The sequence below is a fragment of the Streptopelia decaocto genome (assembly GCF_964273445.1).
Source record: "Streptopelia decaocto genome assembly, chromosome: 4".
NCBI lineage: Eukaryota > Metazoa > Chordata > Aves > Columbiformes > Columbidae > Streptopelia > Streptopelia decaocto.
In genome coordinates this window covers 9433899-9722256 of record NC_138658.1, presented here as the reverse complement: position 1 = coordinate 9722256, position 288358 = coordinate 9433899, and the positions used below count along the sequence as shown (strand labels likewise).

The following is a 288358-nucleotide window of genomic DNA, read 5'->3' as shown; positions in this document are numbered from 1 at the left end:
AATCCTTATTTACAGTGTTACAGAAAAAAATAATAATAATATATATATATATATATTATTCTGTATTGAACTTCTGACTTGGTTAGGTGATGTCAAGATTGAAAAAGCTCTTACAACCTGGCCTTTATCGTTTTACTTTTTATAGCTGATGTTGGTATATCCACGTTAAGCAGAGAGGTGTTTTACCACAAATAAACACTGAATCACTTGTAGATGAAGGAAACTAACCGTGAAATTAAGCCTGCAGAATGGGCAAAATGCCAAAGAAGTGTAGGTCACAATTCAATAAGCATTTAAGCATATGCTTAAGTTTATCCCTTTCCACCGAAGGACTTACGTGGGCTTAACTTTAAGTATGTGCTTAAATCCCATTGAAATCACATGATTAAGTGCTCTGGTGCATTTAAATTACTCAAAACTACAGTGGGACAATTAATGGAGATAGTATTTTGCAAGACCAGAATGTGGATATTAATGGTAGATTACAGGCTTGTGCTTACTGTCCTCATCTAATTCCTCTTTGGTATATATACCTTTATACCGTAACTGGTTTTTAATGACAAAATCTTGCATCCTTCATGCACCCATTGATTTCAGATCTTTCCTCATCTGCTTTGCTGTTTCAAAGTGGGATGTTTTGTTTGTTTCTTTTAAAGAAAACTCTTCCTGAAATAATCTAATTACTATTTAAAAAAATCATTTTGAGAACGCACCAATTGTCATTTGAGAATTTAGTTGTGGACTTCAGATACTGAATTCCAGAACTTTTGAGTCAAAAGAATTGGACTTAGATTTTTCAGAGGAACAACTGACATTAACCTCTCTCTGTGTCAGTATAGCCGTAGAGCTATGAATATCAACTGTTAAGTGATAAAGCCTCACTTCTTAATAGAAAACTATGATTTTTTTCTTCAGTGCTTCTTCGATTTTTAGTCTTGGAGTTCTATATTTTTTTCTTTTGCTATATTCCTGGCAATATTTCTGTGTTCTACTGTAAATCAAACAATTTGGCAACTAAATGAGTGTTTGAAGCTGATTTAATTACATTAGCATGAGATGCCAATTAGATATTTGTAGAAAGATTTTACTGAATGTTATTTCTTGACTAACTTAACAAGACACACTGGCCCACAGTTATTCAATTCCAGCCAGACTGACAATAATGTAAACTGAATCTCTTTTTGCCTGTAGTCTCTCTACACAAAGAATAAACAGTGGATGCACTTCAATTCAAATGGTCTTTTGTTTTAATCATTAAAAAAGATAAACTCCCAAGAAATGTCCTCATTTAGTTGTATTTTGCCTTGGTTCGTTTTTGTATGAAGCCTTGGCAGATTGACCAATTTTTAAGACGAAAATTGGATAACTGAGAGCAAAGGACTGTAAGCCAACTTCCATAAATTCTCTTCCAGCTAGGCTATTCATTCAGAAGTAATATATCAAAAACTATGTTTATCCAAGTTAGACAGAGATAATGAGCAAACACAGCTCTCATAAAGGCAAAAAAAAAATATAGATTTCCTGGTTTATTTATAGTTTTTATGCAGAGAGTTTCAAGAATGGGATTGCAAGTTAGATCTAACATCCACTCAGGCTGTCAAACGATAATGCTATGATTCCGATAATGGCTTTTCTCCTAGTAATTCCCAATAAATCCCATTCTACAACCCTAAGGGCTGCAGAGTGTTCAGCAGTTTTAAAATATTCAACTTTTATTTAGGAGGCTGGTTATGAATTTCAAGCCTATCTGCGGGCTTTATGAAATCTTTTACCCCAAGCAATCACAATGATACTGTTATTGAAGTAAGTCACAGCAAGCTCTCTATAGTTTCAATATATTGATATAGTTCAAGTTTAAATATTGATACGGCTCTAAAAGTGCTTGAAGTCTTATTAAAATTAATGAATTAGAAAGCGTTTTGGTAACTAGGATGAAACCTGTGGAAGTAGGAGACTTTTATGGACTGTATTAGGCACTGTTGCTACTGCTGTTCTTTGGTCATGGAAAGTTTGTCTTTGGAATTTTGCACTGAAAGAATAAAGAGATTTGCACAAAGGTACAAAACAGAGCAAAATATAGTTATATAAATAGCAATGGCTTTTGTGGGTCCTTTGCTCTCTTGCAGTTATAGCAGTTGAAGTTAGAGCTTCTCATCTATGATCTTTTGGCAATATCCTGCAAAGAGAAATACTATTGTATTTCACAGTCTGTTACTATGGATACGAAAATATTTTTAGTAGTGCCTTTCAGCTGAAAATCTCAGTATTTCTAACAAACACTGATGGAGCCTCACAGCACCTGTGGGGCAGGTCAGTGCTTCACAAGAGAGAGTGATAAGACAGAGCGAGCTAAATGACTTCTCTGAATTCACAGGAAACACTTCCCTTAGAGTGGAGTCCATATCTCTTGGCTTCATCCCTTGCTGTAATTGCCCTTGCAGAGCAACTTTTCCCCATGAATGTGAGCCAGTGTGCAATGAAGATTTCATGAGCTAAAAAGATAAGCTGGATTTAAGTAATCATGCCTTTTATTGCTAATTACCATTATTATTATTATAGTAATAACTAAGTTAAATGTTTGGAAGATTTTGTCTGCAATGACTATTCACTTCTGTTTACAGAAATGTGAAAACAGAGGATGTCTTCCAATGAGAGAAAAGAAATCATTTAAGGTATGTTATTAGTGGATTGGTCTACTATCCTTTTATCCTTTTCTTAATCAGAATTTCATCTTTGTTGGTAGTCTCTTTTTGCTTGCCAATTCTAGATCTAATCCATTCTATGTAATTCATGCTTGCACAAAACCCTGTTTCTTATGGTTCTGTGTTCCCTGTATGCAATCCCTGGTGGTTTTGGTGCAGCTAGAATGCAACACAAAACACGTGTCAGTAAATCACTGTTAACATGCAATTTCATCATCGGTTGCTGCTATCGTCCTGTTTGAGAACAGCCTATCCAAAGAAAGGCTTATGTGAGATATGGCTGAGAAACCTGTCTTGATGCTATGGGGGTTTTATTGTTGGGAAGTACACTTAAATTATAAACCAAATTCCTGCAATATTACCTTAATTATTTTTTTTTCTCAAGAAGAGCTGCCTGAATTTTCTCAAAATGAGAAATAACTGCACTATAGAAGTCATTTTATACTCTTGCAGAAATTACTCCTGAAAACACACCCAAACCTCCAACTATTTTGGCAGCACAAGGAGTGAAATGAAACCAAAACATAGCAAAAAGCAGTTATAAAACAACATCTTGGCTAGAATCCAAAAAATCTGTTAGCTATTCTGCAGTGACATGGTTATCCTCCCTGCGCTGACTTTAAAAAGAAAATTGAGGAGATATACTAAGGACTGGGAAACTGATAATTTTATCTGGAATGTCATGGCCAAATTCTGAGGACAGCATGTAAGTGTTTGTAGAGGGAGAAAAGAGACCTCACTTCAAAATGACCTCATCCAGAAGAAATCCAACTGCCATATGTTCATTTGGCCTGCATTTAATACCACAAAGATTCTAAGATACGTGCAAGGAGGAGAGGGAGGTGCTTTCTTTCTTTTAGGAGAAAAAACACGTAATGAAGTAGCTGTAAATCTGCATCTTGATTTGTTTACAGTAATTTTTAATCTGTTGCAGAGGTTTGGTGAGATGTAAAACAATCATTTTAACCAGGAAAATAGACATATCCTATAGTAACAGCATAATGTTCTCCCTCTGCCAACCAGAGACCATCTAATATGTAGCAATCAAACATCAAGGCACATTTGCCCTCTTATAAACCTGGAAAGCATAGGCAAAACAAATTAAAGTTCTCACAATATTGGGAGATTGAGTAATAGTTTTTCCACTGATTGTGTGATCACCCTTAATGTTTTATAGCAATATAATTTGTGATGTATTTTTTTTCCTTTGTGTTTAAATCCAACTACTATGAAAACAATGATAAGTGGAACGCAAATTCAGTTCAAAAATATTTCTCTAATATGGGAGAGGCCTCTGTTCCCACACCCTTTTTAAAATGAAATGACTTCTTCAGAAGCAGCGCTACTGAGAGGCTTCCACCCAAAACACATCAACACTTAATTAAACTGTGGTGCTATCTGAGAACAGAGGTGCAGCAATTTCAGTGGCTGACAGCTGAATTTATACACATTGATTTCTAATAGCTATGGCCCTGGTTTCATGATGCCCAGAGTCTGGCGGCAGTTTGACTTCATGGCATTGTGCCCTCACACTGTAGCTCACTACACCTGACTAGTGCCAACATAATCTAGTGAGTCTGAAGGCTCTTTTCATGAAATAGATGGGCTCATGTGACTTAAAATGTATGTTTTTCCCAAAAACTTCTCTAAGACAATTCATGGTGCAACCTTTCAAACTGTCACAGGAAAGGTGCCTTGGAACATGGAGTCAAGAACAAGTGCCAGGAGGAAAGCTGGGAATTGTTGCCAAATCCTTTGTAACATGAAAATGCAGCCTGGGGCTGCATATGCTGGTTTGCTCTGTATATGGGATTGTGCTCGAAGCTGCTTGCCAGTTTGTCAAGGGAGTTTTTATACCATATTGCATGATTGAACTTAGCTGTCATTGTTCCTTTTTTTAAAAAAAAAAAAAAAGAAAAGAAAAGGCAAAAAAAAAAAACCTTGTACTGTTCCCTTTATCTTAGGATGTGTCAAGGCTTGTGTCTTAAAGCAGTAACTGGGTGGTTTCCTTTGAATTTACTGCTTCGTTCCCATTGTGCCTTGTTTGTAGATACCAGAGTGGTGATAAAACATTGTTTTTTCCCGAAGGCTGGGGGTGAGGTATAAGTGGAGATGAAATAATTCAAGGTTTCCAACTTCCTGTGATCAAAGATAACTCATGAGTAAAATCCACATACGTGTCCAGGTTAGACTTCTTGGGCGGCTGCTGTGGTTTAACCTGGCAGGCAGCTAAACATCACATAGCCATTTGCTCATTCCCACAGTGGGATGGGGAAGAGAATTGGAAAAAAAGACTTGTGGGTTGAGATCAAGACAGTTTAATAGGACTGAAAAGGAAGGGGGGAAAATAATGATAAAAGAATATATGAAACAAGTGATGCATAATGCAATTGCTCGCCACCTGCTGACCAATGCCCAGACAGTCCCTGAGCAGTCAGTGGTCCACTGGCCAGTTCCCCCCAGTTTTTAATTCAGCAGGATGTCATATGGTACGGAATATCCCTTTGGTCAGTTGGGGTCAGCTGTCCTGGCTGTGTCCCCTCCCAGCTTCTCATGTACCCCCAGCCCACTCACTAGTAGAGTAATATAAGAAGCTGAAAAGTCCTTGACCTAGTGTAAGGAATGGTCAGCAATAACTAAAACATCAGTATGTTGTCAATGTTATTCTTGTCCTAAATCCAAAACACAGCACCATACAAGCTACTAGGGAGAAAATTAACACTCTCCTAGCCAAGACCAGGACAGCAGGTGATGTTGGACAGTATCAACTAATACCTTAACTCCAGCAATGAAGCTAGTTTGAACCCCAGCAAAATTTAGGTAAAATGTATACCTTCTCTTCCTCCCAAATTTTCAGCTGTTCGTGTATTTATCTTCTCTTTCTTTTTAAATTAAGAGAAAAGGTACAGGCCCAAGCTTCCTCGTTGTTTATGGGGAAATTAATGTGCTGACATTAAGTGACTGCTTTAAAGGGAAAAATGATCAAACACACAGCTCTTGTGGTTTTCAGCTCGAATTTAATCACCAGAAAAACAGAAGACCCTTTTTCACTCAGCCTTGCTTTCAGGGAAACATATAAATGACAATAGATATCTCAGTGAGGAAGGAGCTCTTGGGAGCAAGAGGAGATTTGTGATTTGTCTCCAACAGAGGCGTATGGGTTGCTAATGTTACATAGAAGCAGAGATGATTTTGACAGCTTGATGATGGAGTTGTTACGTATGAGGGCCTGTACACAGTGAAGTAAGTAAGAAGGAAATCTGAAGTCTATGGGAAGAAATTATGTCAGGAGGGCGAAGCCCACAAACTACATGGGAGTTATTGCAGTTGAAAGGAGAATTTGCTATTTCTGGATGGTGCCCAATGAACCTTCCAGTTTCTGCTTGTTTCTGGATATCTCATCACTCCTGTTCTCGTTGAGACTCCCTTTCCAGCAATTATCTTCGTCTCCTTCCTTACGTGTGCTTTGAAACTTTAATTGGAGCCCAGTTGTAGTTTTAAATGTACAGAATGCAACTTGCAGAACCACTTAGTCTTCTTCTTCCCTCCCACCCCACCCCCCCAAAAATCTGGTTATTAGTAGCTTTGTTAAAAGGAATGGCCAACTGCATCCTAAGTGCCCAAGACCTCTTTTCCCAAATAGAAGAGGGGGTTTGGAAAACACTACTTGGGATGTACCTTACAGATTCAGAAAGGTGGCATGACCCCATGGTTTTTCCAGAGTACAATAGCAACTCTAATTAAAAAAAGAAACCATCCTTCTTTGGAAAAATCTCCTTTAGGTCAGTGAACTCCATGTTGTAGCCCACCCATGACAAATTGCAAGTTCGTAAGGCTCATTGTAACCCACTGTGTCTCAGGCAGTGTATTAAATAAACATAAAAAGTGCGATGCAGTGGAGGTAATGCTTGACATCTATGAATTCAGTCTATTCCACTTTCTTTTGCTTACCCTTGAAAGCAGAAGCGATTACTTGTCTTTCTAGCAGAATCCCCAAAAAGCTTTTAACAAATGGCAGTACCAGCCAGTACCACTAATTTTTCTCTAGAGGCTCAGAAAACTCTGCAATTCTATATTCATTTACTAATTAATTTGGCAAACTAGAAAGATCCTGTTGTATCCAGAAATTAAACTGTATCAACTCAAAACTTCCTTTCCTTTATAATAGATCTGCTTTTTCTCCTTACATAGTCAGTAAGCCTGTTTGGTTTTGTTTTGGTTTGGTTTTTCTTTTTGCTGTAATACCTTCTTAGCATCTGAACATTCTCTTGGCTCTTTTCTCTCATTAGACACAGTTTTTTTCCATAAATTTGTCTGATTCCCAAGCTGTTCTTTTAGTCCATGAATATAACTCCTTACTAGAGAAACAGTACCATTTATTTTCTTGGTTTTGGTTTGCACAGCTGTTCGCCTTGTATCAAGTTTGAGCATCAGAATATGTGCCAAATTTGTTACTTGATGCTACTAATTCCTTCCAATCCATATTTCATTCTTCAACTATTTTAATACTAGCAAATACCTAAGATTTCTTCCTTGTTTGGCATCGTTTTAACAGTATCTGTGTGAACAAAATTATTCATATGGTGACACTTACTAGCTTGTACTCTTGTAATATCTATTGTCTCACCATCATACAAGAAGTCTGTACCAGACCTCAGAAACCAATCTCTCAACCCCAGCCCAGTTCTTCAGCCACATCATTTCTTTCAGTAGCATGGGCTGGAGAAACTATAAAAGGAGAAAAGAAAGGGAGAGAAACATGAGTGCTTTATAAAGTGAACCGCTCCCTTTGCATGTTTTTACATTACTGTATCACCTTTGCCAAATATGGTCTCCAAGCCCACAATCGTGTTTGGAAAAGCAGAAAGAGATCATGTTGAAATTATTTGGGTCTTCCAGGAAAGAGAATTAAGAATAAGGCCAATTATTATCCAGTGTTTACTTCTGCCTGTTTTATACAACTTTACATCCATAAAGAAGCAGAGGAAAACATGACTTGATCTGTTTTAATTAGGCAGTACTGGTTGGATTTTTTATCCTGTTACTTGCTTTCCTCTTCATTAAACTTTTTAAGAGAGATCTTTATTCCTTAGTGGGGTCATGGTGGCTGTTATTCATTTTTTGTGATAAAAATATAGATTCTGCAGTTTGTTTTTACCTTGTATTCTTCTGTATTGTAAAACGTCAAAGGACCTGAACCCATTTCTATCCCATCAGCAGTTAGGTGGTAACACTAAAAAGAGGCATGGTTTCCACTTCTGCCAACCCTTGCATGCTTGTTTTACTTGCTTCATACAAGTAGTGGGACTGTTCATGGTAGAAACCTTGAGCATGTATTTAAGCATTTGCAGGATCAAGGTCACAGTCAGAGTATGGTAAAGGAGATCGTGCAGAACCAGACTCCATTTCATTACACTCCCAAGGACAGTTAGGAGCCAGCGGGGAGAAGGTGTTTCCAAATGCCTTCAGGCGACTCTTGTACATTGTGAAAATCCTTATTATGCTGACAGACTTACCCTTGGGTCACATATGTACTGAATTACATCACCGTGCTACATTTCTGCAAATCAGAAATGTGTTTTCTATTGCATCAGTGTTTCTGCATTTCTGTTTCCTTCTTTGTAGATGGTGCGCTGAAGAGGTTGCGTTTGTGTGTTATATTCCATATAAGCTGTAATGGATTTCGTCCATGCCTGTAAGAACTTCTTACAGAATTGTATTGTATAACATTTACAGCTTGTGTTAATGATGACTATAAAGTTGTTTTTCTTTATGGAATAAGACATATCCATCATACATTTGCCAGTTCAAATGTACTGAGACTGTAAAGCAAATTCTGCTCACATTTCTCACAGCAGTAATTCCCAAATAATTAGTTTGTCATAATAGGTGATAGATCTGTGATGTGTCTCAGTCATAAACCACATAGACATGGTATAGGCATGAAACATTGCTGCTGTTTGAGAAATGCAAAATGAGAAATAAAATTGCCCAAGTTCAATAAGAAGCCACCTGCAAACTTCTCTGTTTTCATATCTCCTTGTGGAGCACTTTTTTTCTGTTTCTCATATAAGGAAATCCTAGTTCTTAAAGTTTTCACTGGGCATGCTAGAAGAAGTCCTGGTAGTGCATCCATACCATTTGACATTGCACAGTTCAGTCAAAAAATGTATTAGCAAAATCATGCCTCTTTGGCCTATAATTGTACTTATCATACAGTTTTTGTCACTCTCTCTAGAGCATCAAGAACTACATGACTGTTGTTAGTTGTGTTGTTATGCCAGCAGATTTCTCTTAAGTGGATTTCCTAGTTTTTTCACTTCTAGTCGCTTATTTGTTACTAGTAAGCAGTTATTTTTATATATCCATGTTTCATTTCCCTCTCTTTTCAGTGAGGAATATGAATGCTTGCAAGCAGGAATGTGGGTGGGGTTCTTCCCCCCAATTTTACCTTCTGGCTGACTTTCTTCTATCCTGGCATAAAAAACTTCCCAGGGTGTAGTTCAGCCTGTAAATTGTTGTACATAGTGCTCACAGTGTTTAGTGAATGTTACATACGTAGGAAATTTACTGTCAGAAGATAAATCATCCTGAATAGGTTCCAAAAGCATTCAGCAAGTGTGTGTGTGTGTGTGTGTTTGTGCTTGGTTTTTGCCTATGTGGATTTAGGTTTTGTATCTGTAAAATAGTGCTCGATCACCATAGAAACAACAATATTCATACATACACTAAAATCACTTCAGTACAGGATATTACAGCACTTTGCATCAGTGTTCAGTTAAATTTTCTTCCAGAAGAATTTCTAAAACAAATAAATATGTCCTTAAGCAAATCTCTACAATCAGTGCAATAACAAAAAGGAGACAGATTGCTCGAAGCACAAAGTGTCATACAGTAATTTCCAAAGGAATAACAGAGAAAACGCTGGTGCCAGCTTTACTTTAACTAGTTAAATTTTACTGAGTGCTACTGTCTCTACCTGCTGCCATTAACTTCATATGATTTTAAAACCATCTACAGTTTGAAACTGGTTTTATAGTTTACCCTTCTTATAGGCAAACAGCTGGCAAAAAATGCTCAACTAAAAACACCTAAAATGCAAAATGTGGCAAAAAATATCATAAATATAAAACATATTTGGTTCGCTTAAATTTGTGGTAATGACCTCACTGGATTCTCCAAAATGCAAAATAATGTGGATGTGTAAGTCTACACTGAGTGTTAGGAAAGTCAGTGGAATAACATGTCCCCATGAAATCCCAATGGGAAGGTTATTTCTCTAGTTGATACTGTTCTAGACCCAATGTTAAATTGGTCTAGGGGATGGGAGTTGCCAAAAATAGGCATTCTCACTGCTTTTTCTGTGCATTGGGGCAGAACTATTCGTAAGGTAACAGTATGATAAACAATGTGTGAGAAAACATTTTGGAATCTCCATTTTATGCTACTGTCAAAGCAAACACTCCATGTCCTTAATGCGCAGCTTTCTGTAGCATAGCTTTTTTGGATTCGCTTTTCTTAATTGTGTTAGGCAAATTAGAAGGTTCCAGGAGCCTAACTGGTGACTAGCAGCTCTTTACAAGGTATAGAAATTACTCAAAGAATTTGTAGCAGAAAATGTTTGGGGTCCTGTCACTTCCAATTAAAAAGAAACAAACAAAACAAAACAAAAAAACACCTGCCTATAATTGTTTTCTTGCTAAACTAGTTCAACTCGCCAAGTTGACGTAATCTATTTGAATGATGTAAACTGACAGGACAGGAGAAAAAGCAGAGACAGGCTCTGCAGTGCAAACAATTAGGAGGGAGTTACACCAGGGTATCTCAGAGCAATCTAAATCAAATCAAGGTATTTTAACTTTGACTACAAGTGACCTCACAGGGAGTTTAACGAATCCATTTTAACATTCCTAGCTGCAGCTAACTCGGATTGGATTTTCTGGTGTATCCCTAGGCAGACAGCTCTCTCTGTGCGTGATATATTGAAATTCTGTGGTTCAACAGAATGTGGAAACCATTGAAAACAAACAGGTGAATAGGAAGTCTTGTAGTCTGGAAATCATAGGAGTTACACATGCAAACCTTCAGCAACTATAAGTTAAATTATATAAAAATCTCCACTGACAACAGTGTATTATTTGTTAGTATGACTTAGATCCAGCCTTGCACACTTCAGTCTTTTTACCCCAAAAATATTACCCAAGGGACTCTTCTTCTGAGTATTATGCTGTACACTGGAAACAGTAGACTTGGCTCAAAGCTCCAGATCAAAGTCTGATCAGCACAATACCTTGCACTTGAGATTTAAGATGTCTACAGTATTAGTCATAAAATATGAAAAATAACAATGTTTCCTGTTCCAAGCCACCAAGCACATCCAGGTTACTGTGTCTGTGGAATTAGGGCCTGCAATTATGGGATAATTGTTTGGTATATTTGAAATGAGCCATCTAAGAATAGAACTAAGGATTTGGTATGTATTGTTAATAATTGTGAGAGGTCTGCTTAAACCAAGAGATCAGTCTGGTTTATTGTAAACTAAGAAATTGAAATTAATGCCTTCATCAGTATAGTTAAAACTAGAGAAAAGAGCAATAGGACAATGGAGCTGGTTGCAAACAAGGCCATTCTGGAAGGGAGCTCCTAGGTTTCTGGCTCCAGGTTTCTGCTGTAGCAGACATTTATGTTTTCAAGTCACATTTATACAGCTGCCAAGTCAATCTTTAATCAGTGGCAGTCTGTGTATTAAGCATACACAAGCCTTTTTGTTTTTCAGTAAGCAACTTGTGTGGTTTGCCTATATACAGACCGTGATTTTTACAGATGAGTTTGAGCATCCAAATAATAATTTTAAGAACTATTTTTAATCTATGTATTCTGCTAGCAAAATCAAAATGTATTTTGGGGCATGTGTGCATTCAGTTAATCAATGTTTATGGTTTACATTGTTTAACTCAGTTACAGATCTTCTAGTGAATCATACAACTTTTCTTCTATTTCTTCCTTGATTGTTCTAAACCTAATACTTTGCTTCTATGTAAAATAGGTGTATATTTTTGTCATGAATACTGACTATCGTCTTTGGGTTTCACTTCTGATAACTATTTCTATTAACAAAAGTCCAAAGAGAAATGCAAACAGAAGGTGAAATACAGCTAAATGCTATACCAGTGGCTTTTACAGTTTTTCACTGAAAATTTACTTATGGACTCAAACCTGAGTGTGAGTGAACAAAGAAATGTAGATTTCCTTTTTCTAGCTTTCTTTCTTGCATAAAAAGTTAAAATACAATGCATTAACAACTCAAAATTCAGAAGATGTAAGATCCAAAATGTATTAAACAAAAGTATTTTTTCAAATCCCTTGAAAATTAGATGCCTCACCCATGATCTGAAGGCATAGAGCTTTGGCAGTATTACAAATGTCCATGAATACATGTATTATTCTTTACCTTAGAGATAATATTTGAAGTAATTTCCTGTAGTGACAGACAGCTTGTATCTTAATATCCCTTTTCCCAAAACCAGAAGAGGGATACAGCTTTAATGCACTTATAAGTAAACATGTCTGCAAGTCAGAACAAAAGACTTAAACATTCCTCCTTGATTATTTTATTTCACACTACAATTCTAGTGCACAAAATACAGTTTATGTTTTTAATTTATGACAATTACAATAGTGGAAGTTTAGACCACAAGTGCCATTACTATGTCCAAATTTCTGAGGTTTTATGGTAGCAGGAATTATTGGTCTTGTAGTGTGATTGAAATAAACTTTGGAATACAGAACATCAAAAATCAACAGAAACTACTGTTCTATATCCATATATTTTTTAATTTGTATTAAAACTTTTGTGTGTGTGCATACATGCATATACATACACGTAAACATCAACCTACCAGCTGAAACTGCTGACACTCGGTTAAGGAAATGACAGTTTCTCAGGATTTTTTCCTCCTCTTTTTCCTTTGCATATGGCAATCATTTCTATTTCACCACATTTATAAGGCGTATCACTGGGGAACTGAGAACACAAAAGAAGTGCAATTCCCTGTGAGCTGTGGCGATTGTTTCAACAGCTGCAGAATCGTGATGCTGTGGTGGCTTGTGTCATTCCAAGGGCTTCATGCACAGCTCACCAGAGAGGACCATTTCCACACACTTAAATGGATTTCACTTCAGGCTTTTTCCGGACTAATCAACCATTCCTTAGTCAAAACGCATTCCTCATATCTGTAGGCTCTGTGGAGCAGCATGTCTTTAGTTGCACACTGCAAAATGATATATTTTTTCCAAGACTGCGTTTGGGAAGTGACCTGAAGTTGTCGATCTGTTCACACAAGGATATCTGCACAAAATTTCAACTCATCTGCAGTCTGTGGCAGAAATTCAGCTGTTTATTCGGGACTCTAAAGAAATGGTGAAGAAATAGGAGATGTCTGTTCTGTCTTTTGAGTACTTCTGAAAGAAAAGGAAATGGTTGCTCTGTAGAAACACATACAGACATCTAACAATGTTTGCTTTGAACGCTCTGCCCATTACTTTTTCTGCACAGGATAGGTATTTGCTTCCCTATGTAACATGCAACACCGCAAAACTCACTAGGTAACATAAAAGTATTACTGTTCAGTGTATGAAAAGATTCGTCCCTGGTGGAGCTAAGCTTAATGATACTGTCAGGAGTACAGAGCGGCCAATGAAGTATCTGCATGGGTAATTCATCCCAAATGGGAAAGCAAGGAGACAGGAGGTTTTCATTTCAATTACTCCCTATCTGTGGTGGAGGAAATGCTAACCCACCTGGGAGAGCAGCTTGATTTTATTGCAGGACTGTGTCTGTCTGGAGTCCTCTCACAGGAGCTGGCTGGTGTATAAATGAGTCTTGTACAATACTGCTTGCTTGGAAACAGGACGAAGGAAGGAGCAGTTAATGAAAATAGATAAGAACTGATCTGTGCTGAGGTGAGAGGGCAAGATAACAGACCATGCTGATGAATCTCAAATTTGTTTGTGTAGTAAAGTTTTCTTTCAGTGATCTTCCTGAAATGAGATTTAAGTTTCCTCTTTCCTTGCAGTCTTTGGTTACTTGTGGAGGTGTTTCAAAAGGCTTGCGTGTAATTGAAAAGACAGCCTGATGCGAGTCATTAAACATGCTTGACAGGAATTTGGAGGCGGGGATGGCGCTGTTAGGAAGAGAGAATCCGTGGGGCTTCATCCATGAGCATGGGACAACGCTCGGGTTGTAGTTAATTAATCCAAGCAGTGCTATGTGCGATATTAGCAAAGCAGAACACTATAAAAGGTTCTGAGAAAATTCTTATTTTATTACATTTCCAGTTTGGGAAAGCAGGGGATGGTATGTTTTCATAAATTTTGGCAATCATCCAGGCCAAGCTGAAATCCTGTTTAATGTATGGAGCTATCGCTAACTTTCTGAATGCTCATGAATTCCCAAAGGAAGTGATAGAAACCTCCTACCTGCAAAATTTAAGCTGATTGTTATTACTTACACTGTGATAGTGCCTTGAGGCTCTAATTTGCATGACATGCTCTTATACAGCAATTTGGCTGGAACTTATTGTCCTCTGTAGAATCCAAGAGGTCACATTTTATGCTTTTTAATCACTAATTGAACTTAATCAGCAATTTTTTTATTATCCTAGTGTTCAGAATACACTGCTGCCTACAGATTCTACATTTCCGTGTGATACAAAGTTACACTGAATTTCATTCTAGTTGGCTTTTGTACTATAACTTCATGAATGCATTCATTTATTACCTTTTGATTCCTAAGCAACACCTATTTTCTGCCAAATTAGTTATTCCTTCACCTGATGCTCTAGGACGTGAAATATACAGTAGTTCTGCTGAAGTGATTTGTAGCGTTGCTCAGGGGGATTTTTTAAGAAGGGTTCCAGACTTGGATCTGAATCCAACAAATGGTTAAATGTCACTTACATGTATAACTGCTGTATTAAGTTTAGAGAACTGGTGATTTCATCCTAGATTCCAGAAAAAAAGATGTCTGTATCAAAAAAGGCACGTGCCACCATTATTCATAACAGACTTAGCAACACGAGGCAACATAAAAGGATTTGGAAATTGCTTTTCTGTCCACTGTGACACTTGTGCCAAAGGTGGCTATAAAATCAAAAATATGAACAGGTTCAATATAAAACTGTTTAATTTCCATTTCAATTATTGATTGTGACACAACTTCTAACTCAGGAAATCCCGGAACGGCTGGTTGCTGGAAGGAGCCCATTTTTCAGACAAGAGGCATTTGTTCCCAGCTCTAGGTAGATAAGGAATAGGCCAGATCAAGCTTCACTGCTTTCACCAGTGCCTCCAGAAGGAATGCAGTTAGTGTTTTTTCTGATTTGACTGGTTAGTTCTGCTTTCGAGTTTAGTCCTTTTGTTCAGTGTGTGAATAGCTCCAATTACTGAATTACACAGATTACATTTATAATATATTTCTTAATACTCTTCTACAGTAATGACATCCTAGCAGTTAATAATTCTGAACTAGAAACCAGCTCAACTAAGTGGTCTGGTTAAAGTTGAAGGAGCGAGGTGCTGGTGTTTTACAGGGGGAGAGGAGAGGAAATTGGTTGGTTTGGGGTTTTAGTTGTTGTTGGGTGTTTCGTTGTTTTTTTTTGTGTTCTGTTGGGTTTGGCTTTGTTTGCATTTTTTTACTGAGAGAGGAAATAAGGGAAGAAATTATATTAGCAACTCAAGAGCATTTTCCTGTAAAACCTATTATCTCTTTGTGATTTCTTTATTGACTCTCCTCCCAATATTTATAGTCAGTGATGTCAACAGTTTGATGTTGAAATAAGCAAACAAGTCTCAGAAAAATGACAACTTGTCCTGCTCAATACATCTATCTTAATTTCATTCAGTCATTTAATGTGGTCGCTCCCAGCCCCATTCAGCCCCAGCTCCCTTTGGCAAGAGTGTAGTGAGGGGATTGTTCCACCTACCCTTGAAGAAAGGGGATGAGATAAGAAGTGGCAAGAAATTTAAGCATTTCACACAATTCCACTGCTCAGTTGTCTCCTAGCTTAGAAAAAATCAGAAAAATCTCAATGAGAAATTCAGTATTGTTTTTAACTCTCTATCTTTGTACACTCAGTTGATCATCAGAATGCAGAACAGATGTTTTTGTTCAACAAATTGTTGTGGCCCATGATCAGTCTTGTGTATTCAAAAGATAATACTCTGAATGACTGCAAGATTTTAGTGAGTTTGAATACTACTGTCCTGCTAATTCATATGGATCCTGACCTGCCAATAGCAAAAAAGTTGCAGAGTTTGTTTTGGTTGGTTGGTTGGTTTGTTTTTCCCTCCACTTGCAACAACTCTAGTAAAATAGTTGATAAGTGGATGAAAGAAATCACTTGGTCAAGTATGGTTCTTTTGAGTAATACAGCCTGGGAGCGAGAGCACAGTAACTGTTCTGTCATTTTTAGCATACTCCAAGATTTTTTTACTTAATCTTCCATGTAGATAAAATAAAAATTAATCTATCCCATTGTTCAGAAGACACTTGCCCATATGTGCTCACTCTATCATCAGTATGGAAGCAGATGCACTAATTTAAAAGATAAATTATTTCTTACGTCAAATTAACTCAGAATGTTTAGCCATTTGCATAGGAAGCAAAGAAGCAGTCTGATGTTCCACAGAATGAGTTGCCAGACTCAAAAAAAGATATGCAAGGGAAACCATATTGTCAGTATTATGAAATAGGAAGGCAGGTGATTCTAGACTGCTGTGAAGAACCATGGTTGTGAGAGTGCAAGTCTGAAGAAAATAAGAGTCATTATTACTTTAAGCTTTTGAAAATCGCATACTTTAAATTCAATGCAGGTATCATTGGTTGGCATTATGTTCTCCTAGCACATAGTGGATGTAAACATAGGCAACTATGCTTCCGTCTGCTCTTTATTTTTTTTTTTGTGAGTCAGTGTATTTACCAGTATTAGCTTAATATCAAGGAACTCAATGCAAATTAACCCAACTGCTGTGTTTTAAGCAATCTATATAGTACAAAATGAAGCCTAGCACAACTCTGATGGTTCCAACTGGATCTTTAGAATGGCATTTTCCACATTGTTTTTTCACAACCAGAGAAACCAATAGGGGAAAAAAAAAAAAAAAGATAAAATACAGAATTTCAAGTAGTCCTATATTTAATAATCATATCTCAAGTTCCTTTTGCTGTTATGCAGACCTTCAGGATCTCTTAAAACATCTGTGTGCTTGTTGTCATACCTTGTATTCTAGAGCTCAGCCTTCTCCGTTAATGACTACTGTCTTTTTGACATATCGTGACAACTTAGTGCATGTTATGTTAAGGCATTTTTCGTGGTATAAACTGCATTCTGCAACCACTGTCAAGTACATAGGGTTATTTTCTTGTTTGTTTGACTACATTATTACCTTTTAAGCATCCATGGTACCTCAATAACACTGAAATAATCTAACAGCGTATGCTTCAGGTCAGCCACAATTATTTTAATTTTGCACTGAATGAAATGTCAACACTGGACAATTTGTTCTGCACTGGGGCTTTTGTGTGATACAGCACTATTATATTCAATCAAATCCTTATTAGAAATGCTCTTTTGGGGCAGTAGGGCATAAGAAGGATAATTATGTAGGGATAGTGGAGTAGCAAAGGCATAAGAGGAAGAGAACTTAAACCTGTTTATCTTCTGCTCTAAGTCCACTTGTTCAATAGGCAATCTGTAACATATATCCAATCATTGTCTATTTATAAATTTCTTTATAAGCTTTACTTGACTATTGGAATTCACCTGACCAGTCCTGGTGTTCTGCATCATATATGAAAATTTAAAAGCAATACCTATGAAATACTGTTTTACTGTTTTTGCCCTGCTCTAGTTGTGCTAAAAACTTGTAGCCTCTGACTTGTCACATTCTGGCTGTCATTCGTCTTTCCAGGCTGCAGTAACAACAAACCAAATCGCATTGCTTTTCTTTAGCAAACATTCTAGGAGCCATTATCATTCCATTTGTGCTTGCCTCGCCTGTCACATTTTTGACTGGTCAGTCATTTTGAATTAAACGGGGAAGAGAGAAAGAATGTCATCAGTTTTGTTGTTGAATATTGGCAGCCAGGTACAGGCAGGACAGAAAGCGGGCAGAGCAGTTCCTGCAGCCGCAGCGGGTGGGACAAGCGGCACTCGCAGGCTGGTGTGTCAGTCAGCGTGCATGTAATTCCAGGCTTAGCACCAGAAATGCTATCTCCTGTCCAGCGGGTATATCAAAGACTGTACAGATGAGGCTGGAGAAGGAAACAAAAGTACTCAAAGAAACAACGGGCACATAGTTATCTTAGCACCGTTCAACACGTAGCAGTCTGCCTAGTAAAAACCAGCAATAGAAGAAAACACAATGCAGCATTGTGCAACTTGAGAAATTGCAGCAAATATAGGCTCATCGCAGTTTGTGGCCATTCCTCACAGAAAAGGGACATTTGTAGAGGCTCTGAAGCCAATATCTTCTTTAACAGGAGTTTCAGCAGCTGCATAGCATGAAAATATTGTAGATTCCTAAGAGGTTAGCAACCACTAAAACATTTTGGGGCAGGACAAAACTATAAATATCAAACTAGATGTGGGTTGTGCCAGAATATTTGTTGCTGTTTTAAAACATACCTGAAAGGATCAAACCATTATTGGCTATATTTCCAAAAGAACAAAGGAGAGTCACTTACAAAACTGTAACATTAGACTATGGAAACGAAGAATGAAGACATATCTGTGATAAATCTTTCCCATTGCCCTCTAGGCGAGTACAGGACAGTAACTATAGGAAGCGCTTATAAGTGTATGCAAACATATTTGTATGTGCTTGTTATAATTATGTTGTAAACTCCCTTTTGGTCAGGCACAGCTGGTAGAATTAGAAGACATTCTGAAAATGTATTTACATTTGTTTTAATTGCCAATCATTATAAAGTATAATTAAAACTCATTACCAAAGTAATCTCTGACATTATAATGTGTGAAGTTCTCTATGCATGACCTGAAGCTTGTATTTTGTATAGTAGTGAGTCATCCAAATGCCATTTCTAATATTTAACAAGTATTTAAAACATTCTTACAAGCACTTCATTAGCATTCCTCCTTCTGAAGACCATGCACCATTCCAAGTTAAAAGCATCTCCCCCTTCAAGCTCACATTAGAAAGGAGCAGCTTTGTTGCAGCTGTGCACCATAACCTTGAAATCAAATACTTCATGAGGACAAAAGCAATACTTAGAATTATATTTTGCTGTGGTTGTATCCTTTTGACCATCTTGTATTTTCAGCTTTACTGTTGTCTGGAAAAACTGTGCAGTTTTGTGAATGGCAGGCAGTTGGTAAAACACTTGCAGAAGGTTGTGGTATTATGCCTCATAAACTATAAATGTTGGATTTTTTTTTTTTACAAAGGGAAAGCTTTCTCTCCACGGTAATACTTCAGTTATTCTGAAAAGATCCATCCTGTTTAAATTTTCTAGATTTCTGTTGCATTATAAGGTCATGCCCTGCCGCAGTTCTCTTGCTCTGGCCTTTGTAATTGCACTTATATTAAGACAAGTTTTAAACAAGACAAGGACCTCATGTATAAGAACCTGTGATCTAGGAACAAATGAGACTATTTGTTCTATAGTATTTGTGGCAAGGAAACTGTATTGGAGTTTATAGCTGTTCTCCGAGAAAGAGATGTTAACAATAGCGTACCAGACCTTCAAAGCATTAACATCCTGATGGCTGTGGCAGCCTCCAGAAGTGCACTGTAATCTATTAAAACTATTTGGCTCTTCAGAAACTCAGTAAAACCAGGAAAATGTCCACGCCCGTCACTCACTAACATCCAGACTGTAGCATTAAAAAAAAAATCAAAGGAGATTTTGTGTCTACATTTGTACGAGGTTAAGGGCAAACCTTAACTGAGAACTAGCGTTGTTGCAGCAGAAGCCCACCAACAGTACTTGCATTGGTGGCAAGCCAAAGAGTCTGCCCGTCCAAGGACACTTCCCACGGACTTAACACATGTTGTTGGCAGTATCAGAGATGGGGGCTATGGCCAGGCACAGGCATGGGTGTGACAAACCACCAAACTGGGTGTGTAAAGCTCGTTCCTTTTTCAGTCCTGAGAGGTTCCCAGGATGGCACTCAGAAAAATGGGTAAGGGAGCTGTCTCACTGCCTAGGCCAAATAAATTATTTTGTGCACTTCCTCGGTGCAGCAAAATTCCTTTTTTGCCATTACAAGTGAGAAGCCCTAGCTGTGAATGGGTGGTGTAAATGCATAAATGCAGCTCCTTTGCAGATTGGGCTTCATAACTGGTAAGTGAATCTACCACATAGTGAGACAGCCACTTCAAGTTGAGAGGGGTTACAGCATCTCCAGTAACACTGAGAACTGTGTGATCCTTTTTTCAGTAAGGGCTTTCCCTTGCATTTGCTACTAAAATGCCCCCCTTTTCCTAAGGAAGCACATGAGGCAACATATCATCCCATTGCTGTTTCCAGAAGCAGTAGGTCTATACAGATTGGAACACTTGGTTCTGTTTCTTTAGGGATAATGAACATTATGTAACTGGGAATAGGAGGATCCTCTAGCAAGGCAACTATCAGCCCCGAAGGTTTTGTTGTTTCAGTCATTACAGGGACTGCCATGAGACCTGTATCTAAGGTCAAGTTCTACATTTCCAGAGTGACCTTATTGGCATCAGTTGAGTAGCTGCACATTTACATCACCACAGGCAACTGAGATCAGAATCTGGACCTTTGCCTATGAAATACAGCAGGGTATTGAGGAAAATCTGTGTTAAATATAGAATAAGCTAACAGCAAAATTCTGGTTATGTCATCATAAACCAGGGAATAAGCCATGGGTGGAATCTGATAATTCACAAGTAGCACATCTGTAAATTAATTACCAGGGTCCCCCGACGAAGGCAAAGGGAATGATGTAAGTCCCATGACTCACCAGGTTTTTATTCATGTTCATAATACGCTGTTTCCAGTGATGAGTGCCTGGCAAAAGCACAGCATCCACCTGGGAAAGAGCACGCAGTGAAGTCCTGATTTTTTTCCTTTCCCAACAGGAAGGTACGCTGAGGTCAGTGGCAGGCAAAAAATTAACTGGGGTAAAAGGAAACGCCTGGTTACATTTCCTCCTCTTGGAAATAGGAAGAATATTGTCTGTGTGTGTAGGTCAAAGCCCGCTTTGCTCTTACTACAGTTGTAGCTATTAAGCTAAAAATAACAGTTCAAAAAGCTGCTCTTTAGGCAGACAAAGTTTTCTGGCCTCAGGCATAACCAGGAAGAGCACCGGGATGCACATCCTGAATCAAAACCTTTCTTTTGTAGTACCTGACAGCTCTGACTGGAAGGTAAGAAGAAACATGTAGTCCCAACCTAGTAAGAATTACCCTTTTAAGACAGAACTAAGTGTTAGAAGAACAGTTATAGTGTTATCACAGGACTGTTAGTACTGGAATCTATTTTTTTCTACAAACTGTCCTCCCAAGACCTCATTTACTGTTATTATTTCAGCTCCTCTTGAACTCGTGGGGAGATTCTCTCAGGACATGTACCGGCACATGGAATGAGAGATTGCATCTTCCAGCCTTGCATGCTGCTCACGCTGGAGCTGTGTGCCAGCCGCCTCCTGCACCAGAGGAGCATCTCACTTCTGCACCAGCTGGCTAGGTAGGGCACAGAAAGAAAATACAACATGTGTTTTTTTCCTTTTTGGAAAAATATTTTTATCTGTGTTCCCCCAGGGTGTGTCTCCTTTTAAAACAGTTGTGGGTGTTGGTTGGTTGGTTGCTTGCTTGCTTGTTTCAAAACAACCCTTTAGATTCCCCATTCCCTGAACCTGACCCAGTCCAGCTGCAGGCGGCTTGGCAACATGGAGGGAACAGGACTGGGAGACATCCCTCTGAGTCTCACCTCCCAGGGGCAATTCCTCAGAGCTGAGGCTTCGGACAGAAACTCATTCAACCAGACTAATTCTTTGCTGTCCATGCTGGTACTGACTCTTTGGTCTCTGTCATGATTGGCTTTGAAGGAACAGCCTCATTTAATTTTTCAGCTGTACTTAACTTTATGAAGCTGCTATCTTCTTGGGCTTATTTTTGTGTGTCAGATATGTATGTCTCAGAAACAGAAAGGTTAGATCTCAGCCTGAACTGAAACGACTAGAAAAGGGAATGTTTAACAGCCCTGCCTTGACTGACAATAACTATAGATGAGCCTTCAACTAGAGTCGTCCTCTCTGCACATGTTTAATTGAGTTAATTTTATGGTGTCAACACACAGAGACTACATAACAAGTACTAAAAATATATCATTTCCTAATGGTATAATAAATTCAGTTTTAACGACTGTATATTTGAATTAATGTATTCACTGCACTCAAGTTTAAATACCAATGAAGGTTCTGTGTTTTTTCCCTAAGGGAAAAACGCTTCTTCCGGCTTTCACAGCTGTTCTGTTCCTTTCACTGAGCATCCTGAATGGGCTGTATGAACCATGCTTGCAGCTCCTGAGTGTCTACAAATATTTTCTTAGGTGGAATATTAATAGCACGTTATCTTCCAAGGCCTCTTTACTTATAGGTTAGCAGAATATTTTGCTGACATAAGCCTACTTTTGTTTTCACAAAATTGGAAAAAAAAAAAGGAAGATTTGTCAGGCCCGTAAAGAAAGAAAGCCAAGTTCATAGATGTCTGACGGACACGTTTTCATTTGCAGTTGGGTGCTGACTAACAGGGTTTGGTAATGCTAACGGGACAGCCCTGGAAAATTGCAGGCTATGTTCTCCTGCTTTCCGCTAATAGCTGTGCTCTTTAGGGAGAAAAACTCTCTTGCATCTGCATTATTATTTTTTTCTACTATTCAAAAAAATCTTAATTTCAAGCTCTCGTTTAGATGATTCTGTAGTTCTGCTTACTTGACGTTGGTCACCTACTCAGGAATGATCCCCTTTAGCCAGCCTCCTACCAATCTGAGTATTTTGGATGTGTTGGAAATATTTTGATCTTATAAGCAAAATCGTTTATAGCTAGTCACAGGTATGTGGATATCATAAGGCATGAATTATATCATAGGTGTAATAGCTGGTATATGATATTTTTTAAAACAAACAAAAAAAGAATTAATGAAAAATATATTTAACTACCAGAAAGTATGCATACATTTGATCAGATGTTTAGTGCGATGCTCTAATGTTTGTCTGGGTCCACGGTTCTATTACAGCTTATATTATAAGTACATTATATTTTGTTTGCCATTTTGCAGTAGGTGGGTTAAAGGCAATATAGCATTACTAATCCAATTTGTGTTTTACCATTTATAGTTTTAGGTTGCTATATATATTATTTTGGTCTTGTAAAAGTGAGAGAAAAGCAGGACTAAAAAATGTGAATACAGAATTCTTTTAAAGTGAATGTAATTTCAGTATAGGAAAATTTAAGGGTTTCTTCAGTTTAAGGTTCTGAAGCTTAGTTTTTCATTTTTGTTTGTTTGGGTGTTTTTGGTTTTTTAAAGAGCTTGAGTTAACATGCTGTAAATTTCCTCTGATTTCAGAACATGTTCTACCTCAGAAGTTTAGATTTGTAGGTTTTACAATGCAGATGTAACTTTGTCAGTATCACTTTCCAGCCTACACAAGTCCTTAGGTAGCACATTAAAGTCACTTTTACTCCTGTGTTCTTCCTGCTGCAGCATTGTGAACTGCAGCACAATGCTTAGCTCTTTCTAAATAGCTCTTTTTCAGCGGTAATTTTAGAGTGGGGGCATCTTTTTTCACATTAGGTTGCACAAAATCAGTTACAGTTGACTCGAATTTCCCTCAAGACAGCATTATTTTTTCTTCCCAGAACAAGGACACCAAGTGCTGTTATGAACTGAATTACAGCAGGCATCCGGGCAGGCAAAATCCAGACACTTGCATTACAAAATGTTATTGAAGGGAACTGAAGTACATAAGCCAACATTCAACACCAATACACACACTATGGATCTCAGTTAAGAAGCTGCTTCTCATGTCTGCTCTATCCATTTAACGCATGGAAGGTTCTTTGAAGCATCCACTGGAAGGTGTACTGGAGAGAAAAATGTTAACTCGGGGTCATTAAATTGACCATCATGCTGCCCCTTATGTTCTGGTATGATAAGGTTGATGTTGGGAACTTTTCGTTAGAAGTGCACAAGTGAAAGCCATGATGTGCACAAGGGAAGTTGTGCTCCATGAGAGAAGACCTACCCCATCTAAAAATAGTGTGTTTGACAGAAAACTGTTTGAGGCAGCGTTATGCAGAGCCATGGGGAGCAGAGCAGATGTTTGAGAGCCTACTGAACTTTCAGTACTAGAATCCATCACCTTTTAAGAATCGAAAGACAGAAAGGTTCACGCAGGGGGATACCAGCCAGCCCAGCTGTTCACAGGGAGCAGCTGGAGCTTCCAAGGGCTGAGGTGCACTAGCTGTAGGATTTTGTCCAAGTGGCTGGTTAAGAGTTAATGCTTTATAAAATCTAGTTTGAGTAAAAGTTGTTCCTGTCATGATGACTCATGTTAGACAGGTCAAACCTGCACATTTACTTCAGTTTAGCGTAATCATGCATGAATGTAAGTTTCTGCTTGTTTTGGTGTCTTTCAGGACTAGGGTGAAGTTGTATTTTGCAGCTGCAGCACATTCATACTTTAACCCAAATTTTTAAAAATGATAGTACTTTGAAAGGTCGCATTCCTTACATTTGCCACAGCCTTACCAGAATTCGAGGGTTTGGGATTTGTGACTGGTTTGTGGCTGAAAAGAAATCCAGTACATTCATACCTTCCAGATGTTTGTGGCGATTTCAGAAACACTTAAAACAACCAATATTTCGGGTGGTGGAGGAGTGAAGGGCAAAACGACCACCTAGCTTTGGGAAGGAGCCATGGGACTCGCCGGCAGAAAGGGCTGCCCTTTGCAGCGCGGGAGATGACAGCGGGCGGTGCCCCGCCGAGCTGCCCCGGGGGGACTTCGCCTCCCAAATGCGCGGAGCAGCGGGGGAAACAGCAGCATCCGAGCGGGGGCCGCTGGCTGAGAAGGGGCGGGGGGCGCCCCGGGGCCGGGCGAGGAAGGGGGGGAGGTGCGGAGAGAGGGGAGAAAGGAGGAGAGGCCGGGAGGGGAGGGAAGAAAGAAGTTGCGGGGGGAGCTGGCCGGAGGGGAGGCGCGGGCAGCAGATGGGTTTGCAGAGGGGGCGGGCAGCGGGGAGCAGCTCCGGCTGCCTCTTGGGGCCGGGGTGCCCCTGCCCCTGGAGGGGCCGCCAGCCCGTGCACCGGGAGCCGCGGGGAGGGGCGAGGAACGGAGCAGCCCGGCAGCGCCGGAGGGGGCGGGCGGAGGGCGCTGCGCGGGCCGGGGGGGCGCGGGTGGGCGGGGGAGGCGGCCCGACCCGTCCCGTCCCGCGGGCCGCGCTGCGCCGGGGCGCCCTGACTCGCTCCGCCATGGGCACCGGCCCCGGGACGGGCAGGCAGCGGCGCCCCGGCGCGGCGCCGGAGGCGGGCCGAGGATGCTGTGACCCCCGGCAGGGCCCTGCCCACCCGGCCGGCACCGGCTCCAGCACCGGGCAGAGCGGCCTCCGGCGCCTCTCCCGCAGCAGCGGTTGAAGTTGTTGAAGTTGGTGGTGGCTGCGATGAGAGGGGTTCCCCTCCGCTCCCCCGCCCGGCGAGACCCCTGACGGTCCCCAGCCGCGCGTCAGAGACTCCTTCGGTTTGTTGTGGTTTTTGGTTTTTCTTTTTATTATTAGTTTTCTGTCTCGCTTTTGCTCCAGCCCAGGTGAATGGCCCGCGGTGGGTGCAACTGGCCTCGCCGCCTCTGCAAGGGGAAAATGCTGGCCGTGGGGGTGCTGGCCGGCCTCTCGGTGCTCAGCCTTCTCACTTACGGCTACTTGTCCTGGGACAGCCTCGGACTCGGCCCCGGAGTGACAGAGGCGACAAGGACCGGGCTGGGAGAGGAGCTGGGGACAGGCGTCCCCAGCTCGCAGCCTCACATCATCTTCATCCTGGCTGACGATCAGGGATTCAGAGACGTAGGGTACCACGGATCGGAGATCAGGACGCCCACTCTGGACAAGCTAGCTGCTGAAGGGGTTAAACTGGAGAACTATTACGTTCAGCCTATGTGCACACCATCCAGAAGCCAGTTTATCACTGGAAAGTAAGTTTACCACTTCATCGTTCACTTCACCAGTTTAAGCGCTGTCCCTGTTGAAAAGAGCATGGGTTGAACCTGGCTAAGTTCACCTCTGTTTTATCGTGTAGGCAGAGAGGTGCCTTTCTGATTCACTTAAAAACCTGGGACAAAACGGACTTTCTAATATGTTTAAAACAGTGAAATAAAAACTCACGCTTTGTGAGCCAATAAGGATTCAGCACTGTGAGCTACTCCTGCTGTGAAGTGCTGTAGGACATTTACATTTACTGCATTACTAACATACGTGCTGGTTGTCAAGTAATGTTGCTATTACTGGGAAGCAATCAGCTTAGGTTTTCTGTGTGATTTCAGAGTGACTTACAGGAGGAATCCGCGTTAGGGAACTGAAAACTTTACGGTTTCTCCAGTATATTCATTACAGCCAGCACATTGGATCACAAATCTCACTGAACCTTTACTTAATATGAGTTCTTGCTGAGGGTTATAGTGAATTTGAGAGGATTCTCCAGTGTGTCACGTGTAGATCAGTGCAAGGAATCCAAACTCTCTCTCAGGATTCTCTGAGCTGCAGCACTGCGCTTGTCATGATGCAATTGCTGCTTTATAAACTATTAGAAACTTTTAAGCCACTAAAATAGGTGCCTCACCAAAATGGTAAAAGCAGTGGGTTTGTATTGCGCACTTTGCTGTCTCTGGTAAATTGTGCTTTATTGTGGTTTGTTAAGCAAATAACCAATTAACCCAACCTAAGGGTCTTCTTACATCTGAAGGTTAATAAGGATTGGGGTTGGGGGTGATGCATTTGAATTGTAGGAATGGTTCCCAGAGAACTCCAAGTGTGGACACATTTACTCTGGAACAAAACCGCCTTGTTTCTGTTTAGCTTAACTCACTTTGACAGGAACAGGGAACTCTTAAAAGAGCAAAACAAAATGAGAGGGAAAAAGTTACTTAGTTTATTTTCTCCTTTCCTTAAGTATAAACAGGAACAAGGCAATGTTAATATTGCTGGTAAAAGAAACACATGTTTAAATAAAACAAGCAACTGGCCTGGTCTCTTGCATCTCCATATGGTAGAGCTGGAGATAATTCCTGGTCTCAGTCTAGTTCCCAGACTTGCTGGAGCAGGGAAATTTTCACAGGGAGCTGACATATTTTCTAGAGTAAGACTTCCCAACATGTGTTATTTTTTGATTGTTTGCGGTTTTTTGTTGTTGGGAGGTTTTTGTTTCTTTTTGTTAGGTTTGGGGATTTTTTGGTTTTGTGTGTGTTTTTTCTTTTTTTTTTTTTTTTAATGTGGACCGTGTCTTAGAATAGAAGTTATTTTGAGGTACCTACTCGCTCATTCACAAGAACATAGTTGCCCTGCAGCAACTTAAGTAACAGCTTACAAGGGAAATGTGTATCAGGATAGTGTTTAATGCATCTTGGTTGTCTCTAAGGCCATGCAGCAGTTGGAAGCGAGGACCCGCGCCAGCAGCGTGTAACCAGCCAGCTTTCTGAGGACAGTGGTTTGGTAACCAGCACTTTACAAAGGGAATGTCATGCTGCACAACAATGACTCATGCGGCAGCTGGAGGAATGGGATGACTGGGTTCCAGGGGAACCAGGGTGCTGTGTCGGCTCTTGGAGACTGTAGAGGTTGTCTAAACACACAAAAAGAGTAACGTAAGGGATAACGGTAACTCACTTTTTTAGTCCTTTGCTAAATATGGACCAGTTTGTGTGTAACTATATACTAAGAGTAAAAGGTAGGCATGTTCTGAGGAACCCTGGTCTTTTCATCAGCTCATCAGGCGGAAATGGTTCTGCAAGTCTGCCTATTTTGGTTTTGGAACCTTTTAGAGGAAAAAAGAAATTTGCTTATACTTCATTTATATTTTCTTAGTCTGCAGTTTTTTTCACGTTGTACTATTTTGGGAAAAAAGGAGCAGCAGATAGAAAGGACTGCCTTGCATGACTGGGAAATAAGGATGGTAATTGTGGGGAGTTAGTAGGTTTGGGTAGAGTATTAACAAGGCAGATCTAGAGGATACTATTATCCCTTCTGTCTGGAGATAAATGCTTGTGATAACTACTTTCAATGCTTTCTTAGTTGAGATATCTTAATTAAAATGCCGGGACTCAGAAACTTCTAATTCAGGAGAAGTGCTGTTATATCTTGAATTCCAGAATATGTTAGTTCAAGGCTAAAAGCCTGCTCGACCACTGAAGGACCACCTGGATGCTCCATGCCTCTTAATACACATACCACACTTAGCGTGTGCCAAACATCACCTGATTGATCTATGAGAAACAGAGGGGCTTGTGTAAACTAGACTCATTAGGGAGCACTGACTCATGTTGCCAGCTGGAACTTAGACTCCAGGCAAAGAGACTTCAAATGCTCCAAATTCTTCAGAGGTCTCCAGGCAGTCCCTCTAAGGCTTGTGGTAGTAAAGGGACCCTTCTTTTGGTAGCTGTCCTATGCTGGGGAAAGAGGTTGGAGGTGACATGTTAGAAGGGAGGGGTAGAATTGGCTCTTTTTTCCCCTTCATGCTATACCACAGCGTAACAGCTGGTAAGCCGGTCTTTCTGACCACTTTTCCTTCCCTCTCTTTGCTTTCTCATGTCCTGTGCTTGAGGCTTTGGCCCACTTTCATTTCTTGCTTTCCGCCAGCATTACCTCTTTCTCCGTGCACTCCATCAAAAGCCGTTGCTTTTAGGCTAATAGCAAGGCTGGCTTCCACAGCTTTTTTTCTATTTTGTGCTTTATTTATGGGTGTGGGGAGGGGGTTGCAGCTGAGCTGAATCTTGGGAGCAGAGAAGAAGCGTGAGCCAGTGGGCTCCGAGCCACACGTGATGTGCTGTCCCGGCGGGGAGGTCAGAGGGGCGGCTCTGGGGAAGCAGCTCAGCCCTTGTTCTGCAGCTGCACAACTGCAGTCGCGGGACCGACCCGGGTGAGAGAGTTGGCTCTGGATTGTGCTGCTCCTGGGACTGCTGCGGTTCCTGCCGCAGCCCCTACAGCTGCTTTGAAGATTTGATAATCAGTGCGTTTTGGAGACTCATCTCTATTGTTGCTTTGTGCTGATTTGAGCGGGGCAGTGGCCTGCATATACTGGAGAGGTTATTGACCTGCTGATACATTGCAGAAAGACTGTAGGCGTGTTTGGCTTTTTTTTTTTTTCTTCTTCCAAAGAATGTGAATGAACACAAATTGTCCTCCAGACTAATTGTATTGTGTGATGTAGTTTTTTGCTCTTGTTCTTTTCTCCTTGAAAGTAGTAGGCATGCCTCAATAAGCTAAATAATTTAAGCAGAATGGCTCGGGTTATCCAGCTTTAAACCAGTGCTGAGGTGACAACTATCTTACACAGGCACTGAGGTAGGTGAGAAGAAATTTGCACATGCACATACATCAACCATGCTGAAGTATTCTTCAGATACAGAGAGTCATGAATATGATACAGAACACAGCTAAACTAAAAGACTACTTTTAAACTCATGCTTGCGTTTTGAAAGAAATGAAAAAGACACACTTTTATGAGAAGTTTATTTTTATGAACATAAAAATAATGGCTCAGACTTCAGGTCTTCAAGTTCTTTCCCTAGGAAAAGAGGTTAAGAATGCACAAGCATACTCAGCTTGCACCCAGCAGCTTGCTGGCCAAGTGCTTATTGGGTTTGGTGTATCTGTGCGCTTAATGGCCGTGATGACTTTTAATTGTATGAATAATCTTGTAGACTCGTGGTAGTACAGTTTAAAAAGAACTGGATTTATTGAACAATACAGGTCATGTCATGTGCTAAGAAAGCCTAAGATTATATGCGTGTGAAGTTTTGTGCATGTGTGTGGATGAGAGTTGATTGGGATGAGGGAGAGGGTAGAAGATTGATTTGTTATGGTCAGCTGTGGTATTTCTTGTTTAGATAATTTATTAAGTTACATCACAATGAAGAGTTATCTCCTTTTTAAAGGAAAGATTATTGAGCATAATCAGTGTATTGACAGTTTTCCAGAGGGTGTTTTTTAAATTTTGAAAGATTATGACTGAAAGGAGGAGTATTCCTTTGAGACAAAAAGGCTATAAGCTTAGATGAACATCTGCTGGGGCAGCTGACCCAATTCTATAGATGATGTTATGCAATGTAGTTGTATTTGCTGGAGCAATACTTAATTTAGCAAAGGAATTTGAGAAATAAGACTGACTGATAAGAAGGAATCTAGACATAATGACCCCCTAAATTTATGGCATATTATGTAGGCAGCAGACAATGACTTCCTCTTCTAGGCTCTCACTTTTCTGCTGACCATCAGACTTGTAGCCTTAGGACCATTATATACCCTGGAATGCCTTTGGGCCACAGGAAGGTTCCTGACTTGTGCAAGAGTAGGGATCTCTGTTTGTTGAAGCCGATACACAGCCAGGGTTACAGGTCGCTAAGAAATCTGAACGCCATTTTACAGTGAACACTTATGAATCATGGAAGCACTACATTAATCTCAAAAATGAGCTTTGCATGATGGACGGAATGTGGACATAGAAGATGTTGAGAAATGTTGAACATCTGGGGAAATATATCATTTTTTCCCCGTGATAAAATGAAATACTGAGGATTTGCTCATCCAAAGCAGACAGAAATGGATTGTATAATCAGTAAGCACAGAGTGGTTTTTAATAAAAATAATTACATCTATGTTGTCTAATTATAGAAATATTACACATTTATAAATATATGTGGCTATTTATATACTTAGTATGCATTCTCTCGTAGGCATCCCTGTGTAACAATACATAGTTCACCATAAAAAATGACAACGTTTCAGCAAACTAATTTATTTTGACAAACAGAAATAGAATAGAGGACAGTTTACAGTACTTTGAATTCAAAACAGTGCAGCTGACTTCCAAGCAAGCAGAAAGATTGTATTCAGGGGGTTCAAACTTCTTGGTAAGCTTTCTCTTTTCCTGCCTCCTGGATGCATAATGGTCCAAACTGCAGTTTTGACAGTTTGGTTGCTCTGAGAAGAATCCAGTATGATGGTGTTGACTGGGAAGTTAATTTCTGCGCTCTGAGTTGAAATGCAGTGTCTCAGAGACTTGGTGGGATCTCGAGCCTTCCTGTGCCTGGAACAAACCAGCAGTGCCCAACTGGTTTGGGGACTATCAAGCAGAGGAAGAACTCTGGGCCATGCACTCTCAGCCTTCCTTGCAGAGGGGCAAGTCCAAAGGAGAGGGGTGCCAGGCAACCCTGTGGCCACGGTGTTTGTCCCCACATGGACATTTAAGATGAGGAATCTAGTTGTGCAGAGAGAAATCTAACATTACAATGTGTGTTCTGAAGACATTTATTATACTAGAGAATAAATACTGGGAAATGTATGTAACACTCCATTACATGTATCCTTATTTTGTAGTTAACAAAATATGAAGGACTGCACAACATCAGCCCTAAGTATCAAGAAATGGTCTGATACTTTATCTGCTCTGAAATAGGGACTTGGCAGTCATTGGTCCTGAGTTTGATTCTGATCAGCGTTTTCATTAAGAACCTGGATGATGAAATAAAATGTTCTGGTTAAATATGCCACTAAGATAGGAGGGGCTGCCAGCTTTAGGCTGTATTGATATTGGAAATCATATTGACAAATTAGAAAAATAATCTGAAAAAAAGGAGAATTAAAGTCAGCAGTGACAAATAGACAATATTATGCTGGAGCAGGAGTAACTTTCCAAGCAGAGGATGGTGAACAACTGCTTAGACAGCAGTTCTTTAGAAAAGTAGCTGGAATTATAGTGAATTGTGTACTGAATAAGAAGTCAGCAATGTCATGCTGTTACAAAAAGTCAAACATCATACTAGTTTGTATAAACAGGGGACTGTAGCAGATATTTGAAGCTGCCCTTTTGCTCTATAGCTGGAGCACTTGTTCCCAAACTTGGGCATCTGCTCTCCAAGAGCAGTGTGCATAATTGGATGGTGTCCAGATAAGAGTGATCAGATATCTCAGAAAGATAACTATGGATAAAAGATCAGAAGAAATGGAATTGTTTAGTCTAAAGAAGAGAAAAATGAGAAGGGACATGGTAAGTCTTCACTATTTTAAGAGCTATGCAAAGGGAATGGGCATAATGTATTTTCAGTGTCATGAGGGATGGTACAAGACATGAGTGGCTTTCTTGAGTAGAGGCAAAATATGCCAGTTAGATAATAGGGAAAACTTTCCACTGCTAAAGATTGTGAAACACTGGAATAGCTGGCTTTGGGAAATTGCTGAGTTTCTTCATTGGAAGTCATTAAGAACAGACAAGAGAAATATGTCAGGAATGACATAATGTAGTTGAATCTGTCTTGGGGAAAAGCATTGAACTGGATGGCTTCTCTTCCAACTTGTATTCATCTGTGGCTCATTTGAAGTACATATTAACTACAGAAGGCGTCCTGAAGGAGGGTGTTCATAAAATATTTTTAAACACTAGGAATGATTTCAGCGTTCATTCTGAGAGAAGATAGTCAATGTGAAACTTTCATTTCAGTTTAGCCCTAGGAAGTCCTGCTTTCCATATCCTCACTGTCTCTGAAAAATTTCAAGATTTTTTTCCCCCGAGGCCTTTGTAACTCTTGCAGTGTGTAATTATTTACTTCTGCTGACTTCTTTCGGGATAATTTGTGGGACTTCTGCCAAAGATGTTGAGGTATCTTTTTTCCATGTTCTTGTTCTGTCTTTTGCTTAGGATGACATTGTCCATATATATATGTGTGTGTATGTATATATATATATATATATATGTATATATACAGCATACACAGAGAATTAATAAATCATTAAATGCAAGGACTTCCATTTCTTGTTTTGTTCTGTCCTCTTCTCTGCTCATTGTACAGAAAATTAGATCCAGTTACTGAACTGCTCTATGGTCTTAAGTTGTAAGAAATCTGTTCATATCACCATAATTACGAACACACTATGCAAAGGAATGCTTGGAGGAAAGAGTTGGAAACTACATACCAACAATAGACATTAAAAAAAGAAAAACATGGAGGAAGTAGCAAAGGGTAGTAGTACAGGTCGTGATATTTTTTTTCTTGCACCACTTTCTGGTAACATTTAAGAATATTGTTTGATAGTTTAGGTCCACTGCTTATAAGACAAACAGCATTATCTGACGTGTAACTAACTAGATAAGGGAAACTGATTGACTTTTTTTTTTCATTGTCCGATTTATGCAAAGGAAAGCTAAAGAAACTCAGTTGGAAATAAATTTACAAAATCTTTGATAGGAAATTGTCAGTACTCGGAGGAGTTTAAGTTGTAGACTTTTAGCCTATTGGTTTGTTGGGGGTTTTTTGTTTGTGTGTGTGTTTTGTTTGTGGTTGGTGTGTGCTTGTTTGTTTTTGGTTTTAACTGGAAAAGATAAATTATATTCCATGGAAAAGTTAGATTTAAAATAATTAAGGAATTTTGCTCATTCACTATTGTCCCTGATTGGTTTGCTTTGTAACTGATGATGCATATTGCTGCCAGTGACAATAACTTGAATAAACGGTAGTGGTGGACTCCTGTTACAACAGCTCCCAGTTTTGAATGCTACTTTTCCTTCATGAGACCCTTCAAGTGAATCAAGACTGGAAACTGCAATAGGTATCTTGAAATAAAACTGTGTAGTAAAAAGATGGAGTTTACTTTCATGTCAAAGGATTTAGACTTTATCATAATACCCAAATAATGTCTCCAAGACAATCAAGTTAGATGGGACTTAAAATTTGGACAAATTAAATTAACGTTTTCATTAAAATACTTTACATTTCATAGAAAGATTTGTTGGATTTATGAACTAATTGTCAGAAAAAGGGAAAGATCTGTCTACTCTCTTTTTGTGAGTTTTTCTGCACTTTTGGTTTTTAATCAATTTTGTATTTGATTTGTTGAATCAGAGACTTTGCATATGTTAACACAGTATTGTTTTAAGGTAATGGAGATGTTTAGACTTATAAAATGTTTGATCATTCTTGAATCCATTTCAAATGTGCCTCTAATTTTTGTGTGTGTTTAGCAAAGCCGTGCTCATAGAATTGAGGACATTCTTATAATAATATTTTATATCCTCAGAGTACTTTTTCATTAATATGTGGACAGGTACATAAGATTATAGTAAAATATGAGAAATGAAAAGTGTAAGAATTTATTTTGTATTACCACATGTGAAGAAAGATGAGGGGTTGAAAACTAAACCATTAGATTTATGCAGCTTGTGGTTACTTTTTTTTTTTTTTTAATTTATTTATATTTTCCACAAACTAACGTAATAATCTATTTCAAATTTCTGGGAGCTGGATTTTTTTTCTTGTGTTATAGTAGTCAGCGTTCATTCCTTTTTATATGAGAAGTTCATAATTTGTTGTAGAATCTGGTAACTGCCATTAAAAATCTAAAATACCGATGTTTACTAGTGGATACTGTTAGACACGCATTGAGGAATTGCCTCTTCAGTGCATGATACCTCACACTGATGTTTTCTTATTCTACTGCAGACTAGTGCAGTTTCTTGTGTTATGAGGAGCTTGTGCTTTCTCATTCATTCCTCACTGTAATTCTTTGAGGTTTCCTTGTACTGTCCCTGCATTTTTTGCATTGTTTTGTTATTGATTCATAGTCAGGTTTTCTACCCTGAGGTGAGTTTACTTAGTTTTAGAATGTATGCTTAAGAATGAATAAGGTAATTTCACCAGCATTAGTTTACTAGATTAATATAAATAGCGCAACATAAATGAAGATTGTGCCTGTGTATAAATGAGCTTATTAGTTTTCTTATTTAAAAGTGAGTAGATCTGGCTGGTGACCTCATTTTGTCTCTGTAAATGTAAATTGGGTAAGCTGAAATGCAACAGGAGGAGTTCAGAAAGAAATCAAGGTAACGCTAATGGGTAACAAATTTAAAATATTAATATAAAACATGTTTTAACCATTGAAGTTTGACTAAAATAGCTTTTGAATTTTTGGGGTCTGTGATGAAACTGAAAAATTTTAAATAGGGAACTTGATTTTACCTGCTGGCTCATAATAAGAGGTTAAACATGTTTCATCATTCTAGTTCAACTGCAATTGTAATACGTTAGCTGTGTCAGCTATCACTTGCTTATTAATTTAGGCTGTTATCACCATACCGTCAAGCTCTGGGTTGGGGAAGGTGGAGGGAAGCACTGCTAGAGCTAGAAAACAACTTTGGGAATACTTTTTAATGTGCTTTACACATGAAGTTCTCTTACTTTATGCATACATAAAGCGATTGTATCAGATCATAAGCATTAGACATTATTAATATCGTAAGTATGCTGTGACCCCAGAACCTTTATTTTCAAGCTATGGTCAGAAGACCAATATATAGGAACCAGACTTATACCTAACTTTACTTAAACGCTTGATTAATGAAGCCATTTGTGCCACGGCAGCTTTGTCCCTGTCCTGGCATGCAGCGTGTGTGGATGGGTGTTGTGATCTGCACATGAGCCGCATCTCACACCGGGGGAGGGCGAAGGCTGCTGAGGAGTGTGTGACCTGGGGGGTCCTCGCACGCAGAGGAGGGAGGAACGTGGAGAGGTTGTGGTTGTCATCTGAGGCACCAAAGGTGCATTCCCATCCTGCACGTTGGAGGAAAGAGCAGTCCAATGCCTCCTTTAAAAGGCTTGTAATTAATAGTAGAAATGTATTTGGCCATTAAAGCACAACGTTTATTCCAATATTTGAAAGCTCGAAATAGTATTTAAAAAGTACAGAAAGTGGTTCCACAAATCTTAATCCTGCTTAAAGTCACCATCCTCAGCAGCTCCGTAGAAGAGGGCGTGAGCTCCCTGCTGTCTCTGCTTATGACACTAAGACAGATTTTGCAACACATCTTACTCAGTTATCAGTTCCCAGCTTCTGTTTTACACATTGCATGGTCTGACTATCATTGTGTGCATAGCAAGCCACGTGATTAAGGTGTTTAAATATATGATTTATTAATGCTATCAGCTTCTCTTGCTCTTATGTGTTTGTTGTATCATGGCACGGAGTGATGGCATACAGGAAGTTTCTATGATGGACAGTGGAAAACTGAAATTTCCCATTGTTGGACACTCAGATATTTGGAAGAATCAAACATATTTCTTCTAGTAATTAAAAATACCTGATACTTACTACTAAAAACAAGACAGTGTCCTTATTTCTTAGTGACATTTTAATCCGATTATAGAGAAATGTGAGATTCTAACTAAACTTCTCTGACTTTTCTTTTATGTTTTGGAAAAAAAAAAAAGAAATATCAATGTAGCTTTCCACAGTACATTTTTAATATCAATGCATCCATTTGTTGGAATGTTATCTGTTTTCTAGATAAATCTCTTGTGTCCATTTTCAGATTCAGTCCACCTTTCTTTTCATTTCTACATGTTCCCTGATAGAGAATATTGTACCATTATGAGATAACTTTATATAATTTTTCTTAACACTTACAGAACATAAGTAAGTACCAAAGTACTATTGTAGAGGCAATCTCTGTGATAATAAGCTCTTATAAGAAATGAGTTCCCTTCTGTTTCGAAGAAAGAGAAAATTACAGATTTGAAGAAATATTAGAATTTGAGGAAAATATGAAGCTGGATGGAGTGGAGAAAACTGGTCTCAGGGTGGAATGTAGTATCTTTAGACTAAATATACTTTAATAGATATACTGTTACCACACAAATTGTGCCTCTGAATTTAATACATTTTGTCAAAACAATACTATCTCTATTTAAACACTTAGTTTTAGTTGTTATGTATCATAGAATCATAGAAAACTGGGTTTGAGGGACCTCTGGAGGTTGTCTAATTAGGCCTCATGCCAACTTACATTGCATAGCAGGGACACACTGACTTCATAAACTCTTTTTTATTGTTTATTTCATCCTGGAAATAAGAAAATATTGCTAAATAATCAAGAAACTGGAATATAGACTGTTGTTAGGGAATCATTATCTAGCTTTAACAGGTTATCAGTTTTAGTAAATTTAGGAAAACTGTTTCATGAACTTTTCCATATTTGCATTAATCTCTTAAAAATATATTGTTTCTTTTTAAAGACCAACTGATTAAATTAGTTTGGTGAATTTATTAATGATCACAGCATAATGGCAGCTCCTTCCTTAACTGCTGGATTTTTCAAGAGACTTCAGAGAGGGCTATTCTAGTATGTTTGCTGATTTCATTTCAAAGTCCTCCTGATTTGCAGTCCCCTAGAATTTACTGTCCTGCAGGATGCTTTTCTTCAGTTATCTCACTGCCTGATGCACAAGGCAAGGCTGTGAGAGCCGCGTTTGTTACTGTGCAGAAGGCGATGCTGAGGGGAATCTCGTCCCCGTCTTCAGCCGCCTCCTGGGAGGAACAACGGAGGCAGAACCAGCTCTTTCAAAGGTGCCCAGGGAAGGGATGAAAGGCATTGGGCACTGGTCACGTCAAGGCCAGATCAGGCTGCTCAGAAAGGTTGTGCCATCTCCATTCTTGGAGAAATTTAAAGCAAACTGGAGAGTGTCCTAGCAGCCTGGTTTAGCTTGGAATTAGCCCTGCTTTTGTAGGGGTTTGGACCAAATGACCTCCACAAGTTACATCCAGGTTAAATTACCTTGTGGTTCTAATTTGTCACAATAAATATTCCTGGTGGGACATGTGGTGACGGAGAAGCAGCAATTTACTTCTGTGTTGCATCTCCCCCTATAGAAGTACTCTAGGCAAAAAATAAAGTATTTGGGGTGTTCGCCTGTTGGGTTGATGGCCCTCTTAACCAGCCTGAGCACTCTCTCCTGAGTCATTGTTATCACAGCCCTGTTAAAATCTTGTTTCTTTAAGAACACAGTATACTGGTAAGAATATAACACCACTAGCTTTAGCATGGTATCTCAGTTCTGAACAGTTGCTTGTACTTTTACCAGATCTATGCAGGAAATATGTACATTACTAAGATAGAGACTTACATGCATCAGGTATGTACGTCACTGAAGCTGCTGTACAATTTGTCAGATTTATTTCTGTCGTCTTAACTTCGTTGTTGCTGCTGTTACAATATCAAATTCATTTTAATAGGATGAGAATTCGACTGTATATACAGTACAGAAGGAAGACAACATTTTCTTGGTTCTTAATTTTGTAACTATACAGTTTTGGCCCTTTTATTAATACATTGCCTGTAAGGCTTCTTTTAAGATTTTAAAAAATGAGCCCCTATGATAGACTGAGGAATATTTGGCTATCTTGGTGGTACTAGGTATATATGCTGTGAATGATGCAGTCTTACGTAATGATTAAGAGCTTAGGTAATATGGTTTGGCACCATTACAGCCTTGTTCAGGCTTTACTCTCTCATAGATCTCATTTTATAACCTTTGGCAGTAATGTGCTTCCCACAGTGAAGCTGCGTGTAGGAGTTTTAAGCTTATCTGTTGATTTCAATTTTTGTAATGTTTTTGCCATCTGAGACAATTACATGGTTTGTATATTGGGTGTCCATTGTTACCAGCTTCTGTTTTCACGTTCCTTGTATCAATTTGAAATTTTGTCACTGTTTTACCTGGTCGTAATACGGCTTTGCAGAATGAATCTTGCCAGAGTTGAGCTGGTTGCAGACTGGAGCCCAGCAGCAGGAGGTTTTTTAGCCTTCATTTGGAGGAGTCAAATATTTTCATAGTTTTCTGTAGAAATGCTTCTGCTTGCTTTGAGCTCAGAGCTTTCTATATAGTACATTATAGTTCTGCCATGCAAAACATTGGCTATTTTCCACTGCGGAAACATAGCTCAAGTAGTGTGTTAATGTCTTCTGTACTAACCTCCAGGCTCTTATCTGTGTTGTTACTACAAGTGCCTTTCTTCAGCGTCCTTTTGATACTCTGCCTGCGGCTACTCAATGTGACCTTGAAGTGCACCAGAGCTTAATAGTCTGAGTTGATGCTGTTATCTCCGACACTGCGTTTCTTAACTAGGCATGATCTTTACCAGTAAGCAAATTTAATGGTTTTGTTTGTGTAGATGTAGCTTTTCTGTGCTTATAGCGCTTTTGAATCTGAAAAACTGTCATGTCAAGATGACATTTTTATTATTCAATGTGCATGCTTTACGTAACTGAGTCATACCTGCTCACTTCAGTAACAAAAACATATATTTTGCTACCATTAACTATAGTGAATCAGCTTAACTAAGGCAAAATTAAGTTTGTGGGCTATTTTGCTTTGTTTTTCTTAAAGTCGCAGCCTGAGACATGTTCCCATGTTATAGTTGTTGATTTAAAGTATATGGAACACACAAATGGAAAAAAATCATCTTGAATGTTTTCAAATTCAGGTATTCATGCCAAACATATTTTGGTATTCATAATGCAAAGATTTGTGTAACAAAAACAGTGATAGTTGAAAAGAATATGGCTGGCACAATGAAAAGCAGCGTTTTTGTGCAAGTTCACCCCTTAAGAAATAATCAAGCCATCGCACATAATCTACTTCTGGCATCTAACTTACATGCAAATGAAAGCACCTAAGCTGGAACCCTGTATAGCCGTATATATAGATATAGTCATCGGAGATATATGGACACGTCTGAGGAGATGACTCAAAACAACTTAGTTAAATACTTATATGACTGCTCTCCCTGTGCATAAAATGTGCTGAATAAAATTCTTTGAGCCTTACCATGCACGCTTTCTGACAGCTAAAGAAATATCAAATCAAGAGCCATATTGCAGAGTTCTGCTGGATGAAATGCTTTCAAGAGGACAATGGCAGGTTTATTTACTGGGGCTGGGGAGAAGTGAAATAGCAGCTATAGCGCACTACAAGGATTACCACGTGTCCTGGCCTCAGTCTCTCTTGGATTGACTTTAAGGCTGCAGGCAGACAGCATAACTCATCCAAGTTTCAGTTTGCACATCTGCATCAGTGAACCTTCTTATGACAGTGCTGTTTCAGGTTTGGAGCAGGGGAGTTTTCTGAAATTTAATCAATATTTATTAGCTTGAGCCAGTTCCCAGTTTCTTCACAATCTCCCATCCTTGTAGGGGAAACACATAGGAAATTATTACGTCCATAGTAATACTGGTTCTCTGTGCAGCACTTCCCCTCCTATCCTTCAGGATGCCTTTTTGACCTTTTTCACGCTATTGTGAAAAACGTTCGAAAACTAAAAAACCAAAACCAAACAAATGAACAAACAAAAACAACAACAAAAACAACCAAAACAACAAAAAAACCTGAGCTTTTCAGGTTGTGACAGAGTCAGTTTTAAACTTTTGCAGCCTCCCAAACATCTTCCAGTCTTTCCTGGATACCGGCCCACCAGGTTGTCCTTTTGGAGTCTTCTGTCTGCTTCCAAGGCCAGTCAATTTGGCTGCCCAGACTTAAATCCATTTTCTTCATTTTCTCCCTATCCTGTCTCCGACACCAAGTGAAGTGGGAGCCAAAGCAACTCTTCTCCGCAAGAAAGAATTGTATCACCCTTTAATTCTCTTTCTCGTTCTTTAGGTAGTTTTTGGCTGAATAGCAAGCTTGATGTATCTTTCAGACGCAATCAGAATTTGTGTTCATGTTAATCAGTTACTAGCATGCATGCGTACAGCTTTTGTATCTGTAAGCTAAGAATATTTATACTTGCCTTATCTCAATATTTTAAGGCTGGATTAATTATAGTTGATCACAGTAATAAATACACTTTAAGGAGTATCATAGATAATACTCCTTGCACAGTTCTGAAAATATTTTTTAAAACAGTTTAAAAGCCTGCTGTCACAGGACATTTTCTAATAAATATTTGGGTTTCACCCTGTAGCTTTCTATCAGTGTAGTATTTGAAAACTGGAAGAGAAAAGGTAATACTAACAGGGAGGAAAAGGCACTTCACAAGGGCTGTGCTAATCCTAGGAATGTTTGAAAAAGAAAACAAACCTAAGGCACTTGGAAACAGTTCAGGGGGTTCTAATTAGATATGACAAGATAAGATATGTGATGTGATATGATATATAGGCAAGATTGTTTACCTTTTAAGTTCACCCTTCTTTATTCAAACCAAACCATGCTGCACTGATTTACTACAAGTCCTGGAATTTAGTTCTCTGCTACTGCCAGTTTGTTTTAGCAGCATAGGGAAAATTTGTTACACTTTGGTTTGCAATCTGATATGAGAACAAGGTGTTTTCAGTAAAGCAGATGTTCAGTTTAAATCTGCAGTGTCCTAGGTTCAGCCCCTCTTCACGATGGCTTTGCTGGACCCGGCTCTTTCAGGCTTTGCCAGCGTTCCAGTAGCGGGGAGGAACTTGCTGTCTTTGTGCTAAAGGAACAAATTAAACCCTGTGCTGCTCAGCCTGGCTTTTCTCAGCTCTTCTCTGTGGATCTATGATAGATGATAGTCACTTTTGCTGCACAGCAGAGCGGGCTATGATTGAGAGAATCTCAACTGGACTGACTGGCTTAGGCACAGCTCCTGCTCTTTTAATGCTTCTGTACGTCTCCTGAACTGAAGCCGCCTTGCTTCTGGCCGGTTAGGAATGGAGAGAACAAACTGGCATTTTCTGCTTTGCATCCATACAGATACCTCCAGAAAACAGAGATTTAAGAAATCGTAATAAATTACCTGGTCCATCCTCCCTTAGGAAATTGTAACAGTAATATTATTAAAATATGTGGAAATAACTTGTTCTTAAAAGTCTTCAACAAAGATTCCCATAATTTCCCCAGGCAGTCTTAGCTGTAATTTCAGTTGTATAGTTCTTAAATTGTCTAACTTCCATGTTTCTTGCTGCAGTTTAAGCCTATGATCTCTTGGCAGTTCCCAAGTGAAGAACTTACTTTGCTATGAAAAGGTGATAAATCTCCTGCGCGTCTGAAGTCTATTATCATGTCCCCGCTCTTCCCTTTTCTAGCCTGAGCAAAATCAGTTATTTCCATTTTTCCACATAGATCTTAGTTTGTATACCTCCAAGGACTCTTAATGTTCTCCTCTGGGCTTTTTATATTTGGGCCTATTTTTTGTGGAAAGTGACATCCAGAACCGGACACAATGTTCCAGCTGAAGTTTGACCAGTACTGCCGCAAGATTTTGTCCTAAATCTCAGTTTCTAAAATATTTTTGCTGTTGAGTAATTGGAAGGCAGTACATCAGCTCTTTTACTGGCATGAATTTACCTCAGCAGAAAATCTGGCCAAAGCATCTGTGTATCAAAGAGCGTATGACTCTTTTTTTCCGCTGCTGGTGGGTAGAAAATGTCACAAGAACAACAGATCTTGTACTATTTTTACTAGTTAGGCTGTGATCTTCAAATTAAAACAAGATGATTATCCTTATGGGCTTGTTCCTGTTAGAACACCCACACTCTGGTGCAGGTCGAAGTGCACTCATGCCACCCCAAAGCATGATAAGAAATGAACTAAGTTTGACCTTTGTTCCCTCTCTACTTCGCATGTTTGTATATGAAGAAAATACATTTCATTTTCCTCTAACAGACCTGAAAAAACATTGTCAGCTGTTGCATTACCTGACTTTAAACAGGATGTCATATGTTCTACTTAACCAATCACTATCATACATCCCCATAAGATGATGCTGTTTTTCACAGTGTCAGGTCATGGCTGACTCATCTTCAGATTGGGTTACCGGCAAGCCCCAGATCTCTATTTATTTTTCCTGTGAGGAAAAGAAGTTTGTGCAGTTAATTATTCCAACCTGGCAGTGCTACTTTGCACTTGTCAGTAGTCGCCTTCCGTTAAGTCCAGGCTGTTCCTCTAATTCACGTTCATTGTGCATTTCAGCTCTCCTCTCCAAAATGCAGTGCAGCAGCTCTACTAGCACAAATTCACAGTCTGCACAGATAATTAAGTTTACTAGGTATAAATTTCACCTTAAAAATATGTATTCATAAACAATATTAAAATAGTTACAAAAAAAGGTAATTAACCCAATTGCTTTTATGTCTTCCTAAAGGATGTATTTTAAGAATGAGAAAGGCTGTAGCTTAAATATATCTATTCAAAATGCTTCATCCTAGAAGTCTCGGGTATTTGTTTTGTTTGGTTTGGTTTTCAAGGTTTTTTTTACTCTCTCTTTGTGTTTCTGGTTTATCAAACAAAAGAATTATCTCGGGTTTTGGCGTTACAATATCAAGTCACAGTATCACAGTATCACAGTATGTTTGGGATTGGAAGGGACCTCAAAAGATCATCCAGTCCAATCCCCCTGCTGGAGCAGGAACGCCTAGGTGAGGTCACACAGGAACATGTCCAGGTGGGTTTTGAATGTCTCCAGCGAAGGAGACTCCACAGCCTCCCTGGGCAGCCTGTTCCAGTGTCTGTCACCCTCACTGAGAAGAAGTTTCTTCTCAGATTTAAGTGGAACCTCTTGTGTTCCAGCTTGATCCCGTTACCCCTTGTCCTATCATTGTTTGCCACCGAAAGAGCCTGGCTCCATCCTCGTGGCACTCACCCTTTATATATTTATAAGAATTAATAAGGTCACCCCTCAGTCTCCTCCAAACTAAAGAGACCCAGCTCCCTCAGCCTTTCTTCATAAGGGAGATGCTTCACTCCCTAATCATCTTGCCATTGTCCGCGTATCTTGCTATACTAGAATTTTACTAGATGTCATCTGTAGGTAGGAAATTAAGATAGAAATAGATTGATTGTCTGATTTATTTTTTTTCCTCCCCTATATTTTTCTGAAGAAATGAGGGGAACAGTTACCAAAATGAGTGGACAGAACCTTCTCTGTAGCCGAGTTGTTTTGAAGCTGGCAGAACAAGGCTGGTGCACGCCAGGATACCGGGCTGTCCTGGTTGGAATCTCAGCTGGGTACTTCCCACCGCGAGTGAGGAAGGATTTGTATTTTACAAGTCATAATTTCTCCATATGTGGCCCTGAGCCTTGTGGCTCGTACACCTTCATGATGAAGTTGCTTGAGTATATTTCTTCACAAAAAATTGTCTGTGTTGCAAATCAAGGTGGTCATAAATCTCATGCAGGGCCGGAAAGCTAAATGCAGGTACAGCTGCTGTATTCAACAATACGAGTATGCTTGTACTCTTTAGTATTCTTATTACTTTGTTTCTCTGCTGAGGAAAGACCAATATCATTAATTAATGGAAATTAATGGATGAAGGCATTTTCTTAAAAGACCTTTTGAAGCTTTCCGGTCTCTTGAAGCAGATATATGGTGTTTAACAGCAAGGACATTTTTCTACAAAATTACTGTTGGGGCCTCATTAGGTTTTAAAGATTTGAGATGGCCAGTCAGGCATGTTCCAGGTGTTTCCCCTACTATGGCTAATACCTAGTTTTATTAGCAATGTGACCTTTATTTTCTTTTGAATCATGTCCAGCAAAATGGAATTGTCACTTATTATCAGTGAATTGGATTTTGGTTTCAGAAGTAAACCATGCATGTTCTTAATGGTGCATGAGAGTTTTGTCTCTTCCTGTCAAAAGAACATGGGTTATGATTAAGGTAGGAAAAATAATCCCTTACTAGATTGAAACCATCAAGATTATATCACCAAAAAAAAAGAGAAATAATTGGTTTCTTCATTTAAACTAGCATTTCTAGAGATGGCAATGTCTGTTGTGGAGCCAGGGGTTCCTGTGCTTATTATATCAGTGTTTTTTGTTGTCTTTTTTTCTTTAACTGTGATAAAATGTCCTTGTGAATGGCAGATTCTGTTCACAGTACTGTAATTTAGTAAAATTCAGTTTTACTCATAATTTTCAGAAGAAAATGCTGAGGATTCTAAATTTCACTATTCAAAATAATAAGTGCTGTAAACGTACCTAGCCCTTTAAAAAGGGTTCCTAGAAGAAAAGCTTCCACGCTCAAAAATACATTACTACTAAAAAGAAATACTATCATTTTCATTCAGTGATGATAGAGCAGCCTGTAGAATAGATGTCTGTTGGCCTTCTTAATGTATTGCCTGACCTAATTTTTGTAAAGTGCAACTACTCTATGAGGAATCATCATCCAAATCAAAATTACAGCAGAAGAGTTCTAGTTATAAAATGATTCACACCAAATGATGGAAGTAGTTGTGTGCAGTTTAAAAGGGAAAATAATGGAATACTGAATGCCAAGTAAAGTTTTGGTATCTAGAAAAATATTAGCAAGGGAGACATAAAAGTTTTCATTTTCTCTACCACTGTTCTTCTATGGAAAATAAATTTGCTCTCTCACTTGAACTTTCAATCTTCTGGCAACAAATGTACATGGCCAGAGTAGTTGGCTTGGGAAAAAAAATCCTAACTCCTTGTCTAGCCTAATTCTCTTGGCTTGCATGTGGGAACTTTTGAATTTAGCAAATGGAACAAGCATGGTCTGAATCTACTCTGTTTGGTAGCAGATTATGTCAAAACAGTCTTCTGTACTTGGAATTAAATTCCGCATGGTTTTGAAGGAAACACTTGCAAATATTACCACACTGCAAAACTGTCTCAGACAGTTGGTGCTGGTACAACACTGGCCAGGCAGGGATGGAATTAAAATATTTCCCCTCTGCCGTCTGCTCTAGGCTTATCAGCTGGTAATGCTGTTCAGAAACTGTCTGTCTATAGTATACTGATCCAAACAAAATATTTTCCTGCATAAAGAGTTTTATTTTCAAAGGAATCTTTCAGCACCTTGGGCTTTAACAACCATGCTTTAACAGGTTGGGGTTTTTCCCATTTTTCTCACCTCCAATGCATCAAAACGCATTGCCCTTTACAATTAATCACTTAACATCAATTGCATTGACGTGAGTGGAAATACTCCGGGTTTACAGTGGTCCAGTGCAGACTAGTTAGTGACTTCATATTGGAAAGTATTCAATTTCCGAGTCTAAATGAACTAGACACTGAGCATAAATTCAACTTCACATCCTTTAAAAGTATACTAAAATATTTTATGCAAATGGCCCAAAGACTGAAGACTTCATATCATAAATTTCAATCATTTCTTTCAGGAAACCTTAGCAAAGGAAAGAGATCACATGGAAATGAACTCTAGAAGAGTTTACTGTAAATATAAATCAGTATAAGCAAGAACTTATTTTAGCGGTTCTTGCAGTTCAAAAATGTAATAGTTAAGATTTATTTTATTATTTTTTTATTTTATTTTTGCCAAAGACAGCCAGTGACTGTACTTCTCTCCCACCTCATGCTGGCTGTATGGGTCATGCTGAGTCAACATATGCAATTCCTGTGGGGAAGTGTGCTTCATGTTTTCCTCCGTGTTCCCATTCCATGGAGCAAGTGATGCTCAGGCAGTGGCAGAGATGAGGAATGGAACATGTTCAGCCTGTGCCACCTCCTGTTGTGGCAATATCCTCTCCATGCCTGCAGAAAGAAGGGGAAGAAGGTGATATAAAGCCATATAGGAGACATTTATGTTTTCTACACTCACCATGACTCTTCAGATTCTTAGGACAGCCTTAAAATCTGGTAGAGAGCCAAAGATACAGCTCAGCGCGCTGATAACATCAAGTACATGGAGTCCATCTCTTGCATCGCACACACAGGAAACAAAGAAAGCAAATGACCTTTGCCAGAGGTAAAACTTCATCCATTTCCAGAGATGAAGTTTTATTTAGATGATTTGCTGATTTTCTTAGTTAATGACTGCACTCTTCCTAGTATTTGGTGTACATTTCAGAAATATCATTTTTCCATTAGTGTGTTGTTACATCAGTATTTCTTTGTTTTGATAGCTAGATAAAGTAAACTTAAGAGCCAGTGAAGCTATTATTTATGAAATTGTATTTAGTACACATGATTTTGCATGGTTAATGAAAAATATATGACTTATTAAAATAGAAATAATTTGTTAAACATAAAATGTAATTCCATTAAAACCATCATTTGTTATAACATTTAGAAACATTAACGTGGGTTTTTTAAATTAGTTGTTTAGTTAAACATATCTAAATAATCCCAGACAGCCTATTTAGGTAACCAATAGGCACTTGAAGACAGATAATACACGAAAAACAGAGAAATGCACACAAACAAAACTGAATGCATCTTAAATGTGTGTCCCCTCCTGTTTTCTGTCCCCTGTTGGGACTGAGGATCCTGGTGAAAAAACGGAGTGTTCTGCATTTGCATGGTACAACTGGAGATTGGCAGGCCAGAAAACATGACAGGGAGAGAACAGATTGCTTCCCTTTACTGAAATAGATGATTTAACCTATTTACTATGTATGGCACACAGTCGTTAGTCTTTAAGAAAAAAGATGTTCAAAGGCAGTGTGTGTTTGCTGATACCACTTGCTTCTAAATTTGCACCTTGTCAATCCATTATTTAAGGAAGCGAGGGAGGAAAGAAACCGTGTCTTCAGTGGTGTAGGTGGCTGATAATGCAAGAGCCAGTGAAGCAGGAGGACAACCTGCTGCTGGTGGGCCAAGAGCAAAACTTCTGCTGTGGGCTGGGGTGCTGGGACCGGGGGGGACGGGCTGCCCTCCCCAACATGCTGGTGGGTGATGTGGGTAAACTGGAAAAGGGAAAAAATAGCAAAGATGGTCCTGACTTCCTCTTCTGTCTGTTGTTCTCCCTTGTAACATGCCCTGTCAACTTGGACTCACACTAGGAATTTTTGAAAGCTGTGTTCAGAGGGATAAAGGACAAGAAATCCAGTATCTGTAATTGTCATCACAGACATTTGAGAAAGTCACTGAAGCGTGGAAACCGCAGCTACTTTGGTCTGAAAGCAGACATTACAGTTTTGGTCCTCCATAGCTGCTTCTGTCAAAGGATTTCACACAGCTTCAGAGACATTAATAGGTTTGGCTTCACAGTACTCTGAGAGGAGGGTAGCTGAATTAATTATTCTGGTTTGATAAAACGAAGAACTGTGGTGGGCGAGTTCATTTTAGCTTAGCTGTGTGGCTTAAAGTACTTTTGCATTGCTCAAATGTGTCCCATTCCTGAAGTCCAGGTCACTGCCCAGGTGCTAGAGGGAGGAAAAGGGAATGTAATTTTGTCTTTGCTAAATTGGACCACAGTCTGGAACATCAGCTTCAACTATCATTTAAGATATGTTTCTGCTAGGACTAAAGCAAATTTTATTTGGGGTGGGCAACCTCTGGGGAAGCGTAGAGAGAGTAGTATCTCTAGAGCATGCCGCTGTTTGTTAGAGAGTCTGAATCTTATGTACTTTGTCCCAAGTCTTGAAGTTTGACACAAATCAATAGATTCCATGTTTCCCAAATCGGTATTTTGCTCCTTTAGCTGCCAGCATGGAAAAAGTGCAATGTGCAGACGTTTCATTTTTTTTGTTTCTTTTCTAGAAAATAAACTATCGGCAGGTAATAAAAGGTCATCAAACGCTTTTTAAACAATCAGCCGAAAACATGGCCATAATTGGGAAGAATTTTGAAGCAGGAGTTACTGAGTCAGGAGAAGTGGAATTTTGTAAGCACATTCCTGAGGGAGTGAGTGGGAGAAATCATTCTTTCTGGTGAGAGCGTGAAATAGCGTATACGCGTTTGGGGTTTTATTCAAAGGTATAGTATGCTTTGCATGATTCTGCTTGTTCAGCAACCTAATTTAAATCTTTCTTTTCCATCTATAGGCTAATCAAGAGCTCTGTAATAGCCATGCACTTGAAATTTTTAACATTGTGAGATTCTTATTGTGTTTCATTTTTCCTGTCTCAATAGAAAAACTTTTTTTCAGCTAGAAAAGCAGCAGCAAAACAGGTGGATGAGTGAAATCCGGTGCCACGTTGTACTGATGCATGAGAGCAAGAGAAAAACAAGAGTTTCAGGTGGTGTGGGGGGGGTGCATTTTAACATTGAAGAACCTGGTTTTGAGACTGTGATTGGAATCAGGAACCTGAACGCAGGAACTTGACCCTGTCTGCCCAATATCCCTGCTAAGTCCTGCAGCTGTTAGAATAATGAATCTCTCCATTTCCTCATTAAAAGTGCTGCACTGTTCTTTGACCTAGAGACTGAGTCTGCAGAGCAATAGAGTTCTCACCTGCAGTGTAGCTTGAGACCCTGTTAAGTGAATGTGTTAAAAAGAAAAACTGATAGAGATGTGGGCTGCCTCAGATCTCAGGCCACAGCGCTAATGATAAAGGCTGACGTGTTTCTTCTAAGACATTTTTGAGTTTAAGCTTTTGGTGGTATTGTTTCTATTAAAAGATTGGGTTTCACTGGGTTTTCTAAGGAAAAATTTTTGATGGAAATATTATTTCACCAGAAAGCTGACCAGATTTAATTACTCTGACTTTTGAAAAGTGCTTTTAGTGTGCTAGAGAAGACTCATATGCAACGGAAGATAGCAACATGAATATCCATCCTGATTATCTACTGATAGGCTATGTGAAATGTGGGAAACCTATGGAAGATGCACTGGTTTCCTGAAGCCTTCCTGAAGTTAAATAGCTGAACCCAGGCAGAACAGGGACATTCATGCAGAAGAACACCATATAAACCAGAGCAGAAGGCAAGATCAGAACTTCTCATAGCTGAAATCTGTGAAGCCTGTATTAGTTTGGGTCTGGGGACCCCAGTGACCCAGTGAGGATTTTATTCCAGCTCATAAAATCCCTTAATGTAGCTGATGCAAAGGATATTTATATGCTCAGAATGAATACTGATGAGAGATTTTTCCAGAGCAAATAAAATAAAAAGGAGATTTATTCATAAGCAAGTGCTCTAAATCATAGTGAAGCTGAAGGCTTAATTCTGATTTCAACCGTGAAACAGTTTGAACATCTATTTCAGGTCTTGTACAGGAAATGCAGGTAATCTCAGAAGAAAACTGCATATTTCCTTGTCAAAGCAAACATACGAGGTTAGATTCTAGAATTGCAATTGACTGTAATTTCAAGCATGGGGTTTTTTCCTTCATCCCACAGAGGATGAAGACAGATGGGAAAAACTGGAGGGGGAAAAAGAAAGACACTTTTTCTGAACTTGACAAGTTTGGAGGATTGTAGAAACTGTAGTTGATGCGGACCTATTTAGCTACGTTGGACTGAGTTACTTCGATAGGCTGTATAAAATGCCTTGCATTAGATATTTATTTTTCCATAACACTACAAAATCTTGTGCACTTTATGAAACAATGAATGTTAACCTGGAATAGCCTCAGAATGGCCTGAGTTTCACTGTCACCTGTAATTCCAGATGTGCAGTAAGATAAGTAGATGTATACAGCCATGTTTTTATTCTTCTGGTGGAAAATGGGATTTACTTTACTCCACTTTGAAAGACAGGATATTCTTCCTTTATTCCTCTTTTAATTGTATTTTTGGGAGTGTCTAGCTCAAAGTTTATAAAGAATGAATTAAAAGCTATTTGAACTTTACTGCTTTGAGGATGTCAGAATACAATTGTCTTAATGCAACCTTGATATTAGGAGCAAATTGATTGTCCTTCAAGTTGACCCCTAGCATTGGCAACAAACAGAATTACTGTTGTGTTTTTTTGTTGGAGCTTTTTTGGCAAACAAGGATGATGAATTTCTCATAGCATATGAGATACGATTTCAAAGAGACAAATGAAAATCTGTCAATGGGTCAGAGAAACACAGTTCAAAGACCCATAGTTTGTAAAATATTTATGTACTGTTATGAAAGCAAAGGGGAAAGGGAGGTTATGTAACATACTAAAGAACCTGAAGAGCCAACATAAAACTTCCATATCCTACCATCAAACCTAACGTACACATTTCAAGAGGAAGTGTGTCTAGCTATGGCTTTTGTGCAGCTGCCCCAGGGTGTATGTCGTCTCTAAATATAATAATTCAGTTATTTTCTATTCTGTTGTTCCTAAATGGATACTTTATTTCCAAGCCACACTTATTGTGACTAAGTACATAAAACTCGTTTGCCACAGGATTTTTTTCTGCATGATAATGCAATCTGCAAATGAAAAAGGGGCAGGAAGGAAGCAACATCAGAAAACTTATTGGACTGTTTAAAGTTGAATGACACTAAACCACAACTGACCAAAATAAAAACCACAACAACAACAACACCACCACCAAAATAACAACAACAAACAAACAAAACCTCACGCCCAAAGCAGAAAAGAAATCTTAACTTCCAGGCAGTAAAAGCCTAAGAAGTAATGATGTTGTCTGCTAGCTAGTTCATGGTAGCTCGTCATGTCTACATTAGATGCTTTTCAAATTATTTTTTATTTTAGATAAATAGCTATTTGTTTTTAAAATACTGCACTTACATAACAATACATACTACTGGCCTTATGGCTATAATATTAGCTACTGAAAGTTGTGAAAGAAAAGTGTGCAAAAAGTAATGAAAGGTCTAACTTAAAGTTTCAGGTAATCTTAATAACTGGATGAAATATCGATGTTCTACTCGGATTCTAATGTGTTTGCCATGGATTTTTCATCTTTCCCTTCTTTCTTTCATCTTCCTTCATGCTAATGTGGGGCAGCAGTTGCCATTCTTACCAGGAGAGATTGATGCTGTTTCCCCAGATGACTGTCAGTACTTCAATACTGCTCTGTTGGTTAAAGAGATTGCATTAGAAACATAGAAGGAACTTCATTTTCCCAAGTTGCAGCCAAAATGCATGTGTAGCCCACATTCTTAGCTCACCACAAGTGCTAGCTAAGGCTTTACAGATCTGCTGCTGCTATCCTGTTTGATCGCTGCTGATTCTTTAGTATTTTGATTTTGAATGCACATATGTGAGCCTGGTTTTGAAAAGGAGTTGTTTGATTTTAACGCAATAAAAGCTAAGAAGTTGGTCCTGCAATTTATAGAGCACCGCTCAAGAAAAACTGGGCATAAAATGAACTGTTGAGGAATGCTAAAGTCATGAAGCCAGATTGCCAGAATTCAAAATATATGATGTGCTGAATATTGAACAAGTCAACTGGGACAGTTAGTGAAGAACTGGTGCACTTAGGCAGCATGGTTAAGTTGCAGAACAAGTTGAAAATGTGTTTTAAAGTGTGCACCCACTCTTGTGAGAAACCTGTTTAATTGATCCTTGATATGTCCATTGCTCTCAAGCAGTATTTGCAAAGTAGGCAATGGCTTAATAAGCTCAACTTCTCTATAGCAAGGAAATGCAGTACAGGAAGTTTCAGGTTTGGTTAATGTAGATGGATAAAAATCTGTAGAGAAAATTGTCAAGACAAAAACTTGATCTAGCTTGTAACTGAAAATCAGGTAGCACAACGCATCCTACTGTGTTCTTGCTTTTCTAGCCTTTCCTTGTGTGAGGCTGCGTTTTAAAGAGCTTTCTTGTTTTCCATCTCTGGAGCCCTGAACTTAATCCTGGACTTTTCTTAGGCCATTGTGGAGCCTCAGGCTGAGACTGGGAAGATCAGGGCTCTTTCTCCAGTTATGCCTTTGGTGCTGGGTTACTTCTGTGAGATGCTTCATTTATCTGTATCTTGGAGTGCGTATATTTAAAACAGGGATGTTGATTTATCTGCTTTGTGAGACACTTTGAGACTGAAAAGGAAAAGCTGTGTAAATTAGTTATATATTGTTATTACTAATAGGAAAATATAGATAAGAATTTGTTACTGAGTTAGCTGACAGGCTCCCTGAAGGGTTTACAGCTTTTTCTGGATTGCTTCCCTCCTATGTGACCCATTAGAGCTACGCTGAGAAGACAGATTCATTTAGTGAATGGAAAAGTCTCATACAAACAAAATGGAACAGATGTGATGTTCTGATATTCGGCAGTTTTGTTAACATCTTCACGTTCCCTCAAATGAAGATAGCTCTGTGGTCTTGTCACAACTCATCAGCTCCGTGTGGTATTGCATAGTCATAATGCAGACAATACTATGTAATGTCATCAAATTACTGTGCATGAGTTCAGTTGTGCTGATTTTCTCCTCCTTTAACTCTCTTGGGTCTTGAAGAGGAAAGAAATATTTTGTCTTCTTATTCATTACAGATATGAAGGATGCTTGATTCTCCTTTCTTCTCCTTCCCTCTTTTCCCTTTACAATCCCCACAACTCCAGTATTGCTCTCCTCACACAGAGATGAATGTTGAAAATAAGAACAGACTCTAAATGATGATGCTTCATTTGTATGACATTACAGCATTTTATTAATTCTGAAGTTATTGCCATCATGATTAAACGCTGAAATCCATGATTTCACAACCTTGAAATCACATAAGTGATTTGAAAGCCACAAGTTATTTGCCACTGATTTAGTAACGTTTGGAGTATTTAATCATGCTTGAAAAGGGGTGATAGGTTATGGTCTTACTGTTGTCTTTTTCAACAAATGCTTGACTCCCCCAAGAAACTCTAAGGTTGAAGACCAAATGTGTAGGAGTTGCTTTTCTGTGATGATGATTATTTTGGTTTTGAACCTCTGAGAAAACAGAATATGTCCTTTAAATTTCCCTTTTGCAAAAGAAAAAAAAAGGAGGGGAGGACTACATCATTTATGTATTTACTTATGAGATATACAGTTCTATTGGGGCAAGAGGATTACAAGTCAAAATAGAGAACAATTTACTGATCGCCTTTGTCAAAATAAGCATTTTGGGCAGTGTACGTATTTGCTTCTAATCAAAAAGCTGCCATGCTGCTCTAAGGACTTAGATGTCATATTAGGCCTCCCCACGCACATATGGGTGTATATAAGTTTGTACTCATCTTAACAAATTCAGTTTCCCTGGCTGGAGTCCAAGGGTTACAGAAAAATCTTGAAGGACCGGATTGTTTTAAAGGAAGCTTAATAATGCAGATTGGGAATCAGTGGTCTTTTTTTAGTTGCTCTCACTTATATTGATTTTGTGGAGATTTACAGACATGTTTTGGAGAATCCCAGTAATCACCTATTTGTCTCTTCACTGTAAAAACGTTTATAGACTGGTTTCTAAAATTCCTGTGATCTTGCAAAGACTGGAAGTGCACTTAAGCATCAGTTCAAGAACAGGCAGTTGTTTAAATCCATCCAGTTCAAGAAAGCTCTTCCATCTCCAAGCAATTTAAGCAGGTGTGGAAGGTCAATCTGTACAAAGGGATCTTCCTGAGTCAGAGCTCTACAACTATTTAATGAAACAAACACTTTGATAAATGCTAAATGTGTTTCCTTTCTCCTTAACAATTAATGTTTCTCAATCACTACTTCTGCCTTTTATTTTTAAAAGGGTTTTCTTTCTCACAGTGCCAAAAGAAATCTTAGAAAAGTAAATGCCTCATATTCTAAAAGATCACAATTTAAATTACTTCAATTTTTCATGATTGTTTTACAATATTATGTTTACAATATTATGTTGATTTTGTCTTTCAGCTGTTAGTGAAAGAAATTCATGGGCTATAACAATCTATGCAATCAATTAGTAACACAACAGCATAATTTATGCTTATTCTTTCTTTGTAATATACATGGGTGGGATGTAGTCACCTCAAGAATAAGGACAGCATCCAGCTGAACGAGATAAATATGAAAGGTACAAGCATCTTTTGGTTTGACTGTAGAACAAAATGGATTAGTATCAAGTGTCTGTGTGGTAGTGACGCATTTGAGTGCCTTAAAGTATGGAAAGGGCAGCTGGGTCCGAAGTACCAAAATAACATCTGAATGAGGGCCCTGTGAAGTCAGTGAAAAATTCATCCTTAGTTTTGATGTCTGAACCAGGCTGATAATCCCATCCACCTCTGCCAAGTTACTGTTTGCCTTGAAGTTCTTTCATAGTATAGTATAGAATATTATACGTATAGGATAGTATACCTCCTACCTCAGTACGAAGGATCTACGTTTTGAAGAGGATATCAGTCCTTAAATCACTTTTCACAGGGTATGTAATGCTAATATCACTGTATCAAGCAAATGTTTTCAGGTGGGGCGGGAAAAGTCCCACAGAAGGCAGGCATATAATGTTGTCGGCATTGATACATAGGTTCCATGAATGCAGTAGGATTTAATTGTTTGATACAATGAATGCATACTGCCAAAACTTTGTGTGTCCGATTTACACCTCACTTATGCTTATCCAGCTCACTCCATTACCTGAGTCATTCTTGTGGTATTTTGTCTGGGATCAAAATCACCTAGTAACATCTTAAATAAGGCATGGTTTCATTAGTATATTAATATTTTTTAGCAAATAGTTCATGTATGCTTTGTCTGGTTTTAGACACTGTACTCAATGCTGGTGAGGCCCCACCTTGAATCCCGTGTTCAGTTTTGGGCCCCTCATCATAAGCAGGATATTGAAATACAAGAGCACAAAGGAAGCGCCGAAGCTGGTGAGGGGTCTGGAGCACAAGTGTGATGAGGAGCAGCTGAGGGAACTGAGGCTGTTCAGCCTGGAGAACAGGAGCTGAGGGGAGACCTGATCGCTGTCTGCAACTGCCTGAAAGGAGGTTGGAGCATGGAGGGGGTTGGTCTCTTATCCCAGTTAACAAGTGATAAGACAAGAGGAAATGGCTTCAAGTTGTGCCAGGGGAGGTTTAGGTTGGATATTAGGAAAAAATTCTTCACAGAAAGGGTTGTCAGGCATTGGAACAGGCTGCCCAGGGCAGTGGTGGAGTCGCCATCCCTGGAGGGGTTTAAAAGGTGTTTAGACAAGGTTCTCAGGGACATGTTTTAGTGCTAGAGTTAGGTTGGGTTACGGTTGGACTCCATGATCCTGAGGGTCTCTTCCAACTGAAATGATTCTATGATAATTGCTATACATGTAAGTGACATGGTTTCTAGATTTATGTTGGACTAACAATTATTAGGCACATATTTCCACTCAAACCCTGTCTCCTCCTCCGTTTTATTTCCAGGCCTTTTGCACTGTGGTCTCAGTTTCTGTTAGGCTTTTGGGCAGTCCTACAATGCAAGCAGTAAAGCAAGATGTTACTGAGAAGCAGTATAAATGAGAAATTACTGATCATTAGAAAGGATTAGCGAGTGCAGCACTGACCTCCAGGATAGTGCTACTTGTTTTGCTAAGCCGGATTTAGGAGGGAAATAAAGAAGCATTTGTCCAAATCACTTCATTATTCAGTCGCATGGAGGCCTAGAAGCAGATGTGCTGTTAACTTCAGTCCTTTATTAGCCATAGTTCTTTTCTGTGGTGTAGGAGACTGGGGAAAGGAAAAGTGTAGCAGGATGGTGGGAGGGGACTTCTTGGCACCACACACCCTGGCATCTTGCAACCATCAAATGTGTGGGCTGCCATTAATTACCACAAGGAGAGCTTTCTGATCTTACTCCACTCCTGGTCTACAGAGCAACCTTATATTTTCCCTAGTCTTTGCCTAATTTGAGCAGAGTGCAAAGATAGCAACTTGAATCCATTTGGTACAGGAGTAGAAAACAACCCAATGAAGTACTAAGCTCCTGGCTTTAGGCTGCCTTGCAATGAGCAGAGACAGCTGTACAAGCTCAATCTTAGGGCCTTTGTAGCATTTTCCCTGGTTACAGGGGCCAGGTTGCAGTGAGCTGGACATGGTACCTGCTGAAGTTGTTTTGCTCCGTTTCAGTTCCAACACATGGAGCTTTTAAGAGAGAAACTGACCAGATCATTTAAGAGTACGTTGGAAGAGAGTTCCATTTGTCTTCACACTTTTATTGCTTTCCAGAAATTTGAAAATCCCTAAAGTAAGAAAGACATTTTGCATTGAATACAGACATTTTACTTTCCTTTTTTATGCCATATTATGCAGTATCTCTGATGTGTTAGTTAAAAATTGTCACATAAATGACTGACAGCACTGAAACACTGCTCCCCACTCCTTTCTGCCTCTGCTACAAAAGCACACCTACGTCTACATACACTCAGATAATGGCAGCAAAAGCATTTGATTTCCATGTTGAGTCTCCCCTGTGAATAAACAAAGATATGTCATTTCCTCATGTTGTCAATCAGAAACCTTTCATCTGGGACCACAGTTAATATAATATTTCATTATCTTAATGCATCATTTCTTTGGGAACTGCACACAGTGTCTTCAACACCAGCCAGTGTCTCAATCAAAAATGGACTTGCACGTTGTGGCCAGTTCTGAAAAATGGGTTTTAGTACAACATTTCTCATGTGAATCAGGAAGTAGAAAAGAAAATCCAGTAGCACTAACAACAATCTGAATCTAATGAGGAAGTAGGATCTAGTTCAGAGGCAGCAATATGGGACAGAATTCATACATAACTACCCGTAATTGCTGTAAATAAGTAGCTGCTTCTAAGTGCTGTGTTTTAACAAATCCAGTTACAAACTGTTTTTAGCATCAGGGTGATGCTCCTTTGCATTCCACCAGTGTTTTTTATCTGAAGACTAAAAATCTCTTTTTGAGCATAAGCTGCGTTGTACAAGGGACATAGTACCATCCCTACTTGAAGGAATGAGGAACACAAAAGACTAGAAAAATAGTATGAAAGTGTCAGAAGGACAAAAGAATTAGAGGTCAGCTACAATGCTCAGGCTGCAAACTATGCAGAACCCAGAAGCAAGTGTGTCTCTTGGCTCCCAGCCCTCTGTTTCAAGTCAAAGTTATTCCTTTTACTAATGAGTCAGTGCCACTGCTGTTGCCAGTTAATGTCAGCCCAGGAAACGATCCATGTTATTGAAAAGTCACAGTGCGTTCCTTTCTTCAATCCAGATAAAACTGTTCTTCATATTATCAGGGCTGTAGCTTTTCTCAGGAAATTACTTCAGTTCTAAAACTAGTTCTGGAGTGGCACAAAATGATTTCTGGCCTATGTCTGCCCCAGGATACCTGCAGAGACAAGAGCAAATGGCATCTTTATCTTGCTGAGAAGAATCCTGGTGTTAAAGATCTTAAACAGGAGGCACCTGGGTGAGCATAGCAATCTGTAAAACTTGAAGTTCTAATGTGTAAGTGGGTTACGTGGATTGCACAATCTCACATTTTCAGTTTTGAGTAACAGTTTATCATTTAATGTGCAACTGATGTGTCTAGAAATTTGTAACTGAACGTTAAGCATAAATGCTCACCTATATCACATTGCTCTAGGTGGATATCTTGCTATGTGATATGTGACAGTTTAAGGAAGAGATAATTTCCTTCTGGTGCAAATGCACATGTTCTACAATAATGTTATAGAATAGAAGGCATTAGGCAGAACAAATAGAATAGCAAAGCTGAGATAAAACAGAAATAAGAATCCAAGAATATTTCTTAATCAGCATTCAGAATGAATGGCAAATATTTATCTGAAAGAGTATTCAATTGAAATGGATAGAATTGATCCTTCTATTTAAGTAGCTACATATTAAGTGGCCTAGAATCGGGTCTTTTGTCTAATAGGTGCTTTGAGACGGTTGAGGTTGAGACAAGTAACAGAGCAGGGAAATGGGAATATTGTAAATACTGAAGAGAAATTGTGGACGTTACCACTTGATTAGCATACTTTCAATAATAACTTATTTCTAATTTTAAATCAGAGTCTTAAAGACTAATCTAAGGTTTCAAAAGAAACTTAAGGGCCTATAGGATACTTAAGTTCAGTAAAGCAATGAAACTATGACAATCTCCCATGTCATGCTCAGGAATGGTATGTTTATGTAGTTGTTCAGTGGTTAATAGAAAATTTTAGCTTTCACAAATTTTGGATGTTGTGTGGAGGTATCTAAAACACTTGAGATGTCTATGAAGCTCTGAATAATCCTGTTTGTTTGTTTGTTTGTTTGTTTTTCAATGTCATAATGCTCTTTAATTAAAAAGCAATTATCTCTCTCAAATGATATCACATAAAAACATGGTATGGTAGTTGTTAACCTGTATTTTACACATTGTCATTTTGTTCTCAGTCATCCTTGCTGTCCATTCAAGGTCATTTTACAGCATTTAGATTTGATATAGACTCTAAGTACTGGAGACATGAATAATACATGAAGACAATATTAATTCAGAAATACGAATAAATAGTCAAAACGTGTACTTCAATTAAAGTGAATGGCAAGAAAATAACTGCCTTCTACCTTAAGGACTGCTATCAGGTATATCATTTTAATAAAGATGTCTTCTTATGAAAGGCAAGCCTATGATGAATACCTTTCGTGTCTCTTAGGTGCATCCACTCAATAAATTCTTCTTATATAACGATTACTTTTCCTAAACTATCACAGAATTATGAGTTTCAAACTTGAGATTTGCAGCTGAAAAATATTTTGCACCTGTATACAGCATTTTTTTTTTTTCTGGTCATATAAAATTGCCTGATTTATTACCAATTAATGTATTCTTGTGGGAAGAATGCTTCAATGAGACACTGAACCATTGACACTTACCCTGTCCGTAGCAATGGCTACACCAGGACATTAATACTTTCTGAGATGATGTCTCTCAAGTGCAGCAGTGAACACACAGGCTAAAATACAGTCTCCTTGAACACACTTTCAATGCTCAGGAGTTAGATGTTGCAGCACAGAGAACAACCTTTCCAAACTGGTGTCATGTCCCTGTTCTGACATGCCGTTCTTCTCCAGCTTCATGCAGTGCTTGCAACAGGGTCCGTAGACCAGTTTTTGAAGTACCCGAGAGGGGAAATCTTCTGCACACCAATTATTGGCTTTTAGACCCCATTTATGTCATTCTCTTCTGCTTTTCCTCCTGCAAAAACGACTGAAGCGGGACTAAAAAGTTCACCTCTTACTCATGAATTGCTTTTGCTTTGCTATTTGCTTGCCTTAACTTCAGAGGAATATGCAGGGATAGTCTATTCATGTGAACTTCTTGCAACTGTAGCTCCAGCATCCTCCTGAAGTCACAGCGGTGCATTTCTTTTCCCAGTAACATGGTGATTAAGTGTAATATCCGATGGGATCTATTTTTGCTGAGAGCCCAGAATTCGGTGGCAATGTCTGGATTTGTGGTTGGCATGCAAAGCATTTGGTCAAATGGTTTTCTTTTCATGTCACTTACATGTAGACATGAAACCGAGAGCGCTGATTATGCAATCGCAATTTTTTTTCCCTTTTTTCTAAATGAATAACATTCAGTGATAAAGTTGGAAACGTTGTGCTCTGTTTCCACAGCTGCAGCGAACTTGAGGCAAAGAAAACAATAGCTGCATATACACATGTGCATTCCAGCTGCTGCCAGCTCCCACGTTCTCCTTTTTCCTTTTTGTCCTCCCATTTGAGCAGATAAACTGTCTCAACGACAGGAAAGGTTAGTAGTGGATATGCTGCCAGTTTCATAACGTTTTGTACAAATTAGAAATTAGTGTATGCAAATACTAATTACAACTTAATTTGTGGGGTGATTTAAAGATGAAACTTCTGCTTGAGCTTCATTATATGAATTTGTGTTTTCCTGCACTAACCGCCCCTTGCAACCAGTAAGAGTAATGCTGAGGAAACACAGATGAAGGTTTCTGTTTCTTTTCTCTCCCAGCTTGGTTCTATAGTCAGCTATTTTTCCTTCAAAGCTAGCAGCATTAGAGACAAGTTTCTTTCCTGCTGTTCACCAAGCTCTGCCTCACTTTTCGGGTGATAGTTATGTCAGCAGGACATGGAGAAGATAAAAGAGTAGAATTGTTGCATATCCATGAGACACAAAATTGGTCAGAATATAAAAAATAAGCGTTTTCTGGCTTGGTTCTTCAGCTTTTGAGCAGTGGGGTCCATCACTGTACTGGGACTTCTGAACCACCACAAGGAGCCCACTGGAAGTCCCTCTGATTCTCGCTATTGATAAATGTTTATTTTTGTTAATGTTATTGTGAGTGGCATTTCTAGGTGCCAGGTGATAAAAATACACAAAAAGTTATAAAGTGGTGTAAGGACATTATTGAAATGGCCAAATGTCAGGGCTTGCATGAGATCAGAATTTTCAAGTGATTCCTGGTTTGTATTAATGCATCAAATTCCAAATGGAATTCGGTTAAATGAGGACACCTCAACTCCTGTAGGTCCTTGAAAAAATGTAATTGGAACAAAAACTGTAACATTATTAGTCTACAAATAAATCACTACTTTTTTTTTCCCCTGTATTTGATGGAAGAGCCTTAGCTTTTTTAAAAACATAAAAAACCCACCACAACCCCCCCAAAAACAATTTAAAGTAGGGCAAAATTGAGAATCTTTCAAGAGAATTGTTTGCAGTAGCACTACCAGAGTGATAAAACAGTAAATTGGAGTTAGACTTTTTAGGTAAACACTTGGCTTAGAAGTGGGTGTTTTTCTGCTCTGATTTATAAGGACATAGAAGTTCAAGGAATACAGCTGAAGGTGAAGTGAATGTGTGTGTATGTATGTCTGTGTGTGGAAACTCCAGTTTTGTTTTATGTGGGTCGACACAGTGAAAGTCTGCAAGGGTTTTGAGTTCACATTTAGTCTTTAGTGTTGTAGATGGATCAGAGAAGGAAATACATTCAATACCTGCCTCCCCCCAAAAAAATCTTAAAGTTACAAGCCAGAAGATAAAAAAGGTTAAATGATAGAGCAGATTCGTAGAGATTTTTGTAGCATACATTTAATGTTGATAGGCGACTTGAGCAGAGAAAATGCTCTGAGGAGCCTATTCAGATTCCCTCAGGCTTCCCTGCTTGTATGACTCTGGTTCTTTCCCAAGGAAAGTGGGAAACTGGAGGCAATGACATGCATGTGGTGAGCTTTCTGCATTCCGTCAGTTGAATAGTTGGGAACCAGGACTATGGGGACCGGAGGGATCATGTCTGCTCTGGAAAATGGACAGTCTTTGTGTCTCTCAAATTTAAAAATAAATTAGATGGTATTGGTCAGGCTGTGGCACAGCATTCCGTATGTTCTTTGCTGCAGCAGAGCTCATTTGAACCCTCCAGCCATAACTCGTATCCCAGTGATGAACTGTCTCCATATTCTGGGAATAAATCTTTGCTCCTCTTTTTTCTGCAAGGAGATTTCCTTCTGTAATTCACGCATCCGCCATCTCAGAGAAGTAACTCGCTAGCTGTAGTACCATTTGTACATATCAATAAATGTACTTCTTGTCTAATTCAAACCACTGAGACAATACTGTAGATATACAGAATATCTTGTCCATAATCTTAAGCAGGTAAAAAAAATAGACAGCATAAGCCACTACATCCTTTCTACACTTAATTTATATTGTTCAGCAAAAGAGTACATTTTGTGACAAATCATGTTCTAATCTATGAGGCATTTCCTTCACTCCCTAGTGTTGTTCAGAATTTTAACCAGGATAAAATGCTACACAGCTGACTGGAGAGTTATTTCCATACCTATAGCATCACTCACGCTCATGGCACAAACTTCAGTTGCTTACTTTGGTCCTGTTTCAGCCAGCTACCTGGCTGAAATCACATTCTTATTTAAAATGTATGTTGAACTGAAGCCTTAGCTGTAACTTTACTTTGGAACCAAGTGTCCGGAACTTAGGGCAGAAAAAAACAGTTTCTCCTGCACTGCTGCTTAGCTGCTATTTTTTGAAAGATGAACTGTAACTTATATGGTATAAGCTCAAGGCTCCTTAAGATGGTTTTCATGCAATATAGTCTTCTCAGAAACAAAAACTTTGGTGGTAGCATTTAGACATGTCACATGGAACAGTACACAGTTGACATGGACCATCAAAACTGAAGAAATGTGATTAACACATATGTTGTCTAGAACATATGTTCAAACTTGCTGCCGTAACAAATGCTGAGATGCCAGCTGCCTGCTTTGCCTCTCGCAGAAGCGCGGTAAGTGGAAATTAGCAGAGGCAAGCCTGGTCACTGGTCTCTAAGCTAGGAAAAGACTGGAAATAAGAAAGGCGTGAAAATTTAGAAATCACTTTGCTTATCAGCAAATATACTTAACAGAAAATGAGAAAGAAGCGCTGTGGCTACAGGCGATGGCTTTCATTGTCATCAGTCCGAAGGGAATACGAATTGATACTCACTGACTGCTTTGCAGTAGTTCATGTCAGGCTGCGATACGTTTATTTGCATCTCATTTAAATCAGCTTAGCTCTATCTCTCTGCCCCAGTGTCTCATGTAGCAATCTGCCCCTTTTCCAGCTTTACCCTTTGATTCTAGTTTTAAAAACCTCGGCAGATGCAGCATAAAAAGGTTTTATGGCAAGTATTTCTAATGCAAAATCATTTTTGTGTGTTTCTTTCATGTTGGTCCATGTCTGATCCAGGAACTTTGCATATCTCTGCCATGCTCTTCACCAGCCTGTTTGGAAGGCTGAAAGCAGAAGACCTTCTGCACAGCTCCTGCTTCCCTATGAGCATCTTACAGAGCTCAAAACAATTTGAGGTAGAGTAAAAATACCTGCCCAAAGTAATAGCTTTCTCCAATGATTAGGGTTTGTTGACCCCATCTCAAAGCCTCTAATCCACTGTAAAGAAGTCTTCATTATGTCTGTTTTCTCTAATTGGTCATGGAGTCACACTTCTAATCATTTTTTGGCAGCAAGTGAGGTGCTGGATTTTGTTTCTCCCCACTAACTTCAACTTCTGAGGAATCTCCAAGCAAGAAATGTCACTGCTTTCTATATTCTTTATTCACCTTGAGTAGCTATATTTCAAGCTGTTGTGTTATACAGACAGCTTCAGGTAAGATGCCATAGACTTTCTTTAGCAGTTCCTACACCTGCTTTATAGACTAGTATCTACTTGCTATATTTCATTATTATTTTTAACAAGGAGATGTATAATCATCAATAATGATTCTTTAATTAATGTAGTATGCATAATTCAGTGCTATCACTCCATTTGCAACTCCTTCTGGCAAATTATTTTTTTATTTAAAATATTTTCTAAGTCCTAGGCTAGAGTTAATTATTTTTAAAAAATGAGAAAATTTCTTCCACATATCCTGAGCTATGCAAGCATAATAAAAGTATATTTTCCACATGTACCTAAGTAAAACTGTGCTAGAAAAAGTTCCTGAAATTAGAAACTTCAAACTGTGCTTCTTTGTTAATCTTCAGTGAGCCTGAAAAGAATCTCAGTTTGAAGAAAATTAATGCAGTATTTTAAAAGTATGAAAGCTTAAAATCAATAGTTTTGTACATGCACATTACAAAATTAGAAACATCCCAGTTTCTTTCTCAGTGGAGAACCCACCCCGAAGTTAAGGGGGAAAATATTCAATAGAAAATTCCTTAGGGAAACATTTTTAAAGGAAAACTCTGCTTCAGGGGAATAGCAGTGAAAATGTGCAAAGATTACTGTCATTGACCGACTTCTCTACTTTGATTTGCTCTCCAGATGCCAACTGGGAAACTAGGGACATCAGAAGTGGGAAATTAAGCCTCCAAATGTTAATGTATTCCTCAAGCTCAGGTCAAATTGACTTTAGTGTCCCTGTGGTGATTTACATCCACAAAGACACTGGCACCTGAATGTGCAGTTGACCCTTAACAACTTAATGGTCTCTCTACCTTGAGACTGAAGGCAGGAGCCGTGTAAAAGCCACTGGTTTAGCTTTGTGTCTTTCCAGATTGAAACAGGAAGGGAAATCATGTTGGAAAGCAGTATTGTGAGCTCAGACTCAGGATAGAGGATTTATTTGCTTATTTATTTAAGAAACCTCTGAAATATTTCTCTCAGCATCCAAGAAGCAAAGGACCCATGAAGTCATCAAGATACTCCCTCTGGGAGTCTGTTGCTTTAAAGTTTCCACTACAAACAAGTAAACAAAGTGCTGTAACAGTCACCTGGCATTAAACAGCTGCCTTTGCTGGAACGGTTATCACAGTGTAAACACTTGGACAACTTCCACACCCGTAAAATAGAAATGAGTAGAAAATGTGCAAACAAGAGCCATCCTCGTGCAGTGAGGATAAATTAATTTTCAATATGCATATGATTAGCTGAACATTTCACATAATTTTTACTTTGGTCCTTGTTCTCCAAATCGTAAATTTCAGGTGTTAAATAGAGACAAACATGATCTAGAAACTTGAAGAGGCAGAGAGAAAGAGATCATAGCACATACGTATAAAGTATTCAAAAGTCTTGGATCCCTATACTTTATACAGCATAGTATCAGTCTATTACCTTTATGTAAATACTATCCATACAGGTCAAAGTCTAAAAAACCTATAAAATTATATTCTGTGGCCTGTCAGCATTTGCTTATATTTAACTCTTTAGTATTGTAATTATAATAATGGATTCCAGACTTTCATGATCATAACTTGCTTTCTGCATTTGGGATTAAATTCAATCAATTTATTCTCAGGAATTAGCTACTCTTGTGGTAGAAAGTGTTGAAATCTACAGAATGTATTTCACAGACATTCATGGCAATTAGTGAACTCATGAGTTTTATCTTCTAAAGAACCCCCCCATAATCATAATCTGCCTCTTATTTGCCTTGTTTTGCCTTGTTTTTTCTTCCCTTGCACAGTCTAAATACAGTTTCAAAACAGGAATGTCGAGACGCTTTTCCTACTGCTATTAATGCCAGTCAGTTCCATACAATCACTGCTTTGCTCAGATTACTTTGTTTTCCCATGAATGGTCTGCAAGTCCTTTGAAAACAAAATACTTTCACTGGAAAAAGTAATATTGGCACATGATGGATCAATTAGGAAGGCACATGGCACAGAAAAGTGAACAAATCTTGACCATTTTTTGTAATAGTGAAGATTATTCTGAGAACTATAGGTTGACATTTCTTTGAAACATTTCTTTGGTTGAAATATTTTACGTGTAATTGATTATTTTGCAGATCCTTTTTTACGTATCTGCTCGTACGTATGCGTATATGTATATTCAGAAGCATAACTATGCCAGAAATAGCATACACACACACACACATATGGGCAACACACCCGTCTCATTAAAAAAGGCAGCCGCGCAGGATCTGAGCAGGACTGCTGTGTGTGCATTGTGGCCAGCACATCGAGTCAGTTCCTGCGGGCGCTGCTCAAACAAGACGCGGTGCTCTATGCCAAATATTTTTCCCAAGAAGAATATGTGTAACTGAGGCTAATTCTTGATATTGTTTCGTTCGGTATTTGTCAGATTAACAGTGTAGGAATTTCATGCTTGGATATATAATTGATAAAGCCCTAGCTAGGGAATCTACATCGTTTATGAATTCTTTATGAGAATTAACTTTGTATGAATATCGTACTTTCTCTGTAGGCTTTGCCAACAGGCAAACTGGTTTTCAGTGTGTTGCAAATTCTTTTGCCTGTTTCCCCCCAGGCTCAGCTTCTGTGTTGAGAAGAAGGGTGGAAGGATCCCTATTACAGCATCACTTTAGAGAAAATTCTGACTTCAAGCAAAATTAACTTATCAGGGAAGAAACTGTCCAGCTGGGATTGGGTGTTGATCTCAAGATAGAGGAGGCTGTCAAGGTTTAAGACAGCAGAAGCTATTGACTAAAACAGCACGATGGGGCAGGGACATCTTCAGTCAGATCAAATAAGGGGAGTTTACTGAAAGGTTTTAACAAGACAGAGGAACGAGAATGGGAAGGAAATTAAATGTCTTGTGAACATAGTTGCCCGAGGACTCTCAAAGATGAAGTGAACTGCAGTGTGGGGCACTGCCATTAGTCAGCGTGGTGTCCTCATTGTAGTTTACCAGTTTTAAAAGGAGAATAAAGCTATACTTGAATCATGGGAGAGATGTGGGTGTTTGTGTGTGCATGACATTTCTTTTACAAGAGCAAAGTGCAGATCACAGAAACCCGTAAATTTGAGAGTATGCTTTAACAACTGCAGTATCTCCTGTGTCGGCACCAGCTTCTGAGTTTGGGGACAATTGGATGGCAGGGCTCCAGATCCACAAACTGGTAACAGATAGAAACAATGCTCTGAAAAAGTGCCAGAGAGACAAAGAAAAGCAGCAGCGCTGCAGTGTACTGAGTACAGGCTGGCTGAAAGCAGAGGAGAGCAACACCCAAAGCTTCTGCAATAAATTAGTTAGACTAGAGCTTCTGGTTCTGTGAAAATAAGTTTAAGAATAAAATGGGAGTTGCACAATTATTACAGATTGGCAGCCATTAAAGGCATCTATGGTGCCTTCTAAGATCTTGGCCAGGAAGACATCATATAAAAGCAGACTTGAAGTTATTTATGGACAGGCAGAGCCTAATGTTTTTAATTTTCTAGATAGCTCAGGTTGCCAATCAGGTTGGCAATACTAGCAGAATGTGTCAGGAAACCCAAACTTCTATTACCACAAATTAATTAAAAAGTATTTTTGAGGAAGATTCACAGTAATGGTGGACCCAGCTGTTCTCTTCAGCTAATCTATTCCTATATTCAGGGAGAAGTCGTCTTTGGTTGACAGTGTGCTGTTACATTTTATTTTTTAGTATCAAACTGATACTGATGGATTTGTCCTTGATCTTTGATACTTACTACTGCCCATGCTGGATTCATTTTCTAATCATATGGAAGCCATATGTATTCTTTACACATAGACTGTACTGCACTGCAGAATTTATTATCCTATCTTTTAAATATACTGCTGTTGCATGTTCAAAGTCCAGCATATTTATATGCTGTAGATGTGTTTACCACTAGCAAATTATGAGGCATTGTAAAAGATGTATTTATCCACATAGTTTTCTGTAGTCATTGTGAAATGGGGACACGTGAAAGCTTTCTGTGGAGGAAAAAAAAGTACCTCCAAATATCTGCGCTCCTGCATGTATAGGTGTTTTGACTAACTCAGTTCAGGGAGGGAAACATTTTGTCAAACAGGTAGGCAAGGACAAAAACTGATGTCTGAACAAGAGATCCACTGATGAAATTATCGCTTCCTTTTGAGCGATCGCTCATAAACCTCTTTCACTGTAACTGTAGATGGGTCTTTGAGCTTTGGCTGGGCTACTTGCTGTACACGTATACATACAGCTCTTACTCAGGAGATAAATGCCAGAGCGTGGGACTGTAGGTGTTCCAGGAGAGAGCAGAGCCATGTCCCATCATGTGCACGCTGACTGACTCAGTTGTTATAGTGTTAGTAATATCTCTGCTAAATCATAGACCGTATGCATATCGTGTGATGGACGACCAGAAATCAACCCGTGGGGCTTTGTGCACACTGTGAGAGCTGGTCCTGAGTCAGGGATGAGTACTTGTTCATGCTCAGGAAAAATAACACAATCATTCTGCTTTCCAGGGTTTGTATTATACAGAAGTGATAGTGGAAAGGTCCAGGAGTTTGACTGCTAGCTTTAAAATAGTAGTGCCCAAATAGTGGTTCACAGGCAGCACATTGTCTCAGAGATCCTTTGACACTGCTCACAACTACAAGGAAACTAAAACATTAAGCATGAGGCCAGCAAGGAGAGGAGGGTGTGATCCTTCTGTGCCTCGTTTCTTGTTCAGTGTTGTTGCCCACTGGCCAAAGGAGGTGAGGCAACTGCTCCTGAACGCTTGTGAAGGCAAACAGATGCCAGATAGTATGACCTTGTTAGTTTTTGACCTAGGCACTTCAGAATCTTTCCAGAGAAAATGGCTTCATGAATAGGAGTTTTTTCTGTTACAGTTACATGGGTGTCCACATGTAAGGGCCTGAGCATTTTTTCCTCCCGCTGCCTGATGTGTATGTCTGTCTCCTCCCTGCTTCCAGGTACCAGATACACACTGGCCTCCAGCACTCCATTATACGGCCCACCCAGCCCAACTGCTTACCTCTGGATAACGTCACGCTACCTCAGAAGCTGAAGGAGGTTGGCTATTCAACACACATGGTTGGCAAATGGCACTTGGGGTTTTACCGCAGAGAATGCATGCCCACGCAGAGAGGATTTGACACTTTCTTCGGCTCGCTTTTAGGCAGCGGCGACTATTACACTCACTTCAAATGTGACAGCCCTGGGATATGTGGCTACGACCTGTATGAAAATGACAACGCGGCCTGGGATCATGACAACGGCATCTATTCGACACAGATGTACACACAGAAAGTACAACAAATCTTAGCTTCACATAACCCCAGAAAACCCATATTCTTATATATTGCTTACCAAGCTGTTCATTCGCCTCTTCAGGCACCAGGCAAGTATTTTGAACATTATCGATCTATAAATAACATCAACAGGAGAAGATATGCTGCCATGCTAGCTTGTTTGGATGAAGCCATAAACAACGTAACCCTTGCTTTAAAGAAGTATGGTTACTATGACAACAGCATTATCATATATTCTTCAGATAATGGTGGGCAGCCAATGGCTGGAGGAAGTAACTGGCCTCTCCGAGGAAGCAAAGGGACCTACTGGGAAGGAGGTATCCGTGCTGTTGGGTTTGTCCATAGTCCCCTTCTGAAAAACAAAGGGTCTGTGTGTAAGGAGCTTGTGCACATCACAGACTGGTTCCCCACTCTGATCACACTGGCGGAAGGGCAGATTGATGAAGATATCCAGCTGGATGGCTATGATATATGGGAAACCATTAGTGAAGGCAGGCGTTCTCCACGGGTGGACATCCTACACAACATTGACCCGATTTACACCAAAGCCAAAAACGGGTCCTGGGCAGCTGGCTATGGGATCTGGAACACCGCGATTCAATCTGCCATCAGAGTGAATCATTGGAAACTACTGACGGGAAATCCAGGATATAGCGACTGGGTCCCTCCACAGGCCTTCAGTAACGCGGGCCCCAACCGCTGGCACAATGAACGCGTTTCTTGGACAGCTGGCAAAACAGTGTGGCTTTTCAACATAACCGCCGACCCATATGAGCGAGTGGACCTCTCTGCAAAGTATCCAGATGTAGTGAAGCAGTTGTTGCGGAGGCTTTCACAGTTCAATAAGACTGCAGTTCCTGTTCGATACCCACCTAAGGACCCTCGGAGTAACCCAAAGCTGAATGGAGGAGTCTGGGGTCCATGGTTTAAGGAGGATGAAAAGAAAAAGAAATCGGATAAAAGTAAAGGTGCGAATAAGCAAAAGAAGAACAAGAATAAGAAAAAGGCAAATCGGAAAAAAGGGCCATCATTACACTGCCGTTCACGTCTTGCTGGTGGATAGACTCGAGCATACTCTTTTGCCAAGTCTAAGTCAGCTTGGTCCAACTTCCTTAAACATCTGAGAGAATTTACTAGAAATGCTATCTCTGCACTATGGATGGAAGTTGTCACCTTCTAATTTCTTCCCTGATTTCACCAACACAAGATATCTCAACACTCTGCCTTGAGTGTATGTAAATGTCCACATGACAAACTTTCTCCTCTGCAGGAGGAATGGTGCTCACCCATCACAGCTACATTCCCGATGACAATGGAAATAACTCCCAACTTCAGTAATACTGTTTTTGATGGAGAGATGGGGCTTCCTTGCCAAAATCAGTTGGGATATTTGGAGAGTATGGATATGTTAAGGGTAAATGTTCTCAAATTGACAGATGATTCATAGAGAGAAAGGAAAAACAAAACCTGAGAACCTCTGTGGGTCAGAGCGTGTTAGTCACCAACCTATGATACTTTGATACAAACACAGCAAAAACATGAAGCCATCACAGTAACATTTGGGGTGCTGGGGAGGGGGACATGATAGGAGGAAAGCTGCTTTGAATTAGACTCTGTCTGCCTTACATAAATCAGAAATATTTTAAAGATTTCCTAGCTGTGCTAAGCTCCCCCCACTTGTCGTAAATCCTGAAGGCTGTTATTTAACACACATGAAGAGCTAGCACACACCATATAGAATTTATCATAGGTACAGACAAAAACACATCACCTAAGTGAATGTAATATTTAAACATGTTAAGATAACTGTTCTGCAATACATAAAGTATGTAATTTATTTCCCAGAACAATACTTATTTCTCTTCCATTGAAACTTCAATTAAGAGGTGATGCAAAGTACCTGTTTGGGTGCTAGGGTTGTTTGGATTCTTTTTCCTTTGATTTTTAATTTTATTTCCACTCTGTCATTCAGATTTTTATTTATCAAATCCATATCCTCAGAGTACTGTAAAACAATAAAATACTGTATACACTGCTAGGATGAGAACGATTCAGGTGCATCGTGTCACTATGTATTTGCCTCCAATTATTTTGAATGTAACAAAGTGATTATTTAATTTAGTAGTCACGTGAATATTGTTCAGTTTCTGTACAGAAGCTAGGCCATCTTTATGTTTGGGGGAAAAGTTATACTTTAAACGTTTTATTTATGTATCTATTAAAATAGTTTATTTTTATGGCATTCATAAAAGTAGTCTGCCTTTTTTTTTTTTTTGCTTCCTAGACAGCAATTCTGTCCTTGTTTATTTTCAAAGAACTCAGTGAGCTTTTTAATCACTATTATTTTCGGTGCAGGGCTGACTTTATTGACATTTTGCTTCTGAATCAGAATTTATTCTTCCATTATGTATATAATGTGAGAGTGGTTCACACTACCGGTTTCCAGTGTGTCTGCATGGATGACTAATGGATGTACCGATTGCATATTCTTGGCGATCTGTAAGAAGTGATACAATATATATGCACATATAAGTTTCAAGATGAATTCTGTTAAGTAAAATTGATGATTTGTTTGTTAAACAGCTATAACATACTTTGGTAAAATTTAAAATAAGCATGCTTTTCAATTACATCTCACTTGATGCAGAAATTACATTTATATAAATGGATTACAGGTGAAAAATTAAACATTCATAAAATCTGAACCATGTCCAGCACTCCAACACCCCTTGACCTTTTTTGAAAAGAAATTAACTGCAGACACATACCACCAAAAACTACTAAATTGCATATTTGCAGCTATAAATCAGAATAAAGCTGTCATGAATGAACACTTAGAAACAAGTTAGTCATCTTATAGAGTTACTTTTGTAATGATCACATTGAGGAGAAAACAGAAATGGACTTATTGAATCATTACCTATAAATAATATTTATAAAAGGATGATGTGTATCTGCATAAGTATTGAATGCTGTCACTGTTCTTTCTCACGCTGTGCAGTCCTCAAGAGGACTAATGGATTTCCTTAGGAATCTGTCTGGCTTTACTGAAGATACAGAACTGCTCCAGGAGTAACCAGGATTTCAACTGCTCTCTGACTTTTTCCAAACGTACCATGATGTCCTTAAAAGAAATTATAATAACATCTTGAGATATTGTACTCCCAAGTGTGGCATGTAAAATTAATGTCTGACAAAATACCTATCTTTTTTGTCTTTGAGAAAAGGTAAGACTTTTCAAGTTAGTTTGGATCAGCTATTAATGCAAAAGTATATTTACAAATTGGGCAAATGTAGAAACGATGACTTTTTATGATGTTCCTTTTCTAGTATGGGGGAGAATCCTACATTTCAGTAATGAATGTTAAGAGAGAAGTCACGGAAGCAGGATCTGGGTTTGAAACATTATACTGTCTAGTTTACAACTTAACACATAAATCATTGTTTATGTTTGAAATACTTGAGTTGCACACTGAGTTCAACATTAGAAATAAATAGTACCTTTTCTGAATTTCAGAGGTCATTTAGAAAAGGTCAAAATTAGATGTGTAAGCTAAACTGTACATAAAAAAAAAGGACTGAGATTTTCTTTAGTTTATTTTGGCATAATAGAAATAAAGGCACTGTAATAGTGTTATCCTCATAGCATCGGTGACCACTCTTTTCCACAAAAGTTTTACCGTGGCTTTGGCTTTTATTCGACTGAAGCAAGCAGGCAGCTTTATTCTCTGACAACATTTTATTCTATAATTATTTATATCTGTTCTTTCTCAGGCAAAATGGGAGTCCTTGAAAGTAACTGGTGGAAAGCAGAACAGTGGATCAGTTCTTGCGTGCCTGGTATATTAAATAAGTGTGCCACCAGAGTAAGTGTTTGTAGAGTACACAATGGGAGTACGTTTTCTAGGGCTGCACTGGCTTTTAGTTAGGCTGATGCCCTTAAAATCAGTACTCTGATCTGGCATAGGGCAAAGAGTGGATTCACAGTGGGTTTGAAATTACCCACAATTTGGAAGCCTTCCTGAATATTTTGTGGAAAGATCCTGATGTGAAAGTGCTGTGTTGCAATTTTCCTGTCTACTTTCACACATTACTTCTCTTTTCACTCCAGCAATACAGTGGGCTCTAGCTTTTGATGACACCATAAAGCTCTCAAACCCAACTTTCTGTTTACAGAGTTCTAAGCAGTTCATACATTCCCACAACAGGATTTCACAGGTTATTTATGTCGTAGAGTGTGTAACATGTCTAATCTTTGGGAAGGTGTGAAAGGTAAACACTGCAAACGGTTCAAAAAAGGCTACTAGGCTTACTGAAACCACAGTCCTGTATTCTGAAAGAAAACCAGCAGTCCTCATCATTTCTGGGCAGACATGGAGGGAGTTACTGCTTCACTCAGGCTGATACATTTGTGCAACGGCAGTCTTGAAAACTAATTGATATACGGTCTAAATCAGTAGCTGGTCTCTCTACCCGTATTTTTAAGGGATCCAAAAAAAGACTGGGTGGGGAGAGGATGTATTTATTATCTCATGAATTCTGTTCCCTGTATGCTATTATGGGTACAAGACAAAAGCAAATCTGATAGTAACTCTCTGATCTGCTCTTAGTGACATCTACACCTTTGGGAGGACCAGCCTGAGCAGGGAGACAATATTTCTTCCTTTTCCATGTGTTATTGATAGCTGTGATCCTGGATCATCTTTTCTACACCAAGGCAACCCGAAGAGTGAGAAGGATTGCTCCGGGGGAGAGAGGAAGAAAGAAAAACTTGAGAAAGAAAAGACTAAAAATGAAACCAGAAGCAAGAAAGCTTTGCCTTGTGGTCTGTGCTCCCTGAATGTAGTACATCATGCTGAATGGCTTTTAAAATCTTGTAAGTGCGAAAAATACCTGTGTTGTTCTTCTCAGGCTTTCTCAATTTTATTCTAAAGACCTTTGAATTACTTTTCTAATGGTTAGATAATTTTATCTTGTTAGTTTCTTGTTGTTGTTATTACATAGTTTGACATAAAGTTGGAGACAAAACACTCTCCTGGCTACAGATACAGACTAGTGGAAGGAAGTGCCAAGAACGGTAAGTAAATCTGAAATAGCAGTCTTTATCTGTGGATCATGTTGTAATGTATGAAGGAAAGTCCACGTGGTTGTGAAGCTCTGGCATGGGCTATGATATGTCATATCATAGCTAAAGGAGCCATTTGTGTCTGAAGATATCCAAAAGGTTCTTCTATTGCTGGGATATGAGGCTTTTTTGAAAGTGAATTAGGCCATTAGACCCAGCAACTTTCTCTGTCTTCTGGAAGTAATTGGGTCCTGATTTCAAGCTGCTGAAAGCACTCATGTTTCCATCTGTTCAGGATTGTATGTAACGGGTTGTCTGAGGTATCTAGACAGCATTGAAACTCAGGTTTCTGTGATCTCACTGCACAAAACAAGCTTCTTTTTCTTTCTCTCTGTTTCATGTGCTGCACATTCAGCAACCAGCGCTCCCACTTTTACATATCCATCCATATTTTGAAAGTTACCTTTTATATAAAGCATGAGCTTTTTGCAACAGAAAGCAAGACAGCAGCAAAAGTTATGTCATATAAGGTCAGATATTAGACTGCAGCATTTAGGGAATAAACTAGGGATGGACTTGCTGTTAAAATGTCTTTCAGTTGAAGTATCTTCGGATTTGGTTGATGGTAAAGAATAAGAGTAGTTTCCAAAATGCCATTAGACAGAAGAAAAATGAGCATGGCTGAATTCTTCTTAAACTACAAGGAAATACTGAACTCCTCCTAGGGGCAATCATGAGTGCAAACGGGGGTGCTGTGTCTACCAGCTTCTACTCTAATGACAGTTCAGAAAATACCTGAAGAAAGAAAAATAAAGGAAGAAAATAACATACGGTATGTTTCATAGGATTTTTTTCAGAAGTGGAGATCTATGAACAAAGGATTGTACCTTTTTTGACAATTGTGCATTATACATAAATCCTAGAAAAGCTCTGTGGTAATTTTCAGTATGTAACATATAGAGACTACAGGTTCCTTTTGTCATCTTGCTTTAAAACCAGTGGATATTCACCAGCGATGTTGATGCAAAGCAAGTTAAATATAGTTTACTTCGTAGTGCATATACTGTATGTTATACCAGGTCTGCTTTTCCAAAAGATAACATTAGCTCAGAGAAAGAAAGTGCAATATACAATATTCTTGTTGACTACTGACTTAATAAGCTGTACTTTCAGGACAGCAGTAACTTCTCTTTTTATGCTCTCACTCTTTTATGTTCTCATTTCCAAGAACAGGCAGAGAATGCATTTTCCCACAGACAGAAAAGAGCATAAGATTTAATTTAGCAGTTAGATAACAGAAGCTTCACTTCAGCATTCTGTTGTGTTCAGCAGAGTGCTCAATAATGTACTCCATTTCTGTGGAACATGTCAAGGTCTTGATGAAGTGGAGAGGTTGTGTAAAAGGCAGGCCACTGTGAAAACAGAAAACGTTCTCTTTCCTTGAATTATGCTTGTTTTCACCTCTGCCAAGTGAGTTAATAGTAGTAGATACAAATACAGTTAAGAGCATGATAGAAGATTTAATTAAGTGCCTGGATTTGAATTAAAGTTGCAACAAAGGTATAACCCATAATATAGTTCAAAGTTATTTCATGAATTCCATTAATTTCAATTATAATCAGAGCAACGCTGCTGAAGTTTAGCTTGTGACTGAAGTAACAGAACTGATTAATGACTGTTATTGTGGATTTCCATAACGAGCGGAGAGCAGGGCCCTGAAATGTCATACCGACATAGCCTGAAAAATATATTTTTAAAATTTCTTATACACAAGAGTCTCAGAAAAAGTCAAGTATTTAATCACCTAAAATTAGTGCAGGCTGCGAAGTTTTTTACTATTCCCTAGGCTTGCTTACAAAGATCACTCTTGAGAATTACTAGGTAAGACCATGTTTATTCCTCCTTTAAAGGCAGCTTTGCTTCTGCTGGTTGAGATTAGCCAGTACACAGCTGCATGCAGGAGAAAGTCAAAGGGGCTCTAAAAGTAAGAATGGTTCTTCATTATAAGTATATAGTATGCAGTTTGGAAAAGAACATCACTAGTATCAGAATCCAGTATATTTGGAGAGATTTGCCAAAATCTAATGTGATGGACTGATTCATTCCTTTTGGATAACCAAGATATATTTTTATTCTTTGAGATGGCTAGAGAAGGAGGGGAAACATGGCCCTGTGAGAAAATGAAGAGCGCCAAGCTGTGACTAGTATGGTACATGGAATGAAGAAAGTTGCAAGTTGCTTAAAAGGAAGATTTTAGGAGGGTGAACTGAATGCCATTAAATAAATACTTCATGTATCATAATCTGTTTTTCCTTTAAAAAAATCCCAAACTTCAAAGCTCTAAATATGGGCTAAACTTAAAGGCCAAGGGTGTAACTAGTAATGTCTTCTCTTTGAGCAACCCTCTGAAGTCTTTCTCTGGCAACATACCTTTTTTATAGTGATTCGTTCCAGTTTTATTTGGGTTTTTGGTAGCAGGTTTCTTATCACTCTGGATGGACTGAACATAGTTAGTGTTGAGAAAGAGCATGTTGGATCTTTTTGGTCAGTATTGTTTACCAAATTGTTGAGCCTCTCAAGTAATCGCTAAACAGTCTCTTAGACCTATTCCTGATATATTTAAATAATTGATCGCTTATTATTATGTGGGTAGCTATTGAGGATTTGAAAATTACATGTACATCATCTCCATTCTGTTTGGGCAGCAGAGCAAAGTATCTGCAGTTAATAAATGTTAATCTCCACAAGGAAGAGTTTGCAGAGATACAGAGGGAGCGCACAGCCCTGGCCTTCAGCCCGGATGACTTCAGCAACTCACAACCTTTTGTCTTTAAACATGATTTCTTTGACATTTTTACTGCCAGTAGATTTTTTTTTCCTTCTCTTTGAAAGGAAAAAGGCTAAATGACTAATTTTGCTTTCAACATCGGATGTGAAAGTCTGCTTAGAACCCCCCCTGCGTTGTACAGCAGCACAAGCAGAACAAGAAGTGCCTGGTTTGCGTCAGGAGGAACATGCTGTGATGCTTCCCCTCCCACTGTTCTCCTCAGCCTCCCACAGGCCCAGCTACCAAGGCATTAACAGGGAAGTCACTGAACTTTTTAGCATGTGAGTATGCCAAGATCAAATAGTTATCCCCAGATAATGAGCAAGTCTAGATGACATGACACCCATTCTGGTTCCTGTATTTTCTTTCCAATCACTTTCTCACTTCCACACACTGACTAAACTTGAGGGATGGTTATATTAAAATGAGAGGAAGATTTTCTCTATTACAGATTCATCAGGGTGAGATCTCACTGACATCTGTTTCCTTCTCATCCGTGCCAGCAAAGACCAGCATGAGGACTTGTGCTAGAAGACAGTCCTTGAAGTTCAGCTCAAGTCATGTCTTTCTCCTATTAGTTGTTTCTCAGAGGTACACAGGAAAGCATTTCATATAATGTAATCCTAAATTCAGCTAAATTCATAAACAAATTGTAACTGTTCTCATTGTCCTGTCTGCTTATAGAGTAGACTTGTTAAATATGTGTCTTGCTAAAGACAAGCTCGCCAGGTGGCTGTTTCCTATACTTTTCTTTAATTCCCATCTCATTACTCAAACCTAATAATTTCTATTTAACTAGAAGATAGCTGTTACTTAATTAATCTTCATGAAAAGCATCCAGCTCTGATTTAAAGCAGAAAAATATGAAGAATCTATTACTTCCCTTTGTAAAGGTCTTGCAACAGTTAATATCTGAGTTAAAAATATATATGTGCCTTCTTTCTAATTTGATTTGATTTTTTTTATCTGGCTACAGATTCCAGCCTTATGTTATCTTTATCCTCAAGACTAAAGAGTCCATTGGCACCTGGTGTTTTCCTCTTACAATTATACATCTGTATTCCAATCTTTATATTTTTTTTAGAAGCTGAACAGATGGGGTCCTTAGGGTCTAATTATTGTATGTCATTTTCTCCAGTTCCTGAATAGGAGCTAAGGCTTTTTTGTACACCTTCTCCAGTCTTTCAGTAGACTGTGAAAAACGTGGACAGATACAGTATTCCAGTACTAGCTTCACTCAAGCCATATAAAGAAAGAAATACCACCTCCTTAGAAGTAACAAGTGCTCCTCTGTCTCTGAACTGGATGCCTGTTGTGACTCTTTGATTGTTTTAAGGGTTCTCACCACTCCAACCATTCTCCTGGTACAACTTCATTCCTTATTACACGTATTCTCTATTAGTCCATAGCCAGTTTCAGTGAAACACATTTTGTTGAAGACGCTGAATTTCTCCGAGTCCATGAATTTTTCAGGTAATCTGCATCACTTTGTGGTTGCCCTCTCCTCCTTGTTGCACACCTCTCCAGCAGTCTTTGTGTCACCTGCAAATCTTGTCTGCAGTCATTTTGCAGGGCTGGACCCAGCACTGCTTCCCAGAAAAGCACCTCCTTTCAATGATGATTTCTCATTGCCAGCTACATTGGAGGCCTACCCGGTAGCCACTCCTAATGCAATTTGCTGCACGCTCTGCTTGTACTGAGTTACTTTAACCTGTTGCTTGCTTGGTTCATGTAGCAAAACAGTTTGGAATCCAGGAGTCTTGAAAGGCTAAATGTGGTGGGATGGAAGGGAGCGGTAGTGCTCAGACTCTGCCCTGGGCGTAGAGCATCCCCTGCTGCCTCAGTCTCAGGATCACACTCTCCTGGGACTTGTTTATTTTGGTTGTTTCGTGTAAGGAAATCTCTTACCCCTTAGGTGTTGTTTAGTCTTATATGGGGAAAAAGAAACAAAACTAAATCAAGTTTGAAACTGCCCTGTAAAAAGTATTTGATTCTGTTCTCTGTCTCAACTTCTATAGCCTTTTTCTAAAAGTCCCCTGTGCAAAAGAGAGGCTGAACACTTATAAAATAAAGAGGATACAGAATAAGCTCTCTAATTATATTTTAAATCCCAAATTATACCAACAGCAGACATGCCTATAATGTCTAATTTAGGAAAAATATGGAAGTCTTTCTCTAAGGAGTGGATTTTCACTTTTGCACATTTCGTGATTCCCAAGGGTAGTCACTGTTTAAAGCACACTTATTTAAATCAGAAATATTGTATTTATTCAGATATAACCTTCATGGTAGCATGCAGAACTGAAGTGTTTTAGTGGTTGCATTTTCCCCACAGAACATGTTGAAGATCATCTAGGTGAGTAATCAATGCCATACAACAGCTACTCCGTTTCCATCGCCACAGACAAATCCTCATGCCGATTTTCCTGGTTCTGATTACAACCTGCTGCTTTACCACTGCTGAACGGTGAAACTCACTCCATCTGATTGATACACTACCGTGATATAAATCCCTAGTTATTTCTTTCAATATTTTACTTAACACTCTTGATTTTGAGCTGTTTCTGTACATATAGTAAATCTACCCTCACAGTTTTCAGTGCAGGGCATTATTTCTGTCCCTGTTTTATGTATAGAAAATAAGTCACAGGCTGTTCCAAGATAACAGAGGGAGTCATTGGCAAGGGCTAGCAAAAGCCCTGATATCCTGAATTGGAGTTTAATGTTTAAACCATAAGGTCCTCATTCCTCAAACAGTTCGTCAGGTGTGCTCTACTGGAGTTTTGTGGCAGCAGCAGTTAAATCAGTGGGCAGTAGTACCATGGTAGCCTCTTGAAGGCTTAGTTTAGCTGTTGCATACTGGGTTTGGAGATGAAGAGCAGATTTGGATGTTCTCACTACCATCCCAATGGGCTGGGGAGGCGAAGGTCACATTCCAAGATCAGCTCCTACCTGTGCTCACAGTTCAGTTGGGAGGAGACTCAGGTGGACTTGATGATTTGCATATTAAAATATTTTGCTGCATCTGACAAGATGAGTAATTTTTTTCCCTAGGACAGTATCAAAGATATTTGTAGAACTGTCATCTAATTCCAGAATTTATTCAGACTGTAATTGCCTAGTGATGTGATTTCCCAAAAGAGATTTTTTTTTTCTTCCACCAAGTACTTTCTGAAAATCTAAACAAAAGTAGAGTTGCACTGCAATGGCATCAGTACTGCTGGAAAACATGAACAGCTTTAATAATGAAAACAGGCAGGACAGAGAGTTTGTAGTTACTGCTGTTTAGAGTTCCAGGTGAGATATTGTTAATACTTAGTGGCTTAAGTGGGCATTTTGTGAATTACTAAGGTAATTGCAATTTGTGTATTACAGAGAGAGTAGATGGAAGAAAAAACACCGTAGGTGCAATGTTACTAACACTGGCTTTTATTCCCAGAGGAAAAGACATGTCAATGACTCTCTTCTGCATTTTCTTCTGAGACAGAAGACTTCCCAAGGTACAAAAGCATGTTCCTAGTGCTGTTGTTGAGATTTATCAATGCAATACTATAACTGTGTCATATTAAGGTTCCTTAGTTTACCTTAAACAAATAAAAACTTTTTATTGTCTGTCAAATGTACTGCATTTACCCAACACTACTTCTACTGCAACATCTCAGTGATATTTTAAGTCTCTACCATTCACTATAATCACATTAGGTTTCCCTGGATTCACTCAGCCCTCAATCTCTCATTCTTTACTTAGAATTTAATGTCTTGTTTGTCTTTCTCGTCACTTGCAATTTTAATTTATTTTCATTAAAAGCAGTAACGCTCTTCATAATTCTGGATCTGCACTGGTCCTGTAAGCATGTTAGTTTTTAAGCAATGCAGATATTTCCTGATCCGTAATACGCCATAAACAGGTTATCCTGTGCAACTAGATGGAAGATTAAATCGGTGCTTTTGTTAGCTAGTTGAAGCACAGGCTTTTGCTAAATTATCCAGAATGCCTTTGCCTGACCATCTGTTTCAAACGGAAATGAATCTTGGGCTTTAATTATAAATCTCTTATGAATATTATTTTTATTTTCTTCTTTTCTAACCCAATCTGGCCTTTTGGAGATTGCTCGAAATCTCCCTGTATTATTTCAAATGGGGATGGGATTACCAGAGTGGCTGATAGTCTCATTTAATTTTTTTTATTAGCCTTCCTATTAATGATTTTCAATCTATCTATGCATTTGCTTCAAGTTTAAGCAAAAATCTGTTACCAAACTGTGTTTATAAATTTGTTACAAGATACCATGTTATGAAGCAGTCTAAGTACAAACATGTTAAACCATATGGAAAATCCGCCCAAATCCTGCTAAATTGTTCCAATGTTTAATTACCCAGATCATTAAAAGCGTGCACCGTCTTTCTAATCTGTTTTTATAATTTCATGGTCTAGCCTTCAGATCATATTGTAATTCTTTATGTGTTGCCCATGAAGGTGTGCATAAATTGAGACCAAACACAAAAACTCCTACTTCAGGTGCCTTCTCCAAAAAAGAATTACTCATCTCAGTAAGGATTTGTCATTAAAGGGCTTTGTAGATTTTTTTTTTTCCAAAGAAAGAATGAAGTCATTCTTTTAAATTAAATGGGGCGAATGGAGAAGGAAACAGAGCTCTGGGCTGGGGTGTCAGGGGAAGTCCTTACTAGTGGTAAGTTACTCTGTGGAGCTTTGATCTCCTTTCCCTTCCTCTGGTAGAGTGGCTTCCTTTCCATTCATGTTGTCAGCAATCCATTCTCCATTTGGTTTCTTCTAGCTGCCTTGGCCAACATGCCTTTTGCGTCCAGCACGTACTTTTCTCCTCTGCCTACCCAGTCCAAATCATAGTACTGTCCTAACTTGCATCTTCTGTGACGCAGGGCAGCAACTCCTTTTTATGACCAAGAAAGAAGAGAAAAACAGAGTTACGCTTCTTGGCATGTTTTCAGTCTTCGCTAAAGAACTTGGCCCTTTCTAGTCAGTAAGAAGAGCTTGAGCAAGCAGAGGAATCTTTTTCCTGCCAAGCTGTCTTTCTGAGCAGAGGCCAACTTGCAGCAACACAGTGTGGAGATGAGTCAGTGAAAAATGGACTTAGGTAAACACTGTTAACTGATGTTACAAAAGTTTCTGCTGTGTTTCCAGAGACAGCTGCATTTATTTCTTCATCCAAGATCCACTGAGGTGGGGAGGTATTTGGACACTCCTAATTGAAATCCTATGGTATGTGCTGGTCTTCTCCTCATAACTTTACCCCTGCAATTTTTGGTTCCCATCTCTCCTCGTCATCAGCTGTTGTTGCATGTTATCACAACACAGGCCCGCACATAGCACCGCTTATGAAAAAGAAAGCGTTTAGCTCATTCTCCTCAAAGGTTTTGCAACTTTAGAAGGGTGCTAGGTTACCTTTTTATCTTCTTGAAGGTATTTTCTCTCCAGAATGACCAGAGTAACTTTTACCCAAATGCACTTTATTCAAATGGTCTCATAAAATTCTTAAATTAAAAACAATATTGTTTTAAAATAAGCATAAAAAGAAATGAAAATGGGAGGTTTTTCTTGTTTTATATAGCTCACTGCCATTCTGCAGATGTTCATCCAGCCAAGGCATACATAACTTGCTTGCATTAAATAAAAGGAGAGGAATTTCTCCACTCTTCCCTCGTGGTCAGTTAGACTGTACTTGTTAGACCCATTCTAAATGTATATTTTGTACCAGTGTAATTAGCTGATGTGATTTTGCACCAGTGTAATTAAACCAATACATCATATCCATGATCTCTTCTACAGTGATGGAAAGGTGTTTTATAGTAACATTGCAATAGGTTTTTCCTCCCTTCCGCACAGAATATAGATGGATATACCTACATGGGCTTCTTTATGGGCCTTCTCATAGGGCAAATTGCCTTAATTTGAATTATGCTGGCTAGAAGGCAGAGAATCCTTCCTGCACCCTTTGAAAGCGCTTGACCATCACAACACTTCTCTCTTGCCTTTGAATTGTGTTGATCTGCTTGCCCTGTAATTTCACATGGTGATTGTGCAAAACTCTGTGCATATCTCCCAGACCTTGGATGCCATCTCCCAAAGCCTCTCATCTTTGTACTCACTGCCACTGTTACATCAGCCTGAGGGGAGTTTTTTTCCTGTATGATTTCCCTCTACAAAGTGTTTGTACAGAAAGTGTATCTACACTGAATGTTTCATACAGCTTTTAAAAGAGTCCTGAGAAGGTTTAGCTGTTACTTTATAGAGTGACAGAGGCAAATAGCTGCACACTCCTCCCTTTTCCCCCTCTATTTCTGTACTATATTCAGTGAGTGAAAATGATTCACTATGAATCATTCTTATTCCTTCCCAAGCTGTGTTCTACCCTGAAAAGTACAATATTTCTTTTCATATTCTCCATGAATACTGTGGCTGTGACGTCTTTCTCCTGTGTTTCTCCTAGAGAAGTGTAACAGCAGCCCCTGGAAAGAATGGACATCTGAGGAGCATGAGAGAAAAGCTGGTATTATATCTGGAACCAACACTGTGCACCTCTCAGAGAGCAATATATCTGCCCTTGGCAAAGGGAAACGTGCTCTTGAGAATTGTTCAACTGGACCTTAAAGTTACTGGGCTATGAAACGCAGAATAATAGGATTAGAGAAGCAGGAGATCGAAGTTACCGACAGAGTTCTCTTCATTTCCCTGCGAATGAAGGCTATGGCTTTACACACTCGGCCTCTGGAAAAAAAAATGTCAGTGACAGGACAGATATAATGAGTTTGTGTAAAGCAGGAAAGATGTTGATACTTCGTCCAGTTCTTTATCTGTGTTTGAAGGAAGGCCTCCAAACAACAAAAGCATTCATCTGGATTTTTACGCCAGTAGATGACTGTTTACAACTTGTATTCTCAAACACTGTGTATGTGTGTATTTAGTACTAGGCAATAAAAGATAAGCCAAGAGACATGCAAACATTATCATGTGATGTTAGCAAAGTTACTCTCACAGCAAGACAAATAGTTGTATTAAGCAACCTGATCCTGGAATTTGGGCACCCTTACTTTTCCATTCATAAATCTAAACCTGTGGCTTCTGAGTGTTTATCACTAGCATTAGGTCGCTCTATACACATGGTCCTTAGGAAATGAAGCTTTGAATATTTGTTTCAGGTTCCAGCTGCTCTGCTGTGGTGTGCGAATAGTGTGCTCAGACTCATTAAATCTGCAGGGCTTGGAAGCTGTTCTTGTGGTTACACCACAGATAATATCACATGCGAGACCCAAGTGCTGCGAGACTTTGGCATGAAGCACAGTGCATGCAAGAGTTCGGCAGCAGTTCCAGAGCCGACTGTAACACATCTCCTGTTTTTCAGCTGCTGACGAAAACGTGCTTTTTTAAAAAGTCAGAAGTTAAACAGATGTCCTTGGAGAAGCTGAAGATGGAAATATTTCTCATGTGAGCAATTGCACACACACAGAAAGGAGGCTGCTCTGGTAGGCTTCTCAAGAAACCAGCAACCTTACCTGCAGGTCATGGGGAGCAGAGTTGCTTTGCTTCTTTTCTGCCCTGAGTTTTGCAGGTGAAACATGATATGGCGCTTAACGTTAAATTCTCAAGCACATAGAAGATAAAGTCCTATGGGTCCAAATTTCCCTTGGCTAAGAGGGGCCAGTACTTTTTAAAAACGTGGATAAGCCAGCTCTGCTACTGTGGCACTTCAGTTGCTTCTAACTACAAGCAGAGATCCAGAGTCTGTTTGAAACCCACAAACTGTATGTTTAGGTCAAGTTGCAGTTGCCAGTACATAGGCGATAAAGTAGAAGTTTTTGTGCCACTGTTGACAGATGGCAGGGAAATCTGACGGAAATACTAAATAGGAAATTATTAGCTGATGAAGGGAGGGGAAAAGAAGGAATCTTTTCATTTCCTTTAGGCTTGCTCATTTCTTGAATTTAACACAGATAACCTGAAATACTCTGTTTTTTAAAACGCTGCTTCTCATTTGCTTTCGCATTGCTTTCATCTAGAGTGTGAAATTCCAAGACACTCTGAAAAAGCTGCCCTAGGGATATTCTTGGCAATACTGCAAGCAGAAAGTACAGGAAACCTCACAAGCAAGTTTGTTCCAGCAGCACTGCCATCCACGTTTCACAGCTGCAAGGACATTCAAAGCAAAGCTGAACACTGTCTTTTCCCTTTTACAGAACCTTGCTGAGGTAAAAGTACCTGGGACCAGAAAAGCTGAAGTTAATGCCACAATCACAACCCACTGGAATAAAAGAAAAAATGTCATCCATGAGAAAAGTTTCACAAACCAAAAATGGGGCAAGATGTTACAACCCAGTTACTGCATGACACGCTGGCCACCAGGCAGAGCAGGAAACCAAAGGGGAAATATTAAGAGCAAACATTTCTCTGCTGATTATTGCAGGCACATTTGGCAAACATCTGTAAGTGAATAAAAGCTGTGCAGTAATGACTGCTGGAAAGAGGAAGGGAGCGTTGTCTCTCCCATGTGCCTCCAGTGCTACGTCGTACAACTGCTTCTGTTCTAGTGGGCCAGTGAAGTTTTTCTTGGACGTATTTTTGGAAACTGATCATAGGCTAGCTCTCTGAAAGCATATATAAGTAAAGAAAGAGGGTGTATATGTTTATGGGGGGTTAACCTTTCCAGTACTCTTACAGGTGCCCTAATTTAGCTGCTAAGCTTTGCTGCACAAGTATATTGGCTTCATCAGTGAATGAGATGAAATTTATTATCAGTACAAGACCTTAAATATCATCTTAATCTCTGTGCCTCATCTAAAAAGTCTGTGAGATAGAAGAGGTCCTGACCACCGCATTTTGACCAGGAGATTATTCCTCTAGAAAAGCTACTGTGGAGGAGACATAAAGTTGTATTGTGTTGAATGCTGAAAACTGCAGAAGAATTTGAAGGGAATAAATGTGATTCATAACTTTATTAGATGATTTCACCCTGTGTTTAAGTGTTCTCTTCCTTGAATGACACAGAAACTCAGCTTTGACTTGTATATACTGTTCTACAGTTTTTAAAGCTCCTCAGGGTGCCCCTAAAGAAAAGGTAATATCGCCAAAGTTATATTGAGAAGTATACTGGCATAATTGCTCTTCTGTTTGGTTTTAATCTCAGTTTTGCTTCAAGTTTACAATATAAGTAACACGTTTATAGTTCATTACTTTTAGAATTATTTTCCTTTCAGGCAGTAGATGGGTTATTTATTTATTGGTATTATTGAATTTTCTTAGTTCTCTATTGGAATTGACAGATCTCTTTTTCTAATCCTGGCAACTGTAATAACCCTGAACTTGCTAGTTAACTCACCTGTGTTTATTTAAGAAAGATCATCAGAGAAGTCTCCTACAGTTGAAAAAAATACCTGTATAGCAGTGTGAATGTGTATATATGTAAACAGTGAGGCATATCAGGAAATAATGTATCAGTAATTTTATCAGTAATTTTTATGTGGAAGTCCAACGTATTATTTTCTAACATATAATATTGGAATAATACAGATTTCACTAGGTAAATTACATGCTGAGTAAAATTCAGTGACAATGCAAATATTTGGCTCAATGAGTTAGAATGCTTTACTGCTAGTCAGAAAAGTGCAGTAAATGGTCAAATTCTAGGCTGGTGAATTTATTGTAAGTGTAATCTCTAAGTAAGAATGACTGCTGATGGACTAAAGTCTAACTGGCACAGGGTTCAGAAATTAAAAGCTGTCCTCAGCATTAACAGTAAGATTTACATATATTAATATAATTCCAACTATATGTTCCAGCTTTTGAGGATACAGCACTGAATCCAAAAAGGCATCCTGGAGCACATCTTTATTTTGTGATGCCTCAGCTTCAGTTCGATTCAGAGAGAAGTTAACTAATAGCATTTAACTATAGCTACGTCAAAATCTTGTGTCAAACTGTGTACGTAAGTGAAAATGGAATAACAGTCAAGTCATATGCTTTTGAGACATTTCCAAATATATTAAACTTAAAAAAATATCTAAATGTATTTCTTAAGGAATTACAGGAATAAGAGAGATAATTTTCTTGCAACAAATGACTTTCAAACAGAAAATGCTGATCATAAAGAAGGGGAAAGTATTAACAAACACTTGATTGCACTAAATAATCCTCCTTAAAAATGTTTCTGATTGTCGTGACCTTTTCTCTCATTTACCTGATCTGCATGTTATGAGTTACTAGTTGAATTGAGTGTAAAAACAAAAACAAAACCCCCAAGTCTTTGAGAATGACTTAAGTAAAACCAGATGACAGAAGATAGCTATGCTAGAACAACAGTATTCATTATTAAAGAAACGTTATATAGTAAGCTATATAGAGCACTGGGGAAAACATTGGGAAGGGGGAGTATACATTTTTTCCGGTTGTTATATTATCTTCCAAAAAAATACAGTCACACAAAGATACTATGTTTGCAATAAAATTGACACATGGAAAAAAAAAGGTCCTCTAAAAATTGCAGTGTTTAAAAAAGTTATTTATTGTATACTGCACATGCATACACAAAGGACCAACAGTCAACTTTTGTTGTTAATAGTAGCTTTCCTTTCTTTTTAAAAAAAATGAATAAATATGGAATCTTTGAATTATGCCTTATTGGTCAAACCACTACAAAAATAACGGAATATTCTGTGTAGTTGTATAACTGGACTGCTATGGCAAGGAAAATCAGTAAATCTATGTATCAGGGTAAAAAAAAAAAGAAAATAAGCAGGATCTTTATGCCCTTCTCTTATTCATTTAACTTCAAAACCAAATTCTATACTGTCTCTGATAGTACCTGTGCCATATGTGTCAGGTCAAGATTCAAGAACCTACCTATAGTTTTCCATGCTGGTTCTTGCTGTGATTTGCAACAGTTACATATTGGCCTAGATATCTGTACGTGGCATTTAATATCATAAAAACTCAATAATCTTGATGTCTTTATAAATATCTGGTGTCTCCTTGTGAGTTTTGCTAAGATGTTGCATTTGGTGACTTCTGGTGGTGTTGAGTTCCACCGTTTGGTTACTATGGAGAGGTATTTTTGTGTCAGTCCTGGTTTTCACACCTTTAGTTTAATTGAATATCATCTTGTTCCTGGGCGGTGAGGTGCAGAGACAGAAGCTTCTGAATCACCTTCTTTATTTGATGTACTTTGCCGTATCCATCTTGTGAGTTTCTCTTTGGAAAACAGAACCTCCATCTTTTCTGTCATTAGTCATATCAAACGTTTTACAGCCCCTTAATCACTTTAGTTCTCTTAATCCTTCTGCTTCTGCAGCGCACTTCATGACATGAGGCAGCAGGTTCCGTACGGACTGGCTGCACAGGGCTGTGCTTGTTGTTGCTTCATATTAAGGAACTACAACTTTTGCTTTATTTATTGACTTATTCCTAATGCATCCTAGCATCTTGCTAATGCTCTTTTCACAGCTGCACATTCTTCAGAGACTTCAGTAAAGTTTATTGTGAAGTATCAGTGAAGTATGAAAAACAGTTAACTGATGAGAAAGGGGTGTAATTTACTAAATATATTCAATATATAAGAGACTTAATAATCTTTTTTGCTTCCGGAGTAGTTATAATATCACACAAAGGAAACGTACACTTTAATCTTTTGCTAAGATTATTTTTTCCTTTGTTTTCCTTGTATGTAAAGTAAATCATCCATGCAGAAAATGAATAGTAATGGTGTAAGTACTGAAAACTATTAATCATACGATAGGCAGTAGAAGGAGAGGGCTACCTGGAGGTAGAGGATACCCTCAGACCTCATTACATGTATCTGGATTATTTACCTTTGTTTTAAGAAACTGCTTGAGTGTCATTTTAGGTCCCTTTCCATTGATGTAACTGTCATGCTTGATTTGTATACATATTCTTGTATTAGCAATTATACAAAATCATAGAGAGGTGAAAAAGATGCTGGACAATTTCCTTATAACTATAGAAAACGTTTGTTTTATACCATTTATGTTGCTGTGACTTTGAAACCAATGGGAAGATACTGGTGAGACAAATATCAGGTCTAGGCAAGTTGTATCTCCTGTTCATCACGTTGATTGCTAACTGTGACTGCCCACTTCAGCTCTAGCCCAAAGGCTTGGCAAATACAGGAGCAAAAAGAATCCAGGTGCAAAGTGAAAGCATCATAATGCAGCAAAAGCTTCAGGCAGCAAGGTATGATTTGGTATTATTAAGTGCAATGTCCAAGAGAATGAGTTGTGATAAGCAAAATTTACCAAGTATTTGTTTCCACGGCATTTGGCAAATCTACTCTAATATTGTTTTCATTTGTTGTGTCTACTCAAGCGTTTTTTCCTGGAAGGTACGAGAGTTCTAAGTTGGGAGTGGTGACAGGTTTTGACAGTCACTAATTCTTAGAATGAGAAGTGTTTGAAAAAATTGGCCTATCCAGTTAAAATGCTGAGAAATTTCTAGACAGGTGAGATGTAGAGGCACCAATGAGATTACACACTCTGATTCTGCATTACCAAAAAGTTACGAGGATTTCGTTTAATAGGTACACCATGGTCACAATGAAGCTTTACATCTTTAAAAGATTACATTACGCTTTCCTACAGCAGTACCTTAGCACTACATGAGAGCGGGCTCTTCCTGCCAGCTTAGAAAGCCATTTTACCTACTGCAAACATGAAAACTCTTTGAAATAAACAGAGCTACAAATGAGTTCTGCAGACATTGGATTAGGTACAATATACCGTAGTTTGAAATGGTTATGCATACACTTGCACAGAGACCACACAGGCTTTTCTTCGGTTTTGCTGGGAAACTCTTATCTACAAAACCTTCCAAAATCTCCATTATTGCTCAAAAAGTATCAGTATGGACCAGTAAATCCAGTGGTTTTTTTCATAACTTGGCTGGAATCACCATAATGACTCTCAGTATGCAATAAGATTTTCCCATTGGAGTTTGGAGAGTAACAGTTAAGAGAGCTCAAATCCTGTATTATTTTGGGCAGCTGTAAAGGAAAGTATTTTGCATTTGGTCGAGAGAAATTACTCAAGCATGTATTTTAAATTGAAAGTGTTCACAAAACCAAAGTAACCTAAATTGAAACTATCATGGTTGTTCACAAGCTTTAATATTTCCTTTAACTTGATCAAGGTGGGGGTGGGGATGCAGAATTATTACTAAAAGAAAAAAGTATAAAACCCCCACTTTTTAAGGAAAGTAATTTTTGTACGTTATTTCTAGCAAGTGAATGAAACCCTTGTTTAATCCATGTAGTGATCCAAATATTGTGACTGCAACATTTTCTATCAGATTTCAGTGGAACAGCTATTGAGTTTATGTAAACTGTCAAGGGTTATTAGGCTTTCTGGTTTTCATCGTATTGGTAGCTGAGCTGTTGAAGCCTAAAGCTAAAGAGAACTTCTGCATGGAGTGATAGAGGCAATGATCAAAAATATTTATAGTCAAGAATAATGCAAAGAGAGAATACATGAAAGAGATTATATAATATTAAGGATGTCAGAAGCCTCCTATATTTATGGAAAGGGAGAGAGAATCAATATGCAAGTGGTGACTTAAATGTTCATTTATTGCTTTGATTTCTACATTTAAATCAAGTATGTATCCAAATAGTGCTTCTCCTGACACATAAGTATATGGTTATCTTCACTCATGTTAGAGGCTGAGAATGTTGTCTAGAGCCACGGTATGAATGTGCTGCATTCAACATTTGCAACATGTGATGCTTCTGCTTCCAGCACCGAGTGATCCTGGAGATTTACTTACTCCATTTATACCACAGCTTAAATTTCCTTTTGATTCCAGCAACAGGAAACATGGCAGTGATATTTATCTCCCGAAGGAGACACAGCAAATGGTAAGAGCAAACTTCCATTCTATCAGGTGGTGGCTATGAAAATACTACCCTACCTGAAATACCAGTAACCTGTTTTCTGGCTCGGTGTAAATTTATCCTGTCCCAGTCAGTTGCATTCTTTCCACTAGAGGCTGACAAGACGATTTGCATTTCTTGTGCTTTTACTTTATCTCCTCTCTGAACAAGCAGCAAATTTCAGCAGCTGGTATGGCTGTTACAGTCCTTCCCTTATTTACATAACAGGAAAGGAGAGAAGGAAGAGGAGGATATCTGGGAAAAAAAAATAAAAGAAAAAATAATATTGAAGCCGTAGGGAAAATACTTATTCTTTCTGAGTACAGCAATTTGAGTGTATAATAAATGGGGTCAGATTAAAAAAAAAATAAAGAACCATACCAAATATCATGTGCACTTATGATTCTGTAATGATTTAAGCTATCTGGCTTTTTCTTTCTGGGAAGCATCCCATATGCCATGATTATTACTAGTGACAGCTGTCATTTGTTGGTAGTTCCTCCCAGATTGCTCAAGCCGATCAGATAAATAAACCTGCTTGCCTGCTATTACCAGTTAGTACTTGTTTGGCTGCACATTTTCCTTTATGTCAGAACTCTGACCAGAACACTTAAGTATTAAATCATGAAGTTCTGACACAATTTGTGGAATCTTTGTACACAATGAAGTACTGACTCATTGATACGTTTCTACTGTAAAATAGATGCACTCCTGAAGTGGAAACATATACTCCCTCAAATACCATCATTATTTTCACCCAGAAGCCTTTGTAACTTTTCTGTGGAAAGATCCCTCTGTCAGATAGGGAATGGCTACAGACCAGTTATCTTTATCTATCCAATCTGCCTACAGAGAGGGAAAATGATGTTTCACATTTTCTTTAATGACCCATCATCAATCTGTCACTTTGAAAAATAAGAAATAGTTAAATTAATTTTTCTCATATTGATTCCTCTTTGCCAGATTCATTAGACTATCCTATCCCTGCATAAAAAAAAACCCAAAGACCGGTCTGGGTATAACTTGGCAGAAAAATGCATTGCCTCCACCAAATGACTCATTTATATTTCATTATTTTAAGAGGTTTCCTTTGTAAATATTTAATAGATGATGTATATATCTAAATGAATATCGAAGCAGAAAACTTAAAAAACCTTGACTGCAAACTTTCATGGTTCCTGATGAGATGGACTTTTTTAGTCAGAAAGGAATTAGCGGCTCATTCCTAGCACAAGCTGATCAGATTTTTTCAAATTGTGAGTAATTACTTAAATACTAGGATCTGTCCAAATACTTGCCACTACCAAAAAGCATGAATTTGTAAATGCTTGCAAGCAAGATTGTAGCAGTTGTTCACCTGTGTTCTTGCAAATGAGTCTTATTATTCAAGTCAACAGTATTAGGCACAAGGTCTATTATTTGAATCAAAATTGAATTTGTATCTCATGATGTAGAACAGAGAAGGTGTCCGTGTATTTCTTCCACATTTCTAACACTTGCCACCAGAAACCTTAGCTGACTATTTCTTGGCAGATTCTTTACATTTCAGCTGGTTCAGAGAGACCAGTGTGCTTATCATTTACACAGAGGATGAAGCCAGTCACAAAGTACAGCCATAGTAGCTCACATGAAATCTAAAGATTTGACTTGTAAGCATCAGGGAAGTATGCAGGGGCATCAAAATTAACTGAACTTGAGTGTAAACTGTTGAAAAGCTAAATCTCTTCAGGGAAGGATTTGTGGAAGTGCAGTGTTCTTCAGGGAACCTTGCAAATCTGCATTGCAATAGCCTGTTTCCTGAGACTTCCTTAGGGATCACAGAGAATTTATAGGAAGGCTGTATTTTTTTGTAGCCACTCCAGCTTTACCAGCTGCACAAAATTCCTTCTTGAATGACTACGTTCCATCAAAGCAATTACAGAGAATTCTGGGATTCTTATTTTCATTTCCTTTGCTAGCTCTGTAGAGATAACTTTTCTTTAATAAGTAACCAGAGAGCGCACATGCAATGACAGAGAATGGTACGAACCAGCCTGCACATTTATCCTTTACACTGAGGATATCTGCAAAATGCTATTATGCTTTCATGCATACTGTATGCTGTTCAATTGCAACAATGTATGTAGTAAGAAATATTAAATAGAGCGCAGAAAGATGTACTTAATTTGTGTATACATGTTTGGTGGAATGCAGAAAAGGAAATGCTGGAAGACTTCTGTGAAAACAATAGCTCCGTCGTTGAGGAGGGACTGGGTACTGATGGCCATGCAGATTTGATCTTTTCTAGTGTTGCGGCTTGGGAATATAGTACTCTTATCAATATAGAAAAAGGTCTTTTCTTTCAAAGCAACAGCGCACTAAAAGAAAGGAAAAACTGACCTCATTTGTTGGTAGCAATGTTGAGAGGAACTGCAGCTCTGACCTATTTCTCCGGAGTTACAATTATCTGCTGTAATGGTACCACTTCACTTTTAAAATCCTGGGTGACAGTACTTTGAGATTAAGAGAAGTTACTCTCTAGTTACAGACCTTATTACTTGAGGGGCAAGCCAGCATGAGAATGGATGTATATGAATGAGCAACGACAAGGTATGTGATCAAGTCATCGTAATGAGTTGGTAATTTTTATTTGAATGTACATATATATATAATTATACAATTTTTATATATATAATTTGATTTATTTACACACACACACATGTACATAGAAAAAATATATATATCCGTATATGTACCCACACAATGAGCTCAACTGAGGTCATGTGCTGAGGGGTTTGGGTTTTGTTCATTTGTTTTGCAGACTTGACTTTGCTGAGATCTGATCAGCTTCTCTGTGCAACAAGGGAATGATAAATATAAAAGACTTTAAGAAATCAAGTTCTTGCATATTCAGAACCAAACCCCTTGGTGATTGAAGTTGACATAGCTGCCTTTAAGTCAATTTAATACCTGCTTAAATCAGTGGAAGGAAAGTGAATTACATTACGTGGAGATCTGGTATTTATAATCTGATTTTATTTTTTTTAACAGTGTATCCAACCTTACAAAACAAACTTTGTTTTCCCCTGAGTTTCATATTTATCTGTCACCAAAATGAATAGAAAACCCGATCTTATGTTTTCCTCAAGTCAATTTTCCTTAGTAAGTTTTCGATCTTTAGAACGTATAATTCATCTTTTTGTGTGTGTCATCACTCAGGATACTGTTCGCAGCATTCGCAGCAACATCGCGCTGGTAACAAACATTGAGTACTGCCAAACCCAGTCATGCAGAAATCGTGAATCAGATTCTCACAAAGCATATGATTAGCTCTAAAACTCAGTTTTCAGGGGGGAGTGGGGAAGAAAAAAACACCAAAAACAAACCCCACCACACAAAACAAAACACAACCTCGTGTCTTTTTATTTACCCTCTGCTTTTTAGCACTTTTTTAGCTTTTCTGCAACCTGTAAACACTGATAAAATACTTAGCACCATGTACTCTTATACAATTATATGCCAACTACTATAAGCATAACTCTCCAGTTTCAACAACAACAGTACATGGTCAGTTCAGGCAATTCATTTTGGACAGGTTAGACATATTTTACTCAATTATTTTTGTCTGCCTTCAGTTTAATGGAAAACCATCCCTTTTTTGGTAACAGATCAACTCTATAGAAGGTGATCAAATAAAATGGTTGTTCAGGGCTTGTTGTTGCCCTGCTGCCTTTCATCCCTGTCACTACAATGCTACAAGCGCTGTCCACAGAATTAATGAATTTTAAAGAGAGAAAGCCTTTCAGTAGTTGCAGCAGGCTGAGTTCAAGTGAGGACAGGAAAGTAAACTCTAACTTGAATTCCTCTTAGCGAGGGGCCTCGTTTGTTTTTTTGAATCCTGTGCAAAGTCATTAAGTTTTGCTGGGAGGGGAATGGTACTCGATGCAGTTTTGAGGAGACGTTTATGGCTCCATCCCCGGAGGGCTGACACGCAGGCTAAGCATCTGCTAGCATCAGCTAAATATGCAGGGGAGAATACAAGTATTTGGAGGAGCATTAGGATAACATTTGGCCGAGGCAGCTGAGAAGGATGAAAAATTGCTGCTGTTATTGAAATTACTTAAATTTTAAATGTTTTCCTGTCCTTTTCCATCAAGGTAGCAAAGAAGTGATTCAGATTCCACTGATGGAAAGGTTTGGAACAGAAGTGAACAGAAGATATTGCCATGGTTTGCTCAAAAATGAGACAGAACGTTTTCATTACTCTTGAGGGATGTTGTCTCAGAACATGTAAAAGGTGGGTGCATTTGAAGTGGCAACAGGGTTTTGCTATAAAAGTAGGAAAGTACACTAGCATTTCCAACACTTGTTATAAGAATAAAACAAACATTTCCCTTGTTCTCTGAACAAAACAGCTGAGAAAATACAGCAGAAAAGGGAGATGAATAATCTATTCAGCCTTGGTTCTCATCTCTCCAGAGAATTTCATGTACTCTTTGAATCTTGTGGCTTTTACCATAGCAATAACGTGTGTTTTTTAGATGGGACTTTTCTATCATTTTCTTCTTCTTTTTGTCTACATACAACTTTTTGTGATAGCAAAACACATACATTCAGATGTCTTCCCCTACATAATCGATTACATAATTGTTATGGCTGTTATCATAATCAATTACTTCGTTTCCCAATAAAATATTTAGTTACTTTCCAGCTCAAGACTACTTATAAATGTTCAATATTTAACAGTTACTCAATACATATTTAAGTAAAATTCTTAATAACATCAACAGAGGTCTTGATAAACACTTAAAATTGTGAAGTTTGTTCTAAAGTTTTCATGATGGATAACAGTTTCAATTAGAAGAAACACACATTTAACCCTGTCATCTAGTGGGACCAAGTCTTATCAAAGACATTCTGAGAATAAAACAGATTGTATTGTCTGTAGTTGCTGTTGGCTCCAGCTGAATACAGCATGTCACTCCTTGCATGTATTCAGAATAGAATTTATAGATATTAAAACAAAGGTCTTGGTGAAGGTTATAGCAACAGGAAACATCTTCTCAAGTTTCAGTCCTTCAGAACTATCACCCTTGTCCAAATCAAACAGGGCTTAGTCTGAGCTAAGTTTCAGCCACTGTTTTGTGTCTGTTACAAGCTGTACTTTTCCTCAGGATATCATGTATCACCAGCAATGTAATAATCTAATAGACACAGATGAAAATACGTGTATTCCTTTTTATGGATCTAATATAAGAACTAATTACCTCTTACATCATGCAATGTTTAAAAATTAGGTAATGTTTCTAGACTAAACATAAAATTCCAGGTTATGAAGTATATCCTGTGGACATTTTTTCAGCTATCCACCTCATCTTCTTAGAACCGAACACTTTGCTACAGGGAAATTGTAGTAATAGTAATTCCTTCTTAAGAAAAATACGAACATTTTTTACAATGTGGCTTAGTTTATTTTTTGTTATTAAAAACTTAGAGTAACTTACCGGTTTTATTTTGACATCACTACATCTTAAAGACAAAAGCACAAGAACTTTATAAAGTAGTAAACAGTTTGTCTGTTTTGAATCAGATTTCAAACTATGAAATTTTAACCAAAATATGGGAAAAAAAATGCAATTAACTATGGAACTAGTCAGGTTTTACATGTCAAATGCTGATTAAAAACAAATATGTTTAAAATCTGAAGCATGTGTCCAGCTCTCCCCTCTTCTCACTTTTTCTCTGCTAGCTCAGATGGTAGTTTTTAAAGAAGAGGAAATAAAATTTCTGTTCACCATCTGTTATCTGACATTTGAGAAAAGTCATTGTTTGACCAGTAATGAGACAGTTAGCAGCAATTGGGCTGTAAATCATTAGCCTCTAAGTTGCAAAGCTGGTGCATTTTTAAAGGCAAACCAGATAATGCCCTATATAGAAATGGCCCCATCACCCAAAACGCATAACCCCATCCAAGCATTAAAACACAAAACAGATGGAGGAAACCTTTCAAGGCAATATACATAAGGAAAAAAAATGCTGTGAAATATAAGGAAAGAAAACTCTGCCAAGCTCAACAGGACCATAGAAAGAGTTAATGACCCCAAGGATTATCTTTTCCAAAACTAAATGAAAGACACAACTATGAAGAAAGATGTTCTCCTAATACAAACATCTAATCAGGAAATAGCATATACCGACATGGGATTATCCCTGAAAGATGGAATTGGAAAGGATTTCCAATCCTAGTTATATCAACTTTTTAACGGTCAAGTTTAGAAAAAACATCCTGAAGCTGACTTGACAACTTCACAGAATGACTAAAAACGAAACTAAACTAAACTAAAATAAAATAAAGTAAAAAAAATTTAAAAATCAGATGTTCTGTGATATGGGAGACTTTGTATTAATGCATTATATAAGCAAAGGATTAAAAAAAGACCATCTGAAGGCCAAGAAATAGATGGCTGTTGTGCCAAGCATTGTGAAAACATGGGGTATTAGTTCCTGCCTCAAAGAGTTTGAGCTGTAAATAGAAATCGGTAGAATGCGAAGTGAAGGAGAACGGTGTTGTAGCAGTAAAACCAATGGGCATTTACGTTTATTTCCTTTGCTCCAGGAGGGTTTCCCTGGGAGGGAACATGCAGCACAGTAGAAGGGAAATGAGAAAGGAGAGGACTGGGCCCATTGTTCCTACTTTTTTTTTAGCAGAAATAAAAAGCTAGATCTCATTGACTGCAGTAGAATGTGATTTCAACGTATGTAAACAGCATTTAGATATGAATTCTGTGAATAATTTTTATTTCTGTTTTTGCATTCTGTTTCATATGCTCATGAGAGATTATGAATATGCCTCAACATTGTCAAAGAGTACAAACTCTGGGGTCACGCTTTGAAGTCTTTGAATATGGCCCCTAAATCCTTGCTTTACACACAACAAAAGGACACATATGAACGTGTCTTGGTGTTTTTACCTGCTCTACTATGGGTGTACAAACATACTATCTTGTATTATTAGATTAGCAGATTGGTAATTGTCAGCACTTAATAAACGGACATCCACAATGGGGAAACATTCGTATTGCACAGACCACAGGAATTTTTACATGTGTAAGAGTGAAACAGGCACCCTGCACATAAGAAGTGACTGTGTCTTTTTGTTACTGAAAATGAGATGCACTCTGTAAAATACATGAGTGAAAGTGGAGTATGTTTCCTCTTCAGACATTCAAAGTGAATAGAGTGGGAGGGAGGAATAAACAGATCTGAGGGCTGTGTTAAGAAGGCACCAGGACTTGGTGACTGACAGAGAAAATGGCCTTACAAATAGGGGTCCATTCTTCATGACAGTCGCCTCATTCTCTTTGTTTGATGAAACACTCTGTGAAGAATTAGTTTTAGCTGTATGTTTCTAGGCAGAGAAAATGCAGTGCATCAGCTGTGTAAAGCCATAAACTGTTCAGAGAGGAGCTGTGTTTTGCTTAATCACAATATCTCAACTGTCACTTGCTCTGAAAAAATAATTATCTACTTTCTTTTTTTTAAGCATTCTACCTTGGCTGTGTCTCTCCTCTTTCCTTCCTTACTACAGCTTTTATTTGCTTGCTCATGGGAGGAAAAGCAATAGGTAAGAAAAGCCTAATTGAGGCAAGATTAATGCAGTTCCACTGAGAATAAGGAAAAGATTTATTCTCTCCCTCCCTTCCACAGATTCCTTGTTAGGGACTCAGCCTCGCGTTACATATATACCTTTATTCATTTACTTCCTTCTCGTCCTCTGGGAGAAGCCTATCTCATGTAATTTATTGACTTGGCTGCTTTGTTTGTATTCACAGTAATGCTAAGATGTATTGAACACTCACATATTAGTCTTATTCTCAGATGCGCATGAAGGGGGGTTATCTATGTTGAAAAATATGTACATTTGGCTTGCCACAACTAGGAGTTACCGTAAAGAAAATGTTGAAATTGGAGCCTCTGAGCTGGCAAGAAATGTAAAGGTTTGAAAGAGTGGGATCCAGCAAAGCTGCTGAAATAAAGCATCAAGTTCAGAAGAAATGGGCAGCCTGGTGATCCTGCTCTATGATTTTCTTTCTGTTAGCTGACTGTCACCTTGGGCTGACAACTTTAGCTAATGACGACAAACATTAGCAAGTGATGGAGGAAGGAAATATTTATTTTAAGTAACTGTTTGATGAAAGGCTGTGAGAGGAGACGAGGAGAATGTAGGAGTCCAATTTAATTTATATATAATCGACTTAGGCCAGGGGAAGGAGCTTGGGCCAAACACTGCATATATTGCTTTCTTGATAACCTTGTACTTGGGACTCTGGTGTATCAGAGTTCTTTCTGGAAAGAACACGTTTGAAAGTCACCCCATGGCGTCATTGTAAAATTGTACTCTGTCTGAGGAACAGACACTTATATCAAGCCTAAAAAGGAGCGTTTTTACTCATTGTCAGGTTCAAAAACCTGTTATTGACGTTATGAAGCTCGAAACAGGCATTGGGCCTTTTTACCAGGCAGCTGTATTTACTGAAATTGCTGATATTTTTCTGTATTCAAAATGACACATTCATTTTTCCTTTCGAGAAGAGTAACACTGCTGTTCTTTGCTTTCTAATATGCAACGTACCATTGATATTTCACGACTTGTCATCTTGCCAAACATAAAGCTCCTGGAAACAAAGTTCTGTTGGGATGGTGTGAGTGATGTTCCTGTTACTTCCTCTCAAACTGGTCTGAAACTCCAATGGACAACATAGGGACCAAGAGTATATTTTTAAAGCTTTCAGTGTTTCAGCTTTGCTTGCCACATACATATTTTTGTGCCATTTGCTCCCCTTTCTTCAAAGTGCAAGTTTTTGTCTTATCTTCACTGTTATTGGCATCTCCTTCTCCTGTTATGTGGGTTAGCCCAAGCTTAGGAAGGAAGGGTGTATTGGTTAAAGGGGCAGCCTGACTTCCAAGGAAATGAAAGCACCAATATTTATCTTGCTTTATTGTGAGTTTCATTTCTTTCAAAGCCAGGCTACTTTTTAACCCACAGTTTTCTTTTTCAGCCAAAGCTTCTGGTTTTGGGCGATCTATTAGAAGTGTTTTTTTTTTAATTAAGTTCTCAATTATCTGTCTCCTTTTTTTCAGTTTAATTCTTCTTCTCACGACTCATTATGCATTAAATTGTTTCTGGCTTAAACACCAACTAAAATATACTATGATTCAATGTGGGAAATGGCTTTTTGAGTTAGGGAACTCTACTGTAATCTGTAGAAATTCTAAGGCTGTTTCAGTACTAGAGGCCCAAGGCTGCCATCAGACTATAGATAGGTACTTACTCCTACTCTCAATGCTCAAGGATGTTCTTGTAGCACAAGGTAATGATGAATTCCTCTTTGTGATTTAGACTGTAGAGCTTTGTTCAAGACAGTAAGTGTCCAGTTTGTCATTTCCTCAGGACATTATTAGATATATATATAGATACATATATAGATAGATATATATTTCTTTAATAGGGTACTGATCTTACTTCCCTTTTATCCCCTTGATTCTGGCTCCAGTCAGTGATTTAGCAGTTCATTTGTGAAAAACAAAATCAACCAAACAAAACCCCACCAGATGCAAGTGATACCTGCTAAAATAGGTGCATGCTAACTAATAGAAAATTCCAGTTGTTTTTATTTATCTCTGCAATAGGTTTAAAGTACATCTTCGCTTTTGCTAAGTGATTCATTGGTGTTTTTCTTGTCATCTTGACTGTTGCAAGGTGACTTCTCCTATATTTTTCCTGTTTCTACTTTTTCATTGTGTTGGCTTAAGGGTCTCCTTGCCAGTGTACACTTGGCTTGCCATAACATGTGAACTATCCAAGATGCCTTAAAACTTTTTATACAGCCAATAGTGCGTTTATGGATTTTTCTCTTCTCCTGTGGGACAGGGAGGATTTCTAACAAGATCCTTTAAATATTCTTTTCTTCCAAGTTCTTCTGAGCTATCTGAAATTTTTATTGGGTAGTTATGAGGCCATAAATACCAATGTGAACTGTTATCGATACAGATTTTCCTGTTACCTCCAGAAACATAACATTCCTATACCTCGGCCACATGTCCTTGTTCAAGGAAGACCATTCATACTCCTGCTGATTTATTTTTTACTGCAGAATCTAAAATTAATCTCAGGTTATTGTAAGACACACTAAACTCTCTCAAGTTGGGATGCTCAGCAATCCTTGCCTGCACATTATGAATCTCTGCACTCTAATCCACCAACTCAGCCTTCTGAGATACTTCTATGCAGCTAGAAACCAAGTCAAGAAAGCAAACTTGCCCTGGGCATCCCTTCATTCCCCTCAACACTCCTCTTTGTCAGTCTGTTTGCTACGGACTAATTTTCTATGATTTGTTTGATTTGCTACATGAGCACACTGATCACATTTAATACCTTTTAGGGAAAGCAAATGAGATAGTAATTTGGGAGTTATGTCTGAACAATGATGCTCATTCAAACTAAGAAAATTCTGCTTCTGCAAGGAATTAGCGATTATTTTCAGCTCATGAATAATCAGTAGTATTTGAAAATTATTTGCACTGATCCATCTCCAAATAAAAAGTGGCATTTCTCCTCTCAGTCTTAGATCACCGAAGATAATTTATCTTAATCTTGCCTAAATCATCCAACCTCCAAAACCAATAGAGAGTCGCAACCAGGCAGTTGGCAGGTCACAAATACCAGCCCTGGGGGGTTGTCGTGATGGTGAGTAAGCAATTTGACTGCTCAACAGATCACCAAGAGACGTTTTAACCTTCGCAATTATTTTTCTCAAGGTCAATGACGTCATGAAAGGAGCCAGAAACATATTTCTCTTAACAATTATAAGCAGAGATTGCTCTTGACCTTGATATTTATAGGGTCTCAACCATCAAGAGGCTTGTGGCAGGAGCTTATATGGGTCTCCAGAGCAATGCTGCCAAAAGTTTGGAAAAGTTCCAAAATAGCAATAATCCGTGATTTCATTATGCGTGGCTAATTGTTTTTCCCGAAAGAAAATCTCATATATTTGGCAGGTAGCTCTGTAGCAAAGAGATAGCAGGGGCTTTAAATCCCTGAACAGCTATTATTGCACAACCAAACTATGTAACTCATATATATCTCCCCTGGAAATACAGTAATACGCTGCTGAAGTCAGAAGAAAAATGGGATTTGGGGCCATAGTATTTTGTTACAAGCTACAGAGCAGAAACTTGAGACTATTTTTAGGAAATTAGTAGTTAGGAAATATATCAGTGTGATAGTATATCAGTATGTAATATAAATATGGTCAAGAGGTCTACTAGTTCACTAAATGGAAACAAAACAAAACAAAACAACAACAAAAACCAAAACACCACTAGGTAGATTCTACTTTTATAAACAAAATTTGATACAGAAACACAACCATTTACCACAGAAAATTTCTTTCTTTCACCAGTGAAAGGAGAACACAAATAAGAGGAAAAACTTTGATGAATCAAACATCTGGTCTGGTCTACTCTGCTTATGCCACAGTCCAAACACTCTTGTCTTTCATGGGGAAGGGGAAGTGTCCTCTTTTGGACTAAATCCCCATTGAATCTTGGCTGTCTGTAGTTGGATGTGTGGGCATCTTGTTTCCTTCGTCACTTGGAAAAGACTATTTGGAGATAGGCTCGGCTTTATCTCATTCAGGTGATAGTGATATGGGATTTGTGGTGCTAGAATTTATCAGAGTAGACATAAATATGGTTTTATATTTTAAGCAGAAATAGAGAAGGACTGATGAGATGTGTGTGTGCCCCAAATAATTATAAATGAGAATTAGAGGTGTAATTATAAGTAATACGTAGAATTTGGCTTTACCATATTCAAGAAAGTAAAATCTGAATGGCTACCAGGGGAAGATCTGAAGATGACAGGGAAAAAGGAGAACCTGTATTCTCATCAGAGATGAAAAAAACAAGCAAAGACCGATAAAGGTTGAAATTGCACTCTCGACACAGAAGAGCGTTAACAGCATTTGAGGACAACCTTAATGGAAATTAAAGGACAACATTGGAACAGAACAAATGGCTCCAAGCTCAAAATGGGTAAATACAGGCTGGATATTAAGCAAAGTTTTCTAACCCTTAATGTGGTAATGGTATTGAGCTGATTTTTAATCTGATTAGCAGAGGAAGAAGTGAAGCCTGGCCATATTGTAATGGGCTAAAATGGCCCAGAAGCACTCTTTGGGTCCTATACATTTAATTCCTGTATGTGGCATGCCTAGAATAAAGACAAGGCCTGAGGGCACACTTACCTGCAAAGGAATCACACAAGAAAAATTGGAAAGAAACCCAAGTAGCTCATAAGTTTCTTGCTGAGTTTTCCTGTTTCCCCAGAGGTTGTCATCCACATTGCAATTTCATAGACTCAGTCCATTCTGTCCATTGTTATGAATCTGATCAAAAAGAAACAAACTAGCAAATACTCAGTTAAGCAAGTGTATTTCTAAGTTAATTAAAGGTGGAGCAGTGAGCAAATGCAGACTGCTGTTGATGGCATGAAATAGAACCACTTTTTTTCTACATATACTTGCTCTCATCAGCCTCTTTCCTGTTTACCCTCTCAGAGGCCATTAATTTGGTAGCATCACAACTGATCTTGTGCATTTGTGCATTTCAGGTACTAAGCAATTTTTTTTTAGGTCACTATAGGTTATCATAATCAATTTCTTCATGCTTTTTCAGTGTAAAATTTGATCCTTTTTTTCCAAAAAATGTATTTTAAAAAATTCTATCAAGAATACTTGTATGATTCTTTGCTGAAAAAATGTATCTGAAACTTTGCAATGAATATAAAACTCATAAGCTGAAAATAGTTTTTAATACATATATGTCTAAACATGTTTTTCTGTGCAGCAGTACCCTCAGTTTTTCTTCAATTATTTTATATTTTTTATCAAAAAATAACTAAATAACCTTTTCCTGGCTCAATAGGAAATACAACCCAGGGTTTTTACCATTTTTTGTTTGTTTGTTTTGTTGATGTGTTTTTTTGTGGTGGTTTTTGGGGGGGGGGGGGCGGGGCGGAGGGGAGGAGTGTAATTATTTGTATACATATTTATTTTACTTTTTTTTTTTTTTACTTTTATTTCTTAATTAAAACTGTTGGCTGCACTATTAACATGTCAATCATCTCTTGGATCTCTTCCAGGGGTTATCTGTTTCCTACATGATTATCCATGCAGATTGTTGACCACTGAATTGCATAGCAACTGGATTACTCTCTCCGATTCAGGCATTCCTACAGGAGCGCACTCATTCCCTTTCTAAATGAGCTCTTTCAGTGTTAATGATAACCAGGTACTTTTCAAGCTATCAGCAGGTGAGCTCTCCAGAAGGCTTGGCTGGAAAGCCGGCAATTAATCCCAGGCAGGACTGAGCCAGGCTCCCCTAAGATGCCACGTTCTCTGTGACACGCTCATTACCTGCTGGCAACATGTCAATTCTCTGGTGGCAGCTATTAAAGCCAGAAGAGGTCATTAGATGACTGCGCCTGACTCCCTCATAAAACAGACCATTCTGCTTCATGCGGTTTCCTCTGCATTAAGCCTCACCACTCCTAAACCATCAAACTGCCTTTGAGAAGAGCAGCTGGTGTTGCCTTCAGAGCATCCAAAGATGAACATTCGGTTCTTGAGCAGCTTGCCTCTTGTCTAATCATTAGGAAAACTGGGAAGTACCCCAGACTCTACCTTGAATCTTCATGGTTAGCATTATTCCATTCACTAGCTTGTGGTAACCTAAATTTTCAACTTGATCAAGAATTTAAACTAGCTGGCAGTATCTATAATGCCCATAAGTTCAACTATCACATTTGCTTTTAAATTATTTGCATAAAAGCACATGCTTTCATTCTAGAGAGACACATCAGATAATTCTCTTATGAGTAGTTCATTTATTAAACATAACCAATGATAAGACAAGGGGCAATGGGTGCAAACTGGAACACAGGAGGTTCCACTTAAATATGAGAAGAAACTACTTCTCAGTGAGGGTGACAGACACTGGACCAGGCTGCCCAGAGAGGCTGTGGAGTCTCCTTCTCTGCAGACATTCAAACCAGCCTGGACACCTTCCTGTGTAACCTCATCTGGGTGTTCCTGCTCCGGCAGGGGGATTGGACTGGATGATACTTCAAGGTCCCTTCAAATCCCTGACATTCTGTGATTCATCCACACTAAAAAAAAAAGAAAAAAGTCTGAAAGGCAAAGAAAATTTGCTGTACTGGGAAAAATATTAGGGACTGATATTCAACCCCACCTGCTAAGAACATGAGAAACACTATGAGAAACAGTGTCTAAATCTCAGCTGAAGCCCTCTCCTTCTTATTATTACCATGTGTCTTTTTCATGCCTGAAAGTTGTAATGTTTCTATGAGCTTCAAAAAATGTGTGTAATTGGTAAAGCCAGCACCATTACTGATACTTTCTGTTATTAATCTTGTTTTTTTTCATTTGAGAAGAAAAGAATAAACTCTGCAGGGAGAGCAGAGAACTGCATAGAACTATTTTGCTTTAATCATGCAGAAAATATCTTTTCCTCAAGTCAGAGGTTTTTCTGTGATTCTGTTTCAAGGTCAAATAAGCGTCTTATTTTTCAGCATAAATTGGGAAGGGGATAAAAGATGTGGTACCACTAGAGTCCTGTCTCCACGTTCTGAAATAAAGAAGCAATCTTGTGTCATGGATGAACTTATTCTTTAACAGATTATGGGTAAGTTTATTCATCAGCTATTGTTGTTCATGCTTCCAGAGATGCTGAATTATAAATGCAGATGAGATGTAACACTCAGGAAGCAGCCTTTCTAAAACCTTTGGCAGGGCTGTTGAACTGAAGCTTTTCTCTCTCAGAGTCTCTTGGGGCATATTAATCCTTCACTTGGAGGTCTGTCAGATGAATGGTTTGGTATTTTTTTCATTGTGTCTGAAATACTATCAGTACTGTTTACAAAGCAGATGAAGCCAGCGTTGAGACACCAAAAATCTTACATGACGCCTCTTTCATTTGCAAGGTGCCCAGCTGACCTGCTGCTGCTCAGAAAAGTGATGGCTGGGCCTGAGTAACAGCCCATCGCTTCCAGTCTCCACAGAAAAGCCCACTGGTGATGCCAGACAGGCAAGACCACTGTGGAATAAGAAACTTGCTTCTCTAGGAGGGTAAGCACAGATGCATGATGGCTACTTTGGGCTACTACTGTGTTTTACCAAATTGGCAGCTGTAACACCGGCTAAAGCACAGGCTGAAGCACAGGAGGTTCCATCTGAATATGAGGGAAAAATTTCTTTGCCTTGGGGGTGACAGACACTGGAACAGGCTGCCCTGAGAGGTTGTAGAATCTCCTTCTCTGGAGACATTCAAAACCCACCTGGACACATGCCTGTGCAATCTACCCTGGGTTGGACTAGATGAACTCCAGAGGTCCCTTCCAACCCCAACCATCCTGTGATTCTGTGACATCAGGTGGTCAGCAAACTAATGAACCACTTGTGAGTGCTTTGAATGGTCTTCTAAGACATGATATAGCTCTCTGTGAACGGCAATATTTCATAGACTTCTCCCCTTGCTTTCTCCCCATCCCCTCTTGACTGTTTCTATATGCAATATATCACAGGTACTGTTCTAAAAGCCAGCTGTGCATTTTGGGGGGTGCTGGAGTGGAGCTGGCAGGCAGGCTCTGTACTCGATGCCCACATGGCGTTTCCTCCTGCCCCTGGGAGAGACAGCGCACGGGGCTGGACCGGCCGCTGCTTTGAGGCAGCAGGGCATTTCTTATGCTCTTATGCTAGTTTGATCCTACAAATCCTTACTTATAAAGCAATCTTCTCTCATATAAGTAGCTTTGAGCACTCAGGCAATATATGGTTCTTTATCTGAGCATCCGATCCACATTTTCGATAAAACAAAATGGGTCACAGTCATTATTCTGTCAGTCTTTCATCTGACAGATCTACACCAAAAGTAAATCTGGTTTGCTGTGTTTATTGAGAAGCCTGCTTTCCTATGCCAAGTACTTTGCCAGCCATTTTTGAAGCTTATCATACCAAGGTATTCCACGCAAAAATGGCACTCATTTTTTCAGCAAAATGAGAGAGTAGCAGCCAAATTTAATGCAATCACTCTTTTGAAACTCAGACAGGATTCAGAGTTGTTCAGACTGTTCTGGTTATGAATGGCTTACTGAGTTTTGAAAAACTATTATTCAAATCTTTCTTTGCTTTTAATTTAGTTTACTCCCCTTTTTTAAAAAAGTATTTTCAGAAAGAAAACTTGACCACTATTTTCTACTTAGTTCTGGAGTTGGTAAGACAGAAATATGAAGTGTGCAAGAAGTAACACACTGGAGCAGCATTTAGTTCTGTTCTGTAAGTAGAACATTTTTCCTCCATTCTGCCCAACAGAAACCTGAGAGAGCCATCATTTGCTTCAGGCAGAGTTAGGCATAAATGTGAAAACTGAAGGGACCACATATTCACCATCATTCTATGCAAGTTGCTTGGGACTCCTGTGTATTTTGCATGTATATTAATGTGTAAGAAAGGGACAAATACATTGTGAATCTCACTGAAATTGATTATTAATACGTGAACATACCAAATTAATAAATCTCGTGATGGCAAGAAAAATACAAGACAAATAGAGTATATTATTTGTGCAGAACACCAAAGATGATGTAGAGACAAAAAAGAGTTCACATTTCACATTTTCAGTTTTTAGTTTTACATTTTAAGTTTATTATTAACTTTAAATAGTTTACAGTAAGAGAGAGAGGAAAGCAATAGCATAGGTACAAGCAAGAAATGAAATTATAAACCAAGGAAAGAACATTGTCCGTGATTTACCTGTAAGGCTTAACATGTCCATGAAAGAACGTGCATGTTCTCTTTTTTGTTTTAACTAACTCATGCGACTATGGAAATCTCTCTCTTCCCCCTCTTGCCCCCCACAGCGAAGACATATACCTGTAGGTCAAGTACAGAGAGTCTGAAGAACTACACCAACCAGGAAGCAATGCAGAAACAGAATCCTGAATCAATATTCAGTCATAGTCATTAATTATTGTACTCAAGTAAAAAGATCCTTAATTCTGAAGCAACTTGTGCCTAAGGTAAAGGAGTGGAAGAGATTGTTATGTCCCTGTGGGCAGCAGCTGTTGGGGATCATGATATAGGGAAGAGATGGAGAGCATGGGAGACACTGAATCTCAGTCTGAAATTCAGGAGCAGTGATCATACCCAAGGAGAGGAGAAGATGGACTTAAGGGAAATAAATTATTTTAGAAGCATGTAACAAGCTGATTTTGCCCCATCTTCATATCAGCTGGGGCATCCGATATGAAAGGAAATGTCTGCAATGAAGAAAAAGTGGAAGGGTGTCAGGCCATGGAAAAATCTCATCATGGATTCATTACTTCCATGTTGGAATTCAGGAAGAGAGGAATGTAATATCAAACCAGCTCACATTCTACAACTCCTAAACTGGCTTTTTAAAAATAATAGAAATCGTATCTGTTCTCTCCTTTTAAAAATAGTCTCATATTATACAAAAATTTACATATAGTTCTGGATCAAATATTGTGGTCAGAACCTCAAGCAGCTTCATATGATCAAAACTCCAGTCAAGTTCTTTCAAAGGAGAGTTCAGATTCCTCTGTGTACGTGTCTGTGCTCGAGTGGTTGCAGCATGAAAAACATCCAACCAGAAATAGCTGACGTTATGAAATAGCTGAAATAGAGGACAGTGACAACCAGCTTTGGAGTAGAATTCTAGTTGAAACACAATAAAACATCACCATCGTTGGAGAATTAATTAAAGTATGTCAGTCAATGTAAACATGAAACATAATACCAGATTACAGATATTCTTCCAAAGAAAATTACTTCAGAGAGTTCCTGGCTTCAGACTTGCTCAGTCTGAGCTCTGTCTCTGGCAGCCTTCTGTCAGACGTGCGTAAGATACGTATGGACATATGAGGCTCACGTGCTTCAAGCCCTGATTAAAAGATACTGGGAAACAGGAATGTTTGCTGAATGGCTAATCAACACTCAAGGTTGTACTAAGTTTACAACCCCTCCACCCGCCCCACTCCCAGTCCTTCCAGTCTGCCCCACAAAACATCTGGGAGTACAATTGCTGAGATACTGATACTTGAAACAAGTAAATTGCAGCAAGAATCCAATGGGTCTAAACATCTCCTGTGAGTAGGGAAAGGTAAACAGCATTTGAACAGGCAGCAGCCTGCCAGCTAATAAACAGCCCATTACTTTGCATCTCATAAATCTCCATGAAGTTCATTTATTCCCTTCTGAGAATGAGTAACTAATGTGAAGCCTCTTTTTGCCAGTTATTGTAGCACTACACAATGCAATTTAGATGTGGAAGCTGCTATTAATAGCAGCGAACAAGCTACTAATTGGATGGTTATGTAATGGCATTGTTATAAAACCTTGTTTGGGTTTGACACCTTCTGTTTTGTAAAAACAACACTAAAAACCCCAAGCAGATCCATGGTTAGCAGTACATAACATGAAACAAAGACTAAATAATTACCAAATTCAAATTACCAATTGAAAACTCAAATAGGATTAAAAAGAAAAAAAAAAATCAATTAATTTATCTGAATTCTAGTAGAAATGAGCTGGAAGCGAATCATTCAACTGATCTGCTCTTCAAAGGGAGAGTTGAAAGTAACTTTCTTTAATACCTGCCCTGCAAATACTGACAAGGGATTCAAAGTGACCTGTTGCTGCGACTTGTGAAATCGCAGAAAGGTTTTTTTTAATTTAAAAATGGGCTTTGAATGAGATCTAGTATTTACGGAATATAGTTTAAGGAAAAAGAACGAGCAGAAAATATTTCTGTGACACACACTGATGGAAATCACTTACTAGTATTTGGTATGGATCTCTCCTTTTGTAAACAACAATACAGATTTACCTATGGAGTCTGACGTTTGTAAAGTAACTTTTTTTTTAAAAAAAAAGAGAGAGAGAAACAAATGGGGATGACATTTTGTTCCGTGCCATATAGAAGGAGAGAAAATTGCTCTCTATTAGGAGAAAGGCTTTTATCCAGGGTGGCCCTTTGCAGTGCCTCCATTCTCGGTTGTTCTGAAGGCCGGAGCATCACTAATGTACAGCACTGGGAACTTCTGCTGATGAAACCAGCTACTGTCCTGTACATGTGAGGTTGTTTTCCTTTTGATACATCAAACACAACAGCACACAGACCCTATAAGAAAAAGGAACCCTCCAAAAGTTTGTAGTTATATGTATGTAAGAATATTTAGAGATTAAAATTCTTGGTCAACACTGCACAGCTCTAATGACTCTTGGTTTAATCTCTGACCGCGTAATTGCCTCTCAGCATGCACGGTGCCAGCAATTGTTATTCGATCTGTGTTATCTGAAAGGAGGTTGTAGCATGGAGGGGGTTGGTCTCTTCTCCCAAGTAGCAAGTGATAGGACAAGAGGAAACGGCCTCAGGTTGCACCAGGGGAGGTTTATATTGGATATTGAGAAAAAATTCTTCATAGAAAGGTTTGTGTAGCACTAGAACAGGCTGCCCAGGGAAGTGGGGGAGGTGTTTAAAAGACATTTAGATGAGGTTCTTAGGGACATGGTTTAGTGGTAGAGTTAGGTTAGGTCATGATTGGACTCGATGATCCTGAGGGTCTCTTCCAACTGAAATGATTCTATGATCCTTTTATTGCTGAGGTAAATCAAGGCTGTCTCTCCAGATCTACTTCCTTAATGAAGCAGCCCAGGATTCTCACACAAGCAACCTAACAAACACTTCAGATGCCTGTCTGCAAACACACATCCTCATGTTTGTGCCGAGAAATCCATGAAGTTGCTTCCCATTGAGTCACCTCTTAAACTTCAGGAAGCTGTGGGAGCGCTGTGGGAGGAAAGCAGGGTGTGGTGGCAGCATCATGAAGCACGTAAAGGAATTCAGCCCCTGAAATGGACAGTGGGTACAGGAACATGCACCGTCCTGCAGCCAGACACGGCCTCCACATACACAGATGTACACACGCCATCACACGGATTGCCTCAGTCATCTGCAGCAGTTTTGCAACTGGTAGGATATTTTGGTTTATGCTCCTTTTTATTGCTTTTAATCTGGCAACAGATACCAAACTCAAACATGCTGACTCCATGCTATTTTTCATTCCTTGTCGTTTTACATTGTCTATGTGATGATTTATCCAGCACAATATGTTAGGAAGGGTTTATATCAATATAGGAAAACTCTGCCTCAATTCCTTCATTGTTAAAGCACCAGTCAAAGGGCCTAGAGACATTTGAAGCACAATGTCCCAGCACTACAGTAATTACAGCTAGCGTGTCTAAAAAGCAGTGATAACGTAGGATTCAGCAACTGTTGAAAGGAACAAGACATTATAGAAACCAAACAGGAATTCGGGTGGTCCAGATGTCTTCTATATGAATTCAGTTAATGATGAAGAATTAGCATCTCTTATCCATTATATGTCTCTCTCTCTGTGTAGATATATATATATTTCCAGACTATTAACTTCATTAGAATATTTTGGGACCACAATGTGGCAGATAATACCAGAAGCTTCTCCTAAAATAAAGTATCAGCATGCTTTCCCACTCCCACGCATCAGATGAAATAAGTTTTCACTTAAATGCACATTTTCACTGATAGTGTAGTCTGTGTTGTTACTGCTCTTTTGTAATTTCACTTGCATGAGAAGGAAGAGGTTTGCAGCAGCTCCGCCAAGTAGTAATGGTATTTCATATTTCTGTTGTGGTAATACTAAAGTGTTCCAAGAGGATACAAACTTACTTTGTCACCCGTTTCACCATAGGACAGGAGTTCATCACGCCTACAAACTTCATTCACAATCCTGTGATTTCTCAATTCTCGATTATCCTAAATTTATACTGGTATAAATTTATGCTTTAACAATACTTCAAAGAAATTAAAATACTTTCAATACCTTCTAAATCTTTAAATGCTCTTTATACTTTAAATACCTGGAAATATTCTGAAGTTACCTTTAAATGATGATTAATTAGGGGAAATTTTTTCCTGTGTCTGATATCACTATTTTTTTCCTCTGTAATAGTGTTTTTTCCACCCTTTGCATTGCCCACCTTTCTGCAAGTGGCCTGCAGTGACAGTACATCAAGCTACAACTGCTCTCCATATATACTGCTCATCACTTTTTCCCAAGGTATGACAACCCAAGCTTTCTTGTGGGTGAGTGCATAGAATTGTTGTCTGTCTATTGTTTATTAACATCTGTCACCATTTCCTGCTGGGTTTATATACTTCATTTAATGTGTTGGTTATATTTTAACTGATTTCTGGCATTTTATGCTGCCGGTCAAAATTCACAAGAAAAAAGAGAAGTGAGAACTAGAACCTCTGGACCCAGTAATTTCCAAAGATAATTTTGCAGTCAGACTGTTTATTTGCATGGAGAAGCAGATTGTTTGTTTGTGACACCCCTTTGATGCTATTTTGGGAACCCAGCTTACAGTGTGTTAAAAACCCAAAATGTTCCTAGGCCTTCTGGTCTTGTCGTTCAAAGGACAAAGCATTTAGCAAGGTGGTGATTAAGGCTACAACAGAAAAGCCTTCCAGGTTGATTAAGCTATTTGGGTGCTCTTTTCTCCTTTGTGGTACTTAGCTGTGGAAGGTGGAATCACAGAGGAAAAATATGAGCTGAAGGAAAGATGGTTTTCCAATGGAGAAACCGAGAAGCTACTTCCCAGCAGAATATTATCCAGGAAACACCTTTTTTTTGTTTTTCCTCTGGATTTTACCAGGTCTTTTTTATGAAAAAACCCCAAACAAACAAACAAACCAACCAACCAAAACAAACCACACACACCAAAAAACCCAAAAACTATTATTGCATTTCTGGAATCGTGCTATGCACATAACCAGTTCTATGAGGTGTGGTAAAATGCATCAAAAACAATTTGAAAAACAAACCAACCAACAGAACAAAATAAAGAAAACAACAACAGGCAGAAAAGAATGCATTAATTCTGGCAATTAAAGTGTTAAATTGGTATTTACAGACAAAATGACTAGTAAAGGTACACCTAAAGCATAAGTGAAAACATTGCATATATCTAATCATTATTTGGGGTGTGAATCACCCTATATTTCATAATAATTACTAGAAAAATATTTACTTAAGCCAAAGCTTAGATACCATTAAGGAGATTAATCTAATTCAGCAGGTTTCTATGCCCTGTATTGGCCATCAATTTTACTTGAAATAAAAGTAGCACATCCATCATATTTCACAGTTCCAAGAGAAAAACTAGTGCTGCAAGTGTGAAAAATTCCTTCTGGTTATTTATACAAGTTATTTGGTGCTAATACATGGAAAGGAAGATAGGGCTGTAAAGCTGATAAGGATCCAGGCCGAGTTCAGTTTCCTTCTTGTAACACAGTATTGAATTTGCTGATTTTTCCTCTCGTCTTGGAAAAGCTCTCATTTGGTCAAACGTCTCACTGTGAAATTTCTCCCTTCGTTTCAAGCAAGGGGATTGGGAAGGGCTTGGCTGGTGAAGACGCTTGCCCTTAACTGACCCAAACACTTTGCACTTTATATCTGAAGTGAATGCAGGCAGTAAAGTCTCGAAGAACTGATGGGATCATCTTTAATTTGCTCAATAAATAGAGAACAGTAAAGATCTTTACAGTAGCCTTTTGTGCCATAAAAGCAGGGAGAACAAAGATCATGTTACGTATAACTGATACGCAGCAATCACATCCACAGCTGTGCCCTTATCAAGATCTTTCCCGCTACAACAATAGATGTTCTGTGGAGCTCCAGATAACACAGCAAAGGAAGTGTTGGGAAATGCTGGCACTCTTGTAAATAGTTAAAACAAACATGCAAAGAAGGAAAAACAGGTCTCTTGTATTACCAGTTTCCATTTTGCGAAGTAACTCCATTTGGAAAGGAAACCGAAACTTCCCTTATTCAAATAGTTTTGTTCCAGTGAGCTGATTCAGACAACGTGCACTTAATTCAAGTAGTCATTTTTACTTGATATTTTTTGGCCAGTAAAGAAGAATATATTTGTTGTTCTGAGTATTCTAAAATATGCTGCATGCAATACATAAAGACTTAAGAAATGGCATTCTGATAAAGGTAAAATAGTCTACAGACAGTCGTACATACCTTTTTTCTTATTTCCTTTCGTTTTTCTCTCACCATTAGCACTCCCTGCTGTCTAGATCACTAAACCAGTTACTGTATTTCTCCTCTACTTATATTTAGAGCCTCCACAAGTCTTACATCTGTGTATTTCTCAAAAGTCAGCCTTCTTCATAGTCAACACTGTCTCAACATTAGCCCATGTACTAGTTCTTTCACTATCTTCCCTTTTCTGACCAAATCTTTTCTCCCCTTTTCAGTTCCATCTGTCCAAATGATTGCCATAAAAATATTTCCATTTTCTCACCATTCTGAGAATGTTCTCATACTTCTAAAATCTCAACAGTGACTTATTTCTCCCATAAAATTCAAACTTATCTATTTTCGAAGCTCTGATTAATTCCATTACTTTTTGGTTTTGAGGTCACCTCTTCTTTGAAAGCCTTTTAGTCTCCAGTGTTGCGAATGCTGCTGTAGGGGAAGCATGGGACATTATTAATATCCTTCTCTAAGTTTCTCGATCAACAGTATGCCCTGCATCTAAAATGCATTGTAGATTAAATTACTTTGAGTCACCTCCCCCATTTGTTTTAGGAAATGCCTGAATATATTTACAAAACAATCACAAAAAAAGCATTCAGAATGAAGATTCAGCATGACTTAAATGCCTTTTAATTTCTACCAAATGAAGGGATATCTTGAACTTTTATATCCTTGACTTCAGTTAGACCAGACTAGGGTTTGCTTCTTCTTGTGATAACTGGCAATAATTTCCAGCAAGCTTTTGGGTGACATAGGAATAACTGAAGGACATCGTATTACTACCTTTCCTTTTCACTGGCTCTTCCTGTTCCAGTTTTTATGAGAGCTGTGCTGCTGGATTCATAAGACCAGCACATAGTCACAGTAAGTTTGGAGCATTTTGGAGTTTTCTGCAATCCCTGATGCTTTTATGTAGCTTGCTCAATGCAAGGGGAGCAGAGCAGATAAGTGAATGCAGACTCCTGTGTTTTCTACTTCATTTGCAGACCTGTGAGCTTCTGTGGAGTATGTCAGCCCAGATCGTAGTTAATTCATAATCTTGATGATATTGAGGTTGTCATAGCCACCTTTTCCAGATGTGTATATTTCTCTTGAATTTATATGACAAGAGAACATTAAAATCAGCCCTCTTACCATGCCAGAGAAACATATGTATTTCCCTGAGTCTGTCACCACTGAACCAAAAGTAACAAACCCCCGGGAACGCGGGAAGGAGATATGCTCATCCTTTCTGAGTCATCCGGTCATACGGGGCACAAGGCTGGTGCTGAAACTTCCAGAAACATTTGGAAAGCATCCATATAAATCAATCAAAAAAACCCTCAAAGAGAGGTAAGAGGAACCTACAGGAGCCCATCAGAGCCAGCACTCACTCGTCAGCCGGCCCATGTGCCACTGTTCCTACACGTGAAATGAGCATTGTCAGCAACAAATCTATACCCTTACACACACAAGATTTCATGAGCAATTTTCCAAAGGTAACTTGATTTTCTGGAGTCTGATCAGTTTTGTTGTTTCTTTTCCTTTCCTTGGAAGGAGCTTTGTCAACCTGATGGTTGATTCTTCTGAGTGGGAGATCTCTTTTCCTACTCCTCCTCAAATAAAAGTAGAGAGGAATTTAATGAGGTCTGGTTCTACATAAGTTTGAGATAAATTTGTAACAGTTATGTCTCCTCATCTCATCTGTGTTTCAGACCAGAGCAGTTTTTTGTTAATGTGGGCAACTCTGACCAAAGAAAGTATTAAAGTCATTAAATGTAAACTATGTTAGGCAGTTGATAGGGAGGAAAATACAGATCATGTTAGTGGCATCTTGGAATCATTCGATTTTAATTCTTGAAATTAATATCAAAGATATTTTTCCTGTATGGAAAATTTTCATAATCTCTTTTTTTTGTGTGCTTATCTGTTCCTCACAAACTGCAACATAACTGTGCATGTGTGTGTGCACATCCCTATATGTAGTTACTGACAGCATTTGGGATATCAGCCCCTGGATACTGTATGAAGCAAATGCAACTGTATAAGCAGTTTACAGCCTAGTCAAGTCTTAAAGAATTCAGTCAGGGGGCTCTTGTGGCTCTAGTGCCCAGAAGAGAAGTGCACTCTGGAAAAATCTTCTCTGTTTTCCTCTGCAAAGTGGCTTTTGAGGTTCAGCAGTAATCTTGGCAGCCTGTAAGCTAGCCTGGTTGCTTAAGAATATTTACAACAGCTCAACTAGTCCGAGATGTTCTCTGCACCACGTCCACCAGGTGATCTTCTGAAAACAAAGGAAAGAATCCCATTAATTTTAGTAGCTGTTGGGGTAAGTCCTTATTCAACTTGGAAGGGAAGGGTGATTTGCCTACAGATAAATACAACTGATGATGAAACGAATAATAATCCAGCTATCCAAGGGCTCAACTGTGGGAAAGAGAAGTATCCCTTTCCCCTTTTAGAAATATATTGTAACTATGTAGTGATGCTCCAAATGTTACTGTTTATAATGCCTTTATTGAAACATTCTGGACACTTTCTATAAATCCCTGGTCATTTCCCAGTTAGGTCTGAGTATTCAGATGTTATTGCTTAAGAACAATGGCGTTGCTGACTTTGTCACTGGATCTGAATTAATGAATTTGGCGTCTCATTGACATGCTCTCAGTCATTAAGTGCATAAAATAACAAACTGCATGCTGTTCTGTTCTTCCTTCTCGCCTTCTAGTCCTTGCTCCATTGCCTAATTCATTCACAGCATGAAGTGTCTTTTTAAAAATAATATCTGTCATTCTAATCAATGTCATGCCAGTCAGTGGCAAAAAGTATAATTCTTGGAGTGCTGCTGACTTTGCCACTTGCTTGTAAGAAGAGCTGGGTAAATAATGTAATATTTTGTTTGCTAGGAATTCATAAAAAATTACTGAGTTCAAAATTGAATTGCATTAAAAAGAAATCACTCTCTTCAAAAGTATTATTGTAAAGGAACATTCTTAATTAAAAATACCTTCAAATAAAAAAGAAGAAAAACCTATTATTTAAAGTTCTGAGGTGAAACTTGTATCTTACTAAAGCATTTGTTTCCTTTCCAATGCAAACAAATTAAAACATCTCAGTTTTGCTAAGCCTGTATTTTTGTCCTTGCCACATACACATGCACCAAAAAAAAAAAAAAAAAACCAAAAAAGATTTAAAAATATATAAAAATCCACATTAATTCTTCACCTAGTTCTCTCTGTAGTGCTTCTGGAGGTAGGAGTTAAATGGCCAGCAACGTCTCCTAGTCTGTCAGGAGTAATGCTTTTTTAGGCCAGAGAGAAGTCTTGGTCTCCTGCATACCAAGAGCATGACAGAATCACTGAGCTATCAAATCAGTTATTCTGCCAACATCTTTCTGGTTCACTGAAAAGCAAATCAATCCTACGTAAGAGTGCACCAGCAGGAGAATAAGAGTGAACACACACACACACACACACTGCCATAGTTAGGTAGTGAGGTGCTTGCCAGGAGTGTAAATAATGGATAAATAATTAATTTTCTTTGGGGAACCTTCAAGGATCTACTTCTCTGAGTGCTTATGCACGCATGGTGGAACAACTGCAGCAAGAGACTGAGCAAGAAAGCTTCCCCATGGAAAGAAAACCAACCCTAGGGCAGGTTCCTCAGCAGCTCCACCTCAGCTCTTTAGGACTCACTGGAGACCCAGATGATCTGGGACTGGCACCCGGTATCTGGAGTCAGCACCCGGGGCTGTGGGCGAGAAGGTGTTTGGGAGGGAGTTGCTCCAACAGAAGACATTAGGACACATGTTAGACCACCATCATCACTTGAAAATCACAGGCTACGATGAGGGAGTCTCTGACATGCCAGCCAGGTGATGTTACCACTGCCTCTGCCTCCCAAAAACTTTATTTAGGAAAGTCCAACAGCTCCAATGAAAAAACAAAAGAGAGCTACAACATGTGGTGCAACAGATGATTCAGGACTGACCTGAAATCTGTTGCCTCCAGTTCAAGCTATTACAATGAACAGGAAACCCACATATTGCCTCCTTTGTGATTTCTCACTGTTGATCCTTTTTTTTTTTTTTCTTCTGTTCTTACACCTTCCCTTGTTTCCACATACTTGATCTTTTCTCTGATTAACTTCTCTCAATTTTTCCTGCTCTCTTCAGATATGCTTTCAATATGTTGTTAAGAAAGTGACTGCCAACTAATCCGTAAATTTTAGCAGTTTGGATCGCATTTTAAATCAACAAGTTAGGGATATTTTATTGATCAAATTACAGGTTTTCAGCTTTACTGCAAAAATGTACCTATAACTGCTCCAGTGTTTTCAATCAGTTGCCCCAAGGCCATAAGCGCTTTGCCACAAGAATACATGAAACCTTTGGAAAGACTAAGGATTTCTGTTCAAGACCATCTGGTTATAAAGTGAGGATTTATCTAAACCCCAAGATTACTCAGGCTTTCAGGCCATTTTCTGCCTAGTCCTCTGCTGTAAATGGCTGCTGCATTTGTTCATGAACTAAATATACAATATTCCTAGCAGTGCCCATAATGAGAAGTTTACCCGAATGACCTTTTGAAAGCCCTCTGACTCCTTCAAAACATAAGCAAATTGAAAATCTGTATTTGCAAGATCAGAAATGAAATGAAAACCTCACTTTGGCTGTCTAAAAATAAAGCCATATAAAGCAACGACCTTGCTCAATAGCAAACTCTTAAAATAATAAAATTTCCTTTGCCACAATAAATGTTTCAAATTCTGAAGCTGAATATATAATTCATTCCACTGAGCTGTAATATTTTGTTATTCAGTTTCTTACAACTTGAACTGCTTACTGCTCCCTGAAAAAAAAAAAAAAAATCTGAAGAAGAGAAACACGCTCTGGGATATTTTTAAGCCTTTTTTTGTTCATTATTGAGATCTGACTTTCCGTATCCACTAGAGCAACTACAGATTAAGTGCTTCTGTGGCCTTAATAGAAACTTGAAGCTCTAACCAGCTTTTAGAAGTTAACCTAGAGGGGCAGATCCTTGGCTGCCATTCTGGCTGCTTTGGTCTACTCCGAAAGAATTTGGGGAATTTATGGAGTACTTAAACGGCAGCTACAAATTACAGTTTTGTTTCAGCTCAAGAGCGAATTACATTAAAGAGAGGATTGTTGTAATAAGAAAAAAGCAAAATGAAACAAATAAAAGAACCACACCTGAAGTGTTTCCAAGCTATTAATCACTTCCCTAGTATCTCTCCTCATGGAAATTCTCCAAGTCCTATGATACTCATCTCGTAAACACCTATTTTCTTTCCTTAGCTCCTATTAAAAAAATCATACTTGATATTTCTGTGAGAACTCCTTGGCCTCTTCTTGGACTTTGTTTGTTTTCAGATTGTAAAATGGGAAACAAACAAGCACAAACAAAATTAATTAAAACAAACAAACAAGCAAACACTGTTTGGATCACGCATCCTTATGTCATTAAAAAAAAATCAGCAAACATGTGAATTGAGTTTAATAATGTCTTCTGAACATTTTTTTTTATTAATTAAATAATAAATGCATGGCATAGTACTGATATTTTGGCCAAATGCTTGTTGTCAGGATATACTCTGACATAGGACAGGGGAATATGTTTTTTAATGTCTATGTATGTACAGATAAGGAATCTGGCAGACATACCCCCATAAATACTCACAATCATCACACCACTCGGGGTTTCAGTACTGCTGAATGTGTTATTTATGCAGATATATACAAAATTATGCACAACTCGCATGTTATATTTTTGTTAGAGGGAACTAAAATATATACTTCCCTTCTGAATACTTTTTAATGCACTAATCTGAGAATAGATTCATTCTTGCTTCCATGTAAATTTGCTGCTCTAAATTGAAACATCCTCCAGTCTTTTCCTACTCGTGGTGCTGCACCAAACATTCCCCTGGAGAGGAACTTAGAGAGTAAACATTTTGTACTTGCTCGCAAGTTTCAAAGTCTTCCTTTGCTGCAGCCTTTATGCCATGAATTTCAGTGTATTTGTACCAGGGGCAGTGGCCTCACCCAGAGGAAAATTGCCCTAGTATATAGGTTTATGCATTCACATTGTACACACATACGTGTTCACATATTGAATAAACGTTTAAAACGCTGTGCAGATGTTAATTTAACTCTTTACTTATCTCACCACCACTTAGTTTATCAGAAAAGAATAAAAGCAAAATGACTTGCTCAAAGCAAAGCAAATAATCATTGGCAAACCTGAGGCCACAAACAGGAGTGAAGAACAACAACAACAACAATTTGGTGGTACATACACATTTGAAAAGCGTTTTAAAGTAAAAATGTCAAAGTTGGGAAATAGTGAGTTTTGCTTTTGAAAATTGTTGTAGTTCCAACAACTACCATTTCTTCATCTGGCATTAGTTCCGCTTTAAATATTTTAGAAAATGAAATCTTATGGGTAAACCAAATACCCACACCTTTTCCACTTCGACCACAAAATTCCAACACAGAAACGCTTTATTTCAACAGCATTTTCAGTATTGCTCTCAGAAACATTAAAACAATTGCATTCCAAACACTTCAAAAATTAAAAACCACATTTGCAGTATCTTGCAGAATTCTCTCTTGAATTTCAGTGCAGTTCGGAGGGCCTGGTAGCGCTTATTTTGCGCTCATTCGGTGATGTGGTGGCACGCTCTCTGCCCTTATCTGGGACAGGAATTAGCCCAAGGTCACACAACCGACACAGCTGGTTACTACTGCGCTTTATCTCCATCACCGCACAAGCGCTGCCTGCGCGGGGGCTCCAGTCGCCCCGTCGGGCTGCGCAGGGAATATTGGGCACAACAGTTCCTGTGACATGTGGCAGTGCCGGGCGGTGCGGGGGTCTCGGTGTGCGCGGCGCTCGGTGTGCGGGGGTCCCGGTGTGCGCGGCGCTCCCCGAGCTGCCCGCCGTTCTCCTCCCGGGGTCCCGCTGGGTCCCCTCACCGCGCGCGGTGCCGCCGCCCCCCGGACAGCGCCCCCCGCGGTCCCGGGGCTGCCCGGTGCGGGCACGCGCGGCCGCCGCGGCCCCGCGCGCGGCCCCGCGCACGCGCGGTCCCGCTGCCCTCCCGCGCGCGGGGCAGGGCCACTCGTGACGCCACGGGCCGGAGCGCGCGCCGGCGGGCGGGGCGCCCCCGCCGCTCCCGGGCTCGCGCTTCCCGGCGGGTGCGGGCGCTGCGCGCGCACGCGAGCTCCGCCACCGCTTTCCCCCTCCGACCCCCCCCAGCCCGGCCCCTGCCCGGCGGTTTGTGACGTCAGCGGTCGCCGAGAAACGGGGCGCAGGTGCATCCGCTTCCTCCGGGCGGGAGGCAGCGGGCGCGCGCGCCGCCCGCCGCTGTTCCCGCTGCGGAGCGGGGGGGTCGGGCCGGGTCGGTCTCGTCTCTGCCCCGCTCCCGGTGCAGCGCAGGTGCCCGGCCACAGCGTGACAGTCCCCTCCGCACAGCGTCCCCGACGGGCGGGGCGGGCCGGGGGCAGAGCCGGCGGCGAGGCGGCAGCTGAGAGCCGCGACGGCGCGGCCGCGGGTCGCTAGGGGGAGGCACGGCACCGGGAGACGGGGCAGCGCGGCGGCGGCCCCGCTGGCTGGCAGGAGGCGCCGGGCCCGCTCGCCGCCAGGGGAGTGCGGAGGGAGGAGAGCAGAGGACGGACGCGCCCCCGACCCGGTTTTATTTTCCCTTTCGGCGTCACCTCCCCCGGCGGGCGGCGCGGGCTGGAGAGAGACAGAGATCTTTATTTATTTATTTTCGTTAAGGGTGGGGAAGACCTGCGCGGGGAGGACGCGCCAGCTGGCGGAGAGGAGGGCACGGAGGCAGCGCCGTCACGGGAGGAGGCGGCGGCGGGGAGGAGAAGCCCGCGCGGAGGAGAAGCCGGCGCGGAGCTTCGCTTAACCTCGCCGCGCCTCGCCCGCCGCGCAGCCCCTCCGCCGCTACCGCCTCGCCGTCCGTGGCCGCCGGAGGCACCGGCGGCCGCCCGTCCTCATGATGGCCTCAACCGCCACCTGCACCCGGTTCACCGACGAGTACCAGCTCTTCGAGGAGCTCGGGAAGTAAGCATGGAGCCCGCCGGGCGCGCCCCGCCGTTGGGGACGCGGGAGCTGGGGCGGGAGGAAGGCAGCGGTGACACCGAGGGGTCGGTGCCGGGAAGGAGCCATGGCCGGGGGCCGCCTCACCGGTGCTGAAAGCCCGGCGGGGCGCCCCGCTGTCAGGGCCACCTGGGGCAGCGCCCTGCGCCCCAGCCCTGCGCCCCCAGCCGGGCGGTATTAGCGGGTGGGGGATCGGGCTCCGCGCCCGCCCGCCCGTCCCCGCGGGTGCGTCCGGCCCCGGGGCGGCGACAGACTCCGGGCGGGCGGCGCGGGGCTGCCCTCGGCCTCCCGACGCGGGAGGCGCCGGAGCTGCGTTATGGCCATCTTTTATTATTATTATCATTATTGTTCTCGCTGTAGCGGGTGGGGCTGGGGGGTCGGTCGGTGACCGGCGGCCGTTGGGGGCTCGCGCGCGCCGCTAACGGCCGGCGCGCGGGGTGGGGCGCGGCGCCCCCCGCCGGCGGGGCGGGAGGCGGTGCGGGGCCGCGGCCGGCGACTCTCAGGTCCCGATCGCCATGTTGGTGTCACCGGAGCGGGGGGGACGGGGCCACCGCCGCGCTGCCCCCGCCGTGTGTGTCGGGCTGGGGCGGGTGAAGACGTGCCGCCCGGCCGCCCGGCTGAGGAGCGCTTCGGCTCGCACTCGCGTTTCTGCCCGGAGTTTAGTGCTCGGGTGAATAAAATCAGTGTGGATCGGCATCGCACCTCGCGCTGACGCCCGTTAGGAGCCTCGCGCCGGCGGTGGCAGCGACTGTTGCAGCTGGGCTGACACTTTGTCTGCTTCTTGGTTTCCAGAGGGGCGTTCTCTGTCGTGAGGAGGTGTATGAAAATCACCACAGGACAAGAGTATGCTGCCAAAATTATCAACACCAAAAAGCTTTCGGCTAGGGGTGGGTATATTTTCACCCAGTACTTATGATACCTTCTCCCCGTTTTTCTTTTTGCATTCTTGTGGTAAGCGTCAAAAAACAAAACCGAATGAAAAAAAAGCCCCAAACCACCATCAACAAAAAACCCCAAATTATTTAATTTTCCTGATACATTCTTCCCCCCATTTCCTTTAAGAGCGCTTGTTCTTTTTCCATGTTAAATGTGTCATGTATTGACTGCATGGAGGTCTGAGGTTGTTGCAAAGCGTTTCAAGATGTACAAATTCTAAAACAACGTACCGTAATGCAACCTCTTTATTTTCGTATCTAAGTAACTTTGGATATCAGCTTGCAGGCATTTTACCAGCTGATTTTTGGAGGGAAGGCTGGGAAATAAGTTTCCATTATAGTTTTTATTTTAGTGTGATATAGCTTAACTGAATTCTGTGTTTCCACCGTTGCATTTAAACATTAACATCAAGGCCTGTCTGACTATGAATGCGTGAGAAAAAGTATACTGCTACCCTATACTAGACTTTGTTATGATATACAATAGGAAGGAAATTGTCATTTTATCAACTAACCATTTGTGAAGCAAGTCATTCTGATTAAGTGATGAACTGTTTACTGTTACAACCCAGCCATAATACCTGCTATACAGCTTGTTGATACTTTCTGTGTGATGTGTATGTTTCCTAGATATTGTCAGTTTCAGTGGATATGTTTGTGTGATACATTTGAGGAAAATACACACATACTATGGGCTGCTGTTGTCAAAAGCAAACCTTAATTGTGATGCGTCAACTCCTTCTTAAGTCCAGGTCAGAGTGCTTGTGCTAGGATGTCAGGGATTATGGATTACTATCTGTTAATGTTATCTGTGTTTTGATATGAATTTGTGTTGTGCTAAAGAACACAGAAGTGAACAAGCAACGTCAGAGTGTAAACCTGTTTATGGCCTGGTTTGCTTCTGATGCAAAGGAATAGCTGTATGGCAGCCTGTATTCACTAAATTTAAACATAAAATATTACATATGGTATAAGGGCATATTCTGGTAGTGTGCTGCTCCCTGATAAAGATCTTTCAATATTGTGTCAATACTCTTATTTTCAGCTGATGAAAGTTGTGTGAATTTTAGTCTTTGTACTTTTAACTGTGGGATTTGTGTTTCAAAACATACTTAAATTGAAAAAATTGAAAATACTTTTTTTTTGTAGAGTTATGGATTTAAAGGGAGAGAGCTTAAGAAAATGGTAATACTTGATAAAATATTTTCATAAGGTTGCTTAAAACAGATCTTCCTTTTATATCTTGTTAGCACAATAACATGATCTATTGAATTTTGATGCCTGAAGTAAACCACCACATTCTGTGTGATTTCATAGATCTAAGTACCTTTGAATGCGAGAAGCTGTTGCGATATGAACATGAGATTACTTGGTGAAATACGCATTATTGTCAGAACACATGTGATGCTATGTCCATGAATGCAACAAATGCACTTCTGTCTCTGTTTTCAGAGATCCCAGAAGTATTTGAGATCTTTTATTTGTTTGTTTGTTTTTTGCGGCTGTTGTTTAGATTCTTAGCTTTTTGAAATCTACGAGGCAGCTTTTGAAGAGCAAACTTCTTAGAAGAATCTTCAGATTCTTATTAGGCAATTCTTTCATTGCAGAAGGGTGCACTGTAATTGAACTCGTGGTGCAAAAACTAAACATTAAAAAACCTCAAACTGTAATACTTTCTCATGGGTGATCATAAGTATACAGCTTATAAGTAAGGTACTTTTTTCCAAATCTAAATTGCAAGTCTCATGTTGCTCACATTTGAACTGCTTTTTGATGAGGTAACACTTTTGTGTTTCATGCATCTCACTTGAAGCACCAGTTATAATGTAAATCTAAAGGACTGTTCATTAGGTCAGCTTCCTGTGTGAGCAGAGTTAGAGGCTCTTGCCTTGGAAATGCCTATCGCTTGTACAGTGCCTGGTGCTCTGGAAGTCTTATAAGCACAGTGTTGAACTTGGGCATTCCTGCATGCAAGATGGAAGCACAGTTTAAGTGTATAATACAGAATCATAGAATCGTTTAGGTTGGAAAAGGCCCTTAAGATCGAGTCCAAATGTTAACCTAACGCTGCCAAGTCCACCACTAAACCCTGTCCCCAAGTGCCCTATCTGCAAACCCCTCCAGGGATGGTGACTCAACCACTTCCCTGCGCAGCCTGTTCCAATGCCTGACAACCTTTTCTGGGAAGAAATTTTTCCTAATATCCAATCTGAACTTCCCCTGGTGCAACTTGAGGCCATTTCCTCTCGTCCTATCACTTGCTACTTGGGAGAAAAGACCAACGCCCTCCATGCTCCAACCTCCTTTCAGGTAGTGGTAGGGAGCGATGAGGTCTCCCCTGAGCCTTCCCTTCTTCTTTTTCTCTTTTAATTTGGAGGGCAAAGTAAGCTATCTCCCCTGTTCTACCAGAAGTAACCTTTGCTCTTTTAAGTTGATGATCAGTTATTTGTATCTGCTATGCTCTTATTTACAAATTGTAATCTGAAATATAATTAAAGCACTTAAAAATATGATTTTAAATACTTTATGTTGCAATTCCTTGTTTTTCTGATATTAGTAATACAAATAATAGCCATTTGCAATTTAAGTATATTTATTTCAGTATAGCAATATGGTTTTATTAGAATAGCATTCTCTTCTTAAAGTACTCTTAAGCTGCACTTAAGTATTCTGAGCTTTCACTCCACATCTGCTAAGTCACTTTAAGTATTAAACCTATATTAGAATTTCAACAGCTAGTTTTGTATCAATAGAGTATGTTCTACACAAGCTTGCGCTGTTTAAATATGCCGCTCATTTTTGAAAAGGGGGAAAAAGCCCTGTTTGCAGCATACCCCTCTAAAATTGATTGCAACAGTGAACAAGCACACAGAAAACAAAGAATAAGTGAAGAACGTATGTTTGCTGGGTCTTCGTTCTGTATCGTTTCATCTGATGAAGTCATTGGGATTTTCTTGTTACTCAGTTTCTAAAGTGTGCTGTTTGGGCTTCTCTGAGTTTTTATGGTGTTGAAAGCAATGTAGATAAAAGTGAACTTCCATGAAGTGACATTACTTTTCTTCTGTCTTTTCCAAATACCAAATAATTACACAAATAATCTTTTTATTTTTCTCATTTTCTGTACATCTTTTAACCTCTCTTTTCAGAGTCTTCTGGCTTTAATCCAAATTGATTTCATATAAACAGATGCAATTTTCTTAACAGGTTTGGGCCTCATTTTCTGAAAAGAAGACTTAGACGAGTGTTTGCTTCTCTAATCATACTTGAAAAGATCAGTTACTAATATATTTTCATTGGCAGCGTTTTTTGCTGATAACTCATACTGACCTTTTCTCTCTAGTGGCCAAACGCACTGTGCCTTTGATGGCAGTTTGACAGCATCTGTGAGAAGAAAGTCATATTCCAGTCCATTTTCTAGGGTGCTTTTGTAAATACTGCCAAGACACACCTCTCCCAGCCCTTAGATTGCTGCAGCAGAAATACAAACTGCTTTGTTTATGAATAGACGTACTATTCAGAGTAATGCAGGAATCAGCTGGAGGTTACCACTTCTTTGTCCACTGCTCTCATGAGCTTTCAGGGGCCAGCCATTCCATTAGCTTCAGTCTGCTTTTGAGCTTTAAGCCTTGGAGGCTTCACTGTGTTATTTATCTGCCTTCGTAAGAAGGAAAATTCCCAGATCTTTTTCAGCACCTTCCTGTTCTTCAGAGAAAAGAGTATTTCCTGTGAGCTTGTGACTGCAGATGCGAGGCATGGCCAGAGGTGACTGGACCCATTGCACTTGCCTGCAACGAACTCTGATGAATGAGGAGGCTGAAAATCCCACCCTTTTGGAACAGTATTTTAGCAGCAGTGTTGAGTAATTTTGCTGTGGGAAGAGTATTTCAGTGTCTAAAGCCATCCAAGCAGAGCACTTCAGGATCCCTAAAGTGATTTAAAATACATTAGGGTGATGAAAGAAATGGAAAGCATATAGGGTAGTATTTTTCAGCATAGCTTTTCGTGACACAGAATAAACATTTTTGTTGTGTCACTAGACCAACATTTCATTTAGTCAGGTAGCCTGTGTCAGTGCTGGATGTTTTACAGGAAGGCAAGCTTTGATAAGGCTTCCTATACTCTGTAGGAGGATAAAATAATTCTTCCTAATCTAGCAAAGGTTCCTAATCTAGCTAAAAATTGCTGAAACATACATTTACCTGTGCAAGTTTATTATCATGTGTGTACTTGTAATGCTAATTTCTGTTCTTATGTACACATGGTTATTCCCACACCTGGAGTGCTATCCTTAAGTGCATTTAGTCGTCATTGAAGCAGGTTTTGTCTTAGTGATGACAAGAGTTAATCTTGGGATTTTAGTTATTTTCTTCAGTGTCTTGCTCTGGTCTGTTTCTCTGATTAATTACCTCTCGAGGAGCAGTATTTTTGCATTCCTCCATGTGCTAGGAATGTGTTTAGAAATTTTTGTCCATAGTATGTAAGAAGGCTTACCTGCCCTTTTTTAATGTTCGTGCTCTTTCTGTCCTTTGGCTTAGTCATGACATTCTTTTCAGTTTGACATAGATGTTCTTTTTTAACAACGGTACATTTACATATTTATCTGCAAGTATTTGTTTCAGTTGGTAATTAACCATAATTTAGCAGGCTAAACAGTTTCTGTCAGTGTTAAATGAGTCAATTCAGAAAGCTTACGGAGTAGTAGAGAGATTAGGTGTTTTGTTTGGTTAGGTGTTCTGTTTTGAAGGTTTGGAGCTTTTATTGTGTTTTTGAAGGTTTGGAGCTTTTATTGTGTTTTGATTTTAGTGAAAATCTGAAGAGGTTTCAAATACCAGTGAGAATAAGGACTTTAAACTCATTGTGATGGATGTTGGTTAGTAGTAATTTATTCTAACGGTTCAAACTAGATTTGAAATGAATTTTCCTTGCAGTTCGTAGTTAAATTATCCATAGCAAATATTATATTATTTTGATAACGCCACTTCTGTTTTTCTTTGTAAAGGATTTATTTTCTCTGTCCATTGTGACTTATGATAGCTTCATACACTGATGGGCCTTAAATAAACTTCATTAGAATCTGGCGATGCACATGTTGCGCTTGTTATCACTGAAGCTTGTTGCTGGTGTTCTTACTGGGAGGTATGTACTGGAAAAGGTTAAAATTGTAGCGCATTCTTTAACATATTTCCACATGGAGGATGGGGAAAAAGGAATTAATTTTAGTGTACTATGCTGCTCTCCTCTTCACACACTTCAGATGTCCTCGACATGTAGCTTCATAATTTGAAGTGATACTCCAAAAATAGTGCTTACAAGTTATCCTGAAAATTGACATTTGTGGAAGTGTAGTCATTGATTGCAGTGGACACATGACCCAAATCCAATATGTAAAATAACTTGAGGGAGGCATGGAGAATTAAAAAGGTGTTTGCATCGTCTGTCATCTAAGTTTGACCATGCTCAATGCAGAGGAAAGTATGTAAGAGACGTTTTTCTGTCTGAACTCCAAGATTATTAAGCATGCTTGAAAGTGTAAATCAGTTGACTATAGCTGTCCCTCTTGGGACCTTCCCACTTTCTGTCATTGTATTTGCCCACTACGTTGGCATGGACCCCTCTCCACTTTCGCATCTTTTCCACTGAAATATTAACACCAAAGGGATTCTGGGGAACTTATTTGGCTACTGCTTTCCTTGCAAATTCTGGCACCGATGTGTGCTTCTTTTGTGTCTGTTCGCTTGCTGCAAACTAAAGACTTAACTGCACATCTGAACAGCTTCAGACTGGATTTCTTTTGGGAGAGATTCTGTTGGGAGAGAAAGAACTGGACTCAGAACCGAATACTTTTATTCAGCCTCTGCATCTGCAACCTGATGCTAAGATGTGGATTTGTTCTTTTTCTCCTGGTCTGAGAGAAGTTGTGTTCCCTGGAAATGTTTTACTACTTATGTCCAAATTGTCCTTCCAAATGAAAGCTTTTGGTCAAATATGAAAACAAGGGATTGGTTGTCTGCATGTAATACTGTACATAGAAAACATTGGTTTATGTCTATTGTAATGTGAAACCACAGGTCATCTGAGGTATTTAAGTGACTTGCATTTGTCCTCACTGATAGCACATTAGAAATGTACTTGTTTCTCAGGGAACTGAGACTGGATTTCTGAAGGTTTATCCTGCATCTAATTTCAAAACCTTTCTTAGTCTTAAAATCTTAAATAAAAATGGTATTATAATATGAAAGTACTACGTTATGTAGGTATATTTTTGTCCAAATACTAACAGTTATTAACTTTGTCTGGTGGTAAGTGGTAAATCATCTCTGCTGCTTTTATTTCCACTTTTAAGATTCCAAGGTCTGGGCTGGTGTTTTGTTTTCTGATGGTGACCATTTTGGCTATTGCTTGGAAGACAGGAGAAGACTGTATTTTTAATTCTTCATTTAATTCATAAGTGCCTGATCTGAGAGACTGAAATAAAAGTTAGCTAAATATTTTGCTTTACAAATGTAAATTCTGCCAAAATAATGCGTTTCATGTGTCTGTCCTTCATTTGACCTTCTCAGAAATGTAGGCCAGGGTATTTCATATGTCAGGGTCCAGCTTCCTCTTTCATATACATTTATTGCAGATTTGTCAAATGCTTTTTAAGGATATCGTGGGGCTTTTTAAAAGATCATGTGAAAAACCACTTCCCCAGTTCATTAAAAAAGGTTCATAGAGAACAGAAACCTAACTTAAAGATGGTAGCTCCTTTTGTTTAATTCCTTATTACAAATAATTATGCCTTGAATTTGAAAAAGCATCTGCTGTGTTTTGGAGAGACACAGAAATCCAATCTGTCTGTTTATTCCTTGTATGTGTTGAGTTCTGTGTAAATCTTTGTGTGCGTGTTTATGCAAGCTCCTTCTCCGTTTAATCCTAGTGTTATGAAAAATGTCTTTTGCATTGTATCACAGAAGGTGGAGAATTTGCGTGACATGGTTTTAGTATTATATTTTCTTCAGGGAAGAGACAGTTGTTCTGTTATCTAATGTAATTTTCTAGATTGTTGTCAGCTTGTTCTGAAACACATTGAGTTTCAGTTGTTTGAATTAGAAAACTACTTTGAAAGCTTTGCAGCCCTGTTAATTTCTGTAGCATTTGATTGGAAGCTGCTGGATATATTCTGTTGAACTGAGTATTTAATTAATTTGTCTTGAATCTGTCGCTTCTCAAAATGCCACTGAATGGAAGCACTAGCTCCAGCCAAGAGTAATATACTCAAAAACTGGGGAGGGCAAGCTTATGCAAACTGGCAAATATATCTTATTCCTGATTTTGCTGTTATTCTAATCCAGGGCCTCTCTAGTGGAAACTAAGAGTCCCAAATTGTGCTACAGCTTTTTTTTTTTTTTTTTTTTTTTTTTTTTAGATTTTGTTTAATATTGGAAATGTGATGCTGTGCATTTTTGCTGGTCGAGATGAAACGCTTCATCTTGTGATGGGAGGCATTTTTTTAATCTAACCACTGACCAAGAATTTATACACTGCTACAACAAATTAACATCCTGGTCATGCTTTCCAAGAGAACTGTCTGGCATCCATAAAACCAGTATTAATTTATGTTTTGGCACTCACTTTCACTTTGAATGTAGAGCATGCTTGTTGAAAAAGATCATGACTGGTCATGTGGTTTCTTTTGATCAGTTACAGCCAAATCAATCAATTTGATTGGCAGTTGGACAGCCTGTCCCCCCATCCTGAATGTGTTGTTTGCCCGTGTAGAGAGTTGATTCTTTTTATTGTGCACCAGTTTTTTCTCTGCCAACGGAGAGCTGGCAGGGCTGTGGAAAGCATGGTTGCAATTACTTTCCACTGGATGTAGAACTTCACCCCAACCCATCTTTAGTTAGCGGTTATTATTTGCAGAATTAAAAACTTCATAATTTGATCTATAAACAACAACAACAAAAAGGTGGGATGAACTCAGTGTTTGCTGGATAAAACAAGCAGGTGCATGGGTTTTGAGAGATGTTAGGTAGATGGAAGAATATATCAAAGCCTGATGGTAAAGTCAGTTCACTGCTGTTTTGTATATAGTCTGCAGGCAAGTATACAGCCCTCCTGAACAACTCATCCAACCCTGTGGCCTCCAGCTGGCAACTCTCCTTACCTGTGAAACTGTTAATTTGTTTGTACAGCGCTATGGGCAGTGCTCTGGCTCGCGAGGCAGAAAGTGGTTTTCCCGCAGCCCTGCACTGCAGTGAACAGTGCACCTTGCCCAACAAGGAAGGTTGATAATACACCTCTGCTGTAAAGTTTCATCATCTCAGCACGTGAGGGAAGGAGAAACATAGAGCATCAAAGGTTTTATTTATGGCAAGCAATGTATTGCATGTATTTTCAGAACTTTGTTCCTGATTTAATTATAGTCAGGAACTGCTTACTTGTAAATTTTCCGCAATGTGAATGCAAGTGTTGCAGCAACAGTCACGTTGCATATTCATGTTGCTGCATGAACAGATGGGGTTCCTACATAATATCCATATTCGACAATCTGATGGGATTTGCCAAGCCTAAGCTTTCATTTAAATTTTAACCTCTTGGAGAGATAGGTTTGTGATTTAATCAGTCAAGGGAGACCTTGAAGTTATTTGTATTGCATAGCAGATTTCAAGCTAGTGCTTAGGTATGGTTTTGGTTTGGGAGACTTCTTGTAGGAATAGATTTAATAGGCTATTGCTCATTAGAATAAATAGCCACCAAATTTGAAGGTTTCTATTGAAACCTTATTCATTTGACTGATTTTTATTAATCATTTAATAAGTGAAGATGTATTTTATATTAATGTAACACTGACAGAATTCCGTTGCTGTGGTACTGCATTGCAGGGAGGATTTTGTACTGTAGGGCAGATGACCTTTGGCTTCCCTTGGGGCAGCTTCAGGTGCTGCTGAACTTTGGTCATTAAAACTCACTTAAATTCTTGTTTTCCACCTTTTTTTTTTTGTAGAAAAACATCACAAACATTGTATCCAACATGCAAGTAAATTTCAGTACAGAAAGCAACCTTCAAGACCTATGGTTTTGGTTACTTAAGAAACACTATAGCCATGCAGATATAAAGCTCACCTTGGTGCTTTTCATACTGTTGCAGACTGCTTTTAAAACTAAGAAATGAAACTCAGATGTAAGGTAGATTGCTTAGTATTTGCTTTTTCTATGCAATATGGACAGTGATGGAATTGTGGTTAGAATTGCATTGATATATGTGCCTGGGACTAAATTTTCAGGGCTTTTTAGAATTGCCATCCCAAAAGGGGGGAGGGGAAAAAAATCTGTCAAATTTCTTCATCTTTCCATTATCTTCTTGGTGATACTTACAATTTATACTTAGTAACTTACAGCATGTTAGAAATATTCCTAGTTGCTCAGCCTTTCAATTAAAACATCCGAGTACTCTTATAAATCTCGCTTTTTGCCAGTATTAAAAAAATTATGTGTACTAGTGCTGGATGGAAAAGCTTTCAAAAGTCGGTGACATTTCTTTTATACCTGTAACACTTTATCGCCTTTCATAGCTGTTGGGCAAAAAGGCCGCTGGGATAGTGTGCTGTGTATGCATGCAAACATTAGATGCAGAAAAAGATCTGGCAGAGCTTGTGTGTACCCAGCCAGCTTGTTTGCTGTAGGAAAATGTTTCATGCTAAAAGACCTATTAGCTAAGTAATTTTACTTGTAAGGAGGGCAAGAATTGGTGTCCTTAAAATTTTGTTTATTTGTGGTTAACATGATTTATCTATCTAAATTAAGTAATAAATTGCTTCCAATGCCATGCTAATCAAAACATGTTTACTAATGAGATTAATTTTCCCAGAGTAGAAGTTGTTTATGTGTGGTCCTCCCCATCTCCTAGGATATGTGTGTTAATACTACAGATGTTCTGGGGACTGGATCAATGGTGCAGCTAGCCTTGCATACTAATGGTGGTAAGCTTAACATATCTCAGAGATGGTTTTAGGAAACTTGAAGTAAGGGAAAAAGGACCCATGAACTAGCTGCGTTTCAGATCTATAACAGATAGAAAATTTTTTAAGTCTCAAAATCATGGGGTTTAATACTCCTTTCATATTTTTCAAATTAGTTTTATTATAATCACAGAATGTTCTTGTAGCCATATAAATCTCATGAAGTTGTTACCTCTCAACAAATTTCATCCTCCTTAAATACAAAATATTTAAAAAGCATTTTCTTTGCCATTTAAATAGGATTGATTCTCCTTCACCCCCTTTAATAGGATTGATTCCTCTCTATCCCCAACTCTTTTCTTCCTTAGATAGTTTTGAATGGTAGGGATTGGTCATTTGCCAGTACTCACTGTGGAAGTCAAATTTAGAATATTTCAGTTGGAAGGGACCTACAATGATCATCTAGTCTGACTGCCCAGCCACTTCAGCACTGACCACAAGTTAAGGCGTGCTGTTAAGGGCATTGTCTAAGTGCCTCTTAAACACTGACAGGCTTGGGGCATCGACCACCTCTGTAGGAAGCTATTCCAGTGTTTGACCACCCTCTTGGTTAAAAAATGCTTCCTAATGTCAAATCTGAACCTCTCCTGGTGCAGCTTTGAACCATTCCCACAAAAATTAGTCAGATTTTTTTGTTTTGTTTAGTAATCTGTTCTTAGTTTTCCTGTTTCATGTAACAGGTTCAGTCTAACTAAAACTGGTACCTTCCACTTTCAGATCACATTTGGGATAAGAGAACATCTGAGCATGTGATCAACAGGGGCTGGACTTAGCTGAAAAATGGGAAATAAAAAGTATTCAGGGTAAAGCTGACTCCTTCAACAGAGTAAAAAATCTCATTCAGTAATCAGTCTTTAAAATTAATTGGGAGGTGAGAGATTTAGTTCTTCTTGTTTTACTGAAGAGATAATTTAGTACTGCACTCTTTTGCTTTGAAGACTTTTATGACTTGCAACCCAAATTTATTAATGGACAGTATTTGTTGTATGTTTCTAGGTTTTGCTTCAGACAATTCTTTGTCTTCCATCACTATATTTATCAAGGACAATCTTGTTTCCTTTTTTTTTTTTTTTTTTTTTTTTTTTTAGTAGCTGCCTTCCTTTAGCTTCCTCCTGTATGATAGACTTGCCATTACTATGGTCATTCTTCCCTACGTTTTTTCTGTTCTAGGCTAATATAGGCTTGGAATTAACCGGAAAAAAAATATTGGGTGAGGTCTCATGATGGCTTCAGTAATCACCTGTATTTCCATGGGAGGATCTTGTTTGGTAAATTCCAGTGTTTATTTACAGATGCATTTGACAGGTGTGCCTTAGAGGTGGTTTGTAGTCATTCTCCTAATACCGGGATTGCCTTGTCATTCTTCTCTTTTCCTCTGAAGCAGATGAGTCTCCACCTAACAGCATAGTGTTTGTTAGTCCCCAGAATAAGAGACAGTGGCCTGAGTTTCTTGCTATTAAGTTTTGTACCACTTTTATTATTTTTGTCTTCAAATTTATCCAGTTGCTACTGCATGTTAATATGATCCTTCATGTTGCAGTTGTCTTGCTTATTTACCTTAGTAATAAAGCATACAGTATACTAAGACTGATTCTGAGACCGATACTGTAGAAACTTCTTTAGTAATTTCACTTCAGCTGTTCTTTTCATGATTGCATTTCCTGTCACCACTTTCACTAATTTCTTATCAATTTCAAAGCTAATCTGGTAGTCTCCATTTTTACTGATATGTCTAATTTTCTTTGTTTCTACATCTTAAACAGTTGAGCCTTGCAGGAGGCATTGATCCCTGCCTGTAAGAATTCCCTGCAGAAATATTTTAGAGGATTTACTGTACACAACCAATAACTGATATCTGTAGATATAGGTATATGCTTTTGTTGAGGGGTACAGTTTCTTAAGATCATGCATGCTTGAGAACTAAGTCAAAACCCAGTTATTTCCATCATAGGTGTATTGCTCGGTTTCTGACATAGCAGCTTTCTGCAGCCTGCCATTACTCACCTCTGTGCAAGGTTGAGTGGAAACTGCTGGGAAAATAGCTCCATGAAATTAAGCTAAATTAGGAATAGTTTCTGAGTGTCGACTTTTGTTTCTGCAACCACAGATGCTCTTCTATTCAACAGAATGGCTAAAGAAAATGAAAACTCTGCAAACGTACCTACAGCAGCTTAGTTCAGCGTTTGGTTAAAGAAAAGTTGTATTGATTCACACACTACATAAATTGAAACACTTTCAAAATGTTGCTAATTGTTATTGACTGATTGAGTCAATAGAATGTAGTTTGGTAAAATGCCTGACTAGCTCAATATATATATGAAGGATTTTGAGTGTATTGCGTGGCCATTTTATTTCTTTTTCTTAGAGGTTCTTTCTCTTAATGTTTCTCAAACTCTGGTTTATAGATTGATGATTCATAAAGCTATGACAGTGGACAGCAGAAAATTCCTGAAGAGGCAAAATGTGTGAACTTTCAGTTACATGAATTGCAGTGTGTGTAGTTCTCTTGCCTGGTTTGTGTTGATAGCGTTGTGGCAGTTGGCAGTGAGTATGTTGGGCTGCAGGATTGTGCAAGAGGTGCTGTTTGTGTCAGGTAAGAGAACAGGTGCTCAGTGGCACTCCCTGGTAGAGCCTTCCCTGTCAGAGGGACCGGCAGAGACCTCTGTGGCCTGAGCTTTCCTTGGGAGCTGGTACTCAATGCCAGTTCCATGCTAAAATGCATCTAGGGCTTCTGGAAATAAGGGCTAAGTAGGCAGGTTTAAAATCTTGAACTCAGTGAATGTGTCTTTTTGGAGCAGAAAAGTTAATTATACTTATATCAGGTCTCTACAATCTAATCTTGAAAATGAGGTAATTTTACGTAAATCAACAGTGGTTGTGTATTTAGCAAGAGAGGTAAATGTGACAAGTAACATACTGAATTTTGTTAACAAGTGTAAGCATTCGTGAGATCAGTACTTGGGTTTGCATCTGTCAAGTTTACTTTGCTATAGAGAAAAAAATAATTTTTGTGAAAAACTATATGAAAGAGGTTTTCAGACAAAGATATTTACTAGTAGTAAACTAGAAAGCTTCACATAAAGCCACATGCTGTTTGGCGTAACCTTTTTTAAAAAATTGGGTAATGTTTTTATAAATATGGGAGGTAGGTATTTAAATGGATGGAGTATTAAGCTTCCTTGCTCTTGTAAATATTTAGGCTGATAGATTGATTTAACTTTCTAAAGTAGAGGTGTGTCCCTTAATGATGAATTTGTTAATAAATACTAATGATAAATCAAAACCTGATGCTAGACAGATTAAAAAGCAAAACGACAAACAAAACTATAATTTTTAGTAAATTGTGTTGATAATTTGTTGAGATTATCCCTGCAAAGAGAATAACACTCCCTTGTAGGACATTTTACAAGCTGCAGGACGTAGATCATCATGGGAAGTGGGGGAGAGAATAGATAATTTCCAGTATTGAAATACAGACAAGAGGTATGAAACAAGTCTATGCTAATTTAGAATTATTACTGGCTCCTTTAGTATAGAATATAATTCTATAATCATAGCAACTTAATATTATCAGACTTGAACAGCAAAAGTCAATTGAATCAAATGCATATTCTTTATATCTCTTAAATATTCAGCAGACCATGCAAATTCTATATAGAAAATAGGCTTATGGGAACTTGAACAGCTCTATATACCTAATACTACAATTGTATTCCTCTCAAAAATCTTAATAGTGCATCAAAGCACAGATATCTGAACTTGACACATACAAATCTATATTTCATAGCACAGAGTTGCTGAATAATCTCTGCTGTGATAAAAAAAAAAAAATCTTAGATTATATTGCATAAATGCATTTTCAGCATGCAAATGACATATATAACACCTATCTGAATTGCTCAAAGTGACTCCAAAATAAGACATAAAAACTCCAACAATTCTCTTATTAAGCAGAGATTGTAATCTCCGTTGGGAATTTTACTACTAATTTTACCCAGAAGGTTTTTATGACATCATGATATCTAGATACCCAAAATTCACAGATATAATTCTAATGTATTTGCACATTAAGTCTGCTTCTGAACTTGCACGCTGGGATGCACAGAATGCAAGCATTCACATTTGATTTTTTATGTATTTGAAGGATTCCCCCTCCATGTTATTAACATATTATTTCTATGCCAAGAAAAGAGTGTATGAAGGAACCATCAAAGAAACTGTATATAAGCCTGGTCTGAGAACCTCTATAGATGATGATTAAGCTCATGTGCTTTGTTTTGCACTTAACTGCACACAGTCAGGAAACTCCACTTCTGGGCAATAGTGTTCCTCAGTCACTGTAACCTGATCACATTTAGTCTGGCACCTGTAGCCTCAGCAACCTGTGAGGTAACAGAAAGATATGGATAGTTTCAGAGTCTGTTCATATATCCTTCTCATGCACACTTGTTTCACTAATTTTCTTAAGGTATTAAATAGCTCCTGGTTTGAGAACCATTGTTCACAAGCCCGATGCTTGAGAAGGTTTATAAAATTACCCTCTGCGTTTGGCATGTCTAAGTTTGGTGTATTTTTTGTTTCTTTGTTTTGTTTTGGTGGGGTTTGTGTTTGTTTTTGAATTGAAATTGTTACATTTGGTCTTTATGAGGTAGGGCCCTTATAACCTCATTACAAGGCAATCTGATTATTTTAAACCTTGTCTTTTTAATATTGTTGCTTTTTCTTGAAATGGACTTGTTTTCCTTTTCTGCGTTACGTGTATAGTGAATGGAACAAAAGTTCTTGTGGTTAAAATGTCAGAAAATCCTCTTTTAAAATGCATGTTCATTTGAATTGAATGTGCTTTGGTTTTGGATATATTTCAATTCTGGCATACATTTTGAACAAAATAATTTCATATACAGCAGTTAAGCACCTTAAATGTTCAGTTAGTACTGCTGCAAACTGTGCCGAACTTATCTTGAAACTACAAATGTGTTTCTGAGCTTAGATTTGCTCTTGTTTTATTTTACACTCTTAGTCTTTGAACTCAAGTTGCCTCCAATACTGCAAACATATCCTTAGCATGTGGTAGTGTTTTCTGAAGGTCACTTTACTTTCATGATAACATTTACCCATTCCTACTGGAAATCCATGCTGCTTTAACTTCAATTCAGCTTTCTGAATTTCAGTTTTAACCTATCCAGCTGGGATCTCTTGGTGTACCAGGGGCTCTTCTCTTTACACTGTGAATAGACTGCCTTCCAGATACGGGAGAGGAAGCATTTCCATGGTTAATAGTCACCAAGAGAGAAAACTTCATGGTTATTTTAAAGGATTGAAAATCTGGAGGGGAAAAAAGAACTGATTATCTTATCTGGAAAGTGTGAAGTTCATTTAACCTGTTCTAATGTTGGTAGTTTTGCCTTTACAAGTGAAAATAGTATACTGGCATCCCATTATCCTGTCAATCTAGCACAGAGGCTAAAGAAAAATGCATTAAGAAAAAAATGTCTGCTGTTAATAGAGTATACAGCAGTAAACTATTGAAATCTTATCTTGAATGACCTCGCATCAAAATATAAAGCAGAATAACAGTTTGCAAGATTGTTAACTTCTAATTGTATGTTTACAGTGATAATACCTTTGACTTATTAGTGTGGGAAGATTCTTCATATTTGCATAAGACTTTATGAAAAAGCTGAATAAAATGGTCCACCACTACTTCAGCCTGATTCTCATGAAATACATTGATATTCGGTGGTGGATCGTTGAGTGACAAGCATTGCAAATGCACTTGAAGTTTTCCTTAATGACTAAGCTTTCTTGCCTAATATAAAAATGAAAGGCTGCGCAGGAGTGAGCAATGTTGTCAAACCTGTCATCGAGTTCTCAGAGTTGGTTTGAGTACTTGCAATGTTCTGCCTTTAATTGACTTGGAAATTCGCAAAGGTTGATTATAAAAAGGGAAAGGCAATTTTTAAAGATGGTGGAACAATTTAGCTTCATAGTTAACTGTGCAAAGACGTAAATTTTATTGCCTGCTTATAGCATTTGGTTGAAACATCAACCTCTGTCAACTTGAGGTGTTTTAATGTTTTTTGAGTAAGACTAAGTAACTCAGTTTAAGCATCTACAGTCCTTTGACAGTGTCTGGAGGTTGAACTGAATAAAACAAAACAAAACCAGTCTTTCATTTGTTCGGTGTGAGTCTGTTGTCCCTGCCTGAATGTCACAGTATCACAGTATGTTTGGGATTGGAAGGGACCTCAAAAGATCATCTAGTCCAATCCCCCTGCTGGAGCAGGAACGCCTAAGTGAGGTCGCACAGGAACATGTCCAGGCGGGTTTTCTTATTGTCACTGGTTTTCTTATTGTCAACAAAAGTGAAAAAAACCCACTTGACTAATAAGGAAGTCTAAAATGGAATTTTGTCGTATTTTGACAAATGGCAAACAGTAGTCATCGTGGCAGTATGGGGACAACAGATTGAAAATTAAAAACTTTTCAGAAACGGCAGTTTTTTTGAAATCTTACATCTTCCTCTAGTGCATAGCTGGTAGCCAGAAAACTGAAGTGTGCAACAGTGTAGTAAGAACTTTTAATGTCCTCATAAGCATCTGTGGCACAACCCTGTGGAGCTTTGGGCACACAGCAAGGGTGGGCATCTGAGAAGGATCCATGATGAACTCTCCTTTATCTCATCTTTGTGTTACAAGCTTCAGCATAATCCCCAGTGTCTGTCAGAGCCAAAGGGTAGGGCGGTGTATTTGTTTCCTGTGATGATGACTTTTTGCTGCATTTATCATCAGTGTCATGACCAACCCTTAGTACTGCATTTCTGCTGTACGATGTGGTGGGCTGCATTCGATGTGATCACACTGATACGTAATTCCTCTTCTGAACTGCATTTTTATAATTCATTGTCTCAGCAGAATTAACTTTAAAGAATAACTTGTGAAACTGTTGAATTTATACAACTGCAGAGTGCCAAGGACAGATGGGGAGATGCTATTAAAATGGCAGATGGGTCTCTTGTACCCTCTGCCAAAGAAATTACATTAAAAGACCAAATATTTCATTTAACTTTTGATTTCTGATGTTTCTTTTAGGAAAAAGCATATTATATTTTTTACTCTTGTGTGCTTCTCCAGTGATTCCTCTTGAATATCAGGAACTAAATCAGGAAACAGAGAATTGCCCTTGGGAAGACTATAAAAATTCACAGTATAGAGGTCTGATTTCAAATTTCTGTCTCTTAAAAAATGGGCAAATGATTGAAATGATGTCAGTAATTCTGTTTATGTGTTCGTAACACTGCATCCTGTGTCAAACCAAGCATAGAATTCTGAGGGTGGTCCCTTCACCAGCTTTGGTTGAATCTGAGGAGAGTTTAAATTGGCCAGGACAGATGGGTGAAATCTGTTCTGTAATGTTGACAGTCTGTAAAATTGCCATTTCCATTCCTTCTAAAAAGATGCATGTACCATTAACAATTACTTGTACTTTTCCGATTTGAAATGAGGTTGCACAGCAAGTGCAACCTAGAAGTAAGTCTGCCAGAGTTTTATCCCCATTAACACTGGAGCCAATAGGAAAATTGCACAGTATGTCACAAACATTTTATGTATATATAGCATTGCTGCCACTCATTGTTGAGCCAAATAAAAATAACTTTAGCTGTTCTGATCAGTAGCACATATTTGGTGATGCCATTAAATGGACTATGGAAAGAATTTTCAGACCGTCTGTTCAAAATTCCCTTTTAATTCTTCTTTTTATATCCAGTGCTAAGTGCTGTTTGTCGTGCTGTTCCTGCTCAGAGAATATGAGGGGTTTGCGTATGTGTAACATGTGGACTATGAGAACAGTTTTACAAGTAGTCTTGTCAGATAACCATTTGATGAATACATTACCTACTTGATAGATTTAAGATAGCACCTGAAACTGTGTCATGTGCTTCGGTGATTCATGACAGTTTCACTTAGATCTTGTTTACACTTAATTACAAATATTTATTTATTTACTAGTCAGTTGACCTTTCCTGAGTGGAAATTTTTGCCAGTGTAAGCTTTCCTTTTGCGAGGGACATTCTTTTATTTGAGTGTAAATTATGCTGCTCTGTTAGATGGAGGTCTAGTATTTGGGTTTTCTTATTGTTGAGGTCTTGTTGGTAGATTTGAAATGAGACATCTGATTTATTTTATGTAGCAATCAAATTAGTTGTCCCAAGTGGTAACTTTTCTTCTGAAACCTGGTCTATATCTAGCCAGTCACTTTTAGACCACAAAATTACTATACACTTAACTACTTCTTGAACTACAGTAGGCTTTAGATATTTGAAGTATTTGCTACGAGGCTATTTGATGAATGATTTGCACAGAGCTTTCCAAGGAGGAATTTTAATTCTGAAATGAAGAAACAGAGCTAGTCTCTTCCCACCTCTAGACTACTAGTAATATAGAACTCTTCTGTATTATATGGGAGACTTAGTAGTAGCTTAGAAAAAAAGGTTTCAAGAAAAAATAGATACACTCATTTTACTGAATACTTTGGTGATAGTGCTTTTAATATTAGTGAAATTTGATATCATAATGTTAAAATCAAATTGTAAGGTGGTAAAACTGTGTTATTTAGGAAGCTTTAGATCCTTCAGCATAATTAATTGCGTATCTTGAAGCCTGTGAATAATCCATGGAACCAAACATACCTTAAGTCTGTGTTTACATACTCTGCCAAATCATAATTTCAAATCCGTTTCAAACCCAGATAGTGATCATCTTTGTTTTTCAGTGATTGCATAGTTCTAATAAAAGCAAATGTGTGTTAGCAGCACAGGTAATTAGTGTATGTGACAGATTTGTCAGATAATGCCAATTGGTAGTTTTGTTAATTTGAAATGTGACATTTTATATATGTATATATCTCTATAATGCAGGGAACAATTACCAGGGTAATTTAGACTTGATGGGTATTACTTTATGTTTACTATAGAAATCAAGAGGCACAGAAAGCTAGTGTGCAATTTATTAATGATAGAACTGATCATCTGTACTATTTTATTTTTTTTAATAATAGAACTGAAAATCTTAGAATGTGGCCCTTATGAAAAGCCATGTGGCAGGCTTGCTATTGAGAGGAAGGAAGAGAAATGAGATTTCTGTCCTTGCATCTTAACATAGGTTAGTTGTCCTTTTTGCACGCAAGCTATAAACTCATTACTGGTGTAAATAATTTTCCTGTTAAACTTTTATGTCTCTTCCTTGCCTCTCCTTTTTGGACACAGAGAGGGGGAAATTCTGTGCAGGTGGTGCTGGGAAGCAGACTGAGAGTTTTTAAACAGTTGTGTAGTGTTTAATAGACTAATAAGCAAGATTTACATGTTTGGCCCCTTGCTTGTAGTCTGCCTGCCTATTGTAGCTTCTACAGGTTCAGGTGTAATCATGCTAACGGTCTTCTACAATGAGTAATGTTTTCTCTTATTGCTGATATGGCACAATCATGACAGACCCTATAAGCCTCACTTATAAACACTATTGTGTAAAATTCATCAGAAAATTTGAAAGGGCTGAGGTGTAGTACAGAATGGCTTGTTTTGGTTTAACATCTCAGAGTTTTAACAACACATAGAAGGGAAGTGTAGGCTTATCTTTTAGGCTAAGATTTTCCAAAATCAAGTGATAAAAGGGGCATTTCTAGCTTCAGAAAAAAAGTACTTCTTGTGTCCACATAAAACTGCATTAACCTGTGTTACTTCTTGCTCTTTATTTTCATACTCCATAATAAACCACTTTTTAATGGGAATAATTTTTATGCCATTAGTTGACTGAAAACAGCCTAGAGCAACAGTCAACATTTTAAGACTAAAAGAATGAAACATTTTGATTAATATTCAAAACTGTGAAAATCTAAGAGTAATTTATGTGGAAAACTAGAATTTTTTAGTGGGGGGAAGTGTAATGATGCTGAAACATGAAAGGCTGCTTTGATTTTTGTCCCAATTTTGTTCAGATTTGGCACACTGTATTTAAAGTGTTTGAGCTTATGACCATGAAATGTCTGCAATGTTCTTTGGACAATATTGTTTCTGATAGAGTTTTTCTCGAGTGTTGGGAAATAATGTGCAGCTTCACTGCTGCAAAATACTTGTTTGAGAAATGAGCTGTGCTTCTGGGATGATGTATTCCTGTTTGCAGTGCGATTTGTAAGTGATGCAATTACTGTTAGCAAAGAAGGTGTCACGCAGGGGAGATTACCAAATTGAGCTCTTCTTAATGAAAGCCTGAAATAGGATGCTTACCATGGTTCCTACAGAGGTGCCACATGTTCTGCCTGAAATACAGATCTTGTAATGCTTGTTCACCTTTCTCAATGTCTTTGTGTGTTCCTGAAAGGGATTATTGCTGTCTGATAAGCTTCTTAGTTGCTCTGCACAGACCTTTTACTTCATAACTATTCCCTCAAGATATTTATAGGTGCAGCATTAACAACATACTCCTTAGAGGGGAAAAATGGATATTTATATAGGCTTTTACAGGCTCATTTGACTACAAAGGAAATTCAGCTATTGGGTGTCTTTAAATTTTGCAGGATGTTCATGGAGTCCTATGGGATATTTGTTTCTTGTGAGCAATTGCCCTGTGATGTTTTTTTCACCCTTCTTTCTACACTTGTGCATTCTATGTGAGACAGAGGTGGCTTGTGAACTGAAAGAACATGCAGCAGGAGAAAAGAGCAAATAGAGGGGGCAAGGATGGAACATGAGCATAGTTTTTTTACATATGATGTTGGAAAGCTGTGAAAGCAGATTAGCTGTTTGACTTTCCTTATAATGCTTTGCCATGACACTATAGGATCAACCTTCAAGGGATAGAAAATGTCCTTATGCTAAGAACACATTCATTCTAGGAGGCAAATTGTAACATGGAAAGGATGTTATTCTGCTATAGTTACCTAGTACATGTTTATATATACACCATCTCTTCACAAGAAACTCTGAGAAGATGACTGCATCCAAATAAAATTATGCTTTTTGGATGGACAGTAAAGGCATGTATAAAAGATAAGATAAATCTCTGAAAAGACTACATAAATGAAAAGCAGATATTATCAATTCAGGATTCATTGAGAAGTCTCTCTCATATAGCTTAAGGTCATCTTCATATTAAATATTCAGATTACTGTTCCTTACTTAAGTGTGCCTGTAAGCTATCATTAGTTACTGCATAGATGTACAAATCTTCCAAGGAAGTTCTCCAACTATTATTTTTGTGCATAAACTATTCTTAAAGAAATTGCTAAGCTATTAATATTAGATTATTTTAAAGAAGTTGATCCTAGCTGCTCTCACTTTTCTGGCGAAAATAGGAAATACAACTTGTCTTTTTGCCAAAAGAAAAACATCTTTGCTGTTTATCTTGTTATAAAGCACTAATGTAGGAAAGGCTTCAGTGATGCTACCTGGTAAATAATTTTGTGAGTTTTTTGATTTGCCAGTATGCAGTCACCTTATGAAGTTTTTCACTGTTACAGAAGCAGCCTTGGTCTCAGTTATTTATCTTAGAATGAGTTAGGTTATGGTTGGACTCGATGATCCTGAGGGTCTCTTCCAACTGAAATTATTCTGTGATTCTATAATAGTTTAAAAAATGACTACCAAGCTTAGATGAAATAATTCTGTGCATTTTATACTTGTACATGAAGGTAGGTATCTCTGGATGAGTACTTTGTTAACTTCACAAATTTTGACACGGATAAGACAAAAGCTTATTTTGAGGTAGGTAAAGTAGAATCTCTTTTTGAACAGGTCAAGAAGTGGAGAGATTTGTGAAGTTTTGAAAGTTTCAGAAGTTCAATGAAACATTCTGAACGAGCTCTTCTGATTTAGAAGAGGAAGAGGGGAGTTCACCTTTGGTAGTGGAGGGTGTGAGAATAAAACAGAAAACCCCAAAAAAACCCAACAGTTCCTCTAGAGGAAAATGGATGATTGAGAAACTTCCTCAATAAGCTTTCATATCTTTTGCCCAAATTGTGAACCAGAATTTTGCTGAAGTGCTCATGGAGGAAAGTGAATGGCACACACTATAGTTCTCATGTATTGTGGAGGAACTGAATATACTTCTGAAGAGGAACAGTCTTCTGTCCAGGCAGAATGAGTTCTTAACTCCTTTTAACCTTCTGGGAGAAGCTGCTATTTTTCCTTTTTTATTTTTGGATTAATATAGTTCTGGATATTAAAGAAGAAATTTTACTTAGCCTGAAGGAACTGGGTAATATTTCTGCCTAGTCTGTCCTTTACTCAAAGCTAAATGATTACCTTCCCCTCTCACACCCTTTGGACAAGTTGTATTTGTAGGTCATAAAGAAGCACCAGGCAAATATAAAGCAAACTTATTAAGCAGAGCAGAGGAGTAACACATTGTTTGATATGTTGAAAGGAATGAAAATATTTTTAAATTTTCAGTATAAGTATGAACAGTGTGATTCTGATGTCCAGTGATTGAAAATTTCCTTTATATTCACTATAGCTGAAGGATTGCTTTAGCTTTGCAGGCGGTGGTGGTGTTTTGTTGTGGGTTTTTTTAATAACTTTAATAAATCAGATTTACACCTTTAAATTTTTTAGGCATTTTTATCTTACTACTACCACACACATTCAGTACTAGCAACTGTTCAGGTTGATGAGATGATTGTTTGAGAAGTGAATAAATAGAAAGTACCTCTAGTTCCAAAAAACCTTAGTCAAATGCAGGCAAAATTATCCAGTTATTTGTGCTAGTTCATAAATAAGTACTGATTATTGCTTGGGATGCTTTTTTGTTGTTTCTCTCCCTCGCCCTCTCCCCCCCTTACCCTTCTGGATACAATGATAATGTGATTTTCCACAAAGCTACCTTAACAAGTCTTCTAGCCTTCATGAAAATGGTTTTCAACTTGTTTACGTTAGTGGCTCTTTACGGATGTGTTAATCCCTAGCGTCATCTGAAGAGCCAAAGAATTTTAATGCTGAGTGAACGTGAGTTAGACAAGCTTTTCTGACGAAAGGTTAATTCGCTCTTTAAGAGGCTTTTTCTTGGCGTCTTCTGGAGTGTTTTCTGAGGATAAAATTCTTCCATGTTTCAACCTCGTCTGAATCTTTGGGTGACATCCCGGTCCTGTTGATACTTGGGTTGTCTTCATTGAATAAAGATTGGAAATATTTGCTTTTGACAATATTTTTCTTTTGGGGTTTTTCTTTGATCTTCACTATTTTATTTCACTGCTGGGTTTATCCCCTGTGTAGCCATAAGCATGGCCAGGCCTTTCAGGTTCTATTGCTGCATGATGTTTGTTTTTATTTCTGCTTGTGACTTCAACTTCCTTTTAAGATTTTGCATTTTGAAAACTTTTCTGTGTGTCACTCAATAGATGATGACAGTAAGACACCCTTCATTTCTTTCTGTGGTTTAGAGTCTTTCTTTTTCCACCTCACCCCAACTCCTCCAGTCTCCCAGATGGAGAGGGGAAGACACCTGTCTACTTTAATGGGTATCAGAATGGTTTCTGAAAGCCTGTGGTGTATTATTTAAAAAAAAAAATGGTGTAGCTGCCAGAGCGTTTGTACCAGGAAATTGTCAGAGAGGTTTGGGGCTGCTGGGGCCAAATTTAAACTAGCCCAGTGCATTGAAAACCCAATGTCACCATTTTGTGATCATCCTTTCGAGCGCTCTACCACTCTGATGTGCTGAAACCTTAGTTCATAAATAATTAGATAGTAGATGGAAATGTGTAATGGCTACCAGAACACACATTTTATTTTTATCTGTTAAAACTCAGAATTTTATTTTGTATTTTTAGAATGATTATGAAAGAGATAAAGGAGTAAAAATCTCATTGTTATTGATGAATGGACAATTTTGTTCAGTCTGGAATCCCTTTGTCTGCATCCCACTAAACCTTTTGAACTGTCTAATTTGATCTGTAAGCAGAAATATTGACGCATGACCCTTAAGTGCAGATATGTTAAATTAAGATATGAGTGGGCAATTAAAAATCTGTCTTTAAATAGAAGTGCTCTCTGTACAGTATCCAGCCCATTAAGCAAACTGTCACTGCAGCCTCTAATTCTCTTTGCTGAGGGAAATGGGAAATTAAAGTTCTTGAAGTAGTTTAATAGTGAAGAAAAAGAAGTGGGGGTAAGGAAGATGGAAGACGTGGATTTGAAAAAGGTAAGCATGTTTAAATTTCACCTGTTCATTGAACTAATTTACAAGTGAAGGTTTGAAGTTTGAATCTTCTGTGAGAGATGGTTGATATTACCTCACCTTATCATGCTCTGAACAAATACTTCAGAGTGGCGGAGAACTTTAATTTTACAGTGGTATAACCATGGAACAATGGTTTTTACTTTGCTCTCATACATGCTGCACCTGATTTGTAGGTTCAGTACCCTTCTGTACACTGAATTCTGTAGCCCTTGCAGGATGTTCCGTGATGTCGGATAACTCAGCTAAGCGGGAGAGGTATGGTTGTGTCTGTGTACTGCTGTAGTGATTCAGAAATACAGCTTGGAAACTGGAAGGGGCTGGAAGGTGTTAGTTTACCTGAAGAACTACAGAGCACCTGGAAAGTTCAGAAGTATGCAGAAGGAGGCTGTATTGCCTCTATAAATCTGAAAGCTGAACTTTTTCCTGTTAGGTGCAGAAAATTGATGTGGTTAATTCTATGGAGCTTAGTTTTTTTTCCTAGTGGGATACCTAATTAAAAGAATTAAAAAAAAAAAGTAGTCTTAATGTGTTACTTTTTGAAGTGTTGCTCTAATTCTGTCTAATCTTTTCTGAAAATCGTGAGAAAATGTGATGATTTGCTCTGTGGAGTGGTGTGTGTTTACCGATAAGTTGGTACAATGTGTTCCTATTAAAACAAACCAATCTTAGTTTCTGCTTTGCTTTCCTAATCTAGACTAATGCATTTTATATAGTGATGGTTCTTCTCCCTCTGTAGCTTAACAAAGTGTAAAAATAAGGCTCATAAAGCCATCACTTTTTGCTGGCACTCATACACACACTAACATAAAGCAATTCCAGCTACGGTAGTACTGGGAGAAGTGATTCCTTTTATGTGTACTCTACTCCAGCCCCTGTTCAGTGTGACATAGTTGAATTCAGACAGGCTGTTGCTGTTCCCTTTGGGATCTGTTGATGGATTCCTACATCAGAAAAGCTTAGATGTTTCTTCTCCACTAAAAACACTGAAGTACAAATGCAGAGGGAAATTTTAATAAAGGTGAGGGGGGTTTGTTTGTTTATGTTTTGAGAGTTACCAGATCTGTCTGTGGTATTAGCAAGCAAAGCCTTATGTGCAGAGCTTAAAGCTATTTGAGGATCTGACCCATTGATCTTGCTTTCTGCTAAGTTAGGATGGACAATTAACTGGCTCTAGAAACCTGATAAACTTCCAGTTGCTTAACAACGTCAAAGCAAACAATAACTACCATGTGTTTTCTCTAAGCTTGTTTGTATTTAAAATAGCCATGAACATGTCAAGTAGGGACATGAATAAAATGCTGTCCAGATAAACTACTTAGATAATTAAATTAAATTGAATTTTAAGTACTCATTTGTTTCATTTTATGATGTTGCATTGTGTAAACTTATTAATTTGGGGTTTGTACAGCAGTTCCACTTACACTGGGACCGAAAGGTCAACTTTTGTTTCTTTGTGGTAGTCTCCTGTTTATGTACAGCGAACATACAGATCGGATGTTAGAACACTGGTGCAATGCTGAAGGTGCCCAAACATCTCAGCTTTTGAAAGTTTCCTGATAGGTTGAGAATGATGAAGAAAATGAGTAGTTTAATAGTGTCTGGTTACATACATACTTTAGAGTAAATCAGCATTGTATAATCAAACCATGGATCATTAAGCTTGATGAATTAGAAGTATTAATTCTGTAAGTAAGCTGAATACTGGTTGATACAATGGGATTAGTGGGTTACGGAAAACTTTTTTTGCGTGACGGTTCCCAAAGTAACTGGAAAACCTTAACGTTATTTTATTTAAAGAAAGGAAAAAGAATAATAGTAAAAACTTAAGCTTTCAGCCACACAGGCTCTATGCTTACACAATAATTGAAATTTATATGCAGTAGTTGATTCCATTATCTATGAACAGCTGTACACAAAAGTAGTACAGTTTCCATACTTGAGCAGTAGCCAGGCAGTAGCCAGCAACTTGGACCCAGTAGTGAACTGGAATGAGTTTCAGGCATGTTTGGGCATGCAGGCAGCTCGTTAGTGTCCAGTTGCTGTTTTCGCTTCCAGAACGTTGGCTTGGTGGAGGAACATGATGAACCTCCAAAATTACGGACCTCAAAATTTCTAAAGTTTACTACATCATAAAATAATTAATGCAAAATAATTTTGTGGCCTTGGAAGAGGTGAGCATTTAAACTCTGCTGGTTAGATGGAGTAAATGAGCCCAGAAAATAAAATATTGATAAAGAATATTTTAAGACTTTATTTGTAGCAGTATGTGGACACAAGAGTATTTAAATTAATATGAATGTGAGCAAAAATTTGTTAGTTACGTGTAACTTGGAGAACTTTATGTGCAAGTGAAAGTTCACAACTATATGGGTGAGTTCAGGTGACCTGACCAGCCTTGTACAGTAGGAGAACCTCAGTTTGGGTCCAGTTTATTCTTGGATTCATTAGTCTGGAGAGAGAGAAGAAAAAGGTAATGATTTAATTAACCAAGCTATGTAGTATTTCTTTCATTTTAGATCACAGATACCTTAACTGAAAGCAGATCAGAATATTATTCTGCTAGTAGCCAAAGCAGATTTTTAAAAATGATTATAAATCAATGAAGAAAAGAAGGTTAGATGAGATTCAAAGCCAGAGCAGTTTACCTGCAGTTGAGATTTGTTAACATCTGTGAATTGGTTTGCATTTTAGACGGGCTTTTTGTTTTTTTCTTTCTTCTTTTTTTAAATGTAATTTTTCTACTGTGGGTCATCAGCTAGGAATTATGGATCTTTAAACTTGTATCCATATCTACTTGCTGTTAAGTTTGTAAAGCAATAGAATGATAGGACTGTTTTATTGCCATTATTCAAATCTATTCTAAATTTAGAAGTTTTAGACAAACTAATTGTCAAATGTCCTTTGTAGCAGACTTGTTCATTGAAATGTGTACAAACTACTGCATTTTAATTCAGACAATGAATAAATGATTTGCTTAAAAGTTATCTGACATTTCACCAGTATTATAAATGGTTCTGTCAGTATAATAAAAAAATTAAAATAGGGAGTGGGGAAAGACTCTGGTTTAAATATAAATTCTATTAATAGTCTTTTACTTATCCAAGAATTGGTTGGCTCACTTGACAGCAAAATGCATGTGACTTCTAAACTGTGAACTGTGATAAAATCAATGGCTCTTAATTAATGCTTTAGTAACTCAGTTTACTTAGTGTAGTTAAGTTTAAGTTAAAGCTCTCATTAAGTTTATTATTCACTGTAATTTTGTGGATCACTTAGATTAATCTCTGTAGTTGCATACAAACATTTGTCATTATTTTTTCATAAAGGTTTTAGGTAGCTGTTTTTCTGAAATGCTGATAAATGCTCTAAGATTTATTTAATTTAACTGATAAGTGGCACTTTGTAGGTACACTGTTTAACTTAGTAACATACTCATTATGTTATTGCGAAGGATTCATCCCTTTAGTTCATGTTAGCAATTTTAATGATTAATTTCTGAAATAGCCTGGAAGCATCTTCAGATAATTAAAAGTGGATCAGCAGTGTTCTTTTTCTGTATGAATTTAAGAGGACTTCCCAAAGGAAAGGCAGATCTTGGGCTGTTGGCCGTTGATATAGGTAGCAACTAAACAGTGGTGTCCTATTCAGGCTCTCTTCCTGAGATTTTACTACTTGAAGTCAAACAAAATGTTCTGCATGTTTTTTTTAAGGAGTAAAATGAATGCTGGTCAGTCACAGAGTGGCTGCTTCAGGCAAAGAATTGAAATCTGCAGTCAGAACAGCCGTATCTTTTGTGCTGTGAGAAATGAGACCTTTTTATAACTCTTTGTAGCTTTTGTCTGGAAAATTTCAGTATGTTGAATGCGTGTTGGCCTGGTTCTGGTCAACATTGCCTGTTTCCACATATTACTTTCCATGGGCCTTGTGTGCAGAGTGGTCCATTGCCAACATTGCACAAGATTTTGGTCTATTGTGCTTTTCTTAGCAGAGAAGTTGAGTTTTAAGCTGTAGTTGTTCATCTTTTCAGCTCCTGGTGGTGCTTCCCCATCTTTCCCCATTTAGTAGTTTATTTTTATCTTCTGCCAGACTGAAGTGGTTTGAATAATTTGATAAATCAGATATATAAAATAAATTTGTAATTAAATCAGGCACATCAGCTGACTGTACCTCTTACTAGTGTATTTCTTTCACTTTGGTGATAGGACATAATGCTGCATACCTTAAGTGAAATTCTGATGGTAAATTGTATTCTATGGCATCAAATAAAACAGTCTTATCTTCTATAATACTGCTTCTTGATATAATAGTTGCTGTTCACAATTTGTAGCTGATTAGCCAATTAACAGTTTAATCTACCTCTCACCCCTCTGAAATTTGGGAAATCCTTTTCTTGCGTGACATCCTCTGAAGTGCAAACTCATGTAGAACCAAAGTTCCTTTATGTGTAGACCTTGGTAACATCAGTTTCATGTGTTTGGTGTCCTTACAGTGCTGTACCAGGCTGCAGTGCTTCCTAGGAAACCTGTGATTTTTCTGCAGTGGCTTTGTAAATGAGTGTTAATCAAAGATGTGAAGGGGAAATCCCTGCCAATGTGTCTGGAAAAACAATATACCCATACGTGTATTTATCACCACACACACTTAATTTCATTCTCAAAGCACTAAGTCTGTATAGTTTTATTTTTTTTATATACCTCGTCTGAAATACGTGCAGGCAGATCATCAGAATAGATAACTTAGGTAAAACTGCCTCTTACAGGGGGACTTTTTAAGAGAAGCTATGAACTTCCAGAGTCGATTAGTTTAATTACTTGAGTTTCAAGATGTATCATCCCTGAGGTGATCCAGAAGAGTTTTTTCCCTCTTTCTTAAATTAAGTCTAATAATTTCTCAAATAGATTGTATTACTTCAGTGAAATGACAGCACGCAAGGTGTGCTCAACAATTTACATTCTAAATAAGCTTTTTCGATACTTCAGCTTGAGACCTTCAGGGTGCACCTGGTCATAAATTTGCTGGTGGTGTTACTATTTGAAAAAATGCTTATTAGTTGAAAGTGTGACATGGGAGGTTTCTGATTTAAAATATTTTTTTATTTTGCGAGGCAGCTTACAGCTGATTTATTCTATACATCTGAAAGATGATACATTGTTGACACCAGTGTCTCTCAGACATGTTCTGACACCTGGTGTCGTGGGACTAGGGGTCATTCGTGACGTGAGTGGATTCAAAGGTGTGTTGGGAGAAGGTGAGTTGCGTAGAATGAACCTCTTCCTTTTCCTTGCTGGCAAAAAATGAGTTCCTCTCAGTTGTGAAGGTGAAACCACTTGTAATTGCTGCAAACCACCTTCTAGTCCTTAGCATGAGAAAAGGGAACAGGGAGCAGAAGAAGGAGAAGAGCTGTGCAAAAGCAGTTATGCCTAGAAGCTTGTGACATGAATAAAAAACTTTGAGAAATGCTGGTTTACATACTACTTGATAACTCTGAAGCATGACATACTTTTGCCAGCATCCTTGGAGAGGGTGGTGGTCTAGGAATTAATGTACTTGAGAATTTAGCTGTTTTCAATACCACAGCATTACAGATTTTTATTTTACTGAAAGGAATCAGGCACATGATGTTGAAGTAATTCAACATCCCAGTGGGTAAATGCTGTAATGCCTTTGGATTCGCCTATAAATGTTGGTTGGATTTGTTTGCTTAGAGCTGATTGTTGATCTCCAAGAGGCACTGTGATTATTTTTTTTCATCAATTATCCTGACCTCACCAATCACACCAAACTAGAAATGTATTTAGTCATTGGCTTTTTTATTAGAAAAAATATTTTCAGATCATATAGAATCTGAAACTAAATAGGTTTTCATTTTGGGCCTAATTTCTCAAAATCTTCCCAGTTGCCTCTCTAAAATCAAAACAAATTCCTGATGCTTTTCCCCCATAATTAAATTCACTTTTTCAGAATGCTCAGTAGTGGAAGCAAGGACCCATGGTGATCTCAGCACCTTTGGCTATTATCTGCGGATAACACCGTCTGTGTTTTCTGTTGGAGTCCTGAAATCATGTTTCTCTCTGTGTGTTTTAACGTAGCTTCAGAAACTTCTAAAATTTGTCATTTCTAAAGTGTTACGTAGCCATGTGTAACAACAGTAAAAGGAAGATGCTCAGGAGAGCAGGGAAACCTCCTCTTATTTGATTTAGCTGTGAAGGACCAGTGGAGCTGCTTTGAAACTGTTTCCCTACTTCAAAACTACTGCTTTTCCATCTTGAACCAAGGGGCAGGATCTGTTTTTAATACAGTTTCCAGCAGGTCATCCTTTCTCCTTTAGGTCTTTGTGCACAGAAACATGTTAGCTGTACTTCAAAGTCCATCTTGCCTGTGTAGAGGCAGATGAAGGTATAAAACCTGTTTTCAGAGCTCTACTTAAGTGTAAGAAAGTTTGGATATTAGCTGCTGTTGTATTGCGTTCATTTGAGGTAGGTATCCTCTAGAAAAATCTCACAAAAATTGATGCTACTGTTTATTTGAACAAAGTCCTTGCTGACTGTGAAAAGTTCTCATTGGAAAAAAGAGTCAAGATTCGTAACCCAGTTCTATCTTTATATGTTTAATTTGATAACCACTTCAAAACTGTTTTATTCTGAATGTAATATTCATAAAATACCAGGCATTCTGGCAAGTGATTTTAAAAAGTCTGATCGTCTTCTGTTAATGCTCTAATGAGTTTTTTTCCTAGGTACTTTGAGAATTGTAGCATTTTTTCTAATAATATGTGTTTTTCTATGAATATATAGAATAGTTATTTTAAGTGCTATAAAATTGACTCATTAAGCTTATCACATAGCCATGAAAATCCATCTGCTTATTTCAGAGACATGGCTTGGCAGGATGCTGTATCACTTATGGGAAATATCGACATGGGAAACTTTTCGTTCTACAAGTAAATTTTGTGGGACATTTATTTCTGTAACATAATCAAGCATTTCTCTGTGTGAACTCTGATCAAACCTAAAAACTTACCTGTAATACATGCACATCCTTAATAAAGGCTGCTGGAGTACCAAGTATTTACACAAGCAGTATGTGTATTTTATCAACATGAAACACTTAGTTGAGAATGGAAAAGGACGTTCCGGGTATGGAAGTCTTTAGTAATTAAATGTATGCCCGTTTTTGTCTCAACATTCCAAAAGCAGTTTTTTTCCATTCTCTAACTTTTTTCCTATCATCTGCCTGTCCATGGTTTTGGTCTTTACTGATCTTTTATTTTTTTATGTGGGGGTGCATTTTTTTTTTTTTAAGACACATTCTTAACAACCATAATTATTACCTGAAGGTGCCAATGTAGCATCTGCAGTGATGCTGGCGGTAGGAGAGTAAAACACCCTTCAGGAATCCTTCACTTTTTCCTTTTTAATATGGCTGGATAAGAAGTTGTGTGTTGGTCATGGTGCGATGCAGGAAGTTTACTCTCTGGATGTTGGGAGTGTTAATTCTCAGGGAAGGAAAGATGGCATGTGTCTGTTCAGACCTTATCTCACCTTTTATTATTTAGAAAATAAGAGAATAATTATTCTTAGTGGTTCACCAATAAGATTATTCAAAGGGAGATCTGGGGGTTCGTAACTCACTCTGAGCATGTTTGAAGTTAGTGAGAATAGTTTGATTAATATTAGTCGGTTTTGAATAAGGTGTGGTAATCAGGAATGCTATTTCAAGGGGAAGTAATACCTCTCTGCTGCTTTTCACTCCTGATTTTACTGCGGGGAATTATATTCAAAACTTTTAGTCTGTGATTTCCTTATGTGCATCAGCAGTAAAAATACTGGCCTGATTCCTTATATTGTAAGGAGTCAGTTGCACAGAGAGTGGTGTTTGCAGGCAGAAATAAGATACAATTTTATTTGCTGAAGTTTTGTTGTTGGTAATAATACGACTTGATTATTGAATTCTGGGATGAGATGGCATTTCAGAAAAATGTTAATTCTGATACAAAGACTGCCAAAGGAATGCAAGTTATTTTGTTCCTTTATTTTTATAAAGCTCTTCTCAAAGTAGGATCCAAGCAATAAACCAAAATGCATTTATATGCTACCAAATGGAATACTATCCTAGTTATACTTAGCATAGATAATTGCTAGCTTAAATGCCTTATTTCTGGCATAAAATATTGAATTTATTAATAGGAACTTTCAGTTTGGGGTATGAAGTTAGATTCTAAAATCCAAATTTAGGTTTATAAACCTGTGACTTTGTTTCTTTGGTGTTGAGATTCCATATTTTTGTCAGCAGTAGTCCAGGTTTGAAAATCTGTAAGTTTTATTTGCAGTATCCGTGAGAGGCAAGAGACACAGAGGAATGCATAAACAGGCTCTTCACCAGTATGAGCTTTATATAAAGATGTAGTGCTTTTCTAAGTACATGCTGCCCTTTATAAATCCATATCTTGAGAAGAACTGCCTCTAAATACCTAGTCTTGTGAACAAAAGTTGATCTGTTGAAAGTTTTGAAGTGATACATTCTGTTTACTCTAACATTTATAAATGAAACTTGAATTGCATGCGAGTCCCTGTGTATATGAACATGTAAATATCTTGCCAGGTGTTACTGGGAAGGTGTCAGTGTGCCTGTATGAAGCCACAAACTTCCACTTGTTCCATGAACCTCCACTAACTTTAATGTACATCATATGCTTTTCATAATGTGTTTCTAACTACCTTATGGGCCAAACTCTGTATGGTGTTCAAACAACAGAGTAAATGCTGAAGAGTGGAGGGACGCTGCTGCTGAATGGTTCTTTTCTGGAACCATTAAGTGGGTATGGTAAAGAACATGGTTGAACTCCCAAAAACAGTAAGAAAAAGAGCAGCCGTCCTTCCTCCTCCAGTTTTTCATCCTGAATTTTGGATGGGGTTGGAACCCATCCCCTTGGGGGTTTGGTTTGACCCAACCCAAACCCCTTGATTGGAATAAATAAATAAATAAATGAATAAATAAATGAATAAATAAATGAATTTGTGAGCGAAGATTTTGAGGCTTACTTTGGCAAGAGCAGGGCAGAAACTTCAGGATCAGTTAATGGTACAAAAAAGTGGATGGAGCAAGGGAAAGGGAGCAAGAGGGGTGCTATAACCTAAGATAAAAACAGTGCTACATAAATATGCTGAAACTATGGCAAGATTTTTATGTGCAGTTGGTGATTTTTTTTTTTTTTTTCTTAAATCTCTCTCTTGTGTTTTCAACAGTAGTGGGTGTTTGGTTTCAAAGATCATTTGCACAATATCCAACTTGCCTAAAATAGCAATACAAGAATGTATGAAGGTTCAGTTATTTTTTAAATGAGGCTCGAGTGTCAGATACTTTGGTACTTCTTTGCTGCAAATGATACTGGGTCTGTGCCCTGGGAACTCAAAAGCATTTTGTGTTTCCTGTATCAGGATGCTCAGCAAGGGCTGTGACCGTCGATGTCCCCTGAATCTGTTTTGGTTTGATTTGCTTGACACTTCAAGCTGTGAGTGCTTACAAGTCCTACTAAAGTTTTTCAGTGCTTCTGTTTCAGCCTTTTAGTGTATTAAAATGTTCCTATGGCTATATAGCTACTGAAAACACAACCCTCATTAACCCATTTTTGTTTTGCTTTCTGACCAAGCAATTACACATTTAAGTAATGCGCTACTCACAGCCAAGCTGCTAATTTTCATAATCTATCTAAGATACTGAGTGGATAAAAATAAGCATGTCTCTTAATCTTAAAAGATGAGTTGCTAAAACTGCGCATAGTGGGTGGCAGCATCTTAGAACACTTTTTGCTTACACCTGAAGCTGTAAAATAGCTCTTTTAAGGAGCACTGTTTCTGAATTCAGGCTTATAAATTACTGGAGTTGGGAAATTCCATATTTTAGTGCAGAATTCACACATTCATGAATACTGCAATCAGATGCTTTTTAGTATGGAAACTCTAATGTTGAGTGGTGCAGCCTTCTTTAAAATATATACCAAAAGTTACTGCTTAGGTAAAAGCATTTGTTTTATTGCAAAACAATTAAGGAGTTAGATAGAGGTATCACAGCATTACCGAAGCTACATTTACACTGAGCTTGCTGAAAATGCCCTTGATTTAAGGTATTTTTTTTAAAGGACCAATTAGTGGTCTTAGTGGTTTGTGTGACTGCAATAATTTAGCTTTGCAATTGTTCTTTTATTTTTAAGTTTTTGCTTGAGTTTTTATAGAAAATTTTCCTGAGAGAAAAGTCTCGCTTGTTTAATTTTTTTAGTGGCCAGGCATTTATTCAATATTGTATGTTACTCTGTGCATCTACTGTGCTGTAAAACAGTGATGTGAGTTATGTGTTAGTCTGTGTCTCTTTTTTTATAGACATACATACATAATCCCAGTTTTTTCCCTTCAAATTCATTATGATTTAGATATTCTCTTCACATTTGTTGGTGAAGTGAGTCAAAAGCTGTTGCAGGTCTTTTCAAAACTAGAAAAGGTTGAGATATTTCACTGCATACTATGTATGCAGAGGATAATAACAGTCTGTGTTTGTAGCTTTCTGCTGTTCCTTCTTAATGCTTCTCAAAAGCTGTTTGTCTAAAGTGATTCTGAAGTTTAAAAATATAGTTTGGATTTTGTTATCTGTAACACGTTTTGGACAAGTCTCTGCATATCTGGGTGAAGGAAGCACATTCCCTGCTTATACCTTAACATTTGTCATGTTAGCACTAAGCCTGACTCCACAAGGGTTGTTCAGCAGTATTAGCTGGGACAACAAGAAACCCCATTTTACTAAAGCTGGAAAACTTGCTGTACCAGATGGTCAAAACAGAGCTATGTTGTTCTTTTAGTACAACTAAGTGGATTTGTGGAATTTGCTATCAGTGAACTCTTTAAGTTGTGGGATGGGTTTAGTAACAAGTTGTCAGGCTGTTGCTAGATGACTGCAGAGTGTCTCTTTCACTGCAGTGAAAAAGTCAGTTTCACAGTGGATGCCGAATCTGTAATGCCTGAAAAATCCTCTCTTTTTAAGACTGTTCCAGCTTTAGCTTGAGGTGCATAGGTGAAGTGGCAGCCATTCAGTGGTTTCTTCTTCAGCACTGCACTCAAGCACATTGTAGATTTGTTCATATTCCCTGTGCTCTCAACACATCCGTGGTTTGCTTTGCCTTTTTTTGCCTGCTTCGACATTTGAATCTGCACTTCACCCTTGCTCAGTCACTTCATCTTTGCAAATTCCACATCTCTAGTTGCTTCATGCCTGTATCACAGTGGTGTTGTAAAATAGACTCAGGAGAGTATTTTCAAGGTTGACTTTTATTTCTTTTTATCTACTGTAGTTAATTGTTATGAAGTACAAATTACTGATGATTACTTTCTGAGAGCTTAGCATTCTGTACTAAAAATAAATAAATGAGACTGTAGACTGAAGTTTTTTCCCAGGAAGTGTCACTGTGGTGAGAAAAGATGTTATAGGCAAATGGCTTATTCTGCCTCAGTTGAGAGGAATTGTCTCTATGTAACAAAAATCTTCTCAACTTGGTTTGAAAATGGCTTCTTTTCTTGTTTCTGGGGTTTTGCTTTGTATCTTGTACTGAAGCTCTGAAACAGTTACAGGATTTTCTTTCTGTTTTGGATCCCACTAAACCCTGGAGAGTTGAGGAGATGAGAAGTTTAGACTAATGTTTAATTGTAACAGCAATGAGCAAGGCAGAAAGGTTATTGCTCGCTTTGCCTCTAGAGATCTAAACATTAAATTCGGTATTTGTGAACTGAGTAAAATTTGTTACAGCAATCACTAACACCATCAACCTGGAATATTAATAATATTTAAATATTAGTACAATATTATGCATCTGGCTTCAAGTTAATTTTTGATTAAGTGTTCTATGGCACTATTGGGTTGTTGAAATATAGTTCTCTTTGTGTTCCTGTCTTTCACCTGGTGGAAGACTATAGATAAAATATTCAATCTGTCTTATTTTTCCATTTAATTGAAATGGAGATAATAGTTATTCTTTGTAGAAAATGACTGTGCGTTTTGGTTTTTGTTTTATGGATTCGTTTTGGATTTTAAAAATTTTATTATTATTTTAATAATAAAGGAAATGTCTTATTAGTAGATGAGAAATAATGAACGAGTATATTTTGCAAAATGGAACACCTCGTTAAGCATTTTTTTCAAAAGTAAGCACAAGATCTGTTAAATTGCGTATTCATTATTTTTCTTCCTACCATCAATATTTTCAGGAACTATATAGAAACTACATTAAAAAATTTGGTGTCTAGAAGAGTTCCTGTATTATTGTACTCTGAAAAGGCCTTTAACCAGCAGGAACCAAGCACTGCTGTTATTGTCTTTTATGTAGCTTTCCTAATGAATCGTAAAGCACTCTGTCTCTTAACAAGTGTGTAGGATTGTCTGGCTCACTGGTTACTGATAATACAATATTTTCACATTTTATCTTGAGAAACAGGGATCCAAACAAGAAATATTTTTCTCCTTTTGAGAGATATTTTCCTGAACTTTAGTTTGTGGAGAAATTATAAATGAAGTTGATGATAAGCTCTTCCTGGTATAGGACATCACGCTATTCACACAGGTACAGAAAACAAGTCAGTTTGGTTGCCTGCTCATTTTGCACTGAATCCCAACATACTGAAGCTTAATTTCTGTGCACTTAAACCTGATTTGCTGTGAAACACTACAATACATTTTTGTGGTCTTTTCACTAGACTTTTTGCTCTTATTCTTTATGAACTGTGATTTTCTTGGCCTGTAATGATTAAAAGACAGTGACAGAAAACGGAACAGTAACTCTGAAAGCCTCGCAAAAGTATTTTTGTGATTCTTACATGGCTCTTGAAAAGGTGAAGTCTTAATGTTTCTGTTAGTAAAGTGACAATACCTAAATATTTTTGCATGCTGGCATAGTTTCTCTTACAGCTCTGTTGAAATGGTCTCAGTGTGATTGGAAACTAGGTGTCACGTAATGGATTGTGTGCTGGATGAGTGAGTGGCTGCTACTGGTGTTAGTCATCTTCTGAACCTCATGTAGTGTCTGTGGGAAACCTCAGCAGTTGTGCAGACAGCTTGTTTTAGAGTAGATTCCTAGCCTAGTTTGCCTCTGAGCTGCAACTGAATTAATGCTTTGGAACTGCCGTTTCTCATGGAACAGTCTGGAGGGCTTCAAAATTGTCTAGCCTTTGAACTTTCCACTATTCATAAATTACTTGCTCCCTCACCACCACCCCCTTAGATTGCTTCCCTTGTGGATTCACATTATTGCACAGCTTTGTAATAAGCCCATGAGCACATTTCTTTTTTTCATCACAAGCCCTTGGCTTCATTTAGTGCACTAAATGAGTTGCGCTCACTTGATGTGTTGCTCATTTGAGGCCTTGTGTCTTTTCTAACATCAACTCTTAAATTCCTGTTCTGAAAACAGTTACACATTCTGCAGTTTTCTGCTCTGTATCAATATAACACTGCAATGCTGCTTAAACAAATAATTGAGTTTCTTCTCTCAGTCTCCTCTGTGTGATGTGGAAGATGTATTATTCCCCTTCTAACAATAAGGACTTAAGAAAGAAATCTCTTAATTTTGACTCGAGATACCTGAAACCCAGTTGTTTTGGTTTGTTTTTCAAAAAATCCCATCTTATCTACTGAAGGCATTCCGCTGGCTTCAGTTGCAAACCCCAGCACTCAGTAGTTCTATATATCAAATTCTCAAGTTGTGCATCCAGAAAATGAGAAGCCTGTTTAGTGATGTTTTGGTAAAAAAGTTTTGTTTAAGTGACATGAGAAATGCAGCCCATCCTGGTTGCTCGCCACATGGCTTTGCTTCTCTAAGCAGGTACTGTAAGAAGAAGGACTTGTGTAGTTAATGTGACTGTGAGATCTATTCCCAAGGATTAATTTTGAGGAGTTTCCTTCTGTACAAAAAGTTCCAACAGAGAGCAGTTCAGGGCACCTGAAACTGGCTGCTTGCTCTGAAATGCTGACGTCTTTTCCTTTTTTGTGGTAGGAGTACATTGAGATTGGTCTTTCTAGCTGAAGTTAACCTTTGTGAATATGTTTCTTCCCTTGATTCGTATCAAGGGGTCTTCCTGCAACGCAGCTTTACCCACTGCTGAAAGTTGTACACTGATAGCTGTAGTAAGGTGGTTCTCCTTACCGCTGGACTGTGCATCCAGATCAAGACAAACTCATGGATAGTGATTTTTCAGAAAATACAATTACTTGTACTACTACTTGGGTAGCTTCTGAAAGAAGTGTAAGCATCTAGTCCTTTTGTAATGCTTGCAGTGGGTAAAACGTGTCTGTTTCTTTTGCTGTGTGTCTAGAATTAGGTATTTTCTTGATCTGAGCATAGTTTGCACTATTATTCTAATAGCAGAGAACATTAATTTAAAATAGCGGAACACTAGTCTGTTTTTAAAGACATGACTGTCTCACTGAGCACATGGACTTGCAAAAGAGACCTCTATTAATTTGGGCTTTAAAGGTGATTTTTTTTTTTCTTTGAAGTCTTTTGTACTTTGCTTATATTATAGATAAAAAGATTGGGTTAGTTTTTATTCTCAGTAGGAATGTTTTATTTTTTTGTGTATTTCTGCTGATGATGACTGAATTTTGTTCTCTTAAAAGGCAAAGACATTAGTATGACGTATTTTCATCTCTTTTCTTAGTGGTTAGTACATGCTGAAGAAGCTGTATGCAGAAATATGAAGCCTCAAAGTACTTTTAAGTGCAACTTCATTTCAGCAGCCATATGACAATCTTATATGACAGTGACACTGGCTTTGAAGAATGATCCACAAGGTTACATGAAGAGACAGACCCAAGGAATCTTTTTTTGCAAGAGAAAATGTTCATCTTGACTCCTTTGGGCTCAGTAGTATGTTGTCTTATTCCTTTATGCCTGATAATTGTACAGGTCACCAAATCTTTACTGGTATCTTTGAATTACATTGTAAAAATATAAATAGTAATTGAGGAAATTCTCAAGAGAGTTAAAGCAGAAATAGAACCAATAAAATAAATGAACTAAACGTTGCTTAAAAACATCCAATTAAAAATAAAAGGCAACAGAAGGGTTTTTACAAACCCTCTGGGAGGAAAAAGTGAAGTCAAGCCATATGCAATAAATCTTTTAGGCTATCCTATAATATATGGAAACAGTTTACTTGGTGCATATTTGTTTCTTTTACACTGTACTACTACTGCTTCAATTGGTTCTTTAAAAAAAAAAAACCAACAAGCAGCAGCTTGATTTCTGGTTGCCTATAACTGGGTCCCTTGAAGAAAGAGGCAATCAAATAGATGATTTTCAGTGTCTCTTTCAGTATTATTATGTGTATGTGCTACCTCTGGAGCCAGTTTGTGGTGCTGAACAGTCATTTGGCAGCAGCCACAGATACCGATATTGTTATGGTAAAAGCCAGATTGTAGGATGTTTGAGTGAATTTTAATTAGATGGGAAACAACTACAGGAGCCAAGTTTTTGTAGCATGACTCATGATTTGCACGGCGTGGACCAGCTCCATCAGTGAGAGTTCTCCCAGAATAATGACTACAGTGACTGGCCCTCTGCCAAGGAAGGGTGTGAGTATCTGGCTTTGTATGTTTACCGAGGTGCCTATTAGCTCTTCTCTGAGTAGGAGCTCCTCTAAATGATTAACTTTAAAAAAACCCTACCCTTTGAAGAGTGTTCATCCTTGTTCAGGACTAAATTCAGGAACGTACAGATAGCAGTGGACAGTGTTGTGGAGGAGATAATTGCAGTACTACTATTTCCAGTATTATCAGGATTTTGGTGCTCTGTCATACCTCCATGGTTGGGTTTTTAGTGTTTACCTGGCATAGCACAGGTTTTACGTGCAGTATTGTACATGTGGGAGCTGGGTGGATGAAGACTGAAGACAACTCTATTAATACATGATGCACAGTAACCTTGCACACAGTTCAGCAGTGATACAGTTTATGAATCAGACTTTAAGAATGTGAAAGTTAGGCAATACAGAGTAATGTTTTCCATGGCTCTATCACTCAATTCAGCTTCATAGTGTAAGAGTTTGTTGTACTTGTTATGCAGAAGTGAAAGGGTGGTACAAAGAGCTATTTAGCACTTGCTAATTGTGAAAGCTGCTTTAGCCCTAGTGTGCTTTCAAGATAGACATCTAGCTTCAAGTGTATCTGTGCTAGACTGATGCTTCACAGCATACTAATGCTTCCTCAGTATACTACTTTCTCATTGTTGATACATTCATGTAAGTGAACATTTGGAGCAAAGATGGAATCAGAGAACTCCTTCTCTAAAAGGAAATTTTCTGCTTATTTGCACTCTCCCCTTTATGTTGCCTGAGGAGCAAAACTAAGGCAGGTTCCAGAGGAAAATCTGGTCAGCTGTATTAGCAGTAAATATTGTTACATGTTGTATTCAATAGGTGCAACAGTAAGTGCAAGAAATCAACATCTGTCCACACCATAGCTTGGAGAATTAAAGGTTTTGCTACTATCAGCCTAATCCTGATCTCCTTGACAGTGAGATTCTTGTCATGATGGACATCCTGTTTAGCAAACAGATAGCTTGCGTTCACATGTAGTTACCTAAGCTGCCAGAAAATGGTATGATGTGCAAAGGTGTGGAGTGGTTACAATTAATTTGGAAATCTCAGAGCAGGAAGTTCATGGCAAATTAGTTAAGGTGTTGTTAAAATAGAAATTACCTAAGCAGGAGACTTCTTTGCATTCTTAAACACAAAAAGATACATGAGAAACATCTACTAGGTTGCACGAATGGAATCTTGATGTACTAGGACGGGGTGTCAGACTCATTCAAATGCCGTTCTCCTGCTCCTGCAGCGCAACCTGCGTCACACTCACTGCACGGGTGACCAGAGCGCTGGCAGGAGCCAGGGGGCAAGGAACCAGGGAACAAGGAGCCTGGGGACAAGGAGCTTGGCACTGCTGCCTGGTGGAAACAAAGTACCAGGCCAGATAAAACCAGGAGGTGGGCCAGATCCAGCCCACAGCCCATGTGTTTGATAACTGCTTACTAGGAGGTGAGAGGGCTTTAGGAATGCATATGCTCTTACTAGTTCCTGCGGTGGCATTAAATGGGTAGTTGTCTCTTGAAATTGGTATTGAAGAGCTGTGAAGAGCTTGGTTTGATATCAATCCAGACTTTGGAACTCTCTCTGGAAACTATATACAACTGTTCAGTCAAGGAATGAGGATCATGATCTCCATTTGAAACACTTGTGTTTGAAGACACTGAAGCCAAATGTTCATAAGAGTCAGCTGGTGTGGGATATCCAGCATCTAGGCTTTCTTCATGCTGAGGGTTCACAGAATCACACAGAATGACAGAATGGCTGAGGTTAGAAGGTACGTCTGGCAGTCATTTGGCCCAAACTGTCTGCTCCAGTAGGGTCACATAAAACAGGCTGCCCAGGGCCATGTTCAGATGGCTTTTGAATAGCTCCAAAGATGGAGATTCCACAACCTCTCCAGGCAACCTGTGCCAGTGCTTAGTCAGCGTCACAGTGAAAAAGTGCTTTCTGATGTTCAGGGGGAACCTCCTGTGCTTCAGTTTGTGCCCATTGCCTCTGATCCTGGCACTGGGCACCACTGAAATGAGCCTGGCTCCATCTTCTTTATGCCTTGAGAAATGATCCCTCACCTGCTTTTTCTCTAGCCTAAGCAGCCCCAGCTCGCTCAGCCTCTTTCCTCAAGTAGTAAGTAATAGGACTAGAGGAAATGGCCTCAAGTTGCACTAGGGGAGGTTTAGGTTGGATATTAGGAAACATTTATTCACTGAAAGCATTGTCAGGCTGCCTGGGGAAGTTGTTGAGTCTTCATCCCTGGAGGTGTTTAAAAGGGGCATGGATGAGGTTCTTAGGGACGTGGTTTAGAGGTGGACTTGCCAATGTTAGGTTAACTCTTGGACTCAGTGACCTTAAGGAACTTTTCCCACCAAAACAATTCAATGATTCAATGGCAGAAGTGATGTTTAGCTGGTATCCTGTCCTGTCTGCAGCTGCAGCTTTGCTTGGAGGATGTTTAGATCTTCAGTGGAAGGTGAACACCACATCATAGGTGCCTTAAACCAGGAACTTTTGGGTAAGAGGGAAGGTTGCAGAGTGTTTTCCACCATGTAAGAAGACAGCAGTTTAAATGGCAAACGATTTGATCCTAGTGAGAAGCTTATGAGAAAATTCCAAGCAAAAAGACAATTTTTAAATTAAATAGGTCCTGCCCCTTTTTGTACCTGATATCTACAGATGATCCTGGTATGATACGGCAGTAATTTCTCTTGGAGGGGACTGACTTTAAATAAATCTGTCTGAAATGTCCCTCACCTCCTTTCTCTATTGTCCTGGCACAGTTTTGTGCACTTGTTGATTCAGTGGCAACGCTGCCCTTAATTATATCTTCAACTATTTCCAATAAGGAAGGGTTGGCTAAAGTATACCTAACTAGTCTTACCCCTCTCTCTGTGGGTATTGGTGATACTAAGAAAATAAAAAAGGTATGTGTGGGTGAAAAGGGGAGGAAGAAAGACAGAAATGTAACATACCTGTATTTCTTTTGAAGAGGAGAAGAATACAAGTATTTTACAACATCCCATTATTACACTGTCTGTCAGGGCACTTGTAAAAAGAGGTATCTTTCAAGGCATGTTTTCAGGTTAGGGGCCCGGATCAGTTTATGCCCTTTTCACTATCATTGATTCTTCAGATTAACTTTAATCAGTTATCCTCCTCCCCCCATAGCACTCATTAGAAGTGTTAGGAAAACGTCTGTTAATGAATTATTCTGAAGAGTTTATTTTATAAGCTACTTTCCTGTCACAGATTTGTTCCCTCAAAGGCCATAGGCAGCTGAAAAAATACTGCCACGGGTTTCTCTGCCCTCAGTTGGAGCACATCCAGCTGTGTGACAGGTGGTGGAAAGGCACTAAAGTGCAGATTTGGTTTTAAAACTGATGAGCTGATTGGGAAGAAACAGAAATTGCTGAGAGTGGCTTTTGTGCATTATCAATGTGTTCTGTGTCAGTTCTCATGGGTGTTTTAGAAGCAAAGTGAAAATGTTATTGTCCTTTTTTCTGTGCTTAACTACAAAGCCTTTCCATCTCCCAGAGCTGTTCAATACACATGCTGGCTGTGAGCTCTTGGATTTAGCTGAATGGGCTGTGGGCAAATACAGTATGTGAGTAATACATTTCTATTCTATAAATTTGGCATAACAGTGGTATTATTTCCTTAGTGCTTTGCTAGCAATTTAATTAGAACTGGCAGTTTTAATTAAATAACACAACTAGAGGCTGGGTTACTTCCCATCTCCAGTTCCCTTACCTCACTTTCAGAAGAGAAAGATTTTTCTCTACAGTAGATTCAGTTAGTGGAAAAGTGTATATGGTAAGTACAGTATTCAGCTGAACCATGGAAACCACATTAAATTGGGTTGTTTAATAAAAGTGGTACATAACATTCATAATTTAAAGTATTTCCACTAAATAACCTTTTCAGATATGCAGCAGATCCTAGCAAAAAACAGTGATGGTACCAGAGGCTGATACTTGGAGGGAACACGAACTGGACAAAACACCAGCTTTTCTTGTTGGAAATAACCTCTATCTAGTCATGGGTTTTTCTGCTGAGCAAACTGAAGTCCTTCCATTTGACTCTGAATTGCATTTTACTATTGTTGTTTAGGTATGGTTTGGGCTGCATTTTTTGGGGGTGATTGTAAGTGTTTCTTTTTTGCTGGAGTCCTGTGCTGTGACTTTTCAAGGACATACTTGCATCAGTGATCAGGGTTTGGCAATAGAACACCTCAAGCATACCATCTCTAATTAGAATAATATAAAGTAGTGGCATGTATCTTTTGAACTGATCATGTTGCTGTAAGTATATTTTTATATACTTACTGTCTCTAAATCATCAGGCTAATCAAATTCAACAATTTTCCAATTATATTGATTACTTTCTTCTTGTCTTTTGTAATATCAATTAAATACAATGCAATAATTACCATTTAAAATATTCCAGTTTTATCCTTTCAGATAGCTAATATTAGTCATTGTGCCAGAATTTTCATTCTGTGGAGCATTAGAGTATTTTCCTGGGCTCCTGATTTACAGAAACAAGGGATAAACATTCATTATCTAGAATGGTCTATTGACTGAGTTTATTTTATCCCCGAAAGCTACATGTGGTTTTAAGAAATTGATCATATCTTCAATGCTGAAGTTGTACTAGGGATAAATCTGACACTAGGAGAAACTGAAATGTGTCAAGTGTTCTTTTACATAGAAAGATTATTGTGTTTTTCTCCTTTTGACAGGTTTTCCTCACAGTTCTGTCTCTCTCTCATGCTCTGTGTGGTCTAGGATCTTTGTATTTTCCTGTGGTGGAGAGCAATTTGATTAACCTGTTCATTTTGCCAGCGGAGAAATAACCTGATTTTATAGTGTTTCTGAAGAAGCTGGGTAGCTAGGGAAAAGGCTGGCAGCTTGGGAATTAACACTACCCATGCAAATACCCAAGTGCTAGTTGCCCTAATAGTGAGAAAAAGCTCAAGTGCCTTTAGGCAGGTTCTGTGCAACCACTGACCATTAAAGAGGATAAATTGCCTCCCTGCTTGCAGTACTAGACGGCTTAATCAGATACAGGATTTCTGTATGCTTACAGTTCCTTTGATTATCTTCTGGATTTAATGTATGACACAGAGTACAGCAGCTAATGAAAGAACACAAGTAAGAGAGTTTGTTAACCCAATAAACCCCAGAAACTTGTCAAAAGCAAAAGTTTAAATAGCTGTTATTGCTTGTTTTCCCTTTTATTTGTGGCTGGTTTTAAAAATCCTATTTATTCTTTCCTCAGCCTAATTAAAAAAACAAAATAACCAACCAAAAAGAAAAAAAAACAAAACCACAAAACTTCAGACTTCTGGGAGCGTCTTGATTAACTGTCTGTAGAAAGAGTGAAATGATGGCAACTGTTGAATCAGGCAAGGTATTTATGCGTGAATGTCTTACTGAAATAGAACAAATTAGGAATGGGGCAAAACACTTGCAGGATTTGGGCATGTATTCTTTGTTTCAAGTGTTAGAGACTTTTGTGTTTTCGTGGTTCAATCAATTATGGTGGGTTTATGTTGTTGTTAGAAAATCCAGCTGAAAGAAAGAGAGATCTGCTCAAACTTGGGGACAAAACTCTAGATTAGTACAAATTAGACCATTAACCTTCAATAAAGGATTCACCAGTTAGCACTGGTTTCACTGACTGAAATTGCTGTGGTAATTCTTCAACAGTAACAACAGTAATCCTCTGAGATTCATTTTTTAATGATAAAAGACTCTGGGTACTGTCTTGTGTTTGCAGTGAATTGAGTTACAAGAAGGCGATTCTCAAAAGAGTGTCGAAATGACCCACTTTCAAAATAAGACCATACTTCTGCAGTTTGGGAGGTTATGGCATCAGAATCCTGGTATCAAAGACCGCTGTAATAACCAACTTCAGATGGTTAAAACATATTAATGCACATGTTATCTGAGGAGGAGACTTGTTATTCTTATGAGCAAAGACTTACCAATTTGGCAGAGTAGCAAAAAATTAATATGGTGTGTTAGTCATAAACCATTTCGTTCTTTTAAAATAAGTTAATGGAAGGAAGATAATCATATTACTATTTAATGTGGAACTCCTTTTTGAGTTTATTATTATTCCTGTTGTAGCTTTTTATGGGCCATGTAGAAATACGTGTTTTACTTAAGACCGACTATTTGGTAAATACTCAAGTTTAGTCATTAGGATATTTTTATTAATGCAGGAGTATCTTTAGTACTATAATACTAGTACAGCCTATTCCTGTAGGCATGTGCTTATGTATTCTTAGCATTTCATTTTGTTGTGAAAAGCTTTGGCTTTGATGTGCTTAGTAAGTTTCCTCTGAGTCATGGTGATAGTTGCCAAACCATTATTTTTCTTCTTTTTGGACTTGATTCTAGTTCTGCAGTTGTTTCCTCCTAGGGGGTTAAAGTCCCTGTGCCTTTATTAAGATAAATGTCAGTGATTTCAAGTGGATTTGCATAAAAGAAGCCCCTAGTCTCTGGTAGAATAAGTCATGTGTAACGTTTAGTTTTAAAGTAACAGCAACTACAGAAAATGTTGGAAATAAAAGTTTTTGACCTTTTCTGCCCAATAGAATTTCTGCCTTTGACTACTCTTTTTCCCCTTCCATTAAATAATGGAAATCTGTAGCATCCGTAGGCTATCAGTGAGCTGAACATCCCCACTGGTCATCTTCTGTTTGAAGATACAATGAAAATTTTTAAGTTTCTTCCTCCCAAATAATTAGTGCAATATCTTGTTCTAGAAATTACATCAAGGCAAAAGATAGTGATCATCGATATGCTTTATAAAAATAAATATTGCCAAAGTGAAGAACTTAAAGTCAGAGTTCAAAAGTTGTCCCCTGCAGCAGCTACAAAATCAGTAACTTACCCATGTCTGTCCAAGCCAAGTGGGTGTCCTGGGCAGTTATCATGATTTAATGTCTTACATGTAGTAATTAGTCACTTGTATTAAAATTAGCTAGTGTCAGTCAGTAGGTCATGACTTATTTAAAGTTAAAAAAATAATTTGCAACCATAGTTTACATATTGCTGTGTCTGATGCTAGTTTTTGGTTTTATAGTAGTCTGCATTTTTTTTCTTTTTACTATTAGGCAGTTGTTGTTTTATCAACACTCGGAGGGAAAATGAATATGTCTTATGCCTGAAACAATACTGGACAGGCATAAACGTTAGTCACACTGAACATTTGATGGCAGAATATCTCAGAAGCAGCAAACTGTAATTCTTCAGTGCTTGTTAGACTGCTGAGTCAAAACCTGAAATTCCAGTCATCTCTTATATGTGTTGTACTTTTCTGAACTGACTTTCAATACCTAAGATATTTTTTTTCCAAGTATTGTAGTTTCCTGCAAACTTACTGCAACTTTTTGCAGGAAATGAGCTAAGCAGAGAAAAATTCCCTAGTGATGGTTTAGAGCTATTCACTGAAGAGAGATAATATAACGCTAATTTTCAGTGTTGGTGTAGACAGGGTATGTGACAATAGGCGGGAGCAAGTACTCAAGGATTTAGTGTTTTGCCGAGGGACTTCATTTTCACTTGCTGGAACACAGGACTGGCAAATAAAACCTCTATACTTAATACAACACAGCCAGCAGACAGCTGTGTGATAAAAATCTAACAAATTTATCAAGTTCCATTTAAAAGCAAATGGTCATTAAGCTGCTCACCAAGTTTGAAGTGTCCCCCACGTGGGATGAAGCTGTCATTCATGTTAGCTGTATGTGCTGACTCACTGCATATATTCCTGTTAATTGAGGCATTTCTGACTGAATCAGGAAACTAAATCTGTGATTCTTCTGAATACATCATATATTGTAGCTTTCACACCTGTTAGCACAATGGGATACATGGAAAGAGTTTCAGGAGCTCAATGTATGAGGCATTTAGAGTTTTCATCAAATTGCTCTCCTTTAATCCCATTCTCCACACTTGTCAAATTGTATGATGCAGAAAGATGGCAAGCTCCCTGAAACTCCAACTGCTGAATTGTTACATATTCTTCTGTAATATCTGAAAAATGGAACCTGCTGTTTGGCTGAAACATGTTGTGCTAAAGCAGTGTCAGTGCTTTTGGTCTGCTCAGGTGTGTGCTCTGCTTTAACTCCTGCTGAGAGTCAGTGAAGCAAGCTTGCATATTCTGGAATATAACTTATCATATCTAATGTCTGAGCTACTCAGATATGAATAGAAAAGACTAATTCAGTTGGCAGGGACCTACAATTATCATCTAGTCCAACTGCCCGGCCACTTCGGGGCTGACCACAAGTTAAAGCATGTTGTTAAGGGCATTGTTCAAGTGCCTCTTAAACACTGACAGGCTTGGGGCATCAACCACCTCTCTGGGAAGCTGTTGCAGTGTTCCTCCACCCTCTTGGTTAAGAAATACTTCCTAATGTCCAGTCTGAACCTCCTCTGGTGCAGCTTTGAACCATTCCCACATGTCCTATCACAGGATCCCAGGGAGAAGAGCTCAGCACCTCCCTCCTCACTTCCCCTCCTCAGGAAGCTGCAGAGAGCAATGAGGTTGCCCCTCAGACTCCTTTTCTCCAAATAGACAAACCCAGTGTCCTCAGCCATTCCTCAGAGGACATATGAATCATGACTGAGAAGCCTAAAAAAATTAAACAAAACAGCAGAAAATAGAAGGTCGGACAAAGCAAGAAATACAATATTCACTCAGATATTTATCAACAGAAATTTAAAAAATTAGGGGTAGAGGGCATACAGTCTGAAAGTGGGAACCAAAAATGAAAGGAGGGTAGTGAAGTAAAGGAAGAGTTCCCAGCATGCAAGATGAAGGACATCTATTTGTTTAGAGATAGAAGGGGAAAATGCAGAGAGCATAGGCCTGCAAGAACAAAATGTGGAGAGCTTTCAAAACCTAGTATATAAACACCATGCAAACAGTGACAAGTCAGCTAAGGGACCCCAGATGGTTTCCCTGGTAGACGTGGTGGGGAACAGCTGCTTTGAGGTGCCAGATGAGGGGAGAGAAGAGTTCTGGGGGGCTCTACCATGTGAAGTAACAGAGTTCCAGCCAGAAGTGGGAAGCTGAGACTGAGGCAATAGGGAACAGAAGTGGTCAGTCTTGAAAGAATCCTTATTTTTCTGCTTTTAAATGTGCTTAGGTCTTGTACATAGAGTTGTTGCCAAAACCAAACAATGGTCCAAAAAGAGGAAGAGTTAAGGTAGTTTTGGCTGACTACTGGTTGTAAAAATTTGGGAGTTTGAGTCACAAAGGAATATATACTGCTGTGGGGACAGAACAAGGTAGTGAGGAGAAGATTCTGGATGAAAGTGCATTCAGGTTTTCCTGTTAAGGGAAATGTAGCTCTTGCATGAAGATATGTTAGGGAGGTGGTACAAGATGCAGCACTGGACAGAAGATAAGAATAAAAGAGGTGATACAGAGGAGCAGTGGTGGGACATGCTGTAAACAGAGTTAAATGTCAGGAGAAGACTGATTGGCAAACAGTTGTAGGTGACTAGGTGATCAAAATTGCACTGAACTGGCTCTCAGGGCCTTTCTGTTTACATTGGCACTGATGAGTTGTACAGCATATTACTGAATTTCAGTAGATGTGTTGTTTATATAATATGTAGGATATATATAAAACATCTACATGTAATTATATATGTACTTTTATATAAAATGTAAAATACATATTTATTATTTTAAAAAGTGGAGATTTATCTCCTCTAACCTGATCAGAGTAACCCAGAAATAGGCAAAATACTTATAAACAATAACTACTTTTTGTTCACTATGGACTGTTTTTTAAAGCCATTTTCACTTATGCCAGTGTGGCTTGCTGGGACAGTGGAGCAGTTTCAAACTTTTACTAATAGTAGTCTTGCTTTTTTAAGACTTATCTCTGAAGAGTGGAGTGAGTGGATCATCAGCTGGCTGTTCAAATCCACAGGAATTTACAGTATAAAAAGGGGAGGGGAAAAAAAAAGGAAGGGGCTATTAACTTAAACTCAGCACCATGTGAATGCGTGCTTTTAATGACTGTTTAAAGGTTCCCAACACTAGAATAAAATAGAGTCTGTATTCTTATAATCATTCTGTTGCTCACATGGGTCTGTTCATTTTGGATATCATTGAACACAAATAATATGAAAAAGTAAAATCATCTTGGCCGAATGCTTTGTTATTAATGTCGAAAGTTCCCTTTGCTCTTTTTGTCACCTCAGTTTAAAGTGCATCAAGTGCTCCTCAATTTCAGCAGTGATGCCAGAAACAGAAGAAATGTAGGAATATCCTGCAGTTTTTTTGGTTATAGTTATAATAGAAATCAGGGCTATAGTGTCTTGCTGAAGTGGTCTGAAGGCACTTGTACCATGTCTGACTTTGTAATCCATGCTCTGTAGGTAGGAATGAAGTCTCTGTGTCTATTTATCAAATTTGCACATGCTATGAACGCTAAAATATTAAGATAGAAAGTGGGTGGGAAGTGGAAGAAAGCCCTACAGGAACATTAGCTAACTGAAAACTGCTATTGTTGGCAGCCTTCACAGCTGAGCACAAATGTGCCTTTTGTTTTCTTAATGCCCTGGGGTAGAATTTGAAAATCAACAGGTGTGGTTTTTATTTGTTATTGTACAAAGCATCTTGGATTCATATATTTTGCTTTTCCTCGAGATTGAGAAGCCTGATTGAACAGAAGTGTGTATGCGAACATAGCCACAGAAATAACTGGAGGCACACTCTGTGCCCTGATTTCTGGTCTCTTGATGCTTTTGACCGATGACCTAATAAAAGAATTGGCTCTGCTATTGTTGTAGCATACTCTTATCCATTACAGATCCGGGTATCCATGGAAAAGAGGTCTTTGTAACAATGAACACCTGGCATCTGCTTCTGTTCAGGAAGCATTAGGAGGGGTGGGTCAGATGAGCTCTCTTAGTGTCTGTAATTGTTTATTATAAGAATGTCCCACTTTCTTAGCTATAAATACCAGGAAGACAGGAATAAGTAAAGACTGTGTTTTCAAATGTTTCCCCAGGAGCAGGTAGTGAATGCTAGAACATTCGTTTTGAAAAAGTGCTTTTGGGAATTGAAGAACTTTATTCCTTAGCATTTATCTTCTCTAAGAATAGTGGAGGGGGTAAGCGAGGTTTATCTCTGAGCATTTCTTTAGCATGAACTCAGTAATGGAAAATGCAAAGGGCTGGATGATGTACTGTTACATGAATAAATGGGATTCTTGTTTTCTCTTATAGGCTGAAAATGACTGGGTTGCAAAGTACTAAAGGTCTATAAATTATGTTTCAAAAGAACCAGCTCAGTCAGGGGCTTAGTAATATTGTTAGTCATCACTAATGACTTCAACTTACAGAAATGATCAGTTCTAAGAAATAGAACTGGACTGTTTCCAGAGTCTTAATACTTCCTCAGAGAGAGCTTAAACAAAAAAGTATTTGATGCAGTTAAATTGTGTATAAACCACATTCCTAGGCTTAAAGCAAGTCACTGTTGCAACACCATTCCTCTTACACAATATACCCTTAAACCACAAATATTTACACTCCATGATGCCTAGAATTCTTCAGTGTGCTCTATAGAGTTGTCAGAGAAGTTGACAAAATCAGCAGGGTGGTGGTGGGGCAAGTTGTATTGCTCTGTTAACCTGTGTGTTTACCACACTGAGTTATAAAGAGTTGGTTTGCATAACTGCCAGGGAAGAATGTGTAGAAAGAACATAGCTGCTGTTTCAGGTCACATTTGACATTTTGGTAGTAGTGAAAGCTAAGCTTTCTTTGATGCATTTCCCCCAATCCACCTTCCCCGCCTCTTGCAATTTTTGTAGCTCTGTGGCTTTTTGGCCTAGAATCTGCACACATGGAAGGGTTTATTGTCATCTTAACATTTCAGTTTTACGTAGTTTTATTACATGCAGCACATTTATTTCTCAAGGGAGAGCTCAATTGACTTAATCAGTGCCACTGCATTGTAGGAACATCATCCATAGACTGGTTCCAGCCAGTCTTTTTTGTTCCTCAAAAGTGAGATGGGAAACCTTGTGTTCCTGTCAGAAACAGTGACCTGGCTGCTTTGCCCATGTACAGCCAGGCACTGCTGCTGCTGTGGGAAGAGAGCAAATACTGCTGCAATATACCTCTTCTCCTGACTATGTGTGGCCTTGGCACTTAATGATGTCAGTGCAGCCTGTGAACTGGCCCCAGAACTTCTACTTTGGGAAGATACAAGCTTTTCAATGACTTAATAGAAAATCGGAATACAGGGAACCTGTGCAAAACAGGGAAGGTTCTGACCTGAAAGTCTGTGGCAGCAGATGTGCTTGTGGTCTGGGGTGGGAGACCTTCAGAGCTGTGTCGTTGCATGGCTTGGAAGTTACGTGAACGACTCTGCACTGCACAGTCTGTAGGGAGAGTCTCAGCTCACATATGTGGCTTGCTCCCTCATGTGTCTGCATTTGGCAATCCTGTTATAAAGAGGAGCTCAAATAAAAAGTTTTGTTCCTTGGTCACAGACCCGCTAGGCTGTTTTCAATTCTAAACCCTTAATCTTACAAATGTCCTGAATTTAGTGAATAAGGGTCAGATCTGCCACAGGGTGTAAGCAGACTTCAGGTGCCTTGCACCTGTGTTGTGCCCATGAAAATTCCCACTCAACAGCTGCCTGGCAAATATTACCATGTATGTTATTGCGCAGCCAGAAGCTGCTTGAAGGTTGGGTGGTTAGCTCCTACCTGGCAATTGTACTGCCTATAAATTATGTTGAGCAGGTCTTAAGTTTCTAGGAAAGGGCTTCATCTCTGAAGCAGGCTCACAGCTCTCTGGCACTTGGTTCCCTACCAGTTCAAAGACCTTGAACACCTTTTGTCTTAGGGAATAGTCTCTTGATCTCTCTTATTAAGATAGAAGAGCTTATTCTGGTGAGATTTTTTGGTGCCCAGAGGTTATGTTTTGCAACAACAAACTTTTAAATTTAGAAACAAAAAAACATGAGGAGGAGAGATTTGAATGTATCACAGGGTTTCCTTTTAATACGAGCTTTGCTTTTCTGTGAAGGAGGAAGAGTGAATACAAGAAATTGTTTTATAGTCAAATAATACTACTACTAGAACGTACAGTTGTGACCTAGCACATCCCACTGTCAGAATTTCTGCAGTTGTCTTCTGATTTCTGTGGGAGAATGTAACCGGGAGGTTGGGGGGGTCGGGGTAGGAAGAAACGTACAGACAATGAAAGGGACTAAAGACATAGAAGTACTGGGGAGATGCACTTCATTGTTTCCTGTGGAGTGCAAGCTCTAATGATAAAATAACAACAGGAAAAACACAGAAGTTACTACAGATTATTGTTAGAAAGAGGCTTTGCTCTGGAGAAGTTTGTTGAAGTTTGGATACCAAACTATATGCTGACAGGTGGCGAGCAGTAGACATATTCCTGCCATGGTGATCAGCTCACTTTGGGTAGTCATGCAGGATCAGTGCTTTGGAGTAAGAATCATGACACTACAGTAGAAGAGATTTAGGCTGAAGAGATTAATTATATGCCTATTTAATTATAAAATATATTATGACTTAATTTAAGAAATAGTTATAGTCTATGTGTATAAGCTTTTGTAAGAAAGTAAATCTTGATACCACTTAAACAATTTGTTACTTTATTTGCCTGCCTAATATAAACCATTCAGACAGTCTAATTTTCTGATGCAGATGTCGTAAGTTGTAATATGAGATTTCGGTATATTAGAATATTGTCATGAATTAGGATCAGTTCAAGTCTTCATAAGTCTGTCAGTATTCCAGATTTTACACATCCATATTCTGTTTGTCTCAGGTGTCACAGGATTTCATTAGTTATAGTAAAGGCTGAATATTTCATGGTTTGGTGCATTAGATCTTCCCCCCCCCGCCTTGGTTATGTATCATATTAAAGTTATTTGAAGTTTCCTGCAAGGTTTTTTCCATTAATAATACTCTACGATTCTCATTGCTACCTTATTTCTGGTTGTATCATTGTTTCACAATGATTTTTTTTCCAGTCTTGATTGCTAGCCGATGCTGAGATAGATGCCATTGTTCACAGATGGAGACCTGCTTTTGTAAGATGAGCTAGAATTTTTAGAGTATTCCTTCTTCTCCATTTGTGTTGCTGCTTTTAGAGCTTTTTATTGGTATTTTTCATTTAATTTTCTTACAGTTTCTTACGTAGACAGTGTAGGAAACCTTTTTATAATCAAGTATAGGTGATTAAATGAGAGCAAAGGAAGCAGGTACATAAATGTTCTCCCATGTTCCCTTTTTATCATGTATTTAAAGCTTGGATCATTTTTCCCTTTTCGTAATGACAGGTGAACACAGTTTTACCCGATGAATTATATACTGTGAAAAGTGAGAGGAATTAACTTTTTGTTCTTAGTAATTGATTTAATTTTTTTTTTTTCTAGAGCCTTTCCTCTGATATTCTTGTAGCATAAACGTTTAATGCTAGACGCTATCACCAGCTTTGTCAGGATTCGTGGTGTTTTGCTGCCTGCTAGGTTATTTCTCGGGCTGCACTCATCACAGCAGGACATGTCTTCCCTACTCAGCCCTTGGTGCAGTGGTGCACCTTCTTACGCTTCAGATGTTTGGGAGCTGAGTGCTCAGAGTATTTTGGTTTGACTTGCCCTTTGACATTCACCTTCAGATCACCAGTAACTGAAACCTGGCAGAAAATAGGGTAACAGAAATAGATATTTACGTACAGCATTTGCAGTTAGGTGTACTTTTAAATAAACTGAGTGGATGAGGGAAGGAACACAGTATTTCCTGAAACATGTAAAAGAAACATGCAGACTATAAAGGCAAGTTGTTTTCTTGGGTACCCTACAAAGTTGAATTTCCGTTTTGTTCCCCCTCCAAAAACTTACATGCTGCAGCCTTGCGCAGAGTGTTTCTGACACTCCTCTAACAGCCCTGAGGATTACTTTAGGAAGTGCAGCTGTCATCTTCTGGACCTTGATATCCATTTACATCCCTGACTCAAGGTGTATTTAATGCTCTTTCTGCTGCCTTATGGCACAATGTGCATGGTGTTGGGTATCTCCATTCATTTAGCATTTCCTTTTATAACAGGTGTAATAACAACTACTCTGATATAAGTAACTGAATGAGGTAAATGCAGAGAGATCATTATTATAGTTTTCATGACACCAGATACTACCTAATTGGCACCAGTCAATATAGTAGTTAAGTTTGGGGTGAAAATTTGCAATACTATAATGCAGTCAATAATAATAATGATGATGTAACCTTCATATATTGCAGTGCATCCAGCAGTGTATCTGAGTAAGATGTGTTTATTGTGATTTACAAAAATATCAGCCATGTTTTTTTTTATACAGTTAATGTTCTTAAATCATGCAGTAACAAATTAGCCTATCGTTCATATCTGAAAATGTTCACCTCTAGTATTTGTTATTTGAGCACACTATTATGTCCATAAGTAAGAGCTGAATATTAATCCTCTCTCAGCACTGTGTGCTGCTTCAGAAATCCTTTTACTAGAATTACATCATTTTGTGAATTATCCTCTTGTTTTATGGCACAGTCTGAAGCAATCTGACTGAACGCTGTGGGCATATGACACGTGGGGCATGTTTAATACTAATTAAATGTATTTTATTTAGTTAACCAATGAAAATGTTTAATGTATGTGAGAAAGTAATCATATATGAAGCTGTGGTAAAGCAAATAACAGCAAAGAAATTTCAAGTGTTTACACATTAAATTCAAAGTTGAAGTGCTTTATTATATCTGTGTTATTCCTGAAGAGTTGACATAAGATGTATTTAGCACGCATAGAAGACTCTCGGCCACCTTCCAGGTTTCTAGCTATGCTGGCTAGTCCTGTAGATATAGATGGAGGTAATACAGGGTAGCCTTTGAAAGCAGAGCTGGTGCTGCACCACAGAGAGACATCCTATGCCAAATGACCAATAGTGGGTTTTTTTTTCCAAGACACTGATCATATTTCCGTCTTTATACTAAAGCAGTCTTGGTTTAATTTGCATTTCAGATTGTCTCCCTATGTTCTGTGTATAATATCGCAACGGGTTGACTCATTATTAAGGTACAGCCAAAGCTGATGGGCATTGAGGAGCTGTGACTGTGTATGTCCTTATGTTTCAAACCTGCTGCAAATGAATTTACTAATCTTAACATAAAACCTCAGTGGAAGAGTTCAAGTTTATAAAATAACTTTAAGCTTATCTTGCAGATTTTTTTAAAGGGATTTTTTTATATTTTGAACTTCTGAAATTTAAAATTACTCCAAAAAATTAACAATAAAATAAACATGGAAGAGACTGAAGCTGACAAATTTTCTCGTGCAGGTATCATAGGCTTTGAGGCCTCACGGAGAGTTACATTACTTTTTTTGTTTGTTTTTCCTTCAGACTTAAAAAGTGTTTTACAAACTTGAAGTGCTAAGTATTTAAAAGATGGACTTTGCTTTTTATATTTTGTATTAAATGTGGTGCTACAGTTTTTAAACATACATATCTGGCTACCTGGATGCTTTAAAGTAAGGATGGAGCTTTTCGATGGTCTTTTAACATCTGATGGTAAATTGTTGGCTCTAAGTTCTCATCCATAGCAACTTTTTCATTGCTTAGTACAGAACTAACCTTGCTATGCAATTATTGCGACACATTGTCATTTTATGTAATGCCTAAAGCGCCTCATTTCAATTTCAGCATATTTTTTTACATTCAAAACAGTTGTATTTTCCAAAGTTGGTGTTTTGGGAAATTTGTGATGCTTCTTGTAGTTGCATCATAGTAAACCCTGTAATTTAATGTTTGCATACTCTCTTTAAAAGAGTGCAATTGTTGTAGGGAAAATGAACTGATGTTTGCTGCACATCTCCATTGGGCTTCAAAAAATCTTGGAAACTTTTAGGAAAGAATATTGTATTAAAAATTTACGCCTTCATTGGTATGATTTGAATGAAAATAGTTTTTTATGTGTTTTATTTGTGTATTTTTAAAATATGAAAAAAAGATGAGAATAGCATCCCTAATAGAAGGGAAAATGTACAGAAGAACTCCCTTCTAATTAACTGATGTTTAAACATGCTTAAGCTACATGTTATTCGCCTTCAAAAGTTACTCTTGCTGAATTCTTTCAAACATATTGCAGGATAGTGCTTAATTTTTTATTGTTTTTTGTCTTGTCAACATATTAAGTTAGATTTGCAGTGTAGAAACCGAATGCTTCGATTTCTCTGAGTATATTTGCGATATGTTTCTGTATTATTATTAATAATTCTGCATGTAGAGGCTGACCTTTTGCATTGCAACTGTTTTTCTGTTTATTACAGAGAGAATTGCTAGAGCAGCAGAACTCCTTAATCTCTGCTACTGAATCAATGCCTACTTTATCATTATTTGACTTTGGAAATATTTTACTTTCAGAGAAAGTAAAAGTAAATATTGTGCCTTTATGTTTAGTTTTACATCATATATTTCTCTATTAATGTCCTCATAATTTATGTTTTGTTACTGTAGCATTTAAGTGTTATTGGCAACCGTGTTGAAGATGTTTTGATGTTTCCTTAACATTCATACCAAGTACAATTGCTGCTGTCAGTCAGTGGTTCTATGATTCAGATTCCCTCTTGATTTCATGAAAAGACCCTATACGAATGTTACTTATATTTTCTGCAAAAACAATGTTGTCTCCAGCCAATACAGTTTTGGTTACTGCTTGTTTTGGCCTTGTGTGTGTGTTTTTCTTTACACTGCAAGCTTGTGTTGGTGAGCCCGTGCGAGTTTGTGTATGAAGCCTGATACTCCGTTCCTCTTGGAACTGCCCTGTGGTGTCCCTCTCCTACACTGCTTGTGCCACAAAAACAGATCTGCTTGGCTTCAACACAAGAAACACGGATAATGACAAAGTGCTCTTCCCTCCCCTATTTCTTGAAGTTGTCCTAATTTAAAATTTGTTGCAGTAGTTAAACAGCTAAACTTTTTACAGGACTATTGTATTTAAATTCATTGCTGTTTGTTGATAATCTCTCTGTCTACATCATTAATTGTGCTTACTGATTATACCTTAAACGGTTGGACAACGTGAATTACAAAAAAAATAGTATTTGTTAATTGAGGACAGTTACTTGTTATGTTGTCAAGATCTGTCAGGAGAGCCAGAGATTTAATGTATCTGTTATATTACGATTTGATATTATTTAATAGTATGTAATATAGGTTGGATTGGTGTGAGTTTAGCTTTAAGGAGCTGGTTCTGAATGTTTCAGACCCAGAGTTGTCTGCCAAGCCTCTTGGCTGTAAGGGTGCATCCTCCACCCAAGGCGTCTGCTCTAGGAGGTCGGGATTTTCCTGCCCAACTTGTCCCTCTATCCCCATGCACTTCTTAACACAGCGGCCAAGGGTCACCTTGCTGAGTGTGTTAAATAAGCCTTTATATTTTCTGACTTACGTACAGACTGCGCTCTTCAGGCTGTTACGGCACTTTTTAGAGGTCAGCTTGGTTGCTCTTAATCTTCAGAGTCTGCCTGTGTGATACTTGGGTCTCTGTGTAATAAACATTTGGTATCCTACCTGAGTTTTTAAACATACTTTAATTAGGTGCAGTAGAAGGGCACGGGAGTTGGGAATTGTTTGCTAACCATGTACTTTAAAACAACCAGTCACCCTCCCAACCAACCAACCAACCATTCCACCCAAAGCCCAGCTTCCACATGTCATCAATAAATTAATCTTTGATACGCTCCTTTAGCCGTCATTGGTTTTATAAGCACTGAAGTAACCCAAAGGATTGGAATTGTTACTATTTGTCATTTTATTCATATCATTCTCATACTTAAGAGGTTGTGCCTGTGATCAGGACTGCTTGTTCAGCAAGCTGCTGACACTGGCTAGCTGGTAGTGAACACAGACAATGGCAGGAGAAACAGCATTCAAGATCCCAGTTCAGTCCTTGATAGTAACTGCTACTGGAACAGCAAGGATACAGAAGTACTCTTGGGACTGAGCCACCAGCCTGGTGAGAAGATGCCTGGGTTGTGGTCACTGCTCCCATCACAGCTCGTGTGTTGTATGCAGAGGCTGTTGATGCTTTTCACATGAAGCATTCCTCACAGCAGGGAGATGCAAATCCTCACAGCAGCTCCAAGGTGAATGCCCAGGATCACTGCCATGTGCCCTTACACACCTGCTGCTCCCATCTGTACCTGCTGCTTGTCCAGAGCGTCTCTCTGTCCTGTTCAGCAAGCTACGTGTAGAGCAACTCCAGAGCAGGCAGGCTGCGGCCAGGGCCATCTGCAGGAAAGTGAAGTTGTGGTTTCATGAGACAGTTTTTTGACGGCAGCAGAGGCTGCCAGCCGCCCCCGCTGGTGTACTGTGCCACCCACCTCCCTTATGCTGGCACAGCCGTCTGTGTAGCTGTCCTGCGAATTCCGTTTTCCCACTTTTAGGGCAATTCTGCTGCTCTGTGTTTAGACTAAATTCTCTAAAATGAGCAGCACCTGATGCTTGATTGGAAAGTGAGATCTGGAAGTGCACTTTCCACAGAGCATGGTCACTGCCTGCTGGTTAAATGTGGCTGCGAGTCTTCTGGTCACCCTTGGGCTGATTTAGGAAGGAGAAGCTTATGGATTGTGGTCAGCTTGAACAGGGACATTATTAGGACTCCCCATGGAAGAGAAGGGTGAAAGGCAGTGCACCAGCTAAAAGGAGGATGTCGGGATCGCGCTACGGTATTCAAGTCCCTAAGACGATGGGTTTTATGGTGTGTTTTTTCTTGAACCTTATTCTGATTCTTGTCTAATAGACTCTGTTGTCAAACTGGTATCAGAGGAAGTATGACTTAATGGCTTTGAAAGATAATCTAATGACATTGATGGCATTCTGAGTGAGAATAAATACCACAATAGATCTGTAAAAGTTACATTACAAAAACAGATAACTTCTTCATTCTTGCTGTAGTATTTTGGTGTCTAATATTCCTTTGTAGATCAGACTTTCTGTATTCTCTGAATGATGGTTATTCAGCTCAAGACTTACTGGTGGACTACAGTTTTTGTGGAGTGGAATGAAAGATAAGAATTTCCCCTTCCACTTGTTAGGAGTGTTCTCAAACATAACTAGGATTGCAGAGATGTCACAACCCAAATTACTTGTGTGACATTTGAAGTTTGAGTCCCTGTGAAGGACTGGTTATTATTATGTACTTGGATATCGAATTGGAGCTATTTAAAATAATAGCAAACCAGCCTGATATCCAAGAACATTTTATAGTTTCTCTTCTAATTTTGAAAACTTATTTTTAGCTAATATTATAAGATTGAATCTCTGCTGCTTTTCTGCCTCTTGACAAAAGGTTAGTATTCTTAGCAGCCATAGAAATTATGCTGAAGAAAGTGAGGATAAATGCACTAGAAGTTAGTTAAAATTACAGGATTACAGTAGGCAGTAACTGGCTATTTTAATTATCTCTAAATTATTTATTTTATTGCCTGAATTACAATTTATTTTATTGCCTGTTTTACATTGCTTGACACTAGACATTTTAACATACCTGAGGACCTTCAGGTATTTCCAGTAGAAATAATTTATGCACCCTCCCAACACACTCATATGTATTGTATAAAACAAGTACTATATTACTTAATGGTAACCAAAATGCAGCAGAAGTAGTACTATAAATGGTGCTGTTTGGAGCAAATATTATTTAAGTGTGCTACATTAAAAAAACAAAACCAAAAAAACTTAAGCAAAATGGAGTTTGACGCAAGTAGTAGTATTTTTATCTCCAGTAGTGTCATTAGGGCTCGGTGGTGTACAAGTTCAGACCTGCTGCTCTACCTGAAGGTTATAAAGAATGAAATGGCAGTGAGAGGGGGAGCCAACAGATGGTATAGCAGGACCTACGTTTTCAGTGTGTCTTCAGGTTAATGAATAATCAGCCTGACAGCAAGATTAGCCCTGCTGCGAAAATAATAACTGCTGGTCATTAGTTATTGGAAGTTCTTGTAGCATCATATTGTGGTGGGAGCATGTGGTGACAGGAGTGCTGGCACTCTGAGGTGGCTGCTGCGTGTCGAGCTGTGTACCTAGCGCACAAGATATCATTAAAGCAGCTAATGGGTAGGATTTAAGGCAATGCTAGAGGTTCAGGTTGTCCTTATTTTGTTTAATGTTGTAACGAGGTTTATTGCCTGGTAATTATAGGTCCTGGCGTGACTACTTCCTGTTCTCACCAATAAATGGGCAGCATGATTTTTCTAATGCAACAGTGCCTCTGGTAGCCTATCAAAGAAGCAATTGGATGCAGTAACCAATTCAATATTACAAACAGTTTGAATGTAAAATTATTTTGTTTGTTTGTATGTGGGTTTTTTGTTTGGTTGGTTGGTTTTGGTGTGGATTTTTTGTTGTTGTTGGTTGGTTCGTTGTTTTTTTCCTTTAGTAAATACATTGAATTTAATCTTCATACTAAAAGCAACTGTTTTGCTTTCCTTTGTTGCAGATCACCAGAAACTGGAAAGAGAAGCTAGAATCTGTCGTCTCTTGAAGCATCCCAATATTGGTAGGAACATTTTATTGCTTTATATAGTAGATATCAGTTTAGGAAATTGAGGGAAAATACAGAGTAACAAATATAAATAGTAGCTCAGAGAAATGAGTGGAAATATCTCCAGGCAGGAGTCTGTATTTATAATGTGGTGCTCCTTTCTAATTTGGCTATGGGATGTAATATGCCAATAGATCACCTAAAGCATCAGGTGTTGTTCTCATTTTCTTTGAGCTATTGCTCTGCTGTCAAGGAGCTGGCTGTGCCAGGTGTTTGGGGTTTTTTGAACAGTGTGTAGGAGGAGTTATTTTCACTGCTGCTCATGACTTTTTGAGGCCTGCAGAGGAATTTCATCTAACAGCATATGTTGCAAAATGAGACAGACCAATGTCGATAACGTTAGTGTTGTTTTTATTGAGACGCTTATTTTATCGTGTTTTATTTTCAAGATTCTGTTGTTCTGTAGAAAGGATAGGTAGATGCAGAATGCTTGCCTCTTTTTTGTTTCCACAACTGTGTGTTTTCTACTCAAACATTCGTGGGAAGGGAAAAAAAGATATTTGGGAGGCTGGGGTGTGTTTGTTTCCTTGCTTTAAGAACAGTAGAAAGAGTTAAGCACTTTGATCTTTAAATAGTTTATCTATTTTTTCAGACACTGAATTATATGCCAAGGGTATCTCTCACCAGAATACTTGCTGTACCTGAGACTTCTGTGGGAGGGTGGGATTTTCCTGTCCATCCTGTTCCTCTATGCCCATGTATGTTCTTAAAAGTTGTGATCAGAAAAAAATAGTAATCTCACTGAAAGTTTTAAATGAATGTGTGCTTGGTACTGCAAAGGCACTTGGCAGTCTATTTGTTCTTCCTTCTGATTAGTTTTTCTCCTCTTCATGTTTAACTAATAAATGCTGGTCTTCATGACATTTTTAAACTAATATAATTGTTTCATGTCTGGGCAAGAATCACCTCCTTCCTTTTAATAATAACCAGAAATTGAAAACAAATGTACCATAGCTCAAAATGAAATGTTTAATCTCTGAAAAAGTTCTCTTGTACAGTCTCAAAAGCTTAAGAGGCTTCACATGCAAATTTGGTTAAAGAGGAAGACTAGTCTTCTCTGTGTCATTTTATCCCAGCTAAATTTTTTTGCATTGTAAAGTGATGCAAAACAAGGGAGGAACACAGAGTTGGTTGCGGGTAGAAGATGTATACAGCTCTTCTACAGTTATGGAAAGCAGTGGTTACACATGGTTCTAGTCTGACTCTAGAGTCATTTACCTGTGCCTTGCTGTAACTGTTCTCAGAGTACATCTGTGAGTTTGAACAAGCCAGGAAAGATGAATAAATAACAATGATAAACTGATAAAATGAAACAAAAGTCTAAATTGATTTCATGCAATCACATTTCTTTGGTTTGCTGGGTAGTTTGGACCGGTAATTAGGATGTAGTCCAGATCCTCTGTGGCAGGCCAGGTATTTCACATGCAGTGTTTATATTTGTGAATGTATGACTTGAAATGCAGTGATGACAGCTCTGGTGACAGGCAAGTAGGGTTCTGTTAAGTCAGCACAAATTCCATGCTTCGCTACCTGCACAATTCCGTCAAAGGATTGTAGACAACTTCTTCTACTCCTATTTCAGAAAAGATGTTTTGTTGTTCCAGATCTGTCAGTGAGAAGATTTTTATGACTTGGAATTAACACGCCAGGGTTTGGCAGCAGCCTTTACAGTCTGTTGTCGTTCAGTTTCTGCTGTCAGCTCTTCTGCCAGCCCTGCCTGTGTATCTGCTCCAAAAACCCTCTTCCAGTTACTGGGGTTACAATAGCTCCTTGTTTGCATAATTGCTCTAGCGAAGGCCACTTCATATCTGGTTCCTCTCTTGGAGGAAGATCATAAATGTGGTCTGAAAATGAGAAAACTTTTTTGTAAACTTAGAAAGAGTAACTCTTTGCAAAAGTAATACTTTCAGGCCTCCACAGTCCTGTCACGTAAGCTGCTGGGCTGCAGAGGTTCGTGTTTGCATGCTGAGCTGGCTGTCCAGTCTCCACCTGGGCCAAGTATAACACTCTCTTTCCTTCTCCTGCCCAGCCCTGGCTGCGCTTTGCTCTTCCCCCTTCTGGCTGCCCCTGCGGTCGTGTCCTCAGCCAGCTAAACCTTAACCCTAAAATCGTTCTAGGTGTGTCCTTGCTTGTACCTGGCTATATCTCTTATTCCTGCATCACTGTCGCATCCCTTTTTTAAAAAATCATATCTGATGGGTAATAATACTACATGAGATTAGAAAGCACTAATAGCAGAAAAAGGAAGTATACCAGAATAAGGTAACTCAGCTGTAACAGCAGAGATTATATTGTGTTTATGTCTCAAAATGGTAAAGATGAACCCTTGTAAACAAGATATACTTGCCCTATGTGTATGATAAAGAGTATGCATGGTTTAAGATATTAGCAAGTCCATTAATAAAAAATTCATGCTTTTCTCATTGTATTTTCTCCTGACTGCTACTGATTAATTTCTAATAGCCCAGAAAATAAAAGATTTTTTGAAAAGGAACTTGTCATGTTAACAATATGTATAATTTAAGAAAAAAAAATAATATTTTCAAATGCAATCTCTGTAGGAAAGCAGAGATCTAGTTTAATTAATGGGACAATTTCTCAAAGATGATTTTGGTGGTTTTCTCTGTTTTGCTCCAATGTAGATTTTTTAGTTGTCTTTTTCAATTCCACACTCATTGCAGGGCAGCAGACTTCTCAAGTTAGAATTCAGTAATCCTTTCTCCTTTCAGGCTGCTGCTTTATTCTTCCTAGTTAGCTTGATTAAATCTCGCTTCTAAAAGTGACTTAGTGCAAAGGTGTCAGGTTAACTTTACTTCTAAAATAATACATATATAGTAGTATTCCTTTTTTATAGTGTTGCATGGTCTCTTCGATTAATTATCTTTCAAATCTTTAGACTGTCACTAAATACTTTAGGATGAAAAACTGTTTTTAGTTACCTTTTTCATACTTTCCCTCCAGTCAGAGTAAAGCAGCACAGCTGTGGTGAATCATGTTTTCGTATTTCAGCCTGTGAGTAAACACACTGGAGTTTTCATATGAGAAAGATTTTCTTTGGAGAAACGGAGTAGAAACAAACAAACAAACAAAAACAAGCCCATAAAGCACTGGAAATATTTTCCAATTATCTTTACAGAGAAAACAGAATTATCAAATACTTTACAGATCACTATATTTTTTTGATTTCTAAGGTAGGTGTACAATTAATAGCTAACTAGAAAAATACTTATTTAGTTATTTCATCAGGATAAGAAAGAATTCAGGACTAAACTTCTTAACAATTGACATACCTATTTTTAGCCTCCCAACACTACTATTTTTATATCCATTTCATATCTGATTTCATGGTCATTGTATTTAATGGATGCCATTATGCAGTTAGGAAATCTTAGGATGACATGAGTGTTTCAATTTTTTTTTTAAAGCAGAATTTGAGCAAAAGATTTGGAAAAGCACAGCCTATGGGGAGAAATTAGAGAACTAAATCAGAATGTTTTATTTCAAAAGGATAAAACTGAAATTTGGAAATGAAGGAGGCACGTGAAAATATTTTCAGTTCATTATTTGAATATCCCCAGGCAGTCACTGTAAAATGTTAAATACAAAAAACTGAGAGGAAACAAATATATTTTCTCCTGCCTTCTGGGAGTATTTATGACATCAGGTTGTTATTTCAGGAATCAACATATCTACCAAATGTTCACAAATAAAGCATTGAAGTACGTACTGAGGGACCTTAATTCTTAATCCAAATTATCTATTAGGCATTTCTACCGAAATAATGATTTTGAATTAGGGTAAGATACCAAGTTCTAAATTAATGTATGAAAATTTAAATGGTTGATAATTATTCTCACTAGATAAGTGTCAGGAAGGGAAGGTAACTAAATCAAAATCCAGTTTTCTGGCACTTTCAAATCCTTACCAATTGAAGAAATCCATGGTAATTCATTTTGATACACAGATATTGTATCACTTGATATGAATATGTATACTTATGCATAGCTAGGCCTATAGAAGCATTAAGGTCATTCGAAAAATGCTTTTTAGATGCAGCAAATTATTTTGGTTTTAGACTTAGATCTTGCTGACCACACTTGATATCCTCTCAATGAAGTAAGTAATCTAGGTCCTAGTGTCAGCTGCCTCCTGTAAGGCATTCGTTTAACTGCTGTATTAGGTGCTATTTTTTTTATTACCAAAAATCAGCATATTCTTTATTAGGTATATTAGGAAAACAGATAACCACAATAAAAATGTAAGACAGTAGTTCTCCTATGATGGGATTCTCTGTGGCAGAGCTCTAAAGAAGTCTCATTCATATTTTTATCAACAGATTTAAAGCAAAACGTGGAAGTGCTATCAGTTTGATATGGTGGGACTAAGGAGCCTTACGAGCAATAGATGTGTGCTCATATATCTAAGAACAAAGAATGTATGTCAGTCTGAAAGGGAGCGTCTGCAGCTTGGGAAAGAGTGACTTTGAACCGCCTGTGATGACAGGAAATAACCACTTGAACACAAATCTCATTGGGAGGCCATAACACACAGGGGAGGTACCATTCTCAGATGCACAGAAGTAACAATCACAAAGAGAAAAACAGTATTTAGTTTGTATCTGCCAGCAGAAGCCACTTCTAGAGTACTGTGCTGAACTTTGACATCCACGTCAATAGCTGCATAAAGGGGGCGATTTGAGGGATAATAGAAAAAGTTATTTATCAAGAAAAAGGCAAAAAGAAAGATGACTGTAGTGCTGAATTCAAATATAAGAGTTTTTTGGCAATGACAATATAAGAACTATTTATGGGTATGATGTTTTCTGAAGTGTGGATTTTATTTTATTTTATTTTATTTTATTTTATTTTATTTTATTTTATTTTATTTTATTTTATTTTATTTTATTTTATTTTATTTTATTTTATTTTATTTTATTTTATTTTATTTTATTTTATTTTATTTATTTATTTTTTTATGCTTTATACTAAGAACTGTCTATTACTGAAGATGTGTATACTCCTGGTATTCAGAACTATGTACAGGCCATTATTTTTGGAAAGTTGAATATTGTTGAGCACTGAAAGGTAATGATTCTGTTTCTGGAGTGCTTAGGAAGCTGGACAGTCCTTGCTGGTTGTGTTTATATCCAGCACAGAAGTGTCATGGAAATGTTCCTTGAAGAAAATTGTTTTACTTCACGTACAAGTATAGCTTCAGGACATCTCTGAAAGCTGAATACCTCTGTCCTGACACTGCTTTTTATATAATTAATTCAGTTAGTTTCTCAGCATCTCTTTATTCAACTTTTTATTTGAAGAAATCCATGATTTCTTCTTCTCTATCCAGCTATGTAGTCATGATGCCTACGGAATGGTGTAGGAAAAATGTCCACAAGGAAAGTGGGTTAGAAACAGTATTTCCTGCTCTTTTTTCAAATATCCATTTCCCACTTCAGTAATGTATATATGAAGGTTTGTTTAAAAAATACAGGATTTCCTCATGATTTTTACCTACAATTATTCCTCAGCAATACTAATTGCTTTTGTTGTGATTTCTGCCTCTTCTCACCTCATTTTTTTTTATCAAAGTAATGGTAGTAGAAAGCCAGCCCCACTGAATTTGTCTTTCAAATAAAACTTGTTCATTTCGGCTTGTATGTTTATTCTTCAAGTAAGCATAAAATTACAAACAATGTCTATTTCGGCATGTAATGTTTTATTTATGGGAGGCAGGAGTTTCACTGCTATTATTTATTTGTAGAAAATTATTTACTTAGTAATGCTTAAGAAGTATGTAAACATCCTTGTCTGCTGGCACTAAAATTATATTGCCTTCATAGCCCGAGTAGTTTTTTCACTTCTTAATAGCCTAATAAACAAGCAAAAATAAGGAATAAGATGGGCTACACTCCTTTGTGTAACAGTACTCTATTGAGGCATACTTGCTCAGGACTCTGTACTTTATTGTCAGTCCAGACTCCTGCAGTCTCAGTGAGAATTAAAATGATGCAAAATCCATTAGCTGAACTTCAGGCCTTGAGAGAAAACTTAGCAGAGAGGGCTCAGAGTCCTTTCTTCCTGTTCAGTCTTGGGCAATACTGATATTTTCTCATTTTCCAGCATTTCTTGAGTAATCTGGCTTGTTTCCTCTTTTAAATTGTGATAAGAAATTTTGAGGCAAACATAGCTCAAGTTTCTTTAGTAACAGAGCTCCAACAGTTTGTGGTGGGTGCAGTAGTTTGCACATTACTCTGATGTTTAGTATTGCTGTATTTCTCAGGTTCTTACCATGACAAGATGACTGTAACAACATCAGTGTGTATAGGTTTTTACGTATTACAGCCTGCCAACATAATAGAGTTTAAAGTGAAACATGTAAATGTAGGTTAAGCCTCACTGTTTGGAGAATTTAGCACTTTTTCTTTGTAAGATTACACATCAAGTTATATTAAAAGCTTATCTCCTTGACTGAACAAGTACCCATGAAGGATTTGTTATCTTGTGTAACTGTTATTTTTACAACAGTTACATGTACTAATGCTTCCAATTTTTTTAATTTAGAAATTTGGAAAGCTTGTAAGGATAATGATAATCTCTTCACCAAGAAATCCACTGTTGTTATCCTGTTTTCTGGTCTTTCTCTGCTTTTGGTACATTTGAGTTTCTTGGTCCTCTGTTAAAGTTGTGTTTAGCACTCTGATTTCTAGTCTAGCAATCCATGTATGCAACACCGTTGCTCCATCTTATTATTACTTCTTTCGATGTTGATGTGGAGCCTGCTTGGGTAACTTTGGTTTATGAAGTCCCAGCAGATGATAAAAATGGCATTAGCCTGATGGTGCAAGTCCTGACCCAGTCTGAAAAACCACTGATTCAAGCCTGGTAAAAAAGTGCATTTTTTTCCCAGGTTGAGTTTGCTCTTGCAGAGTTCGTACTGAGTTGGGTAGTATTTTCCTAAATCAGAATTAGTGTCGCTCTCTCTAACAACTAGAAGGGCTGCTGCTGTCTTTACATTCCCGCTTGTTAGAAACTGGACACAGCAAAATGGTATGTGCTTTTTAGTAAGATCACTGTAAATAACCTGGTTTTCTCACTGCAGCACTAACGCACCTGGCTTCATCACAGAACATTGTTCCCTGTCTGCTGCCATCTCCTCCCTTTGCTTTTAGATGGAGTAGAAGATATGGCAAGCAGACAGGATCCATTAGCCAACTACATCAGGCTCAAGTCTGACTCTGATGAATGCTCATCCCTTCCCAAAAGTCACAGCAGATTTTACTGACATGTGGCAGCCCTTCAGGTGATAAATGAAGGCCTCTTGGCAACAGGACAGGTTGTCCCTGAATGGCTTTTTAAGTCAGGATATTTAGAGGTAAGTAGGACTGCCAAGCCGGAGCGGTGCCATGTCAGCTTCAATAGGCCTGAGCCACTTGTGTGCAGATCTGCTTGCGTAGGCTCAGTCGGGCTGGAGCGGTGCCACTGCCGGCGAGCATGAACTGCTGTGCTTGGAGGGCAGAATGGCACAAGTCTCTCTCGTTTTTGAAGAACTATAGCTGGGCCAGCATATGGGAATACAAGGCAGTGTCCTTCTAAGGAAGGGTGGTTTGTAGTGGGTCAGGAGGCAGGCTAGATGCAGGACAGTCTGAGATGCCAGTAAAAATTACTAAACTGATTTCATAAATGTGTTGATGTCTATTTGCAATCAGCTCTGGTTTCCATACTTTGAGCTGGGAACTTGTCATAAATTGCTGAGGAAATTGGCAGCACTCGAACTTGGTACTGCTCCTCCTCAAAGTCTTCGTGCCTGTGGTTCAGCTTACTTATTCAGGAGCTTCCCCTGATGCCTGAAGGAAAGGAGGAAAAGCCTGCATCTCAGGGTTTTCTCATCTCTCCCCACAGTAACACATAACTTGAGTATAGTTGTTAAAAGCTTCATGTGGGGGTGAAAGTAAAAAACTTTGTATTGCCTTGTCCTTTTTGGACAAAGGGTAATTAAAGATATGTGGGTTTTCTGTGTCCTTTATGCAAGACAGTGTGTCCTTTATGTTTTATATTCACTAAGTTTGTGCGTTGGACTTCATGTAAATTCACAAGAATCTGAAGAGAAACACTATTATTATAATGCACAGCAAATGTGGATTTAGTAAATCCTTTTTGACTTTCATTTGACTTACTGTGGCAAAGTTGGGAGTAGCTCCACTGGCATCGGTTAAGTTACTGTATAAACAAAATGGGGAATAGAAACCAAGCCTATTTAGGTTTGGTGGTGTAGTTCTTTAGCACATTTTTTTTCTCTGAGCTTAGTTTCAAATTTTGTTCTTTACATCAAAAGTATATTAATACAGACTTAAAAGGTAGCAAGACAGCTCTTTTCTGATGCAGTGAAAATCAAACAAATCCTCAATTAAATATATATATAAATATATATAAATAAATATATAAATTTATATACTCAGGAATGTATTAACTCTATGTATATAAATATATAGGGTTGTTTATCTCTCTGTATATAACAGCTTTTGTTTATCTCACAGAGAAGCCAGAAATCTGTGGGACTGATGTATGTAGATCTCACTTCCTTTAATTATTTTTATTGCTTAAATGAGCTGAACATTTCAACAGTTTTAAACCTCATCCATTCTATTGAGTAAATTAAATTTGTAATTTCCGTGATGAATAAGGTTAATCATAGTCCTTGAGAGAATTAAAATAAAATATCAAGAAACCAAATAAACCAGTGATATAACATGATTTTGTACTTAATGTAAAAGCTAATTTAATGTTATAAAATAACAAATTCAGTGTTTCAAATCAGGTGTGGCTACAGCATGTAGCTGAATAGTGAAGTGCAACAGCAGAATACAGCTGCTGGTTTTGTAGTAGCTATTTGTAGAATTAAATGTACTGTAACGAGGCTGAAATAGGAAAGAAGACACAAGGAGGACATCGTGGGGTTTGGTTTTTGTTGCAACTGGCTTTTCTGCAGTCTTTCTCATTCTCAGCAGTGTTTGTTATTAGTATACATTTGATTTCTTTTAATTTGTGAAGTTGTCGTGAATGCACAGTTGATGTTTAAGATGAAGATACTGAAAGTTTTCACTTCTGATGTAAGAATTTGGTGGGGGAAGCGCTTTCTGTAGAGCTGTTGGTAGCCCTGAAGTGGGTGAAATATCAAAAATATACCACAGTTAAAACACTAAGTTGTTTTGTGTTGATCAGTGTCAGTAATTTTCAACATGTAACATTAAGTGTCAGTCTGGTCAGAGTGCAAAAGGAAAGAAGTGTGAAGGCAGCTTTATTAGGTGTTAAACCTTTTGTCTCTGTTTCGCTTACAGCATAATCCTTTTATTCTGGTAAGAGTGGCATTGAATCTTTAGGTTTTACTCTTCAGGGTTACTGTGGAGCATAAAAATGTCTTTTAGTATAGACAATGACACCACTCTTTGCTTCACTAAGTTAATTTGCTTCCTTTTAATGGAGGACAAGATTATTCTAGCTCAAGTGAAGCATTACAGGTTGTAATATCCCAGATAGCTGTAGAAACGTCCATAATATACTTAGGAAATGAGGTTTCACTAAGATATGCCACAGATTTTGCCATTTTTTTTGCCTCATAAAGTATATATGCATAATTTGCACTAAAATAGGTAATGAAAAAGACCTTGAAGAATTTTCCTTGCCTGATTATAGCTGGTTTTGCATGTTTTATTAAACAAATGAAAATGGTTTTCATGGTATGTCCAGCTTCTTCTACAGGTCTTTTCCTTCCATAAAGTCAGTTACGCTTGTGTAGCCAGTCATTTAAAATGTAAAATAGAGTAATCCACAGCAACGGGAAGTGGAATTTAAATTTGTCTCTTGAGGAACTTGCTGCAGGGGGTCAGTACTAGGACGACTGCCACACTTCCCATTTGTATTTTGATCTCCTGTTCTGCTTTACTTTCTATATATGCTTTCTGGAAGGAAGGGTTTCATAATTGCATTGCTGACTTCAAGAACCATATAAATAAGCTAGATTAAAATGAATTGCTCTGTTTTTACACACACAAGATGAATCTTTGAGAACTTACCTTTTTTTTTTTGGAAAGCTTTGTTTATTGTGACTCTGCAACCACGTGTTATGCATACGCATAGACATCGTGACTCCCAGCTCAACCACAAAAACGCAATTTTCCTCTGGACCCTTTCCTCTAAAAACATAGATCTCAGCTACTTAAGCTAAAGTAAGCTTTTTCTTTCAGTAAATCTAGCGCAGACGTTTTTGGAGCATTTTTAGGGGATATTGTAAGTCCTGTTCACTTTGCTTTGTACAGACAATGTTGTCAACAACTTAATGGATGAATTCTGGAATTCTGCACTGCTTCTCAGATCAATACACAAATGCCAGAAAAAATATTGTGAACCTCTTTCTTGAGCTGGAAAAAGAAATACAACCAAAGTGAAAAAAGGTTATAGTATATTTGATGGTGTGGATGGGTGCCACTGCTCGGATGGCATTAGTGCAACTCTCACAGGGGTGGTAAGATTGTTGTTGAGTGTTTTCCATTACAAACCCAGCTCCAGCCTTGAATTTTGTGGCTGTGGGCTGAACCTGCTCTGTGGGGCGCTTTTGTCTCGGGCTGTTCCCTTTCCCAAGAGAAAATAGAGAATTACCGTTCAGGCAGCATTTGCTTTCCAAGCAGCCTAAATCTGCCCATTTGAAGTGTTTGGCATCCTCACCCAAGGAGGGTGGGTTGTCCCTCTTACCAGCAGGGAGGCTTCGGGAGCAATGGGTGTGTGCCTGCTTCTGGGAAAGGTCTCTCAGAGGGGAAAGTGTGTGACCGTTCGTACCACCTCAGAGCTCAGTCCCACCCTTAACACCTCATCTCTGTTGTCACAAATTCAGTTCCCTGTGACATGAAGAAAAAGATAAATTCAGAGATGAAGGCAGAGAGGCAAAGGAGGAAAGGTGGCACAGGCGACGGGAAGGAGGAAGCATTTGAGTGAGAGGATGGGGGAAAACTGGGGATCTGAGCTGGTAGCAGTGAGAGTTAAAATGAAGGTCTGACTTTGGACCATGGATCATGTTTTAATTTGTGATCATAAGTCAGGAGTGGCACTTTGAGAGCTCACAGTGGAGCTTGGGAGCTCTTTTCTCCTTTTGCAAAGATGGTACAAACCCAGGAGGCTCATTAGAAGAGGCAATCATTGGGGCTCCTCCCATCTGCCCAAATATCTTGCTTTACTTATATACCCTGCCCCCTGAAAAAAAGCATCATAAATCATGGAATCATGTGGGTTGGAAGAGATCTCTGGAGGTTATCCAGTCCCAACCCCGGCTCAAGCCACCTCCTGTAAAATTAGGTTAGTCAGGGCCTGTCCTGCTGAGTTTGGAACATCTGCAGGGAAAGAGGTTGCACAACCGCTCTGGGCCCCGCTCCAGTGTTTGACCACCTTCCCGTCAACATAAATAAATAAATAAAAGTGTCTTTATGCCTAGCTGGGATTTTCCATGCTCCAGTGTCTGTCTGTTGCCTCTTGCTTTGCCATTTGCACCCTGGAGAAGACTTTCTCTGCCGTCCTGACAACCTCTCTGCTGGCAGCCGATGGCAGGAGCAAGATGTGTTCCAGCCTTCCCTTCTTACAGCCAACCCAGCCCCTCCTTGTGTGCTGCATGTAGCCCCCCAATCATCCTGGTGTCCATCTAATGGACAGTGCCTGAGAGAAATAATAGCTAGCAACAAATAATGCTGTCCTAATAAGGACTGAAGCTGGGCTGAAATAAAAAGTTAGTGTCACAGGTTACTTCAAAGGTACAAGGAGTGACATAATTCAGGGTGCTGTCTGTTTTCATGCTCATACTTTTAGATCTGAGCATTGTATTATTGTGCTTTCCCAGGAGAGATGCTGCAGAAGAAAATAGTTTAGGGCGAGGAGCAAAGTGTTTCAAATGTTTGTTTTCTAAAATCTTTCCTGCTGATCAACAAACAGGTTACTGGAAGGAGAAGTGGATGTTCTTTACAGTTGGACTCGATGATCTTAAAGGTCTTTTCCAACCTAAATGATTTTATGACTCTTGAATACAGCTGCAGCTATATAGGATGTTTTTGTTATCTTCTTAAAAAAAATTTGCTTTTGTGTTTAAATATTGTGACATAAATTCTTAATGAAAGTGTAATTTGACTAAAAACTGTTAATGGTTTTTTGGAGTGCATTTTTTTAATTAGTGGCAAGGCATTCATGTGGAAGTACCTTTTGTAGCCTGAACTTGTCTATGTCATGTCATGTGCAGAAACCCCTTTTCCTCTTACTTTTTGCATTTCATATAAATTTCTTCTTCATCTTTACCAATGGAATGCCTATTCAGTAAGAGATTTCATATCTTGGATACTAATATCTTGGATATTATAATTGAGGACAGCATATGGAAAATCTGGTTGCCTCCTAAAAATGTAAAGTTTTACATATAAGGTAATGAACAAAGCACAGTGAAACCGTGATACTAGGAGGCTGGCTGAACAGCAGTTTCTGGCTCTTCTCCATTTAGAAACTTGGACCTAGGGTGTGTGCTCTCTCTATGCAAATGCACCTTATGAGTAGTAGCAGTACAAATTATCCCTGTGTCGTTCTGGAGAAGTCATGAGAGAGGGGAAAAAAGTACAGCTACTTTCCTTGCTCAGATTGTGGTAACTGTGGTAACTTAGTGATGACAGCGGCCACTTGTTAGAGACTGCTCACTGCTACATCTCAGAAAAATCACCAAAAACTTACAGATTTTGAAGAGCTTCTTGTTTATTTCTGTGTTTTCGTAAGAGGAGTCCTCTTGTAAATTACTTACCACAGCAAAATGAGGTTTTTTGCGGGATTTTTTTGTGTGTGTTAAATACCTGCAGGTCTGTCCTCATCAGGACCCAGGGCTGTAGCATGTCCGTAGCTCTGCTGGGCTGGTCCCCTTTGTTGTCACCCTGCATGGCAGCAGTGTGCCAGCAGCTGGCGCCTGTCTGGCTAATCCTCCCCTTGTGCTCAATGGCTAGGGGACAGAACCGATCAGTACCAGGTTGACAGCCATCCTCCTAAGCATCCCCTGTCTTGTAGCAAGGGTTTCACGTGTCCTTTAGGATTTTCCTTGCTCTTCAAATGTTTGTTTTTAAAAAGTCACAAATTCACTTTTCATCATGTTGGGAGATTGTTGTGTTTCCCACTCCTGAAAGGATCTGTAGAAGCCATTGTGTACCAAAGGATGCCAGCTGGACTGGTCTCAGCTTTTCACATGCTGCAACCTAGCAGAATGATTGCTTTTCACCCTGTAAATACCACTGATCTCCATCATTGGCAATGGATAAATATATTTTAATTGCTCGGTTTAGCCTGTTTTTTTCACACATTTCTGCACTCAAGATTTTCTTAGTCCTATAAAACTGCCAATCCAGGATATTTTCCAGTTGATAGGCTTTTAATGGTACCTCTCTCCTCTCAGTCACCTTCCAAATTTGGAAGTTCTTTTTTTAGTGGCTTCACCAGAGTGTTAGTATTCTCATGGACTGCTCATGGGAATGTGCTTCTAATTTTAGTTTCTCCTCTAGATGCCTGTCTTCTCTAAATAAATACACCTCATTACAGCCATGCTGGGCCAAGCGTGGCACTCTGCTCCTGATACTTGTATGTTGAAGATATTCTGGTACTGTAATCAAATCCGCAGCTTCTGCTCTTGGGCCGCACAGCAGTGAATAGCAGTCATGTGTATCAGCAATTGTATCATCCAAGTACTGCTTTCTAATTTATTTATTTGTTGTGCATTTATTTACCAGGTAACCTTGAGAGTTATTAAATAGTATTCCACACATTTATACTTGGTCTAATATCAATGGTCTTATTACTAGGATTATGTTGAATTTGGCTATGTAGTCTTGCTGGGAAAGAATGGCCTGATGATCTGAAGTCAGTTGCAGGTGAATGGCTTGGAGCTATCTTCTGTAGAATATATATTTTGGGAGTAACTGCATGTACTAAATAAGAGTAATATTCAGGGAGAAGCTTCAACTGCAGTTAGTAGTCTGGTTTTGTGAATACAGACTGGCTTCCAGCTCTCTGGTGCAGCTTCTCTTCCATCCAAGTTTATGTGGGTTTTCATTGAGCTAATTACAATCTTACTAATGGTCCCGTCGGACAGGACAAATTCTCTAATTTCCATTTATTGTGAGACTGTGATTAAAAGACAATGGTGGTTTCTCATCATAAGCCTCAAGTTTGTCAACTATTCCATTAATATGCATTCCTTGCCTTTTGTAAAACAAACCCTTTCAGTCATTTTGGATCATCATTCACTTGTAAAGTTGCACGTTAGGAAAACGATAGTAATTTATAGTTGTCTTCAGTTCTGGTAGCATGACTTACTGTGATAGATAATTGATAGAGGGGGAAACCACATGCACTCAGAAAATAGTACAGATGGTTTTGAGCCCAGCCCAGTGGATAGAGATGGAGTGGGCTTATTATTGAAATACCCTGTCTTGGTGTAGTACTTTGAATCTCTCAGTCTCACACTATTAAAGCTATGGAAAGTTTCTACTTACGGAAAATTTTTGTTCACTATGTTTGATGTTGTATGGGTGCCAGCAACATCATACAGATCGGTAGAAATAAGAGATCAGTTATGTAATCTTATTTTTTTTTTTCCCTTGAGACTTTTCAGATTTGTAGTGACTATAAGACACAGACTTCTTTGCATCTTCATTGCAACCTGTGACATAGTGTAAAGATGCCTAGGCTTGCTTTTTGTTTCTGCTGTTGTCAAAGAGCAGGTTAAATAAGTCATGCTGATACAATTAAACTACTAGAAGCACACGCACTGGTTTGTTTAAAGTCAGGATGTCAATACACCATGTTCCCATTTGTCGTAATGACAGGCCCTAGGAAACTTGCCTAACTACAACAATTACAAGTGAAAATATTTATCTGTAATTGTTGTGTGCTAAATCATGCCCTGCTAAGAGAGGGGGAAGTAGGAGCAGAAATCCTTCTGCAAGTCCATAATCTTTAGAAACATCTTGAAGTAGTCAGTGTTGGCTGGAAGCCTCCCTTTCTGCGCTGCTGGCTCTCTGGGGAGCTCTAGCCAGGCGGACCGTGTGTTTGGAGGAGGTAAGCTCTTCCACCTACCAGAGCCTATTGCTGGCTTGTGCACTACCGCAGCACAATGCTCCATAAATACACGATAAATTATTGGTATAGTTTTATTGTAATATTTAGAAAAGAAGTATGAGCTTATTTGTTGCCTGTCTGCATATGTTCAGGGAGTTTTCACTGCAGAGTAACCAATATATTGTCATGAGAAACGAATCAGGTCACAATAAATCCTATGTAATTGCTCTTTTCACAATAGTAATGGCTTCCTCAGGAAACTGATGGAAGAAAAAAAAATATAGTCCCCACATTTCCCCTGTTGCTACCACAAGAAGTTCCTGCATAAGAAACAGGTAATCTGAAGTCTAAAGGGACACTTGAGTTTAATACTGCAGTCTGCAATGGTATGCATTGCTGTAAAGGTGTGCATAGGGCTGATCCCTGGGTTTATCATCTTGCTCACGTTTAGAATATTCAGGACAGCTGTTTGTGAAAGTGGACATCAAGGACAAAGATGTGATCACAGTTATGTTTTAGGTCTGTTGCATCCATTTTAGGTCTTTTTCCTCAAAGCCATGAACACAAATTTGGGGACCCAAACCTAAGAAAGTGCCTTTAGCCTAGTTTTTATGCACAGATATAAAAAGAGCTATCAGGTAAAAGCACAGGCAGGCTAAATTTACAGTATTACTGTGTAACATAAGTAAGTAATAGGTTAATTCCCCAAAATTCAGAATGTAAAAGGATAATAGGGCAAAAAGACATTTCCTTTTGCCTTTGTTCACTTGGAAGATGATCTTTTAATTCCCACTTTGTGAATAAAATGGTCCTCTGATAGAAATGTTTAGACAGGCTTCATCATCTACAAAGGGAAAGTATAGTTGTATGTAGCTATGTGATGAAGCAGTCCACAGAACTGAAAGATGTAGCCAAGTAGGCATGAACTGCAAGAAAAGGTAAGTAGCAATATATGCTAACAATTGCAAAACCTGTCAAGGTAGGAGTAGTGGTGTTTCTTCTGAATACTTCTCTGGTCTCCAATAACTGCAGGTCAAGAGCTTCCTAAGGAAATGAAAGCTTGTATGTATTTTACTAGCAGTGTGAGTCTTTTCCATGAAGTTGATTTTACTGGCCTAGAAAGAATTTTTGCTGGAGCAGGTCTATGGCCTGAAAATTCCACCATCACTTCAGAATACAGCATTTTCTGGTCTCCAAGGACTACTGCATCTTAGAAAAACATGTGGCATATCAAGAAATAATTTAGAAATAATCTTGACTTAGTATCTTAGCTTTTTTTTTTTTTTTTAACTAATGTTTTTAATTTGGAAAAATACCATTTTGATGCCATATTCCAATATTTAGTATTGCAATCAAAAGTACCTAGAGTCTGTCTTAGTGCCTGGAGTAGAGGATAAGGGATTTGGTTGCCTTGTTACCCAACTAAATAAATATTCCTCTAATTCCAGATGTGATACCTGTTGTGATTAAATTAATTGGTGTGCACCATTGGTGGTCATACTGCATAAAGATAGCTGCGTGTAGATCTACAAAAGTGAAACCATTTCTGTTTGCCTAATGTTTACAATTGCTTCACTAAAAAGTACAACTATATTTATGACAACTCTCGTGTTTTAAACTTCCCTGTCTTGTAGAAAAGATAATCATACCATTCATGGTGTTCATTGCAAATTTGAAAAACTTCAAGATCACACCAATTTCTGTTGTCCACAAAGATAATGATTAAATATGTTTAATCTTTCATGACCCACTTGCTCTTTGTGACATTGCGTGATCATTTTTTAAATTCCTCATGAATGTAGTTTGTTTACAAACATCTGCTTTACCGAAGTTTACTGATCATATTCCACCAAAGTGACTGGGAGACTCTTCAAAATGGGTTCAAGAAAACTTTTCAGTTTCATTTTTTTTCCCTATAATATATCTGCTTTACTCAGCAAATGCCTGTTACATCAAAATGCTGAAAATACTTCCTTTAACAAAATCAATGTTTGTATTTTAAATCAGTATTGGATTTTGGTGAGGTTTTTTTGTTTTGTTGTCTTTTTGTTTTGTTTTGTTGTTTGTTTCTTTTTTGTGGACTGAAAATTATTTTTTAGTATTATTAGTGAAATGACAAATTCAATATATTTTGGGGGAAGAAGTGGGGACGAATGTCGAGTTTTCACTCAGCCTTCAGAGAGGGAGGGGTGCATAATGTTCATTGTAGCTTCACTGATTCAATTAGGGTAAATTTGCATGCAGTTTCTAACAGCAAGATAGCAATTTACAATGCCTTTAATATATTAATCGGCTTATAGAGCTCGTTCTTCAACCCTGCTGCATTTCCATAGTGTTACAAAGTAGGTAAGTATAATAATCTAAAAGATAATTGTGGGGAGAACAGCTTCATGCTTTAGTTATGTCCAGCTGCCACTATTTCCCATTTTAATACATTGAGGCCTTTGTTTTCCTAAAGTATTGAGAGACCAAAAAACAATGGCTGTGTATATAAATACTACGTTTTCAGTATTCCCATTGGTCAAATCAATAGTTCAGATTATCATAAATATTCTTTGTTAGGATAGTTATATAGTGATGGTCACGGAATTTAAATTGCATACAAGAATCAAATTATTGCTCAGTTATTGAAAAAAAAATCTGACATAACTATTGATTAATATTGTCTTTTTAATTCTTCAAGCTATCACAGTCCTAATCAACTTTCAAATGGAGAATTTTACTAAATTACCTTGAATACAGAGTCATTCCCTTCTGGTTTTACTTGATGCATTTTTAAAGCTTATTCATTAATTTCTCATAGTAAATGTTAAAAAAATAAAATTAGATGTTTTAGGAAATCTAGCTGTAGTAATTGCTGCTACTGATTGAAATAACTTGACCTAGGTTTTCTGAAAGTGACTGTTACTCAGAGATGCCTTAAACACAGAGCTAATTGCTTTGAAAGCATTGTCTAAAACTGCTCGGTGCATGCCTTACCCCTTTAAGAGAGTTTCTAGTGGAGTAGGTGACATTTCTGTGTTACTTCTTGAGTCCTGTCACAAGATTACAACTTTCTGCTTTTCGTTTAAAGTATTTAAAGTAAGTGCTTTGTTTTCATAAGCTGATGCCTTTAAATAACTTAGGGCCTAGTCCTCCTGGAAGGGAGGCATTTAAAAAAGAAACATATTTCTCTGTGTGGTCATTATATAAGTTGTTCGTATTTCTATGTTTAGTGTATTTTAAGAGAGGAGAGCCAGGAAGGAGGCTGTGTCCTGCCCAATGGTTACAGCCCCCTACATATTGTTTACATACATCTGTTTTCAATGGTGACCACCACTGTAAATATTAAAAGAGCCATAGCCTAATTTTGACAATTACGTAATTTTGTCTGAGGTTCTATGTTCTTGTGACGCACCCAGAATCTAGCTGAAAACTTTCTTCTGGCGCATTTACGTTTGGCAAAAGTATCTATTGAAAAAGATATAGAACTATATATTTCCAGCAGGGATTAATACTCTTTTGCTTGTCTAATTAGGATGTTAGATTCTGGGTGTTGAGTGGATTTTGTTCAGTTTTCCGTTTGATCTTTTCCCTCACTTCAGTTTCTTGAATTGCTAAAATTCTGTACGTTGCTTCATAACGAATTTTGGCAATCGATGAGCTGCCCATCTACTGTGGCAATTTTGAGATCCCTGATCTACAAAGAAAACTGACTTTAACATGAGAACTAGGCCATTCTTTTAGAAAAGTCAAGCAAATTACATTCCCTCTCTTCGAGTACGCTGCGTGTTCTTTAGAACCTGTTAATTTTAATTAACGTAACATCTCTTTGTTACAGCTTGTCCTTTTCTTCGTTAACACTCCGTGAAATTCTTGTGTAGATTGTCATAATTCCTCTTCTTACATGTTCTGATAAATGCTAAAATGGTTAAAAAATGTTAATGCAGAAAGCATCAAAACTGGCAGTTGAGGCATCAGTTTGCTCTTAGCAAAAATGTGTGTTGGACTTTCTTTTAATCCATGCAGCTATCCTCATAAGGCTTAATCTGATGACATTTGTAAGGCTTTTCATTGTGTTGTAAAAAGTCTTGTTAAACTTAGAAAATCAGGGCTTTTACTGCAAAGATGAATTAGTTCAACCTGAAATGCAGGATTTCTAGTAAAAGACAGGATTATACACTAAATGAAGACATAAGGTGTACATTTTAGTACTCTGTTCTTTTTTTTAAAAACAACTATGTACAATTTTGCTATTTTCATATCTGAATAATTAAGGTTTGTAACTCTAGCTGTTCCTTTTGACTTTGAGGATATAGGCTATGATTCCACAGTACTCTTCTGTGCGTATATAAATACATAAATGCATACACACATGTGTTACGGTGTGCTAAAAAGCAATACAAATCTGTTGGCTAAAAAAAAAAAAAAAGAGTCAGAGTAGTTACAACTACTCTCCCTGGAGAGTATTAATACAGAATGGTATGTTTTGGAATGCCCATTTACTTTCTTTTTTTTAATTAGTTAATGTTTAATTTTTAGCAGCTAGATTTCTGATGTTTAAACAGAATCACTTTCTGTCTTTTCAAAACATCTTTAGTCAGTGCATAGTGCCTGAAGCATGGGTAGAAGCCAGGCCTGAGGGTCTGTCTGTGCTTGTGTGTTACTGGCAAAGCCATGAGAAGCTGCCTTTTTAGGGTGTTTAGTAGCTCAATAAGCCTCCTCGGATTGCAAAACGTACCTTTTCTGAAGCATTCTTTCTTTTTCTCTCTCCCTGACATTTCTTAAACTGTCAGTCTTCATCCACCAGGAATGAGCAAGAGTCTCATCATGCCAAAAGGGCTCGTAATGTGGGGCCATCTGCTTTGACATCCATACCTGGATTTACTTAATCACGCTTCAAAATTGGGTCTTTTATCTACTTTGGCAAATATATTTTCTTCTGCGTAGCAAGAGTCTTTTACCAAAGTGAACCGTTTGGCAAACTGACTTCTAAGCGTGCAGTGAACTTGAGGGATTTTAATGAAGGCGGTGAATGTAAACATTCCTGGCATTTAATCAGAATACAGAAGTTTATTGTGTGAGAGCCTTGATGGGGGAGGATTTTGGTCACAAATGAGTATTTCTAGAATATATGGCATTTTGTTCATACTAGTTAACACTGTTACAGTGCCTTGGGGACAAATGCAGTCTTTCCAAATACTAAATTGGTTCATTATTTTTCCTGTCATTTTTCATTATACCAGGACACATGCAGTTTAATAGATTTTTTTTTCAAGTTGTTGACCCTAAATAACTGAACTTGCACTGCAATAAAAAGTTATCTTTTGAGTGAATTTGGAAGCTGTATAGTTTTCATTCGCTGTTGCTGAATATAGAGCTGTTAATAGCATACACAGCACTGAGGGCTTGCATAAAGTCATTTGATGATAGCAAGTATTACAGTATACTGCTTGTGTGTCTTAACAGCACGGGGGAGGATTATTTTCTTAGATACACAAAGCATTACTCTATGTTTAAGGTCTATCAGAAATCAGCTGCCCTTGAGCATTGCTCTACTGTATTAATCTTACCAGATTAGCCTTTAAGTATTTCAGATTGTTAGGTAATGGTTCTTATTAATATTTGCAAAGTTATTTCTATTATACCTGAGAAGCTTTTTTATAGAGAGCCCCAGGCTTTCAAGGTCTCAGAAGATTAGTATTATAAGTGAGTAAATACAAGCTTGAGGAACAATCTAAGCTGTAAAGGTACTGCCTACATTTCTGACTCTGAGGTCCTGAAACGTGAGCAGGGGACAAAGGACACTTCCCTCTACACAGAGGGCATTGCCCATCACCCATGGCAAGAGCCAAGTGCTGCTCAGTGACTTGGGCATCCCTCCTCTTGTGGCTCAGCAGATCAGGGAGGAGCTCGACCCCCACAGCTGCCTACTCGGTTTCTGGCAGCAGAAATCCAGTGCTGAGTACCTGAATATTCATCCAGCTTTCTTGGTAGGTTTGGCTGATATCTATAATTGGTTGTTTTCAGGGAAGCATCTAAGCTGCACAAAACAGGAGCTGTAGCCACAGCAGTAACTCCAACTCACGCTTAAGCAGGGTTGTTTTGTATTGAATTCAAAGTCTGGAGCCTATAGTCATGACTGTGTTATGCACCAGTGATTTAAGGAGTTTGGTGCTCTGCAGAGGTTTTTTATACCGTGCATCAAAAGCGAGAAAGCAGCGACAATGATGGAAAAATGTGGAACACTGAGGTACAATGAGGTTGCAGTGAAGATGGGCTTTTTGAAGGAAGCACATGTCTGATCAGTGCAAACAGCAGCACTCCTGAGCAGCGATTCTCAAGCGTTTGCATCTGCAGCTCTGCTCCCATATGCAGTTTTGTGCTTATCATGTTTAGCCTGGGATCTAGATTACAAGCTATAGGATGAATTTTGACTTTGTTCTCAGGTTTTAGCACTGCTGTAATGACTTCTGCACTGGTATCCATGTGAGTTTCTGATGAAGTTCTAACAGTAACTTTATTTTCCTTCCCTCATCACCTTTGGTTTATTTAGAAGAACAGGAAAGATGACAAAGGGTGACTTTGCAGAAAGATCTGAGTCCTAGCAGTGTTAAGCCACTGTAGATCTTCTCAGCTAAGCGGTTTTGCTGAGTAAGAGGCAGTCTTTGTGAGTGACGATAGAGTAGAAAATGCTTATAGAAAAGTGTTTCAAAATAGAAAATTGAATGGGTCAAATATCACCAAAAAACATACCAAGTTAAAACTTTTTAGGTTTTGTTATACCTCTCTATTCTCAAATGCAACAGTTTATTCCATAGCTAGTGGCCAGGAGGTACCAATTCACAGAAAACCTGAGATTAAATTAAGTCATTCCATTAAGTTCTTTCATTAAGTATTTTAAGTTCATTTTTAAAAGTTGTTGTTTGGTTGGGGGGGGGGTGTGTTTGGGTTTCTGTGTGTGTGTGTTTAGTTATCTGCATAAGATCTGTCTGCATAAATATTTGAATACACTTCTGGAAGTGAAGTGAAATGAACATGGAGGGAAAGCAGATCTGTCCCTTTATTTCACTTTTCTTGCAGGAAGGCAGGAGCTTGAAGAAATAATTTTCATATTTCAGCAAATACAGCATGCACTTTCAAACCGATTTAAACCTATACTACTGATGAACAACCTCTACAACTTCCTAACAATGCACTAATTCGAGACATCTAGCTTCACAGAGTTACAGGATAAATGCTTCTGGGAGACCATGGATTTTAATCTTTAGCACCAAAGGGAAAATTACTGTCTTTGAGAATATTACCATTAGCTATGTTATCCCTTGCCATGCTCTATTCTTACACACGATGAGTGGGATTGCATAGAATGTGTCTTGTTTAAAGAGTGGCAGTTTGACATCTCAGCTGTTGCTGTACTGACCATGAACCGTAACTTCTGTTTGAGTTCAGTCTTCTCAAATGTTTTGTTGTTGTAATGTGAACTAATTCACATACCAAATTTATCAAAACTATCACTTCAGTGGTTGCACAAAAATAAATGCATTTGGCAATAGTTTTTATATGTGATTAGATATCTTTATCCTAAGGAATTTTTATCTGGCTTTATCTACTGTCCGACTTGTTTCATTACCTGGAAGAATTTTTTTTTTGTATTGAAAGGATGTGGAAAAATATTAATTTGATTTATTCTTTTAAAGACAGAAATTCAGAAAGGAGATAATAAGGTTGTTTTGCCACTATATCAGGCTGTTTGCTTAGAACAGACAGAAAATATTACAGTTAAGCACAAAAAGTCAAAGGAGATCATTTTACTTTTCAATCTGATTGGAGCTTGCCCACACTAATGGCTAAATGCAAAGCTAATGAAGCCGATAGTCCTCCCATAAATTATTATACTGATGATTATAGAGTGGCGATTGGAAAATATTTCAGATGATAATTAGTGCTGAAGACAAAGGGAAATATTCCTGACCTTCTATGGGCTTATAGCATTTCTCCAAACGCAAGGGCTGTGTCCTCCCTGAATTCCTATCAGAGATTTCAAATGGTTTGCTGAAGGGCAACAACTTTACTGTGAAAGGTTGTTAAACACCTTCTCTGTAACCTGCTGGAGAAGAATGACTATAGTGCTACAGCAGGCAGGAGGGAAAAAATAATTAATCTTGTGTCATTTCTGCCATATAATGTGTTTGTTCATGCTAGCTCTCATGAAACAATTAATAATGATTAGGTCTAACTGTAACCTGTTCAAAAAAGACAAATGGAACTGTTTCTGCTGTTGAATGCTTTTTGTGCCTCTGGAGCATACGTTACTGATGTGTGTGCAGTGTGAGTTACTGATGGGAGTTCTTATATTGGATGGAATAATCTTTGTAATTGCTGCCTTTTGGTTTGTCATGCCTGAATCCTGCCTGATACATGTGTATAAAGAAATACATGTGCTTGAAAAGAACACATGAATACTTTTTGTAGTGAATCACCTCTTAAACTTTGTGAATAGCTTCTCAGATTGTCAGCACGACATCCCTTTTCTTTCCCAGTGAAAAGCGGAGTTGCAGGCAGAATGCAGCACCAGAGCCTGGGCCATGCGGGGCTGTCGTGCACCCTCGACTCTGGGTTGTCAAGCTGTCTTGTCTTCATCAGAGATTCTTCTTCTTTACTTGTGCTTATGTGGGATTTTCACCTAGCGGATTTACTGGCATAAAAACTGTATCTGAACTGACCGAAGAAGCCAACATAAGCACTTGCCAAAAGGCAGTTTTAATCTTCCCTGGCTGCTTCAGCGTGTTTTCCTTTCCAGAGACAATCAGGGCAATATGATCCTGATTCAGAGGATTTGTTCCATCTCACTTCTATGATTCAGACATTTGGGAGGAAAGATGAAGAAAGAATGTGATCTGTGAAGAAAATGTCCCCACAGACAAGTCAGACTAAAGTTTGGCTAGTAAGGAAATAACCAGACCGAGGAAAAACATTGTCCATAATCTCAAATCACAATCCTTTTGTAGTAAGAAGGGAGCTATGGTTCTGTTGTGACGCTGAACCAAGAAGCCGTCTTCTAGAAAAGGATGTGACAAAGTGAAAGCACCTCCCATTTCAGGCATGTAGTGAAGCTCTAGAAGCCCCTTCACGCGGTGCCATGCTGGTCTGCTTAGTAACAGCGTTATGACAGATGACTCTATCCAAGCTAAAACTGGTACTCCTCGCTCTAGTTTTTATACACTGTGTGGTGGTGTGCAAGGTATTTATCTTCTCTGACATAGCAGGAATAAGCTACTGATGTGTATGGAGCTGCTGATACCTATATGTAGTGGCTGTAATAATGTGTCTGTTATAGTCTGTGTAAATATGAAGTATTTATCACAGGGTTAAATATAGTTATTCCTAGCAGTACAAGTGGTAGACACAATTATTTAAAAAAGAGAAAAGGGGTTTGTACTGCCTCGAACCAATGGCAGTGAAATGGGCGTTATTCTTCTCCTATGACTTTATGGCTTCAGGGCTGCAATTCTAAAACTGCTTTAATGACCATAGGTTTGTGTTTTCATTCTTATCTAGGAGTCGATTTCTCATAAATGCATATAAGAAAGCCGTTCTCACAGCAGTTATTAAATAATACAATCCTCTGCTTCACCTGGTTGCTAGCAAATCCATGCTGGTGCAGTAGAGGGAATGAACCATAAAAACTGAGGAAGTATGAGTATGAATATTGGCTGTTGCTTGTTTCGTAGCCACAAGCTGAAACCAAGACTACCTGTTTTTAATACAAAAGTAGTATAATTTTAAAGGTGCATTTAATTTCTAAATTTTAAGGTTTAATACTTTGTTTTAGTTCTCTAAAGCTGTTTCAAAAATCTGGGTTGTTTTAAATACTTCAGAGCTCTTTGAAAGCGGTTGGCAGCTAATGTGCTGCCTCACCAGAAGTATTTGGTAGTTCTCAATATCCGTGCATGATGTGGGAACTCGAATATGAAGGCTTCTGCCCATCTGAATAGAATGCTGTTAGCGAGCTGTGAGGAGAGGAATGCTGCTTCAAATCAAAAAAGAGAGTTCACAGAAAACTATGCTTCGAGTTCTTATGAATCTATTTCAGGAACAGACAGTTTCTATCAAAAGGTATAATTTGCTATGTATTAAATTTTTACAAGTTGTAAACTTTTTTTGGAGAGGCATATGCAAAACATACCAAATGCACTCCAAAAATCAGTATTTTAGGGTTCTGTTGCATCTCGGTGACATACCAAAGGGTCTGTAGTAAATCCCACTGCTAATTTCTGAGCATTCGTTCATGAGTAGTATCTTTGATGCTACTGTGCATAGTGTACTCAAAAGGCAGAGGTTTTAGGGGTCTCTGTTCTGAGACAGAAGTTTCAGGATACTGTTTTAGACTAGTACTTGGTGTTTCGTCCCACATGCGGTGTACTTTAAGGACGAGACATTTGGGGGTACTGAAATCTCAACTCAAAGAACACAACCAGCAAGAAAGTTGGTTTTGGTTTGTTGTGGGTTTTTTTGGGGTGGGTTGGTTGGCTGGTTTGGGCTTTTTGTGATGTGGCTTTTGTTTGTTTGTTTTTGTGGGTTTTATGTGTGTGTGTGTGTGTTTTGGTTTTGTTTGGTTTTTAAATACATGAATAACTAAAGACAATAATAAATAATGTATACTTCATTCCATAAAGAGACATTGAAAAGGCACTAGTAGAAAGATCTGGAAGATTCCTATTTCTTGCTGTTCCTACACTGTTATTTGATTAATTATTCTTCTAGCGTGCTCCATTTTTTTAGATCAATTTTATACAGTTTAATATTTACACTATTTGATTCCGATACCCTAAAATATATATCCCTCTAATGTCTATAGATAGGGTATGTTTTACCACAGCAGCAACATACTGCCTTGGTCTTTTGTGCTTAAGGCTTGTACTTTGTTAAAACTAAGACAAGTCTAGAATATAGCACCAGCCAAACCCACAAATTCTGATTTAGACCTACTTGGCTCTTCTGAATCATCACGAGCTCCAGGCAGCGAGTCAGCCAAGAGCTGCTTTTCTCTTCAGTATTGTGTAAACACAAGATGTTTCCCTGGGCTAAATATTATTAAGTAAAAAAGTAATGTTTATTTGATTTTATTTTTTTTAATGTCATGTATTGTATGAAAAATAGCAAGTACATAAAGCCACCATCTGGGGAAATCTGAAAATCCTTTTGTATTACACTTTCTTCATCAGCTGAGTTTTGAACATGAAGCAGTTTTAGAGTACCCTGACTTTTTTATTTTTATATTATATATATTTATATATATATTTATATTCTATAAATGATCATGATTTGGATCAAACAACGGACAAAGCTTCCATGTATTGTGGGAAAAATTAGCTTTGGGAATTGCCATTTCATTTAAAGTAATTGAGAAAAACCACACAAATTAATTCATAGGTCTACCATGATGCAATTTAAATTCTTAAAATTCAAAATGAAGGTTCTGCAGCTGACTAGTACATTCTTGGGGAGAACTTTAGATACGGACACATAGGTGTATGTAAACATTCCACGGGGTTTTAATCATTAGGATGCTGTAGGCTTGTTGGCTGTGACAAGCACTGGAAATGGTAATGACTGCTTTCTAGACATCACATCCTTTTGCTTCTAGCACGTCCTCTCCCGTGCCTTACCTCTTTCCAGATGCTGCTCTTCACAGTGATTCAGTGAGAGGCAGGTACCTTGCTGGGCTGTCCCACCTCCAAGCACTGCTCCTTTGCTCTTCTTGCCCATCCTTGCTGTCTGTAGGTCTGAGTATCCGTGGCCAGGGGGTGGGTGCTCCCCATCCCTTCCTTTTACTCTTCCCGCTGTGGTGTTGGTTGCCACTGTGGAAATTCAGCATAGATCAGCAGGCATCAGTCTGCTGGGAGATTTCTCTCTTTGTGACCCTTCGCCATTCATGTAGTTGAACTGGATGACAGGTAAGAGATTAGAGGGAAATACCTATATATACGTAATAGAAATATGAGCAGGAATACAGCATATTCCCTTTTTGACCCCACTGAGAAGTGTCAGTTAAGAGACAGAGGCTAATGATGGAGCTGGTAGCTGTTTGATGCAGACAATTATTTTTTTTTTTAGAGAAAGGAAAGTTTTCCTTACGGAAGGCTGCCAGACTTTCAGTCAGAGCTTTATTTTTGTCAGACAGATGTGGTTTGTGATTCTATAGGCTTTAGGTCCTTTGTTTCTCATCCATATTCCTTCCAGCCAGCATACCCTTCACCACTGCCACACACATCAGATGCAAAGCAAGAGAATTCCTTCTTCACATGATTCATTTCTCTGAGCAGCTTCACATGCGTCGTCTTATAGTTTGAGGATTTTAGTGATTTTAGTGATCTGCTTTCATAAATGAACACAAAACTTTTGAAAATGAAGACCAGCATTTAATAGAATGTTTTCAATTGAGCTAAATATGAACTTGTAAAAAGAAGCTTGCCATTCTCAAAATTTCTTCTCTTCCTACATTGATCTTTAACTGGCCTCCCAGGCAGAGACATTCCACCAGGAAAATATGCTGTTGATGGATACAAGGTCTGAATGAGTGCATGGAGTCAGTATTTTATGGGTTCTGTCTTACAGAAATATTAGTAGACTCAGAATATATATATTTTTTTTTGAGGCTGTGTTAAGAAATGCTTAAGGAGTCATAGTAGGAAATGTGGGCTTAAATTGTTCTTCTAGAAGACTATTCTCGATGGGGTAGTATGGATTTGGTTGTTACCCAGTTGTCTTTATTTGATAGCGAGGGAATGAGCAGTTTGGGTTTGGTTTGGGGTTTCTTTTTAAGGGAATGTGAATGTCACACCCAAGTTGTTTCATTTCTCCCGAGTATATCATTATGAAAATGTGATGTTGCCAGTGAACAGAAAGCTGGCTTTCTAAGGGAGTAGTACTGTATTTTTATGCTGTTGCAGCTGACTGTTAAAATTAGTCACTGTCTTGGCAGTTAACTTGTTTAAAAATTTGACTATTTTATCTTGAATAATACAGAAGTTCTTATGAATACTCTAGGTTCTACAGACAGTGATTTAATTTTTAATTTAAGTTCCTTTTTTTAATGATTAGTTAAGAAAGAATTTTGAATTATTAACTGAATGTGCACTTTTGCTTTCCGTTTATTTTAGTATGGTTGAATGCTTTTAGTTTGCCATGATGCTTTCTCTTTCAAAATCAGCATCTATTGTCTGAGTTAACATAGCCCTTGAAGTTTGTTGTTCTGCTGAAATGTGTGATTAATTGTGCAGGGTTTGTGGTTGTGTGTTGTTTTGTTTGGATTTTTCCTCTCCCCATCTTGTTTATTTACAACTTTTAAGATGTAATGCTGCTGAGAAAATAGTTGTCTGACATTAAGAATACTATTTAAGATAATAAAAATCCAGTGACTGGAGACTCCTGCATGTGCTATTTAAAAGATTGATTGGAGATTCTGCCTAGGAAAAGGGGAGTTGAATCACACTAATACAATATATAAAGATGAAGTCTGTGCTTTTAGTACTTGTTTAGTCATGATTGAGCATGAAGAGCAAAGGCAAGGTAGGTGTGTGTGGCAGGAAATGACTTTAGCATTCTCCTGTGGCACCTTTAAAAATAACTGTACAATAAGCTGCTCACACAGTCTTTTGGTTTCTTCGTTTATCTCACCTTATGAAAAAGGCGATTCTGAGGGTAGAGAATTTTAAAAAAACACACAAAATGACCACAGATGACGACACACACAGATGCAATACCAGCTCTACAGCAGAATTAAAATCTTCCCTTCTCCCCCAAACTAAAAGACAAGCATTAAGACATGAAAAAGATGACTGATGTTTATCTTTTTTTCTTTTCCCTCTTTCAATAGTGCGGCTTCATGACAGCATATCAGAAGAAGGATTCCATTACTTAGTCTTTGACTTGTAAGTATGTGTTTTGCATATATTTAGCATGTTGGGGATGTGGTATTCGAAACTCTTGAGATGTAAATACAAGTTCAAGAGATACATGCATGATTCTGCTGCAATGAGTCGGACTAATAGATATAAACAGAGCTGGAAGGTCAGTAACATATTTGGTCATTTGCATGTAGAAGAACTGATCTGTAAGCATCACTGTAAGAATTCCATATTAAAAACTTCAAAGTAGGGCCACTGTTGAAGTAAATTTTAATATAAAATGTAGCTGTGTCAGTCAAAGTTGCATGATATCTGCCAAAGCTAAGCAAACATATGACTTGGAAAATAATAATTTGCTGCAAGCCAGTTGTCTGTAAGGGAAACAAACATGTTGAGTAGTTTCTCTACAGAAAATCCTCATTGCTGGAATGAAAGGTAAGCCTGAGGCTCCTAGAGGGAAAGACTTTTTCAGTAGTTTATTCCTGTTTTATATCTTACTCATCTATAGAATGTTTCACTTTGAAGCCATTCAGAATGTAGAATGCCCAGCATATAGAAAGTTTCCTTTTTATTTCCCTTTTTACTGTTCATGTAGTGAGTGTGTGTGTGTGGAACTTGTTTCTTCTGGATGCTGTTTAGTGAAAGAAGGGATGGTGACAACATGAACTATGTGTCTCAGGCTCTTAACTGAAAAACACACACTGATGTTCTTCATTCTTCCCTGGGACAGGTGAACTCTTCCACTCACTTAAAAAGTTACTGCTTTTGGTTCTAGGTATGGGCAAACATTAATGGTTAGGAATTGTCTTGTAAAACTGACTTATTTAAGTAAAACGAATTGCATCAAGTGCAAATTTTTCCGGGGCCACTCATGAATTCAAAAAAAGACTCCCCCTGTTTCCCCCCAAGAGGTTTCTTAGGCTTAATGTGGTTTTGCTGCTTAGAATGAGAATACTTTATTTCACGTAGAAATGTGAAATAGCTCATTTCTAAGCGTATAAACGGAAATATTTGCATTCAGCATAGGTAAGTCAGAACCTGGATCTTCCACAATCAATTTTGTGCTTTCATGTTCAGATTACATTCTGGGTTTTGTTTTTTTTTGGCTTAGTTTTTTTAAAGAAATTTGCAAAGACTTCTTCAAGACTAGATTTTAGACTAAAAATACAAAAATATTAAAATCTCTGTCTGCAGTGAAGGCATTCAGAGTTCAGTACTGAAATCCTAACTGCGCTCAACAGGAATTTATGGCTAATTTGTGTATACCTCAGTTAAGTGTTCTGACTGATAGCTTGGAAATGGCTCTAGGGCACAACATGCACGCTTGTCCTCTGACATGCACTGTTTTCTGTTTCACTTGGTTTTGGTTTGTTTTGGTTTTTAAGGATTACAAAGAAAATCCTTCTATGTGGAATTGAAAAAATCTTAATCCTGAACATTTCTAAAAAGTGAATGCAGAATTCTCTAGCTCTAGGGACATGATCTCTTTTGTAAACTGGTGGCATTTTCATCTTTCTATTTTACTACTGTACTGTTAGAAACTGTGGCCTACTGTAATTGCAGTTAGTCCACTTTTGCCTTAAATTGAATATATAATGCCAAACATATCTCAGGAGGTCATGATTGTAATGTGAACCAGAAGGCATTTGAACAACTTCAAAGTTGTAGATACTAGTATCTGTATTTCATTAGTAACAAAATAAATAGAAGCCTGTATTCTGCAATAGAAATTAATACCTAACCCAATGATACTGAGGTGGCAGAAAGCTCAGTTGGACAGGGAGCATTCTGCACTGCCTGGAACTTCTCGTTTGCCTGTCAGTCTTGTTCAGGACAAACATATGAACAGACTCGAATGTATGCTGTTCATATACAGCACTTTGCATGGTTTTGGTTTTCATCCTCTTCAAACAAGTAGGGCTGCAACATATACATACAGCTTTTAATGTTTTGATCATGTGGTTTGGGTTTTTCATCAAAATGAATTATTTTTCAAAAAATAAAATGTCTAAATGATAGAGGTAGTGACTGTGCTGCTTGATAGTTGTCTGTGGAAAAGTGTCGTGTTGCTTTCTTGAAGAACTTTTGTCTAATTAGCAAGGATGGCTGTTCATATCTAATTTTTGATTCAGACTAAGAAATTATTACTTTAATGCTCACTAATACCATGTATTAGTGAAACTTCATCTTTTACCGCAGTTAGCATGGTTAGTGGCTTGTTAAAAAGCGCATAAAAGATCTGCCACCAAAAAAAAAGCACCATATGAGCTTCTTTGACATGAAGGCCAAGTACATGCTATATTTATTTAATTTTTATTCAACAGTAGCCTGACTGTGTTGTAACACTGTCACTCCACCTACACATACCATCATGTCATTATCCTAATGATTTCTTTCAGACTGTGTGGGATTCGGTACTACTGCATCTTTAGAAATTTCTTTTAGACTGCATCCCACATCAGAACATGAAGAGGAAGAGTGCTTTTGCTCTGAATAGGGAAAAAACCAAATCATTGTCACTTTCTATTTTGAATTCCTAATAATCTCTTTTGAATCAATGTCATAGAGATGTCTGCAATCTGGTGGAGAAGCCTGTTGCTTCTCTTGCATAGCTCAGAGCTAGCTGTGCTTTTATCTGGTCAAAAAAAGAGATGGATTGCATGAAGTTTCTCACTCCCCTTCCTTTACTGGTTAAGGCAATTGTAGTTAAGATTTGTGTCTCTCCATCAGCCCATTTCAGTTGCTAAGCACGAATGAGATTGTCTTCAGCATTAATTATGTTAGATGAGTACAAATCCAATCAATTCTGTCAGTATTAATTGCTGTATCTGAACGGAAACAGCTGTAGCACTTGAAGACTCTCTTGTGCAACTCAATGAGATTCGCTTTTTTTCAGTGTCTCCCATTTTTTAATGCACTTGATGAGATGCAACAATTTGTACATTTACAATCCTGGTGTTGCTGTTGAATTCCAAGTGTACTGTATAGGAGAAACAAAAATAATAATAATAATGAACTAATTGCAGAACAATCATTGCGTAGGGTAAGTGCCTGAACCTTTCTTTTTCAGAAGGAGAAAGGTCACAGATAAATGTAAAAAGTATAAGGCCACTGTAATTTTGTAAAACTGCTTCCTCACACCATCATTTTGAAAGCCATTTAAGAAATAAGAAAGGTGAGCAGGGGGGAACATCCCCAATGTGATCATCAACAGAGGCTTTTTTAGCTAGATTTGCTAATTTGGGGTTTCCTTTTAAATATATTCTTATATTTGTAAATTTTAATAATCAGTTGGATATCATACATAAAGTGAGTAATTTTGTATGTGTCATTACAAATGTTTACACAAAAAAGGTGGCATTTAATGCTGTAAATGCAGTAATTTGTTTTAGTGAATATAGAAAGTGAGTTGAATGGAGTTAAAAATTCCTTCTTAATGTACCTCTTCTGAGATTAAATAGAAATAGCATCCTTTGTACTTGGAATCCTTCTGGTTGCCCCCTCTGCAGTTTTTATGAAAGACATATCTGGTGCAGAGGGTCTTATTGTTTCTATATGCTGCTTTTACTTCTTTTGTTTGAACAAACCCGTGTACTTTATTTGTTGCCATTTCAGTATACTCTTCAGAAAACTATGAAGGAATGATAGTAATTTGTGAGATTCAGTGGCTTTTAATTTGTACCCTGAAATTTACTAGAGCTGTCTTGTAATGAAATAGGACCTCACCGAAGTTGACACTATATCTGTATCAGAAAGGCATTGAGATCCATTTACGTCTCTTTTTAATCTTGTGGCAAGAAAGCAGCTTGGCAACTGTTTATGTAGCTTTATAGTGCAGGACCAAAGTTTTTGTTAGTATGGGGTTTTTTTGTTTTGGTTTTGGGTTTTTTTTTGTGTTTGGTTTTTGGGTTTGTGTGGTTTGTTTGTTTTTTTAATTTCATTTTTACTTTTCACCCTCTGCTTTATGATCCTCACTTACATAGTGCATAGCCTACCTGCATATATAACTGTACTGCTAGTTGTCTTCTGAGTTAAGTACACAGACTAGAATCTGTGTATGATTCCCTCTCTGTGTCAATGGTACAATGGATCAGGTTTGCATTATTTTAGCCTAAAAAAAAAGTTTTAACAGAAGCAGCAGGCAAGCAATAGGCAAGTCCTATTTTAATGTCCTTCTGTAATTTGATTTCAGAGATCAGCCTAAGTACTTCAGTTGATATAGCAACATATCCAGGGTTCTGATTTCAGTGCACCTCTCAATACGAGACAATTCAGTGCTCCTGCTGGTTAACAGAGCAGGATCTCAGAACTAGACATTCTCCGAAAAGTACATCACGCTTTTATTCAGGTCATGGCCTTCGCTAGGCAAGGAGGACCTCATAACTAAGGAACTCTTCTATTAGTGGAGTTTGTATTCATGATAGGTATCTCTGGTCCTTCCCTAGTCATCATATTTCATAGTTGACAATACAGGGTGCAATGGGGAGGCATCAAAATCCACCTAGCTAAATGACATCTAATAAGGAGAAGAATGCTCTGTAGACACTTGGGTATTAAACTCTTTGTAGACTAAAAATAAGTGTATTTGTAACTGCTCTGTTCTTTATTTATAAAATCAGTCAATAATATGGGTTGGTAAGAATCCTTAGAGGTTATCTGGTCTTGATCCCCCCCTTAAACAAGGTCCAGTTGCATCAGGTTGCTCAGAGATTTGTCAAGCTTGGAACATCTTAAAGGATGGAAATTCCACAACTTCTTTGAGCAACAAGTACACAGTAAATAATAACTATAACGATAAAGGAAGAAAAGTCCTTATACCTATTTGATATTTCTGGTGTTTCAGCTTGTCTGTTGCCTTTCATGCTGTCTCTGCATATCCACCCATTAGAGCAAGGGTGTCTGACACATTTTCACCGGGGGCCACATCAGCCTCATGGTTGCCTTCAAAGGGCCGAATGGAATTTTAGGATTGTATAGATGTAAGAGTAGTTATATTTATACAGCCCTAAAATTTCATTCGGCCCTTTGAAGGCGACCGCGAGGCTGATTTGGCCCCCGGTGAAAATAAGTTTGAAACCCTGCATTAAAGGGTTGTAGAGAGCAGTGAGATCTCCCCTGTGTCTTCTTGTCTTAACAGTGAGCTAAACCAATTATCTCAGCCTCTCCACATGCCTCCAACTCTGTCTTAGTGGACCTCCATTAGACAGAGTTCAGTATGTCAATGTCGTTCATGTAGTTCAAGCTCAAAGGGGAACACAGTACTCCAGGTGTGATCTCACGACTGCCAAATGCAGGGGAAGAATCTCTTCCCTCCACCTGCTGGCTGTTCGCTATCATGATGCAGTTGACCTTTTCTGGTGCCAGGGCACATTGCTCATGTATGTTCAAAGGCCACTAACGTGGCTGTAATGATTTTCTCAGAAGATGCAGAAAAGTTCTGGCCCCTCCTTGTCCCCTGCACTACCTTCCTTCTGATAATTGTTCCTAGTGTATCCTTCATAGAATGTCCTGAGTTGGAAGGACACACAAGGATCATCGAGTCCAACTCCTGTCCCTGCATGTGACAACCCCACGGTTCCCACCATGTGTCTCAGGGTGTTGTCTAGTCTCTTCTTGAACACTATCAGGCTTGGGGCCGTGACGTTTCTCTGGGGAGCCTGTTCCAGTGCTCCACCACCCTCTGGGTGAAGAACCTTTTCCTAATGTCCAAACTAAACCTCCCCTGGCACATCTTCCTGCTATTTCCTTGGGTTCTGTCACTGGTCGCCAAAGAGAAGAGTTCATCCTCCTCCTGTTGTGAGGAAGCTGTAGACCGTGATGAAGTCTGCTCCAGGCTGAACCAACCAAGTGACTTCTGCCGCTCCTCATATGGCTTCCTCTCCAAGCCCTTCACCAACTTTGTAGCCTCTTCTGGACACTCTTCAGTAGCTTAATAATTTTTTTATCCTGTGGCGCCCAGACCTGCACATAGTGCTCCAGCTGAGGGCACACCAGTGCAGAGTAACAGAGTGACAGAGCTTGGGAATTGCTGATGACTTGTTTCATTGTCAGTGAAATTCTTCTGCCCTGTTCTTGCTTTTATTTTGCCATTGTTCAACAACAGTTATGAATGCCAAGCAAATAAGAATGCATATCTCCCTCTTTTTTCTGTGCATGATCAGAACAAACATCAGCTTGGTGATCTCTCCCACTGAAACTCACTTTGATGACAAAAGCTTTTTCTTTTCTTTTTTGGCTTGGATCAAAAATGAGTGTTTTAGGGAAGAATAAGATCAAAGGATGCTTTGCTTTTTTCATTCATCACAAAGTGAGAATTATTCCTCTTTACCAGAACTGTGGTAGACAAATATATATGCAAAAAGGAGGTATCAAAGACTGTCAAAATATGCATCACTCAAGCATTTTGTTTTACAGCAACCAAAGACAGTTTCTGGAAGGTAGAAGACAAAAAGAAAAAGAGAGTACAAATTAGGCAAGCGGCTATTATGCCTCCTACAGATTTCATTGCAGACATTTGTACAAAATAGCATTCTGTTACCTGAAAGTGATTACTTTCCAAAGTCAGCAAGGTGTGAACTCAGAATGATGTAGCCCAAATGTAAATGGAAACACAAAAATGAAGTTTTTAACTGGACTTCTGAAAGAAAGAAGCTATGCTACTGGTTGAGCACATTATTTCTGTCATCACCTAATGTGACAGAATAAATGAGTCTACAACAAAGTGTTAATGTAGCAATTTGTAAATTAATGGTATTCTGAAGATTCCAAGTATCCTCACTTTAAAATTTTAATCCTATTAAATTTAATTGTATTCAATAATAATTGTATTTGTTACAGATATTTTAAGCATCCCGTAGCCCACTCTGGCTTTTACTTTGTGGGAATTTATTGAGAGTATAATGTGCTATATAAAAATGGACTACATTCATAAACAGTAATTAAATACAAACATTGATCTCTCATCTAGGAATTATTTATGTTGGCATATCGGTAGGTCAAGATTTTGGGAAGCAGCAGACTAACTCATGCATCCTGCCTTCTGAGTCTGTGTTTAGGTGCTCTGGTTAGGCTGTGCACATGAGTGCTCCACATTGTGTGCGTCTTCAGGGCTTGCATCTGTTTGCAGCAGTTCAGTACAGCACCTGAATATATGAAGATCCGCATTTAGCTGTGAAAGTATGCCAGTGTGTTCCTCAAAAGAGAAAGTACTCAAAAGGTCTTCCCATTTCTTTGAGTCCACTCTCTTGTTGACATAGGCAGCCAAGCATCATGATTCTGTTTAAAAGCTCATCAATCTTAATCTTACAAAGTAGAGCACTTGTCTCAGTTACTTTACCAAAAACTGTTCAATTACAGCAGTTTTATGGTTGTTAGAAAACTACTTCTGATTTTAACTCTGTATTTATTCACAGATACTATATGCCTACTTATTATTGTACCAATACTGTCCCTTACAATTCTCCTCTATGGAGAGTACAGTTTATGCTCTTTGTCTTCAGTATTTATTTTCATCCCTCTTAAAATTTGTTTTGCCAAGTGAAACTGACTTTTCTTCCCTGAGAAGATAGGATTAGTAGGTGAATGGGTGGCCTCATAACCATTTTCTGTTCACATTGCTGTTGCAATTCCCTGTGTTGAACGTGAGTGACCAGAACTGCGTATGACGTGCGGGGGGATTTTACTGCTGTATGCGAGGACATTGCTGTCACCCTATCTCAGATGCATTCTAAGGCTGTGGCAGCATCCTGCTGGTGACTCATTCTGGACTGTCATCTTTGGGTTATAACAACACAGTTTTATTCCTTTTCAACCACTTCCTGCTAGTAAACCTGCGGTTGTACAATGAAATGTGAAGTATGCAACCACGCACAGTTGCTTCTGTTACTAGTCCTCTGGATTGTTTAGTTCTTCCCTGATACTATTAATACCTCTTCAATTAAGTGGCAATTTCACTGAACTAGTCTCACTTGCTCAACAAAGGAAAATTTTCTGGTTAAAAATCAGCCATTGAAGTAATTAAGGTACTGTGCTTCTACTGATATCCCAACTCAATAATGCTCTTTCCAGCAAAAGCACAAAAAGCAAGCCAGTCTGGCACATGGGTACACCTCTGTTGTGTTTTGACATACACTTAATAACTCTTTTCTGTTGATAGAATTATTGTATTATTCTTTCTCTACGTCTATCATACATTGCAGTTCTCAGTTTATCATGAAGTGTTCTGATCTTCAGCCACAACTTTCCTTGCTGGTCAGTTCCCTTTGTTCTTGTAGTTTACTACTTACTCTTGACGTCCTTAACTGATGTGTGGCATCTTACCCAATAAACACTTACTCTTTGCTTTTATTTTCCAGTTATGATTCCTTATCTACCACGTCCTTTGAATTCCTGTAATAATTTGGATGGACAAACCTTATGCTTAGATCTGTCACCTTCCTGGTCAAGACCTCTTGCATTTCTGTGCAAATATTTCAGTTATTCTTCTCTGACTTTTCCCTGTCAAGCTAATTTAAGATGCACATTTTCACTTCTGTAATCCTTCCCACCTTGCTTTTTCTAACAGAGTCACTGGAGGTGAACTGTTTGAAGATATAGTTGCAAGAGAATATTACAGTGAAGCAGATGCCAGGTAAGTAATTTGGTTTTCTAATGTTGCCTTTAATAAGGCTAGAATAGTTACTTAAATTTCTCATGGTGTTTGGCATCAGTTTCCCTAGCACAGTCTGTGAGACTCAAGGATTTCTCCTGGAGTTCTCTTAGACTTGGAAGGCCACGGTTTGGGGTTTTGAGCTCATGACTGTGTGGTGGAGAACTCATATGAAATCCTGATTCCTACTGATCTGAAAAAGCTGAGATTGGATCTGTTTGTTAAAATCTTTGTAAACTTGTGAAGTTGGTAGAATCTTACCCAGTTTTTTCCTTTGCAAACTGGACATAACATTTCAGCTATCTCATCTTAAGAATTCTTACATTTGCTGATCAAAGTTTGAAATATATGTTGGTCTTGAAAGAAGTTTATCATAAATATAATTTTTGTTCTTGATCTAGAATTACTAATTTCGTTTTCATATTTAAGCATTTTCATTGTGTTTCATCAATAAGCAATTATACTGTGCATCTCATAGTCTGAGCTCAAATTTGAAATCTCTAGTAATTTCCTGCAAGTGCTTGTTGAAAAAGTTGAAGAATAAGTTGAAGATTATAATAATTTGCATGCTGACATAAAGTATAAGGACCATTTTTCCATCTCAGAATCTGTTTGCCCTCATATAATAATAAATCTTAAGTATTCTCACATCATTATGAATCTCCAACATTGTGGTCAATTACTTTAAAGAAAATATGTTCTGCCACTATACTGTTAACAGAAAATTTATCTCTTAAGTAAATTTAAAGAATTATCATGTTTTTGTGTGTTCATAGTCACACACCGCCATTGATACATATTTAGTACATATAATTTTCAATTATTCCTTTAGATTTGGAATTAATTTGCAGATGACTGGAAAGCATTAACTGCCCCCAACAACAGTGATAGGATAATAACCAACAACTAGAAGTTACTCTGAATATTAGGAAGCTTCTGCTGCTTATTGCTCTTACTAATATCTGTAGGAATGTTAGAAGCATCATTACTTTAAGCATTTAAATGTGGAAGAACACATAACAAAACACACTGTAGAAGCAAAAGCAAAATTAGTAATTTGGATGGGGTGGAAGGAGAGGCGCTATGTTTAAACGATTTTTTAATATTTTTTTTGCCTGCTCTGATTCAAGCAAAATTTCTAATATTGATGCCAAAGGCCAGCGTATGGTGTCATTGTGTGGTTTTAAGATTATTGTGATTTAAAAGGAAAAATTGCAATGATTTTTTTCTGTTCTAGAATTATGACATATTGGAAGGGGCTATGCATATATATATACACAGAAGATATACATATGCATTTTATATGTTCAGTAAAAACTAGCCAAAGAACTAAAATATCTAGTTATAATGCATCTCTGTATTTTTATATATTTTAATATATATTTGTGTGTGTGTATATGTGTATATATATATATAGATCTATATATATAGTGCGTGTGTGTGTTTATATCCCTATAGAAATAGTTATTGGACTTAATAGATGCATATCCTAGGACTGTAATACGGGTCTGCTCCTGCAAGCCCTTACTCATGCAAGTAGTCTTTGTTCATACAAGCTGTCCAGTTCAGTGAGTTGGGAACTACTCGCATAAGAAAGGGTTTTCAGGCTCGGGCTCCCAATTACTGATTTATGACCATTCCTTCTGAATTCCATGGTCAAAATGTTTTGGATGGGCAGTATCAAACCCTTGGCCCTTGACTATAATATTATTATTTATGGTCACTGACTTCTGCCACAAGGATATCTTAAAAAAAAATGCTGATAAGCTCTTGTGCTCAAAAACATCTGAAAAGTTCCAGGGCTATAAAAAATAGATATCTCAGCTGTGCTTTTTTGCACCATAGGCTGGCCAAAACTTGCAAACCTGGGCATGGAAAAATAGGTGCTAGTTAAATTATTTAAAGCACCAAAATAAAACATATTGCTACATTTTTAATGTGGATTTCCATTTCATGAGTGACTCCTAACTAAACTCATGCTTGACAATCTTTTAAATGAAAATGCATGCCACCTTTTTGAATAACTTGGCTTTATTCAACTAAGAGTTTTTAAGAAACCATTAGATTCAAAATGCGAAATGTTTTGCCTTTTTTCGCTTTTGACTTTTTTGGTTGCATTTGTTTTCTGTATATCATTTCTGAACATTTTCTTGTTTCAGCACTAGTTGTAACGTTAATTTCACAGTATTTTTTTTTTTTTAACCAAAACATCACTAATTGTTTTATTACCTCCACTTTATTTTTCCTGTAGCAGTTTTTGGAAACTGGAAAAAGCTTCCATACTGCTGACTGAAAATACAATCTAATGATTGTGTATCATAGATGTTGTATGTTCCATGTTATATGTCTTTTTTGGTTTTGTGTTGGGTTTTTTTGTTTTGTTTTGCTTTGTTTTTTGGCTGTGTTAGAGCTGGAAAACTCTCTGTATTTGACATTGTTTTGTTCCAGTTCAATGTGCAATCAAGAGTTGTGAGGAGGTGTGAAACTGGTTTTGTTCTTTATAATTTTTTTAAGTTTTCTTTTCTTTTGTATTTAATGTGATTATGTGCCTTTAAAATGTTCTCCCTTCCATTCTGCCCTTGTATCTTTGCAGTCATTGTATACAGCAGATTCTAGAAAGTGTTAATCATTGTCATCTAAATGGCATAGTTCACAGAGACCTGAAGGTCAGTATCTGGTGCCCATCAATTGGATACAAGAGTTTTGGGGTTTTTTTCCGCTGGGTAGGGGCAGAGGGTGGGTTGTCTGCAATGTTTCCTTGCCTATCCTACTCACCCTCAAAACAACTAGACAAACAAATAATGCATGACGCCTCTTTCCAGTTTGCAAGTCTACAGGCCTAATATACATCATGGCAAAAGGGGGAATGGTTGCCAAAAAATTTGTATCCTTCCAAGGCGCTGGATTTATCCCATGCTGTCGAACGTGTCTGTTATGCTGTTCCGGGTGTCCATGTATCGCTGTGTATGCACATGGAGGTGAACTTTGGCTGTGATGTATGTCAGCTTGCAGATTTAAACGCCACTTCTGTTCTGAGACCCTGGGTTGCAGTAGCAGAACAGCCGGTCGCACACTGCTGCATTAGAGTATGACGAACCCTCAGGCAAGTGATGCTAATTGCCGACTAAATTGGACCGGGAGCAGTTAATAATTTACCTAAAACACCTCGCTTGGAGTGGGGTTGTTACCTCAACGCCGCTACAATTTCTTAACGCCTCTGAGAGAGGAAAAGAAAGAAGGAGAAAGTCCAGAGGATGCCAGATATTTAATACGACCCCGCCAATGAATTCCTGGCAAAAATTTGTACGCTTTTCGAAGGTTTAACTTTTAAAATGGTCATTAAAACAAAACAAAAAAAAAAAACAACCAAACAAAAAAGGCAAACAAAAAAACCAACCCAAACACCGCTACCCGAAACCCCCGTTAAATTAAAGCCACGGCAAAGCCGCCCCCGCAGGTGCAGGCGGGTCCCCCCGCGGCGCTGCCTGAGGCCGTCGTGCTCTGAGCGGCGCGGGCGGCGCGGGGCGGGGAGCGCGGCCTCCCGGGTCCCGCCGCCGCTGCTGCCGCCGGCCCGGCCCCGCTGCGGGCGGGCGTGCGGCCGCGGGTGCACGCTTGGAACTAACACGCGCCCCTGGTGTTTGCATGCAGTCATTGCATTCAGCAGATCCTGGAGGCTGTGCTACACTGCCATCAGATGGGCGTAGTCCATCGCGACCTCAAGGTGAGTGCTGCTGCCCCGCCGGGCCCTCTCCAGCCGGAGCCCCAGCCCCGGCGGCGCTCCGCAGTCCCGCAGCGGAGAGCAGCAAGCCCTAGCAAAACGGAGCCTTGATCAGTGCGAATGGAAACGGGTTGCTTTTTATTTTTCTCTTTTTTTCTTTTTTGTTTTTAAACTTTGCTTCACCTGTGCACAAGGACAGACTGCTAGCATTGGCTGGAGAAAATCTGCTCAAGGTTTGCCGGTGCCTAGCTCTTCAGATCTGGGCTGTGAAGACAGCCGTCAGAGTCTGCTGGCACATGTGGTCAGTACCAGGGAGAACAACCACAGATTCACAGAATGTCAGGGATGGGAAGGGACCTCGAAAGCTCATCCAGTCCAATCCCCCCGCCGGAGCAGGAACACCCAGATGAGGTTACACAGGAAGGTGTCCAGGCGGGTTTGAATGTCTCCAGAGAAGGAGACTCCACAACCTCCCTGGGCAGCCTGTTCCAGTGTCTGTCACCCTCACTGAGAAGTTTCTTCTCAAATTTAAGTGGAATCTCTTGTGTTCCAGTTTGAACCCATTATCCCTTGTCTTATCATTGGTTGTCACTGAGAAAAGCCTGGCTCCATCCTCGTGACACTCACCCTTTACATATTTATAAACATTAATGAGGTCACCCCTCACAATAGTTGCTTTTTGAGCATTTGGTGTGTTGGTTGAGAACACCATCTTCCTCTCTGTTGTCCAGAGCTTTTGGGGCAGGGTGTGGGAGGAACTTTCAGTCTCTTCTCAGCATAACTTGGAGCACTTCTGGGCAGCTCACTAACATTTGCATGTCACACATGTGACAGAAGGCCAGCTGCCAAGAGATTGCTGGCACAAAGACCTCTCTCTCCTCCAGATGGCTGGGCTACAGAACATCTTTAGAAAGTGGGAGTTCCTACAGTGTTCTCACCATGGTCACCTGAGGGGTTGAGTCCCTTCCAGATAAATGGGATAGAAACTTCAGAAAGAAAACTCCAGTGTTGAGAAGAGCATTACTTCTTTCTTAACCATATATGTATCCAAATGGCTGGAGACATCTGATGTGGAAATGATCCCTGCATTTAAAGTGCATTAGCATGGGAAGAAACAAGAAAAGTTCATTTTCTTTTACTGGGAAGCTCAGTGACAAGTCTGTCTCTCAAAGCTGGTACTGAACTAGCCTTGTGGACAAGGGAGAGGACTTAATTTGGGCACTTGGCCTTCAAGATCCTTAAGTAAGAAAATATTGTTAATTTTGAAATCAAATGGAAGTGCACTGTCTGAAATATCAGATCTGTTACAAAGGCAGAGAAAAAATGGCATGTGGGTGAAGGCACAGAAATACACTAATTCCTTCTCATACAGCTTCTCTGTCTCTCATTTTCCTTTCTGAATGAATTACAGGGAGCAGGAATTTCTAGTGGTTATCACTAGTAATAAAGTTGGAATGAGAATGCCTTCATCTTTCTTACCATCCTTCATTCCCAAATAAACAACTGTTATAATCATTGTCTGAATTTATAAAGTCTCTGTTGTTGTCCTGTGTGAGCATAAAGGGTTACGCTTTGAAAGCTCAGAGAGCTTGATGGATTTCAAAGACACAGATACAAAATTATCTACCCATTTTATGCATCTGGATTCTCCCGCATCACGGTTATATAACATGAGGCTGACAAGTCTCTATCCAATATATAAATCTTGCATGGCAGCCGGATAACGTGGAACAAGTTTAAATGAAAGAATGTCAAATTTGTCCAGCTGCTCCAGCAATTCCTGCCCTCACCGTACATTCAGTACTGTGCTACTAGTGTGAAAAACAATTGGAAAAAAAAAGGATTGTAGCCATGCAAGCTGTCAAAAAGGAATGCTTTCTAGTACTTTTGATACATTCACACAAAATAACTTCTTTAGAAACGCATTAAATCCAGCTGTTCCCTGCTCCAGACCATGTGTGGATTTGTTACTCTGGCAAATCAAGGATGAATTGGAAAAACAGTGTGAGAAATAATGTTTCTGCCAAGCTGTAGTACCCAGTTTCATTTCTGAAAGTGAAAACTTGAGGAAACAGAAAACCACCCATCTTCAGTTACTGCTTTGTGGCAAAAGAAAAAAAAGTGAAATGAAAGACTGGTGAAATCCCAGCAGAACTCTCCGTACTGAAAAGAAGATGTCAGGGCCCAAGACCAGAACTATGGGACATGTAGAAGGTGGTTCTGGCCTGGCATGGATCCTTGAACTGCAAAACTTGGTTTTGGTTTTGTTTTTTTTCCCCAGTTACTCATGGCCTGTTTGGTGGTGGGGAGAGCAACAAGAGAAGGAGATTTTGGACACTCATATTGTTTAACTTCCCTTTTAGCATAACTTAGTAGCAACAGGAGAGGAGCTTTTGCAGTCTCTTATGACCTGCAGAAGTGCTTGTTGGTGCTCTGCTTGTAATCCTTGGTATAAGTCAGAATGGTGGTGGATCCTAGATCCAGAAAAATATAACCCATTAGTGGCTGGCTGTCTTTAAGAGGTGGAACAAGTGCACTTCCATGTAGGAATTTCAGTTCTTGGCAGTCAGCAGCATTGCTACTTCTGTGAAACTCTACAATTACAACACTCTTGCGTTCCCCATTGAAGTTAAATTAAAAACAAACAAACAAAAAAAGCAAAAAGCTGATGTTCTGGTTACATTCAAGGAAAAATACACAGAGGCATAAGTACTTGATCCCTGAGAATTAAAGACCTTTTGAAAAGTAAGGCGTAAATCATGTTAATTTATTTGCAAGTAATTTTAGTAGCTAATACTGCCATTCTACATGCTTGACTGCAGCCAGTCTACAGGTAACATAAGGTGACATTATTGAATCCGAAGTGAGTTGTGAGTGGCCCATGCTGGTTGTTAATGTTTCCCAAGTAATTGCAGTCATTCTAAGTTCACGCATGATAATTATCTAGTATGCCTCTTGTGATGCTGAAATGTCAGCTGCTCGTTGTTCAGGTGCGTAGTCCCACACAACATCACCCACAAGGCTACTGCCTTTGGGCTAGGAGTGAATCGGGAAATCTGCTTCAGCTTCTGTTGAAACATATTCTCTTATGACAATGGTATTTCTGCTGAACACTTTGTTTGGCAGAGTAAAGACACGTAATGGAATTTTAAAAAAATAAAAATCCCAAGAAGGAGGAAAAAAAATAACCTCATAACCAAAAAACCCAGCAGCAGAAAACACAGAGCTGCTGTTTTGAATGGAAATGTTGAATACGTTGCAAAGTGATATGCACTTGATAGATCAACCAAGTGGGTGAGGCATTTCAGTGCTTTGAGATTGCTGAAGGTCACGACCAAATAGGATCATCCATTGCTTTAAGAGGTTTATATAAGAAGTGCTTTCCAGGAAGTAATTGCTGTAAACTTCTGTCACTCTGACAGGAAACCTTCAAGAACTATGTGTCTGTATGTTGAAATTAGGGTAGTTTAATAGCAAGCGATGTGACACGACTTACGTCAGTGTTGATGAACCTAGAGAAGAGTTCTCAGCTATTTGGATCGTGTTCGATATGATGTAGTTGAAGCGGTTGTAAAGGTTGTATTTTATTCTGAGAGACCTTTTAAAATGTGGAAATACAAGGTTAATCAAGTAACTACTGATGAAAGGTTTTTAGTAGGCTTTTCTATGACATAGCAACAAAAGGATGAGTGAGAGAATAGTGTTTGTAATTTGCTGAAAAAATGTTCATTTACTGAGGGTGGAAAAAAAACGCCTTTAGGCTAAAGAGTTTGTCAAGGCCAGTTGTATTATTAATTAATAGAAGTATCACAGTGGTTTTGATCTTAATTAGGCTCAAGCATATATTGCCAGGTATTTGGCAGATACATTAAAGATAGCCTTTGCTGAAAGAAGATTGTGATCTTAATTGTTTCCAGGCTTAGTACCTCCATGGGATTAACTGTATTCACATTTATAGTCACTTGGAACTCTATATGATTGCTGCTGGATTTAAAATGAAATACACATTTCAGAGTTTGCAGGATTGGGTCCCCAGTGTCACACTAGATATACAGAATCCCTGTGTGATAGATCACTGCAAAAATCGCTTCTGGAAGAATCACAGCCATACCCTTGAAAATGAGGTTTTGTTATAATGTACATGTAGAACAAAACCTTTTTAAAAAACAGTGGAAATAAAAATGAAAGAAATAGCCAGAAAATACTATAAAGGTCACACTTGTCTGAAATAATCTGTTGAATTCTACAGTATTTTTAAGTTTTGGGGGTTTGATGGGGCTTTTTGGGGGGGTTTTTTGTTTGGTTTTTTTGGGATGGTGGTAGTGGTTTTTCTTTGTTTTTTTGTTTGGTTGTTGTGGGTGGGTTTTTTTGTTTGGTTTTGGTTTTGTTTTGTTTTTTTTTTTAATTAAGGTTCCTAGAATAAAGTTATCTTTGGACAATTCGCATTTGGTGTATTTGCCAAATGAAATTCAAAGGATACATTGTAAACGGTAGAATGAACACCATTGTTAATGTTTAAATCCTTTACTTTTAATTGCCTAAGCATGCTGTAGCATTTGATTTTAGGTGTGACCGGCATACTCTAAAAAAACAAAGTGGGAACTTTTGCTGACTTATGCTGTTATTTGTAATAGGTTCTCTGAAAGCACAAATGTGGGCATGTTGTTTTGCTGAAAGATTTGCAATGTAAATACACCTGCCCTCTAAATACAAATATAATAGTATGGCTGTTATTGTTAAACTGTCATGGAAAACATATTTATGTTTGACGGTTACAGATGCCTAATCCTGCAAACTGCATAGGTTAGATGAGTAATCAAAGAATACGCGTCTTTGGGGGTTTTTCTGCAGCATTTTTCCTTGTAGTGAACTCTTAGGAGTCTCTGAATTATCTTGTCACACAAATGGATGTTGCGGTTCCATATGACCACTCTGGCTGACCTCCTTCCCTAGGAGACCTGTCCGCTGGCTTTAGTCTCGTTAGGGGATTGTGAAGACTGTTTAGAGGCTCGGTGGTTCTTTCCAAGTAGGAATGGAAAGTGCGATTTTTGCATTTTTATGGTGAAAACTTATGGGTTTTTTTATCTTTTTCACTAAGTATTTTTTCTTTTCCAGACTACCTTAACTAAAAAAAAGGCGACAACCTGTCTAAAATATATTTACTTATCTTTTCATCTCAATTTTTTTCTCTCTCTGAATAAAGCCTGAGAACTTACTTTTAGCTAGCAAATCCAAGGGAGCAGCAGTAAAGCTGGCAGACTTTGGATTGGCTATAGAAGTCCAAGGAGAGCAACAGGCTTGGTTTGGTAAGTAAATATTTTTAAATTTCTCTCAACATTTATTCAGTGTTTCAATTGAGCCTCCCAAATGGCCTAGCTCTCACCCCAGTGTAAAACATGCAGCTCTGTGGCTACTTGATATGTAGCATTAAGGCGTGTTTTGTTCATAGTCTTTACAACTGGCTATGCTTTAGACCTTTTTCTCCATGAAGAATGTTATCTGTAATTCTCACCAAGTTAAGCAGAGCTTGGCAGCAGGCCTTGTTTGTTTCAAAAAGAAAAAAGAAAGAAACAAGCAAATACTTCAAGAGTGATCAATAGCTAGATTTCTAAATCTCAGAGCTCACTTAGGAAAAGGATCAGCCTCACTGCCTCCTCTTCACTAGCAAAGCCAAATCACCTTACCAAACAAACATAAAATGAATTGGTAAAAGTCTATTCTTTTAGCACCACGGTATTCATACTGGGGATTTGGCCAGCACAGCAGTGCTGGTATCGGGTAGGACAGAGGGAGAGGGTATTTAAATTCACACTTCTAGTAAACAGAGCTTTGCAAATGCTCCTTTTGCATGTAGTCTGAGTGCCATCGACATTTCTTGACCCTGAAATTAAGGTTTCCTGATTCCTGGCTTGTCCTGGCATTGGTCAGCCTCTAAGTTTGACTGAGACGTAGGTGCACACACTTTCCCCTGTGTATCTACAGGAATGAAATGACAAGTGTAGAGCCTGGGTGACATAAGACTGTAGGTTAATACCTCTGAGTGTACCTGCCCAGTCATCAGAACATTTTGTCTGAACAGTTGTCTGTCACCTGCAAATACCTGAAACTTTTCTTCTGAAGCACTTTGGAATGTGACTTGAATGAAAAAAACCACACAAAACACAAGAGGTTTGAATACCTAAGACTGTACACCGGGGGTATCCAACTCATTTTCATCGGGGGCCATATCACCCTCACAGTTGCCTTCAAAGGACCGAATGTAATTTTAGGACTGTATAAATGTAACTACTCCTACATTTTTACAGGCCTAAAATTCCATTTGGCCCTTTGAAGGCAACCACGAGGCTGATGTAGCCCCTGGTGAAAAAGAGTTGGACATTCCTACTGTAGACAGTTTTCCAGACCAGATAACAGTGCAAGTTATCTGTCCCAGTTGCTTATATTACTGTCGTAGAGGTGACTGCCCCTTCATACCTGCAAGTAAAACTGTTCATAAAACCGACTTTGACCCACTGAGGTCAAAATATGCTGGTTTATTAAAAATATACAATTGTTAATATGTAAGCAATTCAAGTAGTAGATCATGGAGAGCATAAATCCAGGAAGGTAAAGGGTGGTTAAAAGTATCAGGAATCTTGCGCCATAGTCTGGAAAGGGTTGTCTATCCACAGCTAACAAACATCTTGTGAAGTTGGGATGGGAGTTTCTCAGCCACTTTAGTGATTTTGAAAACATTATTTTCATCTGGAAGGAACCAAGAGTAAGCTTGCTTGATAGTGAAGGTGACAAAGATGCATCAGAATGTGGAGGCAAACTCTGTGTGTACACGTGACCATCAGGAGGGAGCATGTTCTGTGCTCCTGAAACTGTGGAAGGGGGGAGGTGTCTGCTGTCTTGAAGATGGCACTTGACAGTGTAAACCAGGTCTCCAGAATCAATAAATGGAATGTATCTTCGTGTCCTGTACAATGCTCTGCTTCAGCTTACAAGAAAAGGATGGGGGGTGGTGAGTTAAATATTACTCACTTCTCGCCAGTTTCACTAAACTATTCTTTTTGTTCATTTAAAGAAATGCTAATTGCAGATCGTTTGTTACAGTTAACAGATGCCCAAAATAAAATGGTGAAAAAAGTTTTAATACTGGTCATTGTAAATAACAGGACATATACAAACATGGTGTGTCTATCTGACATACCATCCTCTTTGAATAGATGTGAAGCACAGGACAAAAGTTATTGTAAATCCCAGGAGGAAAAAATACAGAATAAAATATTTATATCAGCTACCTCTTCTCACAGTGGCTAGAAGGTGCAGTTTAAAATTGAACAAAGTCATCGTGAGCTTGCTGTCAAAGCTTAGAATAAAAGCATAAAGGATTTTGTGCAGGCAGTGGGTTGAGAGTGTTTGAAGTCTAGGATATAACTACATGTGGATGCACAGGCAGTACTGTGGGACATATGTTGGTAGCTTTATAAGCTTGCCTGTTGTTGTAAATCCCAGCCTTAGTATAAATGGATTTCAATAATCCACAAAAGACAGAGGGGATTGCTCTTGCACATTAGCAAACAGCCCAGTACAAAAGCAGTGGAATAGAAATAAGAAAAAACACAAGTGATTTGTTATAATGACAAAAGTATCAAGTAAACAGGAAGCATCTCAAGAAAAAATCAGAATGAACTTGACTTCAGGGATGTTTTCTCTAGATGATACATCTGTATGAATGCAGATGATGCTCAGGAGGTTGCAGTTCCCTGTAAATGTTGCACATTCTTATTTGGTTCTTGTGAACTGCTTGGTTTAGACTCATAGCATCATGAGGACTGGCTTGCTGAACTTGGTAGGAAAGAGAGTGAAAAGAATGTCTTCAAAATACATATGTAAGGAAGAGATAAGCTGGCAGCAAGATAATAGAAAGTAGTCTAATGGGGTGCCTTTTTTTTGGGGGGGGGGGGGAGGTTGGTATTCAGTAGGTCTAGTGGGTTCTGTACTTTTCTGGAACTTCCTCTGGAAAACCTTTCAGTCTGAGAGCTTTCCTTCAGCTTCTTAGTAGTGCTTTAACAAGGCAAAATATGAACTCTGATGTTCTTGATGTTTTAAACTTTCTTGCTTCCTTCCAGAATATTTTTCAGCTTTCTACTGGATTCTGCAGCACTTAGTGACTCATGGCATGCTCCAATTCTAATTATAGCTCTGCATCAGTATGTTTGTCTTTTTTTCCTTTTTTTTCTCCTTTTTTTTGGGTGTAGTCCTCTGGTATGACGGTTGCTTTTCTGCTTAAACCATGGCTACGGCTCAGCAGGAAGCCGGCCAGAGCTCTCTGTGTTTGGATACAGCAGGATACTTCCCTGGGTTGCATGTTTGTAAAACAAACCTGTTCCTTGCCTGTTTGTAAAAGTGTCACAGTTGAAACACCCCACCCTGCCAGCAGGTGTTTAACACACAGGGAAAGCGCCAGACACTCCTGGCTGACCCCGGCAGGTGACTCACTGTGCCTCGCTCAAGTCTGTGGAAGGGCTGCAGTTAACCCGCTGGTAGCTAGATTTAGCCCTAGTTCCATCTCAAATTAAGTCCAACCCTGCAACTAGGACTAAAATATTCACCACTTAAGTCATTCAAGTAGCCACACTGAAGTAGTTTGCTGTTTGCATTACATTTATGTTGTGTACAGTTAGTCTTTTGGATCCAGCTGTGCAGGAAGAGGCGGCTGCTGGCCGTGCCTGCTCTCAGCTGCTTGCTCTTGCCCCTTGCTGCTGCTTTTTCCAGGTCTTCTCACCAGACTGCTCATTTTAATTTTTATTATTGAGTCAAAGGGAGGCGTGTTAGCAAAGATGTGCAACTTACACTATTTAAACTAACATGGTTTATTCTGCCGTTTTATTTTGGACTCCTTGCATGAGTGGTGCGTGGAGGCTGTAAGTCTAGCAGGGGGGTGATGAAAACATGAGGCATAAAGCAGTAATCTGCTGTGTGCTTAAGATGCATCTCGTTACATTAACTTAGTTTTATGTTGTGGGATTATAGTTAACCTTCAATCCAGGTTTGACTCGAGACATGCTCACCATTTATGAAGTTAAGTATATATGTAATCTTTGCGTAAGAGGGTTTTGAGACTGTAAGCTATTTAAGCTGAGTAACATGCCATGGCGTGTACCCATTCACCACTGAGCACAGAGCATGGTGTTTGTCTTGTGCCACTGGACACTTATTTAAATCATATGGTGATAGGAGTACAAGGTGCTGTAGTCTTTTCTAGACACTATACCGTCACAAACAGTTTCCAGCTTTGCAAGTTGTTTTAGCTAAAATAAATACTATTTTAGCAATAGTTTTCTGAAAAGGACACACTCGTATGGGGATCCTTCTGACTAGTTACAGAATTACCTGATAAATAACAGTTAACAATTTCAGTACATTTTTTCTTTTTCACTGAAATTGTGACTATGTTTGCTGCTTTAAACAACTTCATAATAGGTACTAAAACCATAGCAATTATTTCTGTTTAGACCCATTCTGTATCCTCACCAAGAGGTAAAGTTAGCTAAGTACTGTATTTATTTTCCATTTTCAAGTGATGCATAATAATGTTTATGGAGCTGTGGTAAGTTTGAAAGTCAAGACAACTTTATTCCCCTCTAAAATGAACAAAACTATTCATGTAGAGCACTACAGCCAAGAAAAGATACAAAACATCACTATATTTAAAGCTACTTAGACCATACATTCTTCAGCTTCTCAAAGGAGCTTAAGCTGTGTTTCCTGTATGATAGTGCTCTTTAACAATTCATGGCTCTCATATCAGGAGACTGCAAAAAACAAGTTTATTTTTCATTAAAATATTTTAGCTATATTCTCAGTAGAATACACAGAATGTGTTCCTTCATTTCCTCCTCCCACCCTCAAATGATTGCCAGCTGCAGAGCAAAGGTTTCCTTCTTATGTAGCTGTAGGCTTCATACGTTATCACTGCCTCTCATAAGTTTTGTGGAATCCAGTGTGGAATTTCAGAAATGACACATGGTCTTTCGGGAAAGCCACCCAATTCTCACCTCTCAAGAATACCTAAGTGTTTATTTTAGGCAAAGATGCTTGAAAGAACTGGCATACTAATTGAAATGGTACAGAATGTTATTGGTCATTAAGTTTTTATCAATTACAGTGCCCTAAGAAAAGTCTACATTTTATACCTACGTTTTGCGTTTCTCCTAAGAGAAAGCAGCACTGCTGGTAATGAATAAATAACGAAGAACATACACATTTTGAAGGGTAGATTACTTCAGGCATGTTTTTTGTGAACTTTTGTAAGGAGGTTTCCAGAAGTGGAATGTCTTCAAGAAAATGAGTTTAGCAGTGGAAAGATTGTATTAGAAGTAGCTGTGAGAAATATGAACAGCAAAGGCTGTAAGAAAGCTGAGCCCTGAGTTGGTGGTCTTCATACTAAGTACTAGCCAGCTGTGCTCCTGTGAAAGCTAATCCTGAACATCTCTGAACATTTACTTTGCCACCATCTGGCATTGACTGAATTGAGTTTCCACTTCTGTGCGAAGAAATTTGAGCAGTGTTTTTACTTTCTTTTTTTCTTTAAATGAGAGGTCTCTCCATACGTGAGCTTTTCTTAACTCTAGCCCTGCATGGCGTCTACTCAGAAATGTACCGTCCCCTAAGACGGAGCAGAACTCTTTAAATGCTCCTTAGAGTTATGCTGCTGTAGCTTAGCTGCCCCTCTGTTTTGTTAATTAGTTCCCCTTAATTGTCAGTGGAAGAACTTTGTGTGTGATAACAGTCTTCAAAGCTCACAGCTGATGGACTCCCAGAAATCCCATGCAAGTCATGTTTACAGTCTTCATTTTTAGAGTTTGGGGCTATTTTTAGACAGACTAAATTAAGCTATTGTTAAAAAAAAAAACCACCACAGAGTCTTTGGCATTCCTGGTGTGCATTTTCTGTGTTTCAATTAGTATCTCCAAAGGGAATCACATTTCCCACACTTCTGCTTACTATTTTGACCTTGACGCTGAGCCAGATGCATTTGCACCTCGGTACTGGATGTCGCGCTACATCTTACAGTAGTGCAGAAGACATGAATGAAATTTTGTCAGCTATCTGGTAATCTTTTTGGAAACCTTCCACTGTTGTACCGTCACCAGATCCTCAACACCAATGTTGAATCTGGAGTGCTGGTGTAGATGGGTAACCAGCTGGCTTTTTGCTGTCCTCTTGAGTCTACCAGACATGATGGCAGAAGAGGTTGCGCCGAGTCTCCATAAGCATTCCTCTTATTTTAACTTCTAGGTGATTTGCCCTAAAAGACAAACTTCAAAACGAAGTGGTTAGTGGTTGATAGCTTGGGAAATAATGTCCTGTATCTTGTGGGCTGAGATGAGAATGACTTGAGTTTTGCAGAGCGTGTACAGCTGTTGAGAATACTTGACTTGCCTTTTGACAGGGTTTGCTGGTACTCCGGGATACCTTTCTCCAGAAGTCTTACGAAAAGATCCTTATGGAAAACCTGTGGATATGTGGGCATGTGGTAAGAAATTATTCTGAAATATGATGTTCAGTCCACCATAAAGAATTTTGAGGGAGAGAGATGATATCCAAAATATTAGTACATTATATTCTGCATCAGATAATATGTGTTTAGTAAAATTCAATATTAATTTTTAGAAGACTGGATTTTTTGTTATTCTACCAGCTTCATTTTATTGTTTGTGAAGGTGTTATTGTGGCATTCTTGGACACATCTACACAACATACTTTCACAAAGTATTAAAAAAAATAGATGCAGGCACATGAAACCTAACTATTTCGAAAACCAAACAGTTCATGCTGTGAGCTGGGCCTTAGTTTTGGTTCACAAGCAGCCTAAAATCTGATCTGACCAATATACCAGACCTGCAGTTTTAAACTGTGAAACTAAATGTTTTATGAACAGAGTAATTACTTTTTTGTTCAGTTATTGAAACAGTATAGTTTATGGTACTGCCAAGTGGCGGCTCCCTGCCTGAGAACAATTGTTGGTTTCCTTATTTTACTTCTACCCACGCTTATTTTGTTGTATTAATGAAAGCACTTTTCTGTAGCGATAGTGAATCATCTCTGTAAAATGAGCAGATGGACTTTTTAATTTCCTATTGACCATATATTTATACAGATAAATTGAGTTGCCCAAATTTTCTTCGCAGTGTATTAGTTAAAACACAAGGTTACAGGCACCAATACAAGGTCGTGGTAAAAACAGAACTAAAAAAAAATGTGTTTTCCTACAGCATCCATGATCATTGAAAAGTACAAATTATTTCTCCAGAAAGCTAGATACATTCAGTGCTCCTGATCTGATGATGTGTCAGATATTCATTCTTGCCCAAACTCTGCATAGGAGGCTATCTTGTCAACGCTATATTTACTATTTTCTCCACGATGACTAGGCAGTGTTTTTCAGTAGCTAGGATAATGCTATTGAGCCATTTATGTGGTTGTCAGATACAAATTGAATTTCTGGGGTTTGTTTCTTGAAATCACTTAATTCTACTGTGAATTTTCTGCAGGTGTCATTCTGTATATTCTCCTGGTGGGATATCCTCCTTTCTGGGATGAAGACCAGCACAGGCTTTACCAGCAGATCAAGGCTGGTGCTTATGATGTATGTGCCGTATTCTGTCTATTCAATTAGTTATACCTCTTCATAGGAGTTTTCTAGAGTGAAAGGTGAAATTAGATTTTTTTATTATTATTAACATTTTTTTATTGGTTATCTTTATGAGCCACTCAATATAGTAAATGTCACTTTAGTAACATGAACCTTATTAGGATGGGAACATCCTGTGCTAATTACAATCTGATTTCCCTATGGCTCCAAGCTTTCATTTTCTGGTCCTTGTATAAATCATGCAAGTTTATGTTATTCTGACAAGCCTCTTCAGACCCCTGTGAACTTGCAAGGGCCTGTATTTTTATTTGTGGTTTATCACTTCAACCAATCAGTTATTCCAAGTTGTTTTTAAGAAATCTTAAGCTTCCAAATACATACCTTGCTATTACTGTGTTGCCTGCTTTTGGAAATAAAAGTTGTTATAGAATTTTTTAAAAGGAATAGTTTGATTAACTATTTGTATTTAAAAAAAAAAAGCATTATGACTCTTGGTAATTAAGAACTGATGATTAGGTAACATTATGAATTTTGCAACATGATCCATCTCTATGAAATTAAACAGACAGAAAGCTATTGGTGCTCAAATTTAAGTGATTTGTGAATGATGAAGAGGAAAAGACAGAACCTTATAATTTCTAAGCTTTTACTTGAATCCAGTCCTGGAGGGTGATGACTGAAAAGAGAATTGTTTTGCTATGGCCTTTGAGTGAAAATAGACTTATGGTCTGTCAAGTCTTCCTCCTAGTGACCAAGTAATCGTATGGTAATAAACTGGGGGACAGTGGGGAATTACGGTTTCAGCTGAGAGAGCAAGAGCTGAGGAAGCACAGAGACTGAACTGTGCATCTGCATTGTACGTACACAGCACATACTTGTGCCATGCTGTGCCTGGGGAATGTAGAATTCCCAGCGTCTAAGAATAAGTGTTTTTAATCGTGAATATCACAAAATCTTCAAGGTTAAGTTCTGGTCACAAAAGCAGTTGAAGATTTTCTTTAATTCTGTTTGCATTTGAACAGACTGACTGCATATGTAAATACTTTGCTGAGCAGGGAGGTGTTAAATTCATAACTAGTTACCTTTATATACCATAACTATACAGTTAGCATTAAGATTTACATTGAAAGAAAGCAACCAATGAGTTGAATAATAATGCTTAATATTTTTGTCTTTATTAAAAGATAAACTAAGGCCGTATTAAGTGCTGTGTGACCATGTGCCTCTCAGATGACTGGAATTTGTCATTCTGTCTGCCATTGTTATTTTATGCCATGAATTTTAGTTGGCATCATGTTACTATAAATATATAAATGCTATGTATTTGAACCAAGTAAGTCAAAATAGTAAAAGAGGAAAACAGTATTTATAAAACTGGCCAATTCAAACTTTTCTAGTTGTGGCAAACTGCATTGTTCCCCTTAATACTGTTAAGTGCTGGCAATTAGTATTATGGAAATAGTATCAATAAAAGACCTTAGGTAAAATTGTGTAGAGTTCACACAGGATAATAATACATATCCATATTTTTTCTTAAGTTTCCCTCACCAGAATGGGATACAGTGACTCCTGAAGCAAAAGACCTTATCAATAAAATGCTTACCATCAACCCAGCAAAACGTATCACAGCATCAGAAGCACTAAAGCATCCATGGATCTGTGTAAGTAATTTCCACAGATTTAACAGAATAATTTGGAGGAAAAATCAGTTCGTGGTATATACTTCAGCATATAGTTAAGGTGTTTAGAGGATATTTTTGGTCCTTACTTGTGTTGCTTTGTAACTAGGAGAGTGTAAATTTATAATTAAACAGATATAGACAATAGTGTCGTATATAGAGGTCTCAGCCTGGGATAAGAGTTTTGCAGAAACAAAGTCCTGTTCCTTGACTTTGTGATGCAGAAGTTCACTGCCAGAATTAGAGCATTATTTCAAGTTGTCAGATAAAAAGATGTACAAGAAGGTAATTTTCAATTAAACAATGCTTTACATCTTCATTTCCCTATAACCATTATAAGCATGAAATGTAAAGGCAGGAAATTAAGGGACTTTTAAGAAGTTAGTTTACAGGTAGCAGAGGCTGCCTATCTGTTACTGGATCCAGAACTACTTTCCAATTCTCCGTACATTCTACACTTTGACTTTGCAGATACTCTAGTCTGATAATCTGAAAGTCACAGTGAAACATACAGCGGGTTCCCAACTCCTTATTCATTCCAGTAGGCTGCATTATCTTGCTTTTAAAATTGTGATGCAAATTGAATTACTGGGAAGATGCAGATATCACAGAATTTTCTGTGGAATATTTCCTGCTGCTGTATCTCACCTAATATTACTAGTACTAAGGAGAAGTTTCCTTATATTTTAAAATATATTTTCCAAAATCATAATTCAGTATATTACTTTGATTATGCTTATACCACGTAACCCAAGTTCTAAGCTTTTTTGTTTTTCTTAATCCCTGTTTATTTCAAGAGGAATTTACACATGGGAATGGCTGAGTAAAATGAGACCTTGGTTTTGTTGATTTGGAAGTTTCCCAAACATGTAGAAACCTGCACAAAAGGTTATTCAGCATAGACATTAAATGCCTAAATTTTGGACTATGTGGGTTGTATAACGTATGTAGTAGAGTAAATAAAATGTAAAACATCTGACTGGGTGCATTCTTATTTTCTTAGCAACGTTCTACTGTTGCCTCTATGATGCACAGACAAGAGACTGTAGATTGCTTGAAGAAATTCAATGCAAGAAGAAAACTAAAGGTAAGAATGGAAACTTGTGCAAGGATGAGAAGCTGATTTTGGAAAGATAAAAGTCTGTTGGCTTGTGTTCAATACTATGCTTAAATGAACTATTTGATAGAAGATCAGCTTTTGAGCATGAAGATCTTAAAACTTTCCTGAAAGTGAATAGAACATAGCATAATTTTGTTGCATTCAAAAATAATTAACAGTCATCTTCATTTATACACATTAAAATTATTTAGTTGAAGTAAAATCCTTAGAGTTATTCTTTTTGATTGTCCCTTGTTTTCTCCAGACCAGACAGGATCACTTTGCAGGTGTGAACTTTTTTAGTTTGCTCATTACAAATAAACTCTCCTTCCTACCTAAAAAAGAATCCAAGCAAATGAGTAGAGTGTCTTTCATATTCTGCTATGTATTTTATTGATGATTACTGTGCCTGCGAGTGCTCATGGTTTGTGCGTTACTTACAATTGGTAAATATTTGATATTGTCGGGATTGCTGATAGGTGTGTAGTTAAGATTAAACTGCATTTTATACACTCATGGCTTCACATGTGGCAGGTAACACAGACAATCTGTTCTTTCCGAGTTAACTTATCAATTGATGTAATTTACACGTGTGTTTTCCTTTTTATTGTGTCGTGTTCACATTCAGAATTTTACACAAGTGTGATGCTAATTTAAGAAAATGTGTGTGTACACAGGGGGCCATTTTGACAACTATGCTGGCTACCAGAAATTTCTCAGGTATGTTCACTGAGCTCCAGATTAATATGGTCTTTATGTTCTGATATCTGTAATGATTAAGATCTAATTAGGATTTACTAGTAATCTTTACTAGAAAGATCTTTGTTATTCAGGAGCATATAAATGTGAAGTTATTCCATTCATGGAACCAAATACGGAAATTTAAAATACTTGGGTCAAATAGAACCTCTTGTAGATGACAGTCTAGTTTTTCAGTAGAATGTGGGTTTCTTCTTTTTACTTTTTTAGTGTTATCTGTTGAAAGGCAATGTTTTCCCATCTGTTTTCATCGAGGAAAATTGAAAATAATTCATATAGCTCCGCATGCATTCATATCACCAAACAACGTTTAAAAACTTACTTATTTTTATATACCTGAAGGATACCTTCCAGGATTCTGTTGCATCTTATACTAAAAAAAACAACTAAACAAACAACAAAATATATGTTAATTCTTTATTACTTTGCTAAAGAGTAATAAATATAAGAAAGTGAGTCCTTCTTTTCTTTCTCTTCTAATGTGTAGCTTGAAATAAGGAGATATTTCCTCTTTATGAAATAATGTTGTAGTGCTGTCCCTGGAGATTAAGATCTTTATACTAAACAAAGATTAATTGCAAAAGCTAAAATAAGTTTGGTGTTAGTAGTTACAATTGTCCTCAGTAGTAGTATTGCAAAAATGTTGATGCTATGCTGAATTTCTCATTTTGCCATTTGAAATTTCAAGTGAACAGTGAAAAAGAATACCAAATTTAAAAATAAGTAATTTGACATTTCCTCCTATTCTGTGATGTAACTGTTGGAGTGCAACGTAAGTTAATTTACAGACAGAAACATGATAGTGCTTTGGGCATGTTTTGAATGATAATTAGCACTGAATCATCCAAAATAAATTACATAATCATGAATGCAAGATCAACTTGTTCAATTTGCATAGTACTTGAAATACAATTTCTTTCTTAGTTAAGTTCCTCTATTTAATACACACCTATAACACAGAAGGCTACATTGATGTAAACTACATTGTGTTAATGCTTAATGGATTGCCAGTATCTGCCAGTTGATTTTAAAGGTGGGAGTGCTGTAGGCTACATAGCTCATAAAAGTGAATTATTATTAAATATCAAACAAATATATCTCATCGCTTTTCATAACTGTCACTGTCTGAATATATAAGGGTCAATTTCACCTTTCATGAAGTAAAAAAAGCTGAAGTAATCTTATAATATTTTGGCGTGAAAAGCACACAGGGGTTTTGGCTTTGTTTTGGGTTTTATTTGACCTGTCATCTCTGTTTTACACCATGATGACCCATATTTTTCCTTGATGCCATTTTATTTTTTCAAGTTGTTTATTCATGTTGTTTCGTTGCAAAGCATGATTTTGAAGGTCATTTGTCCATAACGATGTGGTTATAAAAGTGTTTTATTTTCCTTTTTCTTCCTTTTATGTGGAATGTATGTTTCTTGTGAGGTAAGACCCTCAGCACGTGAAAGGAACAACTTTTTTCTCTTCTAAATCAAAACTGCAGTTTGTCCTAAATCACTTTAATTTCTATGTGTTGTCACACCACCACTTCTTTTCTGTCTGCTTTCTGGCCTATTAGCGCTGCCTTAGGTTTTATTTTATTGCTTGTAGTTGCAAGTAATCTTTCATTGTGGGCTTAATTTAGAATATGCTAATTGCTCTGCTATTGCAAATTCTTTAAATATTTGATTTGTATGCAGTATCAGTGCTTAAGTAAAGTCAAAATACTATTAAAAATACATTCCAAGCCAAAACCAGCAAAGGCAGTTGAGCATGGAATATGTCCTATAACATAAAATACTGCATAATAATCTATACCAGGCACATTTCGAAGGATGTGCTGGCAATACCATCAACACAATACTTGTAGTTATTGCTTTTGGTACCCTCATGTTACTGGCTTTCATTTATTTGTTTACATATAACGTATAATGTTTGTTAAGCATTGAAACGACTCAGAAGTTTTATGCACAAATTTCACAAAAGGACCTAGTTCGTTGTGAACAGCAGCCTCTAAGAATTAATATCTGTTTTCCCATATTTTTGTAAGGATTAACAGTATAAAACAAGCTTTGAAAGCATTGAACTTCTGAGGTTTTTTGCCTTAGGTTTTAGAAATAGCTTCTTCCCTTTGCTTTCCCTCAATGAATTTCTGAAGTTAATGGAGTGTGCACAGTATCTGTCGTAGTGTAAAATCTAAGGCCATGTTGCATCAGGTCCTATAAGCACACATTTCAACAGTATATATCCTATCTCAAAAATATCTGTAAACCAATTTATTTTCAATGTGAATTTACATACTTCTATAAATAAAAACATGTTATGGTCTTGTTGCTTAATACAGGCAAATTTATTTTTCTTAATTGTAAAATTAGTTGTAAATCATATGCTCTGTGAGAGTTTCAACAGTAGTGTTGGCCAGTGTCCATAACTAATAAACTGCATTTGGAAGGGTGATACATTAGTGAAATTTTAAACATTAACCTGGCTTCACTTTCCTTTTTTTTTTTTTTTTTAATATAAGCAACACAATAATGGACATTAGTTATTTCTGTACAGTTTCTGAGGTGATCTTACCTTTTCTGTACTCTGAACCAGGGCTAAATGAGCACTTAATGCGGATGTAGCTGGAGAATAAACCACAAGTATAAAGTTAACTTCAAGTTTAAACCAGATACTCACCAACTTCAATATCCTCAGCTAGTTAAAGCAACCTTAGGTTTGCAAGGTCCAATAGTTGTTTTTTGCTTTAAAGAGAAGGATGCCGGTAACCATGGGAGCCCCGTGTCAGGACTGTCTCCCTTTGATTATGCCAGATTGTTGGCTGCAGCGTTTCCCTTTCAAAAAAACATTTATGGAACAGCACTTTCTTACAACCTAAGCTGTGATATGTTTTCCAATAGGAAAATTTGGTTAGAAACAACAATAAAACAAAAAACCCACCAGGCTTGCTCTGTAATTTATTATTCTTCAAGCCTTTGGCAGTGAGTCATGAAGCATTTACACTTTAGTGAATAGTTAATTTGAATTTAGTAGGTCACCCAAAACGTATTTCTGCTGTAAATGTTTTGGGGTTCAGAGATGCGGTGTGATTGTTGGCACATTAGCCCCCCAAAATTAGTAGTTTGGAATAGTTTGACCCTGTTCTTGGTGTCAGTTTTAAGTGGTGGAATTCAAAGCCTAACACATGGATAAAGTCATGGCAAGTGACATTTTGCCCAACAGTCCCCACTACTTTGAAGAAATTTGATCAGTGTGCAACATGATGCAGAAAGGTTTTCTTCAGTAGAAGTTGAAGCAAAGCCTACCATTTGTTACTAGTAACTGTTAGGAAGCACTTCTGCAAAACAACACTTCACTAGCACCTTGTTCTTCCTTTCTTATTTGTGACTTTCCTGACCCGTCACTTGAGGTGACTGATGCTGTCATGGTGGGAAGTTCCCAAAGAACCATTGCTCAGAGGCGCTTTTTTAAAACCCAGTTTACTTTGCATTAGGTGGGACAGATAGCATTGTACCTCACTATGCTCTTGAAATACCTTATTAATCTGATAGTGGTTACTTTTATGTCACTGTTATATTAATAACATCCTTAAAATAGCAGTGGGCTCTACAAACACCTGATGGAAGTCCCTGCCATCAGAACAGTACTTTTCATAGTCATATCAAACTGTCCCCATCGACAATTGCAAAAACATTGCAGTTGAGAAAATGAACATATCCAAAGGCTGCTGCTTTTACACTCACCCTGCTTCTGTTTCCTCTGTGCTGCCCAATGACGTGTCTCCTTGTATAAGTACAGTTAACCTACAGCTTTAATCAATGGAAAAAGAGATGTATGATCTCAAGGATTTGTAGTTTCTTAAATATTTCATTTTCTGTACTCAAAGCAACAAAAGGAGGAAATAAAAACTGAAAACATATATGCAGCTGGGAGGCGATAAGGGTTTGCTGTGCAGCTGGTTGACCTCAGTGGTAACCACCTGACACTGAAATTATTTGTCTTGTTTTACAGCAGCCAAGAGTTTACTGAAAAAGCCGGACGGAGTTAAGGTAGGTTAAACGTGTGCTTTAAAATACGTTCTATTAGTCACCACCTATCTGCAATTTCTGCCAGTTTTTATAACTGATTATTATTACTTCCTTTATTTATAGAGTTTGTTAACAAGTGATTCTTACAGTATATTTGAAGCGATTAAATTTAGTGGGTGAAGCTTAAAAAAATGGAATAGAAGAAATATTTGAAAAACAAGTGGAAGATAGAAAACTACTGGAGAAAATGCTTTTCTTGCTATTTAAATGAAAGATGATTGTATAATTAATGACTTGGTGTTATTAATGAGCTTGTCAATATAAGTGAAGGCTTGGTGGTGGGCATTTTAGCTTTTTAGGTATCAGTGTTTATCTGCAGCTCTGTTGCCTTCGGGTTTCCCTTTGACTTTCTATTAGATTTCGTGGAAGACCAAAAGTTTACTGATGGGCTTGGCTCCACATGAGGTGTATTCTGCCAGATGTACTTGCTATATTTGGCAGAACTTGAGGGGTTTACTATCGCAACAAATCAGCTCATCCTGACTAATAGACCTTGCTAAGAAGGGAACATTTTGGCAGCTTTCATACATGATTTAGAGCTCCTGTTCTCACGTCACGAGATCCTGCAGGAGGAGAGATGCTTCACAAATGAATGTTCTGCATAAATACTTTGAAAAACAGCCAGGAAAAAAAAAGAATATATCACTCAGCAATGAAAAATATTTTATTTCTTGGAGGACTCCTGAAGACTAGAATAAGTGCCTCATGCTTTTATGATATGATTTGAAAGATACTCTTCTGTGCTCTGTTTGTTTACTCAGAAGTGCCTTTGACCTGAATTTTAATGTTCTATTTAATCTTAACTTAATCTTTTATTTTAACAAAACATTGTACAATTGAATAGGAGATTCATAGTATATTTGTCCCTGTCCTCCCACACATATGCACTTTTCCTATCCAAAAAATCGTGAGGCTGATTTAGAATGAAGTGAGTACACCATGATTTCAGTGCTTCTCGCTGCCAAGTAGTAGATACCACAGTGATATGGAGAAGCATACATTCAGTGCTGTTCTGTGATTCCTGTGGAAAATCCTTACCATGTTTCATTGTGGAATATATAAATTTTATGTACTCTAGCTGATCAGCTTTTCGTTTTTAAATATCATTCCTCCTACAGGTCTATGATGCTATTTGTTATATCTCAATTTTGATTACAATATTGGAAACAAATGTTGCCAAAATTTTGCCTAAATTACACTTGTTGGGATTTGGTAACTTTGGTTTTCAGCATTTATGTGTCTGCTGTTTGTCTGCATGGTCATGTGGAGCAAAGGGAGTAAATTTACATCTGGGGAAGTCTGTTTTTGTCAGTTCTATTATTGAGTTACTGTATACTCCATAGCATTTTTCCAGCCCTTCCTACAACTTAAGCTTTTTCTTAGAAAAAAGCCAAAACAGAAATATGCTGTACTCCATGCATTGATACTTCAAATCCAACCAGTCACATTTTCTTCTTTTCCTTTCTCTCTGACTGGTCAATTCAGAAAAGGAAGTCCAGTTCGAGTGTTCAGATGATGGTGAGGATCTTTATCGACAGATTGTTTTTCCTCCTGTGAAACATTCACACTTAGAAATCAAACAGTTGCATTTAGTTTTGTTAACATACTGTGAGAGGCTACAAGACTTTAAAGCACAGCCTTGTGAATTTTAAGCCTGCAGTTGCTATATGCCATCCACACTGAATTGTTCTACAGTTCTTTCAAGAAAGTTTTTTATTTTTTTAACCTGGGGACAATGAAAAAACAAAAAAGTAGATGTAACATTGGCCAATGCAGCTGTTCTTAGTAAATAAAAACAGTAACAAAATAGTAATCTTATAACAGCCTTCTATTAATTTTTAAACCTCCTTATATCAAAAGCTAATAGTATTAATATCATAAAATGTAACACAAATCACATTGCTCTGCACGGTGAAATAGTATCGCTTTAATTCAGCCACTATAGACCAAGATGTCATGACAAATGCTCAGGAGTACAAAAGAAAACAATTTCGCAGCCTTTTCATCCTACAGTTTCCCAACTAACTTCGTTCACAGCTCAGGGCTTTGTCACAAGATGTCTCAGCTGAAAGTCAGTAACTTTCTTCTTCTTCAACCTGTTCTACAGTCTTGCCTTCGTTTGGCCTCTGTCATCCCACACAACAACTTACTCAATTCCTGTGTTATTATGGTTTTGAATCTGACTTTTGAGATGTTGGTGATGATCAGCTGTGATGTCCCAACCAGCTTCTGTTGCTGCTGCCAGTGGAGCGAAGGCAAATATCCCTTTCCCACACCTTTTCCTGGGAAGTACAACTCTCCTTGAAAAGCAGAAATTGCTGGCCGGGTCTGAGCAGACTCGTAGCTGTGTTGGTAAATAGTCTGTTCTTTGGGCAAACATCTATTTTCAGTGACAGAGGATCAGCGCTAACAGTGTCCAAATGAGGGTAACCAGAAAGGTGCAGTGAGGGTATCTCTAGCATGCCAAAGGTGAAGTGTGTTTTAGCCTACTGTGAAAGATTTAAGTCCCAAGATGTAGGTTTTGTTTCTTAAAAGGTTTTTATAATATGTTAAAAAAGACCAATAATGATTCTAGTGTCATGCCCAGTTTTGAGTGTTTGTGTCTGTCTGTCCTGCACTACCATCTGATCTAAAAGAGTGGCTTTTGACGAGCAATGCAGAAGTATAAAAGTTTTCTTTCTTTGTAACAAATAGAAGGTCACCACTTAAACATAATTCAATCTTAGAACAACTGTTTCATATGAAATTATATTACTCCTTTTGGAATCATTCCCCTTTGCTGTTAAAAATAAGTGCGAAAGATACAATGTGTGTTCATATAATAATAAAAAAAAAATAATGAGAGAGAAAGTGTACAGGCTTATTGCTGATTCCTCTCTTAAGTTTCAAAGGGTTTACCAAGTTCTGCTTACATAGAAGAAATAATTGTATTCTGAATATCATTATCTCTTTCTGCTTTTACTAATGAATGTTGTATTCACAATATCTTACTAAGAAGTTTTGAATATATTTCCTGCAGTTTTCAGCAGTAGCTGTAATGGATATTGTTTATTTTTATAGGACTTTCACCAAGGGAGTATGGACCCAAGCCTGCTCTCCTTACTCAGGCAAAATTGGAATTGAAATTTGATTAACCTGTTTTCATTATGTATTCAACAACAAGCATTCATTTGGCGTATCACTTTTTTTTTTTTTTGTATTAAGCTACTACTGAATAGGACTGTATGAAATCTGGTGAAATCTTCATTTCTTTCCTCATGTTTTTGCTTTATGTGTATCTGCCTTTTGTTAGGGCCTTTTTATTTGTAGTCTTGTGATGACTACGCTGTCATAAAAATATGAACTTTTAGTTACACAACTTGATCTGTGATTTTTCTCATGTTTTGAGAGGTTTGGTATGCCATCAAGCAATGTTGTTTGTGTTCTCACTATTCCACAATTCTCCTATAGAATTTCCATTTCTTGAACTGGTTGGGGTATTTTTAACAGTTTTTTCCAAGTAAGTAGTTCAGGTTTTGCCCAGCTCACAGTCCCATAAATGTCTAAGCAAGTTAGGTGATATATAAAATACTTGCTAATACTTATGTCTTCCCCATAAATGACATTATACACTAAGGTATTTATTCCCTCCCTGTTGTGAGTTCAGACACCCTTGCAACATACGGCTGTAATATTGTTAATAGAGAAATGAAACTTATTTGGCAATAACTAGGCCAAGCTGGAGCATAAACTAAACACTTGGAACTCAATAATGACTCGTATTTTATCTTAGTGACAATTTCTCCACAAAGACCATTGTTAAAATAATGTTTCTCATCCTCCTGCTGTAGAGCACTGTGAACTTTGATTTTAAATCAAAGAAAATTATTCTCTATGGGAGAATGGGTTCTATCACAAATATTACTAAATAACATTTAGTGTAATGCTCCCCAATATTAATTACTAAGAAGTTTTCTGTTCTTCAAAGTAAATTAAATGCTGGTTAAGATAAGGAAATTTGCAGTCTGTAATTAATCAATGTAAATCCTGCTGACATTTCCATAATCCTGACGTCCTAAGTAAGACTTAGTTCAGCTGCAGGCTTAATTCCTGTAATCAACAAGTCAGCTGCCACACCTGTACCAAAGTAGAAATAATCATCAAAAACTGCTGAGGACATGAAGTTCAGTGAATTTCCCCAGTGGTGCTGACTTCTGAATGCTCGAATTTCACAAAGCCTTGGCACAGACAAAGCTTGAATGTTAGCCTGCATGGCTGAGGAGCTGAACACTTCATCTGAGACTACAGAGCCATGGCAAAGTGTCAGTCACGAGGCAGATGGTTCATGCACATCTCAGTTTGCTCCACTGTTCTAGGACTTCCTCTTTCTTTATGCCTTTTCATATATGTTACTTAGCGTGGCATCATTTTTGAATGGTTTATAAAGGCTTTTCTTTTAGAAGAAAAAATACCAGATTTTGACTCCAAAATTTCTAGAGTTTGCTCCTTTAAATGGAGAAATCAGTTGCATTTTTTACAAAAATCCATTCAGGAAACAATTTTGGACTTTTTTCCTTTGTTTTGCACATTTATTATTAAGTACTGTGGCTAGAAGGTTCAATAGAACTTTTTTTTTGGACCAAAGTTCTTCCAAACAATATGTATTTATACACCCAGTTCTGCATGCTGCTTTGGATTGCTCTTGTTAAAATTAGACATGAGTAAAATATACATACTTTTTTTTTTTTCCTAATTAACGCTAAAGAAAAAAGTGACATATTTCAAACTAGTTTTACTCTTCTTTAATCTTGCTGCTTAGTGCATGTAAAAAGTGGCTCAGTACATTATTTTTAGTATTTCTGTGCTTTTCATACCATGGTATTTATGAAAGCTGAATCTTAAAAATGGATTTAAAGAATCAGATGCCTTTAAACTTACTGCTAAACAGTTTATTTGAATTAAAAGTTTGTATAAATAAAGGCCAGTAGCCTTGTAAACATGTAGTACTGCGCTAAGCATAAGAATTAACATGAGGACCTACACATAAAATTCAGCAAATATGTACTGATTGTGGAGTGAGACAACAGATACTATACATAGTGTGAAACCTTACACTTTCAGGTTATAGTACCAAAATTGAGAGGCTGATACACAGTTACTGTAGGAAATCACAGCTGCCAATTATTTTTGTCTAAAATAACTCTAAAAAAGCTAAAGGGACACTAGTCTCTTTTGACCATCAGTTGTATTTATTCAGATCTGGTATCAGTTATATTTATTAAAATCTGTTCTCAGAAGCCAGTAGAACAAATCCATAGACTTCTGGAGAGCTATGAATAATCAAACATTATTTGTGATAGTGATAAGTAATTAGAAATAAAGAAAAACTGAGTCCAACTATTTAATACTGTTGCATGACAAGAAATCACAATGGCTATTTAGGATTTTCTTCAAGCCCATATTAATTCTATATTCTTCTTATATGTGCTTAGCTGCTACTTGAAGGCTCTCTGTTCTTTTAAGTGTCACAGCTGAAGTCATCTATACCTTATATAGACCATATTACAGTGCATCTGAAAACCCATAGCTAGCATGTTTGGAGGAGTTGCAGCTAGTCATCAGATCTATTGTTAGCGTTTTTTCAAGTTCATAAGTTCATCTTTCTGTGATTCTTTATTTCCATATCTATATCTATATATAGATATCTATATCTGTATATAGATGTTCTATACAGAGAGATATAGATACGGTGCCTACTGCGAATTCTAAGGCCTGTCTGTTTCTATTTTCTGCATACCTACAGATAAACAACAAAACGAACGTGGTAACCAGCCCCAAGGAAAATATTCCTACCCCGGCGCTGGTATACCTGGAATCTTCCTTCTCATGCTATCTTAACACTGTCTTCTGTTTGTTCTTGCCTCTTTTTTTGCTTTTTCATGCATTTACTCTGTTTGCTTTCTAAAAACAGGCTTTGGAAAAAGTTTTTGTTTGAATTATGCTTATTTTTGTGTGTGTGAGGAAGTCCATTAGAGCGTGTTTATTAACAGAAAATGTTACATGGAAGCTGGATGCGGTAGAGTCATAGCATTTGTAACCGTAGTTGAAGTTTTTGCATGCTGTGCCAGAAAGTGAGTAGAATGCGCTTTGTGTTGCTCTTAGCTCTTTGCCTGATGATTGTCTCCATCTTTTTAATGCTAACCTTTTGTGGGGGAAAAACAGTAAAAACAACCACCAAACCAACCAACCAAACAAGCAAAACACCCCAAAACCTCTGTTATTTTCTCTGCTTTTGTCTTAGTATAAGTACTGATATCAAGGAGAGCTAACAGGATTATTGCTAGGCAACCATAAAATAGACCTTATTCAGATTTTCATTCCATATTTCCTAAAACTCAACAGGACTTTGCAAGACTTCACTGGGATCAAGAGGCATCTAGTGCTAAACACTTTTGCTTGTTCTCTTACATATAAATCTGCCAGAGACATTACTCATTAATAAACTCCACTAGGAACATACTACTAATGAGAGTGCTGTTCATGAATGTTTCTAGTCCAGTCTTGCTTTTATTAGTAGCTCCTATTTCTTAGGGGCATACATGTATCACATGGCTTACAAATATAAATGCCAGTGCCTAAGTACCTGACTTTGTCACATATTATTTCCTGTGTGTCCGCATATATAGCTTTGAAAATGTGGATAATTCTTACGTATTGGGAGAGGTTTTTCTCTTTAATTGTTTTTTGCAACTGGCACTGAAGCATACATTCCTAAGTAATTTCTAAGGACCTGTTAACAGGTTTCCTGCATGAATATATGGCAGTCTGTTCCCAGACACAGACATGCACAATAGTCCATGCTGAAAGTGCACTGGCTAACTGCCATTTCAAAGATTATTTGATCTGTTTTTAAGGGAAATGGATTTGGGGAAATTACACTCTAAAATGACGTGAAGATCTGCCTCTCTTACTTACTGCTGCTCTGCCAAAGCAGCAATTGGTAGTAATCTATGTCTTCCAAAACATCCTAGTGTTTAGAGATAGTTAACTCATCCTTAATCCTTATCAATTCTGTATTTGTATTTGATCACTTAACACTAATACAACAAACACGCTTAGGGAAGAGAGGTCATTTCTGGCCTTCTTGTCTGTCCCGGCTCAGACAGGAAAACAAGCAAAGCTTTTAGTATCACTTTGTGCAAAAGAGCCTCTGCAGGTCTCCAGAGCTTCAAAGCCCTCTGTACATTGGTCATGAATAAGGTCTCTGCATGCTGCTGCATTAGGTGAGATGGTCTTTTTGGCTGGCTTGCTGCTGAGGAAATCTGTGTTCGAGACATCCAGTTTCACCCTCTGGCAACAGTTAACATTTTGGCTCTTGTCAGTGTTCAGCGTTCGTGAGCTGGCTCTTCTTGCACTCCCTCACACAAATGAGAATGTATTTACCAATGGGAACTCTTTCTCTCTTTATTTTGTTCTTGCTCAGGAGCCCCAAACTACAGTAATCCACAATCCTGATGGAAATAAGGTATTCAGAAAGAATCAACTCCATCTTGCTTTTCCACAACACACATTCCATCCACTATTCCACAGCAAAATAGGGCCATTCCAGGAATTTATCAAGGAAAATCTCATTCCTGCATTTGTTACACCCGGTGTCTGTTGAGCCCGTTTTCATGTGTGTTCACCTGCTGCGTGCGTCCCGCTGGTTGTTCTTGGGGGAGTCGGTGGCGATGGTGGAGCTGAGTCCCCTGCGCAGCCGGGCTTGGGGAGCCCGGGGTTTCGTTTCAGCCAAAAGTGCTGCAGCCTAAATAAAACCAAAGAACGCTGTTCTCAGAGCGTGCTGAGATTGTACTGAGAAGTTTTATGTGCAGTCATCACCTTAGATACAGATGTCATTTCAGTTTATCCCATCTGCTGTTTCTCAGCATGCTTATACACCATGTTGTGACGTGTCGTTTGCACGGGACTTTGGTTTTCTTCCATAGCGTCACTTAGTTTAGAAAAAAGTAACATTTTAAATTACAAAGAGTTCTTTTGATTTTCATGTTTTCTTCATGCTTTTTTCTTTTTCTTGTGGTTTGTGATGTTTGCATTTGGCAGCTGATTCCTAAAATGTGTTTTGTTTTGTTTTTTTCATGCATGGACTTGAAAAGGGCCGGGAAATGTCATCATTTACATATAACATATGTTCCTAGGTTTCCTGGAAATAATTTACTCTCCAACAAAAAATTCACTGTTTAAAGTATTGATCTAAAGATTTGACATTTCATTTCTCTAGTCTTAACTACTTGTGGTTATTTCAAATGAGAAGGATTGAATCTGAGTGAAAACATAGCGCATGCAGACATTTCTTAAGCATGAAAGTGCTGATGGCGTGGGTTGTGCTTGTGTATTCCATTCCTTCATGCACCTTGCATCTGTTGAACATAGAGCTTTAATTTTCATGTTACTACTTTTGCAGCTCCCCAAGTTTAAACTCATAGGCAACAAACAGCCTGTGTTTGAACACTAGTCTAATCTTTATCGCTGAAGTCCACTAAAGCCCAGAAACCCCAGATCAGATATTGGCGTGACTACATCTACTTGACTTTATTATGTAATCATCACAATTAAGATATTTAATGTCCCAAAAGGTCACGGCAGACAAGCAAACCACTTAATGCAGAGAGTTACTCCTAAATTTTTCTGAAAGACTGATCGTTGTAGTATGGCAACTGGAGTGGATGCTTCAATATTACAGGCTACATCTGCTGTGTGAGCTTGTGCATGGTGTTTACAACCTGTATTTGTGGGGGGTGGGTTGTTTACTTATAAGTACTTTATCTAATGTTTTAAGTGATGGAGCATGATACATCTGTGTAGAGTGAAATGTCTAACACCAGCCAGTTCAGGAAAAGCATGGTGACTTGTTCAGTTTTGTTTGTGTGTGGATTAATTCATGTAGTTTTATTTATGGATGGACACTCATTTTGTTTTGGGTTTTTGTTGTGGTGTTGTTTTTTTTTAAGGTCTGAGTAATGCATTAACCTTTATGAATATTCCTTCAGCCTTGTGAGGACACAGTAAATAAAGGGCACTGTCAAATTTACTTTTATTATTTAATTGTAAAATCCTTTTAAGAGTTAAATACAATACCACTCTTCTATCTCTCAGATAAAAAATAAACCCGTTAATCCTTTTTGCTGTTGAGCTGTGGATAATATTTATATATATAGTTTCTACTTTTCAAGAAAGTGTACAGTTTTAAAAAAATCAAGTTTAAAAACTTTCCAGCTTTCTAAAAATGTGTGTCCGTTAGATTTGACAGTGCCCTGTTGAATTTGCCTGTAATATTTCATGTTTCTGGTAATTCCTGAAAGACTGAGATCCAGTATCCTTGCCTTTTTAACAGTGTGGTGGCTTAAGTGCAAACTGTCTGATACATGAGTCATTCCTCTACATGACTGGTTGTTCAAAGAACACTACTGCAAAGATACCTTAGTTTATCAAAGTCGTTATCATCTGTTTATCAATTCTCTGTCTCCTTCAGAAATGTTTTGGCCACAGAACCAGTATAAAAATTATGGAATCTGATCCAATATTCTTAAAATCACTGGGAGACACTGTTTTAATATACATTGCATAAGCCATATGAGCAGAAATACAGTTGTAAATTGCAGAATGGAGAAGTCTGCATACTTAAAAGTTAGAATGGAATGACTTATTTTGCACAGTCGGTTTAATCACTAAGCTTAAAATGGCAAGCTCTCCTACTTGGCTGAGGTAATTCATATAACATTTCATATGGACTTTGTACAGTTGGATGTTAAAGAAAAAAAAAAATCCTTTACATTCCTGTGAAGTAAAAGCATTAGACAGCAGGAAATGTATTTCTGTTCCCTTGTGTAGAGAATTACAAGGTTTGACATCAGTTGCAGGTGGAAATGTCTTAATCATTGTGTGGCCATTTGTTTGTGAATTACATCCCACCCTGCTTCAAGGCTTTGCATGATATATGTAACTAACTGTAATTCTCAAAGGCACGCAAATAAGGTTTGGCTTTTTTTAATACATTCTACTTATATTTACTTGTCAACAGGAATCAACAGAGAGTTCCAATACGACCATTGAAGATGAGGACGTGAAAGGTATGATTTTAAGCTTGAAACATTTGGAGAAACAATAACTTGAGTTATGGGAATTTATCTCAGTAGGTCATTAAACACAGAAAGCTCTAATGAATCTTAAGAGAGAATACTGTTTTTCCTCATTTAAAAGAAATTACTTTTATGCTCTTCTGTGTTACTTCTGACATGTTTCAGACTTACCTTTGAGTTTTCATTTCCCAAAACACCATTTGCCATGATGTTTTGGAATGAAGAATATAAAGTTACTGCTTATTAACTAAGATATGAGTTCCAGTAATAGTAGCAGTAGATTAAAAAATGTGTGAGTCAGTGTTTTGTAACTCTTAATTTGTTTATGTACTTCTAGCATACATTTGTGTTTTGGGCTTGTTTTTTTATGTCATCACCATTTCAATTTTTATTCTGTTCAGATGCCAGTGTTTTTTCATGTTTCTCTTTTGTTCTGTCCATACAATTCCTTTAATCTTCTTTTTTCTTTAAAAAGCTAAAATCAATTATTTTTTTTAAATAAAATTAGTTCTGTAACCTCACAGATACTGATTTTGTTTCCATTTTTTCCCCTCTAATTTTTACACTGCAATGTTACTCATACTTACTTTAATAACATTTTGTTTTAAAACAAAGAGTTGTTTTGTTTTTTTTTTTTTTAAGGGTAATAGGTTTGTGTACCTCTGGTTCACAGAAAATACTGGTTTTCAGCCTCAAAGAACAATGTTATGCACACAGGTGAAAAGCAAACCAGAGGTGATAGTAAGGAAAATGTGGAGAATGGGAGAGAAAAGAGAATTCTCAGTGAAACATTGTAATTTGGGGTTTGCTTTCTGTTGGAAGTAGTACAATGTGTAAGTCACTGTTAAAAGTGTTAGCAAAGTTGTACCCTAAAATAGAGACTTGAGTCTGCTGAAGGGCTTCATTGGTTTCTGGAGAGCGTGGGAGTGTTTTAAAATTCAGAAGATTTAAGGACAAGGTAGTTTGAATTGTATCAAAAATACCTAGTGCTTAGTTTCTGATGGGTAGGATAGGTGCTAGGCATGTTTGATAAAAATATTGGTATTGCCAGGGTGATGAATTGATAGTGTAAGTATGCAAGTGTAGTCTCCGGATAGCAGCTGTCCATGGACCACAGCGTTGAAAACACAGATTTTTAAGTACGCTGCGAGATTCATTGGGCATCACATCACGGCAGCTGAGCTGGGGCTGGTACAGGACAGCAGAGCAAGCCTGGGGCAGAGCCCAGCGACTTGCTGCTGCCCATGGCGTGGCGCTTGGAACGGCTGAGGAGCTCAGCCACCCGGTGGGCTCACCCCCACACTCTGCTGCACTGCAGTGATCTCCTCTACTTCTGCATAGTTGCTGTTCCTTTGGTGGAGATAAGATTTTCTATCCACTGCTGGTAACGATGCAGCTGTAAATTGTGACTTACATTGCTGTATGGGTGGCAATTAGCTTTAATTAGGTCACCAATGTTGACAATTTGTTCTCAAAGTTTCAGTGAACCATTTCACCTCCACTTGAGCAAAGTCTTGGGCACGTTAACAGCCAGTACCCACTCACTTCAAATAACAGCCCTAGTAATAGCAGATTGAGTTAATGTGAAATAATGGCTTGGAGAACAATTACAGGTATCTGCAGCTGATGCAAAGGAAAATACAGTGTAATTTACCTTTATTCATAACACTTTGTGTTTCTTCCTTCAAACCATTATAAGTAGTTTAGTAACTAACCTCAGTAAATGAATAATTTAATTATAGGGCCTCTGCATGATGTATAACATGATGTTACAACCATAGGATTTTTGTGTATAAAATTTTGTCTGAAGCTTAGTGCACAGAATTGTATCTCAGGAATACAATTATAAGGAAAAAAAAAACCACACACACAAAGATAAAAACAACACAACAAAAATGTTTTATCTAATTCTTCTATATGATTCTGTAGTATCGCAGTTAAGATTAGATTGGATGACCACGATATACTTTATTCCCAAACCAGACAACAGGATCTTGCAGTAGTCACAGGTCTGAGAGATGAGATGCTGGTTGTGTCCTTCTCTTTGCTGTAGCTTAGGGACAGGTGTAAAATGTTTAGCAGATGAAATTTTCTGTTATTTTTAGGTTCCTGACCCACTGCTACCTAATAGTGATACAAAGGTCATAAAGCGGATAAGCCAGTAAGATGAGCTGAGGCTGTACTCCAGAAAGACTGTTGTGTTGTGTTGTACTCCAGAAAGAGTGTTGTGTTGTGTATTTCCTGGAGACTGCAGAAGGAGGAGCTGAAAGAAGTTGCTGTGCTTGCCGAAGAGGAGGCAGAGTAGTGTGGTGTTGCTCTTCACCTGCTTTGGTGGGGAGGTGGGATGATCCTGATAACCTCATACATTGATGCAGCTGTTTCAACATCTGGTCCCTGGCCTAACACATAGTGGTACCACTGCCCTGTTCACCAGACGCCAGGTGCACATTTTGTTCCAGTGTATGGGGATTTCATTTTCTGTTCCATTAGAAAAACAATATAATCTCCCTGTCATTAATTGCTTTCAAGCTTGCTTGTTTTCCACTGTTTAGTATTCCTGTCACACTTCCAATCTTTGCACCAGAGGCTGCTTTTCTGGTTCTTTTGTTATAAATTAAAGCTAACAGTACCCTTAGGGTCTTACTTCTAGAATGATTCAGGGAATAGGCAGCCCTGCAACCCTGACAGCTGTTATAAGTTCAAGCGTAATGCTTTAGCAGGACACTTAGGAAAGATATTTTCCCCCTACATCAAACTTGACTTCTGGATGTAGATTTTCTAGGACAACAGTGAGAAAGCTGTTGTCAGGAACAGCTACTGGCTTCAGCTGGAGATAAGATACTGATAGGACAAATGGATGTCAGAGCAAGCAGAGAGAATTTTCTCAGATTACTGACTGTCTTGGTCCTTATGTGTATGCTCAAGTTCGTGTTTTTCACCAAACTGAACATCTAGAATGAAAGTTCCCCACCTGAGATGATAAAGGGCCTTAAAAATTGATTTGCTTTTCTTTGCAGTGTGGAGTACAAGAGGGGAAGAGATGCTCTCCTTCCTGTGAAGGAGAAGGGAGACAGGGATACCACTCTGTAACTGGATAGTGGTATTAGCGTATGTTTTATAGTATTGCAGTATGGCCCACACTTCACAGAGAATGACTCTTCCTCACAAAGGTGAGCAGTCTATACACTGTATCCCTCCTCCTCTTGTTTTAACATTGTGCATAGAATGCATAAACAGGTACAAGGTTCCTTTCTTTGTACAGATGACCAGCCTACACATATTTAAAACATTCAGCTCTGCATTGAGTGGTTTTCTTATTTTTTATTGATTATGTGAGCCTGTGTGCTATACAGTATCTCCAGCACAGTTGGTTTTGTGTGCCCTGTGGGAGTGTGTGTGCATATGTGTTTGTACAAAGTATTACAAATGTTACAATTCATTAAGAAAGGTATCAATTAAAAAAAAAAAAAAAAACTTAACAATCAGAAATGTGTCTTTAGGGACATATTGTTACCTCTCCTATCTATCAGAATACTGCATACAGTATTCTCTCATATCAGGATCTCACCATATTTTTCATTTCTGGAGGCAGATACTTTAACTTGAAGACAGTAAAATCAGGCTTACTTTTCATTTGTTGTGTATTGAGAAGTCTTAGTGTCTGTAACTTTGTCTTGCTTATGTATGCATTTACATCTTTTAGGTCTGGAACGTATTTCTTTTAAGAAAGCAATATCTGGCAAACTGTAGTGAGCTTTAATAATTCAAGGAATAAGCCAATTCTAGAATTTGAGTCTGAAATTACTTGAAGCTGTAGCTCAGGTTCCTTGCTGACATAGATTTCTGACATAAAGCATTTATCTGCATGGCAGTGATCCCCTCTGAACATAAGGAGAGGACTAGACAGAAAGAACATACTGAAAAATGAGCTGAAGGCAATGCCTTGTTCCACAATTGCTTGTGGGATTTCTTCCTTTAGTAATGAGACTGGAACTCTTTGGCAGCATCTTTTTGATATGAGATTGATATGAGGGTTTTTTCGGTAGTACTGTAGAACACCACGGTTACTTTTGGCAACCATGCACACAGTCTTTTACAAAGCTGAGTTGTTAAATATATCATGGTCAGGAAATCTAGATTTCTCACGGTGTTCTTTTGCCCCTGGAAATGAACTAATGAAAACAGTATTAGGAGTGATGGGTCCTGACGGGAAAAATTGCTGAGCTGTAGGGCACTTACAGATTAGATAGATTCTGGCCAATCTGTGCTACTTAATACATGTTTAAGATGCATAGCTTAAAAAAAATAACCATTCGGGAGGCATGTATTATCATATATTTTGCTAATTGATTTCATTGTTTTTGTTTAAAAGTAGAAAGAAACCAATTTAAACTAAACCATCTGGAACATACTTTCCTATAGAAAAACCTTTAAATTGCTAAGAACCTTTTTTTAAGAGCTCTTCGAAAACCCTATATATCTCAGTACTGGATGGAGGGATAAATCTGTGCTGGCATCTGAACAGAGTCATTTATGTCTACGACCTTTACAACTGTTCTTTGGCACCCACACTGCCTCCCAAAACTACACCATTAACATTGTTTGTGTGCTCAAAGATTTTATAAGTTCTTGTTGCTTGTAATTAAATTCTCGTTATTTTTCTTTTGGCCTTCTTTTTTTTCTCCTTCCTTCACATCTACTTGACCCTCATACAGCTCTCACAAAGGAGGGTGACACGGAGAGGTTGTGTCCCACCCACCACTCCTCCTCTTCCATTGCTTCTTCACCTCACTGGTCGCCACCCTTGCCGTGCCCCGGCGGCCGCTCCTGCTGCCAGTGCCTGCTGAGGATTCTGATCACACTCTACCTCTTCATCTTTGTTTGTTCATATGTTGTGTTTCTTTCCATCAATTCAGCGGGCAAGTCCACGAAAAATGCAAACTCAGAGAGTCATTCGCTTGAGTCTGAGCTCTCCCACTCCACTCCTTCCTCTGTATTGTGTAAGTTGAGAGGCTCATCTGTTCAGATGATCTCTGTTGTCTCCTTCTCTTCCCTTCCCATCATCTGACAGTAGCACAAAAAATGTCAATACTGTGATCTGTCTGATCTAGGAATGACCTTTTCTTAGGGCTTATAAAAGTACCTATTTATTTATTGGCCAGGTTTTATTAATTGTAAAATTATGTCATCAACTAACAGCAGTATGAATAGGTGTATATTTCAGAAAGTTGTACCTCGCAGAGGTTAGTCTCTACAGTAGTTTTCAGCTTAAAGATAGATGTTGCAATCACCTCTGGCTTAGATCCTGGATATAGGGTCTCCAGATCAGTTACCTGTTACGTATGTCATCAAGTTACTTTCTTTAGCATCGCCGTTGGTATGCCAACCTCAACACTGTTGTAACAGCTGTTAGCTTGAGGCATTGATTCATGACAACTGAAACATTTCACGCTCTGCTTAGGAAGAGACTTGTGATGGTTAGTGACCAATCAACTGTAAAGGAAATCTTTAGGGTGAGGAGACTATGTTTTAACAGTTTATATATAAGAAGAAAAGGGCATTGTATTAGCAGCTTATATATGGCAGAAACAGTCTAAATAGATGCATTTCTTGTTTATAAATTAATTCAGAAATTCTTTAGCGGGTGGGGACCTTGTCAGCTGAACTGGGGAATGACTTCCTAGGAACGCACGCTCTGCTTGCCGATTCAGATCTGGAATCCTATGTGTGTTTGGGTAATTGCACTGTACTAAGAATAAGCATCTGCGCTGGTAAAGGTGAGATCTGCATGGGCCCTCAAGGGCTGTGTGCAATTGGCCTGAGCCTTATTTTAAATTTGAGAGGAATTTTTCCTATGTGCAACTAATGCAGTTGAGAGGGGAATCAGTCCTGGAGATGATGGGCTGTCTTAGCTCATGACAGGTGGTGTCAAAATGTTAGCTTTATTCTGAGGGAGCAGCAGAATAGTTTGGCTTTGGCAGCCTGGAGTTGACACTAAGCAAAGAACTCCTGCATGATGGAAAAGCTCCTCTTAATTCTTTAGATTTCTGTTTTGACAAGTGGGGATCAGATTTTTTTTTCCTGTATTTGTAAAAACACTTCTGAATCAGTAATTGACCATTTAATGACTGAAGAGGAAATTAATGATATGTCTGTCAAAGTGACAGTCGATGATGAAGTACAGACTTCCTTGCACAGCGGTTAGAAGAAGCTGTTCTTGTAATATAGCCATATGCTGCACTTTGGCAGGAAGTGTTAGTAGCATGACTATATATCAAACTAGAACTACAAATACCAACAGTACAAACTACACAGAACCTTAAAAGTGAGAGGAAGTAATAGAAAAAGCATGGACTTGTGTAACGTTCAAAGCAGTCGGTAACATATGCCGTAAGGCTTTTGTTCCATCTGCAGTATCTATACCCAGATGTACCCAACATTTTCAGATCTGAATGCTTGCTGCCTCGCATTCCCTCCTTCATTGGGGAGTTAATAGTGCTAATGCCACTATTAATGTTTAAACATAGATGTTGCCAAATTTAGGAAGAGAGACACCACAGATAATACCACTATTCTTGAAAAAAGTAGATTCTTTCAGTTTCCCTGAAAGAGTGTGGTGTAGAAATGCGACAGTATATATACACAATGACATTTTAAGACAGTAAACAATCTCTCATGTATTCTGTTCTTTCTGTGACTCCAGAAACAAGCACACTTCTTTGCCACTTTGTTCCACAGGAAAAAGAAAAATTCTCAAAAATCCTGTAAAAAAAGTGAAAATGTAAATCAGTTTAAGGAATGCAATAACAATCAAGTCAAACCACCGTCTGCTGTGAGGCACGCAAAGGATTATAATGTGAATCCATTCTGGTAAAGCTACTTGGTAGAAACACGATGGTACTAGTCATCTGGTAATTAGCCTACCAGCTGAGTTTTGGTTAAATGATTTATGGATTAGAAATTTAGGATTGGGCAAAACACCACAAGTTAACCCAGTAGCTGAATATGCACCAGACTTGCATATATTTTTTTTTATTCTGATGCTTCAAAATAATTTCATCCCAATAACTGGAATATTGAAGTCAGTTAAATAACTAAATTTAGTGACTAAAGGAACTGTGAAGTCCCTGTAACACCTCACCTGTTCTCAACTAAGTTTTAAAAATGTACTATTTTGGCATAATATGATTTTAGAAATGTCCATGAAATGCTCTGTTTTCTGTAGGGATCATCCATCCTGCGACCTGGGGAAATTCAGAAAGCCGAAAGCAGTTATAGTCTACTAAGAATAGGATTAATTCAAGTACAGGTAAAAATAACTTCAGTGCTGAGAGAAGACATTAGGAACATGATAGGCTATTAGGGAAAAACTGCTGGTGTGGCTAACAGAAGATGCATTTGGGCTAAAATCATTTGGAAGTGGAGTTTTCGTGGGATATCTCTAACAATCTGGTTAGAATACTGAGTATAGAGGACTCTGCAATATTAAGATAAAGGGGCTCGTGGAGTTGTATACAGTGGGGAGACTTACACCCACTAGAAAAAAGATAACTGCTATAAGCAGCTATAGTAACAAATTTACTAGCAGTGAACAATATTAAAAAATCAGTGAACGTTAACATTGCTGAGACTTTTTTGTAAACTACATGGCAGTTACTGGGCTTGTCAGAGATAATGGTAAAGGCTCAAGTGATTAGATTTTTAATTTACATCACAGGAGAATTCAAGTCTGTTGTCAAAAAGCATGTCTGAGAATTTAGAAGAAAAAATGATACAGTGAAGTCAGACTCCAAAGCTTGGGATGGGAGTGGGGCTGGGCAGAGCCACCTGCAATTCCTTTCTGTCAGAAGTGTCTGGAAAACGAGGAGGTCTCCAAAGCTGAACTGGATAATTAGTCATACTTGGCAGCTATTTCACGACAGCACAGTGGTGAGAATGTGGGAACCCAACTAGTCTACAATGTGTAGTACGAAACTGCATTAACTCTCTGTTTGTTGGTAAGGAGCAATTATTGTATGTATAAATTATAATTACAAACAAGAAAAATATTCATTTCTTAATTGGTAAACTTGATAGGTTTTAATCTGCTGTCACAGATGTGGGAAAAAGATGATGTTAATGTGGCATATTGAGTAAAGACAAATTGAAGAAGGATTATCAGTTAAAAGCAAGCCATGGAAATTAAAACTCATTTTCAGCCTCACGTGCTTGAGGTATTCAGGAATATATTTTTAAAGGTAATACAGTTTTGCTATGAGTATAATAGGCAAATGCCACTTTTCTTAGAGTTATCGTTTGGCTATTATTAATATTATCATTTATTTCAGCACGTCTTATGCTTTTAAAGCTTATTTTAAAGGAAATCTATGTAGAATTGAGGATTATTATTGATTTTCCATTGTAAAACACTAGTGAACAACAGAGTTTTTCTGAATTGGTAGAATAATTGTGTAAGAGCAGAGTTTAAATAAAAATGCGCACAACAGCAAATCTCGTTAATGTCTCAGTCATCAAGACTTCAAGCTTTATTTCTTGAGACAGCAGCCAGATTCCATGATTAATGTAACATGTTGAGAAACCGTAGTGCAGTATCTTGTAAGTGCAGAGGCCATGATACTGCTTTGTTCTGACACTGTAAGTGATTTGTCATTAAAAAATAAACATTTGCCAACATTTTCCACACTGTATACATGGTAGTGTAATTTTATGGTAGCTCCAAGGAGAGAGCATCTTTAGGAATAACTAATTTCATATAAATAAAAAGAAACTCTGTAGTGCATATGACAAGTTGCTTAATATTATAGTATGATAAAGGCAGTGTATATATATATAAAGGTATGACAAGTAGGAGATGCACTCATTTTGCTTGATCTTTTTTGTCAGTATAATGTGGAAAAGTGATTTGCTGGGATAATTTTTCAGGTATTTGCCTACATATCTAATGAAGTAATTGTTTTTTCATTAGGCGAGTAGTAGGCTTGCAGATTTTCAGAAAGATGAAAGAGCATCAATAGCCAAAAAAAAAATCTGGAACCATCCACCCTTATAATAAATTGATGAATAAGAGTGAATGTTTGGAATCAGCAGGCATGAGGAAAGAGATGTTACTCATAAGATGACAACCCAGATGTCTTAGTTCGTATCAAAGTTTAAGGTATTTTGTGCTACAAGCATGGAGAGGAGAGGCAAGATTCAATCTTCTGGGCACTCAATTTGGACAAACTAAATTAACAAAACTTAATGTAGTTTTGACAAATTAAATTAAACTAAATAAAAGTCCCCTGGGGCGTGCCTTGTCGTCTGAGGGTCTGGGTATTTTTTATGTACATCGAAGATTCAATCAGTCAGTTATTCATGCAGCACCTTCTTTTCTTCACAGAAATTACTTTCTTGGAATATTTGTGGGATAAATTAAAAGGGAAATTATCAACAGAGAATGTAAAAATATTGGTGTGAATAGAATGGCTTTGAAAAACATTTTGTGACATTTGCTGTATTCCTCTCCGCTTCTGGGGCAGCAGTACCTGCTGTAAAATTGATTGACATCTGGTGCATTCACATAACTAGTGTTTGTTATACAAGACAGGATAATATTTGTAGTCTCTTCCTCTTTCTTTTCAAAGTGTCAGAGTATAGAAATAATATTAGTGCCTTTATTCTTTCCATCTAATTGCTATTTGTTGGTAGAATATTTGGATGAGAAATAAAGCTAGGTTCACCCATACTGTGCCATACAATTTTAGCAGGCCAATTGTCACCTTGATGAGGACTGTACCATTTTTAAATGATAGCACAGTGAGTGCTATCTATTGTCTCACCAGATTTAGATATCCTCCACAATGTAGATGTCTATATTTGAGCTAGTTGTCTAGACTCTCTTTAGTCAACCCAAATAGGTCAGATGAGTCACACTTGTCTTAGATACCTATTTTAGGATATGATGAATCATGCCCTGAAAGTGCTTATTTCTCTCCATCAAATGTAAGGGAGGGAGGTTGAGAGAACAAACTCACTTGTCGGTACTTATACATGTCTAAAACGTTGTGAGATTAATGCACATTGACGTCTACAAAGATATGTAGTTAAGAGTACTGAGTTGAAAAATTTAAGGGTTTTATTCTTGAGAAGCAGCGTATGAGCTAGTAAGAAGAAGAATCATTTTAGTAATCTTTCAAGTTCATGTACTAATCTATAAACAGGCTACTGCATTCTTCTGAAAAGGTGCCTTACTGCATAGCAGGTTTTCATCACTATCTGATTCAAAGCAAACAGTAGTAAGGGGTAGGCATTTCCCCAATTTGGGTATTATTTGAAAGATGGGGGTGATTGGTCTTTGCTCTGGATTTCACAGGCCCTGTAGCGAGTGGTGTCTGCACTGCGGTTAGTTGATAAGCTATTTTCTGAAAGACCAAAAATATTTTTATCCTTTGGTATAATAGTATGATGACTGTTCCTAGAGATATTTGGTTTCAAAAGAAACATGTCAGAGAACAATTTAAAAAGTGTATTCATAGTTCTGTAAGATCAGTGGGGGTAACTAGTAATCATCCCAGTATAGTAATTACATAATCATCTAGACTATTAATAACAACAAAAAGATGCTCCAATAGTGGAATGAAGCATAAAGTGTTTCAAATTATGTTCATAATAAGCATACTGGTGTCAGTTTTGAAGAAAATCATGGGTAGTATGGTAGTCAATTATACCAAGGATTCTAGGATTCTTCTTTGTGTTTCACAAAACACGAAGTTTCTAGTATGTGTATTTCTGAAGATATCCTCACAAATCCACAGCTCATTTTTACTCTACACCTTCTCTCTGCAATTAAAATGTCAAAGTATCTGTCATTTGTGTGTGGTTCTTGTAGAATAAGTTTACAAATGTTACTTGGGCTAAAGGGAAGGAAGAAAAGCTCTATAGTTTCTTCTTAGAATAACTGTTTTTGCTACTGTGGTTTTCAACTTTTTTTTTCCTATGATATTTTATTTCACTAGCTGTGAGGTTGCATCTTGTAAGTTTAAAGCGTTTGTAGTGTTAGATGCTTTTTGAGTAAATGATCTTCTTATTTTGTGTTCTTCAGATATTGGCATTAATGGTGTTCTTTAATTATTAAATATTATCCCCAACCTGTAGCTGAGTGGGAAAAAAGTAGTGAAATATAGCTAGAGGTTAATAACTAATTTAAAGTCAACATACATTCTACAGCAGTGCTGCAGAAATAATTCTAGCCAGTGTTAGAATATGTTCTCTTTTGTTCTTTTCTTATTTGGTCTTTTTATCGATGCTCTTCATAATATTCTTGCTTGAACTGCCTTTGTATCAGTCATAAGTATCACCTACTCGCTTGCCAAAGCAGGGGTCTTATTATTTTGAATTGCTGATATCTTATTACCAATAAGTCACCATCGCTACAGGGGTAAAGGTTATATTTAGAGAGTAGGTCCATGATCTTTTCTTTAATGGATTTACTTCACCATATTCTAGCAAGGAATGTAAAAGCTACCATGCAGGTTTTTCCATGCAAGTTTGACGTTTTTGGTAGCTTTCTGCTACACTGTCTGCATTCCGCTCAGCATCTTTTAACTTATTTTTACAACACTCTTCCCTCACACCTCAGTAAAACACCTAATGTATTTTTGCTAAGTAATCATTTACTTATAGAGATTATATAATTTTATGCCAATAGAAAACCATTGCCATATTCTAAGACAGTATAAATGCGTCAGGCTTTAGTTTTTTAATTGCCTCTTATACTCCCCTTAGAAAAATTAGCTGAATTAGTTTTATCAGAATCTCTGTACAATTTTTGAGTTTTCCTGCTGTGTCTTAAGAGTTTTCTGTCATTTATCAAACTCACTTACATGCCATAAGTCTATATATTGCTCTTGCACGCTAAACATGATGGTGTTTTAAAGGGAGAGAATAATACAGTCATAATACACGTATTAGTAGTTCATTATGCCAAAGAAACTGCATTTTGGTTCAGTCCCATCATCTCATCACATTGTGAAAGAGCATACAGATCTCTAACAAGTTTTAACCAAAACTGAAGGACAGTATTGAGGAATTGAGTATAATAGCGTAAATTTGCCACTGCACATGAAACAGCATAATTCCCCTAGATTTCAATACAAGCAAAGTCTACTTTTGAATTAAAAAAAAAAAATCAATTGAAAATGGTGATTGTAAGTGACAGTTATCTGGCAGATGGGCACTGGCCAGATGCCTCTTCCCTTATGCCTCGTTTGTTCACTTGTCCTTGTGTAGTTTGTAATGTGTATTTAGATAGAAAAAGAAATCAGGGGTTTGGAAGAGCATGTGTTATGTGGAGTCCATCAAATTTGTCATGAGAATTCGGTCATTTTCTTCCTGCTTTAATAAATGCTGATTATTTATGCCACGTGTTGTCTGCAATAGCAGGACACTGTTCCTACCAATACGCTTTTCACCTTAGTTCATCTTCAGTGCCCTCCTATTTCTTCCTTTGTGCTAAGGAAAAGTGCAAGTATTTGACTTGATTCCCGTGTCTGCCAAGCCATGGCTGTATTTTCTTCCTCGTCTTCCCTTAGTGCCTTCCAGTCTCCTTCCAGTTTTCTGCTTGTTGTATTCCATTCCTCCTTGTTGACCTGCCCTCCCTATCTCCTGTCTCGTCTTTCCACCCTTGCTAAACCCCTATGTCCTAGGCAATATACTTACAGGCTGAAATAATTTTAGCATGTATTTGTACTCTGTTTCCCTGCCCCCACATGCATACCTGCACAAAAAGTGTAAAATGTTAAAATAAAGAAGATCCCCAAGAACAATCCAATAGGAGGTTTGTGTAAAATCACATCAGCTACTGGGATTTTTAATGATTGTTTCATATCTGATGCTACTGAATGTTTCATATTGCCTTGTTCTTTACCGTCTTTTTCTTGTAATGTTCACTCTTGCTCTCTAATGAGTATGGGCTGAGAATGAAGTGGGGTTTTGCACACACAATAAGTAATGTCTGGAACTCCAGCTTCTAAATTATACTCTACCTATGTGTTTGACTTTCCGCCAATGAGGTTCCATACCAGATGACTAAAGAGGAAGAAAGCTAATATTCTAGTATGTGTGTAATAATTTTGTGTTACTGAAAGGGAAGAGTAGCATAGTTTCTTTCATAGACAGAATTTCATGTGGTGCTTGTAATTTTGTAGAAAAATTGAGAAATTAGTTGAAAGGCAAGTGATCTGGCAACATCTTTCTGTTCTGACAGCCCCCATTGTGAACCGCAAAGTCTTTCCATAAGTACTGGAAGAACTGACACTCTTGCTCGAGTATGATAGAAATGCAACATTTTGATTCACCCAAAACATCTTTTTGAATGTATGTGTGCAAAGCTTTCCATTCTCATTTAAATTGAAATCAAGTCACAAAATCTCAAAGATTCACGAAGAAACTTCTGTCATTCACACACATTTAACTCCTGCTACTGAAGGCAAGAAACGTTGCCAGTGAATCAGGTTACCATGCAACTAAATTGAGCTGTGGCACACCATTCATTTAAAACAAAACAGAACACCTTAATAAGCCTCTGAGCTTGGTTCACAGAATGTTGTGCAACAGAATATGTTCAGATACTCACTGTTTGCTTGCTGTTGCCTGTCAGAATGTAAGTTAACATGTGAGTTAACTATGGGCTTCTCATGGTAAAACTTGGAAAAGAAAGGACCAGTGATAGTGAAAAAGGGAGTATTGACAATTGTCTTTAGCAAAAGTGAAAGTAAAAGTACGTGTCTGTGTGGTTTCATGTCTCTTGGGTGTGGAAACTATAGTACCCTTGTAGGCATTTTCATTGCTTACACGAATCTAAGAGATATCGAATAACACGATCTCATGATTATTTAGCAGCTCGTTTTTACCTCATTCTCCACTGTCTGATTCAATAATCTGTATTTTTTCCAATCTGACTGGAATGTATTACTAAGTTATTTAATCAAATCTTTTAGTTTAGTTATATGGACATACGGTATAGCATGGAAAACTTGTGGTTTCCTCACTCCATGAAGTCTGCATATTCTGCATTTCATTTTACCAATCTTTCCTAACACTGCACCGTTATGTCTTACTCAACTGTCCTACTGCTTGGCTTGTGCTGATGATGCCATAACAACATCCACAGTTTGGTCTGTGTTGTTTAAACATGTGACAATGGAGCCATTGCTGATCTGCACTCAGAACATCTGCTCCTTAAAATTCTTTGTTGTTTCCACAATTTTTGTGAAATATAAGGCAATTCATACTCTAAATATTTTTACCCATCATGAAACTTAGTAGTCAAGAACTACTCACAAGAAGTGTTTATATCCACTTCTTCCTCTATCATCTCTTTCATTTCTGGTTCCTTATTGATGCTTTTTATCTGAATATATTAGGTGCACACTTCAGAAATACTAAAAGAGATGGTGCAACATAAAAAAAATTAAAAAGCTCTTTACCAGCACAATGCCAGTTCTTGCAGTACAGCACATTCTGCCTGTTCTCCCCAGATTTTATTTTTGAAGAAATATGTGAATGCTCTCAGTACTTCAGTTTTAACATTCCAAGCATGTTTCCATGTGTGTGTGTTAATGGGCTAATTCATGTGTAGGAGTGCGCAGGAGAATTGGAACTACTGCTTGCACAAGTGATCTAGTACAGGCTAGTTGCTTGCATTTCTTTTTATTTCAAGCTGGGTCTTCCAAATTTATTTTCCAAGATTGAAGAAGGAGTTGAATATAAGTTAAATACTTGCAAATGTACTGGTAAAATTTCCCTCCCTTATTTAGCATTAAAGTCACAAAAATCTATATTTGAGAGCAGTACCACTCTTCTTGAAATTCATTGGTATAATGATAAATGTACAGTGCAAAAATATAAAACTTCTGTTCTTCAAAAAACAAGTTTTTTAAAGTAGAAGTCAGTTTGCAAAGTGAAGCCAGTAAGATTTTCCTTCTTGTGAAAATCTTTTAAACTTTGCCCTCCTAGAGCAACTGGTGTTAGTAATAATCATACCACTGTGCAGGAATTTGCTTGCAGTGTTTTAGTGGCTCCTATCAACATTAACAAATATTGATCCGTGAGCTTGTTTCTTGACTGATAAAGAAAGCAGGAACAGTTTCACGTACTTTTGCCTTTGAAGCATATGCAAACACCGTGTGAGTTTGAATATTCTCACTAGGAATACATACTCTCTTGTTCTTAATGTAATATTCTTTTGTTACTATTTACCATTCATTATTATTAGTTAGTAGATGTTCTGTAACATCCCCAAATAATCTGACTGAGATTTATAGGAATATAGACGAGTTAAGCATTTTACAAGCAAAGGATAGTCACAACCTCAGAAGTCAGAGCTGAAGGACACTGTGTTGTAATTAGAGCCTTGAGGGTGTGTGTGCGTAGTATGTAATCCAGAAGCTTTGCACCAGAGGATCTTGATTATAGGCTTAGAGCCTAGATTCCTCTTTACTTAAATAGATGCATTGGGCCAAAGAACACACCAGTTGTTACAAAGATTCCTGAAAACCAGCATGATACACTAAAAAGCTAAAGGCCCTGTGTGTATATGAAACATTAGAGCATTGCTCATAAACCAAAAATCAGTTTCCTTTAATTTGAAGTTAAGAGTTGGGATTTGGGTTTTGGTTTGCTTTTTAAACAGCAGGTCCTTCAGTGCAGGAAAGAAGGCTTGAAGCATGATAGAAAAGTGGATTGATTTTGACATGTGTGTAATTTCCTTATGAATACAGGAGTGCACTGAAGCCACGACAGTGTAAGGCAGCAATATAACATCATGTCCTTTGGTCATAGACAAGAGAAATGGCCGTTGCACCAGCTGAGGAATGACAGAATTACCTTTGTTAGGGTTGTTCTTCTGACAGCTGCTCAGCTGTCACCTTCCACTTTGCCTTCCATTTTAAGAGTTGTGTTTGTATCTCCTTCTAGCTCGTAAGCAGGAGATTATCAAGGTTACTGAGCAGTTGATTGAAGCTATCAACAATGGGGACTTTGAAGCTTACACGTAAGTTTTCTCATTAATTGGAGGGGCTGAGGAGATTTCATGTATGTCATACTGTATATGTAAATATGCATATTTATAGATGAGTGTGTGTCTTTGTATTCATGTATTGTTGAAGTTAATTCTCAGATTACCCCAAAAACACAGGACATTTCATCGCTGCTCTGCCTTGGTTTAAAAGACGCATGGTTGACAATTTCAGAGGAGCTGCCTGTGTAAATCAAACACACTACTCTGTCAAGATAGGATCATAATTTGCTGCAAAATATGCAGTGATCTATCTTGGTATATGAAAGTAAAGTCATGTTTGCCATTTAAAATCCAGAAAACACAGCAGAATTCTCTTTTAAGAGAAGAATTGTATGCTATGTAGAGATTGATATTGCCTAGAATGCCATTTGTGCTTCAGAGTATGAAAGACCACATGGAATTCAGGTGCCACCATCCTCTCCTGAGCACCAAGCATTACTGTGCAAGAATGTGCTGGGTGAAAGTGGCCTGATTTCTCTCTCAACTTTTTTCTGGAAAGACAAAAGAAGAAGTAGAGGAAAGCCCTTTCCAGCATTTCTTTTGGTGTCCTGTGTTTCTGTGGGTAGATCGTGTCCTGTTGCTGCACAAGCCTCACAGTGACACTGCTCGTCCTATTTAAAGATTTGCCAGCACTAAGCGCTTGTTTGGTATGATCACATTAAAGCCTTTGTACAAATGTCAAGTGGAAACTTATCCCAAATTCTTATCTAAATTTTGTCATTAAAAAAAAAAAAAAAACTTGTTTAAATAATGATGTGATACATTAAAAATACCCTTTGGATTGCACAGAAGTAGTTTTCAGAGTTACAAGTGAAAATTCCTAGTTCTAATACCATTCACTTGTGGTGCCATCTTTGTCAGTCTTTCTTTTGGTCAAAATTATTTATATGGAATCTAGTCCACCTGAAGCGAGCTGCCCAATTTACTGATTTAAGTGAAACCAGAATTCCATCAATTCTCCCCATTTAAGTTCTTTTCCATTGTCATGTCACAGGTAACATGTCTGGTGGGAATAAAGGAAATTGTAAAAGTAATGTCTCCCGTGTTCCATAGCTGTATGTGAGAATTACAGAATTTCCTCCTTTCCACAGAAAAATCTGTGATCCAGGCCTTACGTCTTTTGAACCTGAAGCTCTGGGTAATCTAGTAGAAGGGATGGATTTTCACCGGTTTTACTTTGAAAATGGTAAACATTCCTTTTTCATCTCTATGAATCTTCATTTGTTCCTTATTATTTGTTTCTCTGGTCTAATCAGCATTTTGGTTTAGAAGTTAATTGATTTGGGCATGGGGAAGGAGTATTATTTTTTTCATTCAGAGTTCTGCTATATATGTTTTTCCATCTGTTTCTGCTGCGCTCATTCACACATCATAGGGCACCTTGGATAGCAAAGTTTCAGGTATTTGGAAAGAGAAAGCCAAGATGTATAAAAGAAAAAAACAAACTGTAGATAAGTAATTCTCATACATTTTATTGCATTGGAGAAAAGAGACATCATGCTGTGAGTATACTTAAAAGAAAGGTCCCTAAATCATGTGATTACAGTGATTGTGACTAACAGTCAGCACTCCCAGTGAGTATGAGTATATGATGTATTGGGGAGGACATTGTAGTCACTCAGTCTACATGGCTGAGGGTCTGATCAGCTGTCTCTTTTGTATTGGTTTCTGTATTATTTTAAATTTTTAATGTATATTTTTCAATATATATATATATAAAAATATGAAAACCTCAATATATATACTATATATTACAATCTTGTCAGCTATAAGAAAGAAAAATTACCCATAAAGTGGATTTTAAAAAGTTTTGGAGGATCAGGTAATGTAGGTAACCATTTTAGAGCAGACGTGACTCAAAAGGAAATAAAATATAAATGAAGATAGCAGCTCATCCAGTAATTTCTGAGAAATGCCAGAGCATAAAATGGGGTTATTGTATTCCTAAATTCTCTTCCATCTCCAAAACAGCTTTTTCTGTATTTTTCCTTAAATTGTTTCCTTTCATTATCACTGCTTTTTGGTTTTCAGAAATCTCAGCACTTAATAAAATATGTCACAGGACTGAGTTAAAAACTGAATTATTATAACTGAAAATATTAAGTACGAATGTCATTAGACAGTAGACACAGCAGTGAAACTCATGTTCAGAGAACAATGAATTGGGAAGCTCAAGATGGTGGGCCCGCCTTTATTTAGTCAATTTATATGGATTAAATTATATGCACTTTGAATACTTCCCTTATAGGAAAGGGGAAATATACTTTATATTGTGATTGTAGTTATTTCTACTATGTACTTGAGCTAGATGTCAGTCAGGTTTATCAGTGAGTAATTCTTACTTTGTATCTGCTAAGCTTGCTATTTTTGTTTTGTAAGATGAAGTGAGGTGAGTTATTCTGGCTTACAGAGAGAAAATTTAGTTTATCCGTTGTCTCTGTTTGTTTCATAGCTTTGTCCAAAAGTAATAAGCCAATCCACACCATTATTCTCAATCCTCATGTCCACCTCGTGGGTGACGACGCTGCTTGCATTGCATATATACGGCTGACGCAGTACATGGATGGAAGCGGGATGCCAAAGACTATGCAGTCAGAGGAGACGCGGGTCTGGCACCGTCGGGATGGGAAATGGCAGAATGTTCACTTTCACCGTTCAGGGTCACCAACAGTACCTATCAAGTAAGAGACAATTGGGACCACAAGCTCGAACTATGTAGGTCAGACCAGATAGTGTAATAAATAGCTGCTTTGGGCCTTAAAAACTATGAAACTGCCCTGGATAGTGTAATTTCTTGTGGTCATTCATGCAGTGTGTATTATATCCAATAATGTGCATATAGTGTTGGTGCAAATATTTTTAAAATGATTGTTCTTGTTTTCAACTGTGATGCCCACTGATCCAACTCAGTCCCTGAGAAAAATGTTTTAATGTAGATAAGGCTTGGTGGAAGTCACACAAAATAGGACTGGAAAACCTGAAACAGAATTTCAGGAAAACCTGAAAAAAATAAGAAGCAATAGGATACAGGGAGCTGTTGAGCTGACTGAGAGTTTCAGGGAAAAAGTATCACTTTTCTGAAAAACTGAAGTTTGAGTTTTATTTGATGTGATTTCCAGCCACCTCTACTTACTCAGGCCTAGTTATATTCACTGCAAATTGATTTTGAGCCAATTTATGTATTTACTTTGTAAATTGTCATAGAACTATCTGTTGCATTCTTATCTCTTGGCACACTCTTTGCTTAACTGCTGAACAGTCACTGTCTGGTAGCTATGACATCTGTGTGGATAAGCCTCAGATCTCTCCCATCATCTTTTTTCCTCTCTTGTTCATTTGGGCATCTTCGCGTGCCCTCCCATGCCCTCGGAGTCACGCCGTGACTCAGAGCACACAAACCTCAGTTCCTTGAGCCAGATGTTCAGCAGTGCAGGTTACAGCATGCTCATAGCTGCAATAGCGAGACAAAGAGTCGTGGCCTTCTCAAGAGGCTCTGCTCAAGTCCTTTGCTTTTCTTCTGCTTTCAGCCTTCATTAATGCTGCTGTGTCCCTCACTGGCCTCTGACTTAGGTTAGGCTGTATCCAAATTAGACAGTACTGGCATAGGTTTTGATTTGCTTGAGTGCAAGCCCTCTGTATAGAATATAATTAAATTTGTGTGAGGTGTCTTAATGTGGATAGTGACTGAATTTCCCAGTTTGGATGATAAGGCCTTAAGTTTCATCATTCTAGCTTCATCATGTCCCATAATTTACTTCTTGCAATGCTATTCTCCCATATGAAATAATACTTATCAGGTAAGGAACATGATAGAATGAAGTGTTAAACTTCAGTGGAGGTGATTTTTTTAAGGGAAAAAAAGTAATTTGATTCCATAGTGATAACTGTTACATTTTATTTAAGAATATGAAACCAATGGAAACAGGAACAATGTTGTCCTTTGTTTTTCACATCCTGGCTGAACTGCCAGTGTTTAACAGATAATATTGAAAGAATAGTTACATTTTCTTGAAATGCAGTGTTAAGTAGATTTATGATGTTTTCATAAAGGAGATATTTGTCAAGGTGTCTGACCTGGGTATGTGTAGAACCAGAAAGCATAAGTGAAACAGGTTCACCTTTCTCAGTTCACCCTGGACAGTACATGTTCATAGCAGAATGGCATGAATTGAACTGGAGAATTATTTAATGTTTTCCTTTGGGATTTCCCCCCCCCTCGTTTTTTTGAGAAGGGTTTCTTTTAGGGGGAGAGGGAGATATTTTTTTTTTTTAACTTAACCATATTTGTAAGAAACAATCCTAAAGAGAAAAGGTAATTAATTACACTGCGACACCAACACCAGAAGGCAGAAGATCACAGGAATTATTGGGCAAATTATATAATAATTATTCCAGTAATACTTTGTAGAGATATACTGAGTACCTTCTCCAGGTGCTTCTTTTTGAAGTGTTTTAACAGGAGCCTCAATACTTCCTTCACGTAACATGTACATGTGCGATGGGCTGTCGCATGCTATAGCATGTACTTTTCTTAGGAGCATTTGTCAGCAGTAGTTTCTCTGGAATATAAGGGGGTGCACTGTGCATCCAGCTGCCTCAGAGAAACCGCTGGCCCCTCAGACTGCACGTTTTAAGGGAATGCAGTCGTACATACAGATCCGAGATTTGCCTCACAGAAGCAGTGCCAATATTTAGGACTTGTGTAATGCCAGTTCTGTATGGCAGCTCACGCTCTCTAATAAAGAAAACAACTCTGGGACTGAGAGGTAATTCTTTTGAGGCTGCAGGGTTGTGCCTGTGTCAGTGGGTGTTCTCTGCCTGTGTGGTCAGACAGAGGAGATTTCAGGATTGTGAGGGTGTATTTGAGCTGAAAAGGTCGCAGAGGAGGAGCAGCAGCTCAAAGCCTTAGAGCATGGCTGAGCCTTAAGGAGAGATGCTTTTAGATTGCAACATAACCCTAGATAGGTAGACCCTATGTAGCACTGGCAACAATATCATATAAATCCCTTGCCTAACCCTTACCTTGAATTCAGAGGGCTTTTTGGACTTGCTCATATCACTGTTCTAGAATATTATTGGTCTGATGGTTAGAAACCTTACTTTCCAGTCTAAATTTTAGTCATGTTCATTATATCCTTGTTTATTCTTCTTTCATCATTGTTCTCCTATACTGGGGATAGGTATGCAGACATGAACTCTCTTAAATGAAGGCTGATTAGATCACTTCCCACCTATTTTCGTAGGGTAAATAAACAATGCTAACTTGCTTGGCTTTGTTGGGTAGGATCTTCATTTTATTGGCTGCCTTAATATAAGCTCTTCACTGTCTTTTTTGGTTTGAGGTGTGTCTTTTACTTGGCTTGGCTTCTTCTGAAATACTGCATACAATTGTGGTCAGGGCTTTATTTAACTTCACAATGTCTTTCTTTTCGCTGTTGAGAATGCCACACCTCCTGTTTCTGGCAGGAATTTTGCACTTTTGTTGTCTACATCCAATTAGCAGATCATCTAAGACAACCATGTATTTATCCTCAACTGTCATTTCCAACCAGTGAGTATATAGAAATTTATGCTGAGTGCGCAACTTTGCACTTGACATTATTACAAGTAATATTTCTGGATTACCCAGCCCTCAAGGTTATTTGATTCTTCTTGTGCAATACTCCTGCTTTCCTTTGTATTTAGAGTGCCTTCCACCTAAGTGTAAGTATACTACGTGAAATCATTCCTACTGCTTATGCTTAGGTCATTGGCAAAGAGTAGCGAGTCTCCTGTAGGCTGATAGTTCTCCTTTCAGCCCAAGCACTGTCATTTTTCTTTTCTTTCTAATCCTCATCTTCTCAAGTTTAACTGGCAGGTTCCCACGTAGTGCCATGCCAGAACTCGCCTTCTGCAGCCCATCCTGACTGTCTTTTAGACTGTCCTGAACTTTGCTTTTCCCAGTCAGAGCAGCAGTGTACTAGTAACTTCATTTTGGAAAACTTCAGAAGAAATTTAACTAAAATAATTGTTCTAGATTATCCTTCCTTGCTTTTCTCATAGCTGAAATGTATACAGTCTACAGCTATTTATTTATTACCAATAAACAATAGGTGATAGTGGCACTTCCATGATAAAAAAAAGAATCTTACACATAGTGTCTGAAAAAGGATTTCAGCTTGCAAAAGCATTCCTAGCTCTGATCTGCTTTTGTGAATGGTGGCATCCTGGTTCATGTCAAATGAGTTGCTGCAAGCACCATAGCATATTTGTTTTCAGGACTACAGTAAGGAGTGTGCATACATCTAAGGGCAGAACTGAGCTCTTTGGTAGTGGTAGGTGTACAGAAATGTTTCCCTTACAGCAGGTAGTTTATTTGGAAAATAATATGAGCCCAAATGTATATTTAGTTTATAGATAAATTTTCTTTGTACTTTTTGCTGTGAGACCACACAAACTATGGTTTCTGTCTTGTCCATTGTTTCTCTGTATTTGAGTGATATGACAGATGGTAGGAAGTCTTTCTTAAGAACTTGTGCTGATGGGCTTCTGCAGAACTGTGTCTGCATATACACAGAGAGCAGACCTGTGTGATATAAGCAGTCAAAGGGCTATTGGACCTAAAACTGACTCCCAAACCTAAATTCAAACCTACCTGAGGCTCCCAGGCGTGTATTTCCTCACTTATCACTCCTTCTTATATTTTCATAAGTTAAATATCCAACAGCAGGAAGACTTAAGAGTTTGTTCTGTGTTTGTGCAGTGCCTAGCACAGCGGGATCCCTATCATGACTTCGGCCCCTAGATGCTACGGTAATACAAATGTTATTACAAGCTGAGTTAGTTAACTACTTGCTTACACATTCTTTTTCTTTCATTTTCTCTTTGCATACGGCTCTAGCATGTCTTGCATGTGAATGACATCTGATTCTTCCTTGTTACTCAGTTCAGTTTTCTATGAGAGTCTCAGTCTGTGGCAGTGTCTATAATGTACATACTAAGGAAGTTAAACTAAGAGATTCACATCTGAATTCCGCCCTCCCTCCTTTGAGAAGTTGATTAAGGCACTTATCTTCCTGCCTCAGTTTCCCTTTCTAACAGCCTCTCTGGCATGTTGTACAGATTGAAAATGTCAGTAAAGTGGTTTAAATAAGAAAAGAATGCTTTGCCTGAGCATTTGGGTTGTTTTTTTTTTTTCCTCTTGATTTTCTGCACAATATTGTGTTAAATGATCCAGAGATTTTTTTTAATAGTATTGGCTAACACTTGAGCATGTGTTGTTTGTCTGGTTATGATGTTACTTCAGTAATGGCAATCCGTTTTTTTTTCTCCTTTCTCCTAGCTAAAAATGTCAGCGGTGCCGCTTTTGCATTTTCTGTACCCAGCGCACCTGGTTGATTACCATCTTGGCCATCCCGTTCTCTTCATGCATGTTTCTGAGTGCATGAAGTTATAAAGGTTCTTCATGTAACACTTCTGTGATGCACCATGTTGCTGTATATTCCATCTGTACACTGTTAACATTTCAATGAAGGTGATGTTCCATGCAAATAGAGAATAACAAGGCATAAAAGGAAAAAAAGTATTTGATGGACAGCAGTAGATACAGAATACATTTGTCACTTTCTCCATTTATGCCAAGTTTTGACAGACAACTTTAAAAATATCCTCTTTATTAAAGAAAAAAAAAAAAGAAGAAAAGAAAAAAAAATAAAAAGTGTGGTTTACCCTCTTTTTTTAAAGAACTGGTTTTTGACTCTTCTCCCGAGTCCCCAGATTTTACTTTGGTTCTATTAGGGATGGTTGGGATTTCTGCTGGCAGCTCTGTTACTGTAAAACAGACTTTTATTACAGCATGTAGATGGATGAAATCACTGATAAATGTAGAAGCGATAATATCTTGACTTTGTACCAGCTGAAGAGCCTTCTTAGTTTGTTAGTCTATGTAAACTGGAAAAAAATCATCATTTGCTGGCTTGGTCACTTCAGAATTAACTGTCTGTGTTCTGACGAGCCAGCAGCTTCTTTTTTCTTTTGGGTCTTTACCTTTGCTTTCTTACTACGCTAACTGAAATTTTCTATTGAATGATAAAGCAAAATTAAACATTCTAAGGAGCTAAGTGATGATTGAGGGGGCAGTTTTGAGGACTGAAATGGAAGAAGAGAGAAAGATATTTACTGCTTTTAGAGTGTACTGTAAATTTTTTAAGGAGGCTTTAAAAATTTTAAATCTTGGTTAGGCTTTAGACCAGCTGTGTGGTTAAGTTACTTGAGAATTATTAGGCCTTAAAAGCTTCGTATGAATATTTTACTTACTTTACACTGCTGCTTCTCTGGAAATGTATTGTGGATACACCAGTTTTCTAATAAGACTGAACACTTTACCACAGATTTGCTTCTCCTCCGTCTTCCCCCTCAATCTGCTCTTGGTTTCCTAAAATCCTGACGCAGTGTACAATGTGAAGGACATCAATCTCTGCAGCATCACCAACCTGTTTGGCCCTCGATCCATGGCTGCAGACGCCTGTAACGCTGCGCGGGGAGCGCTCCCGGTGGCAGTTTCAAACACAAACTTTGTAACAGGGACTATTTTTGCTTCCCTTATGTCGCTGTGAAAATACATCCTTGCAAGCGTTTAGGTTCATTCCTGTCCATTTTTAATGGAGAAACACAGGGATCGGATATTTCTTTTTTTCATTTGTTAATTATTCTGTTACCAACAGGGCTAACTGTTCTCTGCAGCGCTGTATAGTGCATGGTATCTCAGTCAATGTTCTTTTTAGTGGTTAAAAACTTACAACTCGGCAGCCTGAAGTTTTTAAAATGGGAAAGCTTCCTAATTTGTATAATTTCACCTTTCTGTGTTGATTACTAATTAAAAGCAGTTCTTAAACACTTTGATGTTGTTACTAGTGGATGTATGGTAGATGGATTTAAGCTTCTCTGATAATTACTACATTATTTTAAACAATATATATTTAAAATAAGCGTCTACAATAAATGTCTTGAGCCATATTAACCTGCCAATGGGATCTGTGAAAAAAGTAATGGCCTCATTTTTTTTGTTTTCTCATTAATTACGTTTTTTTTTTTTTGTGAAGCGGCTATAAGTGGCATACCTGTATTTAAAATTATCAAATTAGGTGTAGGGTGGTTTTTTTTATACTTCTACCATAGCATGTGGTGTTGACGTATTACTGTAGACCAAGTTTGTCTTCCACACCAAGACGTGAGGAAATTGTGATTTGTTCTTTCCACCACAATTGAATGATACACTTCTCTTCTGTCATTTGGAACACTGCAGTTTACCATGGGACACAGTGTATATATTTCTTGCCATAATGGTAAATGATTGATATATTTAAGGATTAATAAATATGTGATTTCTGCTGACATTGTGCTTGTGCTCGTGTTTTAATTTCACAATTCATTGTGATTTTTGCATTGGAAAACATTTAGCATCTGTTTGAATTAAGTCAAACGTGCAGATACAGTCTCTTACGAGCCAAATTTGCAGTTTGAATATACGAATGTTTGCTTTTGTGATTTGTCTTTTGGTTAGTTCTTAACCTGCCTTTCCTCAGGACCCAATTTAAGGACACTGTTTAAGCTGTACTTTGTTGATAGATTTTGCACTTACCTTGTAATTATAGTTCCATATTTAGAAATGTTTTAGGTAATTTGCGCATTTCTGTAGCCACCTTACTGTGTTTCATATGCTCAGCCTGTAACACAAGGAGCTATAAGAGTGTTTATTGTATGATTAAAGTTTCAGACCTTAAAATGCATTAAGTCCATAAATAATTAGGATTTAAAATAATATACCAGTTTAAAAGCTTTCTTATATGTCTTTAATGATTTTCAGGCTGTCCTATGCTGAGCCACAGCTGAAAACAGCCCTTTATGCCAGGAGAAAAGAGAGACCGAGGGGGCGGAGGAGAGGAGACAACTTCTGACTTTGCTGGATGGTGAAGCACAGAGCTGGACCATTTCTCTGGTCCAGGGCCAGGGCAGCGTAGTTGTGAGCCAGGTCTGTAGCAGCGGCGCTGATGTGGCAGTGACCCAGGAGTGCTGCCCGTGGAAAGAGCAAGAGAATATTCCTGGTTTGGGGAATAATTTGTTGCTTTCTTTTGGGTGGCATTTTGCTGTGTATTTCTAAACAAAAAGAAAAATAGTTAGGAGATAGCTCAGAGGTTTGGAATGTTTTGGTAAACCCCAGAGGAAGCAAAAGTGGTTTAGTCTGTTGGGAGGGTTTATATTTTGTCATATCACTCCTGCTTACTTTATTTACTCATTTTTTCCACTAAATGCTATTCCAGAAATCAGTTTGACTTCCATTTTAACTGTGTGCCTGCAGTAAGCTGTTTGACAGCAGTGGAATTGCTACTAATTTCAGGTATGTAGGTAAGAGGAGAGGTCAGTGTATAAAAGCGTAAAGAGGGCAAGGGAGGTGAGGAGAACACATTTGCTAAATATCAGGTTGAAGATTTGGGAGAGGGACAATTTATTTTTTTTAATTACTTCATTATTGTGATGTCCCTTTATAGCACAAATGTTTTAATATGCTGCCTCCTGGTGGCTTTTTGTAATGATGTTTTCTATTAATGTTTAGGAGTGCACCAGGAGATGGTATTTTTTCTGAACAGAAAGGAACCCCATGCTTTCATGAATTTGCTTTTTCAATGTGAGTAAGGAACACAATATTTCAGAGGCTAAAAATGTCCATTCGCTGGGCTGTGAATGTATGCTATACACACACCTGGAGGAATCAGATTAATTCAGTTTTCTCAAAATGGGCTCCCAAGACACAGTTAAGAAAACAAACATCCATCTCATAGAGTTGTATATAAAATCCAGATTTCATTGTTACGAAGATTAACTTTACTGTTTCTTCAGTGTGATACTAATCCTTCGTAATGTATTGTCTCCTTGGGCTGTGTGCTTGCAGAAAAGAATTATTTATTCTTCTCAGGGATTTTCTCTCCTTCTTTTGAAATTTGTACAGTCATTCTTTATACATAAGTCATCTTACAAAAAGACCATTAGTCAAAAAATTAACTGTGTTATTTGGAGAATTGATCCAAATTGCTTCAGGAGATTCAGCTTCTTTCTTTCTAACAAATTCTTGATGAAAAGCAGTAGGTTAAAAGTTCAGTGCTGCAAGGTCCAGCTGCTAAATGTCTGATTCCTGCAGGGACAGCTGCTCTAGTAGAGGCCTGACAAGCCTGTGCAGGACGGTAGGGAGGTTTTGATCCCCATGAGAGGGGAGACTTATCTGTCCTGAGGACTATCTGTGCCTCCTATGTATTGCAAACCAGAAGCCTTTCCTCTCCCCACTCCCTCTCTTGCACAGATACCCATGGCTGTGCAGAACAAAGTGGAATGTTGCAGGATCTGCTTCCAAGACGGCATGCATGTAAAATGAGGAGAACACAGCAATTCTGCATGCTCATATGCTCCAGAACAGCAGCGCAAGGCTGCTGGTTTCCAGCATGTTCTTGTCCGGACTCTAAGCCCAGGCAACAGGCACCACAGACAGTAAGTGTGGGGAAGAGGAGAACATTTGATCACAGCGTGTGGGGGAAGAACAAATGCAAAAAACTCACATTGACAGCAAACAGAGTTTGCAAGGTGAAGAGATAGGAGAGCAGTATTTCTGCATTTACAAAAGTGACTCATTCTTGGTTTAAATATATTGCCAGAACACAGCTATGGGGCAGGGCCATCTTATGAACTAGCTGGTAATTGGGCACACAGAACCTTTTTCATCATAATGGCCTCTAATTAGTTAATGGAGTTGAACATGGCAAGTGGTTGGGACATGGTTTTCTTCCCTAGGGGGTCAAAATAGCAAGGGCTGATACAGACATAACTGCAGAATATCCTCTGAAAAGTTACATTAAGTTGCAGTCTAATTTATTGGGAATCTGACATACCTCATAACAGCTAAAGGCCTACATCTTATAATTAGTCACATCTGCTACTGCCTGAACCCAGCCCATAGTGGAAAGATGCTGTCTCAGGGCAGGAGAGACAGCAGCGTGTATCACCACATTCCCTACTCCCTGTCAGATATTTCCCAGTGTCCTTGCAAACCAGTGAAGGAGGAGAGGGGAGCAAAGTTGCAATGAACAGCCCACCGCAGTGAGAGAGTTCATGGCAAACGAAACAACACTGAGCTGGGAAGGAAGAGGCCACTCCGCACTTTCACCACCCCTTTTCCCACCTTTCTCAGGCATTCGGTGTTGGCTTTCTGAGAAGACAGCTGCTGAGGACCAAGATGCTGACAGTCACAGATCATTAAGTAACACATTTAGTAAAGGGACCATACTAGCAAGCAACCAGCCTGATAGTGGAGGTAAGAGCCCATGTTCCTGTGCCTGACAGCTCATTTAATAAGCAAAGTTATTGCTGACTGTTGGTACCTAAACAGAGGTGAAACCCTGTGTAAGGATGGAGAAGAGGGTACTCCCAGGTGCACACCTCTGTGATGTTACAACAAGGTACCATGTAAAACTGTTGCCCTGTCTTATGCCTGGGAGAGAGGGTAAGAACCAGAGTAAGAAGCAAGAGTTGAGCCCCAGGACTGATGGCAGGATTAAGGGTGCTGACAGTTTCTGTGAAGAATAATTATATTAATATATTTGTGAAGAAATATATTGAGAGACCACTGAGGCTTTTGCCTTCCTTGCACAAGTCATTTGGGGGGATAATCCGAGGACAAAGCAACTGCAGAGGTCAGATGTCAGTATTGGGAAGATGTGCTGATGTTACCTCAAGTACTGGTGGTAGCACTTACTCGGCCATTGCATAATACTGCCCCATTTTTAGCGTGTGGTCTCTTCTGGTTGATGCAGACATGTGCTCCCCATGGTGACTTTTCTGAACCTCACAGCCACTACTTCAAGCACGCTGTACCACAGGATTCCCAAAGAAATCCCAGCATGCTGTTAGGTGAAGTTTTATGGAGTGTAAGCAGAAGTGGCAGGAGTCCCAGAGGCTGGTGTAGGAAGCAGGTGATGATCTGTGCTACCATTACCTGCAAAGTGATGGGATGTTATGGGCAAGGAGCAGCATTCTGATGGGTGTCACAGAAACTCTGAGTTGTGACCAAAGTGAAACAAATTGAACTGAGTTTCACAAAACCTTAATGTAAGAGTTGGTAGGCAAAGGGTGACATTTGGCACTTGTGTTCTCCCTGGTGATCCACATTTCCCTTCACCTTGTCTGTCACCAGTGTGCTCCTGCTTTGCAGGCCTCTCCTTCCTACCCTGAGTACTCATGACTCTCCTCTTTTCCTGTGATACCTACTTAACCCATCTATCCCTGAACTATCACAGTGTCCTGCTGTAATGGGATTCCCTCTAGCAGCTTTCCTTACACAGCCTCTGTGCTGTGTTGCCGTTGAGCTGTGTTTCTTTCCCTTGTCAGAAATTCTGCCTTTAACTCAATTTTCACCTTCTCATGGTACATTTCCTTGTGCCCCCATGTGTGTTTCCTGAGGCTTGTAGGTGATGCCTCTATCACAAGCTTGACATGTTCTTGGTTAGATTCCTCAGGCATCTGAACATCTACTCCCTGGGCTGAGTTTTAGCATGAGCTGAGAGCATGGCTACTCTGATGTTCGACTCTGAGTGCCTCTGGGCATACACTGAAACAAAATCACCATGCCTTGGACACTTCAGAAATCATCAAACGTAGGCACCGCTGTAGAAAGGGTGAGAGTCGTGCAGCAATTTTACAATCACAAGTTTGGGTGCAGCTCTTCTTGCTGCTCCAGGTCCTAGGCACACTGTGAAGGGATGTAGCTTTTTATGTTTATTTTTCCTTGTGCATAAATTCCTCTTAGAAGGGCTGCCTGACATCCCATCTGGAGCAGAGCAGGTTTACCTTGGGATGTAGTTAGTAAGCTGCTGTTTCACTTTGCTGCAAGTGCTCAAGTCCCATTTTGTTCCAAAGGTCTGATCTCCAGAGTCACTCTGGCATACTCAAATATTGATGCTCACATTGCTGTCTTACATTTTCACAGAATCACAGAATGTCAGGGATTGGAAGGGACCTCGAAAGATCATCCAGTCCAATCCCTCCACTGGAGCAGGAACACCCAGATGAGGTTACACAGGAAGGCGTCCAGGCGGGTTTGAATGTCTGCAGAGAAGGAGACTCCACAACCTCCCTGGGCAGCCTGTTCCAGGCTCTGGCACCCTCACGGGGAAGAAGTTTCTTCTCGAATTTAAATGGAACCTCCTGTGTTCCAGTTTGTACCCATTGCCCCTTGTCCTGTCACTGGTTATCACTGAGAAGAGCCTGGCTCCATCCTCCTGACACTCACCCCCTTTATATATCTGTAAACATTAATGAGGTCACCCCTCAGCCTCCTACAAGCTGAAGAGCCCCAGCTCCCTTAGCCCTTCCTCACACAGGAGATGCTCCACTCCATCATCTTGTTGCCCTGCGCTGGACTCTCTCCAGCAGTTCCCTGTCCTTCTGGAACTGAGGGGCCCAGAAGTGGACACAATATTCCAGATGCGTCTCACCAGGGCAGAGTAGAGGGGCAAGAGAACCTCTCTTGACCACGCCCCTTGTAATACACCCCAGGATGCCATTGGCCTTCCTGGCCACAAGGGCACAGTGCTGGCTCATGGTCATCCTGCTGTCCACCAGGACACCCAGGTCCCTTTCCCCTACACTGCTCTCCAACAGGCCATTCCCCAACTTATACTGGAACCTGGGGTTGTTCCTACCCAGATACAAGACTCTACACTTGCCCTTGTTATATTTCATTAAATTTTTCCCTGCCCAACTCTCCAGCCTGTCCAGGTCTCGCTGGATGGCAGCACAGCCTTCCAGTGTCAGCCACTCCCCCCAGCTTGGTATCACCAGCAGACACTCTATTCCCTCATCCAAGTCACGGAATAGTACTGGTCCCAGTATCGACCCTTGAAGCACTCCACTAGATACAGGCCTCCAACTCTGTCCTATTGACCACAACTGTCTGGCTTCTTTCCTTCAGCCAGTTCGCAGTCCACGTCACTACTCGATCATCCAGTCCACACTTCCTCAGTTTAGCAGTGAGGATGCTGTGGAAGACTATGTCAAATGCTTTACTGAAATAAAGATAGACCACATCCACTGCTCTGCCATCATCTATCCACCTGGTTATGTCTTCATAAAAGGCTATGAGGTTGGTCAAGCACGACTTCCCCCGGTGAAGCCATGTTGACTACCCCTAATGACCCTCTTATTCTTGATATGCCTTGAGATGGCACAAAAGATAAGTTGTTCTATCACCTTTCTGGGGATGGAGGTGAGGCTGACCAGTCTATAGTTACCTGGGTCCTCCTTCTTGCCCTTTTTGAAGACTGGAGAGACATTTGCTTTCCTCCAGTCCTCAGACATCTCTCCCATTTCCCATGACTTAGCAAAGATGATGGAGGGTGGCCTAGCAATAACTTCAGCCAGCTCCCCCAGCACCTGTGGGTGCATCCCATCTAGACCCATGGATTTATTGCTGTCCAGATTGCTTAATTGCTCCCTAACCCAGTCCTCATCAGCCAAGGCAGACTCCTCCATTGTCCTGACTTCCTCTGGGGCCTCAGGGGTACAGGGCTCCTCAGGGCAGCCTCCGGCAGAGTGACAAAGGCGGCATTCAGTAACTCTGCCTTCTCTGTATCTTCTGTCACCAGGGCACCCACCTTGTTCATCAGTGGGCCTACATTGCCTCTGGTATTAGTTTTATCTGCCACGTATTTGAAGAAGCTCTTTCTGTTGTCCTTGACCCCTTTCGCCAGGTTTAATTCTAAGGAGGCCTTAGCTTTCCTAGTTGCCTCCCTATGTCCTGCGACAACAGCCTTATATTCTCCCCAAGTGGCCAGCCCCTCCTGCCATGATCTGTAAACTCTCCTCTTCCACGTGAGTTTGCCCAGCAGCTCCCTGTTTAACCACGCAGGTCTTCTGGCTCCCTTCCTTGACTTTCTATGTGTTGGGATGCTCTGATGGTGAGCTTGGAAGCAGCAGTCCTTAACTGCTAACCAACTATCTTGGGCCCCTTCACCTTCAAGCAGCCTTGCCCATGGGATTTCCCCTAGCAATTGCTTGAAAAGGCCAAAGTTGGCCCTACTCAAGTCCAGGGTTGCAATTCTGCTTCGTATTCTGTTCCTGCTACAGGAGATCCTGAACTCCACCATTTCATGGTCACTGCAACCAAGGCAGCCCTCAACCTTTACCACTTCAACCAGACCCTCCTTGTTAGTGAGGATGAGATCCAGCAGTGCTCCTCTTCTAGTCAGA

General features: G+C 38.4%; 2 protein-coding genes and 1 long non-coding RNA gene across 14 annotated transcripts; all 3 read left to right on the top strand.

Annotated features, from left to right (window-relative positions):
* The first annotated feature begins 25230 nt into the window (after positions 1 to 25230).
* On the top strand, positions 25231 to 70963 carry ARSJ (arylsulfatase family member J). Its single transcript, XM_082050962.1, has 2 exons — positions 25231 to 25934; positions 68383 to 70963. Exons 1-2 carry the CDS (start codon positions 25558 to 25560, stop codon positions 69782 to 69784), a joined length of 1779 nt encoding a protein of 592 aa, XP_081907088.1. The 5' UTR covers positions 25231 to 25557; the 3' UTR covers positions 69785 to 70963.
* Positions 70964 to 71768: 805 nt separating this feature from the next.
* On the top strand, positions 71769 to 83490 carry LOC309439057. The gene is made up of 5 exons (XR_014183924.1): positions 71769 to 71948; positions 73332 to 73597; positions 80053 to 80113; positions 81775 to 81852; positions 83081 to 83490. It is a non-coding gene; the product is annotated as an uncharacterized lncRNA (long non-coding RNA).
* Positions 83491 to 121126: 37636 nt separating this feature from the next.
* On the top strand, positions 121127 to 281461 carry CAMK2D (calcium/calmodulin dependent protein kinase II delta). Of its 12 annotated transcripts, none has more exons than XM_082052000.1 (22): positions 121127 to 121816; positions 122645 to 122739; positions 184178 to 184237; positions 213260 to 213314; positions 221854 to 221919; positions 224531 to 224603; positions 230859 to 230961; positions 237099 to 237182; positions 238201 to 238295; positions 239840 to 239962; positions 240984 to 241067; positions 241757 to 241799; positions 245844 to 245878; positions 251700 to 251759; positions 253380 to 253421; positions 255975 to 256023; positions 260949 to 261032; positions 271987 to 272062; positions 273181 to 273275; positions 274542 to 274770; positions 278832 to 278881; positions 279411 to 281461. In XM_082052000.1, exons 1-21 carry the CDS (start codon positions 121749 to 121751, stop codon positions 278836 to 278838), a joined length of 1626 nt encoding a protein of 541 aa, XP_081908126.1. In that variant the 5' UTR covers positions 121127 to 121748; the 3' UTR covers positions 278839 to 278881; positions 279411 to 281461. The 12 variants fall into 12 exon arrangements, with proteins under 12 accessions (XP_081908126.1, XP_081908121.1, XP_081908127.1 ...); XM_082051995.1 differs by having other exon boundaries at positions 245841 to 245878; XM_082052001.1 differs by lacking the exon at positions 251700 to 251759 and having other exon boundaries at positions 121129 to 121816; positions 245841 to 245878.
* Positions 281462 to 288358: the final 6897 nt, after the last annotated feature.

Bases quoted from the DNA above. Each gene is read 5' to 3' on its own strand.
- ARSJ (XM_082050962.1), top strand. From the start codon at position 25,558: ATGGCCCGCGGTGGGTGCAACTGGCCTCGCCGCCTCTGCAAGGGGAAA. The intron at 25,935-68,382 runs GTAAGTTTACCA...CCCTGCTTCCAG, and splicing joins AGCCAGTTTATCACTGGAAA to GTACCAGATACACACTGGCC.
- CAMK2D (XM_082051995.1), top strand. From the start codon at position 121,749: ATGATGGCCTCAACCGCCACCTGCACCCGGTTCACCGACGAGTACCAG. The intron at 241,068-241,756 runs GTAAGAATGGAA...GTGTGTACACAG, and splicing joins ATGCAAGAAGAAAACTAAAG to GGGGCCATTTTGACAACTAT. The intron at 273,276-274,541 runs GTAAACATTCCT...TTTGTTTCATAG, and splicing joins CCGGTTTTACTTTGAAAATG to CTTTGTCCAAAAGTAATAAG.